The sequence below is a fragment of the Bufo gargarizans genome, chromosome 8, assembly GCF_014858855.1.
Source record: "Bufo gargarizans isolate SCDJY-AF-19 chromosome 8, ASM1485885v1, whole genome shotgun sequence".
Classification (NCBI taxonomy): Eukaryota; Metazoa; Chordata; class Amphibia; order Anura; family Bufonidae; genus Bufo; species Bufo gargarizans.
Genome location: NC_058087.1, coordinates 37,087,654 through 37,376,011, shown reverse-complemented (window position 1 = coordinate 37,376,011; position 288,358 = coordinate 37,087,654). Strand labels below are relative to the sequence as shown.

The window sequence follows — 288,358 nt, the reverse complement described above, 5'->3', positions numbered from 1 at the left end:
AGGATTGTGGAACATCTAAAATCCTATGGATTGAAAGATGGAAAACAGCATGGGTTGACTTCAGGGAGATCATGTCAAACTAATCTTATTCATTTTTTTGATTGGGTGACTAAAATAATAGATGGCGGAGGTGCAGTAGACATCGCTTATCTGGACTTTAGTGAGGCTTTTGATACTGTCCCAGTATTGTTGAATGGATTAGGCAGTGGCTGAGGGACAGACAACAGAGGGTTGTAGTCAATGGAGTATATTCAGACCATGGTCTTGTTACCAGTGGGGTACCTCAGGGATCTGTTCTGGGACCTATATTGTTTAATATCTTTATCAGCGAAATTGCAGAAGGCCTCAATGGTAAGGTGTGTCTTTTTGCTGATAACACAAAGATTTGTAACAGGGTTGATGTTCCTGGAGGGATACACCAAATGGAAAAGGATTTAGGAAAACTAGAGGAATGGCCAAAAATCTGGCAACTAAAATTTAAAGGGAACCTGTCACCAGGATTTTGTGTATAGAACTGAGGACATGGGTTGCTAGATGGCCGCTAGCACCTGGCGGACCGCGGTCCAAATACGGACTGTGGACACCAGCTGTCCGGACCCCTGCCATCCCTTCTACTGGAAGCAGCACTTTAGGCTGCTTCCTAATCTGACAGTGCGCCGGAAAGACCTGGGGCACAAGCTCCTCCCCATGCAGGCGCCGGATGGAAGGGGAGGAGCGTGCTGAAAGAGACAGGTTCCGCCACATGCAGGTAACTTGTCTCTCTCAGCGCTTTCACATCGGCGCCTGCACGTGGAGGAAGCAGTCTCTCTCAGCGGCTCAGTCCCTCCTCTCACGTAAGGGAGCTTCAAGCTCCAAAGGACACTTACCTGCTGCTGGAGAAGAGGCTGGACATCACCACTGCCACCAATGGAATAAAGTCCACATTTTGGCGGGAAGGGAGGGGACTGAGGGGTACAGACAAGCAGGAACACGTCACTGACTGCAGGAAAGGACTTGAGTGTCAGTGGCCTGTTCCCATGTTGGCCTGTGCCTCTCTGTAATGGTTAAATAAAGATAAGGCTCCATTCACACCATGGTATTTTTGTTCCACATCCAATCCCTATTATTGGTGGATTGGCTGCGGACCCTTTCATTTCAGTGGGGCTGCAAAAGATGTAGAGAGCACACTGTGTACTGTCTGCATCTTTTGTGGCCCCATTGAAATGAAGGGGTCTGCATCTAATCCACCAATAATGGAAGTTGGATGTGGAACAAAAATACATATGTCTGTTCTGTGGCTAGGGTTGCCACCCGGCCAGTATCTCACCGACAAGGCCGATATTTTAGTGGCCCTGCCAGTGCAGATAATTTCTTTATACCCACAATTTTTCTGTATGGACTGTTACTAATGAGTGCTTCCATTGCAGAGCACTCATTAGTACAGCCTTTACTTCCACCACCACTTGTGTTAATAAAAAAATTAATAAAAAAAAGAACTTACCTACCTCCTCAATTTGTTCGCGTAGTAGGGAACGCGCCGACTGGAAGCTCAGGACAGGAGCTCCGAGACGTCATCACACTGGAGCGCAGGTCCCGTCCTCAGCTTCCAGTCAGCAGAGAGTGTTCACCGCAGCGCCATCAAATGGAGGAGGTAAGTTTTTTTTTGTGGCAAAAGCAGAGATGGGGGCATTATTCTTACCGGGGGCACTAATGGGGGCATTATTCTTATTGGGGCCACTAATGGGGGCATTATTCTTACTGGGGGGCACTATTCTTACTGGGGGCATTAATCGTGGGGTTATTCTTATTGGGGGCACTAATGGGAGCATTATTCTTATTGGGGGCACTAATGGGGGCATTATTCTCGCAGGGGGCACTAATGGGGGCATTATTCTTGCTGGAGGCACTAATGGGGGCATTATTCTTATTGGGGGAACTAATGGGGGCATTATTCTTACTGGGGGAACTAATGGGGGTATTATTCTTACTAGGGGCACTAATGGAGGCATTATTTTTACTGAGGGCACTAATGGGGGAATTATTCTTACCGGGGGCACTAATGGGTGCATTATTCTTACTGGGGGGCACTAATGGGGGCATTATTCTTACTGGGAGCACTGACCGGGCCGTTATTCTTACTGGGGGGCACTAATGGGGGCATTATTCTTATTGGGGCCACTAATGGGGGCATTATTCTTACTGGGGGGCACTATTCTTACTGGGGGAATTAATCGTGGGGTTATTCTTATTGGGGGCACTAATGGGAGCATTATTCTTATTGGGGGCACTAATGGGGGCATTATTCTCGCAGGGGGCACTAATGGGGGCATTATTCTTGCTGGAGGCACTAATGGGGGCATTATTCTTATTGGGGGAACTAATGGGGGCATTATTCTTACTGGGGGAACTAATGGGGGCATTATTCTTACCGGGGGCACTAATGGAGGCATTATTTTTACTGAGGGCACTAATGGGGGAATTATTCTTACCGGGGGCACTAATGGGGGCATTATTCTTACTGGGGGGCACTAATGGGGGCATTATTCTTACTGGGAGCACTAATCGGGCCGTTATTCTTACTGGGGGCACTAATCGGGCCGTTATTCTTATTGGGGGCACTAATGGGGTCATTATTCTTGCTGGGGGCACTAATGGGGGCATCATTCTTGCTGGGGGCACTAATGGAGGCATTATTCTTACCAGGGGCACTAATGGAGGCATTATTCTTACCGGGGGCACTAATGGGGGCATTATTCTTACTGTCGGCACTAATGGGGGCGTTATTCTTACTGGGGGCACTAATGGGGGCATTATTTATACTGGGGGCACTAATGGGGGCATTATTCTTACTGTGGGCACTAATGGGGGCATTATTCTTACCGGGGGCACTAAAGGGGGCATTATTCTTACTGGGGTTACTAATGGGGGCGTTTTTCTTACTTGGGGCACTAATGGGGCTATTATTATTACTGGGGGCACTAATGGGGGCGTTCATCTTTACTGTTGGCATTCAGCTCGGACCTTCACCTGACTGCAGACCCAGGTATGTGGACCTTTAATAAAATTAGTTGAGTACCCCTGCCTTAGAGGTTGGGGAGAGGAGGATAAGAGGAACACAGCTAGGCGGATTGTGCAATATCTTGTTAATAATAAGTGTATAATGGCAGCATTAGAGGATGGCACTTTCTACGACAAGGGAGGGCAATATGGGATATTGCATAGTATACAGGGAGTGCAGAATTATTAGGCAAGTTGTATTTTTGAGGATTAATTTTATTATTGAACAACAACCATGTTCTCAATGAACCCAAAAAACTCATTAATATCAAAGCTGAATATTTTTGGAAGTAGTTTTTAGTTTGTTTTTAGTTTTAGCTATTTTAGGGGGATATCTGTGTGTGCAGGTGACTATTACTGTACATAATTATTAGGCAACTTAACAAAAAACAAATATATACCCATTTCAATTATTTCTTTTTACCAGTGAAACCAATATAACATCTCAACATTCACAAATATACATTTCTGACATTCAAAAACAAAACAAAAACAAATCAGTGACCAATATAGCCACCTTTCTTTGCAAGGACACTCAAAAGCCTGCCATCCATGGATTCTGTCAGTGTTTTGATCTGTTCACCATCAACATTGCGTGCAGCAGCAACCACAGCCTCCCAGACACTGTTCAGAGAGGTGTACTGTTTTCCCTCCTTGTAAATCTCACATTTGATGATGGACCACAGGTTCTCAATGGGGTTCAGATCAGGTGAACAAGGAGGCCATGTCATTAGATTTTCTTCTTTTATACCCTTTCTTGCCAGCCACGCTGTGGAGTACTTGGACGCGTGTGATGGAGCATTGTCCTGCATGAAAATCATGTTTTTCTTACCTTGCAGACTTCTTCCTGTACCACTGCTTGAAGAAGGTGTCTTCCAGAAACTGGCAGTAGGACTGGGAGTTGAGCTTGACTCCATCCTCAACCCAAAAAGGCCCCACAAGCTCATCTTTGATGATACCAGCCCAAACCAGTACTCCACCTCCACCTTGCTGGCGTCTGAGTCGGACTGGAGCTCTCTGCCCTTTACCAATCCAGCCATCTGGCCCATCAAGACTCACTCTCATTTCATCAGTCCATAAAACCTTAGAAAAATCAGTCTTGAGATATTTCTTGGCCCAGTATTGACTTTTTAGCTTGTGTGTCTTGTTCAGTGGTGGTCGTCTTTCAGCCTTTCTTACCTTGGCCATGTCTCTGAGTATTGCACACCTTGTGCTTTTGGGCACTCCAGTGATGTTGCAGCTCTGAAATATGGCCAAACTGGTGGCAAGTGGCATCTTGGCAGCTGCACGCTTGACTTTTCTCAGTTCATGGGCAGTTATTTTGCGCCTTGGTTTTTCCACACGCTTGTTGCGACCCTGTTGACTATTTTGAATGAAACGCTTGATTGTTCGATGATCACGCTTCAGAAGCTTTGCAATTTTAAGAGTGCTGCATCCCTCTGCAAGATATCTCACTATTTTTGACTTTTCTGAGCCTGTCAAGTCCTTCTTTTGACCCATTTTGCCAAAGGAAAGGAAGTTGCCTAATAATTATGCACACCTGATATAGGGTGTTGATGTCATTAGACCACACCCCTTCTCATTACAGAGATGCACATCACCTAATATGCTTAATTGGTAGTAGGCTTTCGAGCCTATACAGCTTGGAGTAAGACAACCTGCATAAAGAGGATGATGTGGTCAAAATACTCATTTGCCTAATAATTCTGCACGTAGTGTACATGCAGTATGGTGGAGAGCTACGGAGATCGTGGGGATTCAAGGATATACACAATTCACCCCAATCTGGCCTAATTATTGAACACAGTAACTAGTATAAAAATTTGGGGCACCTACGGTCTTAACCAGTTAAGTCAGCTGTTTGAGAATAATTCCCTTATGGAATTTAATAAGCTACAGCAAGAGTTTGGACTGCCTAAGTCCTTATTTTATGTGTACCTTCAAGTACGACACGCCATACAGACGCAGGACCGTAAGGGGAAAATAGTATTTTCTGACAAACATTTGATTATTAACCTTATGGCCTCTCACAGGGATACAAAAGGTGTGATTTAATTGCATTATTTGAGTTTTATGGAGGCACTACATAAAAACCGCCCACTGCCCCTACATGCAAAAGGGCAGCAAGATATTGCTGACTTAGGGTACTTTCACACTTGCGGCAGGACGGATCAGACAGGCTGTTCACCCTGTCGGATCCGTCCTTCCGCTGTTTCGCCGTGCTGCCGGACCGCCGCTCCGTCCCCATTGACTATAATGGGGACAGGGGCGGCGCTCCGGCGCAGTACGGCAGTGCACGGCGAAAGGCCGCCGGACTAAAAGTCCTGCATGTCCGACTTTTTAGTCCGGCGGCCTCTGACTGCGAACTGCCGTACTGCGCTGAAGCGCCGCCCTGTCCCCATTATAGTCAATGGGGACGCAGCGGTGGTCCAGCGGCACGGCGAAACAGCGGAAGGACGGATCCGACAGGGTGAACAGCTTGTCCGATCCGTCCTGCCGCAAGTGTGAAAGTACCCTTAACGGTGGAACGATGGGAAGAAGTCTTGGAAGACTTCCCTGTGATAGCAGTGAGTGAAGCTCATAGAGTCTCCCAACTGCTCTTACTGTATATAGAACTCCGGTTTTGTTGCACAAAATGGGGTACAGGACAGATGATAATTGCCCCAGATGTGGAGCACATAATGCCGATCTAATTCACCTAATGTGGAACTGCCCAAGGTTGCGGCAATATTGGACCGATGTCACTGACTTAATAAATACTGTGTTTGCTGAACCTGAAGTGTCACCTATAATATGTGTGCTAGGACATGCTAGAACATTATCTGTCACTCTTGAGATCAGAATAGCTATTATGCGTATCCTTTATCATGCAAGGAAATTAATAGCATTTGACTGGATAGCCTCTAATCCTCCATTCATCCAAGAATTAGTAGATAAGATACATGTTCTAGTGAAGCTAGAGAGTTATGTGTATCAAAAACGAGGGAATAATACATTTAAGAAAATATGATCCTTGTGGGTAGATCATTATAATATTATGGTTTAGTTCCACGTGTTTAGTGCTGTATACGGAAATAGTGTATAGGAAGTATAGCAGTTTATGCTTAGGACTGCTTGATCACTGGTGTGACTGTACAGTATGGCTGTGGAACTGGAGAACCGTTGAGGATTCAAGCAAAGGATATATAATGGCACCCTTGATGAGATGTGGACAATGGAGAGATATACAAGAACTCTTTTGGTACCTCTTCTATGGACTTTCTTGTGACCGCAAGCATGTGACCAGTGTCGGACTGGGGCACCTAGGCAGGGCTGCCATCAGAAATTTTGGGGCCCCTTACACAGCTCAAGGCCTGGGCCCCCCCTCCTACCCCGCCCCTTTAGAATCCATCCTGACTCCACCTCCCCTCCACCCCCAAGGACCTACCCCCAATTTCATAATTTTTTTACAACTACAAAGACAGTAAAAAGTGATAATCAGTGATTTCAGTAAGGAATTCGTTTTTGACCAAATAATATGAAGCCTGCTACCACGACAAGGTAGACTCTTTTAAGCAGGACCCTCCACTAACACTAACTACACTATCTGTTCTAATCTGCCCCAGCAATCTTCCCCTGGCACATTTAAAATTAAAAAAAAGCACAAGGTTTACTGTTACAGTGTTATGGGGGGATCTGTGGATGACGTACTGTTATGGGGGGAATCTGTGGAGGACTTACTCTTATGGGGGGAATATGTGGATGACACACTGTTATGGGGGAATCTGTGGATGACACTGTTATGGGGGGATCTGTGGATGACACAATGTTATGGGGGATCTGTGGATGACACACTGTTTATGGGGGGATCTGTGGATGACACACTGTTTATGGGGGAATCTGTGGATGACATTGTTATGGGGGATCTGTGGATGACACACTGTTATGAGAAATCTCTGGATGACGCACTGTTATGAGGAATCTGTGGATGACACTGTTATGGGGATCTGTGGATGACACTGTTATGGGGATCTGTGGATGACACTGTTATGGGGATCTGTGGATGACACTGTTATGGGGATCTGTGGATGACACTGTTATGGGGATCTGTGGATGACACTGTTATGGGGATCTGTGGATGACACTGTTATGGGGATCTGTGGATGACACACTGTTATGGGGGATCTGTGGATGACACACTGTTATGGGGGATCTGTGGATGACACACTGTTATGGGGGATCTGTGGATGACACACTGTTATGGGGGATCTGTGGATGACACACTGTTATGGGGGATCTGTGGATGACACACTGTTATGGGGGATCTGTGGATGACACACTGTTATGGGGGATCTGTGGATGACACACTGTTATGGGGGATCTGTGGTGACACACTGTTATGGGGGATCTGTGGGTGACGCACTGTTATGGGGGGTCTGTGGGTGACGCACTGTTATGGGGGGGGGTCTGTGGGTGACGCACTGTTATGAGGGGGGGTCTGTGGGTGACGCACTGTTATGAGGGATCTGTGGATGACACACTGTTAAGGGGGGTCTGTGGGTGACGCACTGTTATGGGGGGGGTCTGTGGGTGACGCACTGTTATGGGGGATCTGTGGATGACACTCAACCACTCTCAAACCCAACTGGTCAAACTTGTTAAATGGATCCCAAACACAATATGCACAATAACACCCCCCACCCCCTCCAACACTTAATTAACCCCTTCATGGCCTAAACATTTTTTTCAAAGCTGAACACAAAGCTAAATAGGGCTGGGTGGGCTGGCAAGGGAGGGGTTAAAAACAATAATGGAGGATCATGGCCCTGTGGGATAATCCAGAAAACAGCTTTGCATTTTACCCCTGAGCAAAGACCACACAACAAGTTGGACATGCAGTACTTTTAGTCCGGCGGCCTTTCGCCATGCACTGCCGTGCTGGGCCGGAGCTCCACCCCCGTCCCCATTATAGTCAATAGGGGACGGAGCGGTGGTCCGGCGAAATAACGGAAGGACGGATCTGACAGGGTGAACAGCCTGTCGGATCCGTCCTGCCGCTAGTGTGAAAGTAGCCTTACAATCTCATGGCTTCTGAGCAACAGATCGCATGGTCTTCACAGTCATCTGTCACTTCTCTTATCTCTCTGCTCCTGTCCCTTAATCTTATCACTGCTGCAACAAAAGCCTCAGCCTCAGTGTAAACTGTTCTAGTGACTCAGCGGCTCTTTTAACTCAAAGAATCGAATGAGTCTCTAAGGGCTCTTTCACACCTGCGTTCTTGTCTTCCGGCATAGAGTTCCGTCGTCGGGGCTCTATGCCGGAAGAATACTGATCAGGATTATCCTAATGCATTCTGAATGGACAGTCCGTCCTTCAGGATGCATCAGGATGTCTTCAGTTCCGGAACGGAACGTTTTTTGGCCGGAGAAAATACCACAGCATGCTGCGCTTTTTGCTCCGGCCAAAAATCCTGAAGACTTGCCGCAAGGCCGGATTCGGAATGAATGCCCATTGAAAGGCATTTATCCGGATCCGGCCTTAAGCTAAACGTCGTTTCGGCGCATTGCCGGATCCGACGTTTAGCTTTTTCTCAATGGTTACCATGGCTGCCGGGACGCTAAAGTCCTGGCAGCCATAGTAAAGTGTAGTGGGGAGCGGGGGAGCAGTATACTTACCGTCCGTGCGGCTCCCGGGGCGCTCCAGAGTGACGTCAGGGCGCCCCAGGCGCATGGATCACATGATCGCATGGCACATCATCCATGTGCATGGAGCGCTCTGACGTCACTCTGGAGCGCCCCGGGAGCCGCACGGACTGTAAGTATACCGCTCCCCACTACTACTATGGCAACCAGGACTTTAATAGCGTCCTGGGTGCCATAGTAACACTGAAAGCATTTTGAAGACGGATCCGTCTTCAGATGCTTTCAGTACACTTGCGTTTTTCCGGATCCGGCGTGTAATTCCGGCAAGTGGAGTACACGCCGGATCCGGACAACGCAAGTGTGAAAGAGGCCTAAGTCGGATCTTTAGATTCTTTTAACCTGTGACTCATTCGATTCTTTCTCAGACTCCCTGCACTTGTGTCAGTGACTCAGACTCAGAGCTGCTAGTGCTTGCCTTGCCTCAGCTCTGATTGGTTGGTGGGCGGGGAGGGGAGGGGCTGGCAGAAGCAGCTTCCACTCTAAGATCAGATTACACTCCTCCCAAGTCCCTCCCTGCTGCCAGCGGCTCTGCTATTGTGTGCTGTGTGACTCACTGACTCAGACTGAGCGGCTTCACACGGAGCGCTCAGTCAGAGGAATCGACTCCTCCGGTTCAGTGAACTGAATCGATTCAAATGAATGATTCGTTCATGAACTGGACATCACTAGCAAGGAATGATCAATTGCCCCCCTCTAGCGATGCAATAAAGTTCAACTCAAGTCACTGACAAATGAGAGGGGGTAAAAAAAAAAAAAAAAAAAAAAAAAAAAAAATTTTTTTTTTTTTTTTTTTTTTTTACATTGGAACTGGCCGGGCCCCCCCAGGGTCTGGGCCCCTTACTGGAGTATCGGCTGTACCCCCCTGATGGCGGCCCTGCACCTAGGGCCAACCAGTAAAATTTATTTTGGGGGGCCACTATACAGATACATTTAAATATAATAATCTAACAAGTTTTGTATATGAACATTGGCTGATTGAGGTCCTGTACATGGAATATATGTATGTAGTGCAGTAAATTTTGTGTGTTATGTGCCACTTGTGCAGGGGGTGGGAGACTAGGGGCCCACCTTGCTCAGGGGCCCACCAGGGGATTCCCCTGTACCCCTGTGGGCCAGTCCGAGCCTGCCTGTGACTCAGGGATATGGGAGGGAGACGAAGGGGGGGGGGGGTTATGTTATTGGGATTGTTAAAACTCTTTGTTAGAAAATCCATAAAAATGATTTGATTCAAAAAATAATAATTTATGTTGATAAGTGCAAGATAATTCACCTGGGGCGTAAAAACCCAAGAGCAGAATATAAAATCAGTGATACAGTCCTAACCTCAGTATCTGAGGAAAGGGATTTAGGAGTCATTATTTCAGAAGTCTTAAAGGTAGGCAGACAATGTCATAGAGCAGCAGGAGATGCTAGCAGAATGCTTGGGTGTATAGGGAGAGGAATTGCCAGTAGAAAGAGGGGGGTGCTCATGCCGCTCTACAGAGCACTAGTGAGACCTCATTTGGAGTATTGTGCTCAGTACTGGAGACCATATCTCCAGAAGGATATTGAGACTTTGGAGATAGTTCAGAGAAGAGCTACTAAACTGGTACATGGATTGCAGGATAAAACTTACCAGGAAAGATTAAAGGACCTTAACATGTATAACTTGGAAAAAAGACGAGACAGATGGGATATGATAGAAACTTTTAAATACATAAATGGAATCAACAAGTTAAAAGAGGAACTGCTACAAGAGGACAAAGTTTTAAATTAGAGGGGCAAAGGTTTAAAAGTAATATCAGGAAGTATTACTTTACTGAGAGAGTAGTGGATGCGTGGAATAGCCTTCCTGCAGAAGTGGCAGCTGCAAATACGGTGAAGGAGTTTAAGCATGCATGGGATAGGCATAAGGCCATCCTTCAAGTAAGATAGGGCCAGGGGCTATTCATAGTATTCAGTATATTGGGCAGACTAGATGGGCCAAATGGTTCTTATCTGCCGACACATTCTATGTTTCTATGTTTAGGTGTTCCACAAGAATTAAAGGAAAATGGAGATGATATTTCTAAATTTCACTTTTTTGGCAGATTTTCCATTTTAATCCATTTTTTCTTTAACACATCGAGGGTTAACAGCCAAACAAAACTCAATATTTATTACCCTAATTTACAGAAACACCCCACATGTGGTCGTAAACTGATGTAAGGGCACACGGCAGGGCGCAGAAGAAAAGGATAGCTGTATGGTTTTTGGAAGGCAGATTTACCTGAACTGGTTTTTAGATGCCATGTCCCATTTGAAGCCCCCCTGAAGACCCCATTTTGGAAACTAGGGGATAAGGTGCCAGTTTTATTGGTACTATTTTGGGGTACATATAATTTTTAATTGCTCTATATTACATTTTTTGTGAGGCAAGGTAACCCAAAAAATGGCTGTTTTGGCACTGTTCTTAATTTTAATTTTTTACAACATTCATCTGACAGGATAGATCATGTGCTATTTTTATAGACCAAGTAGTTACGGACGCAATGATATCAAATATGTCTACTTTGTTTGTTTGTTTCAGTTTTACATAATAAAGCATTTATGAAAAAGAAATTATGTTTTTGTGTCTCAATTTTCTGAATGCCTTATTTTTTTTTTCTGCCAAGTGTCTTGTGCAGGGGCTCGTTTTTTGCAGGAAGAGTTGACTTTTTATTGGTACCATTTTTGGGTACATATGATTTTTTGATCATTCATTATTTTACTTTATGGGGCAATGTGACCAAAAAATTGGTTGTTATTTATATTGTTAGTTTTTATTTATTTATTTTTACAGCATTCACCTGAGGGGTTAGGTCATGTGACTTTTTTATAGAGCAGATTGTTACGGACATGAAAATCCCTAATATGTATACTTTTTCTTATTTATTTAAGTTTTACACAATTATAGCAGTTTTAAAGAAAAAAAATAATTTGTGTCTCCATTGACTGAGTCATATTTTTTAAATTTTTTGACCGATTGTCTTAGGTAAGATCTCATTTTTTGCGGGATGAGGTGATTGTTTGATTGGTACTATTTTGGGGGGCATGCGCCTTTTTGATCGCTTGGTGTTGCAATTTTTGTGATGTAAGGTGACAAAAAATTGTGATTTTTGTGATATAAGGTGACAAAACAATATGTTTTAATGTCTCCATGTTCTGAGAGCTATAGTTTTTTTTTATTTTTTGAGCGATTTTCTTATGTAGGGGCTTATTTTTTTCGGGATGAGGTGACGGTTTTAGTGGCACCATTTTGTGGGACATACACCTTTTTTTTCACTTGGAGTTGCACTTTTTGTGATGTAAGGTGACCCCAAAAAATTTGTACACAGTTTTTTGTATGTTTTTAATGGTGTTTATCAGACGGGGTGGATCATGTGATATATTTATAGAGAATAAATAAAATAGACATATTTGGTATTGCCGCATCCGTAACGGACGCAGCAATACCAAATATGTCTATTTTATTTTTTTATTTTCTATTTTGAAAAAAAAATTTACATGTGAAACCTTTTTTTTTTAACACTTTATTGTTTTATTTATTTTATTTTTTATTTTACACTTTGTGTCCTCCATAAGGTCATACAAGACCTCTGGGGGACATTTTCCTTCACTTTTTTTTTTCCCTCCACTATTGATTTCTCCTGTAACTGGGGCTGACATAGTAGCCCCAGTTACAGGGGAAATACAGCCCCCAGAGAGGCTGTACAGCATAATACAACGCTGTACAGCCTCAGTGCAGGGTTGATAGAGGTCTGTAGAAGACCCGACAGCTCCTGCACTCTCCCGGCCACAGCGGTCATAGCGCATAGCTCTTCCTGATCTGTGTACACAGTGCTCGCTGAGTGCTGTATATGGAGTGATCTAGAAGGCAAGGACTCCTGGGAACTGTCCCTGCCTTCTCTCTGGGGTGGCCTGCTGTCATTAGCGTGCAGCTGCCATCTCTGAATGGACGTTCCAGAACGTCCATTCAGATATAAACATCCACCCATAGGACGTTTATATCCTATGGGTGGATGTGAAGTGGTTAAAGGGGTTTTCCGAGATTTTACTACTGATGACCTATCCTCTAGATAGGTCATCAGTATCTGTTTGGTGGTGGTCAGACATCTGTTAACCCCACAGATCAGCTGTTCGAGAAGGCACTGGCGCCGTGGCCATCTCACAACTTTTCCTAGACCAGTGACAACACATTCATCAGTCAGTTGATCCATGCATAGCTCAGCTCTATTAAAGTGAATGGGACAAAGCACAATACCAAGCACAGCCATTATACAATGTACAGCGCTGTGGTTGGTGAGCTGCGTGAAGGCCTCGGCACTCACAGGAGCACCGATACCTTCTCAAACAGCTGATTGGTGGGAGTCTTACACTTGGGACTCCCACCGATCAAATATTTGGAAAACCCTGTTAAAGGTTATGTAGCCTTTGGAGGCAATTTTGTTTATTATTGTATTGTACTCATTTTGAGCTGAAAATATTTTTTTAAAATTGGTCTTTCTTATAAATATCGCCTCCTTTTTTTTGTACAGAGCTGACATCCTCTTGTAGCATCCTTTGGATTTTCTGTCTTCCATCAGACCAGGAGCTGACGGACTCCTTATCTCTGCTCTCTGACATTATAAACACTAATTATAGCTCAGTTCTTATCTTACTGATAAGAATAAAGTGTTTATGACCTCTCTGTAGTTTAGAGATAAGGTTTATTAGATGACCAGCACAAAGTGAAAGTACCAGTCACACAGTTAGAAAAACTGTTAACCCTGTGCCAGAATAGCTCAATATTTTTAATAAAGGCGAATTGAAAAAATGATTTTAGCCCAAAATGATTAACATGCAATAATAAAAAAATTGCCTCCGAAGGTGTTCATAGACTTTAAAGGGATTCTGTTATCAGATTTGTGCCCTATAAGCTAAACATATGGTGCTAATAACATGAATCCTAAGCTGCCCTTATTAAACCTGCTTGTGGCTCTATTAGCCCAAAAAACAGGTTTTTATAAGCTGTCACTCACCTACCTAAGGTGCCCAAGGGGTTTTACGTTAATCCATGGTGCCCGCCCGGACCCCTCGCCGCCTGGTGCCCAGCGCCGCCTTCCTCACCTCAGCGCCGCCTCCTCAATCCACCCGTCCCTCGTTGAGCGAAGTGCGCATGCGCATCAGGCCGGCGCATGCGCACTTCGCTCAACGAAGCCGCTGCCAGGAGTCCGCGGCGCATCAGGCTGAGCCTAGTGCGCAGGCGCTGGATCTGGCAAAGGGACGGGTGGATTGAGGAGGAGGCGCTGAGGTGAGGAAGGCGGCGCTGGGCACCAGGCGGCGAGGGGTCCGGGCGGGCACCATGGATTAACGTAAAACCCCTTGGGCACCTTAGGTAGGTGAGTGACAGCTTATAAAAACCTGTTTTTTGGCTAATAGAGCCACAAGCAGGTTTAATAAGGGCAGTTTAGGATTCATGTTATTAGCACCGACATGGCCATATGTTTAGCTTATAGGACACAAATCTGATGACAGAATCCCTTTAAGTGATAGAATTCCTTTAACGCTATTCTGTACTACAGCTATATCTCATTTCGTTGGATTCAGTTATTCTGAATTTAAATATACAAGTCCAGCAGAAATATAATAAAGGATACTGATGGGTAATACTTACATAATTACGAGAGACCGGATGTGTAGTGCGGCTCAACGGCCGGATATACGTCACGGCATCCAACCCTCACCAACCGGAAGGAAGCGCCTCGGCATGCGTTCCACGTTGGAGCGCATGCGTTAATCTGTGCAGGAGTGCCGGCCAGTGACAAGCGACGCAGCCACGGCCGGACGGAAATGACGTCCCGGGCGTCCCTAGGAGGGAAATTTAAATGGGGGTATTACTAGTGCACACTGCATCGGACCCAGAGGAGGACGTCCCATGCTGACTTTGACAGAGCCGATATCGAATGTGAGTACACGCCCTGGGCATCTTTACTTTAACCCTTACGGTTTGAAATAGTAATAACCTGGCACCCGTTGCATTATAGGAGGCTTAAGGCGAGCAATTATCATGTACCTGCTTGAACCCTTTCCTTGAAGGCTGAATTATCAGGCATCCTTCTGTAAATGAGGTATGTAGGATTGACCCATTTAGGCTATATTCATGGTCTGGCTCCAGTAGCATGGTTCAATGTCTTTATCCCACAGCTATATTTCAACAGCATGACCTGGTCAGAGATTTGACCTGCAAGGAGACTAACAAGGATGCCATGTGACTGTCACAACTACATTCCACCGTACTATCACCCTTCCAGTACGCCGTACTGAATTAGGTATTGGGCACCGTATAAATACAGTGAGTTGCCCCTCTGACTATGGTGCTTATTGGTGATGGCCATACTGTGGACACTCAATATACAACGTGTATATACATGTCTTTTTCTTCCACAGAGGCCCGCCTTTTATTCATGACCGCTACGAGATTCTTATCTGCTCGGTGAGCGGTCAACTGATCGTATGTACTCCGTCCTCCTTTACGTATCATTGTTGGGTTCTAATATAAATACTATTTGCACCCGCTTAACGGAGCTCGTTTTACTTACTTGCTTTCCGTTCGTTGATTATTTAGGCCTATTTGCCTTGTATTATCAATATATATCTATTTGCATCACCCCCTGATAATCCCACTCCGTGGGTGAAACGCGTCGGGTTTTCTTTGGATTATTATACTATAGGGTGTTTTTAAGAACACTTGGTGTACCGTGTACCTCTTGACGTGGTCCCACGTCACGAGGGCTGTATACATCGGGCACCTTTTTTTTATATGTTTGTGGGTGTTAGTTTTCGTGTGGTAGCCCACTATTGAGCCAGCATCCACCACCTGTCACCATTTTCAGGGAACAACAGGAGGCGATAGGCTAGGCTCGAGGACAGGGAGTCCCCACCACCAGGGGACGTCCCTGGGCTGAGGTGTAGCTTAGGGCATCAGTGTAGGGTTATCAATCCCCCACCCTCAATATTGCTCACCCAGCCATTTGAGGGTCTACGTAGAAAACAGTATAGGTTAGTTTGTCATGTCATTCGTGTTTGATTCCTATTAAAAATAAAAACATTGTCCTAATAAGGGATTTTTCATTGCTGGACTAGGATGAATTTAAATATACAATGAATAATATATAATAAATCCTTGTCCAAAATAGAGTTTCCCTACTTCCCTCTACTGACATCCATTTTTGTCTTCGGCAAAAAAGCAGAGAGAGATTATATGAATTGGAAACATGCCATAGAAGCATGCCTTCCAACTTTTTAATTGGAAAGATGTCTCAGAGCTCCCCCAAAAGAAGAGAAAACAGAATTGCTGTCAAATTACACCTCCTATGCTCTGTAATCTGTCAGCGCATTCAGCCCAGGACCCCCCAAATCATTTTTTCTTAAAGAGGACCTGTAACCCAATCTGACATGTCTTGACATGCATTCACCTTGTAGTAACAATTATGGATAATCTATTCTGATGACATTATGATGCGCCATTCCTTTATTGTTTATGATAGAATTTCTAGCGATTTGCAATGAAGGTCTAGATGGGTGTTACAAGTAGGAGGTGTGTCCCTGCACAGTCTGACACAAACAGCACTGATTGGATAATGTCAGCCTGTGCAGGTACACCCCCCCAACTGGTAATGTTCATCTGTGCCTTCAGTGCAAACTGCTATCAATTAATTCATGATTTCTAGCAGGACTAATAAAGGAATGGCACAGCACAGAGCCATAAGAATAGATCCCCCAGATTTATTACATGGAGAATTCAAGTAGTTACTAAAATAGACATGTCGGGAGAGGTGTCAGGTCCTCTTTAATGCTGGGAATATTCTGAAATAAAAAAGTAGCCGTACAGGCCTGTTCCATCCCCCACAGTTCTAGCACTAATGTTCAGGTCTTGCTTTGTGTTCAGAAATGGAGGAATGATGTACCTGACTATCTCATGTGATGCTAAGGTCCAGGGGCGGATTGGTAACTTAAAGTGGCCCTGGAAAAAAAACTAAACGTGGTGTCACTGTCACGTACACTACACACAGGGGGGAGGATAGTGACCACTGCGCTCCACCCTCACCCCTGGCCCTGCCTACTTGCCTCGCAAGTCCTAATAACAGGGGACAACTAGACGGCAGTCCCTAACTTAGGATACGTGCTGGGAAGACAGACAAGACAAATAACGGAACGTGAACAGACCGGGTCAATACCTAGAGAGCTACGCAGTACTAAGGAATGAGCAGAGAATAGTCAGGAAAAGCCGAGGTCAAATACCAGGATAGAAACGAAGTACAACAGGAGTCCGCAAAGAATCGTCAGGTGGAATCCGGGGTCAGGATACCAAGAGAGATGCGCAGTACAGGAGGAGCAGGCAAAGGATCATCAGGGAACAGGATCAGGTAGTATTCTGTAGTCCAACAAAATGCCAGGAACCTAGAATTAACAGGCAATCTGTGGCCAGCAGGCTGCCTGTATTTATAGTGGGGAGTGAGGGTCATGTGACGAGGCCAGCGTCACATGACCGATCAGTCGAGCACCGAGTGATCAGCTCGGCGCTCAAGGCAGACCTAGGGGCAGGGAGCCTCCCAGCTAGCAAAGCCGCACTGGGAACGAGGTCAAACACAGATCCTTGCTCCCAAAGCTAAGCAGCAGGTGTGCGGCTGATGGGAGACCGAGTGCGCCTTCGGCACCCCGTTACAGTACCCCCCCTTTTACGAGGGGCCACCGGACCCAAGACTTCAGGCGTTCTAAATGAAATTTTCGAACAAGTCTAGGAGCATGAACCTCCCTGGCAGGTACTCAAGATCTCTCTTCAGGTCCATACCCCTTCCACTGAATCAGGTACTGTAAGGAATTACGCACTCTCCTGAAATCCACTATCTTAGACACCACATACTCGACAGCATCACTAACAAGAATCGGCGGAGGCGAGGCTTTCAACGGTACAACAGGTTCAAATGACTTTTTAAGTAGAGATTTATGAAATACATTATGAATGTGGAACGACTCGGGCAGCTCCAACTTAAACGATACCGGATTAATCACCTCCGTGATCTTATACGGTCCAATAAAACGAGGAGCAAATTTTCTAGAAGCTACCTTGAGAGAGAGATTCTTGGAGGACAACCATACTTTATCCCCAACCTGAAAGTTTACCCCCTTGGAACGTCTCCTATCGGCCTTGAGGTTTTGAGAACTTTGAGCCTTTTCTAGGTTTGATTGAACCCGGGCCCAAACTGTGCACAGTTTGGAGGAGAGTTTATCCACTTCAGGGATAGAGGAGGAGACGAACGACCCAGAATGAAAACGGGGATGAAAACCATGGTTACAAAAGAAAGGGGAGACCCCAGCAGAAGAATTAACACGGTTATTCAAAGCAAATTCAGCTTAACCGTGTTAAGATGAAGGTATTTAACCCATAATTGCTGGTCATCAGCAACATACGACCTCGGGAATTGTTCCACAGACTGATTAAGGCGTTCAGTCTGCCCATTACTCTCAGGGTGGTAGGCGGAGGAAAAAGACAACGAAATCTGACATCTTTGACAGAAAGCCCTCCAAAATTTGGACACAAACTGCACACCCCTGTCAGATACAATATTTTCCAGGATACCATGTAACCGTACAATTTCTTTCACAAAAATAGACGCCAGGGTCTTGGCATTTGGGAGTTTAGACAGAGGAATGAAGTGAACCATCTTGCTAAACCTATCGACCACTACCCAAACAACAGTCTTACCCTCCGCCGGCGGCAGGTCAATAATAAAGTCCATTGAGATATGGGACCAGGGTCTAATGGGAATGGGTAGGGGTTGTAGGTCACCAGCAGGGTGAGTCCTAGGTGTCTTAGACCTAGCACAAACCTCACAGGCTGACACGTAGGACTTGACATCCCTAAATAGAGTGGGCCACCAATAAGATCTAGAAACCAGCTCTCTAGTGCCCTCAAAACCAGGATGTCCACAAAAGGCAGAATCATGACACTCACCCAACAGCTGGAGACGAAATTGTGTGGGGACAAACAACTTATCTGTTGGGGTGGTTGCCGGTGCCAGATGTTGTTCAGCCTTAATGAGAGCCGAGATATCTTGGGTTAAGGCTGCTACGAAGATATTTGCTGGTAGGATGGATTCAGGCTGTGCCTCTGTAGGCTGAAAAACATGGAAGCTCCGAGATAATGCATCAGCCTTCACGTTTTTACTTCCAGGCCTGAAAGTAATGGAGAATTCAAAACGAGTAAAAAACAGTGGCCATCTAGCCTGATGAGAATTCAACCTCTTAGCAGATTCAAGAAACATAAGGTTCTTATGGTCAGTGACAACAGTTACACAATGCCTTGCACCCTCCAGAAAATGCCTCCACTCCTCAAATGCCCACTTAATGGCAAGCAACTCCCGATTCCCTATGTCGTAGTTTCTCTCGGTGGAAGAAAATTTTCTGGAAAATAATGCACACAGTCTCAGGTTAGTTAGACTAGCAGGACCTTGTGAAAGGACTGCTCCTGCGCCGTCCTCAGACACATCCACCTCCACAATAAAAGGTCTCTCCTGATCTGGCTGGATCAGAATGGGAGCGCTACTGAATGCCTTTTTTAGTGTTTCAAATGAAGTAATGGCATCAGTAGACCAGTTCTCCAAATCCGCCCCTTTCTTAGTGAGGTCGGTCAACGGTTTAGCAATTACTGAAAAATTCTTAATAAATTTATGGTAGTAATTGGCAAAACCTAAGAACCGTTGTAAGGCCTTTAAGGATGAAGGCCTTACCCATTCCATAATAGCTAGTACCTTACCAGGATCCATCTTGAAGGCGTGAGGGGTCAGGACATGCCCTAGAAACAGTATCTCCTGTACACCAAAGAAACATTTCTCTTTTTTAGCGGACAACTGATTCTCCCTCAACACCTCTAATACTTGTCTAACATGAGACACATGAGATTTGAAATCAGGAGAAAATATCAAAATGTCGTCAAGATAGACAATGACAAATTTACCTAAAATCTCTCTAAGAATATCATTCATAAAGTTTTGGAACACAGCTGGGGCATTGCTGAGTCCAAAAGGCATAACCTGATATTCAAAGTGTCCTGCCGGAGTATGGAACGCTGTGTTCCATTCGTCTCCCTCCTTGATTCGGATTAGATTATATGCCCCTTTCAGGTCAATCTTAGAAAACCAGGTTGCCCCCAGAACCTGGTTAAATAAATCCGGAATCAATGGGGGAGAGTATCTATTCTGGATAGTGATCTTATTCAATTCAATCGATACAAGGCCTAAGACCACCATCCTTCTTCTTAACGAAGAAAAACCCTGCTCCCATAGGAGAGACAGAAGGTCTTATGCGCCCCTTACTGAGGCTTTCCTAAATATAATCCTCCATGGCCTTGCGTTCAGGCTTAGAGAGATTATAAATACGCCCCTTAGGAAACCTGGCACCTTCTACTAACTCTATGGCGCAATCATAAGTTCTATGGGGTGGTAGAACCTCCGGGGTAGGTGATGAGAACACATCAGAATATTCCCTAATGACCGTGGGTAATATATCAGATTCTACTGAGACCCCAGCTTGTACCACAGACAAGCACAAGTCACACTTAGGTCCCCATTTCACCAACTCCCCCCTGGACCAATCAATAGTGGGGTTGTGTAATCGGAGCCAAGGCAACCCTAGTACCACTTCGACCGGTAAGTTCTCCAGGACTAAGAGGGAACATTTCTCAGAGTGGCACACCCCAACGGTTAAAGAAATCTCTGAGGTACATGACCTCACCATACCACCTACCAGGGGAGTCGCGTCAATAGCCATAACATGGATAGGTGTAGGAAGAGAAAAAATTGGAATACCCAGTCTAATGGCGTACTCAGAGTCAATAAAGCTGGTCGCTGAACCAGAGTCAATAAAGGCCTTACCCGGCCATTTATTAACCCCCAGAGATATTGTTATAGGTACCAAAAGCTTACATTTCGTAATATCAGGGTGTACCTGGTCTTTAGGTTGCCTTGCCTTGGGAGACTTAACGGAGAGGGCCTTCTTAGGACACTGGTTGATCCAATGGTCAGGATCTCCGCAGTAAAAACACACTCCATGTCTGCGGCGCAGATTCCCTTGAGTCATGTCGACCTGCATGGGTTCTTCGGTAGAGACCTCAGCGTTGTTTCTGGGATAGACCTCAGGCTGAACCACCACCTGAGGAGAGAACTGTCGTTCCTGTCGTCTCTCTCTAACCCGTCGGTCTAGTCGGACTACAAGGGCCATCATCTCCTCTAGAGTCTCTGGAAGCTGATAACTCACTAGAAGATCCTTTAAGTTATCAGACAGACCTGACCTGAACTGACTCTTAAGTGCTGGTTCATTCCATCCTGAGGGAACACACCACCTTCTGAATTGGGTGCAATACTCCTCCGCAGGTAGATTGCCCTGAACCAGAACCTTTAGAGCAGTCTTGACTACCAGTGTCCTGTCTGGTTCATCATACAGGGTACCCAGGGCCTGAAAAAAAAACTCCACTGATGTTAAACAACTGGCGTCAGCAGGTAAAGAAAATGCCCAGTCCTGGGGATCACCCTGTAACCGGGAAATGACAATGCCCACGGTTAAAGGAAAGAAACTTCTTCCGATCTCCAGAAAAGGGCTCAGGAAGCTTAATCTGGGGCTCTAAATGCGGACTGGAGGCCTGAGGGATGGAAGTATCTTGTCCTAGCTCAAAAGAACAGAGTTTCTCCCCTAGCTCCTGCACCATCTGCGTCAGGTTAGAGACATGATCAGTCAGGGTCACCAGAGGATTCATGATACAGTGGTTAGGTTATGGCCTGTTAATCTGTGACGGTCACTTACACTACACACAGGGGGGAGGATAGTGACCACTGTGCTCCACCCTCACCCCTGGCCCTGCCTACTTGCCTCGCAAGTCCTAATGACAGGGGACAACTAGACGACAGTCCCTAACTTAGGATACGTGCTGGGAAGACAGACAAGACAAATAACGGAACGTGAACAGACCGGGTCAATACCTAGAGAGCTACGCAGAACTAAGGAATGAGCAGAGAATAGTCAGGAAAAGCTGAGGTCAAATACCAGGATAGAAACAAAGTACAACAGGAGTCCGCAAAGAATCGTCAGGTGGAAGCCGGGGTCAGGATACCAGGAGAGATGCGCAGTACAGGAGGAGCAGGCAAAGGATCGTCAGGGAACCGGATCAGGTAGTATTCAGTAGTCCAACAAAATGTCAGGAACCTAGAATTAACAGGCAACCTGTGGCCAGCAGGCTGCCTGTAATTATAGTGGGGAGTGAGGGTCATGTGACGTGGCCAGCGTCACATGACCGACAGACCGTCCAGTCGAGCACCGAGTGATCAGCTCGGCGCTCAAGGCAGACCTAGGAGCAGGGAGCCTCCCAGCTAGCAAAGCCACCCTGGGAACGAGGTCAAACACAGATCCTTGCTCTCAAAGCTAAGCAGCAGGTCTGCGGCTGATGGGAGAACGAGTGCGCCTTCGGCACCCCGTTACACGTGGCCCCTTGTTGTAGGTGGGTCGAAATTGGCAGAAGATGGGCCAAAACAAGTAGGTGCCATAACCAAAGTAGACGGGGCCTGCAATACTGTAGTGCAGCAGAGAATACTGCCCCAGCAGAACCAAATACCACAGGACAGCGTAAGATACTGCCTCCCAGCCACAGTATTCAACTGTATCACCGTCAAGAGGACCATAATACAGTTGAGGACCATAATACCGTTGAGCATCAGATCATTATGTACCTGGCCTGTGGCCATCAAGAGGGCTTGAGTGGCCCCTGGACATTGGCCCACCGGGAAATTTCAAATTTCCTTGTAGGGTCTATGGCCCTGCTAAGGTCAGTCAGCTGTAGTCAGTGGTCAGTGAGATAATAACTGCCAACCCCCAGGGGCACCAGGGAGGAGTGCTAAAACAGCAGAGACTGAGCAGGTAGATAAGCCTTCTATTTCTATATTAGCGCATTCCTCGCATTCAAAAAACATTGGGGGTCCAGGAAAGTCTTTTTAATGATGGAGACAACCCCAATCTGTATGCCCTAACAGGACGGTTTCAGCACTCAGGTCGGCAAGCATCTGTCCATATGTTACTTGGTTGCGTATTAATTGAAAGCACTGGTTTGTTATACCATATTTTCCCCACAACTTTCTCCTGTGATAACAGCTAGAATGGGCCAACTTCAATCCGAAAAAGGGGTTTCGTTGATAAGACAAACCAACGAAAAAACGCTGCATCCACAACCCGTATATATCGGCCTTCCTCTGGGGACATAGCAGCAGAGCCTCCTGGACACTACTGTTCTACACAAAATATCTACATAATACAAGATGCAAAATGTAAATGAAATTAAAAATATAGAGTAAAGATTTGGGTAGACAATTATTCTTGTCATGAAATGCCTGGCACAAGAGGGTCCCATGAGATGAGTATCTGTTACGTGTCCTTTTATTATTCTCACAGTCAAGGCAAATGTAGTACTTGAGAATATCTGCTATGATGTTTCCTTTACACAGCATGCATAAAAAAAAGACATGATCCTGCTCCCCTATATCTATCTCTCACTAACACAGAAGCATCATGGAAGACTATGTAGTGTCCTGGACCAGGAGTACTTTGAAGTCTAGACATTTGTTGACATTTGCCCCTATTTCCCCTATGTGAAGTCATTAACTGCTTACTTTATTGCACTGTAAAGGGTTAACTTGTACTGACGTATACTGTTTAATACTGTATAACTGCATATTATATGTTTGTTGTGATATATATCCTGTTCATTTGCACTGTGTTTCCACATCACTGTGGAAAGGGTTAATAAATATTGAGAGACTTTAGGAACTTTCTAGCTAATAATGAGAATCTAATAATTTCCCACAGTTATCATAAAGGTTTTTGTGTGGAAAAACTGCTTTGTCATTCCCATTGACTATTGTTGAAGTTGTCCATGCAAGTCTATGACAGCTGAAAATTGTAACATTGTATCAGTTTAGGCTGTGTTTCTCCACTCCTCCCTCTTGAAGGTTCTAATTCAGCTAGAAACTGTGTATAAGAAGAGCAGTCAGAACCCCTAGTTGTCTGCAGTTAGTGATCAGTGCTTTTAAGAAGTTACTCTGCCAGACTACTTGAGTGTCATGGTCTTACCTTCTTGCTGTTCTCCTTCGTTTGACATGTGCTGGCGGCCATCTTGGTTTCTGGGTTTCTTGTAGCCTCCCACCCTGCGGCTTCTCCTTCCCACTGGGAGGAGCTGGATGCCTAGCTCATATATATAGGAGGTCTGTGGCTTCAGTTCCTTGCTTGGTCCTCCTGTGTTCACATGCTTCTAAGACTGCTGCTGCTTCTGGTTCCTGATCCTGGCTTCGTCTGACTACCCTGCTGGTTTCTGATCCAGGCTTCGTCTGACTACCCTGCTGGTTCCTGATCCAGGCTTCGTCTGACTACCCTTCTGGTTCCTGACCTCTGGCTTCGCAAGACCCTGCTTCGGTTTAGCCATCCGTTTGGACTTTTGCCTTACAGCTTGATTTTCAATAAAGCCTTCTTATTTCCACTTATCTCTTGTTGTACGTCTGGTTCATGGTTCCATGACATTAGGACCAAGCCATGAATTCTGACGGTACAGGGCCATCCTCGCTACCTACGCTGGTTGCCAGACTTGATCAGCAGGATCACCTGTTGGGTCGGTTCGCTGTGGCGTTGCAAACCCTGCTTGAACGCACGGCTCATTTAGCTTCCGTTGCCGATGGGTCGGTTGTCGCTCCTGGGCCCGCTCCTACTGCCGCTCCGGTTGTTGCGCCAGAGTCTACCCCGACACCTGTTGCTGCGCCTGCGGTGTTTCGGGGTATGACCGGTTCTGCCCCTCTTCCACAGCGCTTTGGGGGAGAGCCAACTCAGTGCCGAGGTTTCCTTAACCAGGTGGGCATTTATTTCGAGTTGCTGCCACATGCCTTTCCTACTGAGAGATCAAAGGTGGGCTTCTTGATCTCGCTGCTCTCGGACAAGGCCTTGGCCTGGGCCAGCCCTTTATGGGAGAACAACAATCCGGTGGTTGCCGAGTTTTCCGGTTTTGTTGCTTCTCTTCGGAAGGTATTCGATGTGCCGGCTCGTGCTGCCTCTGCTGCGAAGCTCCTTATGTCCATCAGACAGGGTTCACGATCCGTAGCTGAATACGCCATTGAGTTTCGTACCCTGGCAGCAGAGGTGGGCTGGAATAATGAGGCTCTGGTCGCTGCTTTCTCTCATGGTCTCTCGGATGCCTTGAAGGATGAGGTTGCAGCTAAGGACCTACCAGTGGAGCTCGAGTCTCTTATTTCTTTCCTGATTTTGATTGACACCAGACTCAGGGAGAGACCTTCCTTTAAGGAGAGCCTGCGGAGGTCTTCTAACAGATTGGCGCCTACGTTTGCTGTCCCACCCGTGCCTCCCTCTCCTCCCACGCCTCCTGGGGATGACTTGTCTGGGGGTGAACCCATGCAGCTGGGGTTTGCTCGCCTGTCCGAGGGGGAGAGGGTACTCCGGAGACGCGAGGGCCGATGCATGTACTGTGGTCTCGGTGGGCATTTTCGGTTGGCATGCCCGAACCGTCCGGGAAACGCTCGCACCTGAGATCCTGTCGGGGGCAGATCTTGGGTGGAGTCTCCTCGTCCCCGGTTTCCCGTGTTGACAAACCACTGATTACTGTTGTCCTCTCCTGGGTCGGGGGCTCGGTGACGACCCAGGCGTTGGTGGACTCTGGTGCTGGTGGTTTGTTCATTGATAGTGTGTTCGCTGCCGCCAATTCCATTCCTCTGCAGCCTCGAGGTTCCCCACTGGCTCTTGAGGCGATAGACGGCAGACCCCTTCTGCCGCCACACGTGACTCATGAGACCCTTCCAGTGGGGATGGCCATTGGTGCCGTTCACAGAGAGTCGGTCTGTCTCCAGGTTATTTCGTCTCCACACTACTCGGTGGTCTTGGGGTACCCCTGGCTCCAGAAGCATAATCCGACTTTCGATTGGAGATCGGCCGAGATCCTCTCGTGGTCACCGCAGTGTGGGGCTAGTTGCATCCATGGGCCTGTCAAGTTGCTGTGTACTTCCTCGGACTCTCTGTTGCCTCCTGAATACGAGGAGTACCGGGATGTATTCGATAAGGTGCGTGCGGTTGCCCTACCTCCGCACCGCCCATACGATTGTGCCATAGAGTTACAATCTGGTGCCGTTCCTCCTCGTGGCAAAGTCTATCCACTGTCGGTAGCGGAGAATGAGGCCATGGAGGAGTACGTGAGGGAGGCGCTTTCACGCGGACACATTCGCAAATCCTCGTCCCCGGCAGGGGCTGGATTTTTCTTTGTGAAAAAGAAGGGCGGTGAGTTGAGGCCTTGCATCGATTACAGGGGTCTCAATCGCATCACGATCAAGAACGCTTACCCGATACCCTTGATTTCCGAGCTGTTCGATCGCCTCAAAGGGGCCACGGTCTTTACCAAACTCGACCTGAGGGCGGCATATAACCTGGTAAGGATCAAGGCGGGCGATGAGTGGAAGACCGCGTTTAACACCAGGACCGGTCATTATGAATCCTTGGTTATGCCCTTTGGGTTGTGCAATGCGCCCGCAGTCTTCCAGGAATTCATCAACGATGTTTTCCGTGACCTGTTGCAGCAGTGTGTGGTGGTCTATTTGGATGACATCTTGGTATATTCTGAATCCATGGAGGCCCACATTATGGATGTCAGACGAGTGTTGCAACGGTTACGAGAGAACAAGCTGTTCGGTAAGCTTGAGAAATGCGAATTTCACCGATCCCAGGTAACCTTCTTAGGTTACATCATTTCCGCTGAGGGGTTCTCCATGGATCCTGAGAAGGTTTCGGCTGTCTTACAGTGGCCCCAGCCCAGTGGTCTTCGTGCCCTGCAGCGCTTTTTGGGCTTCGCCAATTATTATCGGAAGTTCATCAGGGACTTTTCCATGCTAGCCAAGCCTCTCACGGATCTGACCAGGAAGGGCAGTAATCCCCAGGTCTGGCCGCTCAAGGCCATCCGAGCTTTTGAGGCTCTAAAGTCCGCCTTTGTGTCGGCTCCGATTCTGTCGCATCCCAACCCTGGGTTGCCTTTTGTCCTCGAGGTGGACGCGTCTGAGACGGGAGTAGGCGCCCTTCTGTCTCAGCGTAGAACACCAGAGGGTCCTCTGCTTCCTTGTGGGTTTTACGCCCGGAAACTGTCTTCCGCGGAGTGCAACTATCAGATTGGTGACAGGGAGTTATTGGCCATCGTGCAGGCCCTTAAAGAATGGAGGCACTTGCTCGAGGGCTCGGTGGTTCCGGTTCTCATCCTGACGGACCACAAGAATCTGACCTACCTCTCTGAGGCCAAGAGATTGACACCACGTCAGGCCAGATGGGCTCTGTTCTTGTCACGTTTTAATTACGTGGTCTCCTACCTACCCGGTTCCAAGAACATCAGAGCGGATGCCTTATCACGGCAGTACTCCGAGCTGTCCGGGGAGGAGTCGATTCCGACTTCGGTCATACCTCCGAATCAGATCCTGGCCGCCATTCGCACCAGCCTGACCTCTCCCCTGGGTGAGCAGATTTTGGCGGCTCAATCTGGTGCTCCCTCTGGGAGACCCAATGGCAGATGTTTTGTGCCTGAGGAGTTGCGCACTCGGTTGTTGCGAACCTACCATAACTCCAAGGCCGCGGGGCATCCTGGAAAGAATCAGCTGTCCTGGGCTGTTTCACGTCTGTTCTGGTGGCCTTCTCTACGTTCCGACATCGCCGCATATGTAGCGGCATGCTCCGTTTGTGCCCAGAGTAAGTCCCCTCGGCACCTTCCGTTGGGCCTTTTGCAACCCATAGCCACCGGGGAGCGTCCATGGTCACACCTGGGGATGGATTTCATTGTGGACCTCCCTGCATCCCGAGGCCATACGGTCATTCTCATGATTGTGGATCGGTTTTCCAAAATGTGCCACTGTGTTCCTCTCAAGAAGTTACCCTCTGCACAAGAGTTGGCCTCGATTTTTGCCAGGGAGGTCTTCCGGTTGCACGGTTTGCCCAAGGAGATTGTGTCGGATCGGGGGAGTCAGTTTGTGTCCAGGTTCTGGCGCGCCTTTTGCTCCCAGTTGGGGATTCATCTCTCTTTCTCCTCGGCCTACCACCCTCAGTCCAATGGGGCCGCAGAACGATCCAATCAGGCCTTGGAGCAATTCCTTCGTTGCTATGTCTCCGATCACCAAGACAATTGGGTTGACCTCCTGCCTTGGGCTGAGTTTGCCAGGAACACGGCGGTGAACTCTTCCTCTGGGACGTCTCCCTTCATGGCCAATTATGGGTTCCAACCTGCCGTGTTACCGGAGGTATTCTCTCCCCAGGATATTCCGGCTGTGGAGGATCACCTTTCCGTCCTACGTGCTTCTTGGGTACAGATCCAGAGGTCCCTTGAGGTCTCTGCGCAGCGCCAGAGACTCCAGGCTGATCGCAGACGAGCGCCCGCTCCTTCCTACCAGGTCGGAGACCGCGTATGGTTGTCCACCCGCAACCTCAACCTTCGAGTGCCCACTCCCAAGCTGGCGCCTCGCTTTGTTGGTCCCTTCCGAGTGCTTCGCAGGGTAAACCCGGTAGCCTATGCCCTTGCGCTTCCTCCTGGCATGCGGATCTCCAACGTGTTTCATGTCTCCCTGTTGAAGCCACTGGTGTGTAATCGTTTCACTTCCTCGGTTCCTCGGCCTCGTCCGGTCCAAGTGGGCAATCGTGAGGAGTATGAGGTGAGCAATATCCTGGACTCACGCCTGGTCCGCGGTCGGGTGCAGTTTTTGGTCCATTGGCGTGGTTATGGTCCAGAGGAGCGTTCCTGGGTTCCCTCCGCAGATGTCCATGCTCCTGCCTTGCTCCGAGCCTTCCACGCACGCTTCCCTCAGAAACCGTTCTTTACTCCGCGGAGGAGGGGCCCTTGAGGGGGAGGTACTGTCATGGTCTTACCTTCTTGCTGTTCTCCTTCGTTTGACATGTGCTGGCGGCCATCTTGGTTTCTGGGTTTCTTGTAGCCTCCCACCCTGCGGCTTCTCCTTCCCACTGGGAGGAGCTGGATGCCTAGCTCATATATATAGGAGGTCTGTGGCTTCAGTTCCTTGCTTGGTCCTCCTGTGTTCACATGCTTCTAAGACTGCTGCTGCTTCTGGTTCCTGATCCTGGCTTCGTCTGACTACCCTGCTGGTTTCTGATCCAGGCTTCGTCTGACTACCCTGCTGGTTCCTGATCCAGGCTTCGTCTGACTACCCTTCTGGTTCCTGACCTCTGGCTTCGCAAGACCCTGCTTCGGTTTAGCCATCCGTTTGGACTTTTGCCTTACAGCTTTATTTTCAATAAAGCCTTCTTATTTCCACTTATCTCTTGTTGTACGTCTGGTTCATGGTTCCATGACATTGAGTGACCAGAAGAAGACGCCAAGATGGGGATTCTCTGCCACAGATCACCAGCCTTTGACCAGGGTACTAGCCATTTGAGAGTGAGAGGAACAGCCAGCTCAGGCCTTTCCTCAGCATCAAACCTTCTTCTGCCAGGGAGGAGACTGGAGAAGCCAGCTCAGTGCCTTGCCTGTATTGCTTTGCACTTATGTTCCTCTAATAAAGAAGCAAACTGGTTTACTGAAGACCCTGACTCTCTGAACTTATTTCCCATTAGGATGCACCATGCCTTCCCATTCCCCAAGAGAGCGTCAACATGTGGTGACACCTTGACAATGTCTAGGGGACCCAGTGTAGCATTGGGGCCACCCCATCTAGCGTAGTCATGAGCAGTGTTGCTGTGAATCCAGCACTAGGGTATAACAGAAAACTTACTACAGCCAGCAACACCATTTTTCTGTTTTAGTGTCTCTGTCCGTCTCCAGCCATTCATGTCTCCACCTCCCTCCCCCCTCTCCATATAGTTCTATGAGCAACATGTAACCTGATTCCTCAGTATGCTGATAGTTCTCCTCATTTGTCAAGATGGATTGTGGGTAAATAATCGATGCAGGAGGTGAGGAGAAGAAGTGACTCCTGCATGGAGTAAAAGGCAATTTTCTCTAATAAGATATAATGAAAAGTGACCATTACATTCTTTTTTACAGTTGTGTATTCAGATTAAATGACCCTAAATAACATGATGGTTAATAAAAAGGTAGAATTCCCCTGCACCCGTATATTTTGATTTTTATTCTGAATCCTGCTGAAACATTTTCATTCCAAAATAAAAGGCGGATGGCACTGCAGAGCTGATTGTATTCTTCTCTTAATGACTACAGCAGATGCAATCTACTTGGCAGGCTTGAAAAGCATGTCCTTGAAAAGGCCTAGTCACTCAGAGCTATCTCCGTAATTTGTACTGATGCCCACATGTGTCTTAGCCAGTCTCACAAATCTATATTATTTCAATCAGGTTAGTTACATTAATCATAGGAACCTTACTGAACAAGTGGATTGTGCTCAACGCATGCAGTGTGAAGAGCCCCTGCTCAGAGCAGGATAAACTCTTAACATTTCTGTAGGGTTCACCTTCAAGACACTATAGGAACTTTCATCCACATCGAGAATAAAATATGAAACACTCCTTGCTACTTAGATCCTGACATGTGCTACAGAACTATAACTATCTTTAAAAAATTTCCTATGTAATTCAATAGGGGTATTTTACGGAATAATGAATGAGATGGGAACATGACCAACTGTTGATACCGCTTGCTGGGTAAAACATACGCATGGGTGGCAATTTTATATATTTTTTTGCACTCACATCTGATTTAGGGTGCATTCACATGACTGTATTTTTGGTCTGCACCGGATCCACAGTTTTTGTGGCTTGAATGCGAACCCATTCATTTCAATGGGTCCACAAAAAATGCAGACAACACACTTTGTCCTGTCCACATCCGTATGTCCATTCCGCAGCCCCCTCAAAAAGATAGAACGTGTCCTATTCTTGTCTGTTTTGTGGATAAGAATAGGAATTGTTACTGTTGGTCTGCAAAAAAAAGAAACAAAAAAAGCAGGTGCCGCATTTTGCAGAGTGCGAAATATATATGGTCGCGTGAATGCACCCTTAGGCCTCATGCACACAACCGTATTTTTGGTCTGTGTCCTATCCATATTTTTTGTGGATCGCACATGGACCCAGAAGAGGGGAGCGGGAGGCACTTGATACTGGCACTTGGGGGGGGGGTTGGCACTTCAAACTTGCACATGGGGGGGATTTGGCACTTGATACTGGCACATCTCTTCAACCTATCACTAACCAAACATGCTACCATTACACCCATCCTCAAAAAGCCTTCACTTGACCCATCTGCTTTGTCCAGTTATCGCCCCATATCACTTCTTCTGTATGCTTTAAAGCTACTTGAACAACATGTCCATTCAGAACTGTCCTCTCACCTCTCCTCCTGCTCCCCCTTTGACCACCTACAATCTGGCTTCCGACCCCACCTCTCGACTGAGACTGCCCTTACCAAAGTCACCAATGACCTACTAACAGCCATAACCAAGAAAGAAAAATTCTCTGTCCTCCTTCTCCTTGACCTGTCCTCTGCCTTCAACATTGTTGGCCGCTCCCTTCTGTTGCAAACTCTCTCATCTCTTGGCATCACTGACCTGGCTCTCTCCTGGATCACATCATACCTCACAGAACGTTTTGTGTCTCCCACTCCCGCACCACCTCCTTGTTTCATTCCCTCTCTGTTTGGTGTCCCGCAAGGCTCTGTCCTAGGACCCCTGCTTCTCTCTATCTACACTTTTGGCCTGGGACAGCTCATAGAGTCCCATGGCTTTCAGTATCACTCTTATGCTCACGACACACAAATCAACCTCTCCGGTCCAGACATCACCACCTTACTATCAAGAATCCCACAATGTCTATCTTCTATATCATCCTTCTGCGCCTTTCACTTTCTAAAACTTAACATGGATAAAACAGAATCATCTTTCCCCCATCTTGCTCAACCCCCCCCAACAGACCTATCGATCGCGATCAATGGCAGCACACTATTCCCGGTCAACCAAGTCCGCTGCCTTGGAGTGACCTTGGATTCTGCCCTTTCCTTCCGACCGCATATCCAAGCCCTTTCCACCACCTGCCGCCTCCAACTCAAAAACATCTCCCGCATCCGCGCTTTCCTTAACTTTGAATCTGCAAAAATGCTTGTACATACCCTCATCATCTCCCGCCTAGACTACTGCAACACTCTCCTCTGTGGTCTTCCATCTAGCACTCTCGCACCCCTCCAATCTATCCTCAACTCTGCTGCCCGACTAATTCACCTCTCACCCTATTACTCCTCTGCCTCTCCCCTCTGCCAATCACTTCACTGGCTTCCCATTGCCCAGAAAATTCACTTTAAAGTACTAACAAATACATCCATAACCTGTCCCCTCCCTACATCTCTGAGCTACTTTCCCGATACATCCCCACACGCACTCTCCGATCCTCACAAGACCTCCTTCTCTCCTCTTATCACCTCTTCCCACAATCGCCTCCAAGATTTCTCCCGCACATCCCCCATACTCTGGAACTCGCTACCCCAACATATCAAACTCTCACCTACAGTGGAATCCTTCAAAAGAAACCTGAAAACCCACCTCTTCAGACAAGCCTACAACCAGTGACCCTGCTGCCTCTATACCGCCATGACCAACTTCACGCGCACCTACTGTGTCCTTCTCCATACCATGTAGATTGTAAGCCCTCACGGGCAGGGCCCTCTCTCCTTCTGTACCAGTTTGTAACTCGTTTTGTTTAGGATTAGTGCAATGGTCTGTATTATGTATGTGCGCCCCTGTTCATATGTACAGCGCTATGGAATGAATGGCACTTTCATAAATAATAATAATAATAATAATGGGGGGGTTTGGCACTTGATACTGCACATGGGGGGTTTGGCACTTGATACTGGCATATGGGGGGGGTTGGCACTTGATACTGGCACATGCGGGGGTTTGGCACTTGTTACTGGCACATGGGGGGGTTTGGCACTTGTTACTGGCACATTTGGGCATTGGAGAGGCACTTGTTACTGGCACATGGGGGGGCATGGAGAGGCACTTGTTACTGGCACATGGGGGAGGGAAGAGAGGCACTTCTTACTGACACATGGGGGGTGGAAGAGAGGCACTTGATACTGGCACATTATTATGGGGCACTATGGGGGCTTCTACTGAGGCCACAAAGAAGGGGTATTTTATATGGGGGGGGCTCTATGTGGTACTAGTATTATCTGTTTCTGCAGTATAGTATTGGGGGGCACAGTATTGGGGGTAGAAGGATGATTTGTCCAGAAGATGGGAGGATGATGGAAAAGTAGTAAACTAAGATTTTTTTTTGTTGTTGTCAAACTGCAGAGATGGAAAATGGCAACAAAATGGTGGCCTGGTCTGAAAGGAGAAGACGAGGACAGAGAACATCTACATCAAAGGAGACATCACTGGATGTAAGAGGTATGGGGCGCTGTATTTCTGTAGTGATGGGGGGGTTTAAAGTCAGCAAGTGTCATGTGGGGCTTATTGTTTTTCACCCCAGGGCCCCATTTCAGCTAGAACCGGCCCTGGCTCCAGTGAACATATATTTCATCTTGTTATTAAACAGATTACCAGTTGCGGTAGAATAATTTGCTAACATCACAGGATTCAGCAGTGTTGACATGCACAGCTTTGCACACAGACCTCAGCAAGAATGTGGTGTTCTTGTAACTGCTGTGAAAGACGAATGAATGTCTTCAGGGGGGATGAAACTGGACACCACTGGCCTTCCCATCAAAAATCCCTTTCTTTTTATAAAGCAATCTACACTGCATACTGTTAATAATTTTTGGGGTGACATTATATAGCTATTAGCACCCTGAAAGTTTGGGATGTGACGTGAGAATGAGAAATATAATGGAAGCGTTGCAAATACATCTTACAGTGAGAATGGGTGATAAATTGTAAAAATGAACACCTTCTTGAAATGGTATGAGCCAGGAAATGGAGAGATTTCCATGACAGGGCTCCATTACGGGTTGTCACAGGTGGGTGCGTGGCAAGCAGTGACGTCACAAAGGGTGCCAGACATATGTATTGATTCGCAGCTGTCAGACAGCACCCTGGAGCAGGGTTAGCGATTAGGCAATGATGCCGTGGACCTGATGTGTGGTGGCTACAATTCAGACCACAGATGACCCCTGCTGGAGGTCTGATTCATCCTTTTAAAAGCCACATTGTGGTGATGAGAGGAGCGATGTCACTTCCTTGGTGATGTTGTATTGGACGGGTGGGTTTAAAGAATATTGGCTGGTGGAGCACAAATGTATGTGGTTGATGATGTCACAGTTGTGGTGACATCATAATGGTCGCGGTCAGTATTATTGCCTGTTGAGGCCCAAGATGGTGACATCACAGTTCTGGGCATGACGGGCAATAACATCACAAAAGGTGTCAGTCCTATAAACTGAGAACCATGACTAAAAGCTGCCAGACAGCCATAGCTAGCTGCATCGTTGAGCAGGGTTGGCCCATGCTGGTGCCATGTTTTGTGCCGTTTAAGGCTCCTTAGCTGGTAACGACTCAAAAGTAGTAATTGAGTCAGAATGGATGCTGCCAGTAACACTGGCTGGTTATTAAAGGGGTTCTCCGGGAATTATTTAAAATGGCCGCCAGCAATCTGTCCTAGAATGTGAGCAGGACTGGTTGCCACCATTTGCAGAGCTGCCTAGAAGTGTGGTAGGACAGGGCCTCACTACACAGCTCGACAAAAGATGATCATGATGAGATCCTTCCTATGCTATGCCATCATGGCTGAGCAGCCTAACAGGCTATGCAGGTGCCACTGCCAGAGCCGTAGTGAGGCCCTGCTACCTCACCCTCCTAGACAGCTCTGCAAGTGGAGGCAATCAGTCGTGTACACATTCTAGAACAGATTGCTGGCGACCATTTTAAATCATTCCTAGATAACATCTTTAACTATGCCTCATTTAACCTCTTTCCAACATGTTGGATCTTTAAAGACGGTGCCCTCTCAGAGGGGGCATTATAGCCTGTGGGTTTCTGCTATTTTACACAGCAGACACCGGGAGGCAAAGTTTGTGATTGGAGAGAACACCGATCATGGACTTTTAACCTCTCAGAAGCTGAGGGGGCACCATAGCCATGGGATTTCTGCTGTTTTACATAGCAGACATCGGGAGGCAAAGTCTGTAATCGGTGATAACTCCAATCACAAACTTTTAGATGTTGTGGTAAATTGCAACCACTGCATCTAGGAGGTCTTTTCCCAGGAGCACTGAGCTGAAATTGAAAGAGCCATTTGGTTGCTATGGCAGCCTCAGGCCCTCTGAAGGATCCGAAGCCTGCTTCAGCTATGTTCCTATTAGGGTCGGCCACTGGCTTCACCCTAGAAAGCCGGACCTGGCCCAAACCACACCCACAATGACCCAAACCACTCCCACAATGACCCAAACCACATAAAGCCACGCCCCATGTCAGTGAAGCCATGCCCCCCCACCATCGGCTGGAAAAACACGGGGGAGGAGAGGGAAGAACTTTTTAAATGGAAGGTGAGCGGGGGCAGCCGGGCGCTTCTCTTCCCCTCATTCATCCACAGGGAGCCATATCTGCGGCTCTAGTGACTGACTGGGGGTGAGAGAAGCCTCGGGCAGTTGCTGCAGCTCACGCTCAGACAGCACAATGCTGCTGTCTGAGACGTGAGCTACTGAAAAGTAGGACATCCCTGTGTCCGTCCAGGCACTGCGCCGGACGGAGGACAGGGAGACAGAAAACCGGACTGTCCGGCCTAAAACCGGACGTATGGCCACCCTAGTTCCTATTGAGACCTGCCTGTGGCGGGGCTCCATAGGAACATAGCAAATCTCCAACAGACTGCAATTGTAATTCATTGCAGTATGTGGGAGAAGTATTTAGAGGATTGCATGAGGGCTTAAAAAAGTGAAAACAAAAGTTATTAAAAATATAAAAAATAAATAAAATCTAATCACTCCCCTTTCCCAAATATAACAGAGGTGTAGATAGGGTTTCCTGCACCTGTGACATGTCGCATTGTCTTGCTTGAAGATCCCTATCCGGCCAAGAGAAGACAATACACATGTATGGGTGTACGTGATCTGCAAGGACGGATTCACACCCAAATTGGTTGAGAGTGCCTTCCACATGGATGAGTGGGCCCAGAGAATGCCAGGAAAACATTCCCCAGAGCATAACGCAACCATCACCAGCTTGTGTTCTTCCAGCAATGGTTGCAGGGTCTTTGTTCACTGATGTTTCTTCTTGCCTGACACGCCAACGTCTATCAATTGAATGAAACAGAAAATGTGACTCATCAGAGGAGACAACCCTTTGCCAATTATCGGAGGTCCAATCCCGATACAGACGCGAAAATTGATGCCTTTTCTGCCGATGCAACTTGGTTAGCAGAGGTGCAGTGACCATCTGTCTGCTTTGGAGCTATATACACAGTAGGGTTCGCTGAACCGTTGCTTTAGACACACGTCTGGTAGACCCTGGTTCATTTTGTTGTTGCGCTGCTCCACTGTGGTGTGTCCATCCGCCCTCGCGCACCTTCATAGCCGATGTTCTACTCTCACAGCAATGGCACGTGGCGCTCCACAGTTCCCACATTGCTTATTCACAATGGGGCCAATTGTCCACTCACCATACACTTTCACCACAGCAGCATGAGAACAGTTCACAAACTGCACAGTTTCAGAAATACAGCCACCCGGGGCCCGAAAGCAAATAATCATCCCTTTTTACTCTGATAAATCGCCCCTTTTACCCATGACAGCAATGAGTGATATGTGTGCAGACAGCCTATCACACCTATATACCCACCGAGCCAGCTCACCACACGTGACTTACCTCATCATCTACACGGTGCCAACATCGAAAGTAGGAAGTGGTCAGAATAATGGGACTCGACTGTGTTAAATGTGTGAATAACATAAACCCCTGAAATTTAATCTCTCCAATCTCCCACCGATCCAGCCGAGAAACTCCAGCGGTCCCTCAGTCTTTACGTGTGTCCAGCATGTGTCCAATATGTCAATCAATGGTCTTAACAGTCATGTGCCATATACTACTGGCATCATTCACTGCTGCCAAGAGAGTCATGATGCCAGAAGTATGGCACGCCCCCACAGAGGCCACGGATTGGCTGCAGAGTTAACGCGCTAGATACTTGCAAACAAACAATAGGGCAACCACCCGAGCTTCTGCGCTGAATTGTAACGGGTCCCGGGAGGTAAGTAGTGCTTTTTTTTGGTATTTCATAACTGCCTTAAAGGGATAAATCCTGAATACAGAATAGCTTAAAGGGGTTGCTCATTTTCAGAGGGCCTTTCTGCCAGACCTTTCCATGTGCCATAAGAACCATGTGGCCGGACCTGCAGAGGGTGCATGTGACATTTTGTTTGACATGAGTCCCATGGCTGCTGCAGTGATGACGTGTCACCCATATGTCACATCACTGGGACACATGCTGCATGGGGGACATGTCACCGCTGCAGCAGCCATGTGACCTGCGTTAAACAGGATGTTGACACACAGATAAGTGGAGGGGATCAGGGATGTTTCCCTCTGCAGGTCTGGCCACTGTCTGGCAAAAAGACCCCATGAAGATGAGCAATCCCTTTAAAATGATATTACACATAAAGCCCCAGCTATAAGGCTGTCAATGTAGCTGGAGCTCTTCATGGGGGCTTTGAGGTTCACGTCCATCACACTGTATACTGATGCACAGCTAATCCTAGGTACAAGAAGACTGCACCATCAGCGCACCGCTCAGCATTCCAAGCGGTTGCTAAGCGACCACCCAGAGCTTGGTAAACAGGCGGCCGCCGCAGGAAGCGGAAATGCGTCACGATGTCACGTGGCCGGCAGAACGCACGGGTTGATTCGCTGTGGCCTTCTGACGTTGCCGCAGATGAGCAGACATGGCGGGTAAGTTACAGGGGGAGCAGTGCTTATAGGATAAGACTGTACGGTGGCAGATGGCACTGGGCTCCGCTGTGTAGCCGGCCTGGTTCTGCCAGGGGGTGTGCTGGGCATGGTGGCTGCGGGCGCGGGCTTCTCCTGTCACCCATCACCACTCCCCCCCTCCTGCGCCATCTCCCGCCAAATATACTGACTTGTGGCTGGGGCCCTATGCTGACTGTTCCCGGGAAACTGCCGCCACCATGCAGCCTGCATGTCACGTGGAGCGATAGGAGATGCACAGATATGTCTGGTGTGGGCCTTACAGCTAGTGCAGAGCCATATAGGCAGGCGGCCATACAGGGGCAGTGGTGGCCTGTCAGTAGGGGGCAGGAGTGGTACTGGTCTGTAGCGTAGGTATGGGAGCAGTAGTGGAAGGTACATTCACTATACTGGTATGTGGCTGCAGTACAGGGCCCATACTGGTCTGTAATGTGGATATAGAGGAAGTACAGGGCCCATACTGGTCTGTAATGTGGATATAGAGGAAGTACTGGTATGGGGCTGCAGTACAGGGCCCATACTGGTCTGTAATGTGGATATGGAGGAAGTTCTGGTATGTGGCAGCAGTACAGGGCCCATACTGGTCTGTAATGTGGATATGGAGGAAGTTCTGGTATGTGGCTGCAGTACAGGGCCCATACTGGTCTGTAATGTGGATATGGAGGAAGTACTGGTATGGGGCTGCAGTACAGGGCCCATACTGGTCTGTAATGTGGATATGGAGGAAGTACTGGTATGGGGCTGCAGTACAGGGCCCATACTGGTCTGTAATGTGGATATGGAGGAAGTACTGGTATGGGGCTGCAGTACAGGGCCCATACTGGTTGAATGGATTAGGCAGTGGCTGAGGGACAGACAACAGAGGGTTGTAGTCAATGGAGTATATTCAGACCAAGGTCTTCTTACCAGTGGGGTACCTCAGGGATCTGTTCTGGGACCCATATTGTTTAATATCTTTATCAGCGAAATTCCAGAAGGCCTCGATGGTAAGGTGTGTCTTTTTTGCTGATGACACAAAGATTTGTAACAGGGTTGATGTTCCTGGAGGGATACACCAAATGGAAAAGGACTTAGGAAAACTAGAGGAATGGTCAAAAATCTGGCAACTAAAATGTAATGTTGATAAGTGCAAGATAATGCACCTGGGGCGTAAAAACCCAAGAGCAGAATATAAAATCAGTGATACAGTCCTAACCTCAGTATCTGAGGAAAGGGATTTAGGGGTCATTATTTCAGTAGGCAGACAATGTCATAGAGCAGCAGGAAATGCTACCAGAATGCTTGGGTGTATAGGGGAGAGAATATTTAAAAGAAGAAAAACTGCTACAACAGGACATAGTTTTAAGTTAGGCTCCATTCACACATCCGCAATTCCATTCCTCATTTTGCGGAACGGAGTTGCGGACCCGTACACTTCTGGGGGCCGCACGACGTGCGGACCCGATCCGGAATTGCTGACCCGCACTTTCGGTTTCGCAATTCCAATCCTGAAAAAGATAGAACATGTCCTATTGTCCGCAATAGCGGACAAGAACAGGCATATTCTCTTAGTGCCGGCAATGTGCGGTCCACAAAATGCGGAACGCACATTGCCGCTGTCCGTGTATTGTGGATCCGCAAAACACACATGGATGTGTGAATGGACCCTAAGAGGGGCAAAGGTTTAAAAGTAATATCAGGAAGTATTACTTTACTGAGAGAGTAGTGGATGCATGGAATAGCCTTCCTGCAGAAGTGGTAGCTGCAAATACAGTGGAGGAGTTTAAGCATGCATGGGATAGGCATAAGGCCATCCTTCATATAAGAGGGCCAGGGGCTATCCATAGTACTTAGTATATTGGGCAGACTAGATGGGCCAAATGGTTCTTATCTGCCGACACATTCTATGTTTCTATAATTTCAGTAGGTGGCAGTAGTGGTAGGTACCTTCAGTACAGAGGAAGTCCTGGTATGTGCCTGCTGTACAGGGGCTTTTACTGGTCTGTAATGTCGGTATGGGGGAAATACTGGTATGTACTTTCAGTACAGGGTAAGTCCTTGTATGTGGCTGCAGCACGGGGGCAGTACTGGTCTGTTTCTACAGTACAAGACGGAGGTGACCTAAAACAGCAAGTCGGCCACTTTTAGCCTTTTTTTCTGTGACTGTATTCACTGCACAGAATTTTATTTTATTTTTTTAGATTTTGAAGTAAATATTTGGGGACATGTTGACGTCAAATAGTTTGAGTTGTGTGTGTTTTTTTTTTTTTTAACAGATGACCTATCCTCTGGATCCCTACTCAGTGGGGGTCTGACACCCGGGACCTTCTCAGATGTTTGAGAAGGCAGAGGCGCTCGCAGTAGGCCCTGTGATATCATATTCAAGTGAATGGGGCCGAGCTGTGATACCAAGCACAGTTGCTGTGCTTGGTGAGCAGGAAGAAGACTGCAGCGCTTATAGGAGCGCCGGTGCCTTCTCAAACAAGTGATTGGGGTCCTAGGTGTCGGACCCCCACCAATCAGATACCTATGATCTATCTAGAGGATAGGTCATCGGTCAAAAAATCTCAGAAAACTCCTTTATCTTTATATGTAAACATTTTTTATTGGATTTTCACAGGCTGCCTGTTAGGTTGTGCCTGAGGCATGGCTTTTTAGGCAGCTCGATGTGACAGGCCTGGGAGCCTTCACAAAGCCCCAGACTCACATAGTAACTGATTGGAGCCCTGTGATTTCTCCATGGGGGCTCTAATCAGACGACAAGGGGATCCCCCCTCTCTCTAAGGCTACTTTCACACTGGTGTTTCTGGGTCCGCTTGTGAGATCCGTTTCAGGGATCTCACAAGCAGCCCAAAACGGATCAGTTTAGCCCCAATGCATTCTGAATGGATAAGGATCCGTTCAGCCATCATTCCGCTCTGACGATGCAGAGCCAAACTGATCCGCTCTGGGCTCCATGCAGAAGTCCGTGTGTGTTTTGTGCATCCGCGGACTGCACATCGCCGGCACTTAATAGAAAATGCCTATTCTTGTCCATAATTGCGGACAGGAATATGACATGTTCTATTTTTATCGGGATCGGAAGTGCAGGTCCGCAATTCCGTTCTGCAAAATGCGGAACGGAATTGCGGACGTGTAAATGGAGCCTAATACTGCATCAGTGATGTACAGTTGTGGTATGACGTAAACAGTTCAAAGCTGGTTTGTGGAGGTGACTGTGATGTCTATGGGAGAGCTTTCTAGGTTCTGTGACCTGTTTTATGGCGTTTAATAGAAGCTGTAATAATACAAGAAGCTTGATGGGCCCATAGAAGGTCAATGGGATTTAGTCAAATCTATTTTAAATAGGATCTGTCAAAACTGTCTGGGCTTTGTAAATAAAGGAAACCACGGCACTTGTGTGAACAGAGCCTCATGTGTGACGTCTTTCTTTCCAGAGTTAAGCTCGTTTTATTCCAGAACATCCAATGTCCATCAAAACCAGGAAGTTTACATTAAACATCGTGTCTCATGGGCACTCCGTCGCGGTCTCCTGGTCTTCTCCAGTTACAAACCTGAATGGTTATATAGGCATGTTCCCTGAGCTTTAACCCCCCCCCCCCCTTCACGTCTGTCAGTCAGTGTGAGAGCTCCTCAGTTTACTCAAGTTTAAAGGGAACCTGTCATCATCTTTATGCTGCCCGTACTAACAGCGTAGAGACAGGTGAGTTGATTTCTGCGGTCTGTCGTTTAAAAGTAAGTGGTTGCCGAGAACCAACATCACAATCATTGCAGGCGGGGCCTGGAAAAGAGTCCCGGCCACCTGAGAAGAGTCCTGGTTATTCATGACTTCCTGCTCTCCCGCCCACCTGCTGATGGCTGACAGTCTTCTACCTAGTTTTCTCTCTAGGAGAGAACTGCTAATCATCAGCGGATGGGGCGAGAGAGTAGGATATTATGAATAACCAGGACTCTTCTCAGGTAGATTTGACTCTTTTTCCAGGCCTGGGCTGCAATGATTATGATGCTGGTTCTCAGCAACCACTTCTAGCTCATGAGTCACACACCGCTGATATCAGCATTTCTGTCACTACTTTATGCTGCCCTCAGTGAGGTCCACATAAAGCTGATGACAGGCTCTCTTTAAAGGGAGGAGTCATCCTCCTCCTCTTAGTGAGAAATCCGGCGCCGTTCAACAGATTCACGGCACCTGCACACTTCATTCCCCATTATGGGCAGAGGCACAAGGACGGCTCGATCGGGATGTATGGGCTGGCACGTGCGCATTCAATGCTCTTGTGCCTCTGCTCATAATGGGGAATGACGTGCGCAGGTGCGGTGAATCTGTTGAACAGTTCTGGCGCTGGATTTTTCACTAAGAGGAGGACGTAATCAGAAGAACCTAGGGCGGGTGAAAGGGGAGGGGTTTTGTATGAAAAGCACCGAGGGGCCTGGGCATCGGCTGCATGAACACCGCCCCTGGGCACCTTCAGAAGCTAATTAACCTATTGAGTAAAAGTGTTTTTTTCTGAGAAAATCAGCGATGGACAGCAATATGGAAGGTAGCATTCTAAATATTATTTTGTATTTATTATTAAAGCGCCATTCATTCCATAGCGCTGTACATATGAACAGGGGCGCACATACATAATACAGACAATTGCACTAATCATAAACAAGACGAGTTACAAACTGGTACAGAAGGAGCGAGGGCCCACAATCTACATGATATGGGGAATGTAATGGAGATCCTGATGTTAGTGTTCTATAATAGTGATTTTAGGTGAAATACTTCCTTTAAGGTCCCTTTACAAGGGATGATTATTGGTCAGCAGGGAAGTGCTGCAGGGAAAAGCCCCTTTACACAGACTGACTGAGCCGGGAGTCATCAGGAACAAACAGTTCATTCCTGTTATTTGCTTCCTCATCAGTGGAAGTGGGAGCTGAATTAACATGCAGCAATCATCTCCAGTATGGGGATAAGCAATTCCTACTGCAGTTGTTCATCGCCATTCTGATTTATCAATTCATACGATCCGCTGCCGAGATGCAATGAGTGTGTGACTGCTTGTTCAGCGGGTGATCAGTTGCACCTTTTCAGGGGCTAATTATCTGGAATGTTCGTGCCCGATAATCTGTCCATGCAAAGGGACCCCTAAAGAGAACCTATTTGCATGTCCTTGCAGAGTCTAACAGGGTCCAATCCGTTTTCTCCACATTGGCATATTTGCAGTTCTCCCCTCTTTTTTCTTTCCCCCCATGGTATCAGCACTCCGTCCTATTCTAACCAGACGTTTTTAATTAGCAGGAGACTAATTATAAAGGTCAATAAACTCCTGCCCGGTCTCGGTTTGGTTCCTGAGATTGCAAACAATGACCGTATAGGGATGACCAATGCATAACTGATTGCTCGTCCCCATACTGAGGAGGAGATCACGTCATGTAAGAGCAGCGGTCTCCTCCTCTAACGAGCAGGCGATTGCCAGGAAGGAAAGCTTCCCTCCCGACCATCATCTGCTCTATCTGCTCGTGTAATGGGGCCTTTAGTTTATCCTTGTAGGTGTCTCAGCAAGTGGTGAAACTGTCTTCAAAAATGCTGATTTCCATTGGAGACACTGGCCTACATTAATTAATACTGTCTAAGGTTACATTGACATTAAAATCAATGGGTCCATCTTTAATGTCTGTTAGACAGGAGTGCACCCGTCTAACGGCCCTTAAAAATGGGTACACTAGTGCAAGATTGCCTTTTAGGGTTAAAACATTTTTCTTACTCGCCTCATCCACTTAGATGTGCAGAGGCAGTCGCCCCTCTCTTGATGCTGAAGGACCTGTGCCACAAGCATGATTACTCCATGGACTCCCAGCGACTATGCTGAGAGCGTGGAGCATCTATTCCTATGGCTCTATGACAGGGATCAGCATTCTTCGGCGCTCCAGCTGTTCTGTAACTACTATTCCCCAAATTCTCCTTTAACGTCTCTGGGAGTTATAGAAACAGCCAAGTAAGTGTGCAAGTTAGGAGTTGTAGTTTCTCAGCAGCTGGAGTGCCGAAGGTTGCTGATCCCTGCTCTGTGGTGTGCCATTACTCTATTATTTCTACTGGAAGTTTATGAATGAATTGCTAGCAGTCTGCATTAAGGGTACAGAGGGGTGCTACTAGTTAGGGGGGTGTACCTGCACTGATAGGACACACCCACTTCAGTAGTCAGACACACCTGCTACTGGTAACACCCAGAAGGACCTTTACTGCAAACTGCTAGTAATTTATTTGTAAACTTTTAGCAGGAATGGCAGAGCATAGTCATTAGAACAGATGCAGCAGAATTGTTATTTCAAGGAGAATGTGAGTAGTGACTAAAACTGACATGTCAGGAGAGGCGACCGTTCCTCTTTACGTATACTGCCGGGGTTGGGATTTTATTAAAAGAAATAAAAAGCCAATCAAAATCGTCCCTTTTTTAATGGCTGTTTTAACAGTGGTTAAAATGGATGCAAAGTTGGTTGGATAATGTCCATGACAGTGTGTCAGTTTTTCATGGCCACCCTCTTTTCACTGTTGTGTGAACACGGGTAGATGGAGCAGGCGATTGTCCTGAGAGTTGCCTGCTCACCAGTGGAGGAGAGAGCTGCATTTACATGCTGCGATCTCCTCCACAGAGTGGGGGTGACTAAAGACTACTGCCATAGCCCAGCCTCTTTCAGATTAATTGTTTCTGTGCAGCACATTGCTGCTCAGAAATGATGATTTAGGTGTCCTGCTGCTTGTTTCCCCCGATGAATGATCAGCACTTTTACATGGCCAGATTATCGAGAACAAGCGTTCATACGAGCGCTCATCCCCGATAATCTGCCTGACATCTCTGTGTAAATCCACCTTTTGAGTAGACAGCCTAGAGCTGCTCCAGTGGGTTTTTTTTTTTATTATAAAAAAAGACTGAAAAAGTGTCCAAAACCATCAACAAATGTGGTGCAAATTCCACCAGGATTGTGACACATTTGGATCTAAATGTTATAATGGCACAGCAAGGCAGGCTGTTCACACGTGGCAGATTTATTGCAGATTTCTTGGTTTGACGATCTGAATTTGGTTTCTTCTGCAAATGTAAGAAAGTTTTGGCAGCAGATCTGAGACGCGTTAGCGTACATGTATTCATCCCTCCAATTCACTGTTACATCTTTCTGTCATAGGTCTCAATAGTATGGAAAAGAAGTTGGCAGAATACAAGTGTAACACAAATGAAGTCATTAAGTTAAAATTGGGTGAGTAACAAGGGAAATGAAGACACTTAACGCTAACTTTAAGAAAAGTGCAAGAAACAGCACTATAATGAATGTACTAATAGGCTGTAAGAAGAGCCTCTCCATTGCTGCCCCTTTCTGTGCACAGTGCTCTTTCATCAGTGGCCATGTTGGGTGTAGGAGTCGGATGTCGGCACACTGCTACAGTCCTGGTGATCACAAGAGTGGCGATCTAGAGGAAATTCACTTTTTGTTAACGATAATTTAGGTGTATGGGGCCCCAAACCCTTTGGACCACCAAAGCTCCTCTGCTCTGCATTTATTGCCACTCTCCTGCCCCATTGCTTGACAGGATCAGACATCTCGGCTGGTTCTGTAATCTCACGCCTATGCTGTAGGTTACACTAAGGGCATACATGAAGAACATCAACCTCTGGTTCCCCAGGTGACCACTGCACATGTGCCAGTGACGTTTTCCAGTCTGATGGAGGATGAATTATCGGCGCATGTCATCTGCTTGGCAGGGGTAGCAGAGACTGATTACATTACATACACCTATAGGGTAGTCTATGGCATAGGCTTGAGATTACAGGATCAGGCGGGAGGCCTGACCCTGTCAATTAGAAGCGGGCAGAGCAGAGGAGCTCTCGCCCTCCGTTCGCTGAACAGCATGACGTATCTGCATAATTAAAGTATTTTATTTATTTATTTTTTATTCAGGAGGCCCAACCCTAACTGGCATTATGCCTGATTTAATAGGGCTGATCTTGTTGATAGATGCTACTAAAACAATGTGAGCACAGATTATTATTATTTTTTATTTTTTTGCTAAGGTATTTTTGTACACTTCTGTTTGTAACACTTTCTTAATTTTTATGCTTTATACCAGTGCGCTTCCCTGAGGACATCGACGATGACAGCACAACATTTAGCCCAGAGTTTAGCCACCAGTTATTTGGAGATGAGTAAGTACTATAGAAAGATACTAGGCAGCTAAGTGAAGTAGATTGTACTATTTACGACTGTGCATTCAGCTACACTGCAAATGAATCTCTCTTTTATTCATATGTCAGATAAATTTATGGCCTATAGCTAAAGAGCAGCTAAACATATTGATTGGACTCAACTCCCCTGTTTAAGAGTAGAACAAATGATAGGAAGATCGAAACGTTGTTCCTCTTAATTGCCTGCTTGTCAGGGGAGGTGAGAGCTGCGTTTACATGCAGCAATCCTCTCCTCTGCTTGGGGACTAGCGATCGCTCTTTCCCATAGAGAATCATTATTTATATTGAGCAGGTCTCTGTTTATGCAGAAAGATATGCTGCCCAAAAACAATGATTTGGGTGACCACATGAGCGATGCAGTCACCTGATGAACGATCATTTGATCGGCAGCATTTATCAGGGGTGGAATGTTTCTAGGAATGCTTGTTAGCCCATGTAAAGGGTCCTTTAAAATGGCCCTTTGTGCTTTACTAGCATTGCAGCTCCTTTATTCTAGGTAGATTGCACAGAGCTTGGTTTCAGGCACTTCTGTATTTATTTACCTGGAATTCCTCAAAGACAAGTCTGCCGACCTACCTTACCTACAGCTTCTCTGGGGAAGCATTCACTGTATATCTCTGTCTGTAATCGCCAAGATCTTCTCTGTAGCTACAGGATTGTAACATGGTTGAGTATTTGGTGTGCTGACTTTAAAGAGGTCCTGTCACCTCTCCTGACATGTCTGTTTTAGTAACTACTTGTATTCCCCATGTAATAATTATTGAGCATATATTCCTAGGACTCTGTTCTCTGTTGTACCAGTCCTGGATTATTCCGCCTAGAAGTTATGAATGAATTACTAGCAGTTTGCAATGAAGGTCCGACTGGGTGTTACCAGGTGGGGGTGGGGGGGGTTGTCCCAATGTCAGAATATGCAGGGACACGCCTCCAGCTGGACCTTCATTGCAAACCTAGTAATTCATTCATAAATTCTAGCAGGAATAGTAAAGGGATGGCACAACAGTGAGTCATAAAAAAAGATCATCCACAACTGTTATTACATGGGGAATGCAAGTGGTTACTAAAACGCGTCTGGAGGGGTTACAGGCGATATTCAGGCTTAGTATTTTTGTGCAGATTGTACACCTAAAATCCATACAAAATACATTACCATGCAATTGGAAGGGATTTTTACTAAACACCATTCATATGTGGCAGAAAGGGTCTGAATGTTTTGTATATATATATTTGGACACTGACACAATTTTTTTTACCTAAAACATATTCAAGTTATATAATGGACATAAAGTCTAGACTTTTAGCTTTCATTTGAGGGTATCCACATTAAAACTGGATGAAGGGTTTAGGAGTTTCAGCTTCTTTACATTTGACACCCTGTTTTTAAAGGGATCAAAAGTAATTGGACAATTGACTCAAAGGCTGTTTCATGGGCAGGTGCGGGCGATTCCTTTTTTTTTTTTTTTTCATTCTCAATTAAGCACATAAAAGGCCTGGAGTTGATCTGAGGTGTGGTTCTTGCATGTTGAAGATTTTGCTGAGAAGTAAACATGCGGTCAAAGGAGCTCTCCATGCAGAAGAAACAAGCCACCCTTCATCTGCGAAAACAGAAAAAACCCATCCGAGAATTGCTACACTATTAGGAGCGGCAGAATCTACAGTTTGGTACATCCTGAGATAGAAAGCACCGGTGACCTCAACAATGCAAAAAGACCTGGACGCCCACGGAAGACAACAGAGCTGGATGATGGCAGAATAAGACCCCTTCACAACAGCCGACCAAGTGAACAACACTCTCCAGGATATAAGCGTATTAATATCCAAATCTACCATAAAGAGAAGACTGCATGAAAGTAACTACAGAGGGTTCACTGCACGGTGCAAGCCACTCATCAGCCTCAAGAATAAGAAGGCTAGATTGGACTTTGCTAAAAAAAAAAAAACATCTTAAAGGGAACCTGTCGCCTCCAAAAACCATACCAAGCCGCCAGCAGTATCTGACAGTACGCCAGCAGCGTGTTTCCGATGATAATTTTCTTCCTGAAGGCCGATGCGGCTAAAGCTCAGAAAATTTTCTTTTATCCCCTGCCGGCGCGCTTCTCTAGTCGCGCTTGAAGTCAAGGTGGCAGCGGCCTCCTTGCTTCAAGTCAAGATAACCGCCCCCCGAGAGTTTGGCAAAGCCAGCTGAACTGCAGGCTGTCAGTCACAGGGAAGAGGGGGGGGGTGGTTATCTTGACTTGAAGCAAGGAGACCGCTGCCCCCTTGACTTCAAGCATGACTAGAGAAGCGCGCGGGCAGGGTATAAAAGAACATTTTCTGAGCTTTAGCCGCATCGGCCTTCAGGAAGAAAATTATCGTCGGAAACACGCTGCTGGCTACTGTCAGATACTGCTGGCGGCTTGGTATGTTGTTTTTGAGGTGATAGGTTCCCTTTACAAAACCAGCACACTTCTGGAAGAACATTCTTTGGACAGATGAAACTAAGATCAACCTCTGCCAGAATGATGGAAAGAAAAAAGTATGGCGAAGGCACGGTACAGCTCATGGTCCAAAGCATACCGCATCATCTGTAAAACACGGCGGAGGCAGTGTGATGGCTTGGGCATGCATGGCTGCCAGTGGCCCCGGGCCCTAGTGTTTATTGATGATGTGACACAGGACAGAAGCAGCCGGGTGAATTCTGGGGGTTTCAGAGACATACCGTGTGCTCAAATCCAGCGAAACTGATTGGTCGGCGTTTCATAATACAGATGGACAATGACCCAAAACATAAAGCCAAAGCAACCCAGGAGTTTATTAAAGCAAAGAAGTGGAATATTCTTGAATGGCCGAGTCATTCACCGGATCTGAACCCAATAGAGCATTTCACTTGTTAAAGGCTAAACTTCAGACAGAAAGGCCCAGAAACAAACAGCAACTGAAAACCGCTGCAGTAAAGGCCCAGCCGAGCATTAAACAGGAGGAAACACGGCGTCTGGTGATGTCCATGAGTTCGAGACTCCAGGCAGTCATTGCCAACAAAGGGTTTTCAACCAAGTATTAGAAATTAACATTTTATTTAACTCTATTTTTCATCCCATAAGACGCAGTTTTTCCCCCCCCAAAGTGCGTTGAATACTAATGGGCGCCTCCATTATGGAAGCACTCATTAGCACCGGAGGACTGGGAAGCATTAAAGGCTGTGTACTCACCGCTTCCTGGTCCTTGGCTGTGCTGTGGCTGCGCACAGCGTGAGGGCGCTCTGTGACCTCACGCTGTGCACGTCAGGTCACAGCACAGCCGCAGCAGGAAGAGGACCAAGCGCTCTGGAGGTGAGGAGCAGGAGAGGTAAGTGTTTTTTTTTTTTTTATTATTTATTTATTTGATCTTTGGCATGGGGCTCATAATGGAGTCTTATAAGTTACATGGGGGCTCATAAATGTCACTGGGGCTCATAGATGGCATGGGGGCTCATAATGGGGACTGATAAAGTGCAAGGAGGGCTGATCTGAGGCATGGGGGTTCTGATCTGAGGTCTTAAGGCCTCTTTCACACTTGCGTTGTCCGGATCCGGCGTGTACTCCACTTGCCGGAATTACACGCCGGATCCGGAAAAACGCAAGTGTACTGAAAGCATTTGAAGACGGATCCGTCTTCAAAATGCTTTCAGTGTTACTATGGCACCCAGGACGCTATTAAAGTCCTGGTTGCCATAGTAGGAGCGGGGAGCGGTATACTTACCATCCGTGCGGCTCCCGAGTGACGTCAGAGCGCCCCATGCGCATGGATGACGTGCCATGCAATCACGTCATCCATGCGCGTGGGGCGCCTTGACGTCACTCTGGAGCGCCCCGGGAGCCGCACGGATGGTAAGTATGCTGCTCCCCCGCTACACTTTACCATGGCTGCCAGGACTTTAGCGTCCCGGCAGTCATGGTAACCACTCTAAAAAAGCTAAACGTCGGATCGGGCAATGCGCCGAAACGACGTTTAGCTTAAGGCCGGATCCGGATCAATGCCTTTCAATGGGCATTCATTCCGGATCCGGCCTTGCGGCAAGTCTTCAGTTTTTTTGGCCGGAGCAAAAAGCGCAGCATGCTGCGGTATTTTCTCCGGCCAAAAAACGTTCCGTTCCGGAACTGAAGACATCCTGATGCATCCTGAACGGATTTCACTCCATTCAGAATGCATTAGGATAATCCTGATCAGGATTCTTCCGGCATAGAGCCCCGACGACGAAACTCTATGCCGGAAGACAAGAACACAGGTGTGAAAGAGCCCTATCATTGAGGGTCTGATGGAGGGTCTTATTGACATTGGGGGTCTGATCGGAGCTGTCAGCTGAGGTCTGATTAACATTGGGGTTCTGATTGGTGGCCTTATCTAAGGTCTAATGAAAAATATTTTTTTCTTATTGTCCTCCTAAAACCTAGGTGCGTCTTATAAGGTGAAAAATGTTATTTAATTTGTCCGATTACTTTTGAGCCACTGAAATGAAGGGATTGAGTTTAAAAAAATGCTATAGTTCCTCACATTTTTATGCAATCATTTTGTTCAACCCACTGAATTAAAGCTGAAAGTCTAAACTTCAACTGCATCTGAATTGTTTTGTTCAAAATCCATTGTGGTAAAGTACAGAACAAAAATTAGAAAAATGTTGTCTCTGTCCAAATATATATGGACCTGGCTGTACGTGCATGTAATTATTTGAGAAGAATGTTTGCAAAAAAAAAAAAAAGAATGTTGACTTATTTCTGGTAAATATCACATTTTCTTTTGTCCTGTCAGTGAGGTGGCATTTGGATATAAGGGTTTGCAGATTCTGCTTTACTACAGTGCTGGAAACCTTTCCACCATGTTCCGTGTCCATTACACCTCTAAAGTCGATGAGAAGTTTGAAGGAGTCCAAGTAAGTTTTTTATGTTATCTGAAGCCTTATGCATGTTATCTCTTTTACCATAGTGTACTTGTGTGTAATTTTTGTGAACATTAAACACTATTTAAATGCTGTGCACACCCTTGGGGCTGTTTTCTTTATTAGTATTATTATTGCTATTAAAAAATTCTAGGCTAAAAAGAATATTTTCAGTTGGTCTGTATTAAAAAATTTCAATAATTTTTCTTCTACAGCTTTCACTTTCTGAGCATTTGCAGACTAGCAGGCTCTCTGCTTCACACTGAATTCATCAGGGAGCTGCTCTGATGGCTTGGTCTGTAGGCGTTGTCTCTGCTTTTAAACACTAATTTAAAAAGGGTCAGACAGTTTCCTATATTGATGACCTATCTTCAGGATAGGCCATCAATATCAGATCAGGGGGCGTCCGATCAAGTTGTTTGAAGAGAACGGAACGCTCATACGAGAGCTGCCTTCTCTTCACTGTTGCATCTCCTCCGTCCTCTTTCACTTCAATGGGAAGTAGCAGATGGAGTGCATGTGCTTCCGATTGACGTGCATGGGGACGGAGGAGCTGCAATACACCTACTCGCTGTTCCTATGCCGACACCAAGCAGGTAAACGGTGAACACTGTTCAAACAGCTGGTCAGCGGGGTGCTAGGAGTCGGAACCTGCAAACCTAATATTGGTGACCTATCCTGAAGGTAGGTCATCAATATAGGAAACTGGCCAACTGCTTTAAGCTGATAAGCATTTGGCTGTAGTAAGTGTTTGTTTTTCCTCGTTCTCTTGTACTAGTGCAGTATAAAGACAAGTACTCGTTCTATTCACTTGCTAGTGGAGCGGCAGTGTAGTGTATTTAGAGGCACTCGCTCCATTCATCGCCTCCTCTTCAAACAGCTGATCGGCGGGGTGCCGGGTGTTGGACCCTGACAATAGGTCATCAATATGTGTGACAGGACAACCCTATATAGTTTCCTTTTTGACCGGTTGTCCGAGTGTGCAGTACTGATGACCTGTCCTCAGGATAGGTGATTAGTATCAGCTCAGTGGGGGTTTGACTTCCGGGAGCATCCGTCGATCAACAGCTCTGGTGAGCACTGCGGCCTCTTTATATGCCAGTGACGTCATGTTCATCCTAGGCACTGCTCAGTCTCATTGAAGTGAATGGGTCTGAGTTGAAATACAAAGCACAGCCACTATCCAATGGACGGCACTCTGTTTGGTAACTTGGGAGAGGCCGTGGCGTTCACTGGAGCATCTTCAAAGAGTTGGTCAGTGGGAGTTGGACCCCCACTGATTAGATACTGATAACCTAATACTCGGAAGACCCCTTTAAAGGGTTTGTCCGCTTTATTTATATTGATGACCTATCCTCAGGATGGGTCCTCAATATCAGATCGTCGGGTGTCGACTCTGGGCTCCCCCGCTGATCAGTTGTTTGAAGAGAAGGGGTCTTCTGAGGGTTCTCTTCACTGTTTACCTTCTCGCCATCGCAACCGCAGCGATGAGCAGGTGTAATTACAACTCTGCCATCCCCATTCACATCTATGGGATGGCTCCTTCCTGTTTAATTGAATAAGGCCTCTTGCTCACGACCGTATGGCTTTTTCAGTATTTTGCAGTCCACAAAAATCACGGATGACGTCCGTGTGCATTGCGTTTTTTGCGGAACGAAACAGCTGGCCCCTGATAGAACAGTACTATCCTTGTCTGTTATGCGGACAATAATAGGACAGGTTCTATCTTTGAACGGAAATACGGAAACAGAATGCATACAGAGTACCTTCAACTTTTTTTGCAGATCCATTGAAATGAATGGTTCCGTATACGGAACGCAAGCGGGAAAAAAAAGTTTGTGTACAAGAGGCCTAAGAAGGAGCCGTCCCATAGAAGTGAAAGGGATGGATGAGCTGTAATTACACCTGCTGACCGTGAGCAGGTAAACAATGAATAGAAGATCGAGCGCTGCTTTCTCTTCAAACAGCTGATCGTCAGTGGTGCCACGAGTCGGACCGATCTTGTATTGATATCCTGAAGATAGGTCATCAATATAAATAAAAAAAACGGACAACCGCTTTTTTCCCCATTGTGTCCCTAATATACTATAACTGCTCTCTTATGGCCAGCCAAAACTGTTCCGGCTTTCTTCTTATAGCCTTTCCATTTACTGAATTATTTGTGTATTATTGGGTAGGTTTAGAAACACAGGCCAATGATATGAGGTGTAATAAAACTACGGAATAATTGATATAATCATAGTACTTTCAAAGAGTGCTAAAATAGCCACTAGTTTGTGTGATATCATTACATCAATGCAGCTTGGAAATTGGTCAACTAAAGAAGGCAAATTAATGGTGTTTGAAACGTTCCTACATAATAAAAAGTCCAGGGTCATCGGTTAGCGGTTCATTGTTCCCACTTCTGTAATAACTGAATGGCCAGAGTTAGGAAAGGCAAAGCGTGTCTCTCCTTTCTCCGCCAGTAACTTGCAGGGGTAAGTGAATGCCGATATAAGTGCCATTCATCTGCAGGTGCATTGCCTCAACTAGGGGATAATGGTTGAAAGGACAGGAATTAGTAGCATGTTGTATTAGCCTTTTGTAGCGTATTTTGTCCTAAGCATCTTAATTTCCCCTGACTGAATGGCGAGCGGCAAGAGTGTGGGTTTTGAACTAATACTCATCATGCATGTAAACGGTGCGAAAGGGTTTCTTAGCGAGTGAACACAGAGTGTTCTTGTGTCAGCCCTTGTGGAAATAGATACAATACAAACATTAGAGCCAAACGCGATGTAGACTCCATTGAGTAAAAACCTGGCTCAATTGTCCTACTGCCCTCCCATACACAGTGAGAACAGAAAGTCCCTGAATAGGGGTGCAAGCTCGTTTTGTTCCATAGACTGCTAGGCTTTTAGGGACTTCATTGAAGGAGGTGTGTGTGGGGGGGGGTTGCGTTTTTTTGTTAAGTTGAGACCAATTCATTATGTTTTATTGCCTGGTGAGAAACAGTAATATGTTATTGTGAAAGTTCATCAAATATTCATGGTTTAAGATAAGTAGTAAATGTATTCATTCAAGTGGCCCTGGGGGATTTGAAAAGGAATATGGAGTCTGCTCAGCTGACAGTCTACGGGGAGACGGCGCTTGTTTAACAAGCTTACGTCTAATCTCTGATTACGGTTTGTCTGAGAGGATTTCCTCTTTTATTGTTGGAAATCTGCATAAAGACAACAGTTTCCAGAACGTGTAATTCCTTGTAATCCTAAATTGGAGATCTTGACTTGCTCTCCAGTTTTACTAAATGCTTTGTGTTATTTTTTTATGTAACATTCTATTAAACAAGCTTTTAGGGACTCCCCTTCATCCCTTTTTAGACTTTGCTCTGTTATATGATTACATATTCCCCTTTGTCACCAAAGCAGGATTGCACCTGTCCTTGCACGAAGAGGGCGAGACTAGGACCTTGTGTTAAAAACAATATATGTGCTTTTACCTTATATCGGTTTGCCACAAAATAGTATCTTGATATGTCATAAATGTACATAATAGCTTAATCTCCACTTTTGTTTTGTTTGCATTTTTTTTCTTTATTTTTTAATTTTTTTAGTTTTCGCATGCAGGGGCTTATACAGGGTTTCCGTCAGCCTTAGTAGCAAGAATATCGCAAAGTTTAGCATTATTCTTGCTGTGAAAGTGACTGAAAACCTTTAAAGGGATTGTCTCACTTCAGCAAATGTCATTTCTTATGTAGAAAAGCTTAAAGGGGTTATTTAACCCTATAATGACCCCCCCCCCCCATGCCCAGACCCCTCATAGATCATACTTACCCCGGCACCCCCGCTGCTCCTGATCCCCGCATGGCCGCCGCTGCATCTCCCCGTCGCGCGGAATAAGACATATGGGGGGGCGGTTGGGATAGCCAATAGCGACGGGAACATGCCTCCCTACAGTTGCCCGCGATGCTCGTCGGATGTTTTTATCAGAGCGACGGGGGAGAAGCTGCAGCGGCCATGCGGGGATCAGGAGCGACGTGGGATAAGTATGATCTATATGAGGGGCATGGGCAGGGGGGGGGGGGGGACTGGGGGGTAATTGTAGGGGTTGGATAACCCTGTTAATACAAGGCACTTACTAATGTATTGTTATTATCCATATTGCCTCCTTTGGGAGCACACATGGCCATGCATGCGCAGCAGCTTCTGTCACAGCCACTTCATATCTGTAGTGTAGGGCTGCAGCAAACGATTATTTTAGTAATTGAGTATTCTACCGATTATTTTTACGATTGAGTACTCTAATAAGAAAAACCTTCTTAAAATAATGTATTTCTTTATAAAAGCAATATTTTTATTACTTAGTGGTATAGCACATAATTGCACACACATAAGGCTTCTTTCACAGCTGCAATATACATTCTGTCAGAAGAACAGCCAGAATGTACCATATCGGGTATAGCTGGATGCTGCCAGCTGCTGCAGCGATTGCCTGTAATGGGGTCCGGCCTTGTTACTGAATTCGAGCTCCGTTTTGGCCAGACAAAAAAAACAAAACGCTTTGGACGATACCCAGCATGTATGCCGGAACATGGCCAGATGGCCTTGGACCACATTATAGTCAATGAGAGCATATAGCTGGTAGTATCCAGCTATACCCAATACGGTATACTCCAGCAGGCTGTTCTTCTGCTGTGCCATCCATTGCCATGTCTCCCACTCCCCCAGTGCCATCTGCCCCTCCATGCCATCCATTGTGTCCCCCTCCCCCAGTGCCTCCATGCCATCCATTGCCATGCCTCCCTCCCCCAGTGCCTCCATGCCATCCAAATCACAGGTGCCCCCTTCCAACCCCCTGCCCACATGTCCACTTTATTCTTGTTTTGTTTGCGTGTTTTATTTTGTTTAGGTAGTTTTCACATGCATGCAGGGACTTCTACAGGGTTTCCGTCAGCCTTAGTAGCAAGAATATTGCAAAGTTTAGCATTCTTGCGCTGACTATGTGTGCTCGCAAGGCCCTGGCCAGTGCAGCGCGGTGCCGAATCGGGAGGCCACGGAGCGGTGAGTGAGAGACTTCACTTCACTCATGCTCCGTGGTAATTTGATTCAAACGAATCCTCGATGCAGGGAAATTGCATCGAAGATTTTTTTTGCCTCAATTACATCAATGAATTAAAGGGATTCTGTCACCAGTTTTAACCCCCTCCAGATAAAAATATGGTTATGTTCAGGGAGCTTTACTGATTCCTAATGTGGTCTTATAAATGTAATCTGTAGGCTCATTTTGCCTAAAAAACGCTATTACTAACCTGTCATTCATAAAAATAAGGTGCCCAAGGGGATGTAAATGGATCCAAGCTGCCGCCCGCACCCGCCGCCGTTCGTGCCCAGCTCCACCTTTCCTGACCTCAGCGCCGCCTCATAATCCTGTGTGACTCCTCCGGCTCTCCCTCCCTCCCCCCTCTTCTGCTCTAACATCTTGCGCGTGCGCACAGGCCTCTGCCTGATGCGCACTTCTCCGTTCGGCTTCATGGAGCGAGTGTGCAGGTCATCGGGAGGTTGCGCACGCGCAAGATGTTAGAGCAGAAGAAGGGGGGAGGGAGAGCCGGAGGCGTCACATAGGATTATGAGGCGGCGCTGAGGTCAGGAAAGGTGGAGCTGGGCACGAACGGTGGCGGGTGCGGGCGGCAGCTTGGATCCATTTACATCCCCCTTGGGCACCTTATTTTTATGAATGACAGGTTAGTAATAGCGTTTTTTAGGCAAAATGAGCATACAGATTACATTTATAAGACCACATTAGGAATCAGTAAAGCTCCCTGAACATAACCATATTTTTATCTGGAGGGGGTTAAAACTGGTGACAGAATCCCTTTAATCCACAAAAAAAATTGGGCCGAAAAAAAATTCTATTTTCCTGCTCTTTCTCTTCCCCAGCATCATATGTCAGGGGAGAGATGGGAGTGTGTTAGGTTGTTGGCGGGTTCGGCCAACGTACACTAATCTGTGAGGAGCCTTATGATAACTTAGAAACCATATCTGCATGGATGTAATGTATATTTCAAGATGTTTGCATGTATAATCTCCTTGTTAGTTGCTTAGTGGTCAGCCTTCAAATAATATGCCTGTTTTCACAGACTGTTTAATTTTTTAATCCAGCCAATGTATCCAAAATTTTAAGCAAGTTCTCAAATTAAGCGCCCTTAAACAGGCCGAGAATCCAGCAGATAATTGCGTTCATAGGAATGCTTGGCGGGGTAAATGTGCCGCCAGTTACCCGATGAACGAGTGAAACGCTCATTCCTTAAGGAATAGCTAATTCATACGGTCACAAAAATTGTTCTCCTCCACCGACGAGCAGGCGCTTGGCAGCTGAAGTTACAAAGTAATAGGATTTTAGTTTTAGATGGATTGCGCAATAAACACAACCACTGAACAGGACAGTGGGCCAAACTTACCAATGTGTCTGTGCCTAGAATCCGTCTAAAAATTGGCACTATTTTGGTGCAGTTTGGCACAACTACAGGTTCTACAGTTTTTTTCAGATTTGCTCAAAAAGAGGTTGCAATGTTTTTGCAAAGCAATTCTGGCGTAAAATTCTGTCTCTGAAGTGAACCGACCAATGGTTGGTAATAGTGTGACTAAAGTGTCTCTCCCTGCACCAAATACACCATGTGATAAATCAGGTGCAGGGCTAGACACTACTTCATGCCATCTGTAGGATTAGTAAATCTGGGCCCCTGACTTTTGAAAGAATTGCTTCTTTAAATCCCTTTCTAACCTTTGCCATCACTCCCGTTGCTGGCTTGATTCGTTTTTCCATCACTTTATACACGGCCATCACTGCTGTAGAGACTCGGCTCACCACTGTGTACAGAACAGCTTTAGTTTTTGATAAATGGGCACTGCACGTGTATCACTGGGTGACCAGATGTCCTATATAGTATGCTATACATGCACTCTGATTCATACTTACGGTATTCATATAGTTTTAGACAAATCTGGTATATAGAGATTTGATATCGGCTATAAAATGTACTAACGTTTTGTTATTTATCATTTTAACCGGCTGATGACGTTGAAAGCAAAATTCGTGAAATTATTCCCCCTGGATTCTGTCAGGGGACCGATGATTTTGTATCATTATTGGAAAAAGAAGTGAATTTTAAACCCTTTGGCCCTATAATACATACCTATACAGTGTACAATGAGGAAGCTGGGGAAGAAATCACTTACCAGATACACAAGGTAAGTACTTGATTTTAAAAAAAAAAAGCTTGAAGGGAATTTATTGTCAAAAAAATGATCTCTTGTTTTTATGTTAAACATTTTTTAAAGAATTTTTGGCTATTTATCTACTTATTTTTTTGTTTTCCATGTCATTGTGTATAGAAAAAAACTTAAATCCTGCTCACTAGGCCTAAAATATGTTAAGACTTCCTGTCTTTTGGAGCAGCCCCATGGTCCAGAGACACAATGGACAGGAGAGGGGACCTCGTTGATTTCTATTGGAGAGTTTTCTAGACATGCTCTGTGACCTGCGCAGAGGTCAGGAGGGAGTAGAGAAGCTGTCTTATCACCTATTGTTAATGGTGGATCCTGTGTTATCTATACAGAGGTGTTACTTTTCATTGTTATTCTTCCTGTGGTGGTGATAATGACTACGGAAAATGTACCTATACAGAACAGGAAATCATGACTTATTAGACCTAGTGGCCATTGTGGAAATTGCAGGATCATATACATTTTTTTTATTGAAAAAATAAAATAAAAAATTCTAAAAAAATAATAATCTTTAACACACAAAGGTGATTTAAACAGAAGGTCATTTTCTGCGATGACACATTCCCTTTAAAAAAATATGTGCTGTTAAGTAACTTTAATAGATTATAGATTTACAGTTTGGCAGAGGAAACAGAAGGAGCAAGAATGCACAGAGCTGCTTTGAACCTGCCCTCTGTGCACTGTCTCATTTACATATGAATTAAAAGTACTTTTTCTCCAGAATGAAACGACAACATATCACTAGGGCTCATGCACACTGCCGTTGCCTGGCTGTGCCCGCACAGTGTCCCGCAAACAGCGGGTCCACAATACAACGGCACCAGCCGTGGGCACCCTGCATTACGGATGCAGACCAATTCACTTGAATGGGTCTGCATTCCAGTAGGTCAGTGCGGAACGGAGGCACTACTTTTTTTACGGTGCGGACGGACCACGGACCCATTCAAGTTGAATTGGGGACCGCAAATTGCAGTTCAACGGCCTTGCGCATGAGGCCTAAATGAGAGGTGTCCTTACGTCTAGCTCAGCTAGCCCTACAAGGTATCTTTGTCTTGTTCTTTATAAATAGATGCTCTGCGTTTGTATATAAGAGCAAATTACTAGACGTACACATCAAATGGAAACTTGCTGAAGTTTGCTACAAACACAGGTCTTTGTCTGATAAAGTGGCCTGTTCTCATTGTATTGAATAGACACTGGTAATTGTGTCAGACCTAGTCTAAAGGGGGATTTAAGCGTCCATATAATCGGGTAGTTCATCAGGACCGAACATTCCTACAAACGTTCCTGTCAATCTGATCGGAATGCTCATTCATCGGGTGATCCTGTCGTTCGTGCAGGCAAGTAATTTATTGTTTCTGGGCAGCAGATTGTGCGTTCTAAACAGCGATCTACTGCACAGAAATAATGCAGCTGTACGAGGACGAGCGATGGCAATAGCGATCCCTCGTCCTCGTACTGCGGAAGGTGATCGCTGCATGTAAACGTAGTGCTTCATCCCCAATTAATGAGCAGCCGACTGTCAAGAAGAAACCTCCTTCCCAACAATCTGCTGCTCATCGGCCCATCTAAATGGACCTAAAAAGTAAGGTTCATGTCCTAAGACACTTTCATCGCTAAATGATGAGTGCATAAAAACATCAAAAATGTCAGAAAATGAACAGTGTAAAGTGTGACATCCAAGTGTAGTAGTTTTAGCTGTTGCCTCCCAGAACTTGCATGTACATGTATGGCCATGTGTAAAATCTACAACATTAACTGTACAAGCAGAGGGTTAAATTTTTTAATTTTTTTATCTGGTCTACACCTGTAGAGAAACTCTACCAGGTAAATTGACTTGTGCTGCAGTTTTTCAGTTTGCAGCATGACGATTTGGACGATAGAGGCTGAAAGTTGCATAAGCCCTTCTCTGATCCCGGCAGCGGTGGATTTTGGCCTACTGTGGACTTTTTGGATGTGGCCATAGCCTAACCGTGAACCTAGTGACATCATCTTTTAGGTTGTACTTTATTATAAAGATAGCACAGGTCCTTTGGAAAGATCTCGGGACCGTCCCGTAATACCAGCTTGAGCCATCACAGGACAGGTGATAAATGTTAGATCAGCGAGGCTATGATTGCTGAGACTTCTCCCATCTCTTTTCTATAAATTGCTACAGTGTAGAGCAGGGATGCTCAACCTGCGGCCCTCCATCTGTTGCAAAACTACAACTCCCAGCATGCTTGGACATCCTTACAGCTATTAGGGCATGCTGGTAGTTGTAGTTTTGCAACAGCTGGAGGGCCACAGGTTGATCATCCCTGGTGTACAGGATTTGGATGTGACTGGCCCAGGCATTTATACATTCCTCTCTATAGAAATCAACACACAAGTGCGGGTGAATGTACATAAGATCCGCACGAATTTCCGTGCGGGTTTATGTGAATTTCTGCAGCATATCTACACCAAAATCCGCAATGTCTAATTGTGGTTTTTGGTACAGAGGATCTCACCCTTCCATTTAAAAAATTGAACTCCGCCGCTAATACCGCAAACATAATTGGCATGCTATTTAATTAGAAATCCGTGCGGCAGGTCAATTTCCGCAGAGAAAAAGTCCACAAAGTGTACATGAGATTAGTGTAATTCCATAAACGTACTCCACAACATATACATGTGGCTTTAATGGGGTTTCCAATCTTGCATCAGTATCAGATTGGTGGGTTTTCTAGACCCAGCATTTCCACCAGCTCTGAAAACAAAGCAGTAAACTCCATCCGCTGTGTTGTAGCTGTGCCAGTGTACCTGAGCAGCTCCAATTCGCTTGAATGGGACTCGCGCCAATCTGATGTTGATTACCTACTGAGAGAAGAGTCCAGGACTCTTATCCGGTAGCATTGGACACATTCATGCTGCACCGATGAAGGTATGCTTGGCATCACTGTGCATGTGCCTTATCTGAACAGTGAAGTTAGATGTACTGCATCCCTGTCCTAATCAGCACATTATGCTTGTCCCCAGTGCTGCTGGAAAAGAGTCCGGGACTCTTTTCCTGGTAAGTTTGAATTTATTTGCTAACTTTTGCTGGGAGGAATGCGTATGTTATGAGCAGATTGGACCGTACACCCAGGCTGTATACCAGCTGCAGTGGTTTAATGGCCCCAAAGAAGATGAACGGTTCCCTTTTAGGGTCCATTCACACGTCAGTAGTGTATTGCGGATCTGCAATACACCCGGCCGGCACCCCCCATAGAACTGCCCTGTAACTGCCACAGCTTCTAACAGAAGATATGGCTGTTGACCGATTTTAAACTGAACATGTGTGACCACAAATAAGGAAAACTGCAAACTGCAGGTGGCGCTATGAAGATGCATTTTATTGGATAGCTCAGTGGCTATACTAAATTTCTAATTACATGCAATTACAAAAGTATTCAGATCCAGGTAGTGGTTTGAAAAATGTAGAATTTTTTATTAACCCTGCAAAGGAAAATGTGCCCTGCCAGTAGCATTTCCTTGTAATAGCTGGTTTCCAGAGGATTCAGCTGCCGGACTGGTAGCGTTGAAGCAAGGGCAGTTTAAGCCAACAATTATGAAAAAGGTAATTGTAGGACACAAAAGTGTATTATTACTATTTTCTGTGACTCTGTGACATTTGCCCTAGGCTGAGTTGACCTGCCCAGGCTTCAGAGAGTATCACGAAAGGCTCCAGACCTTCTTGATGTGGTTCATTGAAACAGCCAGTTACATTGATGTGGATGATGAGCGATGGGACTTCTTTCTGGTGTAAGTGCCATTCTAAATCAACATTAGACTTTCCCCCCCTGTTAACAAGGCTTGGAGTTTTAATTGGTGGACACCAATTATGCAGCAACAGTATAATGATATTTTTTTCCCAGGCCGGACAAACCATTGTTTACCAGGCTCACAGTTTCCCTTCATTGTGTTTGTGGAGGCCTCCAGAATAGCGCTGAATTAAAGTCTGTTGTCTGTCGGAGCGCTGAATGTGGGCTTATACAGTAAAATTAGCTTTTTTTTTTTTTTTTTGCCTGTGTCCCTTTTACTTGCCTCCCATTCAGTGTGCACAATAGGCAAGTGCACTGAAGTGATGCAAAGAGGGCTGATTTATCCACGTTGCAGCTCACCAATTAAGTGAATTGTGCATTCAGAATAAAGCAGGTGTACCCATTGGGCCCTCACAGCGTAGCTTGCTGACACTGGAAACTCTCGCAGAGAATGGAAAAGGAAAATGGACCCTGCATGGGAGCTTGCCTGTAATTGACCCGCTTGGCTTTCTGTTTTATCTGCAGATTTGAGAAGTACAATAAAGACGGGACTACACTCTTTGCGACTGTAGGCTACATGACAGTCTATAATTACTATGTGTACCCAGACAAAACCCGGCCACGTGTAAGGTAATTGCCTGGGATGCACGTGCCTGTTCTTTCTTTCTTTTCTGCCTTATTTTGTTCCACAAGTGAATCTCGCTGAAGTTCCCAATTCTTCCTATAATGGTGGTTAGCACTTTAAAAACAAGAGGTTAGGGGATGAAAGAGGACGCAGTTTAGCTACGGCCAGATGAAGGTTTTTCTTCAAGATCCTAATTGTAACGTTAGTAACATTTTCTGTAACCTGTAGAAAGATTAGATTTTAGAAAGAAATGGAAGCTTTCTACATTAATTTGTATTGGAAACGAGAGCTGACTTAAACTAACTTGGCACAGTTATCTCCACAGTCACCCAGTAGCCCTCTTTTCCTCTTGCTCTCTTTGACACTTTCTCTCCCTCCTTGCTTTTTTTTCTTTTTTTTGCACTCTTAAGTTCATGTTTTGTTTGTTTTTGTTTTTCTCGCCCACTCCTTTGCTTGCCCGCTCTTTCGCCCCACTCCTTTGCTTGCCCTTTTATCTTTCGCCCCACTCCTTTGCTTGCCCTTTTATCTTTCGCCCCACTCCTTTGCTTGCCCTTTATCTTTCGCCCCACTCCTTTGCTTATCCTTTTATCTTTCGCCCCACTCCTTTGCTTGCCCTTTATCTTTTGCCCCACTCCTTTGCTTGCCCTTTATCTTTCGCCCCACTCCTTTGCTTGCCCTTTATCTTTCGCCCCACTCCTTTGCTTGCCCTTTATCTTTAATCTGTGATTTCTTTTATCTCTTTTTGTGGTAAAAAAAATGACTGATTTTTGTATTGGAAACACTTGCTGACTTAAAGGGGTTATCCCATCTTAGACAATGGGGGCATATCGCAAGGATATGCCCCCATTGTCTGATTGGTGCGGGTCCCACCGCTGGGACCCGCACCTACAAGGAGGAGGGGCGCACTGCGCAAGCGCAGCCGCCCTCTCTTCATTTCTATGGAGCCGCTGAAAATAGGCGAGCGCTGGCTCGGCTATTTCCGTCGGCCCCATAGAAATGAATGGGAGCGTTGGCTGCGCATGTGCGGTGCGCTCCTATTCACTTCAATGGGAGAGGCGGGGAGCTGTGCCTGGTGGTGGTCGGACCCTGGGAAACCTGGGGTCCTCCAGCCACAACTCTCCCCGGCTCCGTTCTCGTTGTAGGTGCGGGTCCCAGAGGTGGGACCCGCACCTATCAGACAATGGGGGCATATCCTTGCGATATGCCCCCATTGTCTAAGATGGGATAACCCCTTTAACAAACTAACCTACTCGATCACACTTTTGCGCGCTAATTTTCTCACTCTTTTTTTGCTCGCTCTTCATCTCTTGTATCTGTAATCATTTATCTTTCTTTTTGGCATTAGGAAGGTATATTTAATGTATACTGATATATAGCTTTTTAATTGTTTTTTTTTTCTCTTCCAGCCAGATGTTGGTTTTGCCTCCATTTCAGGGTGAAGGGCACGGGGCTCAGTTGCTGGAAACAGTTCATAGATATTATGTTTCTTCCCCAAAGATTTTGGATGTTACAGGTATTGTGGAGCCTCCGTTCTGTACCCATGAAAATGATGATAATGTGCAGTCAATTTGATTTCAGATGCCGACAGCCATCCCCAAGTGTCCCTTTTTCTGTTTGAATGTGATTGTCTCCACCTTTTTTCCTTCTCCTTTTTGTCTACTGCTCTCTTTAGCAAAAGGTTGGATAATTGTACCTTATTTTTAACCTTTGCAGCTTATTGGATGGTTGTTAATGTGACTAAAGTGCATGTTTCTCATTCTAGCCCATCTGTAAAATAGTCATATGATTGGTTCGCTTCACTATCCACACTGGTTAGAAACATTAAGACGTCAACCAGGGACATGAGGAAACAGTTTGGGGCTGGAGGTATTTTGTTGGCTAGATGGCCTCCCCAGTGTAGTAATAGTAGGACTCCTGCCATTAGTCTGACTTAAAGGGTTTAGATATCGGTGTATAGATGCAATGAACAGCGGGTGCCCAATCGCTGTCGCCCCCACCTATCACTAGAATGGAGTGGTAGCGTCACTAGGAAGCAGTTGTGCCATTTTGTCTCTTGACTGCTCCAGTCTGCTTTTTCCCGATGCTCCATTTTCAGGCCTTTTTAACTATAATGCATTGACTATATTGGTTCTCAAAAAGTGCAATTACCCAAAGACCATTGTCACTTAAATTTATTAAATGCAGGGTTCACCGATGTCGGATCCCCTACAGATGGGATATGATTTTGTATACTAGCCATATGCCGTGAATGTCTGTGCTGAGACACAAGACCTTTAAAGGGAACCTGTCATCCCCTTTATGCTGCCTATTCTAACGGCAGCATTAAGTAGTGACAGGTGAGTTGATTTCAGCGGTCTGTCATTTAGAAGTTAAAAGTAAGTGGTTCCTGAGAACCAACATCACAATCATTGCAGACTGGGCCTGGAGAAGAGTCACTCAGGGCAGCATAAAATAGTGACAGAAATGCTGACTTCACCAGTTTTGTCACTTATGAACTAAAAGTAAGTGGTTGCTGAGAAGCAGCATCATAATCATTGCAGCCCAGGCCTTAAGATTAAAATCTACCTGAGAAGAGTCCTGGTTATTCATGACTTCCTGCCCACCCGCTGATGGCTGACAGTCTTCTACCTAGTTTTCTCCCTTTCTCTCTAGGAGAGAACTGCCAATCATCAGCAGATGGGCGGTAGATCAGGAGATTATAATAACCAGGACTCTTCTCAGGTAGATTTGACTCTTTTCAAGGTCTGGGCTGCAATGATTATGATGCTGGTTCTCAGCAACCACTTACATTTAGCTCATGAGTGACAAAACAGGTGAAATCAGCATTTCTGTCATTATTTTATGCTGCCCTCAGTGAGGTCCGCATAAAGTTGATGACAGGTTCTCTTTAAAGTGCAGCCGTTGTCCCACAAAGTTTCCCCTCCCTCTCCCCAGGTATTTAAAACCCTCAGTTGCTCTGTAAGAGGGTTGTGCGGTTTCACAATATTGATGACCTATCCTCAGGTCATTAATATCAGACGGATGAGGTCAAACTTCTGGCACCCCCGCCAATCGGTTGGTTGACGAGGCAGCAGGGCTTCTGCGAGTGCTGCCTCCTCTTCATGGTCGCATCCACATTTCTACATTGCAGCGGCGGTGCAGTGTAATTGCAGCTCTTTATATCATTCATCTGAATGGGAGAGGAAGGGGTAATTACACGGCATCGCTGCTGCAGAGATCAGCAACCTCCGGCACTCCAGCTGTTCTGAAACTACAACTCCCAGAATCCTCCTTTCACTTCTATGGGGAGTTGCAAAAACAGCCAAGTAAGTGTGCCTGCTGGGAGTTGTAGTGTCACAGCAGCTGGAGTTCCAAAGATTGCTGATTCCTAGTCTAGACGGTGTACAGGTAATCAGTGAAGAGAACGCTGCACCTCCCATAAGCTGCCTCTTCAACCACCTGATCGGCAGGGGTGCCGGGAGTTGGATCCCTTATCTGAGCTTTGTTTATTTGCTCGTCGGGTGATAGGTGACTACTTTACATAGGGCAATTATCGGGAATGAACGTTCTTTCTTGATAACTGCCCGTAAAGGGACAATTTAGCAGAACGAGCTCTTTATGGATTTCATTGAGAAGGGGACAGAGCAGCCTGCAAAATATGTGAGAAGGTGCACGCTGCACCTATTGGAAAATAATTTTTAGCTAATAAATACAATGCAATAATAAATAAACCCCCCTAAGGTGTCCATAGCGTTTAAACCCCTATTTCACGGTGGTCCTTTCAGATGTGCTTTTACTTGTTTTGGAAAACTTCCTTAGTATTATGTGGCAGACTGTGTCGAATAATACGTTATTGTATGCAAGCGCCATTGCCCCCGGACCAGTTTAATGTAATTAGAGGTCTTGTAAGGACTTATTTTGGAAAGAGGTTGAACTTTCTTTATGTGGAATATTGAGAACATTGAGGCGGCACACTTGGAGACAATGACTTTCTTTTCCTTGCACAAAAGAAACTCTGAGGCCTGTGTAGCTTCTTTAGTATTTTCTCCTGATACTTAAGTGTCTAGTGGTGCTCACCTCCATTGTGTGCTGCACCTCTCTTCACAAACTACAGAAATGTCCTGTAACTTTGAGTAGGCACCGATGTAATTCTTTTCTGTGCAGGACTGTGATAGGTCATTGCTAAGATGGCCAAGGCACAATCAGGCAAATGAGTAATCCCGTATAAGGGCACGTCCACAGGCTGCAGATTTGCCTCTGAGGATTTGCGTGCAGTACATCTGCAGTGGTTTACAGTACTGGCAATACACATGCTATGGGGAAAAAATAAATCTACCCGGCGAATTGACATGCCGCTGATATCCATTGTGCATTTTACTGGGTGAAATCCACAGCAAAATCTGTGATAAATCCGCAGTGGAAATTCCGCTGCCTGTGGCTGTGCTCTTATACTGGGCAGTGTAAAGATCCGCCAGTTTTAGCTACCTTTTTGATTTGTACAAATTTTTTATAAAATATTAAGGGCTATTCTCGTGAAACAAAGTAATTGCATATCGCTTGCACTTTACCTTGTTACATACCTGCTTCCCCGCGCTAGCAAGTGGATCCGGTCTTCGCCGCAGCCAGTGATTGGCCTCAGGCGATGTCAAACTGTTTTCAGCCAGGGAGCCCACCGGAGCATCACAGGCCGGGAGGGGAAGCAGGTAAGTAAGCTTCCCTTTAGAGGTCCGGCCCATTCTTGCACAACCCCTTTAAGGCATCTCCAGGACATACCTCCATTTTCACCCCAGCAGCCCCCCTGACTTAAGCATCGGAGCAGTTCATGCTCCGATGCTCTCCTTTGCCCTGCGCTAAATCGCGCAGGGCAAAGGCATTTTTTGGGAGATCCGGTGACGTATCGGGGCTCTCCGTGGGGCTGCCAGGAAGCCCGGTGACGTCACTGGCACTGATGGGCGGGATTTAGCGCTGTCCTAGCCAGTATAACGGGTAGGGCAGCGCTAAAGCCCACCAATCGGAGCCGGTGACGTCACCGAAAACACTGCCGGGCGGAGGTTTCTGCCTGGCAGTGTGTTATTGAAAACAAGAGACTTTGCCCTGCGCGATTTAGCGCAGGGCAAGGGAGCGCATCGGGGCATGAGATGAGATGCTCTGATGCTAGCCTCAGGGGGGCTGCCTGGGTGAAAATGAGGGTATGTCCGGGTTCAGCTCTGAACCCGGACAACCCCTTTAAGCAGGGGCTGACTGGCAACTTTTGGCCCAGGGGGGCAAGTAACACCCAGAGGCCCACTGATACTTAAGTGTCTAGTGGTGCTCACCTCCATTGTGTGCTGCACCTCTCTTCACAAACTACAGAAATGTCCTGTAACTTTGAGTAGGCACCGATGTAATTCTTTTCTGTGCAGGACTGTGATAGGTCATTGCTAAGATGGCCAAGGCACAATCAGGCAAATGAGTAATCCTGTATAAGGGCACGTCCACACGCTGCAGATTTGCCTCTGAGGATTTGCGTGCAGTACATCTGCAGTGGTTTACAGTACTGGCAATACACATGCTATGGGGAAAAAATAAATCTACCCGGCGAATTGACATGCCGCTGATATCCATTGTGCATTTTACTGGGTGAAATCCACAGCAAAATCTGTGATAAATCCGCAGTGGAAATTCCGCTGCCTGTGGCTGTGCTCTTATACTGGGCAGTGTAAAGATCCGCCAGTTTTAGCTACCTTTTGATTTGTACAAATTTTTTATAAAATATTAAGGGCTATTCTCGTGAAACAAAGTAATTGCATATCGCTTGCACTTTACCTTGTTACATACCTGCTTCCCCGCGCTGGCTTTGCAAGTGGATCCGGTCTTCGCCGCAGCCAGTGATTGGCCTCAGGCGATGTCAAACTGTTTTCAGCCAGGGAGCCCACCGGAGCATTTTTGGTATAATGCCGAAAGTGTCATTTTCTGGCTGATACAGTGTTGCATCCGTGTATTCTCTCCTCCCCGCTGGGCGCTGCTCTGTGTCCCCCCCATGACACTTGATGACTTTTGCAGGAGAAACTGTATATTGTGTGGCACAGTGTAGGCTATATGTGTATAACATAAACATATTTCATTTGAAAACTTAGTTACTTGACCCTTGGGGATCTCGGACGCCACTTCCACACTTTGGCCGGGGGCTCGGCGGAGCTGATGTTGTGTTTTATCCTAATGAGAAAGATTTCATAATAAGGATTTGGAGAAGGGGCAGAGGGATAGCAGAGCAGGGAGAGGCTGGTGCTGCTACTAGGGGGTCATACCATGGGGGAGTAATAAAGCCCACCATAATGCCCCACCCCCCCAGTAGAAATAATTCTCCTTATAATAGACAGTGCACAAAATACCCCCTTGTAATAATCCCAGTTGAGCTAATGTCCCCATAGTGCCCCCTATAATGTGCCAGTAGCCAGATAGGGCCCCCCTATAATGTGCCAGTAGCCAGATAGGGCCCCCCTATAATGTGCCAGTAGCCATAGCCCCCCCCCCCCCACTATAATGTGCCAGTAGCCAGATAGGGCCCCCCTATAATGTGCCAGTAGCCAGATAGGGCCCCCTATAATGTGAAAGTAGCCATAGGCCCCCCCACTATAATGTGCCAGTAGTCAGATAGGGCCCCCCTATAATGTGCCAGTAGCCATAGGCCCCCCACTAATGTGCCAGTAGCCAGATAGGACCACCCCACTAATGTGCCAGGAGTAGCCAGATAGGGGGCCCCCCTATAATGTGCCAGGAGTAGCCAGATAGGGGGCCCCCCTATAATGTGCCAGGAGTAGCCAGATAGTGCCCCCCTGCCCCCCACATAAAGTGTCAGCCCAGTAGCCAGATAGGGGGCCCCCCTATAATGTGCCAGGAGTAGCCAGATACTGCCCCCCACCCCCCTCATAAACTGCCAGCCCAGTAGCCAGATAGGGGGCCCCCCTATAATGTGCCAGGAGTAGCCAGATACTGCCCCCCACCCCCCTCATAAAGTGCCAGCCCAGTAGCCAGATAGGGACAGAAATAAAGAAAAAATAAATAAATAGTCAGTCAGACTTATACTTACCTCCCTGCTTCTCTGGAATACTCCGGTCCCGCCTCCAGCCAGCACAGATGTAATTACTTTACGGCCGCGCAGCGGCTCAGTCAGGCCGCCGGACCGGCGCAGGCGGCGCGATTATGTCATCGCGCCGCTGACGTCATCGCGCCGCCTGCGCCTGTCCGGCGGCCTCTCTGATAGGCTGCCGGCAACACGCCTTCCCTGCTCCCCGTCTCCCTGGATTAAAGTTGTACATTATTCCGGCCGGCCGGGACAGCAAGCTAGAGAGGCCCGGGGGGCAATTGCCCCCCGGCCCAGTCCGCCCCTGCCTTTAAGGACACCCTATTTTTTGTCATATTTAGGAGTAAACCTTAGTTGGGATTTTTACTCCCACCCCTGTTCTCCCACCTTTATTTGCTTTTGATGCAGAAAGCTAAAGCTACACTGCATCAAACGCGACAGAAATGTGGCTCCTAAATATATCTCTATAGCGTTACCTTGAGCCACGGTGCCCTGCCCTAGTCATATCACTATGTATCATTTTTGCCCATAATGTCCCTCTAATTTTAGTGTAGGAGACTAAAGCCATGGTGTGGCCTAGACCTTACCGTGTGGGTCCTTGTGGCGCAGCCCCCCTATAATGAAGTCCTCTCAGCCCTCTGCACTGACTGTTTCCATGTAGCTGGCACTGTGTGGCAGAGAATGCCTCCTGCTTGCTGTGTCATGCCGCTCGTGCCAAGCAGTCCGCAGTAGCTCGACAAGGAGATCCGTTGTGGAAGATAAGCGCCAAGTCTTCTCCTGTCTGTTTGAAATGTATCTGTCATGTTAATCAGGAAAGCCTGTTTTAAGAAAATGTTTTCCAGATTACATTGGGGTTTATTATGCGATTACTGCACTTTTCTTTGAAGTTCCGTAATGTTTTCCGTTTCAGATGGGTCTCAGATTTAGCCTGTTACACTAGAGACTAACATTTGCTTGTGGGATGTGGAGATAAAATCTGCCCCCCTGCACCTCATGCTTGTAAACATATAGATTTTTCCTAGATAGCATGTCTGCCCTCCAAGATGACTTTACATTGCAATTGTGGGAGTGGGGAATAATCCTTCTTGAATGCTTTGCCTCTTCTGTCCTTTTGATTTGAAATGTGTTCAGAATAATAAATGCAGTATGGATATTCAGACAGATCTATTGGGGGAGAGTTGAATCTTGCAGCAGCCGTTCATCATCAGTAATCTAGAGCTTGTAAATCTTTCAAGATTTATTGAATTACCACCTAAGAAAGTGCTTCCTGCGCTGCCTTCATAGCCACGATGTTCAAGGGGAGTCTCTCCGTAGCTGGGGTGGTCTTCCTTTCTTCTGGAGAACAGATGTTTTTTTGTGTTTCTAATTTTGCAAAGCGTTCATTAAATAAGTTGCCGCAAGGGTTAAGTCCACGTGGGACCTAAAATACAGCGGAAAGGCTGCTGAGGATCCGCCGTGAAAGCCACGCGTTACATGCAACATTATTGCTGAAGATTTTCTGCACTCTGTTGAAATGCGCACGCCGACATTTGTCATGTGTCAATAGGGTACCACTACACTGCGACAACTTGGACGGATCTTTCTGCGATTGTCTTGTTGCAGCATGTCGCAGTGCAACACCATGTTTAATTCAGCCATTTATTAAAAAGATTTCACACAATATTACTGCGACTTATTGTCGCACTACACGTCGCCGTGTAGATGTAGCCTATATCGACATCCTGTGTATCTGAAGTCTGCATCGCGGGTTAGGTGTTTACAGCTTGTATATGAGATTTCTTAAACTCTGAGGGCTCATGCACATGAACGTTTTTTCCGGAACGTATATGGAACCATTCATTTCTGTATGTCCGTAGTTCCGATCCGCAAAAAAAATAGAACATGTCCTATTATTGTCCGCATTATGGACAAGGATAGTAATGTTGTATTAGGGGCCAGCTGTTCCGTTCTGCAAAATACAGAATGCACACGGATGTTATCCGTATTATTTTTTGGACCGCAAAATACATATGGTCGTGTGCATGAGGCCTTACTCTGCTGGCAAATTTGCAACGTTTCAGTCCCTGGTTGATTAATCCCTTGACCTCGTTCACACACATAGTTTTTGTCCATGTAATTAGTTGATTAGTTAAAAGAAAAACACAGGGTGGACTTGTGGCAACTGCCTCCCATTGATTTCAGTGGGATTCAGTTGTTTATTTTTGAGGGCATGTCCTTTTCTTGGCGCAGTTTCTGCACATACATCTGATAACCACAGTGGATGGCAGCTCCTAGTTGAGCCCCACTCAATGGCGCTGAACCGCAAGTGGCTCTGTCTGGTTTAAATTGAGAAACTGCAGTGGATTTTGTCAAAGTCCGTTGTCTAAACGTAGGGCTTTCTGTAGTGTTGTGTTTTATCGGACACACAGCACAGAAGAAAGATGGCAAGTCTGCGTGTCTGGTCCGATAACTGGGAGCTTCCTTTATTTTGTTGGTCAGTGAAAATCTCGAAAGTTAGGAAGTTGACGCAAAAATGATAACAGGTGTCCTGTTAGAAGTGCCTGGACTCCTGTCGCTCCCCCTCCGACACTTGCCAGTCTCCTCTTGTAGGTAGTGTATCCCAGTGAGGGGAAGAGGGGCAGGAGGTAGGGCTAAAGATAGTTTTAGGCAACCTATTAGGCCATGTTCACACATGCAGGATTCTGTAAGGGTTGGGTCACACAGAGTGACCTCTACTGTAGTTTTTAAAGGGTCCTTCACACTGCCCGATATTCAGGCAGAATATTGCTAAAGAGTGATAATCTGCCTGTGTAAAGGTTGTCACTGATTACCTGATGAATGAGCGAAACGCTTGTTCATCCGGTAATACGATAATTGGCGCTGGCAAACAGTGATTCTGACTGGGGACAAGCAATGGCATTAGTGATCGCTTCTCCCAATACGGTGGAGGAGATGGCTGCATGTAAATGCAGTGGTCTCCTTCACTGACTAACAGGCAATTGTCAGATCGGGTCGTGTAAAGGGGCCTTAACTTGATTAAGTTCTCACTGTCAAAACTTCATAAGGTAGATTTATCAACCCTCATAATCCAGAAAACTGATATGTCAAAGGTTATGTTTATACCGTCCTTGCCGGTTTCTGAAAAGGAGGCATGGTGTGGGCATTCTAGGTGCAACGACTGCTGGAGGATGTGCTTAAAAAGGGTCTGTCCCACGAAAAATATTCTCCAGTTTTCAGACCAGCACCTGGATCTGAATACTTTTCTTTCAAAAGATTTTGCATAGCCACTGCGTTATTCAATACAATGTATCTCTATAGCGCCACCTGCTGTTTGTTTTTTTTCTTATTTCTTTGTCCTGCTCACTGAGATGGCCGCACATGCTCAGTTTCATCCTTCAACTGCCTCCTGAGCTGTGATGGGGAGAGAGCTGCAGCAGAATGGACACGCACCCTGAGCTATTATAGGGAGGGGGCAGGACACGCCCCCTGAGCTGCAGCAGAAAGGGCACTCCCCTTGAACTGCCAGCTCGATATAAATCTAGCAGAGCAATGAATGGGGAGATCTCTGGCTCTATGTGAGGTACAGGGCTCGTCCTAGCTTTGTTAGAGATCGTCATGTACTGTATTATGTCTGATTTACATTTTACACATTAGTTGCGACAAGGTCTGTGCCTCGTCCTAAATAATTTGCATCCTCCAGCAGCACAGGGGATATCAAGACCAGTGTAGAATAAGCCAGTTTTGATAAATTTGCCCAAACTGCCATGTGGCGTGTGGATCAAACTGCTAAAAACTGGCATCCACTTAATCACTTTAAAAACCACAGTTTTCATGTGCCTCTACTGTTTTCGACCACATTGCACCCCTTGAGTGCCACCCTGTGTGGCCCATTTCGGTAGTCCAGGATTTAGACACTGATCCTGTCATGATCTGCTGCCATTCTGCCGGTAATGCATGTGAATTTTCAATGCATTTTATGCTGCCTTTGAGTTGTGTCCAATATTGGCTGCACCAATCTAATTGACGGACCTTTCTACTTTCAAGAAACTGCATTAAATCTTTTGCAAATTTGCAAATCCTTGCCAGACAGCGGAGATATTGTGCCAGAGCAGCTTGCACCGTGCTCTTCTACGAACAGAACCAAGTACAGGTTGCTTAGGAAAGAAAACTCTAATCAGATATAGACGACATAGTTTTATCTGTTCTGTGATTATAAGATATATGGATATCGAAATGAAAATATATGCAAAATGCTTTGTGTGGCGGTGAAAGAGAAAAGCTTAGTTTTGTTTCTTTGGAAACACCTGCTTATCTTTCCCTTACCCCCTCCCGCAGACCCTCACCCCCCAACAGGACAATCGGTGTGGGCTCTTGAATCCTTTCCTTTGTAAAGAGGTCTGCATGAATGTCGCTCTGTGGCCGCATGCTTCACCATACTTTACCTTGCACCTTGCACCTTCGTAAGTGTAGGTTGGAAAAACATGAAAGAAAACACTCTGCAAATCTGCTTTCGCTTTTGTTGCAGAGGTGGAATTTTTGAAGTGATTAACATGCATGAGCTATTTTTATGCACATTTTAAGTGCTACTTAAGCGTTTATTACATATTTTCTGTGTGCCCAAAAGGGGTGATTGCATGTATTTGGAAATGCAGACTACAAATGTGTAGCTTTATATATGTACGTTTAAAAAAAAAAAAAAAACGGTATAACTTTTATTTTTTCTTCTTTCATCTTCATCACTGATAGATGAACACATTCCTTTATGACAAACATTATCCCAAGGAATGGTAGATAAAGTGCACAGTTCTCTACCAGAATCGGAAAATAAACTATTTTAAACGCAGAAATAGCGCAAATGTGATTCTGCATGCGCCTAAGTAATAATGAGAAGAGGTTTTTTTGTGTATTAGGGCTGAAATGATTACTCGATTAAATCGAGTAAGGCTAGTTTCACACTAGCGGCGGGGGACTCTCCCGCAGGCTGTTCCGGCGGGTGAACAGCCTGTCTCATCCGTCCTGCCGCTAGTTCACGTGTGCCCCCAGACTGCCTCTCCGTCTCCATTGACTATAATGGGGGCGGTGGCGGAGTTCCGGTGGCAACACGACAGTGCATGCCGAGAGGCGGCCACATGCAGTACTTTTTTAGTCCGGCTGCCTCTCGGCGTGCGCTGCCGTCGGAACGCCGCCCCCGCCCCCATTATTGCCATTGGGGACACAGTGGCAGACGGGGGGCACACGTGAACTAGCAGCAGGACGGATCCGACAGCTGTTCACCCACCGGAACAGCCTGCCGGAGCCCCCTGCCACTAGTGTGAAAGTACCCTAACTTGATACAAAAAAAAATAATCCTCCAAGCAAACTATACAGCGCTATACAAGTGAGTAAAATATATACATAGTGTTGTAATAGGTATTTGCTCCCTCACTTGTCACATTTAAATGTTTCAAATCAAAGATAAAGACAATATGAATAAACACAAAATGTAGCTTTTAAATGATCGTTCCATTTACTATAAATATTTATTCAAAACCCATATCACTCACGTGAAAAAGTAATTGCCCCCTAAATGTAATAACTGGTTGTGCCACCTTTAGCAGCAACAGCTACAATCAATCCTTTTTGATGGGTCTTTTACATCGCTGTGGAGGAATTTTCACCCACTATTTTTGCAGAACTATTTTCCTTCAGCTGTACTGGAGGCTTTTCGAGCATGACCTGCCAGTTTAAAGGGGTTGATCCCATGATTGTCAAATCTGAAAATCAGACATCATAGGTTACAATACATGACCCTGTACCTCACATGGGTCCAGAAAGCTCCCCATTGATTGCCCTCAATTGTTCTGCTGGATTTATTTCAAGCTGACAGCTTGGGGGGGAACATGTCCTTTCTGGTGCAGCTCTCTTGTCATCACTCCTCAGTGGGGCATGTCTTTTCTGCCCCAGCTTCTAACAGGAGATAGGGCTGGTGGCAGTCGAAGGATGGAACTGAGCATGTGCGTCCACCTCAGCGACATGGACAGAGGGATGAGGGGAAAAAATAAAAACGGCAAGGCGGCACTATACAGATGCATTTTATTGAAATTACTCAATGGCTGTACTACATTAATTATATGCAATTACAAGTGTGGTTTGAAATATGTAGATTATTTTTGTAGGACAACCCCTTTAAGGTCTTGCACCAGCATATCAAATGGGATTCAAATCAGGACCTTGATTTGGCCACTCCCAAATTTTATTTATTTATTTATTTAGTTTTTCAGACTTGCTTGTGTACTTTGGATCAGTCAGTGCCTTGCTACATAGCTGAACTGTGCTTGAGCTTAAAGGGGTTTTCTGGGAACCTATCCTTAGGATAGGTCATCAATATTAGGTCGGCCGGGGTCCCCAGTAACCCCTTTATGGTCACAAACTGAAGGGTGGACATTCTCCTTCAAGATTTAAGAAATAAAGGTCTTACAGAAGCAAAGCAGCCCCATCATATTACCACCACCATCTTTGACATGGCTTTCTTATGGTGGAATGTGGCATTAGCTTTATGCCAGACGTATGTCTTCCAGATTCTTCCACCTTTGACTCATTAGTCCACAGAGTATTGTCCAAAAGTCTTGGTGGTTACCTAAATGCTTTTTGGCAGATGACCGTTTGTGTTCTTTTTGGTCAGCAGGGGTTTGCTCCTTGTAACTGTCTTGGATGCCATTTTCCCCATTGTCTATCTTATTGTGGAACACTGTGTCACAGCTCTGTAATATATATTTATTATAATGTATGTGTGTGTATATCTGGAGGAATGTTAAGCATGCAGATACTTCAACTTGCAGCGGATGTGTTTGCTGAGATTTTTCTTTTTTGAGTTGACATGTGGTTGCCATATGTTGAGGATCTACATCCTTTCTGTAGAGACTTTACATTTTTTCCTGTTTATGTCCTAATGTCTGTTTTTCTACAATGTCATACACTATTATTTGCCGGTCCAGCTCAGGTTCCCAGATTTCTCTTTCCAGTTTTTTTTTCTTGACAATTTGCCCAAAAAGTAAATTTTTTTTTTTTTTTTTTTTTTTTTTTTTTACAAATTGAAAAGAAATAAATATTTGTCACAATATTAAGGAGTATTCCTAAGTCAGACATTTTATAGCCCATCGGTATTGTATGCCATAAACATGAAATAGATCAAGGTCCCACTTCTGGAACCCGCACCTGTCTGCCGACCGCGTCCCACCGCAGCTAGTCTTCCAGAGGTGGCCGAGATTATGGAAACAACTGCGCCCGTTTAGGGACACTGTTTTCGTAACTCCTCTTTACATCTATGAGAGTAATGGAAGCAGTGTAGCTAAGCGAGCGCGGCTGTTTCTGTAATCCCGGTCACCTCTGGCCACCGCATCAGGTTGGATGGGGTTGGGAGACATGCATTCTAGAGATAGGTGTGGGTCCCGGAGGCGAGACCCACACCTATCAGACATTTATTTCACATCCTGTGGATATCCTTTGAGGGCTCATGTACACGACTGTTGGGTGTTTTGCGGTCTGCAAATTGCAGATCTGCAAAACACAGATATCGGCCATGTGCATTCAGCATTTTATGGAACGGCCGGCCCCTAATAGAACAGTCCTATCCATGTCCAAAATGTGGACAATAATAGGACACGTTCTATATTTTTTTGCAGAACAGACATGCGATCACGGAATGCACACAGTCATTTCTGTTTTTCAGAAGCCCTTTCGTGGGCTTTCAGGTCTGTGCCTCCGCACCGCAAAAGATAGGACATGTATCTTGCAAATCGCAGACCCATTGAAGTCAGTGGGTCCACATCCGGGTTTGCGGAGTTCACATGGCCAGCACTTGTGTTTTGCGGACCACAACACTGGCATGGTGACCATATTGTCGTGTGAATGGGCCCTAAAAAGAATAGGTCAGAAACTGACCTTTTTTGGTTAAATAAATGTAAGAATTGTTGGATTTCTTTTTTTTTTTCTCTGGGATGTTTGGGGTAGTTTTTGTTTTCTCTTATGATGCACTTGTTTATGCATATTATATATTTAAGAAATTAAGAAAAACAAATATGATCTCATCATAAACTGTGTTTTGAAAGCCAAAACCGGGAGTGGGTCCGACTCCAAAACACAGAAGGGGTACAGATCTTTCCCTTATACTTTTTCTCTGTAGGTTCCACTCCTGGTTTTGGCTTACAAATATTGATGCTAAATACTGACTATGAACATGGCCAGTCGCCTTAAAGGGTTTCAGTGATTTTCGTTCAGCGTCAGGGTTGATTCCAGAAGGTCTTTGTATTCAGCATTGGCTGAATTTGTGACCGAAAATGAATCTTAGAATTAATTTGCTTGTATTAATTATGCATTTTATTAGGCATTGCAGTGTCTTTGTCTTGCATCTCGTATGTGTAGTCATAAAAAACATGGCAATAATCACATTCATTTTGGGAAAAAATGCTTAATGGTTCCAGCACTAAACTTTTCATTGACCGACCTGCAGTTTATGCGCTGATAATTCTGCCAGTGGCTAGATGCTTTGGCAGGAAAAGGGTGAGGGTCCTCTGAACAATTAAATCTTTTTGTTTCCTCCTCTTTGCAATCCTGGGTAGTTATGTGCTTTACAGTACAATGGAGTGGCTAATGACTATGGATAATGGTGGCCAGGCTGTTTTTCCCAGGCAGCTGCCCTTATGCCTGGGTTTAAAAAGCCTTTTTTTGCAAAGCTACTTAATAATGTAGGTAAATGTGTAAATTTTCCCTGTCCATTCTTGTCCCAATCTCCACTGGTAAATTCATTGCTTTATTTATTGAATAAAAAAAAAAACACAATTGTATGTGAAAATATATTATCAGTACAATTCCTCTTTTATAGAGGCTGACATCCTTTAATAAATGGGGTGAATTAAAATTGGTGTAGCACAAATATTCTAAAACAAAGTAATTAAAGGGAATCTTGTCTGCAATTTTGACCATTGACAACACTAGGTAGGGGCTGGGCAGAGAAGGACAAACATACCTTTTATAGAGTGTTTATCATCAGTAGTGAGTGAGTAGTAGAATATGAGCTTTTATTATGCCAGATTCTGCTCCTTAGGTGCACTGGAAGTGGAGCTTCTGTGACATGTTCCCTGCATTGAGCTGCTTTAAAGCTCTTCCCTTCTGCTCTGAGTGACAGGTGTAGTGCTATCCTGATTGGGTGCTATAGCTGTCATTCAAAGCAGAATGGAGGGGCTGTGAAGAAGCTTAATATAGAGCGCACTTCACATTGAAGCTCCTCCTCCATTGCACCCAGTGAGCAAAATCTAGCAGAATAAAAGCTTATATTCTCACTACTCCTGATGTTTAAAGCTCCACAATGGGTATATCTGTGCTGCACTCCCCTGCTGCCAACAGTTTAGCATGGTCCAAACTGTTGATTCAGCCCTAAAAGGAGTCTTTTGTATGGCCGTGGTCAGCCCGGAAAACGCGGTCGCTTCTCCCGAATCCGAGCACGGCTCTCCTGTCCTGAATTGACATCATCAAAGTGTTTGATGCAGTCAGTTCATATCTGATCGCGGCTCTATTGTACGATCGACCAGGGAGAGCTAGCCAACACATAGACCGTGTTTTTTGGGCCAAACATGGTTCTGTGAATCAGCCCTTAAAGGGGTATTCAAATTATATAGAGTTATCCCCTATCAACATAAGAGGGGATAGCTATTAGATTAGTGCAGGTCCTACCACTGGGACCCCCACCGATCACAAGAACGGAGGCCCCGTACCCTGTGGTGGCCGCTCCTGTAGCAGCATAGTGGCTGAGATTTGAACAGATTTTGCTGCAGAATTGCCATGGATTTGCTGAGAAATTCACTTGCAAATTTTTGGTGAACTTTTCTGCCAAGTGTCAATGTATTTATTATAGGGGTGGGCGGTATAGGCGATATAGGCGATATGCGATATGAATTTGGGCCACGATATGGATTTTCGCCATATCGCCGGACCGCGATATGATCGCGCGCACCATGTTCTGAGCCGGCCGGCACAGCGGAGGGAGGAGGAGGGAGTCTCTCCCTCCCCACTGTGCGCGGCTGCCGCTGAACACCAATGAGGACAGAGTAGGAGGAGGAGGGGAGGGACTGTGGCCACTGCACTACCAATGAATGTGCCGGCCATATCCCTCAGGGTCCCCCTCCTCCACCCCATCATTGGTGGCAGTTTGCAGTTCCGATCGGAGCCCCAGCAGTGTAATGCTGGGGCTCCGATCGGTTACCATGGCAGCCAGGAGTCACGCTGCTGTAGTCCTAGCTGCCATGGTATGTTAGTGAGCAGAGAGCAGCGCATTATACTCACGTGCGCTGTGGCCGGCGGTCGCTCCTTCTTCTGTCTGTGCGGCGGATAGCTAATGCTTACAGCATTAGCAATGCGCCGCACAGACCTATGAGAAGAAGGAGCGACCGGCGGCCACAGCGCACGTGAGTATAATGCGCTGCTCTCTGCTCACTAACATACCATGGCAGCCTGGACTTCAGCAGCGTGACTCCTGGCTGCCATGGTAACCGATCGGTGCCCCAGCATTACACTGCTGGGGCTCCGATCGGAACTGCAAACTGCCACCAATGATGGGGGGGAGGAGGGGGACCCTGTGGCCACTGCCACCAATGATTAATACTGGGGAGGGGGGGTTTGCGTTACCAGAGGGGGCAGATCAGAGGCTGGGGAAGGGGGGCAGATCAGAGGCTGGGGAAGGGGGGCAGATCAGAGGCTGGGGAAGGGGGGCAGATCAGAGGCTGGGGAAGGGGGGCAGATCAGAGGCTGGGGAAGGGGGGCAGATCAGAGGCTGGGGAAGGGGGGCAGATCAGAGGCTGGGGAAGGGGGGCAGATCAGAGGCTGGGGAAGGGGGGCAGATCAGAGGCTGGGGAAGGGGGGCAGATCAGAGGCTGGGGAAGGGGGGCAGATCAGAGGCTGGGGAAGGGGGGCAGATCAGAGGCTGGGGAAAAGATCAGAGGCTGGGGAAAAGATCAGAGGCTGGGGAGAAGATCAGAGGCTGGGGGGCAGATCAGAGGCTGGGGAAGGGGGGCAGATCAGAGGCTGGGGAAGGGGGGGCAGATCAGAGGCTGGGGAAGGGGGGCAGATCAGAGGCTGGGGAAGGGGGGCAGATCAGAGGCTGCCGCCATGGTCAGCTCCCTGCTGTTGTGTGCACTATGCACAGGGCAGCAGGGAGAGTGTAAAGTCCTATTCACCCTAATAGAGCTCTATTAGGGTGAATATGACAAGGGTTCTAGCCCTTAAGGAGGCCAATAGTTAATAAATAAAAAGTAAAAAATAAATAAAATTTAAACACCCCCCCCAATATAGAAAACAATATATCGCAATATATATCGCATATCGCACATGCTTAAAATTATATCGCAATATAGATTTTAGGCCATATCGCCCACCCCTAATTTATTATATATATATATATATATATATATATATATATATATATATAACAGTACAGACCAAAAGTTTGGACACACCTCATTCAAAGAGTTTTCTTTATTTTCATGACTATGAAAATTGTAGATTCACACTAAAGGCATCCAAACTATGAATTAACACATGTGGAATTATATACATAACAAAAAAGTGTGAAACAACTGAAAATGTCATATTCTAGGTTCTTCAAAGTAGCCACCTTTTGCTTTGATTACTGCTTTGCACACTCTTGGCATTCTCTTGATGAGCTTCAAGAGGTAGTCACCTGAAATGGTCTTCACTTCACAGGTGTTCCCTGTCAGGTTTAATAAGTGGGATTTCTTGCCTTATAAATGGGGTTGGGACCATCAGTTGCGTTGTGGAGAAGTCAGGTGGATACACAGCTGATAGTCCTACTGAATAGACTGTTAGAATTTGTATTATGGCAAGAAAAAAGCAGCTAAGTAAAGAAAAAGGAGTGGCCATCATTACTTTAAGAAATGAAGGTCAGTCAGTCCGAAAAATTGGGAAAACTTTGAAAGTGTCCCCAAGTGCAGTCACAAAAACCATCAAGCGCTACAAAGAAACTGGCTCACATGCGGACCGCCCCAGGAAAGGAAGACCAAGAGTCACCTCTGCTGCGGAGGATAAGTTCATCCGAGTCACCAGCCTCAGAAATCACAGGTTAACAGCAGCTCAGATTAGAGACCAGGTCAATGCCACACAGAGTTCTAGCAGCAGACACATCTCTAGAACAACTGTTAAGAGGAGACTGTGTGAATCAGGCCTTCATGGTAGAATATCTGCTAGGAAACCACTGCTAAGGACAGGCAACAAGCAGAAGAGACTTGTCTGGGCTAAAGAACACAAGGAATGGACATTAGACCAGTGGAAATCTGTGCTTTGGTCTGATGAGTCCAAATTTGAGATCTTTGGTTCCAACCACCGTGTCTTTGTGCGACGCAGAAAAGATGAACGGATGGACTCTACATGCCTGGTTCCCACCGTGAAGCATGGAGGAGGAGGTGTGATGGTGTGGGGGTGCTTTGCTGGTGACACTGTTGGGGATTTATTCAAAATTGAAGGCATACTGAACCAGCATGGCTACCACAGCATCTTGCAGCGGCATGCTATTCCATCCGGTTTGCGTTTAGTTGGGCCATCATTTATTTTTCAACAGGACAATGACCCCAACACACCTCCAGGCTGTGTAAGGGCTATTTGACCATGAAGGAGAGTGATGGGGTGCTGCGCCAGATGACCTGGCCTCCACAGTCACCGGACCTGAACCCAATCGAGATGGTTTGGGGTGAGCTGGACCGCAGAGTGAAGGCAAAAGGGCCAACAAGTGCTAAGCATCTCTGGGAACTCCTTCAAGACTGTTGGAAGACCATTTCAGGTGACTACCTCTTGAAGCTCATCAAGAGAATGCCAAGAGCGTGCAAAGCAGTAATCAAAGCAAAAGGTAGCTACTTTGAAGAACCTAGAATATGACATATTTTCAGTTGTTTCACACTTGTTTATGTATATAATTCCACGTGTGTTAATTCATAGTTTTGATGCCTTCAGTGTGAATCTACAATTTTCAGTCATGAAAATAAAGAAAACTCTTTGAATGAGAAGGTGTGTCCAAACTTTTGGTCTGTACTGTGTGTGTGTGTGTGTGTGTGTGTGTGTGTGTGTATATATATATATATATGTATGTATAAATATTTGTATATTGGCGGATGTATATAGCATATTTTTATTAAGGGGGGGGAAAAAACTAAAGCTAAAGCTGTCGTCTTCTGCCTTCTTTTAGCTGAAGATCCATCTGAGAACTTTGTCAGGCTCCGAGATTTCGTTCTTGCTAAACTTTGCCAAAATCTGCCATGCTTTTCTCCTGAGAAACTTCTTGAAGGGTTCAGTCAAGAGATGGTGACAGAGGCTCAGCAGAAACTCAAGATAAATAAGGTTAGTTTAACACAAGCGCCGGCTGCGATGACTTACTGTACACCGTATGACCCTTTACATCGATATGCTGTTGACTCCGACAAATTCCTAAGATCATGACATGTTTTTCATTTTCACTTCCAAGAACACTGCATACACTATTCTATATGATTATCTGGTTTTCATGGGAATCTGGTCTTTCATGAAATTAACAGTAGTGGGAAAGGAATGAACTTTCGGCTCCAGTATAAATGTAAGGAATACACTGAAAATATACTTTATACAGAGGCGTCTTTTACATTTCCTTACTTGGGCTGTACAGTAGATAGCTTTCATAGTCTAGCTATACTAAACCTGCTTTGATGGGCATGGGGCGTATTACTTCCCACCTATTGTGATTTCAGGGGGCTACTTATACTGGGTGCATGTACACCTGGTAGGACCCTATGGCATATATAACAACCCTCGACCCTGTCAATTTTTTTGTATTAGTCTTTCTAATGATTTGCATTTTTCTCACTGCTAAAGGCAAAAGTAAGGAACATTCATGTTGATTTTGTTTTAATTATTAGCAACATGCAAGACGCATTTATGAAATCCTTCGGCTCCGTGCAACTGACATGAGTGATCCTGAGAAATCCCGAGCTTACAGACTAGAAGTCAAAAAGAGACTTGTTGGCCCGTATAAGGTATTGCTGCAGTTTGTGTCCTCAAATTACTCACATGTGATAGTAATTTCTGCTGCACCAGTAGTTAGTGCTTTTAATGTTTGGTAGTATGACGATTGCAAAACTTTAGGCCTCTTTCAGACGGGCGTTGTGGAAACATGTGCGGGTGCGTTGCGGGAACACCCGTGATTTTTCCGCGTGAGTGCAACACATTGTCATGCGTTTTGCACTTGCGTGAGAAAAATCGCGCATGTTTGGTACCCAAACCTGAACTTCTTCACAGAAGTTCAGGCTTGGGATCGGTATTCTGTAGATTGTATTAAGGGAAAATAATAGCATTCTGAATACAGAATGCATAGTAAAATAGCGCTGGAGGGCTTAAAAAAAAATAATTTAAAATATTTTAACTCACCTTAGTCCACTTGCTCGTGTAGCCGGCATCTCCTTCTGTCTTCATCTTAGCTTTGTGTAGCAACAAGGACCTTTGGTGACTCGGTCATCACATGATCCATCACCATGGTAAAAGATCATGTGATGACTGTGACGTCACCAAAGGTCCTTGTTGCTACACAAAGCTAAGATGAAGACAGAAGGAGATGCCGGCTACGCGAGCAAGTGGACTAAGGTGAGTTAAATTCTTTTAAAAAACAATTTAACCCCTCCAGCGCTATTGTACTATGCATTCTGTATTCAGAATGCTATTATTTTCCCTTATAACCATGTTATAAAGGAAAATAATAATGATCGGGTCTCCATCCTGATCGTCTCCTAGCAACCGCGCGTGAAAATCGCACCGCATCCGCACTTGTTTGCGGATGCTTGCGATTTTCACGCAACCCCATAGAAATGAATGGGGCCTGCGTTACGTGAAAAACGCAGAATATAGAGCATGCTGCGATTTTCACGCAATGCAGAAGTGATGCGTGAAAATCACCGCCCATGTGAACAGCCCCATAGAAATGAATGGGTCGGTATTCAGTGCGGGTGCAATGCGTTCAACTCGCGCATCGCATCCGCGCGGAATAGTCGCCCGTGTGAAAGGGGCCTTGGGGTACAGCTACACAATAATAAGTTGCGCGACAAAAGGGTATAACTACATTGCGATGTGTATGTTGCACAACAATTTTTGTAATGATAGTCAATGGTGTCGCCTTGCGACATGCTGTAACTGCAACCTGACAGTTGCACAAAAATCCAAGCGCGACACCATTGACTATCATTGCAAAAAATGTTGCGCAACAAATGTCGTCATGTAGCCATAGCCTTACTGTAGGTCCTGAGCCATTGACTGAGATGATATGATATAGTCCAGAGTCTCAATAGCACGTTAAAAGAAAAGTTTATACATCAGGAGATTGTTCTTTAGGCACTTGTGTCATTGCTTCGATTCTTAAAGAAGCACTCCAACTTGTGTTGTGCAGCATAGGCTATTACCAAACAATATAAAAAGGCTCTTGTGTATACTTTGTGTCTGCCCATTTAAGGGACTTTTATGGGTCGTCTGCCATTTTGACATCTCCTTCCTTTCTGATGCGATTTCCTGTTGTTCCTCTGGCTCTTCAGAGACAGAAGAAAAGGAGTCTCCTCACACTACACTTGCTCTTTTCTAAGGGCAGCTAGTGATGGATCAGTGACATAGATCTGCTGTCCTAAATGTCACATTGTAGAGTCTCTGTGTACCTCTGAGATTTAGCTTCACACTGCTCTTCTCACCTCCTCCTTTTGATAGGTTCCCCCTGCCAGCTCCTAGAAGCAGGCGGCAGGGAGGGCAGTGTGAAGCTGTATCTGGGCACAATTGTTGCGCTAGTGTTGCATCAGATATCAAAATATCAATACTTAAATGCCCTGTTCGATTCGATACTGTCATTTAACCTGTTAGCTTGTTAAACGTTTGCTAGTGTGATATATATATATATATATTTTTTTAATAACATTTTATTTATTTTCTGCCATTATTTTGAAGAGTCAAAATAATGGCATACTGACCAATCAATCCATCATGAAGTGTGATAGGTTTTAATTGATTTCAGGTCTGATCTGAATTTATCTTCAATTTGTAGAAAAATCAGAGGGAGATGGCCAAGATGAGGCGATGTTTAAACCCTGAGGAGCTTACCAACCAGATGAATCAAATAGATCTGAAGACACAACACGAGCAGCTAGAGGAGAGTTACCAGGAGCTTGTGTCCGACTACAGGAGGACAGTGGAAAGACTTGCCCAAGCATAAGGCACTTAAGAGTTATTAAGGAAGTTCTAAAATGTTGTACATGCATCAAACCTTCAGCCGTTTCCAGTGTTGCCAGTTCTGAATAAAGTCCACATTGATATGTTTCTAGAACTTATAACCTCTGGACTTAAAATTTCAGCTCTAGCGCTGATCTGTATTGCATTAATGCCGTTCCCTGAGGCAGCACTTTCATACTTTTCATTGGCAGAATCTTAAAGGGTTGTGCCGCCTGGACATTAAATGTCTGATAGGTGTGGGTTCCACATCTGGTTCCACACCTATCTCCACAGTGGGGAACCATCTTGCACTGTAGAGAGGTGGCTGCGCATGCGCAACATTTGCTTTTTTTTTTTTTTTTTTGTAAGTGACTTCTGAAAATAGGCAAGTGCCCCTGCCCAGATATTCTCTGAAGTCTCATAGAAGTGAATAGAGAGAGCTGTGCATGTGTAGCCAACTCTCTATTCCCAGCAGAGGCAGACAGGACCCTGTACGCAAGATGGGTGCGGGGCCCACTTCTGGGACTTTGCTTCTGTTGGATACACCATAAATGTCCAGATGGGACAACCTCTTGAAACCAGGCACCTGTAGTAGTATATACTAAGGTGTAACAGGTCTGTGTAGGCACAATACATGTGGTGGGCTGTAAAACTTCTCTTCTCATCAATTAATCTGAAATATGTACATAGTCCAACCTCTGCCCCAGGCATTTCACATACATACTTTTGATTTTTGTGCATTTGAGCTCTTTTTCATATTCAGCTAGGTTCTTATGTAGTTATCCAGTGACACAATAAAAATAAAATAAAAAAATAGTAATAGTAAAATGTTGTTTTGTACCATTCATTTATATACCAGCATGTATGGAGAAGAGAAATATTGGACGGGTTTATAAAGCAAAGAGCACCAAATTCATTACGTGATCTAGACATTTTGCGGCTCAATCAACAGGCAAGTGGAATCCTAAAATCCTCTGGTGTTTGTTAACCTCTTAAGGACCGGGTCATTTTTCAACTTAAGGACCAGACTGATTTTTGCAAATCTGACGTGTCAATTTATGTGGTGATAACTTTAAAACTCTTTTACTTATTCAGGCCATTCTGAGATTATTTTCTCGTCACATATTGTACTTCATGGCATGAATTGAATCAAAATATTTCATTTTTATTTATTAAAAAAATACAAAATTTACCAAAAAATGTGAAAAAATTCACAACTTTGCAAATTTCTATTTCTCTGCTTTTAAAACAGATAGTGATACCTCATATAATAGTTATTACTTTACATTTCCCATATGTCTACTTCATGTATGGGTCATTTTGTGAATGCCATTTTTATTTTTGGGGACGTTTAGAAGGCTTATAAGTTTAGAAGCAAATCTTTCAGAAAATTTCCAAAACCCACTTTGGGTCTGAAGTCACTATGTGAGGCTTACATAATAAAAAACCACCCAAAAATGACACATTTTAGAAACCACACCCCTCAAGGTATTAAAAACTGATTTTACAAACGTTAACCCTTTAGGTGTTCCACAAGAATTAATGGAAAATGGAGATGAAATTTCAGAATTTCACTTTTTTGGCAGATTTTCTATTTTAATCCTTTTTTTCCGCTAACAAAGCAAGGATTAACAGCCAAACTAAACTCTATATTTATTGCCCTGATTCTGTAGTTTACAGAAACACCCCATATGTGGCCATAAACTGCTGTACGGGCACACGGCAGGACGCAGAAGGAAAGGAACGCCATATGGTTTTTGGAGAGCAGATTTTGATGGACAGTTTTTTTGACGCTATGTCCCATTTGAAGCCACCCTGATGCACCCCTAGAGTAGAAACTCCAAAAAAGTGACCCCATTTTAGAAACTACACCCCTCAAGATATTAAACTTGCCATGTCACATTTGAAGACCCCCTGTTGCACCCCTAGAGGAGAAACTACGGGATAAGGTGGCAGTTTTGTTGGTACTATTTTAGGGTACAGATTTTTTTTTTTGCTCTATATTACACTTTTTGTGAGGCAAGGTAACAAAAAAATTGCTGTTTTGGCACTTTTTATTATTTTTTTATTTACAACGTTCATCTGACAAGTTAGATCATGAGCTATTTTTATAGAGCAGGTTGTTACGGACACAATACCAAATATGAAGCATGATGAAGCATTTTTGAAAAAATTATTTGTTAGTGTCTCCATATTCTGGAAGCCATAGTTTATTTTTATTTTTTGGGTGGCTGTCTTATTTAGGGGCTAATTTTTTTCAGTATGAGATGACGGTTTGATTGGTACTATTTTGGGGTGCATATGACAGTTTGATAGCTTGCTTTTTTTTACCCTTGTGTTCACCTGAGGGGTTATGTCATGTGATATTTTTATAGAGCAGGTCGTTACAGACGCGGTGATACCTAATATGTATACTTTTTTCAATTTAAGTTTTATTCACTAATATCATTTTTGAAACAAAAAAAAGCCTTTTTGGGGGGGGAGAGAGAGGGTTATTCTCTTAGGTAAGGTATCATTGTGTTCACCTGAGGGGTTATGTCATGTGGTATTTTTTATAGAGCAGGTTGTTACGGACGTGGCGATACCTAATATGTATACTTTTTTTTTTATACATTTAACGCAATAAAAGCATTTTTGAAACAAAAAAATCATGTTTTAGTGTCTCCATAGTCTGAGAGCCATACTTTTTTTTATTTTTTGGGTGATTGTCCTATGTAGGGGCTCATTTTTTGCGGGATGAGGTGACGGTTAGATTGGTACTATTTTGGGGGGGCATACGCCATTTTGATCGCTTGGTGTTGCACTTTTAGTGATGTAAGGTGACAAAAATGGCTTTTTTTGACACAGTTTTTAAATTTTTATGGTGTCTATCGGACGGGATCGATCATGTGATATATTTATACAGCCGGTCGTTACGGACGCGGCTATACCTAATGGGTTTTTTTTTTATTAAAATCAGGGGAAAGGGGCGTGTTGTTTTTTTTTTTTTTTTTTTTACTTTATTTTTGTCCCACTCTGGGACTTCAACTTTTGGGGGTCTGATCCCCTCTGCAATGCATTACAATAAATCTGTATCGTAATGCATTGCCTGTTAGTGTATTACACAGAGTAATACACTAACAGGTTGCCTAGGAGATGCAGCCTGAGGCTGGATCTCCTCGGCACCCGTAGAAGGCAGGTCCCGAGGCCGTGCAAGGCATTGGGCAGCCTTCTGACACATCGAGTCCCAGCCACAGCAGCGCGAGGACTCGATGTGCTCCTTCACCCGTTGCAAACCACGCGACATAGAAGGGGTTAATCCACCGGCATCGGCTTTTACAGCGATGCCGGCGGATACAGCAGGGGCCCGGCTACCAGGGACTGCCGGACCCCTGCAGTGATCAGGCGTGCACCATTCCGGTGCCCGCCATGCATGTACGGTGGAATGCATTCTGGCAACGCATTCCCCGCTGTGTACATGCACAGTGTTTTGCGTTAAGGGGTTAATTAAATGCACTACTGTTTTGGCTCACAATATTGGTGTAAAGTCAGGCAGCAAAGAGGTGGTGTAAGAAAAGCGTTCAACATATCTGCCAGTCTCGTCTAGTTTTATGCTACATTTTGGATAGTAGGGATCTGAGAAAAAGATACAAAACATCCTGCATGATATAACTGAATATCCGGATGTACATTGCAACATTTATTAAGAAAAAATCACTGAAAATAATGCACTAACACAATAGAAGCAAACGTATAAGGACTAAGCCCTCATTCTGATATGATAAAATCTGAGACTCTCAGCCAATATATTTTGATCAAAACACATCTGTGCCCGCCTACTCGCGCCAAGGTGGTCTCAGACACCTTGGTGTGGGTAGATCCTACAGAGTACTGACTCGGAGGAGCTGAAAACAAATGCAGACCATACTTTCCAGATTTGTGTTTATTAAACATTTTGAAAACCATGTATCATTTTCTCAATACTTTAAGCATACTTGCTACTTTGTGTTGGTCTGCCACATAACATCCCAATAAAATACACTTTAAGTTTGGGGGTGTAACATGAAAAAAATAAAATAAAACTTGGAAAAGTTCAAGGGGTTTGAATACTTTTTAATCCTGAATCACCAATCCTGAAGATGAAGGGGTTGAAGTTCTGGTTTAGCGCTGGATTCCCCTGCACAGCAGCCCTCCCAGTTACCTAGTGTGCGAGGCGCTGCAGCACAGTCTCGATTATTTGAATGCCGATGTATGTTTTAGAACCAGCCTTAAAGGGGTTGTTCCACGAAATATAGGTGTCTGATCGTGATGGTTTGACCACTTGAGAATATGTCTGCTGCTGCTCCATTCTGGTTTCCGTTATGCAGGACTGGACTCCTGCATAACGGAAACCAGGACGGATCCGTTATGCTGCCCATAGACTTGTTTTATGAAGGATCAAAACGGAATGCTTCAGTTTTGATTTTCGTCTTATGTATTCCATTATTTTCCCTTATAACCATGTTATAACGGAAGACAATAATGGAATCCATAACGGTGATGTGAACCCGCCCTAACATGTGGGTAATATCTGTGACCTATAGAGTACTGCAGTCACGTGTCCCCGTAGAGAATCATAATTTGTTTTAAACAGGATGATCTGCTGCTGAGAGATACAATCGCCTGATGACCCAGCAGTCTGTCTTTTATACTGGGAACCACTACAGTCCTGATCAAAAGTTTAAAACCACTTGAAAAATGGCAAAAAAAATCCTATTTAGCATGGCTGGATCTTAACAAGGTTCCAAGTAGAGCTTCAACATGCAACAAGAAGAAATGGGAGTGAGACAAAACATTTTTTGAGCATTCAATTTAATGAAAACAACTAATAAACTGAAACAGGCTGTTTTTCAGCTGATCAAAAGTTTAGGACCACACCTCCCCAAAAAAACTAAACACCCCCCAAAACAGAAATCCAACTTCCAAACATGAACTCAGTAATGAGTAGCTCTGCCGCTATTGTTTATCACTTCCAAAATTCGTTTCGGCATGCTTGATGCAAGCGTTTCCATGAGGTGAGTGGGAACATTTCTCCAAGTGGTGAAGACGGCCGCACGAAGGCCATCTACTGTCTGGAACTGTTGTCCATTTTTGTAAACTTCCCTTGCCATCCATCCCCAAAGGTTCTCAATTGGATTTAGATCAGGGGAACACGCAGGATGGGCCAAAAGAGTGATGTTATTTTCCTGGAAGAAGTCCCTTGTCCTGCGGGCATTGTGTACTGTAGTGTTGTCCTGTTGAAAAACCCAGTCGTTACCACACAGACGAGAGCCCTCAGTAATGAGGAATGCTCTCTGCAACATCTGGACATAGCCAGCGGCCGTTTGATGCCCCTGCACTTCCTGAAGCTCCATTGTTTCAATGAAGGAAAAGGCACCCCAGACCATCATGGCGCCCCCTCCACTGTGGCGCGTAGAAAACATCTCAGGTGGGATCTGCTTGTCCTGCCAGTAACGTTGGAAACTATCAGTACCATCAAGGTTACATTTTTTCTCGTCTGAGAATAAAACTTTCTTCCTCCTTTGAATGTCCCAAGTTTGGTGCTCTCTTACAAAGTCCAAACAAGCAGTTCTGTGGCGTTCAAGGAGACGAGGTCTTTGAAGACGTTTTTTGTTTTTGAAGCCCTTCAGTCTCAGATGCCGTCTGATGATTATGGGGCTGCAGTCAGCGCCAGTAAGGGCCTTAAATTTGGGTCAATGATCGTCCAGTGTCTTGACGGACAGCCAATTGGATCCCCTGGCTCAGTGCTGATGACATTTTTTGGGGTCTTCCACTTGACTTTTTTGTTCCATAACCCTCAGGATCATTTAAGAAATTCCAAATGACTGTCTTACTGCGTCCCACCTCAGCAGCGATGGCGCGCTGTGAGAGACCCTGCTTATGTAGTTCAACAACCCGACCACGTTCAAAAAGGGAGAGTTTTTTTGCCTTTGCTATCACAACGTGTGACTACCTGGCAGAAAATGACAATGAATCCACATCTTTGCACAGATTTGGCCTTTTAAAGGCATGTGGTCCTAAACTTTTATCAGCTGAAAAACAGCCTGTTTCAGTTTAATCGTTATTTTCAATTAATTGCTCAAAAACTGTTTTGTCTCACTCTCATTTCTTCTTGTTGGATGTTGAAGCTCTACTTGGAACCTTGATCCAACAATGTAAAATAAGATTTTCTGCCATTTTTCAAGTGGTGTTAAACTTTTGATCAGAACTGTATTTCTGCAAACCCTCATCCCCAATAATTGACCCAGTGATCTAGATGTGTAAAAGGACCTGAGGCGCTCTAGTGGGCAAACACATTTAGCAAAAATAAAAAAAAGCAAAACAAAATGCCCGCGGTTATTCTGGTGTGTTTTTACTGCTAAAAGAAAAACAGAAAATTAATTTGCATAAGGACCCTAAAAATGTTTTTTTTTAAGATTTATTTATATATCTAAACTGACAGCAGAGGTGCTGCAAAAAAAATATAAGGAGTAGCATACGAAGGAGTTGTGATGGGACATTTAAAGTAAATCTTAGAAAACCCTTTTAAAAAGGATTTCCGGAATTACAATATTTTCAGCATATCCCTAGGACGGTCCATGGATATCAAAAGAGTGGGGTCTGGCTTTTGGCACCCCTGCCAATCAGCTGTTTGATGGGGACTCTTCACTGTTTACATTGCTCCATACACCTGCATGCCATAACCTTACTAGAAGCTGTGCTGGGTATTCTAGCTTTGTTGTAAAGTGCTGTACTGGTGCTTTTTACCTCCTCTATACTTTATACTGCAGCTCTGCTCCATCTTCTATCACTAGATCTATAGCAAGTCAGCTAGGACAATATCAATAGTTCCTAGTATTCAACCCACTAAGACAGGGATCAGCAACCTTTGGCACTCCAGCTGTTGTGAAACTACAATTCCCAGCATGCTCCATTCATGTCTATGAAAGTTCTTAGGGTACTTTCACACTAGCGGCAGGATGGATCCGACAGGCTGTTCACCCTGTCGGATCCGTCCTGCCGCCGCTCTGTCCACATTGACTATATTGGGGATGGGGGCGGAGCTCTGGCGCAGTGCGCGGCGAAAGGCCACTGGACTAAAAGTACTTTTTAGTCCGGCGGCCTCTCGCCGCGCACTGCCGTGCTGCGCCGGAACTCCGCCCTGTCCCCATTATAGTCCATGGGGACGGAGCGGCGGCATGGCGAATCTGACAGGGTGAACAGCCTGTCGGATCCATCCTGCCGCTAGTGTGAAAGTAGCCTTAGAAGAGCAGAGCAAGTATGCACACTGGGAGTTGTAATTTCACAACAGCTGGAGTGCAGGAGGTTGCCTACCCCTGCACTAAGATCATACAGACTACAAACCATTCTCTTCCTATTACTTTGCCGCTTTGCGTTTTGTAGTGGTTTGACTCATGCGCGCTCCGTCATTCAGCGCGTGATTCCCTTCTCCCAGGTCTGTCTATGGAGTAAGAACGCGGCTTCCGCCAGTAAGCATCAGCCAATTGGAAAGTTTGTTGGCGGATCACGTGACAACCTGTGAGCAGACGAGAGTCTCGGGATGCCTGCCCTCGGAGCACTCCGCTCCGTGCAGCGTGGAGGTAAGAGGCGGCGGAGTGGGCAGCGCTGGCTGCTGTGGTACTAGCGCCCGTGTCTGCGCGGCCTCCCTATGAGAAGCAAACCCGTCATGTGATGTCATTCTACATAGCATTACACGCAGTTCTCCTCTAGGGCGGCGCTGGCGGACAGCCAGACCAGTTAATATGTATATAATAAAAGCAATCTATATATATCTAATGTCCTCAAGGTCTTTAATGTCAGTTATTATTAGGAATTGTGTCTAGGAGAACCCAGCTAGAAGTAGTATGGGTACTATTAAAGGGGTCCTCATACAAAGCAATTAGGAGGGGAGCTCACAGGGTCATACTTGGGGGTACTAATCAACCATGCTGCAGTATTTCTCCTCTGTGCAGCGTGTGCTGGGTCCATCTATAGTTTGTATGCAGGTTGGACCTAGGGTGGTTTTCTGGCACCTTTCAAAGTCAAAAGGTGGCAATGATGATGGAGGGGCACTTGGTGTTACTTTGAAGCCCCGCCCACTTTTTTCCATCACATTAATGTGTTGTAGAACGTAACGTGGCGCACATAGGCTGCTTTCACACTTGTGTTGTTAATTCCGCTATTGAGATCCAGCAGAGGATCTCAATGCCGGAAGTAAACGGATCCGTCTTGATTTTGCACATCAGGATTGCATCCGTTCCGTTAGGATGCGGTTGTGTGAAATCAAGACAGAAAAAACGGATCAGTCACTAAATACATTGATAGTCAATGGGTGACGGATCCGGTATTTAGCATCCCAAAAAAAAAACGGATCAGTCACCATTGACTTGTTTTCAGTGTCTGATATGTTTTTTTCCCGTTTTTATGACCGGACACAAAACCGCAGCTTGCAGCGGTTTAGTGTCCGTCACAAAACGTAATGCTGCTGGAACGGTATAAATCCTGATGAATCCTGTACAGATCTCTTTCCATTCAGAATGCATGAAGACTAAACGGGTCTCGATGCCAGAAAACAACAACGCAAGTGTGAAAGTAGCCGTAGATGTATGTTGTCCATACCTGCCAGTGGAACCAGTTGACCGTCTAATGTGCTTGGGGGCCCCGGGCTCTTCCCTCAGAGGCAATTGTGGGGAAATATAGGGATGAAATAAAATGGAATCCTTTCCCAACACAGTGATTTTCAGCTTTTTTTTTTCTTTCATTTTTTAATCCCTGTTTCCTTAGAGCCGTGACATTTTTATTTCTCCATTCACATAGACGTACGAGAGCTTGTTCTATGTGAAACAAATTGTACTTTCTAATGGCACCACTTACTATTTGCCACGATGTAGTTGGAAGCTGTAAAAAAAAAATTCTAAATGGGATGGAGCTAGAAAAAGAAAAAACGCAATAGGGAAAAAATATCAGATTGTCGTGGCCGCGCATTCAATTGAATTGAACAAGCAGTTTAATTACGCTGCACTGATAATTATTTAAGAGGAGGCAGCACTGGCATGAGAGCTGCAACCCCTTCAAACAGTTGATTGGCGGGGGTGCTGGGAGTCGGACTCCCGCCGATCTGATATTGATGACTAGAGATGAGCGAATTTCCGGTTAGGAAATTTAGTTTGCGATTCGTTTACTGGTAAAAGGTGAATTGCGTTATGGATTCCGTTGCCACGGACTATAACGGAATGCCTTTAGACACATTCCGTTACTCATTCAGTCCTAATAGAAGTCTATGGGCTGCATAACGGATCCGTCCCATTTCCGTAGCTGCAAATCTCCTGCCTAAACCTAGAATTAGAAAATAAAATCCTTGTTGCCTGCAGCCACCACTAGAGGGAGCTTGCTGCATTATGCCAAGCAATATTTAACCAGTAAGCACTTAGCTCTATCTAGTGGTAGCAGAATTTTGTGCATATGTCTATGCAGGTATTTTGGAGCCATTCATCAGAAAAATGTACCGTCAAAATCAACATGTGCGCGCGGCTCGTTCATAGGAAGGAAGAGATGACCGGGGGCCAAAAAAAATCCATTGTCAGATTTTTATTTAATTTTTTTCTCCTTGGAGAGACATTTTGGTCTTAAACAATTGATGTTCCTTATCTATTACTTATCAGAACAGGGGGGGTGTGAGGCATTTTTCAAAATCAATGCCTTGGTTTGACTGTACCTAGCCTCTAATCCATCACTGCCTAGTGTTGCCTGACTCTTGAAGCCTTCATGTTTTCACCAGTGACTGCCATCTCAGGCCATACAAAGGTCTCATTCTTCTGCTTCCACCAGCTCCTTCCCTCATGACAATTAGTGTCTCTCTTGAAAGACTAAATTGTTACAAAGAACATTTAAAATAAAAGCATTCGAGCCGTTGGGCTAGTTTCTATATTTCCTTTATGGCGGCAGGTTGATGGGAATATCCGTAGATAGTTGGGGAATATTGCGCCCTTGTAACCAGTTTTTATTTTTCTCTGGATTTCTGCATATTTCTGCAAATTGCACGCTAGACATAGTGCGGACGTTCAGTCGTTCTTTTCTACAATTGCCGGGATGTTTTGCTGCTTTTTATATTGTGTGCATTCAGAACGCGTGTAAGGTTTTCAGTTTTAAAATTGGTTTGCGTCAAAAACTATTTAGAAATGCATTTTAAAAATGTCCGGACGCTGCGCTCAGTATGGTCAGAAAGATGCTGTTCACATACAGTTAGAGGGGCTTTCCAGGAGTCTTATATTGATGGGCTATCCTCAGCATAAGTCATCAATATCAGATCGGTGGGAGTCTGACTCCCGACACCCCACCGATCAGCTGTTTAAATTGATTTCCCCCCCAAAAAATTCTCAGATATTTCCCTTTAAATGGATTCCCTAAACATGTATTAAAGGGGTTCTGCACTTTGTTTAAACTGATGATCTGTCCTCTGGATAGATCATCAGCTCCTGATCGGTGGGGTCCGACACCCGGGACCCCCACCGATCTGCTGTTTGAGAAGGCAGCGGCACAGCCTTCTCACTGTTTACCGCAGGCCCAGTGACACCACTACTAGTATCACTGGCCTGGGCGCGGCTAAGCTCTGTTCACTTGAATGGAGCTTGCCCAGGCCAGTGATACTAGTCGTGACGTCACTGGGCCAACGGTAAACAGTGAGAAGGCCGCGGCGCTGCTGGAGCGCCGCTGCCTTCTCAACCAGCTGATCGGCAAGGGTCCCAGGTGTCGGACCCCCGCCGATCAGAAGCTGATGTTCTATCCAGAGGACAGATCATCAGTTTAAACAAACTGCAGAACCCCTTTAAAAATACATTTGAAGTGTGTGTGTTTTTTCTACAATATTGATGACCTGTCCTCAGCAGTTTGAGCACTGCACCCTCTTCCTAGGGTAACTGTACTTCATAATTAGGGATGAGCGAATCGACTTCGGATGCTTCATCCGAAGTCGATTCGCATAAAACTTTGTTAGAGTGGTTCGGTACAAAGTTTTTTTTTAGCTTTTTTTTACAGTAGAAATTAATTTCTGAAGTTATTACCCGAAGTCTTGCGAGACTTCGCAAAGTAATAACTTCGGCTCATCAGAGCCAATACATTCTAATACTGCACGGAGCGCTCACTCTGTACAGTGTTCTAACAAAGTTTTATGCAGTCGATTCGCTCATGCCTAGTCATAATGCGTGAGGGGATGTGCCTCTGCAGCGGGCCCGCTCTATACGCGGTGGGTACCAGCTGTTTCATACAGCCGGCACTGACAGGGAGCGGCGACCGCGCTGCATCCATCATTTAACCCTCAGGTGAGTGAAGGCAGAGGGATGCAGCTCCCTCTGCCTTCCGATAGGAGCCCCTGCAGTGAAATCACAGGGCTCTGATCAGTTGCTATGGCAGCCTGGACACTGCTGATGCGATCCAAGCCTGCCATAGCAATCTCCATACTGAGCTATGCACAAGGCAAAGCTCAGAATGTAGAGCGTAGAAACCCTATTTACCCTAAAAGATCTATTAGGGTGAATGGGAGAGGGGATCAAAAGATCCCATGTACTAGCACCCTATAGGGGCTAATAGTGAAAAAATATAAAAAAAAGTTAAAAAAACAAAAAACACCAATATATTAAAAATTTTAATCACTCCCTTTCCCAATTTTACATATAAAAATATATAAACAATAAAAAAAGGTCTGAACTATTAAAATATAAAACAAATAATTCCTGTCCGGTGAACACGCAAATGAAAAACACGCAATTCACCATTTTTTTTTGTTATCTTGTCTCCCTCAAAAAATTGAATAACAGTGATCAAAAAGTCGTACATACCACAAAAATGGTACCAAATAAAAGTAAATATAAGGACATCAGGTCATTTTTAGCGCACAGTGAACGCTGTAATGTCAAAACCCCCAAAATCTTGGCGGAATTCTTTATTTTATTTTTTCAAGTTTGCCACACAAATAATTTTTTCCCTGTTTTCCAATACAAGACTTGGTAAATTAAATGGTGGCATTAAAAAATGCATTGTGTCCCACTAAAAATAAACCCTCATATAGCTATGTGAACTAAAAAATAAAAAAAAAGTCATGGTTATTGGAAAAATCCAAAATGCAAAAATGAAAATAGGCCTTGTCAGGGCTTAGGCTACTTTCACACTAGCGGCACGGGACTCCGGCAGGCTGTTCCGGGGGGGTGAACAACCTGTCGGATCTGTCCTGCCGCTAGTGAACATTGACTATAAAAGTACGACAGCGGTAGTCCGGGGGCACGCGTTCACTAGCGGCAGGATGGATCCGACAGGCTGTTTACTCGCCGAAACAGCCTGCCGGAGGTCCGTGCCGCTAGTGTGAAAGTAGCCTTAAAGGGTATTGTCCAAGTTTTAAAAAAATGTGAACGTGCAGGAACCTGTATAATATATATAATAAATAAAAAAAAGCATTACTTAGGCTACTTTCACACCTCCGATGTGAATTCTGGCAGGCTGTTTCGGCAGAGAACAGCCTGCAGGAATTCACCGGATCCAGCACTGCCAGATGCGGACGGAATGTTCAAGTATAGTGGGGTCCGGTGGAGATCTGTATGCATTCCGGCAGAGAACCGGTCGGGCACAAACTTCTGCATGCTGCAGCTTGTGTCCGGCCGATTCTCCGCTTGACCGCCAGAACAGTCATCCCAGAGGTGTGAAAGTAGCCTTAGGCTACATGCACACGACCGTATGTGTTTTGCAGTCCGCAAATAGTGGATCCGCAGAAAAAAACCCCGGATGAGATCCGTATGCCATCCATTTTTTTTAGGCGGATCCATTGTAACAATGCCTAATACAGACAGGAAAAGGACGTTATATTTTTTTTTGCGGGGCTACGGTATGGACATACGGATGCGGACAGCACAAAAAAAATTCCAGAACGAACACGGAAACAAACAACGTTCGTGTGCATGTAGCCTTACTCTGTAAATGACCCAAGACTTTAATACCCTGTGGTCCCCATACATTGGCACATGACCACTGGGGCCGGTGATTGGCTGCTGCAGTCACGTGACTAATGAATGTCATATTATTGCAAGACAAGCAGGGACTAGTAATGCTTCTGTCTTTATTGTAAACAAAACACATTTTTAATTAAACTTCTCTATTTTTTTTTCTCCGCTTGCTCCCTCAAAAAAAAAAACCACAAAAAAAAACATAAGCAGGAAACAGTATAGAGTAATGATATATAAGTTATCAGAGTATTGTTACCCATCATAAGGGGGAGAGAAGAGGCGCTCTCATAAACAACGCCAGCCATGTGGATGAGATTTGAGCAAATGTCATCTGCCAGCTGAGAATTGTTTTTCCACATAGAATTAAATCCGCAGTTTTTCCAATTTAACCGGGGGTGAAAATCTAATGCAAAATACACCTGTTGCAGATTTTGCTGTCGTTTTATGGAAAAATTTGCGGGTGGATTTTTCCATTTTAACTGGCAAGACCTATAAATAAAAAAGGTGCACAAAAAATATCCTCAGGATAGGTCATCAATATCAGATCGGCGGGGGTCCGACACCCGGCTATATAACCTTTCCATGGGCTCATGCACACAAGCATGTGCGCCCTGTGCCCTTGCTGCGGACCGCAAATAGTGGTCCGCAATGCACGGGAACTGACTGAGTGCACACCGAGTGCATGCTGTTTGCGGATGCAGACCCATTCACTTGAGTGGGTGCGCAAGATACGTTCCAGACGCCCCCCAAAAAAAGAAGAACATGTTCTATATATTTGCAGTGCCGAGGCATAGACTGAAATCCCACGGAAGCGCTTTGTAGTGCTTCGGTGGGCTTCCGATCCGTGCCTCTGCACCACGCCGTATCTTGCGGATTTTGGACCCATTCAAGTTAATGGGTTTGCATCCCTGACACAGAGTGCACACGGCCGGTGCCGGTATATTGAGAACAGTAGTACATGACAATCTCTTTCTAACAAAGCTAGATCCAGCCCTGTACCTCACATAGATCCAGAGATCTCCCCGTTCATTGCTCCAATTGTTCTGCTAAATTTTTATCAAGCTGGCAGCTCAGGGGGCGTGTCTTTTCTTAGAGGGCGTGTTCTTTCTGCTGCAGCTAGCAGCAATTGAAGGATGGAACTGAGCATGTGCGGCCATCTCAGTGAGCTGGACAGAGAAATTAGAAAAAGAGCAAACAGCAGGTGGCGCTATACAGAGAGATTTCATTGAATAACTCAGTAGCCATAATAAATTTTAAATTACATGCAATTATAAAAGTATTCAGATCCAGGTGCTGGTTTGAAAACTAGAATATTATTCATGGGACGACCCCTTTAAGAAAGTCTCAGAGCTCACAGGCCTCCTTACAGCTTACCAAGCACAGCGCCATACATTGTATAGTGGCTGTGCTTGGTATTGCAGCTGAGCCCTATTCGCTTGAATGGGATAGAGCCGTGACCCGATGAACATGACATCACTGGCCTAAGAAAAGGCTTCAGCGCTCTCCGGCGTGCTGCAGTCTCTTCAAGCAGCTGATCGTCAGGGATGCCAGGAGTCGGATCTCCACTGATCTTTCCTGAGGATAGGCCATCAGTCTCGTACAACCCCTTTAAATTAATTCTGGAAATAGGTCACTCTATCAGAAGTGAATGTAACAACGTTTGTTTGCTGTATCGTACATTTATGGCCTAATATTATACAACTTTTCTTTTGTACGTCGCATTACTATGCTGCAAGGGTTAACCTACTGGACGTGGTATTAGAAGACAACTGGCGAGTTGATGGAGATGTCAGCAGTCCCGTATCTCCTAGCATACCAGGGCTACTGTGGATGGGATTCGTTAAGGTCTGGATCTGTCAGCGCTGTCCTGGCCCCACCATTGATGATCTCTCTGAGCAGATTGACTGTGTCTAGTCAATCAGCAGCGCAATCATTGTTACATGCCTGCTGTGATTTCATTAGAACAGCCGAGCAATAAATCTGGGGTCCTTTGTGTTGCAGAAGAGATTCGAATTCCGAGATCACCGGGGTCAGGACATCTACAGACCGGCCAAGTGATACGACTGGAAAACTTCCAGTGAAAATGAGTATGTTACCGTTTCTCACATTTGGTTTTATTCCCATTGGACGAGAAGTTTTCAGATACAAGTAATGCTTGGGAACGGTAGACGTTCAGACGCCATAGGCATTCTTCAGCGTTGCGATGCCCAGATACTTTGTCACTGTTGTCCTTAGTTATAAATGATATGTGAGACCCCTAATGAATTCACGTAAGGGAGACATGTATAGGGTATTTTACGCTTCTATTAGGGCTAGCCGCTGTTAGGGGTTGCTTTTTTGGGGGTGGTAGGCCTGTATATATATTTTGATTGGGGGCGAGGTCTTCTTCTCTGCCTATGACTTTGATGGACGCATTTTAAACCACACAAATACGGATCGTTAGCATCGGCAATGGAAAGAATTCCATTTTTATTTCCCTAGATGCATTTACGATTCTGTTCTGATGCTGTGGTATACCACCTACAGGAGTCATCTACCCAATGGCTGCATTATAGACTGGTCTATTTATTAAATCGGATACGTCCGTTTTGTGGCTTAAAAAAAGTCGCAAGTCATGGTGACTGTGCTGTTTTCTGCAACATTTTGTATATTTTTTTAGACATTTTGTGATCCTTGCCACTTTTCAAGTGGGCTATGGCCCCATTCACACAATCGTATTTGTGGACCCACATTTTTGGCTGATAAGATGTGGACCCATTCACACCGTGTGCTGTCCGCATCCGTATGTCCATTCTGTAGCCCTTCAAAAAAGATAGAACATGTCCTATTCTTGTCCGTTTTGCGGACAAGCATAAGCATTGTTACAATGGATCTGCAAAAAAAAAAAAAAAAGGATTAAACACTGAATTCACACCGACACCATCCGTATTTTTTTGCGGATCCTCTTTATTGGGACCGCAAAATGCATACAGTCGTGTGAAAGCACCCTATGTTTAAGAGTTAAAAGTGAGATTAGACCTGGATTATGGCTCATTTACTATCTTTGACTTTTGCAAAAGTCTCAACCTACGTCAGGCCACCCCCTGGTCTACCTTTACACGTATGAGGTGTAAATCTCATTGCACTCATACCAAATGTATTAAGGTGCACCAGTTGATAAATTTGGTGCAGGCACACAAAGCAAAGCTAGGCTCCAAACTGACATAAAAACAACTTCTAATGATGAATTATTCCCTTTCTTTTTAATACTGGTTTATGCTTTTCAGCATTTCTTAGAAGTTTGGTTTTAGTATTGACACCCTTTTCGAGGTAGGAGTATATGCTAAGATTGGTCGTTGCTGTAGTCGTTGTACTGTGGAAGGGTTACTGCTTGTATATAGTATTACAGAAGCAGAGTAGGTGCCTCATAGGACGGCCATAAACATTCAACGATCTCTCGGTTTGGCTGAACGTGTACGTTTATTCAGTGGGGAGAGCCAGACGCTTCTGGTGGCTGTTTATCTCCTGGGAAAAAAGAAAGGATTGGGTGGAAATATTAGCTTCTCCCAATGATGTTGGTGGAGGGCCGGGGGCTCCCCACCCACATTAGAGTTTTGGCCAAACCCTCTGTTTTTGGCGTGTTCAGCCAAGAATAATCTACTGTGTATGGAGGCCTTTACACGGGCCGATGCCAGTCAATAAACAAGCACCAAATGATGATGTACAAGTCAATTGGTGCTTGTGCCTTTCACACGAATAAGGCAAATTAAAAGGGTAGGGGAATGATCGTAATTACGATTGTTCACCCCATATAAATTTTTGCATATATTAGGCAGCACCTCCCCTGTTTACACAAGGAGGTGTGCAACTTTTAAGTGACGACTTGAAAGCCTGTATTACATAGGTCGATTGAGCAAGCAATTGCTAGCTAGCGGAGGAAGACCGCTGCTATTACATGCAGCAATCCCCTCCGCTATGCCATCGCTCATCTCCATACTGTCTAGTGGTTTGCCGACGGCAGATCTCAATTAGGCAGCACGATCTGCGTGCTTAAAAATCGGAATTTCCAAATGAACAAGGGACCGTTATCAGTGGAATGTTCATTCCTGGTAATTGGCTCCAACCTTAAGCCTGTATTGCCAATTTTTTGACCGATGATCACTAACAGGCGTTCACGTGAACGCTCGGTAGCGATCATCTTGCAGTGTAATACTGCTGCCGATTGCCCTATGAACAAGCAAACGCTCAATCATCAGGCGATTCGGAGATTTAAGCATGCTTAAAAACAGCGCTTTCCGGCGGCAGATCGTGCTTTTCTAATAGCGATCTGCTGCCAGCAAACCACTAAACAGTATGGAGACAAGCGATGGCATAGCGATCGCTCCTCCCCTGCTGCTGTGGAAATAGATGCATGTAATAGCAGTGGTCTCCTCCGCTAGCTAGCAGGCGATTACCAGGAGGGACCACTTACCTCCTGAAAATCGCTTGCTCAATCGGCCTGCGTAATACTGGCTTTAGCCCAATTTTTATATATTGATTATTTTTTCAATTACCGATTTTATTTATTTTTATTTTTTATTTTTATTTTATTTACATTTTTAACAAATTATTTTACCTGGAAATAAATTTACACCCAGCCTGAGGAAATTCATACTGACTTGACCCAGCAGTGAAATGCCACTTGGAGACACGTCACTGCTGAGACCAGTCATTGGCCGCAGCGCCATCTGTGACCTTGTCCATCCGGAAGTTTACAGATGGGGACAGTGAAGAGAGCCAGGGACCTGGAAAGGAGGAGCAAGGAACGGGTTAGTATGGATTTTCCACAGGTCCTGCAGGCTGGCATGGAAATGTAAAAAGGTTGGAAGGGAGGGAACAACCCCTTTGATGTGTTTCATTGGGCTTAGATTTTTACCTTACAATAAATGAGAACATTTATATGATCTCCTTGTATCATATATGGTATATAGTGAAGAAGGCTGAAGTGAGCCTCAGGACAGTCCCCCATCATCTCTTTGCCAGATCTGCCATGTCCATGGAATGGCAAAGCCGAGGATGGAGCCAGGCAGCATGTCTAATACGTAAAGAACACCAGTAAAAGCCAAGCAAGATGTGTCAGTGCTATAAATGTATGCTTCATTCCTTCGGTCGCACAGACGTAACTTGCAAATATCATAGATTTTTACCTAAGGCAAGCGTCTCCCTTATCTTCTTTTGCTTACTTGTTGATTGCCTATCTCCGCTTGTAGACATAGAGGTCTCCTGTCCCACCAGCTTAGGAAATGTCATTTTCTCTCGATGTATTGAAGAGATTAGAGGAGGAAATTCGGTAATGGACTTGGGTCCTGACGATGCATCAACAGGTAAAGGGGTTAGTGGAAAAAATCCAGGAAGCACTTACTGTACTTACAATGATAGGATCCCCCGAAGAAAGCCTTTGGTCCCTGTTATAAGCTTTTCAAGTCTGAAATGATATGTGTGAGAAGATATTAAAAGCATACAACGAGCAGACTATAGGTATAACTCGCCTATTTTACAGTTATTACAATCTGCAGAAAGAAACGGCCTGGCGACCGTTGTATTTTAATTTCATTTTTTCGTTTTGGGTTACACCTTACTGGCAGCGTCCCTGACCACTACTGTTACCCAGGTGGCGCCTACGTTTCATCAAGCTTAGACAAGCAGACTACCTGGATCGTGGCCCAGCTGACCTGTTCAAGCTGATAAACATGATCTCCCCTGTTGAGGAATTCTAGACCTTTGGTAGCAGAATTCCCAAGGGATTTGAAAGAAAGCAGTGTTCAGGGTCCGACTCTTGCTTCAGGAGCCCCCGCTGCTGTTTGTGCGCCATATCAGCTTCTACCCCATGGGCTAAAACACCAGCTAATCAGTTAGACCTCTTCGCTTTATTGGTAATTAAGGTCAAATATTCTTTAAAGATAAGATCACAAGAAGGAGAGGCAGCAGAGTATGCAGTGAAAGACTTGCGTTGTCAGGTTTTGATTGTAGTGGAGCACAATAGATGGACTCGCTGGAGCGAGCAGGAGAAGACGTCATACCTGCTGCTTACATCGCAGCCTTTCATTCATTTATGGAAGTCGAATTCTTTATTGTGTTTTTTTGTTTCATTTGTTGCAAATTTCTTTTTATTGCATTTATATAGGACATGTATAAACATTACATGTGGCAAAAGTCCATTGAATTTTTTGCATACATAATATGAACAGAAACCAGATATTAAGGTAGGTTAATAGTTTCACCAGGAATACTCGGCCAAGATCGGCCGACTACAAACATGGCTCTATAACATCGGAGTGAAGGCAGAATGACAACATAGCAAAGTCCTTATCTAGTTCTCCTCAGAGCAGACTGGAACACAAGTTCAGCGAAGAGGACCAGAGGCCACCGCTAGTATCAGGGGAGCCGGTCTCTACCGCAGACACCGCGATCCTCCTCCGACATTTGCAGAAGATAATGGCAAAAGGTTGGAAGTTAGTGTAGATGTGAATTCCCTCCAGGCATTCCAGAGTCTATGGAACTTAGGGAGATTGCATTGTGCTATATAGCAGAGCTCCTCCATGCGGGAGATTTGGGCTACTTTGTGGATCCATTGGGAGACTGAGGGGGCAGCAGTGACCCTTCACTGGAGGGGGATCAGCGCTCTCGCGGCTACTGCCATTGTGGCCCAAAGCTGTCTATTGAAGCGTGGCGGGAACACCAGGGAAGCTGAGGAAGAGGGTCCTTGGGGTCAGGGATGGAGCCCCTGGCCAGACTTTAGCTATGAGATCTCCAATTCTTTGCCAAAATGGTTTTATGAAGGTACAATCCAACCAGATGATGGACATAAGTGCCCACGTGGAAAAGACAGCGCCAGCAGAGGTTAGGTGTGGAAGCATTAATCCTATGCAGGACGACGGGAGTTTTATACCAGCGGCATGTCAATTTATAGTTAGTCTTCTGCAATGTAATGCATCTGGAAGGGCCACAGCTATGTTTGTAGCCTTGTGAGTGTCTGGCCTAGTTCTTGTTCCCAGGCCCTAATGTAGTGCAACGGGGAGTCCAGGGGAAGCATAATCAGTTCCCTGTATATCCGAGAGATACGTTTAGGCACAGGGGAACATAGTGCAGATAATCGTTCCAGCCAAGTGGTTTCTCATGGCAGTGGGCCTAGTTTCAGGAATGTCCTGAAGCCTAGGGCTATCTGATTATAGGTTAACTGTGTCACAGAGATAGAAGGAAACTGATTACGCAGCGTCTTGAAACCTGGTAATGTGCCATCCACCAGGATATCCCCAATTTTCTTTGTGTTTAAGCTCTTATGTAAGGTCAGGTAGATAGAGATATATGGAGTGTTAAGACCAAGAAGCTCTCCCAGTCCAGTGATAGGGGAGGACCATATAGGTGTCACCCTGCGAATAGAGTCCCAAACCTGAAGGGTCGTCTTGGAGATATCATTTAGTGTGGAGGGCAGCCGTTTACTGATTTGGAGAAGCAAAAGGCCTTGAGTGAATGAAAACCCGGAAACTGCTTCCTCTATGGGGACATACAGTTTAGAGGAGGCCCCCGTGTGCCAATCCACCATCCTGGCCAGATGTACTGTCTGATAGAGCAAAAGGCCCGGGGAAGATAGACAGGCAGAGATTTGAATAGGTAGAGAAATTTTGGGATAAGCATCATTTTAAGGAGGTTAGCTCATCCAAACCATGAAATATATGGGATTTTCCAGCTATCTATAATCTTTGAGACTTGTGACAGTAGGTGGACATAGTTGAGTGAGTATCAGTTCCCAGCGTTAGGCTACTTTCACACTAGCAGTTAATATTTTCCGGTATTGAGATCCGTCATAGGGTCTTAATGCCGAAAAAAACTGCTTCCGTTTTGTCCCCATTCATTGACAATGGGGACAAAACGTAAGTGAACAGAATGGGGTGCTCCAAAATGCATTCCGTTTCGTTCTCATACCGGAGAGCAAACCGCAGCATGCAGTTTATATGAAAGAAGATAAAGAACTAGCTGACTGCCTCAATGAATTCTGTTCAGTTTTCACAAAGGAAAATGAAGGAAAAGGACCTCAGTTAGGAAAGAAGACTAATAAATCTTTTGATGCATGTGTCTTTACAGAGGAAGAGGTTCTACGTCAGCTGTCTAAAATTAATACAAATAAGTCACAGGGGCCTGATGGGATACACCCAAACCATTAACAGATTTATTTAACCAATCACTGCAACAACAAAAAAAAGAACGGAAAGAAAATACGTTTGTGTGCATGAGCCCTAAGGACTAATACAATAAAAAATAAAAAAAAGCATTTTGGACAAAACTCACAATATCAATATTCTGGGCAGTTTCGGTAAAGTACCGTCATCCGGATAGAAGAAAGTAGTTAACTAGTCGCAGCTACTTTGTGATTTAGATGTATTCATGATCTCACATGGTGAATATGTTTTCGTTTCGTCGGCTACCTCTGGAATGTGTCTACTTTGTAACACAAAAATGACTTTATTGCTAGTTGTGCATTATTTTCATAACAATGAGAGCTGGATCCCTGGTGGAATGATTACTCCAGAGATACTGGTAACCATCGGAGATAACATTTATGCTCATTGCTGCCCTGTAAAGAACATTTCCTTATCTTACCTTCCTTCCTTGTATTCAGAACCTAAAATGCTTGTCTGGTTTACAACTAATGGGGACGGACTGTGCTGGGCCTCCTAAGGATATCTATTGGTAACAGTCTATTAGAAATTATGTTGTGTGAAGTGATCGAGATTCATGCAGGGCATTTTGCAAGCTCAATTTGCAGGATAGAGAATGTACTTCATGTTCTGAAAGAAGCTTTACTCGCAGAAAGCCAGGATAAGGGTTCATGCACATAGTTTTGCTATATACAGTGTATATATATATATATATATATATATATATATATATATATACTGTATATAGCAAAACTATATATATTTGCCAAGATTTGTTATTCTAGAACATAAAAGGTGAGATTTATCATCTCTGCGCCAGAAAAGTGGTAGAAATAAGTGCTGAATCCCTGCCATAGACATAGGGATTTAAGCTTTTCATCAGAAAAACTGAAGGTGAATTTTGACTCCCAGATAATTGGGCAGATTATTGGGAACGAACTCTCCCTACAATCTGCCCGTATAAAGGTGCTGCAGATCATCCAATGTACAGTACAGACCAAAAGTTTGGACACACCTTCTCATTCAAAGAGTTTTCTTTATTTTCATGACTATGAAAATTGTAGATTCACACTGAAGGCATCAAAACTATGAATTAACACATGTGGAATTATATCCATAACAAAAAGGTGTGAAACAACTGAACATATGTCATATTCTAGGTTCTTCAAAGTAGCCACCTTTTGCTTTGATTACTGCTTTGCACACTCTTGGCATTCTCTTGATGAACGTCAAGAGGTAGTCACCTGAAATGGTCTTCCAACAGTCTTGAAGGAGTTCCCAGAGATGCTTAGCACTTGTTGGCCCTTTTGCCTTCACTCTGCGGTCCAGCTCACCCCAAACCATCTCGATTGGGTTCAGGTTCGGTGACTGTGGAGGCCAGGTTATCTGGCGCAGCACCCCATCACTCTCCTTCATGGTCAAATAGCCCTTACACAGCCTGGAGGTGTGTTTGGGGTCATTGTCCTGTTGAAAAATAAATGATGGTCCAACTAAACGCAAACCGGATGGAATAGCATGCCGCTGCAAGATGCTGTGGTAGCCATGCTGGTTCAGTATGCCTTCAATTTTGAATAAATCTCCAACAGTGTCACCAGCAAAGCACCATCACACCTCCTCCTCCATGCTTCACGGTGGGAACCAGGCATGTAGAGTCCATCCGTTCACCTTTTCTGCGTCGCACAAAGACACGGTGGTTGGAACCAAAGATCTCAAATTTGGACTCATCAGACCAAAGCACAGATTTCCACTGGTCTAATGTCCATTCCTTGTGTTCTTTAGCCCAAACAAGTCTCTTCTGCTTGTTGCCTGTCCTTAGCAGTGGTTTCCTAGCAGATATTCTACCATGAAGGCCTGATTCACACAGTCTCCTCTTAACAGTTGTTCTAGAGATGTGTCTGCTGCTAGAACTCTGTGTGGCATTGACCTGGTCTCTAATCTGAGCTGCTGTTAACCTGCGATTTCTGAGGCTGGTGACTCGGATGAACTTATCCTCCGCAGCAGAGGTGACTCTTGGTCTTGCTTTCCTGATGGCCACTCGTTTTTCTTTACTTAGCTGCTTTTTTCTTGCCATAATACAAATTCTAACGGTCTATTCAGTAGGACTATCAGCTGTGTATCCACCTGACTTCTCCACAACGCAACTGATGGTCCCAACCCCATTTATAAGGCAAGAAATCCCACTTATTAAACCTGACAGGTCACACCTGTGAAGTGAAAACCATTTCAGGTGACTACCTCTTGAAGCTCATCAAGAGAATGCCAAGAGTGTGCAAAGCAGTAATCAAAGCAAAAGGTGGCTACTTTGAAGAACCTAGAATATGACATATTTTCAGTTGTTTCACACTTTTTTGTTATGTATATAATTCCACATGTGTTAATTCATAGTTTCGATGCCTTCAGTGTGAATCTACAATTTTCATAGTCATGAAAATAAAGAAAACTCTTTGAATGAGAAGGTGTGTCCAAACTTTTGGTCTGTACTGTACGAGCGAAACGCTTGTTCATAGGGTGAAACTCGTTCTTGCAGGCACCTAATATAGTTTCTGGGCAGCAGATCGTCCTGTTTTATCAGCGATCTACTGCCTAGAAACAATGCAACTCTGTGGGGACGAGCAATTGCATTAGCAATCCCTCCTCCTCATACTGTGGAGGTGATCGCTGCATGTAAATGCAGCACTTCACCTCCACATAACGAGCAGCCGACAGGCTGGGAGGAAAGCTTCTTTCCCGACAATCTGCTGCTCATCAACCCATCTAAATGCACCCTAAGGCTTCTTTCACACGAGTGTGACAGATTCGGTCCGGATGCGTTCAGGGTATGTACAGGGAAACTCGCACCATTTTGCAAGCAAGTTCAGTCAGTTTTATCTGCACTTGCTTCTTGATGCAATGCATTTTTCACTGAAGCCCCATTCACTTCTATGGGGCCAGGGCTGCATGAAAAACGCAGAATATAGAACATGCTGCGTTTTTCACGCAACGCAGAACAGATCTATTTAAATGAATGGGTCAGGATTCAGTGCGGGTGCTACGCGTTCACGTCACGCATCGCACCCGCGCGGAAAACTTGCTCGCGTGAAAGGGCCCTAAGACACTTTCACACTTCTGTCAGGAGCTCCACTATGCAGCGCTATTCTTCCTGTCAAAATGATGGACACCATAGTACAACCCGATGGAACCCATTTAAAAAATTTTTTTTACATTGTATGACGGGTCAGCACTCTGATTAAACCAGCGGTATGATTGTGAAGATGACGCAGCACTTGCTTGAGCGCCACAGTTGATTGCCAGGGATGCCGGGAGCCTGAAAATAGGTCATCAGTATCTGATCAGTGCGGGTCTGACACCCAGAACCACTGCCGATCAGCTATTTGAGAAGGCAGTAGCGCCGCAGCCTTCTCGTAGCTTAGCCTAGGCCATGTGACGTCACGTTCATCAGTCACATGTCTTGCGCACAGGTTAGCACCATGGAAGTGAATCTGATACCAAGCACGGCCGTTGTACAATGGCGCTACTCCGATCCCTGGTGTCCTCTCAAACAGATGATTTTTTAATATGGAATCTCCCCCCACAGCCTGAAACATAAGCTCCGATAATAGTGGCTCGGTGGTTAGCGCTGGGGTCCTGGGTTCACAGCTTTTTCCCATGTTTGCTTGGGTCTCAAAAACTCCAAAAACATACTGGAGTTTAGATTGTGAGCCCCAATGGGACAGTTATTGATGGCGCTGTGGAATATTCTGGCGCTATATAACTGAATAAAGTAAATTAGATCATTGCCACAGTTATTATTACATACTCTTCATAGATTTCTAACTTTTTTTGGGGGGGGGGGAATCCACAATGTATATGCAAATTGTATTTGCTAGGAAAATACCGCGGTCATTTTTGGAAATTGGTGATCTCAGCCGCTAATTAGAAAACATTGTCTTAAATTCTCGGAATGATGTCTTGTTCTTGTTTCTGTTTTTCTCCTTTCCATTCCCCCTTGGCTGTCTAAATGATTAATAAGAGAATACTTTTGACCCATTTTAATCATGTCAAACTCGCAGCAAATTTGCATAATGAAAAACATTATTTCATTGTAGGCCGACCATTCAGTGAACTCCAACCAATGTTTTACTCTTAGATTATAAGGTAACGTGGAGGACATCAGCGCTAATCATAGGATAATTTATTAAGCTATGCTAATGTGATTGTCAGGCAGTAACAAAATATAAATGTGAGCATAGTGTTTGTGAAACAGCCGCTAATGAACTGTGAGGCGCTGACATGTGATGATACAATGTAACCTCTTGTTTATTAAGCATCCAAAGAGTTGTATCTCTTTATTTATTTATTTTTTCTTTGCTAAAGTAATTAACTGCTTACAAGTTAATAAGGAGTTATCGCATTTCTTAATTCCAGCTTTATACAAAATAAATACATACTCCCGAAAACAAATCAGCATGAATTTCTCCAGATACCGCTGAAACACCTTGTCGTGGTCATGGGTCACATAGTCCGCATTGGGCAGAGACGAAACTTTTTATGATCTGTCGCAGTGTCTTTTCACTATTTGAGGCCCCTTTCACACGGGCGAGTATTCCGTGCGGGTGCAATGCGTGATGCGAACGCATTGCGCCCGCACAGAATCCGGGCCTATTCATTTCAATGGGGCTGTGTACATGTGTGTTGGTTTTTCACGCATCACTTGTGCGTTGCGAGAAAATCGCAGCATGTTTTATATTCTGCGATTTTTCACGCAACGCTGGCCCCATAGCAGTGAATGGAGCTGCAAGCAAGTGCGGATGCGATGTGTTTTTCACACATGGTTGCTAAGATATGTTGTTTGTATACATTCAATTTTTTATCACACGCGTGCAAAACGCATTAAATCGCATTGCGCCCGCGAGATAAAAACTGAACAACTGAACACGATCGTAGGCAATTGCGCAGTTATCACTGAACGCATCCGGACCTAATCCGGACACACTCGTCTGCAAGGGGCCTAAGTCTACTTTCACACTAGCGTTTTAGTTTTCCGGTATTGAAATCCGTCACATACCGGACAAAAACGCTTCAATTTTGTCCCCATTCATTGTCAATGGGGACAAAACTGAACAGAACGGAATGCTCCAAAATGCATTCCGCTCCGTTTAGTTGCGTTCCCATACCGGAGAGAAAACCGCAACATGTTGTAGTTTTCTTTGTGTCCTGGGATGCGGAGCAAGACGAGCCCCGAATGCAAGTCAATGGGGACGGATCCGTTTTCTCTGTCACAATCTGCCATAATAGAAAACGGATCCGTCCCCCTTTGACTTTCAATGGAGTTCATGACTGATCCATCTTGGCTATGTTAAAGATGATATAACCGGATCCGTTCATAACGGATGCAGATGGTTGTATTATCAGTAACGGAAGCGTTTTTGCTGATCCCTGCCGGATCCAGTGAAAACGCTAGTGTCAAAGTAGCCTAAAGGGAATATATGACCCATTGGTTTAAATCACATTTTTATGTGAAACATACTTTTGTTAAGGTTTTTTTTTTCATGTCACTATTTGTTATAAAAAAAAAAAAGTTTCTAAGGCCACATTCACATGACTGTTGTTTGGGTCCGCATCCGAGCGGCAAACAATGTGACCCATTCACTTCAATGGGGCCGCAAAAGATGTGGACAGCACTCTGTGTGCTGTCCGCATCCATTGCTCCGTTACGTGGCCCCGCAAAAAAAAAATAGAATGTGTTTTGCAGACAAGAATAAGCATTTCTATTATGGCGGCCCGTTCTGTTCTGCTATTTGCGGAACGCACATGGGCGGCATCCGTGTTTTGGGGATCCGCAATTTGTGGACCACGAGGTCGTGTGCATGTACCCTAATCCTGCAATTCTTGCACTGGCCACTAGGACTAATAATAGGGTACGATTTTTTTAGTAGCTATTATCATTATCACCACAGGCCGAATTACATTGACAAATAACACCTGTATATAGATAAGACAGGATCCACCATTCACAATAGGTGGTATCACAGCTTATCTACTCCCTCCTGACCTCTGCAGCGGTCACAGAACATGCCTAGAAAACTCTCCCATAAGTCAATAGGTTCGCCTCCTGCCTTTGTGTCTATGACCCATGTAGTTGCTCTCAAAAGACGAAGAGCTTTAAAGGGATTATCCCATGATTAATGTAAAAATCCGATATAATATAGTACACGGCAATATCTTTGTAACAAAGCTAGAACCAGCCCTGTACCTTAAATGGATCCAGAGATCTCCCCCTTCATTGCTCCAATTTCTCTACTAGATGTATTTCAAGCTGCCAGCTTTAGGGTCCATTCACACGTCCGCAAAATGGGTCCGCATCCGTTCCGCAATTTTTCGCAACAGGTGCGGACCCATTCATTTTCAATGTGGCCGGAATGTGATGTCCCCATCCGCATTTGCCGAGCCGCACTTCCTTTCCGCAAAAACATAGAACATGTCCTATTCTTGTCCGCAATTGCGGACAAGAAAAGGCATTTTTTATGAGAGTGCCCGCGATGTGCGGTCCGCAAATTGCGGAACACACATTGCCGGTGTTCGTGTTTTGCTGATCTACAAACACATACAGACATGTATTGTATCATTATGAAGAGGGGCTTCCAGGAATTAAGTGTTGAGGACTTACCGTTAGGATAGATGTCCCAAAGGCCAACTCCCATCACTCCCCACCAATTAACTGGTTGATCGTCATAGTATACCAAGCACAGCGCTGTCTGTTTATATAGTGGCTGTGCTTGGTATTGCAGCTCAATTCTCTACACTTAACTGGAGCTAAGCCGCACAAAGGCCCAGTGATTGATGGACATGGTGTCCGTAGCATCTTAGAGTTTTTTAAATGAGTAGATCCACTTAAATTCTGGCACGTCATGCGTAGTCCTTATTCCTTTTGATGTACTACATTGAGGGGGTTGACCCATGAGGAAAACCCTTGACCATGTACCCTGTAAGGGCGTATGGACATCATTGAGGTGGGATCCCCCACTCTGTAAGATGGCTCTCACTGTGGCTAAACAAGCCATCTTTGAATGGCTGCCATGTAATAGTGCATTCCCCCATACAAAATCGGTACTTGCTGGGGGTACTGTAATCTGGTGGCTCTTATCTAACAGGTGTTGTCTTTGAAACTACTCTTTTAAATGCATGGTTAACGGGCTTTCTCACCTTATAAAGCGTTTACATATCTCTAGGATATTCCTTTGCTTTATAATTGGTGTGTGACCTCTCGGAGCCCCATGATCCTGAGAACAAAGGGAGTCACAATGCAGCACCCCTTTCTAATTTCTCACTGCACAGCGTCCCTACTGGCTGTTTTGAGAACTGCAGATGGCACTGTTCACTTGATGGCGCCTACGCTGTAGCTCCTTGCACAGCTGATGGCTGCGAGTTGCCACTGCCAGGGACGGACTGGCCATAGACCCTACAGGGAAATTTACCAGGGTCGCCCAAGGCTCCTCATGGCCACCGGCTAGGTACATAAAGATCTGATGCAACTGCCCTCCTGAATGCAACTGTATTGCTGTCATCAGGACGATAATACAGTTTCATACTGTGGCTCGGGCGCAGTAGGGTCGGTCGGACCCACCAGAGTACCAGAGGATCCCCTGGTGGGCCCGTGCTCTGATATCATAATTACCCAAAAGATCCAGGAGGAAAAAAATATCACTTGTCACTACAGTCTATTTCTTTGATTCCAAACCTATTCAAATTTATTGATGATGTAGGCGTTGGGCCTCGAGAATAATTTCCTTTGGTGGGCCCCAGGAACTCCAGTCCGACACTGGGCAGCAGTATTTTTTTCCCCCACTGTGGTATTTAGTGCTGATAAGGCAGTATTTGGGTCTTCACTACTGTTAATCCCACCTACTTATGTTGTCCCTGCTTCCGTCAGTTTGGACTTACCTACAACATGGGACCACTTTTATATTTTATTTTTCCGGGACCACTTTTTTTTTTTTTTTTTTCCAGGACCACTTTAAGTTCCCAGTCCACCTCAGGCCACTGCGTAGGGGAAAAGCAGTGAAGGGGAACATTGGGCTACACCACCGATGCTTCCCCTTCCCCGACTTTGGCCCGCCGTCGGACAGTAGCAATATGCCATCACTTTGTAAGATGGGAAACCCCTGTATCGGGCCGGGTTTATTCCATGATAAGCAGTTGATGTACTTTTCGTGTTCTCTCACTTAATAAGGCGTACTTCATCATTTCAGGATTTGCTCCATTTCAGATAATGACGGGTAGTAATGCATTTTCTTGATCAGCCCGTGCCTGTTTTGTGTTTAAAAATATTTTTCTTGTCTATGTGCCATTTTTTCCTTTTGACAAGTAGAGAATAGAACCTGATTTACTCATTCAGTGATTGGCACAAAGAAACATCTTAGCGCAGTTTAACAAAGCTGGCCCAATTATATACAGTCACATCTTGTGCTGAGATTATATTCACCTGCCAGTCTAAAAATCTATGCTCCTCAATTGTCATCAAGCCCTACAACTTGCTCTTTTGACCTTTTAATCCCATTTTGCCTGCATTTCTCTCGCCTGCGTTCTCCCCTCGCTCACCTCTTGCTTCGTGTGCTCTCCACCTGACCCCTCTTTTTGGGTTTCCTTTTATCTTCCCCTCACCCTTGAGTTTACACCAGCTCTTGACAATCAATTGAGTAATTTTGATTTCGAGTAGGTTTATAGTCTCCTGGTTTGGCTTTTATTCAATCGGCCTCGCCACTTCTCATTGTCTATTTGCTGTATCTGCCTGAGATGCCACCGTTATTTACTGTTTCTGAACCTTGATTTCCCATGTTGGTTGCTCCATTCATCTAGGAAAGAAAGTCACGTGGATCGTAAACAGACTGCAGTGATAGAAAGCTTTAATCATCAGTGCACCTAATACAGGACTCTGCATGTCAATGGGTTGTTTTGTAAATCATTTGTTTCTGAAACTGTTTAATAGGGTACTTCCAAAATATGTTATTTAATGTTCTGATTTGTTGTATTACCCGTATAATTTTGTATAGAAAAGTCAGGGTTACCAATCCTGACTCCACCCTGTAGGAGACTAGGAGTTGGACCTAGGTCCGCCCCACGTTTATTGTGTAGTGTATTAACTGAGGAAGTGAGAGAAGCTATATGTGATCATTCCTCAGAAGACTAGGCCTGAGACTCAGAGAATCACTATCTCTGTGATGTATGCATAAAAAAAAAGCCATCTCTACTCTACAGTACTCCAGGGAGAAAAAACTAGAAGGTCCAGAATCTGCATGGCTGAGCATTGGACTCAGTCAGTAAGGTATTCCCTGTTTTAGCGGACGTCCACACAATGGCTTTTTCAGCTGAATTTCCGCTTGGAAATTTTGCAGAAAACCTGCCAGCAGCCACGTCCTTTCTGCCTCCCCTACAGAGGTGAGGATTGCAGAGCGGCAGCTTATAGGTGCGGCCACTCTGAGAAGAGACATGTCCATTTTCAGCGTGGCCGCAGCATTGAGCTACCGCACCGCAATCCCCAGTGCTGCCTCCCATTGAGATGTGGGAGTCAGAAAGCGCGTGGCGACCGGAGGCTTTTCGGCTAGGCTGTCCGTGGCAAAATTCCACTGAAAAAGTCATTTAAACGTCCCCTAAGTGGTTTTCCACTTTAAAAATCAACTACCGAAGTTATTCAACGAAATCACGCTCAACTTCGCGAACAACTAACTTCGGCTCATCGGAGCCCATACATTCTAATAATCTACGGAGACGAATCTCTGTACAGTATTATTTCGAAATTTTTAACGAAACGACTTCGGATAAAGCATCCGAAGCTCGCTTTGCTCAACACTATTGGCCAGCATGTAACATCCGGTTGCTGCATTCTTTCTAACACTTTGTGCAACCAGAAATGCAGTTTTTGCACTGAAAACAAGGTGAATGGAACGGATATTCTGAAATTTCTGCAACAAATCTGCCTCATGTTACTGTGTTCTTACAACAGAGCTTTCTGATGCACAATATGGACAAAAGTATTGGAACACATGACTTAATCATTGCTGAGACGCATAGTGCATACATGTCGCCAACGCTCTGCAGACTCCATAACTGCAGAGCTCCAAACCTCCTCTGGCATCAACATCAGCACAAAAACCATACTGTGCCGGAAGCTTCATGGCATGGGTTTCCAGGGCCGAGCAGCTGCATGCAATCAGCACAATGCCAAGCATCAGATGGAGCTGTGTAAAGCACCTGCCACTGGACTCCACTGTTCTGTGGAGTGATAAGTCATGCTTATTCATCTGGCAGTCTGATGAACGAGTCTTGGTTTGACGAATGCCAGGAGAACGTTACCTGCCTGCGTTGTGCCAACTGTCAAATTTGGTGGAGAAAAGATAAATCTGTGGTGTTGTTCAGTGAGGGGAAACCTTAACGCTTCAGCTTACCTAGACATTTTGAACGATTGTATGTCTCCAACTTTGTGGGAATAGTTTAGGGATGTTCCAGCATGACTGTGCCCCAGTGCACAAAAAATTGTCCATAAAGGCTTGATTGGGGGAGATTGGTGTGAAAGAACTTGACTTTGGGATGAACTAGAATGGAGATTGGGAGCCAGGCCCTCTCCTCCAGCATCAATGCCTCACAAATGGTCTTCTGGATGAATGGGCAATAATTCCCACAGATACACTCCAAAATGATGTAGAAAGTCTTCCCAAAAGAGTGGAAGCTGCTTTATCTGCACAAGGCGGCCCACTCCTACCTATGAATTCAAAATGGGACGTCATAAAAGCTCCTGTAGGTGTAATGTGTAGGTGTCCTACTACTTTTCTCCATATAGTGTAAATTTAATAAGCACTGCACATACACTCACCTAAAGAATTATTAGGAAAACCATACTAATACGGTGTTGGACCCCCTTTTGCCTTCAGAACTGCCTTAATTCTACGTGGCATTGATTCAACAAGGTATTGATAGCATTCTTTAGAAATGTTGGCCCATATTGATAGGATAGCATCTTGCAGTTGATGGAGATTTGAGGGATGCACATCCAGGGCACGAAGCTCCCGTTTCACCACATCCCAAAGATGCTCTATTGGGTTGAGATCTGGTGACTGTGGGGGCCATTTTAGTACAGTGAACTCATTGTCATGTTCAAGAAACCAATTTCAAATGATTCGAGCTTTGTGACATGGTGCATTATCCTGCTGGAAGTAGTCATCAGAGGATGTACATGGTGGTCATGAAGGGATGAACATGGTCAGAAACAATGCTCAGGTAGCCCGTGGCATTTAAACGATGGCCAATTGGCACTAAGGGGCCTAAAGTGTGCCCAGAAAACATCCCACACCATTGCACCACCACCACCAGCCTGCACAGTGGTAACAAGGCATGATGGATACATGTTCTCATTCTGTTTACGCCAAATTCGGACTCTACCATTTGAATGTCTCAACAGAAATCGAGACTCATCAGACCAGGCAACATTTTTCCAGTCTTCAACAGTCCAATTTTGGTGAGCTCGTGCAAATTGTAGCCTCTTTTTCCTATTTGTAGTGAAGATGAGTGATACCCGGTGGGGTCAGTCAACATTGCTCTTCTATCATCTTGAATCAGTCGGCCCATTCTCCTCTGACCTTTAGCATCAACAAGGCATTTTCGCCCACAGGACTGCCGCATACTGGATGTTTTTCCCTTTTCACACCATTCTTTGTAAACCCTAGAAATGGTTGTGCGTGAAAATCCCAGTAACTGAGCAGATTGTGAAATACTCAGACCGGCCCGTCTGGCACCAACAACCATGCCACGCTCAAAATTGCTTAAATCGCCTTTCTTTCCCATTCTGACATTCAGTTTGGAGTTCAGGAGATTGTCTTGACCAGGACCACAACCCTAAATGCATTGAAGCAACTGACATGTGATTGGTTGACTAGATAATCGCATTAATGAGAAATAGAACAGGTGTTTCTAATAATTCTGTAGGTGAGTGTATGTGAGAAGCACGTCAAAAAGGGAACAATATCGGCTGTTCCCAATGCATGGATCTATTTCTTGGCCTCTCAGTGCCAGCACTTTAAGGGCTGGATGGATTGTCAGCTCCCGGATATGACGGGTAGGATGCTGCAGCACTGGTTGGGCAGTCGGGACCTTATGTGTATACTGGAGGGTGCGGGCATGCATGTGAGGAGGGAGAAGGCCCTGCTCATTGAGCTCATGAAGAAGGTATGGACGAAAGTTAAACAGCTTAGAGGTGTGGGTGGAATTGGAGAGCTTTCCCCAATATGGAACAACAGTTTACTGCCTGAGTTTGTCTCTGTCAGGACTTCGAAATTGGGAATCTCTTGGGGTGTGGAGGATAGGTCAACTGTTGGATGGCAACGTGTTTAAATTGTTTCAGGGGACTGCAGCAAGAATTCAATGTTCCCAAGGGTTGGTTCTATCAATTTCTGCAACTAAGGCACGCCTATGATGTCACTGTGAGGAAAGGATGTGTTATAGCCAAGATGGATGTAATATATAAGGTCATTCTGCCGAAAGGGGGAAAGAGAGGATTGATATCTCAGGTATATACTCTTTTGCTAGACAAGTTTTTTTTAGCTGGGTTCCCGCTGACGCGGATGATGAAATGGGAAGGCTATTTAGGCACCATTTCTAGAGATCAGTGGGAGGATATATTAGACACGGTTCCTAAAGTGTCCCTAAGTGAGCAGGGTGAATTGTCACAACTCTTTATCATCCACAGAGTATACAAAACGCCGGTATTCTTGCGACAAGTGTCCGAAATGTTCGGAGGAGGGAGCGGACCTGTTGCATATGCTGAGGTCTTGTCCAGTGATAGGGAGATATTGGGATGAAGTGCTGAAACTGATTAATAATAATTTGGCGATTGGGTTGCAAAAGGACCCCAAGGTATGTGTGTAGGGCTATGTATCAGAGATTGCTGGGAATGAGTTCGTTAAGGTGGCGGTGGGGAGACTGCTATATGTGGCCAGGAAGTTGGTGGCTCAGCGTTGGATCCAGGGGAGTCCGCCGACAGTGGGCGAATTTGTGCGGAAAGTGCATGACATGTTGACTATGGAGAGAAGTGTGTTTATGAAGAGAGATTTAGAAATTGTGGAATGAATGGTTGTCGCATACTCATATAGTGATATAAGATAGGTATGTGGTGTTAGCGCGTCTGCTTATAGTGGGGGGAGGGGTCTGGGGGGGGTTTAGACTTATGGTATATGTCTGCACCATGTCTTGTTTGCTCTTGATCGAGTACACTGGTATTTTGATGGATCGCTCTGTCATTGGATGATGATGACTTCTGACAGTTCATTCTACTGTGTTAAGTCTGATTATTGAAGAGACCATGTACTTTCAGATATGTTTATTATAATTGTTTAATAAAAAATGATTTGATAAAAAAAAAAAGGGATAATATCACAAATATGAGATAGGTACGGTAGATATAGAGGGATAAGTATGAGATAGATAGATAGAAATGAGATAGATAGATATTAGATAGATAGATAAATAGATAGATATATGGATAGATAGATAGATATTAGATAAATATTAGATAGAAAGATATTAGATAGATAGATAAATATGAGATAGATAGTTGTGTTTGAATGTTATTTTGCGGACATTTGCGATCGTAGCCCCCCACTTTGTTGTATGAGGTGCACAAGCACCCGCTGTCTTCTTTAAGAAGGCTTTGTGGTTGAGCTGTGCTTGCCTAGCATGGTAAATTGCCTGTCCATTGTCTGGTCTCTAGGGGGTATGGAATAGTTGCAGGATTTTCTGATGGAGTTGTCTGCTGTACATTCTTTTAAAAGCGTGAAGCCATGAAGACTTCTCATCAAACAGCTATGACAGCTACCTTCACCCAAATGTCAGCAAGTATTTCTTCGAACCCCAGACAGGGCGCACGTATTGGACAGTTAGAAAATAAATACCACTGCCTGCCGAGGCTATAGCAATTGTACGGCTGAGATTGGAAAAGCGGCCATATTCAGCAGTCAGAGGTGGCTGGGTTACGGAAACAGCCGAGCGGGCTACACCGTTCCTGTAACTCCTGTAGAAGTGAATGGGAGCTACAGAGACGGCTAAGCACAGAGAGCTATGCTGATTCTATAGCTGTAGAGGCGCCAGTTGCATTTTCTGTGCTGCTAGGTAATTAACAGGTTCATGTCCAGGCTCCAGGGTATTGTGGGCCTTCAGCGCCACATACAGTTTAACCATTTTTAGTACTTGTTAGTTTAACGGTTATGACTGTTTGTTGTGCTATTGGTGTGATTTCTATTTTTTTTTAAGTGATTTTTTTCATGAGCAATTCAGGGTTTTTTGTTGTTTTTATGCAACAATTTAACTTGTTAAATTTCACTTGACACATTGGCACTGGCATTATTTTTAGTGATACTTTATGATTAATGTACAATTAGTTTAATGTTTGTTTTATATTTGGTTAATACATTTTGCGAAATAAATAAAAAAATATAATCCTGGGGGATCATAATCTTCACTTGCTCCTATTACGGGTTGATTATTATTTTATATATTTTTTACATACTATACATTTTTTGCACATCAGCCCCAGTTGTAAGGAAAATCAGCTACTGGTATAGTAACTCTTGTCACCGTTAGGGTTGTGCTGGGTCTACTACTGGCATTCCAGTGATCTGGGTGACCGTGGCATCTGAACAGTAAGACAGACGGAGGGGACACCTTCTGACCGCCAGTCGATTTCCCACAGCGAAATTGCGGGCACTGAACACTTGCTATCACAGCCTGGGACCTTGTGAAAGCAGAGCGTAATAGGAAGACCACAGAATTACCATTGATTGCAACAATAAACTATTGCAGTCAATGGTGTAAATAAAAAAGTAAAAAAAAAAAAGTATTACAAATTCAAATCACCTCTTTACTAAAATGCCTGAACTATTAAAATATAAAAGTATACATCTTGCATGATGAACAACATCATGTGAAAAAAAAAATGGCCAAATCAACATTTTTTTGGTCACCTTTCCTCCCTCCAAAAAATTGGATAAAAAGGCTTAAAGGGCTTCTGTCACCCCACAAAAGTCATATATTTTTTTTTGGGATAGTTACATTACTTATAGCGCGATATAGGAGAATATAATCTTGTCACTTACTTTGATGCGGCCGTTTCTTTAGAAAACGAAGTTTTATAATATGTAAATCCGGTCTCTACCAGCAAGTAGGGCGTCTACTTGCTGGTAGCCGCAGCAGAAAACCGCCCCCTCGCCGTGTAGATTGACAGGGCCAGCCGTGATCTCCTCCTCCGGCCGGCCCTGTCAGTATTTCAAAAATCGCGCGCCTCTGTTCATTCGGCGCAGGCGCTCTGAGATGAGGAGGCTCGTCTCCTCAGAACTCCCTCAGTGCGCCTGCGCCGATGACGTCTTCTCTTTCGGTGATGTCATCGGCGCAGGCGCACTGAGGGAGTTCTGAGGAGACGAGCCTCCTCATCTCAGAGCGCCTGCGCCGAATGAACAGAGGCGCGCGATTTTTGAAATACTGACAGGGCCGGCCGGAGGAGGAGATCACGGCTGGCCCTGTCAATCTACACGGCGAGGGGGCGGTTTTCTGCTGCGGCTACCAGCAAGTAGACGCCCTACTTGCTGGTAGAGACCGGATTTACATATTATAAAACTTCGTTTTCTAAAGAAACGGCCGCATCAAAGTAAGTGACAAGATTATATTCTCCTATATCGCGCTATAAGTAACGTAACTATCCAAAAAAAAATATATGACTTTTGTGGGGTGACAGAAGCCCTTTAAAACTTTCACAGTTTATTTTTGTAAAAGTAGTGAATACAGTTGCAAGAAAAAGTATGTGAACCCTTTGGAATGATACGGATTTCTTCACAAATTGGTCATAAAATGTGATCTGATCTTCATCTAAGTCACAACAATAGACAATCACAGTCTGCTTAAACTAATAACACACAAAGAATTAAATGTTACCATGTTTCTATTGAACACACCATGTAAACATTCACAGTGCAGGTGGAAAAAGTATGTGAACCCGTGGATGCTGCACTATGTTGCCGTTCTTTTGAAGGTGCTGGAGTGTATGAGATTTTGCTTGGCAGCGTGGAGTGAGGAACAGGGCGTCTTTCTGCTGGGAGAAACGCGGACCAGAATCGATTTCTTTTTACTTGGATTTAATAACTGGTTGAACCTCCTTTGGCAGCCATAACTTCAACGAAACGTTTCCTGTAGTTGCAGATCAGACGTGCACAACGGTCAGGAGTAATTCTTGACCATTCCTCTTTACAGAACTGTTTCAGTTCAGCAATATTCTTAGGATACAGCATTTTATCTTGTTTAGCCAAATGTGTTGATCATTTTATATTCACGTACCCAATTGTAGAGAAATTTTGCCTGGTTGGACGGAAGCTGGCTGTTTCAGTTACCCCTTTCCTGTAATCAGGATTTGCTATCAGGTACTATATTGTGGATAATTGGACCGCCAGCCTCGGTTACAAATCAGGATTGATTGTTCTCCATTTTAACTCAACAGAATATTTTTATGCATAAATTGTATTTTTATTGTCAATTTTTATTAATAAATTGTGTCCTATACCTCCTTATATGAGTGCCCATTCATATGCATTCAATATTCTTAGGATGTCTGGTGTGAATTGCTTTCTTGAGGTCATGCCACAGCATCTCAATCGGGTTGAGGTCAGGACTCTGACTGGACCACTCCAGAAGGCGTATTTCTTCTGTTTAGGCCATTCTGTTGTTGATTTACTTCTATGCTTTGGGTCGTTGTCCTGTTGCAACACCCATCTTCTGTTGAGCTTCAGCTGGTGGACAGATGGCCTTTAAGTTCTCCTGCAAAATGTCTTGATAAACTTGGGAATTCTTTTTTCCTTCGATGATAGCAATCCGTCCAGGCCCTGACGCAGCAAAGCAGCCCCAAACCATGATGCCCCCACCACCATACTTCACAGTTGGGATGAGGTTTTGATGTTGGTGTGCTTTGCCTCTTTTTCTCCATACATAGTGTTGTGTGTTTCTTCCAAACAACTCAACTTTGGTTTCATCTGTCCACAGAATATTTTGCCAGTACTGCTGTGGAACATCCAGGTGCTCTTGTGCAAACTGTAAATGTGCAGCAATGTTTTTTTTGGACAGCAGTGGATTCCTATGTGGTATCCTCCCATGAAATCCATTCTTGTTTAGTGTTTTACGTATCATAGATTCGCTAACAGGGATGTTAGCATATGCCAGAGACTTTTGTAAGTCTTTAGCTGACACTCTAGGATTCTTCTTCACCTCATTGAGCAGTCTGCGCTGTGCTCTTGCAGTCATCTTTACAGGACGGCCACTCCTAGGGAGAGTAGCAGCAGTGCTGAAATTTCTCCATTTATAGACAATTTGTCTTGCCATGGACTGATGAACAGCAAGGGTTTTGGAGATACTTTTATAACCCTTTCCAGCTTTATGCAAGTGAACAATTCTTAATCGTAGGTCTTCTGAGAGCTCTTTTGTGCGAGGCATCATTCACATCAGGCAATGCTTCTTGTGAAAAGCAAACCCAGAACTGGTGTGTGTTTTTTATAGGGCAGGGCAGCTGTAAACAACACCTCCAATCTCATCTCATTGATTGGACTCCAGTTGGCCGACACCTCACTCCAATTAGCTCTTGGAGATGTCATTAGTCTAGGGGTTCACATACTTTTTCCACCTGCACTGTGAATGTTTACATAGTGTGTTCAATAGAAACATGGCAACATTTCATTCTTTGTGTGTTATTAGTTTAAGCAGACTGTGATTGTCTATTGTTGTGACTTAGATGAAGATCAGATCACATTTTATGACCAATTTAAGCAGAAATCCATATCATTCCAAAGGGTTCACGTACTTTTTCCTGCAACTGTATATGGTTATGGAACCAGAAAAGTAAAAAGTTATGGCTCTTGGAAGATGGGGGCGAAAAAACTATAGCCAAAAAATTGAAACTTGTTTGTAGTGCCAAGAAGTTAAGTCTTCTGCATTTTCTATACTTAGGAGTCCAGACAGCTATGCCCATGTGCACGCTCATACAGGGAGGGTTCACTGGATTCCTAAGCATAGAATGAGGAGAGATTTAAATTGGTGAAATGTAAAACATACTGAACCTTTAGACCTTTGTAAAGGTTTTACATCTCTTGCAACTTACAAGCACCGACTATGACCTCCTTTGCAGGACACAATTCAGAATTGACTTTGACTAGGCAGCTGTATGATAAATGTGCGCACACCACATGTGACCTATTCAGGACACTCCTAGGATAGGTTCGTGTGTACTGCAAATCTGTGCTCTTTTGAAACTGATTGTATTGGCTGCTGAGTTTTGCTGGTGTTAGACCTCATGCACACAGTCGTATCCGTATTACGTTCCGCAAAATACGGATGGCTTCTGTGTCCATCACTAGAAATTACTATTCTTGTCCGCAATACAGACAAGAATAAGCCATGTTCTATAATTTCTGAAAGCAGATTTGTACCTATGACATCGGCTGACCTGTTACATGTGTGTTTGGCAGCTGAAGACATCTGTGTTGGTCCCATGTTCATATGTGCCCACATTGCTGAGAAAAATGATGTTTTATTATATGCAAATGAGCCTCTAGGAGCAACGGGGGCGTTACCATTACACCTAGAGGCTCTGCTCTCTCTGCAACTACCGTGTCCCCTGCACTTTGATTGACTTTGACTGAGAGGGCCAGGAAGGTGTGATCACGTTTACACAACCTTGTCCTGTCAAAGTGCAGGGCGCGGCAGTTGCAGAGAGAGCAGAGACTCTAGGAGTAACGGCAACGCCCCCGGACAGAAAATAGATGCACGCATGGATGCAGAATGGTATTAAAAAAAACAACGTGTGTATGTAGCCTTAGGGAATTGCATAAAGGGCGATTCTCCAGTATTTATTCCCCTATTTCATTGAGTTTCTCTTTTTTATTACCAGCTTTTCTTCTCTTCCTGATGCCTTTACCTGCATTGTATATGACTTTGTCCATTTGACTTCCGTCTGCCAGCTGATACCTGTTTTTTTGACTATGCAGTGCAGTTTAACAGAACCTCAAGATCTGGTCACCATAATGAACATTGTCTAATTCGCGATAATTTGCACAGTGTCGCCCTAGAAATAATCTTAGTTCTTGGTGAAGATTGAAAAATCTATTCAGCGCTTTTCCCGTGCTGAGCTAGCAAACGGCACAATCGCCATAAAATGAATTCAGTTTTACTTCAGAGCTCTCAGCATGCTGGAGTTGACCCTGTGTTTCGTCAAAAATAGACTTATTGAAAATATTTTCTGACCAGGCCAGCTTCTTTAGAAGAGCAAAGTTGCCTACTGGTCAGATAAGAATCTATTTAATACAGACAGCTTCTGGGTTAATCTATTAAAGGGTTTCTACCACCAGATTTTGAGATTTTTCGCTGACTGACACTAGCGATCTGCTAGTGTCTGCACTACCTAACAGTGCTCTTGTATCACCTTTTGTCTGCTGCCGTTAAGCTTAAAAACATACTTTTATTGATATGCAAATGAGCCTCTAGGTGCTATGCGGGCGTCTTTTCAGCACCTAGAGGCTCCGTCTACTCACTATTTCTGCCGCCCACCGTGTTCCTCCAGCCCGCCCCGCTCCTCTTGATTGACAGCCAACCTCGCTCCATCTCAAATTCCAGCACCTGCGCCGTGCGCTTCTGTATTCGGCGCAGTGACTGTTGGACCGCAGTGAAGATGCCGGCGCAGCATATGAACACCGCCCCTCAGCTCATAAGCCTCGGCAAACGTATCTTTTTTTACTGCAGAGGAGAAATCTCGTCTTGCAGCGCCGCATACACCGGCTTCTGTCAGAATGCACATCAGTGCTGCAGCTGGTTGATCGCTTGGTCCACCTAGAAGCTTTAAAAAAAAATAATAAAAGAAAACAGGCAGCAACGCAATAAATGTATGAACATCAACTTTTATAAACTTTATATAACATTTGAAACAGAACATTAACTTTTTTGCTTACCTGTGATTTATTTTTATTTTTTTACCTTTTAGAGGACAAACCTCTCCTTCCCCATGGGACAATGTGCAAAGCGCAAATCGCCCAGAGATGTGGCGAAGTACATTATGCACTTTGTCCCAGGTGAAAGGAGAGGTTTGTAGCAGCTCTGTGTGAAAGGGCCCTAAGACCCCTGTGTGCCTGTCCTGTGTCACACGATCCCTACACTTAGGCCTTATGCACACGACCGTTGTGTGCATCCGTGGCCGTTGTGCCGTTTTCCGTTTTTTTTTTCGCGGACCCATTGACTTTCAATGGGTCCGTGGAAAAATCGGAAAATGCACCGTTTTGCAGCCGAGGCCGTGATCCGTGTATCCTGTCCGTCAAAAAAATATGACCTGTCCTATTTTTTGGACGGACAACGGTTCACGGACCCATTCAAGTCAATGGGTCCGTGAAAGAACACGGATGCACACAAGATTGGCATCCGTGTCCGTGATCCGTGGCCGTAGGTTGCTTTCATACAGACGGATCCGAAGATCCGTCTGCATAAAAGCTTTTTCAGAGGTGAGTTTTCACTTCGCGAAAACTCAGATCCGACAGTATATTCTAACACAGAGGCGTTCCCATGGTGATGGGGACGCTTCAGGTTAGAATATACTGAAAAACTGTGTACATGACTGCCCCCTGCTGCCTGGCAGGTGCTGCCAGGCAGCAGGGGGCAGACCCCCCCCCCCCCCTGTTTTTAACTCATTTGTGGCCAGTGCGGCCGCCCCCCCCCCCCTCCCTCCCCTGTAGTTAACTTCTTGGTAGCCAGCCCCCCCTCCCTCCCCTGTAGTTAACTAATTGGTGTCCAGTGGGCCCCCCCTCCGTCCGCTATAGATAACTCATTGGTGTCCAGTGGGCCCCCCCTCCGTCCGCTATAGATAACTCATTGGTGGCCAGTGGGCCCTCTCCCCTCCCACCCCCTCCTAATTAAAATCGCCCCCCTATCATTGGTGGCAGTGGTGAGTACCGATCGGAGTCCCAGTGTAATCGCTGGGGCTCCGATCGGTAACCATGGCAACCGGGACGCTACTGCAGTCCCGGTTGCCATGGTAGCTTAGCAATTTGTAGAAGCTTTATACTTACCTGAAGAGCAGCGATGTCTGTGACCGGCCGGGAGCTCCTCCTACTGGTAAGTGACAGGTCTGTGCTATAAGCAATGCGCCGCACAGACCTTTCACTTACCAGTAGGAGGAGCTCCCGGCCGGTCACAGACATCGCAGCTCTTCAGGTAAGTATGAAGCTTCTACAAATTGCTAAGCTACCATGGCAACCGGGACTGCAGTAGCGTCCCGGTTGCCATGGTTACCGATCGGAGCCCCAGCGATTACACTGGGACTCCGATCGGTACTCACCACTGCCACCAATGATAGGGGGGCGATTTTAATTAGGAGGGGGAGGGAGGGGAGAGGGCCCACTGGCCACCAACGAGTTATCTACAGCGGAGGGAGGGGGGGCCCACTGGACACCAATGAGTTATCTATAGCGGACGGAGGGGGGGCCCACTGGACACCAATGAGTTATCTATAGCGGACGGAGGGGGGGCCCACTGGCCACCAACGAGTTAACTACAGGGGAGGGAGGGGGGGCCCACTGGACACCAACGAGTTTACTACAGGGGAGGGAGGGGGGGCGGCCGCACTGGCCACCAATGAGTTAACTACAGGGGAGGGAGGGGGGGGCGGCCGCACTGGCCACCAATGAGTTAAAAACAGGGGGGGGGGGTCTGCCCCCTGCTGCCTGGCAGCACCTGCCATGCAGCAGGGGGCAGTCATGTACACAGTTTTTCAGTATATTCTAACCTGAAGCGTCCCCATCACCATGGGAACGCCTCTGTGTTAGAATATACTGTCGGATCTGATTTTCACGATGTAGCTCATATCCGACAGTATATTCTAACATAGAGGCGTTCCCATGGGGATGGGGACGCTTCAAGTTAAAATATACCATCGGATTGGAGAAAACTCCAATCCGATGGTATAAAAGAACTCCAGACTTTACATTGAAAGTCAATGGGGACGGATCCGTTTGAAATGGCACCATATTGTGTCAACTTCAAACGGATCCGTCCCTATTGACTTGCATTGTAATTCAGGACGGATCCGTTTGGCTCCGCACGGCCAGGCGGACGCCAAAACGACTTTTTTTTCATGTCCGTGGATCCTCCAAAAATCAAGGAAGACCCACGGACGAAAAAACGGTCACGGATCACGGACCCACGGACCCCGTTTTTGCGGGCCGTGAAAAAAAACTGTCGTGTGCATGAGGCCTAATAGTGTACCTGTGTGTGGTACTTGCGGAAACACTCCCCTATGCATAGGGCAGGCTGGTCAGGACAGTCAGGACAAAAAACGGTGGTGTCACGCCTTATTCCAGCCCTGCTACAGACACGACATCTTTTTCTTGGGGAACAGTGAGTTGGGGTACCAGGGTAGACACTCAGGAAGTGTCTGTCATGTAGCCGGCTAACTACATCAGGGACTTGGGGCACGGACCCTCCTGGATACAGGAATTCCGAAATGATCTCTTTCTGGAATTTTAGGAAGGATCCTGTTCTCCCAGCCTTACTGTAGAGAACAAAACTATTATAGACAGCCAATTGAAATAAATAAACAGACACCTTCTTATACCAGCGTCTGGTGCAGCGGGACACTAAATTGGGAGCCAACATCTGGTCATTGAAGTTCACCCCTCCCATGTGAAGGTTATAGTCGTGGACAGAGAGGGGTTTCTCAATGACTCCAGTTGCCCTTTCAATTTCTACTGTCGTGTCTGCGTGAATGGTGGACAGAAGGTAAACGTCCCTCTTGTCCCTCCACTTCACCGCGAGCAGTTCTTGGTCACACAAGGCAGCCCTCTCCCCCCGTGCAACTCGGGTATTAACGAGCCGTTTCGGGAAGCCCCGGCGACTAGGTCGCGCGGTGCCACAGCATTGAATTTCGACTATATGTAAGTGCCGAAAGAGGGCCACTCTTGTGTAAAAATTGTCCACGTATGAGTGGTACCCCTTGTGGAGTAAGGGTGACACCAAGTCCCAGACAATCTTGCCACTGCTCCCCAGGTAGTCAGGACATCCGACCGGCTCCAGTTTTGAGTCTTTTCCCTCATAGACCCTAAAACGATATGTATAGCGTGTGGCCCTTTCACAGAGCTTATACAGTTTGACCCCATACCGGGCGCGCTTGCTGGGGATGTACTGTTTGATGCCAAGGCACCTGGTAAAATGTACAAGGGACTCGTCTATGCAGATGTTCTGATTGGGGGTATACACATCTGCAAACCTGGATGACAAACGGTCTATGAGGGGCCGAATTTTGTGGAGCCGGTCAAAAGCAGGGTGGCCTCTTGGATGACAGGTTTTATTGTCAGTGAAATGCATAAAGCGCATTATGCCCTCAAAACGTGCCCTGGATATAGCAGCAGAGAACATGGGCATGTAATGTATTGGGTCTTTAGACCAATAAGACTGCAATACATTTTTTTTCTTGTTAGACCCATGCTGAGGATAAGGCCCAAAAATATTTTAAATTCGGAAACTGTGACTGGTTTCCACGGGAAAGGCTGGGCATAGAAGCTTTCCGGATTGGCGGTTATATACTGTGTGGCGTAGCGGTTGGTGTCTGCCAGAACAAAGTCATAGAGATCCGCGGTGAAGAACAGCTCAAAAAAACTCAAGGGCTGATCCTAAATGAGCTGTCTCCACGTGAACTCCAGACTGGGCGGTGAAAGGGGGCAATACGGGTGCGGTGGAAGCAGGGGATTGCCAATTTGGGTTTGCCAGCACCTCTGGGAGACTAAGGGTTCTACGGGCCTGTGAACGTGGTGGCTGCGACGGGGGAGTTATTGCACGTGCCACCGTACCAGCTGGAACTGCCCTTCTGGTGCTCGCCACTTCATCAGGGAATACGGCAGTGCTGGTAGAAGGTCCAGGATGTGCTGCGCTGCTGGTGTATGCCGCACCATAAAAAAGATCAGCACTAGCACCACTCTGCTGCAAATGAGGCTCATCACGTGGGGTATGCAGAACACTGACATGGGGTCAGGTACGCCTGACCATAGCAGGGACCTCAACCTCGTCATCTTCACTAGCGGTTAGAGTGCCACTGCTGTCTACAGGTTCATATTCTGAACCACTGGATTCAGCTGGTGAGGCGTCCCCATCGCTTTCATCCATCACGGCCAGAATCCTGTAGGCCTCTTCAGCGGAATACCCCTTCTTTGACATTTTGGGCTAACTAAATTTAGGGGGTATTCCTCTGAGACTACCCAGGAAAAAGAGCACACCTGCCTAGTAAAAAGGAGTGCTTGTGAAGTAAAGCTGCGATCGCTAATAAAGATCCAGAAAGCTCAAAAGTGATCTTTATAGCGGCGCAGCGATTTTACAGTGTTTTTGCAGTGATCAGAAAAAAAAATATCTGTCACTGCGGTGGGGCGGACTGAACGCAAGTGTGGGCACTAGATCAGGCCTGATCGGGCGAACACTGCGTTTTTTGTAGAGCCTAAGGTGACCCTAATGTACTGATATAGATCTGATTGCGTCCAGTCTTGATCACTTACAGATACTATATAGTACTAGTGCTGATTAGCGACAGCGATTACGCTAATCAGCAACTAACAGTGACTGCGGTGCGGTGGGCTGGGCGCTAACTACCTAACAAGTAGCTAAGTAACTGGCGGTGATAAGGGACCTTTACAGGGGGGTGATCAATGAGGGGGGGTTATCAGGGAGTCTATATGGGGTGATCAGGGGTTAATAAGTGACAGGGGGGGTGTAATGTGTGTGGTGTTTGGTGCTACTTACAGAGCTGCCTGTGTCCTCTGGTGGTCGATCCAAGCAAAAGGGACCACCAGAGGAGCAGGTAGCAGGTATATCAGACGCTATTTACAAAATAGCGTCTGATATACCTATTTGATTGGTTATTTTAAAAATCTACAGCCTGCCAGCCAATGATCAGCGCTGGCAGGCTGTAGTTCAACTTGTGAACTGCGCGATCCTGTGAACGTATGCTCCTGTGAGCACGTGTTCACAGGAAATCTCGGGTCTCACGAGAGGACGCCAATAGGCGTCGCTGAGACCTGAGAGCGCTGCCGTCCGGACGCCTATTGGCGTTAAAGTGGCGGCAAGCGGTTAAAGAGGATCTTTCACCCAAAAAATGCACTACAATCTGACAGCACCATCGTCACTGTCTCTAACGTGACAGGTGTCAGAAGATCTAAGAGACTGGCTGCACGTGATGTAATCTGACAGCCTCTTTGGTTTCACTGGTTTCAGTGCTGGTTGCTTGTAATGACCACACCTCTTGTATCAGGTGTTGCTTAGTGGTCATTACTACTCCTCTATTTAGTCTGTCTTCACCCATCATGCTATGCAGTTGATAACTTCTATTAGGTATTGAACGTCTATTAGGTATTGCTGGTGTGTGGTGCTCTTCTGAGTTCCTGCTCGTCTATTTACTTTTGAATTTAAGTGTTACTTCCCTTTTATATCTTGTTGTTTCCCCTCTGTCTTTTGTTACTAGGCCTCAGGGAGATGCTGGTTCCTTCATATTGGAAGGAACGGGTCTTCTCAAGCCCTAACACTATTCCAGGGCAATTCAGGGTTTCCAGGGTCATAGGTTCCAGTGTATGAAAATTCCTACCCTCAAGGTCCATTCATACGGATAGGAGTCAGGGCTAGGATTAGGGTTTCCATAAGTGGTGTCTGTTTCTCTTTCCTTTAAGGCCTAGTTCCCTTCCCTCCTGTTGTCGGTGTGGTGTTCCCTCCCACATCATGTTTTAGAGCGGTAGAAGCTGAGCAGATTGATATATAATTTTGTGGGAAAAGATTCAGTAAAACCTGTAATTTAAACATTTATATCTCTGCTTTTTCTACCTTCTGTGAACAGCATCGGTACAGGGAGGAGGAGTGTATAAGTGTACATACACAGATAGCTGTCAGTCACTGATAACTCCTCCTCTCTGTACCAATAGCTCTTCACAGGGCTGCAGATGTAAATGTAAAAATTACAAGTTTTACTGAATCTTTTCCCACAAATATATACATCAATCTGCTCAGCTTATCCTGCTCTATAACATGCTGCTTTCAGATTGCATTGCATTTTTGGTGACAGGTTCTCTTTAAAGGGAACTTGTCACCATGAAAATGCAAAAATAGCTACAGGCACTATGTTATAGAGCAGGAGGAGCTGGGCAGATCAATATATAGTTATATGATAAAAGATTCAGTAAAATTTGTAATTTATTCTTTTAAATTCCTGCTCATTCTGGTCATCGAAGTAAATGGAGTGACAGCTTCTCTATAACTGTGTATACACAGATAGCTGTCAATCACTGATAGGACCGCCTCCTGGACTTTAAAGCCCAGAATGAGCAGGAATTTAAATGTATGAATTACAAGTTACACTGAGTCTTTTCCCATAAAACTAGATATCAATCTGCTCAGCTCCTCCTGCTCTATAACATGCTGCCTACAGCTTAAACACCATGGTCAACACGACAAGTTCCCTTTAAATGTCCTCACTCCCATGAGAGGCTTATTGTCACTTTTTATGTTGAAGGACCCCTGTGTAGTTTGCTATCGAGGCGTTTTCATGGTCTCTCTTGAGGCGGAGTGTACTTCATTGCTAGGACGCTCTGCATCTTTTCGGCTGGATTTAGTGTGCAGAGAACGCGGTCTCGCGAGATAAGGCCCCTTGCATACGACCATATTTTTGGTCTGCAAACAACCCATGTTTTTTTGCGGTTCGGATGTGGACCCATTCATTTCAATGGAGCCTCAAAAGATACGGACAGCACACCGTGTCTGTATATCTGTTCCGAAAAAAAAAAAAAATAGACCGTGTCCTATTCTTGCCCATTTTGTGGACCAGCACACGGCCACGCGGGATGCACTTGGCCAGTATCTGTGTTTTACGGATCTGCGATTTGAAGACTGCAAGATGCATATAGTCATGTGCATGAGGTCTAAGGCGTATCTCACGAGTCCATGCTCTCTGCATTAGGACTCATGCACACAGGCGTTGACATTTTTGCATTCCGCATTTTGCAGAACGGAATGCCCTCCCCTCTGTAGAACTGTCCTATCCTTGTCCGTAAAAAGGAGATATGGATGCGGACAACACACGGGGTGCTGTCCGCATCTTTTGAGGACCCATTGAAGTGTACATGAGCCCTTAGTCTGGTTGGGCTACGGTGGCATACAGATCAACGGGGGTCAGCGCAAAGCAGAAAAGGGCTCTGCTCCCTGCCAAAGAATCTTGCTGATCAGTATATTATTTTATTCCACACGATAAATGCAATACAAACAAAAATACTATATGAGAAAATTGCTGTTTTTTGGTCACTTTGCCTCCTAAAAAATGGAATAAAAAAGGGATCAAAAAGTTGTTTATGCTTCATATTGGTACCAATAAGAACGTCTATACTGTTTATTCGTAGTTTTAACTTGGTTTTTTTCACACTGTAATTTTAAAGTATTTTACATATGAAACCAGAACACGTATAATCGCATCGGCATCTGGTTTTGTGTAGCTGTGAGATACATATCTGTTAGCCATGTGTAATTGCTTGTCTAGATATTTATTGCTGTGCTTATTTGCCGCTCGGGTTAAGCCCTCCACACTTCACACTCCATCCCGCGGCTTATGCCGCTTGCACGGCACGTGATTGGCAGTGACGGAGTATATTTTAAGGGGTGCTTATTTCTCTGTGTCATAAGTGATATATGTTTCCATTTGCTGCATATATAAACACCTTGTTCCTCCGTCACTAGGCGAAGGCTAGGGTCTGGACCCGCTGAGAAGGGGAGCTTTGTGCGAAAGGAGCACGTGGGGCTAGGTAGTCATATTTCCTAAAGCAATTGCTTTTTCGCTGCACACTTTTCCTAAAGCAATTAAGCAGAGGTATGAGATATGAGGACAGCTGTTAGAAGTAGACAGAGAGGTAATGGTTCAGTCGGCGTGCCAGGTAAAATTTAAGCGCGACTGTTTAATGTATGTACTGCCTTCCCCGATTGTCACGCATTTTGTTGCTTTAAAGGAAATGTGTCACCAAACATTTTATAGCCAGCTAAAACCAGCTAGCGATACATACCCTTTATTTTCTAATCCGTTTTTATTTTTTGATTGCAGATTTTTTTATTCTATTTCTGAACATGATTATGGGGGGGCGGCCATCTTACCTGAGCTGTTCTTACCAGCATTTAGAAAGCGTTAAGGAAATTGCTTTGCGGCAGCCCCATGGTCCATAGACACAATGGACAGGACATTGACCTCTATGGTAGAGTTTTCTAGGCATGCTCTGACCTGTGCAGAGGTGAAGAATAGATAACATTTGACAATCACCTATTGTGAATGGTGGATCCTGTCTTATCTAATACACAGAGGTGATATCATTACAGGCAGGATTAGAATGACAGATAAGCAAATAACTGCAGTAAAGTTATCTGTACAGACCAAGAAGTGGCGCCCATTATTAGGGTTAGTGGCCAGCGCGAAGACCTCAGGATTTTATGTTTTTTTTCTTTAAATATAGAGTGACACGGAAAACTAAAAATAACGTCATCAAACATGCCTTAAATATATGTTAAATATAAAAACGTGATTTGAACAATAAGTCATTTTCTGATGACACATTTCCTTTAAATGCTATCCACTTCTAGTATAACCTTTTAATTGTGTCCTGTTGCTAGGTTTGGCTAGGTTATGGTATAAAGTAAGGTGTGCCTACTGTTACAAAAAATAATAGTTTTGCAGCTATGCATGTATATTACAGACCTTACAGCAGTGCTGCATCGGCATGTTTTGGCCCTTTTTCAACCCCTCATCATTTCTGTAACGATGCGTATTCTCTCTTACAGCATGCAGTCTGACACAAACATCCAGAGAGAAAATTTAGCTGTATCTCCCTCCTCTCCCCTCCTGTATTCTAGCTACTGTATTACTCTATACAGATTAGAAACATAGAATGTGTTGGCAGATAAGAACTATTTGGCCCATCTAGTCTGCCCAATATAATTTTGGGGAATACTGATAGACTCGCCCACAAAACTTTGGTTAATTGAATATTTTCATATTAATCGGTGGAAAGTGCCCCCATAAAACGTGATTTATCTGAACTCTTGGGACAGTTTCCTTTACACCTCTCCTGACATGTCTCTTTGCATTCCCCGTGTAATAACAATTCTGGAGCATCTATTCTTATGACTCTACGTTGTGCCGTTCCTTTATTATTCCTGCTGGAGATTATGAATGAATTACTAGCAGTTGACAATGAAGGCCCAGATGGGTGTTACCAGTTAGGGGTGTGTCCCTGCACAGTCTGACACTATCCAATCAGTGCTGCCAGTGTAACACCCAGCTGGACCTTCATTACAAACTCCTATTAATTCATTCACAACTTCTAGTGGGAACAATAAAGGAATAGCACAACACAGAGCCATACGAGTAGATGCTCCAGAATTGTTATTACATGTGGAATGCAAATAGATAATAAAACAGACATGTCTGTATAGGGGGCAGATCCTCTTTAAAGGAAGTCTGTCAGCAGTTTTGAGCCCCCAAAAGGTGATGATGACAGCGGCACAGACATACCTAGAGAGATGGCAATCAGATATTGTTTTTGTTTCACACCCCTCCCGATGCCATGACCACAAGAGCCCAGTAGGTAGTGCCTTCATGTACACTGCCCTGGGCTCTCTGCGCTGAATGCATCCTGCCCCCCCCCACCCTTCAGTTCTAGCACCCAATTCGGACTTTTTCTTCCTCAAAAAATTACGGAGAGGACACTAACTGCACATAACTGATGCTCAAAAGCTTCCATTTAAACAAATGGGGATTAAAACAGATATGTTTCCCCCCTCCTTTGCCTCTTCTTCTGCCAGAACAGAATAACGGAAAAGTCAACGCATCTGTGAACGCAGCCTAACAGATATTGACTTATCGGATAGACAAATCAAACAAAGACAAATTGTTCCAGATTTGCTGCCAAACATTATTTTGTTCTATTCAAAAAGAAGAAACAAAAAAAAAGAAACATTCTGAGCAGCTTCTGGTTTTGATTTAGAGGCTTTAACGCTAAATTCCTATATTTTCCTCATAGTAAAGTGTAGTAACCAAAGTGGAATGTTTCTTTTGCCAGTTGGAGCTCTGACATTTTCCAGACATCATGTGTAAGTAAAGGGGCTTTATTCCCCCGGCGTTAGCAGTGTGAGAAACTTTCAGCACAGCAGTGACCAGGCTGCGAGCTTGAACTGGCGTTGCGCTGTTCACGCAGAACATTTCACATGGTGCTTTTTAGATTTTGTAGGTCATAAGCTGCACATTATCTCCAAAATGCCTGTTTTTTTATCTTGACTCTATTAGCAAATCTGGCTCTTCTGTATGCAGAATGTACAGAATTATTGAAAACCTACATTGACCTCAGATCAGCCCCAACAAAGAGTAGCCTCCTCCATGTAATCTTGTTTTCGAGATCATAGCCGTCATAGTATATAAGTGCCCTGTAGTAGCACCGCAGCCTTCTAACACTTTATATTACAGAGCCATTGGTCGATACTTTGAGCGCGTATGATTTGCGGCTTGTATATTTTATATTATACTGCTTTTTTGTCCGTACCATAATGTATATATTACAGTAAACAATAGGTGTATGCAATAAGCACCAGGCTGTAGGGAGGCATATACCTCTATTATTTAGACAATGCGTTTCAAGACCATATCGGTCTCTGTCAGAATATCACTATATTATAAACTTATGAAGGGACAAGTATCTTGAAACAAGTTTCTCAAAGGAAATATTCACTTCACTCTTGTACCCATGTATTCCTACCTCGATTATATCCTGTCAGTAAACCATGGTGGTTCTAACTCCTACAAAAAGCATCACCATACGGTACAATTCACATGAAAACAGATTGGGGGATATTTATCAACACCGGCATATTGTACACCGGTTTTGATTCCCCTTGTGCCACTGGAGGATGGGCCAAATTTATGGAGAGGCGCATGCCTCTGATATATTTGGCGCATCTTCTGGCCATACAATGTGACACACTTAAAGTCTATGCACACCTTCGGAGGCAATTTTTTTAATGATTGCATGTTACTCATTTTTGGCTAAAAATCATTTTTATAATTGGCCTTTATTAAAAAATATCGAGCTGTTCTGTCATAAAGGGTGAACTTTTTTTTCTAGCTATGTGACCGATACTTTTAATCTTACTTTGTGCCGGTCTAAACTACTGAGAGGTCATAAACACTTATTTAAAGGGGTTCTCTGGGAATTAGGAAAAGGAAAATACTTAAATATTACTTTATTATAAATATATTTCCAAATAATTTTCATTAGTTACAATGTTTTTTTTGGTCCAGGGAGCAATCATTGGGAGTGGTAAAATAGCCACAGTCCTATTAGTTCCCACAAAACCTGTCCTAGTCGCACAGCAGGACAAGTTACTTCACAACACTGAGCTAAAGAGCTGCCTCATCTTCCTCTCTGCTCTGCTTGTCAGGGATTATGATCCTGAATACAATTTAATATAATTTAAGCTAAATCTCTGTAGGAATTGAGTTCATGAGGAGACATGAAGTACGAAGAGGAGTGTGTGGGTAATGAGCAGCAGCACTTGTATGCAGTCTCTATTACCACAGTCTGTCCTTTCCGTATTTCATGTCTCCTCTTGAACTCCAGCTGTAAATTCAAGTATGAGAGGCGGATGATAAAGCTCTTTAGCTCAGTGTTGTAAAGTCACTTGTCCTGCTGTGTGATTAGGACAGGTTTTGTGTGTACTAATAGGACGGCGGCCATTTAATTTTTTTCTAATGATTGCTCCCTAGACAAAACAAACCATTATAAATAATGAAAGGTATTTGGGAATATATTTATAATAAAGTAATATTTAAGCATTTTTTAACTTTCCTAATTCCTGGAGAATCCCCTTAAGCCACATTGTTATCAGTAAGATAAGAACTGAGCTATAATTAGTGTTTACAATGTCAGAGAGCAGAGATAAGGAGCCCATCTGCTCCTGGTCTGACGGAAACACAGAAAATCCAAAGGGTGCTACTAGAGCATGTTATTTTTGTACCGAAAAAAAGACTTCATATTTTTAATAAAGACCAATTTAAAAAAATATTTTCAGCTCAAGATGAGTACAATGCAATAATAAAAAAATTGCCCTCAAAGGTGTACATAGCCCTTAAATCTATGGCAGCCTGGCGCGCAGCAAAATGTGGGACCTATCTATATACCCAGCCAAAATAGCCTAGTCAGTATATTAAAACACCAACCCACAAGTAGAATCCAATTGAAATATACAGTATATAAATACAGCCCGGTCCATAAATATTGGGACATTGACACAGTTCTAACATTTTTGGCTCTATACACCAGCACAATGGATTTGAAATGAAACGAATAAGATGTGCTTTACCTGCAGACTGTCAGCTTTAATTTGAGGGAATTTACATCCAAATCAGGTGAACGGTGTAGGAATTACAGCAGTTTGCATATGTGCCTCCCACTTGTTAAGGGAACAAAAATAATGGGACACTTGGCTTCTCAGCTGTTCCATGGCCAGGTGTGTGTTATTCCCTCATTATCCCAAATACAATGAGCAGATAAAAGGTCCAGAGTTCATTTCAAGTCTGCTATTTGCATTTGGAATCTGTTGCTGTCAACTCTCAAGATGAGATCCAAAGAGCTGTCACTATCAGTGAAGCAAGACATCAATAGGCTGAAAAACAAAACAAGCCCATCAGGACGCGGCCACCGGCAGGTTGTTGGCAAAATTGTGGCACACTAAAATTCCTTTTTAAATTACATTGTGTGAACGTGACCCCCAACATGTCTAGCTTCTAATTGACTAACTGGTTGATACCCATGTAGCAGGATGGGAACTGCCTCTTTTAATTTGGGTATAAATTTGGGGGGAAAATGACAAAAAAAGGTTAATAAATATGGCACACTTTTCAGTTGCCTTAGACATATTATCGTAATTCCCATTGTTTTTGGTTTATTTTTATATGATCCTGCTGTAGAATTGACATTTCCATGAATCTAAATTTCTGGATTTTCATATTATCAAGTCTAATAATGCGAGGGTGGAGGGTATGAGTGCACACAAAAAATTACACAGAGCAGCACTGGTAATTGGCTGCAGTACATAAGGTATGGAAGGTTAATTGAGACTAAAAAAAATTTCTGAAGATATTTCATTTGTCCAAATAACTCACAGAGAAGCTCAGACGTTGTCATGTAATAGCAAAAAAGACAAAACCCAGAAACAACCCCGTGTCCCATCTGTGTACATAATTCTTCTCAAGTAGCACTGGATCTTCTAATACCCGGCCTAGGAAAAGTGATATTTTTACATACTCTCCCTATGGGGTTTTCAGATGAGCATTTCCCTACAGTTATGTCTTTTATCTTCACATGCTTGATTTATGCCTGGAATACATTATCTTTAGCCTCTCAGTTTTTTTTTTTCTCCGTTGTGCTTTATTGGTCCCAATGGCAAATGTAACTCAGAGGGGATAGTAGAATTAATAATCAGGGTTGGACATGTGCCAGGATTCGCAGTTATGAGGATAAGACAATGTGCACAACCCATAAATGAAGTATTGATAATTATTTTTGCCCGCCTATACATCGCGAGTATATGTTTCTGTCTTTTGACCACAAAACTCCATTCATATGGCTGTGATTCCTCCAACCCTTCAAATACCATGGTTGCTATTGACCACAGCTTTTAAGGGATTAAACAACCAAGATCAAAGTTATCTCCGATCCTGGTCATTGCCGGCGGGTGCCAGCTGTATTACACAGCCGACCCTGTGTAATACAGTGTGCATATGGTACGTATGCAGCAGGTTCAGCTCATGAACTGGATCCACACACCCCTTACACGCAGCTGATGTACATGTATGTGATTTTGCATTAAGAAGTTAAACGGGTTGCCCCATGAAATATATTCAACATTTTTCAAAGCAGCCCCTGGATCTGGATACTTTTGTAATTGCATGTAATTAAACATTTAGTACAGCCACCGAGCTATTCACTGAAATCTATCTGTATAGCACCACCTGCTGTTTGTACTTCTCCTTATTTCTCTGTCCACCTCACTAAGGTGGTCGCACATGCTCAGTTCATTCCTTTAACTGCCACCAGCTGCAGAAAGAAAACACCCCCTGAGAAAGGACACATCCCCTGAGCTGCCAGCTTGAACTAAATCTAGCATAGAAATAGGAGCAATGAATGGGGAGATCTCTGGATCCATGTGAGGCACAGGGCTGGTTTTAGGTTTTATAGAAAGAGACTGTCATGTACTATTTGATGCTTAGTTTACTTTCTTTTACAATAATCATGGGATAACCCCTCTAATATATCTATGTAGATGAAATGTAGGAGCTCTTTCAGTGCAACTGATCAGTAGAGGGCTTCTATAAGTTAAGAACGGACACGGAAATAAATAAAAAAAATCTGTTTTGTGTGCATGAGCCCCAAAGGGACTGTCCTTCTGATGTAAAAGTGAGACCCAGATCTCTTTCCCAGTTCAGTATATATGAGGGAGATAGTAGACCCGTAGGAGAGTTGAGTTGGTGGTATAATTGTGAAGGTGGGGGGGCGCTCCGCCACGGGTGCTGGTTCTCAGGGGGTGCCAGAGCCTAGAAGCAATGAGCACTTCGATCAATATAGATGGAAGCGTTCATTGCTGGAGCACAGGGAGAAATATAGGAGGAGAGTTATCAAAGCTGGTGTAAAGTAGAACTGGCATAGCTGCCCCTAGCAACCAATCAGATTCAGCCTTAAATTTTTCAATGGAGCTCTGAAAAATGAAAGGTAGAATCTGATTGGTTGCTATGGGCAACTAAGCCAGTTCTACTTTACACCAGCTTTGATAACTCTCCTCCTATATTTCTTGCCCGGTTCTGATACCAGGCATCTCCGAGCAAGCTGAAAGAGCCCAGAGACACTGCTCCATACGGATATTAGAAGTCACGGGTGTTACTTGCTATATAAAAAAATATTGACCCACACCTGGGATTTTAATGTACTAGGCACTCCTTATTACCCTGTATATCTTTGTATTTTACACTATGGGCAAATAACCCCTTAAAGATCCAATAATAAAGTAAAGTACTGTAATTGTTTGGAAGGCTTTTACTATATAGGCAACTTTTATCTTTTTTTTTTCCCTGTCATACATTTGACAGATATTAAAGTTACCAGAAGAGATACCATTTACTTGATGCGAGTGTCTATTTTACGCCCAGCATGCTGTCTTTTCACCACCAATATCTCCCGAGTGCCGGCCTACAGTTTGGTGCTGTGTGCATCTGTGGAGTCAGCGTGAGGTGGACCCTTCAATAATAAAATCAATAGCTCCTTAAGTTTAGCGGGTAAATGGGGCCGGTCGTTTAAACAGAGTCTTGATCTCCAGAATACAAGAAGACGAGTGAGTTGGTTGAGTTAGACGGCAGCCGTCAGCAGCACGACAAGAGAAATGTACCGAGGCTGCGTGGCAGCTTTGACTTGTCTTCCATATTTGTTTTTTTAAACAGAGGGGGCACCACTGTAGATGAATCTGGAATAAAAAGCCATTGTTTTTATTGTTAGCGCCAACAGTTACAAAAATCGGCGTAAAAATGCTACGCGGTTCGGATGGCGCAAAACAGACTTAGAGGTGTTTTCTAAGGATGATGAGGGCAATCTTTTACCGTTTTATTGTTTCTGCGCTTGCCCATGCAAAAAAATTAAAATGTTCTCCAAATTATATTGGTCACATTTTCTATGTGTTTGAGTCTAGACCTTGTCCTAAAATGCGGCACAGTTTGGCACTTATAGTTTCAGAAAAATCCGCTGCACTTAGGCTACTTTCACACTGGCGGTAGCCTTTTCCGGCAGTCTGTTCCAACAGGGGAACAGCCTGCCGGATCCTTGCTACCGCTAGTCCACCGTGCCTCCGGAAGTCCGCTCAGGCCCCATTCACTATAATGGGGGTCTGGCCACAGTACGGCAAACATGCCGAGAGGCAGCCGGAATTAAAAGACAGCATGCTGCGTTTTTTGTCCGGCCGCCTCTCACCATGTTTGCCGTGCTGCAGCCGGACCTCCAGCCCGCCCCCATTATAGTGAATGTGCCCGGAGCGGACTCCCGGCAGCACGGTGCACTAGCGGTAGCACGGATCCGGCAAGCTGTTCCTCTGCCAGAAAAGGCTACCGCAAGTGTGAAAGTAGCCTTACAGAGGCATGTCATAGCGGGGAAGGAAAAAACTGCTACACTGCACTTCAGACATGTTTGGCGAAACCCACCTATGTCAGAGCTCTTTCCGTCCAGATGCAAGGCGTGTAGCGAATGCATAGCATCTGGACTGGATCCTGACCCCTTCATTTCATGCATCATCTCTGCGTTCAGGAAAAATCGCACATGTTCTGTATTGTACGTTTTTCACGCAGCTCTGGTTCCATAGAAGTGAATGGTTGTGTAAAAAACAGATGACATCCAGAAACAATGCATATTTCGCTGATGGTTGTTAGGAGATGTAGATTGTTATTCTTCAGTTTTTATTCACCTGCATGAAAGACACATGCAATCCAGACAGAAAAAACACACGCACTGAACGCAATCGCAGAAAAAACTTGTGTGCAAAACCATCAGTTTTTCCTGAACTGATCCTGACGCAATCCATATCGCTCGTGTAAAGCCCCTTGCAGACGAGCGTGTGTCAGACTGCGAGCAGCGCCGCACCCGTCCTGACCTCCCAGCACTGACGGAGTCACATAGCATTATATAGATTTATGATCCTATGTAATCAGGATTGCGTGCGGATTTTGCGCGCGGATTTGCGTGCAGAAAATCCGCACCGTAGGTCATGTACATTTGTATTCTATGAGAATTTTAAATTCTCAATGCACACGATGCAGATTTTTTCCGCGCGGATTTTGACCTGCGGTGCAGATTTTAAAATCTGCGACATGTCAATTAATTTTTTTGTTCCTGACCGGATTTTCTTCATTCACTTAGTGAAATCCGCATGCGGAAAATCTGCATGCAAATCCGCACCAATTAATGCGGATTGACCGCACAGATTTGCCTGCGAACACCTGCGGATTTCAGTGCGGATTCTCCGCACATGAATCCTGAACGTGTGCATGTACCCTTACAGTTCTGGAATGTATTAGATGACACTGACATAAGGCTGCCAGTGTTATCCAATACATTACAGAACTGTAAGGGTTACATAGCATCCTAAATCAATATAATGCTACGTGACCCCGTCAGTGCTGGGAGATCAGGCAGGTGCTGCGCTGTGGACTCACAGCGTGACAAAAATTTGTCTGCAAGGGGTCTAAAAGAGGCCTTACATGCAGATTTTACCTTTTGCAAGAAAGAAATCTGAAAACTGATTCTTGAAGAAATTTGCAACCTATAACCAGGGACGCTGGCGATTTGAATGTCTGTACAATTTGCTCAAATCTGAGTAGATTTTTTTCTGGGCTATGTGAATTCTGGTTTTATTACAGATTTTCAGTACAGAATCCCACAAACAGTGTACCGTATATATAAGTGTGAATGCAGCTATAACGTCACTCCTGTGGTTTCTTTACCGTTAGTTTTTTTACTTTTGCTGACAAAGGAGCCAGTCTTTGTCAACAACATTTTCTGCCCTTGTTCTTCCCGTATTCCTATGGTATTTTTTTTATAACCTTTTTGGAAATTGTAAAGATTTTTTTTTTATTATTTTTATAGTCTAATAGACATACAACAAAATATAAATAATTTTTTACTGCATTGGAAGTAGGAATGATTCAAGAATTTTGCATGGCCAGAAAATTGAAAGCACTCCAGAATAGGTGTCAGCACCAGGCAAACTAAGGCTACTTTCACACCATCATAGGATCTTAATAGCGGGGGACAACGCTTGCGTTCTGTCCTCATTCATTGTCAATGGGGACAAAACTGAACTGACCGAAACGGAGTGCACTAGAATGCATTCCGTTCCGTTTGGTTGTGTCCCCATCGCGGACAGAATTTGTCCCCATCGCAGACAGAATAGCGATGCAAGCAGCATTTTTCTGTCCGCGACGTGGTGCGAAGCAAGGCGGATCCGTCCTGACACACAATGTAAGTCAATGGGGACGGATTCGTTTTCTCAGACACAATAGAAAACAGATCCGTACCCCATTGACTTTCAATGGAGTTCATGACGGATCCGGTATGTTAAAGATAATACAACCGGATCTGTTCATAACGGATGCAGCCGGTTGTATTATCAGAACGGATGCGTTTTTGCTGATCCATGACGGATCCAGCAAAAACGCTGGCAATGAAAGTAGCCTTAGATGTCTGGGCCCACAAGATTTGGAATGATACGTGACTTTCTGAGTAAATGCTCTATGCTTGTTAAAGAGGACCTGCCATCTCTCCCGACATGTCTGTTGTACTAACTACTTGCATTTCCCAAGTCCTTCCTTTATTATTCCTGCTAGAAGTTATGCAATAATTACTAACAGTTTGCAATGAAGGTCCAGCTGGGTGTTACCAGTTGAGTGCGTGTCCTTACACAGTGTAACACTATCCAATCAGTTTGTGCCAGGACACCCCCAACTAATAAACCCAGTTGTACATTCAAATATTCAAATATATTCAAATACTTCTACCAGGAATAATAGAGGAATGGCACAACATAAAGTCATAACAATAGATGCTCCCGAATTGTTATTACAAGGAGGGTGCAAGTGGTTACTAAAACAGACATGTCAGGAGAGGTGACAGGTCCTCTTTAGGCTAGGTTTGAGGTACAGTGGTGACCTGTGTGGTGTTGAAGTTGGTACCAGCCCTCCATGCCAGTCAGTCCTTCAACTGGAAAGCAACAAATCAATGATAACTTTAGTTAGAAAAACAAAGTAAACTGTGTCAGAGGGAAACATTTCCATCTGTATAGGTCACAGAGCATCTTAAGGCGACCCAATGACATGAGAAATGATTTTTATATATTAGCAACTAAACTGAGTTTTTTTCCCCAAGGTCTCCAGTGCGTAACCGAGTTGGCAATGGCCACTAACTATAGCAGCCTTGAGTATTCTGATTTATGTCCATGATTGTGGCCTTTTAGTACAATTCCATTGCAACTTTTGTATCTCCTATTACTGTTGTTCCATAGTCTATTATTATCTCATCCACCATAGTCCCTTCAGTCTTCACCTCCTCAATGGCCATGCTTATACAGCAATATACCTCCAGGTAAATTCCAAAAGCTACAACTTTATTCCATCTTAGAGGTCAAAGTAACAGGAACACTTTTAATCAGTTTGGACCTATTAATTAAGTTGTAACCTTAAAAAAGACCTAAATGTAGATAAAAATCCTTTGATTTACATGTTTTCAATAGTTCTTTTATAAGAATACAGCTTAACCCCTTCGCTACCAGCGCCGCACAGCGCTTGAGTGATGGGCAAACATGGCAACCACTCGCGCGTGCAGCGGGCGTCATGGCCAGCGTCGAAACCCACAGAGACCCGTGGCTATCGACCGGCAATAATGTTGATCGTGGTCATTAAAGCCTTTAGATTCCATGATCAAGTGAGATCATGGCATCTAAAGGGTGAAAAACCCAGAAGCTCGTGCTTTCGAGCTTCTTACCGACATCCCCTGCTGCCAATGATGATGCTGGTAATTGGTTTCAATACCCTAGGTCTCACTGAAGAGAACAAGGGTATTGAAGCTGCAATTCTTTATTTTGGGCGAACATAAGAAATGAGCAATTCTGAACAATAAATGGATGTAAACAATCCATGATTGTTCAGAATTAAATTTTTTAAATTATTTTGTAGGCTCAAATACGAGCTTCAAAATCATAACAAATCATAAGTAAAAAAAAAACTGTTAAAAATATATAACAATTTTTAAATCACCCCCATTAACGTAGAATAAAAAAATAAATACATAAATAACAAAAAATATAAACATTATGGGTATCACCGCGACCAAAAATGCCCGTACTAATAAAATATAAAAATATGTTTCCAATACGGTGAATGGCATAACGGGAAAAAAAGGTTAAAATGGGCAATTAGCCATTTTTTCATTGCTTCTCTTACCCAATTTTTTTTAAATAAAATGTGATAAAAAAAGTCACACACACTCCAAAATGGTATCAATAAAAACTAAAGATTGTCCCGCAAAAAATTAGCCCCCACACCTCTCAGTAGATATAACTATAAAAACGTTATTAGGGTCAGAATATGGTGATATAAAAAAATATTTTATTTTTCTCAAAGTTTAAATTTATTTTTACACTATTTAGGGTACTTTCACACTAGTGTTTTTCTTTTCCGGCATTGAGTTCCGTCCTAGGGGCTCTATACCGGAAAAGAACTGATCAGTTTAATCCCCATGCATTCTGAAAGGAGAGCATTCCGTTCAGGATGAATCAGAATGTCTTTAGTTCAGTCTTTTTGACGTTTTAGGACGGAGATAATACCGCCGCATGCTGCAGTTTTTTTATCTCCAGCCAAAAAAACTGAACACTTACCTGAATGCCGGCATTTTTTTCCATAGGAACGTATTAGTGCCGGCATTCAAAATATCGGAATACCGAATCCGTCCTTCCGAACTGTGCATGCGCAGACCTTTAAAAATGTGAAAAAAAATTGAAACGGATCCGTTTGTCCGTATGACAGACAGATAGACGGATCCGTTCTTGCAATGCATTTGTGAGACAGATCCGCAAGTGTGCATGCAGATTGCCGCAAGTGTGAAAGTACCCTAAGACATAACAAACCTATACATATGTGGTACTGTTGTAATTGTACTGACCCAAAGAATGAAGAGCACAGGTCAGTTTTGCAGCAAAGGGAACTCCGTAGGAACTAAACCCATAAAAGGTGGAGGAATTGCGCTTTTTTCTAATTCCACCCCATTTGGAATTTTTCTCCCGCTTCCCACAACATTGTATGCCATATTAAGTGGTGGCATTAGAAAACACAACTTGTCCCACAAAAAAATAAGCCCTCATACAGCTATGTGAACGAAATAATAAAAAAGTAATGGCTCAAGGAAGACAAATAAAAACGCAAAAACCTCCAGTATCCTAAGGGTTAAAGGGGTATTCCCATCTTAGACAATTCTCAATCCCTATTTTGATATGCCCCCATTGTCTGAGATGAGAAAACCCCTTTAAAGGGAGATTTTGATACTGATGACCTATCCTCAGGATAAGTCATCAGTTTCTGATCAGTGGGGTCCGACACCCCTTCAGATCAGCCAGGGGCGTAGCTAGAAGTGACTGGGCCCCATAGCAAATTTTTGTACTGGGCCCCTCCCAAACTTAATGGACGCACTCATACACACACTCGCCACATACATGGACGCACTCACCACATACATGGACGCACTCATACACGTACTCACCATATACATGGACGCACTCATACAGGCACTTACCACATACATGGACGCACTCATACAGGCACTCACCATATACATGGACGCACTCATACAGGCACTCACTACATACATGGACGCACTCATACACGCATTCACCACATACATGGACGCACTCATAAAGGCACTCACCATATACATGGACGCACTCATACACGCATTCACCACATACATGGACGCACTCATAAAGGCACTCACAACATACATGGACGCACTCATACAGGCACTCACCATATACATGGACGCACTCCTACACGCATTCACCACATACATGGACGCACTCATACACGCATTCACCACATACATGGACGCACTCATAAAGGCACTCACAACATACATGGACGCACTCATACACGTACTCACCATATACATGGACGCACTCATACACGTACTCACCATATACATGGACGCACTCATACAGGCACTCACCATATACATGGACGCACTCATACAGGCACTCACCATATACATGGACGCACTCATACAGGCACTCACCATATACATGGACGCACTCATACACGCATTCACCACATACATGGACGCACTCATACAGGCACTCACCACATACATGGACAGACTCACATACGCACTCACCACATATATGGACATATATACTGTGTATATATATATATATATATAGATACAAAAATTGGACTGCACTCCCAGCAATTCGTGAAGAAAATCTTAGTTTATTCACCCATCTATGGCAAAGCGACGTTTCGGCTCCAACTGAGCCTTTCTCAAGCATCATGCTTGAGAAAGGCTCAGTTGGAGCCGAAACGTCGCTTTGCCATAGATGGGTGAATAAACTAAGATTTTCTTCACGAATTGCTGGGAGTGCAGTCCAATTTTTGTATCTACAATACGGGGTAAGCACCTGCTGCCGTCCTTGGATTTTGCACCCATATACGAAGGGTGGTGCCGCCTGTGTTTTTTCTTTTTTCATTTTTTATATATATATATATACACACACACACATTACATACACATGAACTTACAAGTAGTTATACACCTATTTCTACAGACAGACACTTACCTTTCCTGTAGACAGCTGATGTCTGGTCCTCACAGGCAGCCTGGAGAAGTAGGTGCCATCACCCCTCTGTGCCATCCAGTGACAGCAGTAGTAGGTTTTAGGCGGGACCAGTCTCCCTCGTCCCACTCCCAGTCCCTCCTCCACACAGCAGGACAGGTAACAACCACCCCCAACCCCCCCCCCCCCGGCCTGGCCCCGCCCCCTCCACCACCTGAGTCCGCCTCCTACTAACTAGAGGGACTGGGTGGGAGGACTCAGGAGGCGGACTCAGGCGGTGGAGGGGGCGGGGAAATTCATTCTTTTCCCGCACTGCGGTCTGCGGGCGGCGCTGGTGCCAGCCTGGCTCCGCCTCCGCTACGCCCCCGTTCCGGCCCCCTCCACCGCATCCGCCGGCCTACCTCATGTTGGACCGCCCGCGCCCCGCCCACTACACTGGGCGGGCGGTCGGCCCTGGCTGCCTGTGAGTGCTGTGATTATAAAAAAAATGATGCGGTCCGGACGGGCGGGCCCCCAGTGGCGTAGGGCCCCATAGCCACTGCTATGGTTGCTATGGCGATCCCTACGCCACAGAGATCAGCTGTTTGGTGAGAAGGTGGTGCTCCATGCAAGCACCGCTTCCTGGTCTTTACACTACGTCTCGTCTCCTGTGGAGCGATGGTGTTGTATAATTACAAGCACTCTCTCCATTCACGTGAATAGAGCAGGTACTTGTCATCACACGGCACTTCCGAGAAGATGGCCAGTGTAATAAAGAGGAAGCGGTGCTCGCATAGAGTGTCACCTCCTCGTCAAACAGCTGATCGGCAGGGGTGCCTGGTGTCGGACCCCCAAAGATCAGATATGTCTGATCCTGATGATAGGTCATCAATATTAACAGCTGTACAGCCACTTTAAGGATTTGACCTAATGTCTCTGACATCATATATTTTGTAATCTGATCAGGAAAGATTTGAAAATGTCTATAACACAAAAAAAATATTATTTATATATATATATATATATATATATATATAATTTGCCTTTTTTATCGACTGCCTTTTAATGCACAAACTTTGGACAAACACTATTGAGGTTTGTGGAGGCTCCTGGGCAAAAGTATAAGGAAAATTACTCCCTGTATTTTGGAAAGTGAGAAATCAGGAATTTTATACTCTGAATACGAACAATTCGATGGCAGCTGAAAGTACATTATACCATAAAATGGCCACATTTTTCATTTTATAGCACATTTTTTTAATTGCTATATTCTACCAATTGAACATAACCAAACCTTATTTGTACATTCGGGGCCCAGATTCACAAAGATTTATTGAAATTAGTGTTTTCTCCATTGTTCTTAATATCCCCTGCGCTGCCAGAGGAGACGCCTAATTTATGGTGAGGTGCAGGCCTCGTCCGGCGAATCTGGCAGTCCGTGAGCTTAGACTGAAATCTATGGGCACTTGGAGCTCCCCTAGATTTCTCTCTTTCCTTACACCAGAAATGTGCTGTAGCTGCTGGCCCTGCCCCGTCCCTCGTCACACCCCCTTTTCGGAAAGTGGCGAGGGTGGTGTAAAAATGCCACTTGCAACTATGTTATGCCGCAGTAGCGTTAAAGAAAATTGCAAACACTGGGTTTGTGGCTTTTATTCTGCCAGAAAACTGGAGTAGGGAGATGATAAAGCTCCTACTATGTTTCTAAATGAAGCACAATGAATGTCTTGTGATGCAGAGATGCTGCTGGATTTATGCAGAACCATTTATATCCTTGACTCCTTTCCTAAGGAAGGCAGCAATAGTCGTCATGTATCTTGCCAGGAGTTTATTTGCATGTAAAGGTATTGCATGGCTATTATAGATTTCTTTTCTCAAGTCTTTATGCCATTTTTAGAGTCTATCAAGTTTATCCTGAAGAAGTTCACTCACCGCCTTTCAGCAGAGAAATTAGGAAAAAACAGCTCACTTGATGTTTTTTCCAGTTTAACTTTTCCTGTGATAAACACTTTACAGAACCCGTTTTGTGCCTACTGGGATCATGATTTCTTTACATGTTTAAGGTATTTTATATAAACCCCCATCTACTCAGAGCAACCTATATTAGCCCCAATGGACCTGTGGAGTCATCTGCACTACCCTGACTGGGGCAACTTAGGATAGGAAGGCGAATGATGAGGTCAGTGATATGTGGGTTTATATGATTTGATGCAGTATGCTGAGGAAGTGCCTCTTAGCGGCATTCTCCCCTCTCCCCAATAAAGGGGTTGTCCGAGTTCAGAGCTGAACCTGGACATATCCCTATCTTCACCCCTACGGCCCCCCTGATATCAGCATCGAATATGTATGCACCGCGCATGAGCAGTATGCTCTCTATTCATTTCTATAGGAGGCTATTTTCAGAACCCCCAATGGAGGGCCTCCACTCATGAGTGGCTGCTCTCTGCTCACTTCAGGGGTCTCGTTCTGGAGATAGGTGCGGGTCCCACCTCTGGGACTGGCACCTGTTTGACACTGGTTGTATTTTCTGGCGATATGTCATCATTGTCTCAGATGAGACAACCTATTAACCCCTTTAGTGATGACTATAAGTATCTACTGGCTGGAGCACCCTTTAAGGGTACCAAGACAGCTATGATGAATTCATTTTCAAAAGGAACTTAAGGAATCCCATTGGATTTTAATACGGGGGGGGGGGGGGCATTAGATTTCTTTTAGTTTTCCAATATTTTTGACAGCAAGAATAGTGCGGCAGTCTATGCTACCTTGACTGTTATCAGACCATCACCTTGTAGCATCGGTACCAGAACTGTAGTGGATGTAGCTGCAGGCTGCAGCGCTGCTCCCATTGGAGTGAATTGGAATAGTGAATACTAGCTACTTCCACCGCACAATGGACGGAGCTGTGCCGTTCTGGCGCCGGAGCTACAGAGGAAAAAGATGATGGAAAGAAATGTGACAGGTATAGAACTGATGTCAAATCATGTCAGAAGACATGGTGACCTTTACAGCAGTAGATGTTTGCTCTGGAGCTTGAGAACACTCCGAGAAGTCCAAAGTAAATGTTGTATGTTCCTGTTGCTGGGGGAGTCACATCTCCCTGTTCCCCGCTGAACCGAGGTTACTGAAATAAATTGTATATATTTAACTAGGTCAAGTAGTTTTCTGTTCCCTGTGAAGGAGTAATGATAATGTTGTACAAGGACTGTTTTACGCCGATGCCGTAGCGGCTTATTTAATAGTTGACTATGTTTATTGGTGACTCTTGAATTTTTTTGGGTTTTGTTTGGTTAATATGTTTAAAGTTTATTATCCTCCATTTAGTGAAGAGTAAATTTCCATCCTAATAATAAATATTCTAATGTGCATACATATCTGGATAAATGTCCACAGAGTCATTCCGGAATTACTTGTCCTGGTCAGATGATTTATACGGCAACTAATGACAGCTCTTAAAGGGGTTATGGCATGATTGAGGTAAAAATGAAAATCAGACATCATCTACAGTTGTGTTCAAAATAATAAAAGTGAATAAAGCTCAAAATCCTTCTAATAGCTTTTATTTCCATATGCACAAATGCATTGCGGACACTACACATTCTATTCCAAATCAAAACATGAAGAGAAATATATCAAACTTGTGTTGTTCCTCCAAAAAATGAAGAAAAGTGAATATTAGACTGTTCAAAAAATAGCAGTGTTTGTATTCTTCTTTACAAACTCAAACTTTCACTATATAAACTGAAAAATGTTTGAAGATTTTGCTTTCCTTTCAATCACTTCACTAATATTCAGTTGTATAACCTCTGTTTCTGAGAACTGCTGGACATCTGTGCTGCATGGAGTCAACCAACTTCTGGCACCTGTGAACAGGTATTCTAGCCCAGGAGGATGGACTACATTCCACAGTTCTTCTTCTCTATTTCTAACCAAGAAACTGCATTTTTGATGTCCCCCACAAGTTTTCTATTGGATTAAGATCCGGGGATTGGGCTGGCCGCTCCATAACGTCAATCTTGTTGGTCTGGATCCAAGATGTTGCACATTTACTGGTGTGTTTGGGGTCGTTGTCTTGTTGGAACACCCATTTCAATGGTATTTCCTCTTCAGCACAAGGCAGCATGACCTCTTCAAGTATTCTGATGTATTCAAACTGATCCATGATCCCTGGTATGCGATAAATAGGCCCAACACCTTAGTACAGTTGTGGCCAAAAGTTTTGAGAATGACACAAATATTAGTTTTCACAAAGTTTGCTGCTAAACTGCTTTTAGATCTTTGTTTCAGTTGTTTCTGTGATGTAGTGAAATATAATTACACGCACTTCATACATTTCAAAGGCTTTTATCGACAATTACATGACATTTATGCAAAGAATCAGTATTTGCAGTGTTGGCCCTTCTTTTTCAGGACCTCTGCAATTCGACTGGGCATGCTCTCAATCAACTTCTGGGCCAATTCCTGACTGATAGCAACCCATTCTTTCATAATCACTTCTTGGATTTGTCAGAATTAGTGGGTTTTTGTTTGTCCACCCGCCTCTTGAGGATTGACCACAAGTTCTCAATGGGATTAAGATCTGGGGAGTTTCCAGGCCATGGACCCAAAATGTCAACGTTTTGGTTCCCGAGCCACTTAGTTATCACTTTTGCCTTATGGCACGGTGCTCCATCGTGCTGGAAAATGCATTGTTCTTCACCAAACTGTTGTTGGATTGTTGGAAGATGTTGCTGTTGGAGGGTGTTTTGGTACCATTCTTTATTCATGGCTGTGTTTTGGGGCAAAATTGTGAGTGAGCCCACTCCCTTGGATGAGAAGCAACCCCACACATGAATGGTCTCAGGATGCTTTACTGTTGGCATGACACAGGACTGATGGTAGCGCTCACCTTTTCTTCTCCGGACAGGCCTTTTTCCTGATGCCCCAAACAATCGGAAAGAGGCTTCATCTGAGAATATGACTTTGCCCCAGTCCTCAGCAGTCCATTCACCATATTTTCTGCAGAAGATCAATCTGTCCCTGATGTTTTTTTTGGAGAGAAGTGGCTTCTTTGCTGCCCTTCTTGACACCAGGCCATCTTCCAAAAGTCTTCGCCTCACTGTGCGTGCAGATGCGCTCACACCTGCCTGCTGCCATTCCTGAGCAAGCTCTGCTCTGGTGGCACTCCGATCCCGCAGCTGAATCCTCTTTAGGAGACAATCCTGGCGCTTGCTGGACTTTCTTGGACGCCCTGAAGCCTTCTTAACAAGAATTGAACCTCTTTCCTTGAAGTTCTTGATGATCCTATAAATTGTTGATTAAGGTGCAATCTTAGTAGCCACAATATCCTTGCCTGTGAAGCCATTTTCATGCAACGCAATGATGGCTGCACGCGTTTCTTTGCAGGTCACCATGGTTAACAATGGAAGAACAATGATTTCAAGCATCACCCTCCATTTTACAGGTCAAGTCTGCCATTTTAACCCAATCAGCCTGACATAATGATCTCCAGCATTGTGCTCGTCAACATTCTCACCTGAGTTAAAAAGACGATTACTGAAATGATCTCAGCAGGTCCTTTAATGACAGCAATGAAATGCAGTGGAAAGTTTTTTTGGGGATTAAGTTAATTTTCATGGCAAAGAAGGACTATGCAATTCATCTGATCACTCTTCATAACATTCTGGAGTATATGCAAATTTCTATTATAAAAACTTAAGCAGCAGCTTTTCAATTTCCATTATTTATGTAATTCTCAAAGCTTTTGGCCACGACTGTACAGTCCTGATCTAAAGTTTAAGACCACTTGAAAAATGACAAAAAATCTTATTTTACATTGTTGGATCTTAACAAGATTCCAAGTAGAGCTTCAACATGCAACAAGAAAAATAAGAGTGAGACAAAACATTTTTTGAGCATTCAATTAATTGAAAATAACGATTAAACTGAAACAGGCTATTTTTCAGCTGATCAAAATTTTAGGACCACATGCCTTTAAAAGGCCAAATCTGTGCAAAGATGTGGATTCATTGTCATTTTCTGCCAGGTAGTCACACGTTGTGATAGCAAAGGCAAAAAAACTCTCCCTTTTTAAACGTGGTCGGGTTGTTGAACTGCATAAGCAGGGTCTCTCACAGCACGCCATCGCTGCCCAGGTGGGACGCAATAAGACAGTCATTTGGAATTTCTTAAATGATCCTGAGGGTTATGGAATAAAAAAGTCAAGTGGAAGACCCCAAAAAATTTCATCAGCACTGAGTCGGAGGATCCAATTGGCTGTCTGGTCAAGACACTGGACGATCCTCGACCCAAATTAAGGCCCTTACTGGTGCTGACTGCAGCCCTATAACCATCAGACGACATCTGAGACTGAAGGGCTTCAAAAATAAAAAACGTCTTCAAAGACCTCCTCTCCTTGAACGCCACAGAACTGCTCATTTAGACTTTGCAAGAGAGCACCAAACTTGGGACATTCAAAGGTGGAAGAATGTTTTATTCTCTGCGAATTTTTTTTACCTTGATGGTCCTGATGGTTTCCAACATTACTGGCATGGCAAGCAGATCCCACCTGAGATGTTTTCTACGCGCCACAGTGGAGGGGGCGCAATAATGGTCTGGGGTGCTTTTTCCTTCAGTGGAACAATGGAGCTTCAGGAAGTGCAGGGGCGTCAAACGGCCGCTGGCTATGTCCAGGATGTTGCAGAGAGCATTCCTCATGACTGAGGGCCCTCGTCTGTGTGGTAACGACTGGGTTTTTCAACAGGACAACGCAACAGTACACAATGCCCGCAGGACAAGGGACTTCTTCCAGGAGAATAACATCACTCTTTTGGCCCATCCTGCGTGTTCCCCTGATCTAAATCCAATTGAGAACCTTTGGGGATGGATGGCAAGGGAAGTTTACAAAAATGGACAACAGTTCCAGACAGTAGATGGCCTTCGTGCGGCCGTCTTCACCACTTGGAGAAATGTTCCCACTCACCTCATGGAAACGCTTGTATCAAGCATGCCGAAACAAATTTTTGAAGTGATAAACCATAACGGCAGAGTTACTCATTACTGAGTTCATGTTTGTAAGTTGGATTTCTGTTTTGGGGGGGTTTATTTTTTATTTTTGGAGGTGTGGTCCTAAACTTTTGATCAGCTGAAAAACAGCCTGTTTCAGTTTATTTGTTGTTTTCATTAAATTGAATGCTCAAAAAATGTTTTGTCTCACTCCCATTTCTTCTTGTTGCATGTTGAAGCTCTACTTGGAACCTTGTTAAGATCCAGCCATGCTAAATATGATTTTTTGCCATTTTTCAAGTGGTCTTAAACTTTTGATCAGGACTGTATGAGAAACATCCCCATATCATGATGCTTGCACCACCATGCTTCATAGTGTACTGAGGCTTGAATTCAGTGTTTGGGGGTCGTCTGACAAACTGTCTCCGGCGACTAGACCCAAAAAGAACAATCTTACTTTCATCAGTCCACAAAATGTCTCTTTAGGCCATTCAATGTGCTCTTTGGCAAATTTTAACCTCTTCAGCACGTCTTTTTTTTTTACATTGGGACTTTGCTGGCGCTTCTTGCAGATAGCTTGGCTTTACATAGGCATTTTCTAATTGTAACAGCACTCACAGGTTACTTTAGACCTTCTTTGATCTTCCTGGGGCTGATTGTTGGCTGAGTCCTTGCCATTTTGGCTATTCTGCTATCCATTTGAATTGTAGTTTTTAGTTTTCTTCCATGTCTTTCAGGTTTTGGTTGCTATTTTAAAGCATTTGCGATCATTTTAGCTGAGCAGACTATCATTTTCTGCACTTCTTTATATGTTTTCCCCTCTCCAATCAACTTTTTAATCAAGGTACGCTGTTCTTCTGAACAATGTCTGTAACGACCCATATTCCTCAGAATTTCAGAGAGAAATGCACTGTAACCACCATGTACAACATTTGCTGCCCTTCTTCCTTAAATAAGGGCAACTTGTCACCTGTACAAAGAGCCATGATTACATTATAGACATAATAAAACCCATAAAGGACAGATTATGCAGGAGAGAAAATGTGTGTCCCCGAATACACTGAAATGGTAAAGGACACAAAGGCAATAACATCCAATTATAAGCATCAAGGTTAAGTAACAAACACTTCTCAAGTCCTACACCCACCCAGCATCTATCAATGACAATCCATCTCAGAGGGCACAAAGCCTAACTGTGGAGTGCTAAAAGTAAGTCCCCAACACAATATTACTCCTGAGCAGCCTAATAACATGCACATGAATGGACACAACTGTGGGGATACCAACCAGCGATCAGGAGACACACCACCCCGACGTAACTTTCGCCGTCGCTTCCCCAAGAGGAAGAAATGTAGAAATATAATTTCTACCAAACACAGTGAGTGATCAGGTTAGTGATGTCTGACTGCTATTATTTTGAACATAACTGTAGTATATGATAAGCTAAAACCAGCTTCAGCCTAGCTGCTCAGGGGGCATGTCCTTTCTGTTGCAACTCTCTCCCTGTAACTGCCTTCTGGTGGTGTTTTAAGATTTAAACTGAGCATGTACGACCAGCTCACTGAGACAGACCCAAAAAAAAGGACAAGAGCAAACAGCAGGTGGCGCTATACAGATACATTTTTTTTTAATAGCTCACTGGCTATACAAAATTTTTAATTACATGCAATTACAAAAGTATTCAGATCCAGGTGCTGGTTTGAAAAATATAGAGTATGTTTCGTGACACAACCCCTTTTATCTCTGTTAATACACTAAGAACTGGTTTAATGGTTAGAGGGGCTTTCTGGGTTAGAAACCCCATTTTAGATTCCCCGTTAGAGATCTCTGGGTTACTAGACATGGGGTCCCTAATCAGGAATGTGATTTATTAACCAAAGCAGAAAGTGGAGGACCTCACTCTTCTGTTTCAGCCTATTTAAGAGGTTTTCCTTAGAGATAGGTCATCAATATGGGATCAGCTGGGGGTTCAACTCCTGGCATCCCCACCAATCAGCTGTATGAGAAAGCCGCGTGATTCACCGGCGCTCTGGTGAGTGCCGCAACCTACTTGCAGCTTACCAAGCACAGCACCGTCCATGTGATAGCGGCAGTGCTTGGTATTGTAGCCCAGCCTCATGGCACCTAGGCCATGTGACCCATGAACGGGAGGTCAGTGGCCTAGGAAGCGTTCGTGGACCACTGTAGCCACTTCATACAGCAGGTTGGCGGGGAATGGCCTGAGGATAGGCCATGAATATGAAAATCCCAGAAAACCCTTGTTCTGCATCATTTCTCCTGTCGGGTCACTGCAGGAGAATTCAACAATCACTCACTGCCAAGTCCCTTTAAAGATTGCAGCTGATTTCTTAGGGTCATGTTAAAGGCACCATAGAAAAAAAAAATGAATAAACTTCTGGGCTTCTTTCTACAAGTCTCAGATTTATTAAAAATTAGGCAGGCAGGCAAGCATAAATTTTCAACTCACCTCTATGGTAGGGGGTATTTTGCAGCACAGTTGTCTCCTTGTTTAACGGGACCGCTGAGGTCAATACCACCCTGATGATTGCCCTTGTAGTATCAAGAGTAGGACACCGCTTTAGTTCATTATAAGGGTGCCACATGGTGTTTAATGTGTATAGTAATGTGCACGTCCACCTACAGGTGGTCGCACATGCTTACTTCTATCCTTCAACTGCCAGCAGCCACGTCTTCTGTTAGAAGCAGTGACGGTTACAAGGGAAGAGCTGCAGCATAAAGGATCCACCCCTGAACTGTGATAGGGAAAGGATGCGTCCACTGAGAAAGGACACCCCCTCCAAGAAAGGACACTCCCCCTGGTCTGCCAGCCTGAAGAGAATCAAGCAGAGCAATTAAAGCAATGAATGGGGAGATCTCTGGATCCATGTGAGGTACAGGGCTGCTTCTAGCTTTGTTAGAAAGAGGTTGTCATGTATTATATGATGTCTGATTTTTTATTTTTTTACAACCTTTAATCAGCTTATTGTCAGGAGATCCTATCAAAACGGTATTGTCCGAATCAGACGACACCGTTTGGTAAGACTAGTGTCCGGCTTGGCAAAGGCCTTTTGCTCATGGTTTTTGAACATGGTCTCAGTGTTGCTGAATCTATCTACTGAAAGAAATTGTTTCTCTTACCATGGTTGTGAGAATGAGCATTTACAGCCAGAAACTGTCTGTATGGCCAGCTTAAGATGTTTGTCTGTGCTATGGTTTGGGTTCCCCTTTAAATTTCATCTGTGTACAGAAATGTGTAATGGCATACTACAGTAACAGAAGGCCTGAGCAATGGAAAAACAAATATTTTCCTATGGGAAGAGAGGATTGGGCATATTGAAATTCAACACACCCGATCCTACATTGCGTTCAACATTTGCCATCTAGGGAAACCTTACACGTTACATAGTTGGGCGGTCCCACAGAGAACATTTATGGGCACCTTACAAACCACCTCAGACTGAGGGGTCATGATTTACGGGTATATTTCCTACCTGGACAGCGTGGACATTTCTATATGGAGATTACATTTAATTTTTTTATGGATTTAAAATCAGTGTGTGGGGGAGAATGAAAAAAATATCAACTACAAAAACGAAGGTCCATTACCATCCCTAACTCAAGTGCTAATTCACACATCTCCTAGAACTGTCCTCCTGAACATGGACAGTTCTATTCTGATAAATAAATGCCTAAATTGATTATATTTGTGATTTGTTAAGATTATCAAAAATCTCATCTTTTTAATCGGATTGTGAGACAATACTAATATGTTTATTATGCCGCTGATTTAATTATTTGTCAATAGCCACAGGGACGTAGAACAGGCGCTCTACCTGTTTTAGAGATTAACAAGTGGAAGGGTTTATTATTTATATATTTAGGCCTGCATGATGTCTTCCCTGGTGGTCCTGTCATTGTAAGTGTGTCCTCAATAGCTCCCATACAACTTACAATGAGCAGACCTGTCCATGGAGAATGACATGTGCACATAGTAATCCAAAAGTTAGGAAAAACTCCAGACACCAAACATTTTGATGGTAATATTGGTAGAATTTTTTTTAAAATGCCTATCTATCTATAGCTATTTTGCAGTAAACACAATCACCACAACAATGCCAATTATTTTTTGTTAAACTGTATTTTCAATTGAAAGTTTACAAAAATACAATTTGTGACTACTTGTCAAATTGAATACGGCAAAGACAATTCTTATGGAGCCAGCATTTTTTTTATTGTCATGATGAGTAAAGGAAAATCTGCACATTTTTGGATTTTTACACCGTACTTTTCGAACTAGAAGACGCACCTCCGTTTTAGACAACCTTCCCTGGTGGTTAAATGAAGTGGAGGTTCCCTTTGTCAGGCATTACACAACCGTTATAAATAGACACATGCATACAAACACCATGGAGCCACCATTTGCTCCCTGCGTCACAGGTCAGGGTTGATTGAACTCCTTCAAGAAAGGACAATGTAATAAAACATTTCAATGATGCATGATTAATATAATTATGATCAATTTGTAATTAATATAAATAAAATGAAATGAAATGTAATCATTCTTGTAATAGTAAAAAAAAAAAAGCATAAGAATAAAGGGCCAACCAGTGTATACCCCATAATTGCCTAGGACATGAGAAAAAACTCTCAGGGGAGGATGGTCACAAACAGCTGAAAGGGGAGGGCTGCTTTAACCACTCACATATCCAGATTGGGAGCAGCTATAGACATCAGGTTTTGCTATGGTCTTGTTTGAAAGCTGGCAGTCTAAGCTTTAAAACAAGATCAGAATCACAGCATTTGCCCAACTACATTGCTGTTAAAAATCGGGAGTGAAAGCAGGGGAAACTTACTTTCACCTCTTATTGTTCCCGACCTGATTTCTAACAGCAACATCTCCTGATCTTGTTTGAAAACATAGACTATCAGCTTTCAAACAAGACCAAAGCCTTATATGTAGCTGCTCCTGATCCATAGATATGAGTGGTTAAAGCAGTCTACCCCCTCACCCTGCTGCCGAACTCTGCTAAAAGAGTCATGTTGTCTAGGCAAGACTAGTGCATTTGAGCTCCAGCAAGCGCTAAAATAGTGCTAAGGGGCCCTGCTGATAAATAAGACATCGGACCGGTACATAAACACAGTGACTGCAGACAGATAAGATGCAGGCACTTCTTAGCAAGAGTTTTTCTTGCTAAAAAAAAGTTAATCTTATAGTCCGATAGAGATGGTATTTGCATGCATCACTTTATGAAGTTATTTCCACCTGGACATCTTTTGGGTTTTATTTTTCATGGACAGCATTTTATTGGATCATGTAGAGTATGATCAAACACAATTCTCAAACGTACAGTACTTCGTTCTTGCCAATCAGATGGTTGTTAGCAAAAAGTTGGGTTGTATGACTGCAGAATCAGACTACACATGGTCTTTTTGTTTTCTGTTACCATGGAGACACACATGTTCTGCATAGGAGCTTTAGAAACAAAATACACTCATTGACAAGTAGTTATTGGAATCTAAGTAAACTTTCTATGTGTTATTGTAGTTATGATATATGTATATGTAAGTGATTATAATATCGGAGTGAAAGGAGACATTTATTGGGGAAAATTGTACAATTGAAAAGGAGGCTCTAGGACCATGCTGGGCCACCTCTAGCCTGGATATGAGATGAGATACTATTGGGCATGGAGACATACAGGGTCCCGTATGGCTGAACTGAGCTTCTGGCAATTCCGGAGAGATCCAGCAGGCTGTTCCCTGCTGGAGCAGCCTGCCGGACTGCTAGTGGTAGTGTGAAACTAACCTTATAATAAATATCAACACTCTATACTAGAACAGTCAGTTGTGTACATTAATCCATCACTTATTTCTACACCACGACTTAAGGCCCTATTTCCCTGGCAGATGAAGCAGGCAGATCGTCGGGAGCGAAGCATTCCTTCCCGGCGATCCCCTGCTCACTGGTGGAGGAGACCGCTGCTATTACATGCAGCAATCTCCTCCTCAATATGGAGACGAGCTCATCTCCATACAGAATCAAGCCTCGATCAACGGGCAATCCAAATCTTTTAACATTTTGGCTGGGTTCACACCTGAGCGTATTCGATAAACGCTGTTTACAGGCGTTTTTATCAGCCGTTTTTGAGGCGTATTTTGGGGCGTTTTTGTATTTTGGAAACGTCCGTCGTACGCACATTCTTGCTATTGACCACAGAGGCGTACAATAAAAAACAGAGGTGTTACACCCGACAATACGCCCCAAAGAAGCTCCTGTACTCCTTGGGGCATAGGGCGTTTTACAGCGCGTTCGTACGCGCTGTAAAACGCTCAGGTGAGAACCATGCCCATAGGGAAACATTGGTTTTTGCCTGTTGAGCGTTTTACAGCGCGTAGGAGCGTGCTGTAAAACGCTCAGGTGTGAACCGAGCCTTTAAGACATTATCGTTTGCAGGTGGCAGATCGTGGTGTCTAATAACGATCTGCCGCCGACAAAACACTATGCAGAGTGCTGATTACACGGCACGATCTGCCGCCGGCAAAGGATAACCTGTTGAAAGACTCTGATTACCCGATGAACGAGTTATTGGGTAATCGGCGGCAGTATTTCCCTGCCAGATCATCGCTAACGAGCGTTCATATGATGATCTTAGCAATTATCTGCCAGTGTAATATGGCCATAAGTCTAGAGAACATTACCACTTGGTTACTTCTATTAGAAGACATATCTTTCAATCGATTACTTAAAAATTTGACTTTCTATCAAGAACACAACACACTAGAATTTATAGATGAATGACTAAGTTACTTCTTTGCTAAGTTCTTTAAGGTACAAATGTAAGATAGCTGTCTAGGACAACATGGCCGACTCTACAGTAAGAACTCATTTTCCTACAGCAGGGGTGCACAACGTTTTCTGGTTGGGGGCCACATTGCCAGACTGAACCAATGACGAGGGTCCAAAAAAAAATTTAAAGGGGTATTAACAGAAATACTGTATTTATGACATTTACTGTCTAGTTACAGTTTCAGAACTCCCACCTAATGGGAGAAATACAAGAAAAATACATGTGAGCAACCATAAGACATACATGTCTATTACCAGATGGTTGGGAGCCGCACATAATGGCATCAAGGGCCGTGTGTGGCCCCTGGGCCGCAGGTTGTGCACCCCTGTCCTACAGGTATAAGAGTAGTGCACACATCCCTCAGAATCATAAAACATATATCTAGGCTTCCAGTAGAGCGACCCTTCTCCCAAAAAGCTAAGGGTATAGTTTAGTAAAGGCTGATAAGTATAGTGGGGTCCGGCCGAAATCGGTCTGCAACCCGGCAAATATACAGAGAATCAGCCAGACACAAACTGCTCCACATGATGTCTGCCCAATTCCCGGCATTCTGTGGGTTGTAGTGCTGCAGATGTGAAAGTGGCCTTACTGTTCTCTGCAGAAAAAACACGGATGGCTCTCGATCCCCTTTGTAGATCATACTTATGCAACTTAGCTACAAAACTGAGCATAGCCCTCCAGTGTCTCTATAATTACACGCTTCTCTCTGTGTTTTATTTGGCTGTTTGAGCAATTAACCCCTGCTAGTAATGCGGCAGATAGCGTGACCAGCGAGGAGCTGTATGCTATAGCCTCTCAATACTTTGTTGTTCTCTGTGAGTGGGCAGCCAGGGACTTGTGACACTATCCTTTCACCCATCTAGAAACTCCTGCCGATGACTGCACTCCTACACTAAAATTGCAGATGAAACAGGTACAAAAATGTCTTTGATGTAATCAGTGTCTGTCAGTAGAATGAATTTTCTTTTGTTTCATAATGAAGAGCACTTGTCTATTGTGTGCAATCAGGATCCTGTAACCGGACCTGCCCATAGACGATGGGCTGATGCTCACAAGCCAGCGTTGCGGTGCTTGCCCGACAGTCCACAACCTCCTTTATTTGAGGAAACGTGGATTGAACAAGTAAGATTTTACCTGTACAATCCTATTCCTATTATTTCCACTATCATAAGTGACGCCAGAGGTGGCTGGTAGCTGCTTATCTCCCACTGACAATTGAAATTAAATGCAAATTTGGCTAATTATCTTGGCCAAAAATATCATTATGTCTGGGTTACTCACCTCACCCTGTTCCAGCGCAGCGTCCCAGCGAACGACTGTGGCCCTGCCTATGGCCATATCCGTTTGCTAGGCATCTGCTTCCTCCTCTGCTGCTCCAGCACCTGGCTTCTGCTGCACTCTCCTGCTCTAGCTGCATGGTGCCATCAGGTTACTAAAACAACTGGCACCCAAGATAATGTCCAGTCTGATGGCTTATTTTGTCCTGCCATGTCTTGCTTGTAGCTTGGTGTATACCCTGTCCCAGCTCTCATTCCTTGTTGCTCCTGGTTTTGAATAGTGAATAACCCTTATCTGACCTCAGCCTTGTTTCTGGATATCATCTTTGCCTCATTCTTGGGATTATTCACCTGGTATCTGTTGTACTGCTCCCAGTTCTGAACCTTGTCTCCATTCCTGACTACGCACCTGTCTCATTCTCTGGCCTGTTTTCATAGTGACCACTCCCCTGTTGAGGATCATTGGCTCCGTTTCTGACAAAGTTACTACTTTTTCAGGGTTACTACCACCAATCCGTGACTATTTTGAGGCTCATGACCTGGAGATTCTTCGGCAGCAAAGTCTGTACTTCCTAGGGCGGCTTAAGGGCTCATGCACACAGCCGTAATTTTTGTCCGCATCCAATCTGCGTTTTTTGCGGATCTGATGTGGACCCATTCATCTCAATGGGGCTGCAAAAGATGTTGACGGCACACCGTGTCCGTTCTGTGGCTCTGCGGAAAAAAAAAAAAGAACGTGTCCTATTCTTGCAGACACGGTTTGGACATTTTTACAGAAGTTAAGAAATTGGTGGCTTTCACTCAGCTAGGAATCTGTGATTTGTGGACCACAAAAACGTATACGGTCGTGTACAGGAGAAATAAGTGTGAAAATGAAGAATGACGATCAGGCAATCCCTTAAACGTCGCACCCCAGTTTAGACAGCGCAAGTTTAGAAAACCCACATCTCTGGTTCATGACCATGACCGCTTGTTTATTGTGAAATAAGACATATATTGGAGACTTTCATGCTTTTAGTTATTTTTGTTTAATAATACCTTATACGGAGAGAAGTTTTTATTTACCTTAAAGGGATTTTCCAGATATATAAATTGTATGGAGAAACCATGGAGACACTTAAAGAGAACCTGTCACCTCTCCTGACATGTCTGTTTTATCAACTACTTGCATTTCCCTTGTAATATAATAACAATGCTGGGTTATCTATTATGACTTAATGTTGTGCTACTCCTCTATTATTACTGCTAGACATGTATGAATCCAGGAATCTGCAATAAAGGTCCTTCTCGGCTTTACCAGTTGGGGGGTCCCTGCATTGTCTGACACTATCCAATCAATGCTGCCCGTGTCAGACTGTGCAAGGACCTGTATTGCAGATTGCTGGCAATTCATTAATACTTCTAGTAGGAATAGTAAAGGAATGGCACAACATAGAGTTATATTAAAAGATGCACCAGAATTGTTATTACATGGGGAATGCAAGTATTTACTAAAACAGACATGTCAGGAGAGGTTAAAGGTCCACTTGAAGTCTGCATAAGAACTCCTATATAAAAACGTAAAATATTAGAATTCCGGGATATGCAATTTTTATTTTAAATGAATTAGAGCAATCTAAAACGGTTGCAAAAATTGATATGGCTCCCTTTTCAAGCCTGGTCCCAATAAAATTAGTTGGTTTGACCAACTTTCAGATAAGCACCATTTGATTTGCAGTATGGTTTGGAATTGTACAAAATGCTCAAAACTTTGTCTATCTTCTAGTATTGTTCCGGTTTTTCACTTTTCCATTTTTGTCGGAAATTGTTTAGCTACTAGAGGGGATGTTGGTTATGAGATGTCAAGGGTCTCCTGATTTCGTACTAGGAGGGAATATAATTTGCATGGGAAAAAAAAGAAGTAGAAAGTGTCTGCGACAATAGAGAAAAATAAGGTTGGGGGCCTTACCACGAGTGTATCGTGAGTAGTAGATGAAAGAAGGATGAAATGTGGATGGAGTACAAGAATGGTCCATCTCATACATTACCTTTTTGAATTATGAATATGACTTTTTTCTTTCCAAAAAATATCCATTAAAGTTTAAAAGGGCACTCATCAAAACAGATGCACAGAGCATCCCCAATTTACAGTCGGATCTGATATGGAATCGTCTCCCTTTTCATCATTTGTCTGTGGTCTAGAGAGGTCACTTAGTTTGATCGGATTATGGCTCGTCTACATGAGATCAGTGGGTCTTGTTCTCTCCATACACATGTTGATGTGTTTCCCTGCCACTGTTTCAGTAAATAGGAAAGTTAATTATAATCTCTGAGATGATCTTATCTAGAAAGTGGAGTATTAGAGTTGGCCTAGGGAGGAGAGCTTCAAAGAGCTGTGATTTGGCCAGAGGAAAGATGAAGGGAAGGTTGAGAGCTCACGAAGCCGAGAGTCATGTACATAAAACACATTATATTGACAGTGCAAATGCGCGGCATGAAACGATTCTTGTCTGTGATGTCACGGAAACTTCACATTGGAAGAATAGGGTCATTCATGATGCTTCCGTTTCAGCATCTCTGTCTCTGCCCATTGTGTAACATGTTTCTGCCATGTGCACAGTCCATATTCTTATGTCAGAAAGGATCCATATAGCACAGCTTCAATGTGGATTAACAGAACCAGTTTTGGCCTCGAGGACTGGATTTTTTTTTATTATGCATCCCTGCATGTCGACAGACATAAAAATAGAAATGTTATGTCAATGCCTTTGTATGAGGTTGTGTTTTTCTTTTGCAGGACGAGTTATAGTCTTTATAGGTTTGGCTACTTCCAACTCTTCGTTTTCCTTTTTCAGTATTGAGATCCGTAATAGGATCTCAAAACCGGAGGGCAACGCTACCGTTTTGTCCCCATTCATTGTCAATAGGGACAAAAGTGAACTAAACTGAACAGAGTGCAACGGAATGCATACGTTACATTTCGTTGCGTTCCCATGACAGACACAAAAGCGCTGCAAGCAGCAGTTTTTGAGTGCGTCGTGGGATGCTAATCTAGACGCCATGAAACACAATGTAAGTCAATGATGCCAGATCAATTTTTTCAGACACAAAATTTTTTATAATTATCCGGCGCCTATTGACTTACAATGGATTTAGTGCCGGATCCGTCTTTTTCATTTGGGAGATAATACAACTGGATCCATTCTGAACAGATGCAGACGGTTGTATTATATACCAAATGCGTTTTTGCTTGATTCGTCAGGGGATCAGATGTGAAAGTAGCCTTACATTGAGTACGCCTATATTAAGGGTGTTTTCCCATCTTACAATGTGATGGCATTTCGCTAGGATATGATCGGTGGGAGTCCAACCTGCAAGGACGTAGAGGTGTTTTTTCTTTCACCGTTTTAACCCCTGCACAGTGGCTCCCTGGACTTCTACTAGGCAGTAAACTGCAGTGCAGTCAACTTCACGTGAATGAGGCCACACAGCCAGGTGTCTCCAATCCAAAGAATTTTGGTGATGTTATTTTTTATATTATAGGTCAATGTCTATATTTAAAAAAAACAACATAAAATCCTTAAGGTTTCACACTGGCCACCAAGTCTTATAATAGTTGCCACTTCTTGCTCTGTATAGGTCACTTTACTGTAGTCATCTGCTTATCACCACAGGCAGGTGACAGATATCACCTCTCTACAGATAACACAGGATCTACCATTCATAATAGTGGATGCCACAGATTATCTACTCTATGAGGCCCCCTCCATACCAGTGTTACTATGGCCCATGTGACTGCCGTAAAGCATATCTCTAACCCTAAGTTCACACCTGAGCGTTTTACAGCGCGTTCAAACGCGCTGTAAAACGCTCAACACATGAAAACCAATGCTTCCCTATGGGAATGGTTCTCACCTGGGCGTTTTACAGCGCGTACGATCGCGCTGTAAAACGCCCGATGCATAATCAAGTACTTGAGCTTCTTTGGGGCGTTTTGACGCGCGTTTGTGGCCATAGGACACTGCAGTCAATCACACAAACGCGCGTTTACTATTACAAAAAACGTGCATAAAAACGCGCGACAAAAACGCGCCTAAAACGCGCGTTTGAGAAACGCTCAGGTGTGAAAGCAGGGTAAATGCTGTTATGAACAGTCCAGGCAAGATGGCCGCCTCTATAATCCTGTTCGGAAAATAGAATAAAAAAAAAATATACAGACAGAAAATAAAATAAAAATCGGTCACACATTGCATTTGAGAATCCTATCTTGGCTTCTGGTTAAAGTGTTTTTGGAGCTTAGATCAGACTTTTCTGGAGCGTGGCTGCCTGATGGTGATCACAGGGACACAGCAGCTCGCCGGGCTGTTCATACATGATGACATACATGCACGTCGGTTTGCGGGAAAGGGTTTAAGAACTGCGTGATCCATTCCACCACTTTTCCTGAGTATGAGCAGACAGAGAAGACAACCCACTATAGTTTAACCTTCTTTAAAGAGGACCTGTCACCACTCCTGTCATGTCTGGAGCATATTTTCTCATAACTGTGTATGTAGTATCATTCCTCTGTTATTCCTATTAGATAAGTATAGATAGATTGGCAGCTGGGTGTTACCATTTGGCAGTGTTTCCCTGCCCTATCTGACACTGTTCAGTAAGTGCTCCCTCTGGCAGACGGTACAGGGACACACATTTTTGACAAAGGGGAATGGTAACACCCTTTTAGCTATTTATCCCTAAAATTATAATAGGAATAATAGAGGAATTGCAGAAAATACAGTTGTAATAATAGATGCTTCAGAATTGTTATTCAATGGGGGATGCAAAATTTTACTAAAACAGACATGTCAGGAGGGGTTACAGGTCCTCTTTAAAAAAGGTCAAAATTTAGGATGCCATTTTTATTAATATTTCCTTTTGCTAAAAAAAAAAAAAAAAAAAGAAATGAAGACCTCTTCCTCTCCAGATATTTTTATTTTATTTTTTGGGACAATTGGTATCGTTTCGGGTAAAAGACTGGTGTTTTTTGCTTACTTTCTTGTGGGAAGCAGCAGTGAAGAAGCAGAAATGGGCTGTAATCTTTAAATGACCTCATGTTTCTATATTGTTATCAATAGCAAATTTTATGCAAACTTTTGCATTATGGGGATTTTACGTGAGCGAGCATGGCCGTAATGTATGTGCTCGAGTGATTTTCTTTGATTGGCCCCAATAAATACATTTGTGCTGGGGGAAAATGGAAATGCAAGACTTTCTTTACTCTCTGAAAAATGAAATGTGTGTGTGCATAATACACTGGAAGATTTTTCAAGAACACTTCAGTGTTATGAAAAGATTACCATAATGCAACCTACTAAGGTTTATCTGCATGCCTTTTTTTATCTTAAGTACCAGAAATATAGATTGAAATTGCAAGGGGACAAATGTACTGGTCTCACCTGATCACAATTGAAGAAGCCCTTTCAAAAAAAAAAAAAAAGTTTCCTCCTAAGAATATGTTTCGTATAACTTGCTATATTCTCAGATCGTAAATGTCTGCATTTACCCAGAGTCCTTCTCTTTGTAGAAATTCATATAGGAAGGAAAGCCAATAATAGATTGGTCACTTGGTTATTGTGGAAAACTCAAAGCAGAGCTTATTATGTACTGATTAATACTGTATTTTTATTGCTCTATAAGGGCTCTTTCACACCTGCGTTATTGTCGTCCGGCATAGAGTTCCGTCGTCGGGGCTCTATGCCGGAAGAATCCTGATCAGTTTTATTCTAATGCATTCTGAATGGAGTCAAATCTGTTCAGGATGCATCAGGATGTCTTCAGTTCCGGAACGGAAAGTTTTTTGGCCGGAGAAAATACCGCAGCATGCTGCGCTTTTTGCTCTGGCCAAAAATCCTGAAGACTTGCCGCAAGGCCGGATCCGGAATGAACGCCCATTGAAAGGCATTGATCCGGATCCGGCCTTAAGCTAAACGTCGTTTTGGCGCATTGCCGGATCCGACGTTTAGCTTTTTCTGAATGGTTACCGTGGCTGCCGGGACGCTAAAGTCCTGTTTGCCATGGTAAAGTGTAGTGGGGAGCGGGGGAGCAGCATACTTACCATCCGTGCGGCTCTCTGGGTGCTCCAGAGTGACGTCAGGGCGCCCCAAGCGCATGGATCACGTGATCGCATGGCACGTCATCCATGCGCATGGGGCGCTCTGACGTCATTCTGGAGCGCCCCGGGAGCCACACGGACTGTAAGTATACCGCTCCCCCGCTCCCCGCTCCTACTATGGCAACCAGGACTTTAATAGCGTCCTGGGTGCCATAGTAACACTGAAAGCATTTTGAAGACGGATCCGTCTTCAAATGCTTTCAGTACACTTGCGTTTTTCCGGATCCGGCGTGTAATTCCTGCAAGTGGAGTACAAGCCGGATCCGGACAACGCAAGTGTGAAAGAGGCCTAAGATGCCCCTGACCATAAGACAGAGCTATATTTTAGAGGAGGAAAATAAGAATAAAATATTTTCCATGAGACCTCAGATCAGATCCCTAATGTTAATCAGACATCAGATCAGACCCCCAATCTTCATCAAACCTCAGATCAGACCCCCAATCTTCATCAGAACTCATATCAGACCAAAAAATTTAATAAAACAACATACGTCTCCTGCTCCGGACGGTGCCATCACTCAGGAGGTCCAGCTCACAGATCAGACCCCCAGTCTTCATCAGACCTCAGATCTGACCTCCAGTCTTCATCACACTTCAGATCAGACCCTCAATTTTTATCAGACCTCAGATCAGACCCACAATCTTCATCATACCTCAAATCAGACCCCCAATGTTAATCAGACTTCAGATCAGACCCCCAATGTTAATCAGACCTCAGATCAGACCCCCAATCTTCATCAGACCTCAGATCAGACCCCCAATCTTCATCGGACCTTAGATCAGACAAAATATAAAACAACGTACGTCTCCTGCTCCAGACAGCGCCGCCACTCAGGAGATCCAGCTCACTCTTCCTGCAGTGCACACTCGCACTACAGCTGTCCACTGTCAGGACACATTGTGGCTCCTAACAGAGGCCCAAAACACAACGGCACAAGTACAGATATAAAGCTAACGCATACAGCCAGTAAATTCTTTTAGTACAAAATAAAACAAGGACGAAAACTTATTGCTAGCATAGTATTTCCTCCGTATATTAGCATCCCAAATGTCAGATTAGAGAATGCCTGCACAGATATTTGGAATGGTCCACTAAGCTGTTCTAAGTGGGGCAGAAAGTCTACAGTTTGACACGTGAACTGTCTGTCCTACATGGGACATCCTTATCCTGGGATTGCTGAAAATCATATCTGTTAAAGGGAACCTGTTATCAACTTTATACGGACCTCACTGAGGGCAGCATAAAATAGTGACAGAAATGCTGATGTCAGCGATGTGTGACTCATGAGCTAAAAGTAAGTGGATGCTGAAAACCAGCATCATAATCATTGCAGCCCAGGCCTGGAAAAGAGTCACATCTACCTGAGAAGAGTCCTGGTTATTCCTAATCTCCTGCTCTCTCGCCCATCTGCTGATGATTGGCAGTTCTCTCCTAGAGAGAAAGAGGTAGAAGGTAGAAGACTGTCAGTCATCAGCAGGTGGGCAGGGAGAGCAGGAGATCATGAATAACCAGGACTCTTCTCAGGTGGCCGGGACTCCTTTTCAGGCCCAGTCTGCAATTATTGTGATGTTGGTTCTCAGCAACCGCTGAAATCAACTCACCTGTCTCTACTTTATTCTGCCTTTATATGGGCAGCATAAAGTTGATGAAAGGTTTCCTTTAACATTCGGCTATTCCTGTAGCCTGGTCTTTAGGGGCACTTTAAGCTTCTTTCTCAATTTGGCCTTTGTCATGTCCCTTGGAGTATGAGATCCCCGGTTGGTAAAAGTTACTAATCTTCTAGCCAACTTGGCCTTTCAGTTTGGCCAAATGTAATATACGTTATTTCTATGAAAGAGTGAAAGGATGGACAACTGCCACTTCAGCATGGCACACTATTTTTTAAGGGATGCTAGTGCCAACCATTAGATTTTTGGCAGATCTCCGCAAAAATTAATTCTGCTGACGAAAAAATTGTCATGATTGTTTTTTTGTTTTGTTTTTTATCCTAGGGCTTAAACTTCGAGGTAGTACAACATTATTTTGTGCTATTTTTATGTTGTTGTTTTTTTTTTAATCTCTTAAGTTATCCTTTAAAGGGAACCTGTCACCACGAAATACAGTACAGTCTGCAGGCAGCATGTTATAGAGCAGGAGGAGCTGAAGTTTTGTGGGAAAAGATTTATTAAAACTCTTGATTTAGTCATTTACACCTCTGCTCTTTTAGGAGTCCGGTGGGCGGTCCTACCCAGTGACTAACAGTCTCATCAGTATGCTTAGTCATGCAGACTTAGGTGTAAGTCATTGATTAGGACTACCCATATGACTTAGGCATAAAAAGATCAGAGGTTTTTAACCCCTTCTCTTTTGACGTTGGGCGGTGCAGGTCCCCAGTGTGCAGAGACATCTTTTTTGCGTTGTTCCAGATGGGAGGTTAAAGGGGTTTTCTGAAATTTTTATACTGATAACCTATGCTCTGGATTGGTCATCAGTATCTGATTGGAGAGGATCTGACACCCAGGACCCCTGCTAATCAGCTGTTCAAGAAGGCAGTGGCGCTTTTGTTAGTGCCTTCTCTCTGTTTTTCCTAGGCTGACGACACGTCACGTGGCCTAGTGAATGGAGCTGAAAGCGATACCATGCACAGCCGCTATACAATGTACTCTGTGCTTGGTAAGCTGTGAGATGGCAGCGGCGCTCACAGGAGCACCAGTGCCTTCTCAAAACAGCTGATCGGCGGGGTCCCTGATGTCCTGAGGAGTCATGCAATCCTGCATGAACATGGCTCAACATGAAGACCAAAACAACGATCAACTTTTCCTTTTATGAACTGTCTGCGGAAGGTGGTCTCGGAGAAGTGGAGCTCACATTCCAATTCTTCATATGTGCCCTCCATGGTTCTGGTCAGATCCTTGACTGGTGCAAGGCTATGATTGCTGCAACTAGAAGATTTTCACAGGTGTGACTTATTTTAATCCATATCACACATATAGTTTGTACATTTTGTGAGGCGGTGGAAGAATGTTTGTTGTTGTCCTAAAGCAACCAATCACATCACAGCTAATTATATTTTGTTTCTGTGCGCTACAAAAATTTTAGTTTTTTTAGTTTTTATAAATCTGCCCCATGTCTGTAATTTCCACAAAACTCATGCAATTACATTGCAGTTGGAGATTATGAGGTGCCCTCTCCCCCGCCTATTCCATTCCCCCTTTTTTCACCACTTTGCAAAAGTGACGTGAGAAGGGTAAAGTCACAGATTTTGTTGTAAAATACCTTTGCGACAAAATCTGCAACCTAATTACGCCAAAAATTAGCATGAATCATATGATAAATGACCGCCATAGTGTGTGTGTATGTGTATATATATATATATATATACATACAGTATATATATATATATATATATATAAAATTTCTGCAACTGACAGTTTTTAGACACACCCCTCACAGCTGAAATCCTATGCTCTCCACTTTTCTGAGGCTATCAGGCAATGATAGGTGTTGTAGTTTTGCAATAGCTGGAGAGCCATGGGTTGTGGAGCGCTGCTCTGCAGGTTATGAGTATATGCTAATAATTCCAAAATGTATGTACGTTTCTAAAATCAGTTTTAGATGAACAGGAAAACTAACGTCTTCGCTTACCAAAGTTTTCAGTTATGACAAATGTTGATTTAAACTGTTTAACTCGATGATGTCTCAGAAAATAAAAAGATATATAATAACTGTGATTTGTCTTTTCACTTTTTCTTCTCGCAGGTTATGTGACTGGCTGTCATAGAGTTTTCTCTCCATCCATCAATCATATCTCCTTACACAGGCAGTTAAACCTTCAACAAAGGAGATGTTTCTTTTTCCGGAGACAAAGAAGCTTCGCCTATAATATAGTTTGGCCAGGTACAGTTTCCCCGGCTCTTCCAGTTCCCGAGGTAACTGTAGTTTCTATTATCTGATTCTTTTCCCAGTCAAATATAAAGGTTGACTGCACTACTGATCAAGTACATTCATCTACTGACAACCAGGAGCTGAAATCCTGGTCGGGGATTTAAATCCCGAACAACAGAGCGGCATGTATTCTGCTCCCAGCCGGATAGTGTTATGAAGAATAGGTAATCAGTGCATAGGTGAGCCCGGCTTCCAGACAGATAGTTACAGGCAATCTGTCCAATGATGCAGACATCGGCAGGTGGGCATCAACTCCAAGGAAGTGGCCGGCGAACTTGTTAAAATGTGCCATAATGTTAGTAAATGATTTAAGTAAATAAGGTGTTTTTATGGTCGATAGCCAACCGGTGCCTTCGTCATTAGACAGACTGGTGAGAATGTGATGAGCCTGTATTGAAGTTGATGTGGTTGCCTTTGAAGAAAAACATAAGCTGCTGTAATAAGGTTTTTTCCTTTTTTTATGTAACCATTACTATCTTCCTGAACTAGAAAAAAAACAGCCTGCTTGTGATAATAATACATCTTATATTATATACCGCTGGCAGCAGGCACTGCAATTCACCTGCCGTAGCAGCAAGGGCTCTGGGATTCGGCATCTCAGAAAGTTCCTCTCGAAAAGTTATATGGCTGGCAGAAAGCGACTGATGTGATAAAGAGCGGCCTTGTGATGCTTTAGAAATGATATTATTTCAAGCTATTGGATGATTTGTTTATACGCACGACATGTCCGTCTTTACATAGACAATCCATTGCTTCAAATGGGCACTGTGAAATGGTGCTACCAGGTTTCCCCACAGATCACAGCTGATCGCTGGGGATCCTAGCAGGGGGGGGGGGGGGGGCACCCTTGAACAGCTTATTGCCAAGGGACCTTTGTAACAAATAGGAATTATCCAAAGTGGGCAACCCTTTTAAGATGTTTGAATAGTATTTCACGGGATTCTTGAAGAAGAAACCTGAAACACATAAGACCCCTTTGCATGGCCCGATGTAGCAAGCTATTGTCGGAAAGGAGGGGTTCCTCACTAATGCAATCGCTCGTCCCCATACACCTCTTATACCACCAGATGTAAGGTAGCTATCCTATAGGTCAAGGTTCGACCCTTTAGATACACCCTGAGACATGACTTGGATAATAAATAAGCCAGCATCTCATCTGCAGACAGCTGTTTCGGGGTGATTACCCCTCATCAGTGTAGAGCAGAGAGTAGTGGCTTAACTGGATGAGAGGTCTAGGTCAGGATTTGGGGAGTACTATCTCTCCTTACGGAAAGAGCGGCTTAATTCGCGTGATGAATCTTATAGGCCATACATACACGCCGGATATACTAACATCAGTTATCTTGCTTTATATGAGCAGTGCCAAGGGTAAAGGCCCCCATTCACTTTACAGTATTTTTGACCAAATTTGCCATTCTCAGTGGGGCTGGCCGATACGGGCAGCTCCCATCAATACCTCGACCAATGATGGTGGGGAAGAAAAGGATTGGATCTGTTGAATTTCAACTCCTGATCCTTCTCTCTCCCCACTGAAAACACATGCTTTGTGGAGGAGTTTGGAGAGATAGCTGTTGGCCAAGTGAGCGATTGAAGGCACTCTAAAGGTGTTGTTCACCCCAAGGACATTATTAAACAGTATTTCCAGACCCGCGGTGATATTCATACTTAGTCTAGTTTCATACTAGCGGCAAGGAACTCCGGCAGGCTGTTCCGGCGGGTGAACAGCCTGTCGGATCCGTCCTGCTGCTAGTGCACGCGTGTCCCCGGACTACCGCTCCGGCCCCATTATCTTTATAAGGGCCGGAGTTCTGGCGGCAGCACGGCAAACATGCCGAGAGGCGGCTGGAATAAAAGTACGACATGTCGTACTTGTATTTCGGCCGCCTCTCGGTATGTGCTGCTGCTGGAACTCCGCCCTGCCCAATATTATTGTCAATGGGGCCAGAGCGGTAGACCGGGGGCACGCGTGCACTAGCAGCAGGACGGATCCGACAGGCTGTTCACCCGCCGGAACAGTCTGCCGGAGTTCCTTGCCGCTAGTGTGAAAGGGGCCTTACTTGATCCCTGCTGCTGGGTTCCGGCTCCATTGCTCTCCCGCCGACTTTGCAGGTCCCTGCGTCAACTGATTGGCTGCAGCTGATTGTCAGGCAAATCATTGCTGACAGGCGTTTATAGGCACCCTCTTTAGTGATGATCTGCCTGTATAATACAGCCGCCGATTACCCGATGAACGAGCATCGGGCACTCGCAGTCTTTCAGCAAGTTAAAAATCAGCACTTGCCGGCAGCAGATCGTGCTGCCGACAAACAATGATTCAGTATGGGGAGGAGCGATGACATTAGCAATCGCTCCTCCCCATACTCATGTGTTCCTATCCTGGATTTGGGAATGCTTGGATAACCTATGTAACAGTACACTGTGCCTGCAGCACTACCAGTATTTGGATGACCCAAAGATGTGGACCTGCACTAGGGTCCCATTTTGACTTTGTTATGATCCAACTAGTCACCTAGTATCAAGCATTATACTGTCACGTTTCCTGCAGCTCTCTATCTAGTGTTCTTCATTTCTGATGACAGCAGATGGACAGCAGTTAGTGTTATAACTAGTGTTGAGCGAATCGAACTAATTTACTTCGATCCGAATTTCAGGAAAAATGTATTTTGAATTTCCTCGCGCTTCGTGTTAACAAATCAATTTTTCTGAAATCGTGGTTAAAAACAAAAATACTCACCTTATCCATATGCATGCAAAGAGGCCGTCCCAGCCATCTTTATTGAATATACCATGCAAAATCTCTTGTGGGGTGACATATGACATCACTGATGTCACCGCGCCGGGCCAGCGTGATGACGTCATCGCATCACTGTGTGAGATTTTGTGCGGTGTTTTCAATCAGGATGGCTGCAATGACCTCTACGCGAGCAAATGGATAACGTGAGTATTTTATTTATTTCACCCTGATTAACTCCTGAAAGGCTTAAACGGTAACCTCAGATGCTGCCATCAGCAATGAACACTGCATTTGAGGGGTTCAATGACGGGGGCGGCGTTTTTGCCATTTCCCGTCATTGCGCCCACTGCAGACAAAGAAATGCTCATCGTGACAAAGTAATTAATCACAAATCGAATTTCTTTGTGAAATTCGTCGAAGGAGCCAAATCGAATTTTTCATAACTGCGCTCATCTCTAGTTATAACATTAAATGTCGGTCATAGGCATCTGGATTCTCTGGTGGCACAGCCTTCTCCTGCTGGATAGGCGGAGCATAAACCTCATCACATAGATACTACATACTATAGTACTACAGTGACAGTCTTCCGGTTATTTACCAAGAGCAGGAAGGTTTCCTTAAAGTGTTTTCTTACATGACAAGGCTCTGAAGCCAAGGTAAAGGAAAGGCATAATTCACCTAGGCTGAATTGACAGATCGGAATACTCAAATTCTCACTTCCTACTTATTATCTAAATCTTTTCAGCACATGTTTTTCATTCACCTGTAAAGAAAAAAGGGGGTCAGTCAGCACATCCCAATGCGCAGATGCATGCTGCCATGGCTAGAAACACTAAGAAAAAAATAGAATGCAACAGCACTCTGCAAACCAAATAAAGTACAATAATGCCATAGTAATAGAAAACATTCTGGTGCTAATGCTTCGCTTATTTTGTAAATTTGAGATTCTTGGCAAATACATTTTGTACAAAATTAGTTGGGCCCGTCTGCCAAACGTCAAGGTTCCCGTCTTACAGAGATCGCCTTGACGTGTGGCAGACGGGCCTAGATAATTTTGTACAAAATGTGATTGGCAAGAATCTCAAATTTACAAAATAAGTGTAGCATTAGCACCAGAATATTTTCTATTACTATGGCATTATTGTACTTTATTTGGTTTGCAGAGTGCTGTTTCAATTATCTGTAGCACTTGCAAAAAAAATAAAAAAAATGCAAGCCCCGGTATTACCACCTAGAAAGTCAGAAACCAATTTTCTACCTCTTGACATGGACTCGTTACTTTAGGAATTATGTTTTAGGAAATTTGTGTCCGTGAACATTTTTCTTGTACCGCTGTGCATAGTTCACAGGCTGTGTAAGTTTCTTGTAATAGGCAATGTTAAGTTCAAAAGGGCATTGGAAGGAACACTGAAGAAGCCTTGAGGGTTTGCTTGGTGGCTGATGAAGGTCACTCTTCGAACTCAAAGGGCAAGTTGCCATGAAGCAAGTAGGGACTGTCTGAGAAAATGATCCCATTGTCATGCTGTTTTCTGATCTTCGTTTCCAATCCTCTTCCTCCAAGCATATAATGAAGCCAGACTATGTGACGACAGGCATTGTGCCTGACTGGGGAGACTTCATTGAAATTAAGGACGAAGATCAGATTCAAGGGCTTCGTCAGGCTTGTCAACTAGCCCGTCATATTTTACTCATGGCTGGAAGAGTTTTAAAGGTAATGGGGTGTAGTTATCGATGGTTGAAATATAAATACAGTTGTTGGGTGTATCAGATACAGATCTTTATAGAATGTAGTTACCGCTAAATTGCTATCACAAAATATTAATAATAAAATTATTTTTTATTAAAAAAATATATATATGCAGGACCATATTCATTGATTCCTTTATAAATACATATATTTCATTTTATACAGAAATCAAAGCTATTTGAGTTTAAAGGGTGAAAAATAAAAAATATGAAGTTTCATAGTGCAAAGTACATATTTATAGATTAGTGACTGTATATATTAAGCCTGAATTAGTGAAAAGCCATGTGCGGCAGACAAGATCCTCCCTAGTCAATAAAATATGGTACTGAAAGAGCAGAAAAAAATGAAATACCACATATGGCCACTAGGTTTTTCAGATCATTTTTCAGTCGGTGCTTTTACTGTTTGTTGTTAGTTTGTTGACTACTCTAGAGTAGGTTTCAGATACTGTATTTTATATCTTGTCTACTACAGACAAGTCAAATTGTGCCCAAATCTGACCGAGAATTTCTATTTCCATGTGGATATTAAATTATTGTCTAATTAGATTGTAGTCTGCCCAACAAATTGTCTGTTTACACTGAGTTTTTAGTTTTTTTTTGGCACCTTCTATGCGTCTGAATCGGAAGAAAAAAACAACTCCAAACATCCTCCCATTAATTTCAAGGGGAAGCAGCACTTGCTTTTTTTTCTGGCACAATTCATACTGCGGCGGAAAAAAGAAGCAGCATGCCCTACGTTTATATCTGTACTGAATTTCCCATTGAAATAGATGGGAGGCGTCAAAAACCTGCTCCGTATGCTCATTTTTTGGCACGAATGTGCACTAAAAACTGAAGTTTTGGAATAAAGTATACACCCCAAATTGGTTGAAAAAAATGCACAAAAAATTACACCAGATGTGCATGAAAAAAACGTGCTGCATAAATCTGCACAGATTTTGAGGGTCGGATTTTCAAAATCCGTTATGTAAATGTACCCTTTTTGTTTAAAATGCATGTAAAACAAATCACCTGTAGTTTGAAGCTTTTTGTGCAAATGTTTTTGAAATTCTGCTGAGAAATTAATGGAGGAAAAAAACACCTGAAAAAATTCAATTGCCACTGGTCACATAAATGTCTCTAAAAAGTTGCTAGACAAACACGGTGTATGTAGACAACTTCAGACTTTAAAGCGGTCGTCTCAGATAACTAAAAATCTGGGACAAGCCCCCAAATGAAAAAATGATGTTACACTTACCTCTGGTCCTCGTGCTGCGGATTGTTTACAAAGTGGTGATGGCGTGTTACTGCTGCAGCAACCACTGTCCTCAGCGGTAGACCGTAATTGGCTTCAGAGGTCACGTGCTGTACACCTGCATGTCACTGTGCACGTCACACTGATGGTAACACGCAGGTGGACGGCACGTGACTTCTGCAGCCAGGCAGTGTCATCAGCGTTAGACCAGCAGTTTGGGAACAAGCAGCGGCAGGAGATAAGGGAAGTATAGTACCATCATTTATTTTAGGCCTTTCAGGAGCTTGTCCGAGATTTTTATTATTTCAGATAGCCTCTTTAATATATGGCATTTTAATTATCATCTGATAGCAACATTTAGCCCAAAAATGCCACGAAAATGTGTCTTGTTACATTTGAAAGTTAAGATTTCTCAATTAAAACAGTTAAAGGGTTGTCTCACTTCAGCAAATAGAATTTATCATGTAGAGAAAGTTAATACCAGGCCCGTACTAATGTATTGTGGTTGTCCATATTGCCTCCTTTGCTGGCTGGATTCATTTTTCCATCACATTATACACTGTTAGTTTCTATGGTTATGACCACCTTGGAATCCAGCACCGGTGGTCGTGCTTGCATACTGTAGGAGACCAGGACCGTGGGAGAACACATAGGCACGTATGCGCAGCAGCTCCCTTCCTGGACACCTCGTATCTGCGCTGCAGCAGTGGTCTTAACCCCTGGAAACGAGCAGCGAATAATGTGATGGAAAAATGAATCCAGCCAGCAAAGGAGACAATATGGACAATCACAATACATTAGTAAGTGCCTTGTATTAACTTTGTCTACATGATAAATGCCATTTTCCGAAGTGAGACAACAACTTTAAGGTTAGAGATTCATGAATCAAAGACAATACCGTGCCTGTTTGATATTTTACGGACGGTAGTAATGTGGTGTATATGTAGGGGCAGAGACCTTACAAGTGATGCACTGACAGAAGCCATGATGTCTGTCTCCTTGTGTCTCCCGTTTCAGGTTGGCCTTACAACTGAAGAAATAGATGCATTTGTTCATCATAACATTATCGGTCGGAATGCGTACCCATCCCCATTAGGCTATGGAGGATTTCCTAAATCTGTGTGTACTTCTGTGAACAATGTGGTGTGCCATGGAATTCCAGATAGGTACTTTATTCTTTCAATTACTTATAGTGGTTCAAAATAAGCCATTTAGAGCCATTATTGCATGGCCTCGTGTATATAAGGTTCATAGGGTATATTACAGGCAGATTATTTCTAAAAAAATCAAGTTATAAATGGTTAATTATGACAAAGATGCTTTTTACCTCCACCAATCCCCCACTGCTGCTGTTCCGGTCCCCACTGCTCTCCACTTTTCGGTCCGTCCTGACATGCTGGCTGAGCAGGCCTTTCTTGGCACTTTCAATCACTTGCTTCCTTCCCTAGCTGTATTCATTTTTTTAACATCAAATTATATACTGCTCGTTTCCATGGTTACGACCACCCTGCAGCGGTGGTCGTGCTTGCACACTATAGGAAAAAGCACCAGCCTATGTCCCGCGGTCTCGACCACCAGAGAGGCCAGCACTTTTTCCCTATAGCGTGCAAGCAAGACCACAGCTACTGGATTGTAGGGTGGTCGTAACCATGGATACGAGCAGCGTTAAATGTGATGGAAAAATGAATCCAGCCAGCAAAGGAAGTAATATGGACAATCACAATACATTAGTAAGTGCCTTGTATTACCTTTCTCTACATGATAAATGCCACTTGCTGAAGTGAGACAACCCCTTTAAGGCCGGAGATTGGCCGAGCATGCCTTTCCTGACATTTCCCGTGTTTGGACAGGAAGTGAAGATCAGCGGGTACCTCATCAGTAGGTGCGGCACAACCTGTGGGTATGACAAAAATGTATCAGAGATATGCCCTAAATAGCACAGGTGAGTTGATAATTGTCTGTGTAGTTCTGACAGCTAAGTATATTGAGTGAACATAATCCCTTTCCGGTATGGGGGATTATTATCTGGAAACACATGGATTATTATTCGGACAGACAAGTAATAGTATTGGATGTGTGCATAATATTACCGAATCGTATTCATGGATGATTTTCCAAAATCCCACTCAGCTGAGTGCATACAAGCAGATATTGGGAGGAGGCAAAATGTGGTCAATAGCTCAAGACTCGCGGACTGATCACCGGGATTATTTGTCTGTCCCGTCAGAGCAAGAAGAAATCACTTGTCTTATCAGATTTGTGAAAAATGTTGGATATGATTTTCAACTTTCAACTTGACGAGATACGAATTGCTGCTGCAGGACGAGAAAGTCTACATTTCAGAACACTCAGAAATTGTGGCAGATTTCAAAATCAGAGATAATTTGGTGACCAAAACAATTAATTTCAAGGGTGGATTAACTTCTTCATCGGGCCAGTCTGTACAAGAAACATTGCTGTTAGCCACAAGTAGAAAAATGTATAGTTTGTCCGTAATTTTTCTAAACAATGTAAAATCTTGGAAACTACTTTACTTTAAAGGGGCAGTGTCTTCAAAAACATTGGTGCCATATTGCTAGGCAACTGAAATTTAATGTGGATAAGTGCAAGATAATGCACCTGGGGCGTAAAAACCCAAGGGCAGAATATAGAATATTCGACACAGTCCTGACCTCAGTATCTGAGGAAAGGGATTTAGGAGTAATTATTTCAGAAGACTTAAAGGTGGGAAGACAATGTAATAAAGCAGCACGAAATGCAAGCAGAATGCTTGGATGTATAGGGAGAGGTATAAGCAGTAGAAAGAGTGAAGTGCTTATGCCGCTGTACAGATCACTGGTGAGACCTCACTTGGAGTATTGTGCGCAGTACTGGAGGCCATATCTCCAGAAGGATATAGATACTCTAGAGAGAGTTCAGAGAAGAGCTACTAAACTAGTACATGGATTGCAGGATAAAACTTACCAGGAAAGGTTAAAGGACCTTAATATGTATAGCCTGGAAGAAAGACGAGACACAGGGGATATGATAGAAACTTTTAAATACATAAAGGGAATCAACAAGGTAAAAGAGGAAAGAATATTTTAAAGAAGAAAAACTACCACAAGAGGACACAGTTTTAAATTAGAGGGGCAAAGGTTTAAAAGTAATATAAGGAAGTATTACTTTACTGAGAGAGTAGTGGATGCATGGAATAGCCTTTCTGCAGAAGTGGTAGCTGCAAATACAGTGAAGGAGTTTAAGCATGCATGGGATAGGCATAAGGCTATCCTTCATATAAGATAGGGCCAGGGACTATTCATAGGATTCAGATATATTGGGCAGACTAGATGGGCCAAATGGTTCTTATCTGCCGACACATTCTATGTTTCTATGATATGCCAGCAAGTGCAATGTCCAATCGATGGGGTTAAATTTCTGTGGCCCATGCTAGTCACTAAAACAATGTGGCAGGGGCACTAATAGAGCATTGGGCCACTTTGCTCTTTGTCCGCACTCCAATTTTTCCAAGCAGCCACATGAGACAGCCCCATAGTCCTCGTTAAAGGGGTTGTGTCACTTTAGCAAATGGCATTTATCATGTAGACAAAGTTAATACAAGGCACTTACTAATGTATTGTGATTGTCCATATTGCCTCCTTTGCTGGCTGGATTCATTTTTCCATCACATTACACACTACACGACCACCGCTGCTGGATTACATGGTGGTCATAACCCATGGATACGAGCAATGTATAATGTGATAGAGAAATTAATCGAGCCAGCAAAGGAGGCAATATGGACAATCACTATACAATAGTAAGTGCCTTGTATTAACTTTCTCTAAATGATAAATGACACTTGCTGAAGTGAGACATCCCCTTTAACTGTGAGGCCGCGTTGTTTTTAAATATTGCTGGATTTTGCTCCGTTTCTCTAATAATATGACATTTCTCCAAGTCCACCGTTATCATGCAGGCGCAGACAGCCTTGCTTTTTTATGTCAGTGGAGAGAAAGGGATGCGCCACTGCCAGACACTTTTGGCAGCATAGTATTTCATGTGGTAACTGGTCATGTTTAAATTCAACATGTGCAAAAAAAGGGGGTTAGTCAGCACCTCCCAGTGCGCAGGTGCACGCCGCCATGGCAAAGACCTAGAGGAAAAAAGACAATGCAGCAGCACCCTGCAAATCAGATTTTTCCTCTAAATTCAACATGTCTCATCCCTCCTTCTCCCGACATTGACAGGTTTAACCAACTTTTACATAATATGTAATGTCTGCCTCCGTTTTGGCTTATAGATACGGATTTCTGAATATCGGCCATCTGTGACATCCATACGTCTTAATAGAGCTGGTGGACAAGGGTTGCCTTCAGAAAAACAACCCCTTTAAAGGTGGCCTAAAACGCTGGTGAAACCGAGATCTTGCAGCAACGCTTTTCAGAGAGTTCTGCGTTGTTGGGTTTCATCAGCTTTGTTCGGCATTTCCAGCATGCGGAGTACGGATCCACAGAAAGTGTATGGGATTTGTAATCCGCGCACTGGAAGAGCAGATGAAGCCTAACGGTGCAGAGCCCTCTGAGAAGCGCTGCTGCATGATTGTGCTTTCACCTAAAGTTTAGGTCCCTTTCAAGGCACATTGCCATCAGAAAGGAGCGTTCATAGAAAACCAAGATATTGTCTTTCTGTGGCTGTTAAGATAAATGATAAGACCTTCTATATCGATAAGTAATCCATTGTCAGCTTACTGCTGCTGTGAGGGGGAGATGTTATCTGACAGGTAATCCGCATGACCACAGTAGGTGACAGCTGTTGCAAAACTACAACTCCCAGCATGCCCTAATAGCTGTAGGCTGTCCAGGCATGCTGGAAGTTGTCGTTTTGCAACAGCTGGAGGGCCGCAGTGTGGGTATCCCTGACCTAGAATATTCACATATAGGCTGTTAATGTGTAATAAATCACATTGTTGGAAGTGTCCTTTTAAGACTGATAGAGAATGTGAGCATACCTCATACATCATTATGTCCTTCTTATCACTCCTCCCAGTTGTATTGTCCCATTTTTGGAAAGAAAATACAATAACCCTGGAGTAACCCTTTAAGTTTAACAGAACATTTCCCAGCATTAATACTTCTGTATAAAGGCCCTTCTTACAATAGTAAATGATGACCCTGAAACCAAAGGCAACGTTCTCTTCTTTCTTTTACAGCCGACCTCTTGAGGATGGAGACATTATCAACATAGACGTCACTGTGAGTCATGTATTAAACACTGCTTATTAGCTTTACGTTCCACCATTTCTCGCCTTCAAACCAAATGGGGTGTAATAAATAGTAATCCCAGTCCTATTTTCCACACTAGTCACCGCCCTTCCCCAGCTCCCAAGGGTCTAGAACACACCTCGGCATTAGATCTGACGTGCTTATTTCTATGGCAGAAATCTGAGGCTGTCACTGACATTTCTGCCATGGCTCTGCAGCAGATCCGCACAAGGATTAGCCCCCTTGTCTTTGACTGGAGCTTTTTTCCCTGCAAAATAAGCGCAGTGGGACAAAAATCTGTGCAGAAAGTTTCCTTATAAAGTGGCTGTGCACGGTATCAACTCCAACTTCAAGATGTAGGTGCTGCATATGTTCCACGGTGGAATTGCACACGGAAAATCTGCAGCATTTACAATAGAAGCAAAGTGTGTGGATTTTTTTTTAACAAATTTCATCCACATGATGCAGAAAATATACACCACAAAATCTGTGCACGACTTGACATACCATGCAGACTTTAAAGGGGTAGTCCAGTCCAATAAACAAGCTGTCCCTTGGCCGACAAATGGTTACAGAAAATGTATATAAGCTTATATTCACCTTGACGATCTCCTGCCGCTGCCATACCCACGGTCTTTGCTACACTTCACTTCTTGCTCCAAAAAATGGCTCTCAGCCAATCACAGCGATGACCTGCCTCCACCAGATAAGGCTGAGCGGCATTCCCAACCATTCCCTGCTGTGTTGAAAAGTCAGCAGGAAGTAAAGCACTGCCGGCACCGTCAGAACAGCAGCGGTAGGGGTATTGGGGAGGTGTGTATAAACCTGCAGCATTTCCGTGGTGAAATCCAAAGTGGGGCCACCGCCTGTAGTTGTACTCTTCACATGCTTGAATTTGGCAATGGAATTTTGACACGGATTACCCAACTAAATTCCGTCAGTGGCCACCCCCTATTGTTTTCAATGGGAGGCAGCACTACCATTTGCACGGCCAGGTTAAAGTCACGACTGCGCCAAGAAGGGACATGCCTCTTTTTGGCGGTGTGTATGAAGATCAGCCGGGGGCGTCTGCTTGCGGTTTAGCTCCATTCAGTGGGGCTAAACCTTGATCGGGTCTGTGGCATTCAATGTGAAAAGCCGTGGCGGCTTCTGCCGCGGCTATCAAAATCTACTGTGTGACCTGCTACCAACCTAGATTGTTGGTGATGCTCCTTACGGTTTATATTGACCATACAGTTAGGTCCATATATATTAGGACACTGACACAAATTTTGTTTTTATTACCTGTTTACTAAAACATATTCAAGTTATAGTTATATAATGGACATAAAGTCCAGACTTTTAGCTTTCATTTGAGGGTATCCACATTAAAATTGGATGAAGGGTTTAGGAGTTTCAGCTCCTTTACATGTGGCAGGCACCCTGTTTTTACAGGGACCAAAAGTAATTGGACAATTGACTCAAAGGCTGTTTCATGGGCAGTTGAGGGCAATTAGGCACATAAAAGGCCTGGAGTTGATTTGAGGTGTGGTGCTTGCATTTTGAAGATTTTGCTGAGAAGTAAACATCCGGTCAAAGGAGCTCTCCATGCAGGCGAAACAAGCCATCCTTCATCTGCGAAAACAGAAAAAACCCATCCGGGAAATTGCTACACTATCAGGAGCGGCAGAATCTACAGTTTGGTACATCCTGAGAAAGAAAGCACTGGTGACCTCAACAATGCAAAAAGACTTGGACGCCCACGGAAGACAACAGAGCTGGATGATTGCAGAATAATTACCATGGTGAAGAGAAGCCCCTTCACAACAGCCAACCAAGTGAACAACACTCTCCAGGATATAGGCGTATCAATATCCAAATCTACCATAAAGAGAAGACTGCATGAAAGTAACTACAGCCTCAAGAATAAGAAGTCTAGATTGGACTTTGCTAAAAAAAATCTTAAAAAAACAGCACACTTCTGGAAGAACATTCTTTGGACAGATGAAACCAAGATCAACCTCTTCCAGAATGATGGAAAGAAAAAAGTATGGTGAAGGCTCATGATCCAAAACATACCACATCATCTGTAAAACATGGCAGAGGCAGTGTGATGGCTTGGGTGTGCATGGCGGCCAGTGGCCCCGGGCCCTAGTGTTTATTGATGATGTGACACGGGACAGAAGCAGCCGGGTGAATTCTGGGGTTTTGAGGGACATACCATGTGCTCAAATCCAGCAAAACTGATTGGTCAGCATTTAATTATACAGAAGTGGAATATTCTTGAATGGCCGAGTCACCGGATCTGAACCCAATAGAGCATTTCACTTGTTAAAGACTAAACTTCAGACAGAAAGGCCCAGAAACAGACAGCAACTGAAAACCTCTGCAGTAAAGGCCCGGCCGAGCATTAAACAGGAGGAAACACAGCGTCTGGTGATGTCCATGAGTTCAAGACTTCAGGCAGTCATTGCCAACCAAGGGTTTTCAACCAAGTATTAGAAATTAACATTTTATTTACAATTATTTAATTTGTCCAATTATTTTTGAGTCCCAGAAATGAAGGGATTGAGTTAAAAAAAAAAATCTTTAGTTCCTCATATTTTTATGCAATCATTTTGTTCAACCGACTGAATTAAAGCTGAAAGTCTGAACTTCAACTGCATCGGAATTGTTCTGTTCAAAATCCATTGTGGTAATGTACAGAACAAAAATTAGAAAAATGTCTCTGTCCAAATAAATATGGACCGAACTGTATATTTGACTCTCTGGCTGAAACTGCTTGCTGAGACTAGTAGTTCCCCTCCAGCTAAAGAACGCCATTTTGTTTCCGACTCCAGCGTAAGCCAATAAATAAATTCACTGCGGAATGTGAAATGTAAGTACACTTGCTGAGACGTCTTTGTCAGCACAGATAATAACACTCGGTAGCTCTTCTTCTTTTGTACAGATGACAATACAAATCTGTTTGGAAATGATATTTTCATTTATAAATCCCCGGACACTGGAATGTTTTAGTTGATGTTGTTTACTTGTTACGCGGCTGTTTTTATTGGGTTTTTTCTCTCTCTTTCTCTCGCTCAGTTTTTTTTCTTTCTCTCTCCTTTTTAACCCTGGGTTTACTCCAAGCAGACCCGGGCTTGACATGAATTTAAGGCTGGAATCAGATGAACTGAGATCAGTGTAGGCCTAAGTGAAATGTCAGCCCAATCCCGCTATGTGTCATGTTTTTGAGAAGGTGTAATTGTTATTGATCCTTGGTGTAGTTAATGCAGAGCGCTGCAGTACTGAGCAGCTGCCGAAGATAGATATGTATGAGATGAGCGAACGTGGGGGAAAGGCAGCATTTTTCTTTCACTCTAGCGAGATTGATCTTCCTCTTCCTGCTGATTTGGAGTAGGGCCTGTCATTATCTTACTCTGTCATTAGAGGCTACATTGGCCTGTGTATGTCAGTCTATTTGGACAGCAACTCTTTTGCTAGCAGTGTTCCCTACATTTATTAAAATCCCCGAAGATAGTGTTGTGTTCCATTTGTAGCAGAAGGAACCTTTAACCCTTTTGCTGCAGAACACGCTGTGTGTTTATACGTCGCTCCCACCGTTAATGATTTGGAGGCCACTGCGTGATTTTAACACACGACAAAGAATTCTGCAAAGGTTTATTCTTCGCCGAACAGCAGGAAAACTAGAGAGAGAAATCTGAGTCCTCGAAGTCAATGGGGGCTTATTGTTTTAGGGTACTTTCACACTAGTGTTTTTCTTTTCCGATATTTAGTTCCGTCCTAGGGGCTCAATCCCGGAAAAAAACTGATCAATTTTATCCTAATGCATTCTGAATGGAGAGCAATCCGTTCAGGATGCATCAGGATGTCTTCAGTTCAGTCACTGTACGGTTTTTGTGTTCCGGAAAAACGGATCCGATCACAAAAAAACACATCTAAAGATGTGAAACACTTGAGATTATACAAGACTTTACTTCTACTCTTGGGTATTAAATGCTATAGGTGCCAAATACATATAGACTTCAATACGTGTTAACCGAGCCACAGACAATGAATGTAATTATTTTAAATTCATCACATTGTTTATATGGCACCAACGTATTCCACAGAACTCTAGCCACAGCTAATTGGGGCTTATAAATCAATGTTCCTACCATACATACAAGCACGGCCTATTTTATAGCCAATTAACCAACTCTTGGTAGAGCTCCATGTGAACTGAGGCTACTTTCACACTGGTGTTTACATTTTTCGGTATTGAGATTCATCATAGGGGCTCAATACCGGAGAAAAACGTTTCCGTTTTGTCCCCATTCATTGCCAATGGAGACGAAATGTAACTGAACAGAACGGAATGCTCCAAAATGCATTCCGTTCTGTTTGGTTGCGTTCCCATACCGGAGAGCAAACCTCAGCAAGCTGCAGTTTTCTTTCTATCCTGGGATGTGGAGCAAAACTGATCCGTCATGACCCACAATGCAAGTCAATGGGGACGGATCCGTTTTCTCAGACACAATAGAAAATGGATCCGTCCCCCATTGACTTTCAGTGGTGTTCATGACGGATCCGTCTTGGCAATGTTAATACAACCTGACCTGTTCATAACAGATGCAGACGGTTGTATTATCAGTAACAAAAGCGTTTTTTGCTGATCCTTGTCGGATCAGGCAAAAACGCAAGTGTGAAAGTAGCCAAAGTCCTTTGACAGGGAGGGGGTAGGTATTTCTGGGGCCTCAAGCAAAGCTTTATGCATTGGCCCCTGTCACACAGCCAGGCTCAGCTCCATTTCACTGCAAAGGTTATCCCCTGTCGCACTGCTAAATTCTGCCCTGTCAAACCACCATGTCAACTTGCATAGCATAATCCCCTATATGTGCTCATCACACACTATGATGCCCCCAACACAGAATACTGCCTCCTTATGTGCCCCAATGCAACATGGAGCCCCTTTTGTGCCTCCAAAATGAATAGTCACCTAGCCCACGTTCCCATGATGAATGCAGCAGATCTGCTCCAATCTGTCTGGCCGCTAGGGGCAGCAGATGCGATGATGTCACTTCATTGCATCTGCCACCACCGGTCACAGGGTAAATGGTGGAGCAGGGAGCTGACGGCTTGTATTCAACTGTCTCCGCATCCCAAGGATGTGGATTCTGGTGAAAGTGGTTCTGCTGCCAGGGGGCCCCTAATCTCTGAGGCCCTATGTATCTGCGTGGTCTGTGTGGTGACTAAATCACTGTCCATGGAAACATTTAATTGGTAATTGTTGAAGGCACTGGCATTAGTGCAAACCACTGAGCTACCATGTGCCCCAGTTGTTCCAGTATACATACTGTATGCATATGGAATTATATTTTATAACTGGTGCACGCACATATCACAGGTTGAGAATCTGGGACCTGATTTCATAAGAACTTATGTGCAGTAGATAAGTAATAAATACATATGGAAATATCACTGATCCTGTGCTGCCCGCTGCCTGCCTGGGACATCCCACCCCCCATCTGCTGAAATGTAGAGCCACTGTATAAGAGTAGATCCTGCTCTGGCAGGCCCGGTGCTCCCAGGCAGTGATGGTCAGTTCACAGTGTTCGCCAGCGAACACATGCGGGCTGCCATCTTTAGTAAGGTAGACTCACCCGTCCGGCGATGCACAGGTAAGTCCTTACCTGTGCCTGTGCCGGGAGTTGGTCTGAAATTAAATGCAGTCACCGGGAGCAGGCAGTTCCGAGAACAGCCCGATGAAGGCCCCTGACGACTGTTCTCGGAACTATCTAGTTTTCTGCAACACCATCCGTGACATAATGGGAGCGCTGCTCCTCTTCATCACTTACCTCGGTCCATCTACCTGTACTCTGTACATATAGTAGCGGTGGTGCAGGTTACTGCAGCTTTATCTCATTCTAGTCCCTTCAAACAGCTGATCATTAGGGTTGATAAGAGTTGGACCCCACCAATTGGATACTGATATCCTATCCTATGGTTACTCTGGAAAACCCCTTTAAATAATTTTTAACTAAATATATTTGATAGACAAGACTTTGGGGGTCATTTATTATACTGAAATTCACCTATATTAGGCGTATTTCAGACGCAGATGACTATCTGTGACTTCACCCCGCTTACGCCAGGTCAAAAATTGTGGATGAGGAAGGGGACGGGCTGGCAAGTCCGTCTCATTTAGCTTTTTCTACACCTGTTTCAGGCGTAGAAAAAGGTCTAAATGTACTGTAAGAGCGCAAGGAAGCTTACTTACATTTAGAACTGGCGCTGGATGCACCGAAGTTATGGACAGGCCGTCTACAATGCCGGTCTTAATAAATGTGCCCCTTTATATTCATAAGAACAGGTCTCGTCCTGAGCCCCATATGTACTGAAATGTGTCAAGGGGCTTTATGGATTCTAACACAGTATACACTGCAGGATTAAATTACTGCAAAGATTTACTAATTTATAATTAAATATAATTGGATTGTAAATAAATTGTAATTTATTTATATGTATAGGTAATTTTTCGTTTCCTTCCCCATCTTCATCTGATATTTATGGGCTTTGTTCTGTTGATCAGCCATTTTTATATCTTAAAGCTTTTGTATATGTTGCACTTTTTTAGGGATGTCTACCTTGACGACATAATGGTTTTCACATGTGCATTAATTGTATAGTTTGATTCATTGGTTGGACCTTCCTATGTCTATGTGTCTCAGTCATAATGTCATGATTAAGATAGTGATTCGGTCGCAACATGCCGACTGTTCCGAAGATGTGCGTTTTTTTATGTGACTATTGGAATAAAGTTGTATTTTTATCAAGTAAATTAGATCCATTTTTTACAGCTCTTGTTGGTTTTTTAGGCATTGACGTCATGAATCCGTGACGTGATCAGATTTTTTCCAAGAGTTGTGCTCTACTACTAAAATGTGTATACATGGAAAGTGATTCAGAAAATTTAGGAAACGGGGAAAAAAAGTGGATTTGCCTTTAAATTGTATAACAATGATCAATGGAAGTGCATTGGCGTATGAAACACGCTCTATCTGCGGACATTAGTTGTAATTAGTCTGATCTTTCTTAACTGTCTTTTGCGGCTGACTTTTTTTTTTTTGTTCCTCATACACATCTGGCTCTGTTTCGTCCCCCACAGTTCTAGCTGATGACATAGGGATCTCAAAAAGAATGCTTAAAAAGGGCCTCTTATGTCATTGACTGGGAGAGGTCACGAGACGAGACTACCTACTGCACCACAAAAATAAAATACTTAAGAAAGATGGATTAGAGATTTTGGCAGGACCATTGAGTTATGTTTCTTTAGGCTAAGCCATGATTGCCTTGGTTTAAAATCTGGCCTGTGAGTTGAATGGGATATTTCAGGCATCGGAAGCGATCTTGCCTTTGGTTTGATTAACAAACTTTGCCTGTGGCTACATTAACTCTGAAGGCCAGCATATGCAAACAAAGCTTCCTTATATCAGCGCAATGGGAAGACGGTTCAAGATGTTTCCACATGTGTTGCTCGGGTTAGCTTTTTGCTTCTCTGAGACTTGATTTATGGTCTCCAAATGGCTTTTAAACAACTGGATGTTTTGTCTGGTTTTAGATTGATATTAGTCTGTTTTGTGATATGCCTGCGTTATTGCCCACATTGATCTTTTTTTGAGGGCCTTTGGTTTACTTGACCGGCCATGTGCATACATTAAATTTCAATTATGTTTATAATTTATCCATCTTGTTTGAGGCCCTTTAAATAACATAAATCAACTCAGTAATTCCAGATTTGTAATCAGTATATTTTTTTGGGAAGAAAAATCAACAACTTAAAAATAATAAATCTTTATGTTTGCAATAAAAACTATATATAATGTCAGGAAATAAAGATGTTACTTTAATAACCAGGAGAGAAAATGAGCCTGAAATAGATGGAAAATCAATTGAAGTGACTCTACGCAAACAGGATAATAATAAAAAAGGAATAATAAGAATGTGTTCATCACCGCTTTAGAGCTCTCTTTGCGGAGCATGTACGGCAGTGGTAGCATAACTCTTTTAGTATGGAGCCATACAGGGCTTATTGAACTCGGTGATATTGTCCCCTTAGAGCGATGCATGTAATGGAGCTTGTCATAGTTTTAGTTGTCAAAATCTTGCAGAATCTAAAACCTATGCATGAAATCGGAGGTTTATGGACGTAAGTAAGAGGGTTCATGCATCTCAGTGGAAGCTCTAACCATGGCCGAAAATAGCTGAGCAAGCGAGCTCAATTGTTTACAGCAGTCCCATTAAAACAAATGAAGAGCGCACTGCAAGAGTAGCTGCCGTCAGTGGTTCCAAGTTCCAGCTGTATTATACCACTGGCACTCCGCTCTCACTATTAGGGCTCATTCACACGACCATATGGCCGTGGTGCCCATATTGCAGACGACAAACAGCGGGTCCGCAATACACAGGCACTGGCCATGTGAACTCTGTCCTGTGGATTGACTTTAATGGGTCCGTGATCCACAAGATACGGCAAAAGATAGGACATGTCCTTTTTTTTGCGGAGCGGAGTGTAAGAAGGAACAAGGGGTCGTCATTGATGGTCGGTACGTGTCACAGAGGTTCCTGGCCTCGTTGAGGTAAGAGCCGTTTTTTCCTCAAAGTGTCAGTTTTGCAGATTGCAGTCTTTCACTTCAGCTGTTTTAGTATTGGCTGCAAAGCTAACCCGGGAAGGCTCTTATTGGGAGTAGTCAAAGTGATGGGTGGGTGGCTACTCCCCACGTTCAAGGCCGGGTCTTGGTTTGGGATATAAAACACAGGCAGCACTGTCAGGTGGTGTGGATGACTCCTCTCTGACAGTGGAGCGCTACCAGTCTCTGTGTTGGGGCCTGGGAGTTTGGGCCGGGATTAAGTACTGCTACCGTGTTTGTGTGAAAGCACGTGGACTCTGCTTTATACAAGGACTTCTGCGTTACTGCCTGGTGTGAACGAACATCAGAATCAAGGTGACTGTTTTTCGGGAAACTGATTTTCTTTGTCACTTACTTAATGCGTGAATAAACACTGAACTGTTTAAGTAAAGTTTTGTTATTGCCTCTATACTGCGTCCGCTAACCTGCCTACCAAAGCGAATCCCTACAATTGGTGGCTTGGAGTGGGCACACACAGTGAGGCTGGCCTGAATGCCGAAAAGTTTTAGTTTTTCCGGGCACGGGTGTATGTCTTATATCAAGCTGGCAAGGTTACGACCTGTGTCCCCTGACAAAATGGAGGCGGTCATGAAAGCCCTCGTGGTGGCTAACTAGCAGCACCGGGAGGCTAAAAAGCAGCAGCAGGAAACCAACCAGCTGCTATTACAGCATGTGATGGCGTTACAAGTGGCAGGAGCGTCCCAGAATGTCCACGATGCCCGGAAAACTGTCCGAGCGGCGATCCCTAGGATGACCCCTTCGGACGACATTGAGACCCATCTGGTGGTATTCAAAAAGGTGGCCGTGAGGGAGAAGTTACCCCGAGACCAATGGGCTGAGGTCGTCACTCCGTTCCTGGCATCTGGACCCCAGCAGGTGTTTTTCGACCTACCAGATGATCAATCGGTTGACAACCCGACCGTAAAAGGTGAGATTCTGTCAAGACTGGGGGTGAATGTATTGGTCCGGGCCCAGCGGGTGCGTCACTGGGGATTTAACTGATCTGCTACACCGGTTGCAAAAATGGCTGCAGCCTGACGTACTGAGTCCCACTACTATGCTGGACCGTCTGTTGGCGGATGTGTTCTGGAGGGCTTTGCCGTACCCTCTCCAGCACGAGATTGTCCAGGCGTCTCCTGGTAATGCCCTAGAGATGGTCGACCTGGTGGAGCGCTATGAGGCGACCAGAAATCTACAGTGGGATTATTTTTTGGGGGGAAGGGAGGGGGGGCAGTTAAACCCCGGAAGTCTCCACCCTCGACCAGGCGGCTAAGGCCAGCAAAACTCACTCGGGATGTACTCCCTACAGACCCGGCTCCGATGGTCTGTTGGTGGTGTCAAGAGCCGACTGTCCCCATCGGGGGGAACCCATGGACACTTAATATGGCTACCACCCCTCAATGTATGCCAGGAGGTTGTGTGCTACCGTTACCTCCGAGACAATAGTCACCTGTGCCAGGTGCAAGTGGGAGATACCCTGGCGGTGGCGCTGCTGGACTCGGGGAGCCTGGTGTCCCTGGTAAGAGCTGCCCTGGTGCAGCCCGCCAAGTATACTGGCCGAAAAGTCGGCGTTGTGTGCATCCATAGAGACTTAAAGGCCTATCCCACCGCCCTGGAGTCCCTATCCACGGTGGCCGGCAAGTGGACTCATGAGGTAGCCGTCGCCACAAAGTTACACTATGACCTAATAATTGGGAGAGACTTCCCCGGTTTCCCGTCACTGTGGCCTGAGGCAAGAGCCACCAATACCCATGAGACTGGGATAAACCTAGCAGAGTGGCCCGGCTCAGTGGGGAGACCAGAACCCTGGGAACCTGAGACCAAAGGGCCAGCGGTAGGGGTGACCGCCACTTCGGTGGAAGAGGGGGAGACAACCCCGCTAAGTGTGATGGTGGGAGATGTGGAGGACTTGCCGCCGGGTCCGGAGTTGGCAGACCTCAACGTCTCCGGAGACAATTGTGGTACAGCACCAGGACCCAACTCTATCTCGAGCCTAGTCAAATATAGTAGTAGTTGAGGATGAGCCGCAACAGCCGGGGGCCGAGTCTATGTTTCCCTGTTTTTTGGTTCAACAGAAGATGCTGTACCGGGTAAATCAACTACGGGGTGAGCATATTGAACAGCTAGTGGTGCCCAAGGCGTATCGCAAGCTTGTGTTGACGTTAGCCCACCAACATGTTCTTGGGGGACACCTGGGCCTGGAGGAAATGCAGGACCGGATTCTATAGCTGTTTTACTGGCCCAGTGTGTTCAGAGAGGTGGAAGAGTATTGCTAGTCTTGCCCAACCTGCCAGATAACCAACTCCCAGCCACATTTCCGTAGTCCCTTAGTCCCTCTCCCGTTTACTGAGGTTCCATTCGAGCGGATCGCTATGGATCTCATAGGCCCAGTACCGAAGTCCGCTAGAGGGCACCAACACATCTTGGTAGTCCTGGACTATGCCACTCGGTACCCAGAGTCGATGCCGCTGCAACATACCTCCGCCAAACTCATAGCCAAAAAGTTAATGGAGATGTTTTCCCGAATGGGCCTACCTAAAGAGATCTTGACCGACCAGGGGACCCTTTTATGTCAAAAGTCATGAGGCAACTCAGTAAACTACTACAGATTAAACCGTTATGGACGTCCGTCTATCACCTGCAAACGGACGGCCTGGTAGAAATAATTAATAAAACCTTGAAAAACATGTTAAAGTGGGTGGTGTCTAAAGATGGGAGGGATTGGGATCTTCTACTGCTCTATCTTATGTTCGCAGTGCGAGAGGTGCCCCAGGCCTCTACTGGGTTCTCGCCCTTCGAACTGCTGTATGGCCGAAATCCGCGTTGGTTTGTTGGACATAGCCAAAGAGGCATGGAACAACAACCCACACCGCATAAAAGTGTGATTGAGTATGTCTTTAGGATGCAAGAACTGATGGAGACGGTGTTGCCGCTGGTTAAGGAACATATGGAGGCAGCCCAGCGAGTCCACAGTAGGGTCTATAATCGCCAGGCTCAGGTTCGGAATTTTTTACCCGAAAGATCGGGTTTTAGTTCTGGTGCTGACCCTGAACAGTAAGTTCCTGGCTAGGTGGCAGGGTCCCTATGAAGTGCTCGAAAAAGTTGGGGAGGTAACCTACAGGGTACACCAGCCAGGACGGAGAAAGCCGAAGTAGGTGTACCATGTAAACTTACTTAAACCATGGAAAGACCGGGAGACCAGTACGGACAACAGCCCCCAGCTGAGTTTTCTGGGGGTAGAGTTTCCAGTCCCACTGTGTGATACGAGGGAAGCAGTTGCCACAGTAAAGATTGCTGACAACCTTTCCTCTAAACAGACTCAGGAGGCCAGGGAGTTCATCAGCAGAAACACGGATGTGTTTTCGGACCTCCCTGGACGCACTTCTATCATCCGACATGACATTGTCACTGAGCCTCAGGCCAGAATCCAGTTGAAACCATACCGGGTACCTAAATCGCGGTAGAAGTGCAGCTGATGTTACAGCTAGGTGTCATTGAGAAGTCGAAAATGAGTGGGCCAGTCGGATAGTCTTGTTACCCAAGCCGGACGGGACGTTACGATTCTGTAATGACTTCCGCAAACTTAATGAGGTTTCTAAGTTTGACGCATATCCCATGCTGTGAGTGGATGAGCTTATTGAGAAGTTAGGCCAAGCCCGGTATTTTTCTGTTTTTGACCTCACCAAAGGGTACTGGCAGGTACCCATGACGGAGGCTGCCAAGGAAAAAACGGCTTTCATCACACCAGAGGGGTTGTATCAGTACAAGGTATTACCCTTTGGTCTACATGCCACTCCCGCCACGTTTCAAAGGCTGATGGACATTGTACTCCGTCTACATCATCGGTACGCTTCGGGGGTACCTGGACGATATCATTATACACAGTACCAACTGGGAAAGTCATCTACCTAAAGTACAGGCTGTAGTGGACTTCCTTGGGAAGCCTGGCTTAACCGCTAACCCAAAAAAGTGCACAATAGGGTTAGAAGAGACCAAGTACCTGGGGAATGTAAGTGGGCGTGGAATGATCAAACCTCAGGTTTGGGAAGCCTGGCTTAACCGCTAACCCAAAAAAGTGCACGATAGGTTCAGAAGAGACCAAGTACCTGGGGTATGTAAGTGGGCGTGGAATTATAAAACCTCAGGTGAACAAAATTGAGGCAATTTGGAATTGGCCCCGACCTATCACTACTCGGCAAGTAAAGTTGTTCCTGGGAATGGTGGGATACTATATGAGGTTTGTCCCCCACTTTGCCACAATGGCCGCACCTTTGACAGGCCTTTTTGAAGGGACCAAGTCAGTGACGGTCCACTGGAAGGAGCAGGCAGAAAAGGCTTTCTCTTCTTTTAAGTCGGCTCTGTGTGGGTCCCCGGTTTTGGTGACGCCCGACTTCAAAAGGGAGTTTATAGTGCAGACCGTTTTTTCCGAGGTAGGTGCTGTACTGTCTCAGGAAGTCAACAGGGAGGAGCATCCCGTTGTCCTTCTCAGCCAAGACTAGGTATAGTATAGTGGAGAGAGAGTGCCTGGCTATCAAGTGGGCACTCGAGTCTCTCCGCTATTATCTGTTGGTGAGAAAGTTTCGTCTGGTGACCGACCACTCCCCTCTCAAATGGATGAGCCAGGCCAAGGACAGAAATGTTCGGGTCACCCGATGGTTTCTGTCTTTGCAAAATTTCAAGTTTTCAGTGGCCGGTTACTAGGAAATGCGAATGCCCTGTCCCGGATAGACTGTTTAATGGTTGTCCACCCCCTCAGGGTTGAACAAAGGGTGAGGTATGTAGGAAGGAACAAGGGGTCGTCATTGATGGTCGGTACGTGTCACCGAGGTTCCTGGCCTCGGTGAGGTAAGAGACGGTTTTTATCAAAGTGTCAGTTTTGCAGATTGCAGTCTGACACTTCAGCTGTTTTAGTATTGGCTGCAAAGCTATCCCGGGACGGCTCTGTTGGGAGTAGTCAAAGTGATGGGTGGGCGGCTACTCCCCACGTTCCAGGCCGGGTCTTGGTTTGGGATATAAAACACAGGCAGCACTGTCAGGTAGTGTGGATGACTCCTCTCTGACAGTGGAGCGCTGGCAGTCTCTGTGTTGGGGCCTGGGAGTTTGGGCCGGGATTAAGTCCTGCTACCGTGTTTGTGTGAAAGCACGTGGACTCTGCTTTATACAAGGACTTCTGCGTTACTGCCTGATGTGAACGAACACCAGAATCAAGGTAACTGTTTTTCTGGAAACCGATTTTCTTTGTCACTTGCTTAATGTGTGAATAAACACTAAACTGTTTAAGTTAAATACTTTGTTATTGCCTCTATACTGCGTCCGCTAACCTGCCTACCAGAGCTAATCCCCACAGGAGGCACAGATTGGAAGCCCACAGAAATACTCGGAAGTGCTTCCATGAGCTTTCAGGCCCGTGCCACCGCACAGCAAAAGAAAGGACATATTCTATCTTTTGCTGCATTTTTCTGATTGCGGACCCATTCCAGTCCATGGGTCTGTACACAGTTCACACGGCCGATGCCCGTGCATTGCGGACAGGCACGGCGATCATACATTTGTGTGAGTGAGTCGTTAGGATCGCAGTTAACTAGGCATCGCGTCAGTTTAACTGTAACTAACAATACACAGCAAAAGTAGTATTTATGTGTATTCAGAGGATCATATAAAAAATATAAAAAAAAGACTATACATTATTGTAATGGCTGTATCCATAATGACCCATACAATAAATTGCTAACAATTTTTTATCTTGTGTGGTGAACAGTGTAAACATAAAAAAATAAAAAATGGCTAAATTGCTGTCTTTTTGTTTAATCCACTAACTAAAAAAAAATTAGTTGTAAATTTATTTTACAACGAATAGCATAAAAACTAAACCCCAAAACAATAGGAGAATCGCTGTGTTTTTTTCATGCCATCACCCCAAAAGAAAATTTGTTAAAAGTTTTACAATATACTAGATGTACCCCAAAATGGTGGTATTAATAAATACAATTTGTCCTGCAAAACACAGATCCTCATATGCCTATGTCGACGGAAAAATAAACCAATTGAAAATGCGCAAAGAAAATCACTGTGTCCTTAGGGTCCATTCACACGTCCGTTGTTTCTTTCCTGATCTGTTCCGTTTTTTGCGGAACAGATCTGGACCAGATCTGGACCCATTCATTTTCAATGGGTCCTGAAAAAAAATCGGACAGCACAATGTCTGATTTTTTTTCAGGACCCATTGAAAATGAATGGGTACAGATCTGGTCCAGATCTGTTCCGCAAAAAACGGAACAGATCAGGAAAGAAACAACGGACGTGTGAATGGACCCTTAAAGTGGGTTTAACGGTGACATGCTGCTTGTGGCCACATCACTGAAGTCAGTCACTGGCTGGAGCAGTGCATGTGACCATGGCCAGCCGCAGTGCCAGGACCGGAAGGTGGAAACATCAGAGGCAGCGCGGAGGACCTGTAATGATGTGGAGCAGGTAATGTATGAATCTTCTTTTTCAGGAGGCATGCTGGGACATTACATAAAATATAATTATTACCAGAAAACCCAGGAAATTTACACTTTTGTTAATGCAAACAATGTTGTCTGGCATGGCTTAAAAAAACTTCAGCAGTTTGTTAGTTCTGATTTACATAGACTGATATTTGCTTTGCCATTTGTGGTAAAAAAAAAAAAAAAAAAAAGTGTGCTGGAGTAAGAGGCACAAACTTGGTGCATCTTCTGGCTTTCCATGCGCAGTAACCTGAACTCCCCACCAGCTATGATCTATCATTTACACAATTTTCTGGTATATATTGAAGTAAATGTGGTGGGCTGCAGAGGCCACATCCCTCACACTAAACCCTGTCCCATTTTCTCACCACTTTTAAAACATGACAAGAAGCTTAAAACGTTGCAAATTATAATGAAAATATGTCTTGGGCCATAATCTGAAACTTTTTATGCCACTATTGTGGCCTAAAAGCATTGATAAATGTGACCCATTGGGGAAGATTGATCAAACTGGTGTAAAGTAGAACTGGCTCAGTTGCCCACAACAACCAATCAGATTCCACTTTACATTTTCCAAAGGCGCTCTGAAAAATGTAAGGTGGAATTTGATTGGTTGCTATTAGGCTTAAGCAAATCAAACTTTGGATTATAGACCCGAAGTTGATTCGTTCAAAAACGTAGTTTTTTAATGCTGTTTCTATACCGCATTAAAATATATTGGCTCAGTGCTCAAGTCGCGAGAGACTTCAGTGAATTACTACAGTATTGTTATCTGCGTATTTAAAAATAGTAAGCCAAAGTGGTCTTTGGTACTGGCTGTTACCTCGGTATGAAAGCCCACTTCGGATTCCTATTCTAAAATATTTTTAAATACGCAGATCAGAATACCGCAGTAATTCACCGAAGTTTCGGCGTCTTCTGGACAGATGAAGTTTGGCTCCACAGAGCCAATATATTTTAATGCTGTATGGAAATGGAACGAAGTTCTTGAACGAACCAACTTCGGAAGCTTGATGATCCGAAGTTTGATTCGCTCAAGCCTAGTTGCTATGGTAAACTAAGCCAGTTTTCCTTTACACCAGTTTTGATAAATCTCCTCCATTGTCTTGATCTTTGGAGAATTGCAAAATCACAATTTGTTCCGGTCCTAGGGCGGGGAATCTGTTCCCACTCGATCATACTCACACCATGTTTGACTGCGGGCAAGATGTTCTTACTATGGGATGCGGTGTTTGCTATATAGCTGACAAATAGAACTTGTGCTTATCAGAAAGTTCCTACTTTTAACTGATTTGCACATAGAATATTATCCTAAAGGACTAAGGAATATTTTTGCCAAATTCACAGGGGATCCATCAGAAAAAAACTCCTTATGGCTCTTTATGATATTAAAGTCATATAAAGGTACACATAAGGCTACTTTCACACTAGCGTTTTCATTTCCGCTATTGAAATCCGTCATAGGATCTCAATAGTGGAAGAAAATGCTTCAGTTTTCTCCCCATTCATTGTCAATGGTGACAAAACGAAACGGAATGCTCCAAAATGCATTCCGTTCCGTTTGGTTGCGTCCCCATCGCGGACAGAATAACGCTGCAAGCAGCGTTTTTCTGTCTGCAATGTGGTGCGAAGCAAGATGGATACAATAGAAAAGGGATCCGTCCCCCATTGACTTTCGGTGGAGTTCATTACGGATCCGTCATGGCTATAGAAGACATAATACAACAGGATCCGTTCATGATGGATGCATGCGGTTGTATTATTGTAACGGATCCGCAAAAAACACTAGTGTGAAAGTAGCCTAAGAAAAAAGAGGCGATGCTCTAACAATGGTGGACAGCAGCTCACCTGGTCAATTGGAGCATATTAGGTGCAACTCTCATCAAAGCATGTGGCACGACACAGAATCTACTGTCCATTACATCAGTAACCTCAAACAATACTCCAAGCTAACTACTATTTAACTGGAGCACTGTCTTTTAGAGACCTAAGGTTCTGTGGTTACAATATAAAGAGCCTTGGACTCTATACCTGATGAAGACCTCCACCTGGAGTCGAAACAGGTTGTACATTTTAGCAAGCAACAAGCACTCTGAAAATAAATCTGTGGTCCCTAAATTTCAGCACACTGATTGGATAGTGTTTTTTTTTTTTTTTTTTTTTTTTTTTTTTGTTTTTGTTTTTGTTTTTTGTTACACCCCCCTATACAACAGAGTTGTGATATGGCTGTGTGCATGAGACTGTATCAAGATAATAACATATTCTACATTTTCTTGAATTTGTAGAGGTTTATTGAGAGGTTAAGCAGAATATTCCTAAAATGACAAACCACTGGACCATGACTGAAATACACAGAAGCATTGTCAAGAATAGAAGGAAGAATTTCCATTAAGTACAAGCTATGCATTGCTAAGCATCAGGAAAACAGCAGAAAACATGCATTTAATTTAATTTAACATCTTAATGGGAATCCGTCAGCTTCAAAACACCCCACAAAAAACAGTAAGCATTGTATAGCCCAAAGGATGCTGACTCTGATTACATAATTTGTATCTTCATACTCACATCCCAATGCTGTGCTCCTGCACACCAGCCACAAAATGCATAGAAAGGACTCCCAAGCACATGCACATAATGGAGAGGAGTCCTCTTTATGCATTTTATAGCTGTTTGCAGGAGCAGAGCATCAGATGCAAGTGAGTATGAAGATACAAATGACAGAATCCGAATAAGTGTAGTTTGGGGTCACATTTCTGAGCTGACAGAGAATCTATATTTTTCCATATTTTGTATGTCCAGCCTTTGGTTTTATTGCAGCTTCAGTTCTGTGACATGTCTTCAGAAACTCTCAGATATGCTTCCAAAGGTCACACCAGCAGATGTCCTACAGATCACTATAAACGATTGAAGATGTAGCGACTAGGAAAATTTTGCGTATTATACACATAGATTATCGTTCGTACTTGCGGTCGTTACTTGTTCGCTTTTCAATTGCTCCTTGTTATTACATGTAAAGATGGGAGACAGACGCTTAGTCAAAAGGCATGTATGAGATCATTAGCGAGTAGATGACTCAATATTATACGAACCGATCTATTAACGAGGAGCGATCATTTTTTTTAGCATGCTGGAAGATCACGATGGACGAGAAATAAGTGATTTTTCGCTTGTCTTTAGATCGTTCATACCTATTACATCACACGATTCCCGTTCATTTTCTCTTTCATGGACAAAAATCTGTACAATATTCGCTCCATGTAATAGGGCCTTTAGAAATTGGGTTCACTTGCTCCTTCTTGAGGTCTGAGCCTTGGGTGAGCATTCAGTTGTTCTGAGAACACCGTTTGCGCCTTTGTTTGATAAGTGTGTCTTGATCCTTACAATGATTCCCCCCCCCCCCCAAAAAAAAGAAAGTATAATTATAATGATAATAATTCATGATGCTTTTAGTCAAAAGCAGATCACCTACTCCAGATATTGTTATACATCCCAAACCTGCATTGGCCCCCGCCATTCTTGACTGATGGTTGTGATCATGATTTGAAGAGTTTTTTATTGCTTTCATGCCTTTTGTAACTGCCAAACATCTGAAACTTAGGTTCATCAGTCTATAAAACCAGCCACAGGTCAGGTATCCATGTGTGATATTCTAGTGTCAATTTTCTGCTTACCTTTTTTCAATTTATTTTTATTTTGTCAGCAATACATCCTTTACGCCCTTTGTCCCCACAGGGTTCGGTTGTCTTAGGCTACTTTCACACTAGCGTTTTTATTTTCTTGTATTGATATCCGTCATAGGAAAAAAACACTTCAGTTTTGTCCCCATTCACAATGAACGTAACTGAACAGAACGGAATGCTCCAAAAAGCATTCTGTTGCGTTCCCATACCGGAGAGAAAACCGTAGCATGCTGCAGTTTTCTTTCCATCATGGGATGCGGAGCAAGACGGATCCGTCATGACCCACAATGCAAGTCAATGGGGACGGATGCATTTTCTCTGACACAATAGAAAGCAGATCCGTCTTCCATTGACTTTCGGTGGAGTTCATGATGGATCCGTCTTGGCAATGTTAAAGATAATACAACCGGATCCGTTCGTGACGGATGCAGACGGTTGTATCATCAGTAACGGAAGCGTTTTTGCTGAACCCTGCCTTACACAGTGGTAGGATGGTCAGAACTTAAGCAAGTTGTTAGTAGTCCAATTTTCATTTTATCTTTTAATAATTTTTAAAGCTTTGGGTTTTGAAACTTGTTAACGAGGATATCCCGTAGACTGACATGCAGGAAATTTGTAGGACAGCAATGGAGTGTTTGGATAGTTGCTTACATCAAAGGTTATGTCTCTCAAGAGGGAGACGATAATATCAGTGACACCTGCAGGAACACCTTGTAAGACTGGAAGGATGAAAGTGTTATTAAGGTTTAACGCTCATGCTTTGGACTTGCCCAGTTATTGCACGCTACTGGGAAGAGATATTAGATTTGATACATCAGCATAAATAGTTAAGGGTACAAAGTGACCCGAAAATATGTATATTGGAATATGTCTCGGAGCTCGCAGCTACTGAGTTTGTTAAAATAGCTATAGGTAGACTATTATATGTTGCCAGAAAATTTGTGGCGCTGCACTGGATTCAGAGTAACCCACAGACACTGGGTGAATTTGTAAGGAAGGTTCATGATATGTTAATGGCTGAAAGGAGAGCTTTTACTAAAAGAGAGGCTGCCCTCAAAAGTTTGATAAAATTTGGGGCGATTGGCTGGCACATAGCCCAATAGTTATGTAATTTTTGGGAAACTTGACTATGCAATAACCAGGCATTTTAGTTAAATGTATGTTTGGGTGGGTTGGGGTAGGGGGGGGGGGGGGGGTCACGATAGTTTTCTTACTCGCCTTTCTATATTTTATGGAAAATAATATATATATATATGTAAAAGGAATATTTCTGTGTCTTTATGTTACCATGTAATTTCACGCTGCAATGTAACTGTAAGATCTTGCAAAAAGACAATGGCATGTGATTGTTGTTTCAAAACTTTACATTATTTGCCATAATAAATAAGATTTGATTCAGAAGGTTAAAAGCTGGGGCTAAATAGAGTCCTGTATCTCGCGCCACAAATAGCAGAAAAGTCACACGACTAAAACATTTGTGTGAGTTGTTTGCAACCTGCTGTCGTGCGACTATTTTAGAGCTTTGATTTGGCTGTAAATATCAGACAAAGTGCAGAAACGTAACAGGTAAGTCACACATAACTAGTGTGGACTTGTAGCCCAAAATGTCCTGCAATTGTTGCATCTGTCGCAGCATGTCGCATCACAATCCCATCAACAGTCATTAGATGCAATGGGGCCTGACACTGCCATTTGCCCCAGCCTTATCCATCCAGAAATTAGGACATGTCCGCTCTCCTGACATTCCTTTTTATTGGTACAAAAGGGCCTAAATATAGTGATTTACTATTTTAAAGTATTTTGAAGTAAATACTTAATTTACTTTGAAAAGTAATTTATGGAATCATTGCTAGCTCCACACCAACCAACATTTGTAAGATAGTGTGGCCAAAATGTATAATTCATGCTGAACCTATAATAAAGCATTTATTTCAGTTAAGCTGTCCCCCGTGTATGAAATAGAATATTAGGGATGAGCGAATCGACTTCGAATGAAACATCCGAAGTCGATTCGCATAAAACTTTGTTCCAATACTGTACGGAGCAGGAGCCGTCTTATTTTTATATAGGAGCTCCGTACAGTATTAGAATGTATTTGCTCCGATGAGCCGAAGTTATTGCTTTGCGAAGTCTCGCGAGACTTTGGGTAATAACTTCATAAATTAATTTGTACTGTAAAAAAAACATTGCCCGAACTCGGGCTCGGTTCCAAGGTACCACTTGGAACTGAAGAAAATCTTTCAAGAATTAAACGCTCCCCCTCCAGATCTCCCTCTCACTCATATTACAGCTTGGGAAAAAGATTTGTCTCTAACACTGTCCAGACGAGAGATCTCTCTCGGGCCTTCCCATTAATGTTACAAGAAACCTCATACAAACCAGTTAATAAGTGGTCCAAACCCCTATTGGGCGAATGTGCATATGGCAATATCAAAATTTATACTAACGTGCACAGTTTTTGTCTGACTGATTCTCGGCATATATGCTGGGTAGCAGCCGTATCTCCACCAGCCCCATTAACTATAGTGGGGTCCGGCAGGAATTCCGGTACCATACAGCAATGCCCAATTCAGAGAGCTCTGGCAGGTTGTTCTCTGACGGATCTCTTGCCGTGTATGTGAAAATAACCTTAACAAAAACTCTTGGCTGCAAGTGTTCCTAGCTGAAGCTATGATACCATTATATTGGAACAAAACCTCTGCTCCCCTAATTTCTCATTAGCTACAGAAAGTCGCTCAAGTAGCTAGACTGGAAGAACTGTGTCATCTTGAACAATGCACTGCACACTACATAAATATAGACGTATCGGGCACCCTTGGGTTGATTTTGCTAAGGGTCAAGATATGCTTACTTATCTCCAATGATTTTTTTCTCTATCTTAAGCATTTAAACATTTAGCTGGGAATCTTCCTCGGTCGTTGGCATTATGGCAATGATTTTCTCTGCATGGTCCTTTTATGATCTTTACATTCTGCAGCATTTTATACTTTCCTCATACTTCCTTTTAATTTGTTTTATGAGCCTATCTCTACTTTGGTACTGACGTTCAACTTCAACTCCCTCTTAATTTTTTTTTATCAATAAATGAAAATGTGTTATGTTTACAGCCAGAGAATAAGAAAATCCATACAGATCTAATACAGAATTTCTGCAGTAGACAATTCCATATAAGGTATTAAGCCTGAGACACACTAAATGGACAAAAGTATTGGGAAACACGTCTTAATCATTGAATTCAGGTGTTTTATTCAGTCCCACTGGCACAGGTGTACAAAATCCAGCTCCTAGACTTGCAATCTGCCTTTCCAGACATTTGTCATAGAATGGCTCATTCCAGCTTGGTCCTTTAATAGGATGCAACTGTTGCAACAAGTCACCTCATGAAATGTCTTCCCTCCTAGATATTCCACCATTAACTATGAGAGGTATTATTGTAAAGTGAAAGCGTTTAGGAACCACAGCAACTCATGAACTGGAGACCATGTAACGTTACATAGCAGGGTCGCTGAGTGCAGAGGCGCATAGTGCATGAAAGTCACCAACGCTCTGCTGACTCCATAACTGCAGAGCTCCAAACCTCCTCTGGCATCAACATCAGCACAAAAGCTCTGCTGTGGCGGGAGCGATCTGGCGTGGTTTTCCAGGGCCGAGATGCTGCATGCAAGCCTCACATCACTAACCACAATGCCAAGCTTCGGATGGAGTGGTGTAAAACACGCCGTCACTGCACTTTGGAGCAATGGAAAAGTGTTTTGTTCAGTGATGAATCACGCTTCTCTATCTGGAAGTCTGAAGGATGCATCTGAGTTTGGCGATTGCCGGGTGAACTTTACCTGATTGACTGCACTGTGCCAACTGTAAAGTTTGGTGGAGGAGGGATAATGCTAAAAAGTTGTTTTTCAAGGGTTAACCAAGTTATTTTTGACAATTGTATGTTTCCAAATTTGTTGGAACAGTTTGGGGAAGAGCTTTTTGTGTTCCAGTATGACTGTGCCCCAGTGAACAAAGCAAGGTCCATAAAGTCATGATTGGTTGAGTTTGGTGTGGAATAAGTGGCCACACAGAGTCCTGACCTCAGCCCCATTGAACTCCTTTGGGATGAACTAGAACAGAGATTGTGAGCAGGGCGCTCTCGTCCAACATCAATGTCTGACCTCACAAATGTTCTTCTGGATGAGTGATCAAATATTCCCACAGACACCTTCCAAAGTCTTCTAGAAAGTCTTCCCTGAAGAGTTCAAGCTGTTGTAGCTGCAAAGGGGGAACCAACTCCATATTAAGGGCTCATTTACATGACCATAGGCTGTCCGTTCCCGTATCACGGACCGCAAACAGCGGGTCCGCAGTATACAGGCACTGGCTGTGTATCACGCATTGACTTGAAATGAGTCTACAATCGGCAAGATACGGCGCGGAGCGGAGGCACAGATCGGAAGCACTCAAAAGCGCTTCCATGGGCTTTTTGGTCTGTTCCTCCTTATGTCCTATCTTTTGCTGTATATTGCGGATCGCAGACCCATTCAAGTTAATGGGTTTGTGCTGCAATATGGGATTCACACGGCCGGTGCCCCTGCATTGTGCACTGCAATTTGGACGGCTTATGTTCGTGTGAATAGGCCCTAATGCTATTGATTTAGATTAGGAAGTCATAAAAGCTCCTTTAGGTGTCTCAATACTTTCACATTCACTGATCACAAGGAGGATTTTGAAAAATGTATAGGAAGCACAAAATGTATTCAAAAGCTGAAGAAGTTTTTATTCTACTGTAAAGTTACATAAAGATGGGGAAACACTCTAAAAAGGCACATACATACATTTTTTTAAATATTTTTTTTAGAAATTACAATACATTTTAAAATTCTCAATATCTGTAGAGTTATTCCAATAGTCAGTTGTGTATACGTATGCATATAAGCTTGTTTTATAATGATTCTTTTAAATCTATAACATCACATAAATATAAATAGGATTATGGCTCTGTTCACACTTGCTTTGGGGCTCTTGTTTATAATGTAAGCCATGAACCAGATCCGTCACGCAACAGATTTTAGCCAGCAGTCCCCCATGGATTTACAGTGGGATCCATCAATTTTTATTTTGCTTTCCATTGCCCAAGAGTAACCCTGCTGGATGCCAGGATGGATAGTGTGAACAGCGACTTACCATAAATCAAAGTTGAAAATAAAATTTTGAACTCAAACATTTACAGAATGCATATGTACCTAGCAGCATTTGTATGATCAGTGGCGTCCATACAGAATCAACCTGTATCCCTTCGGGTGCTGTTATAATGTCCATTGCTGGAGCTGACAGTGTGTGTAAACAATGCAAAAAAAAGTTAGACTAGCACATTCAAACAATATGAAATAAAACACAGGTGCGCACCAATGGCTAGCATGCAAAAGCAAACAAACAATATCCATGCACAAAGACACATGCAGACACTGGAAACCTCTAAATTGCATTACTGCTATACTTACTGTTCATAAAAAATGGAAGCTCTTTGCCCATTTTTATTTGCGCATAAATGCCCGTGATGAGAACATTTACAAGTCACTGGTCAGACCACACATGGAGTACTGTGTACAGTTCTGGGCTCCTGTGAACAAGGCAGACATAGCAGAGCTGGAGAGGGTTCAGAGGAGGGCAACTAAAGTAATAACTGGAATGGGGCAACTACAGTACCCTGAAAGATTATCCACATTAGGGTTATTCACTTTAGAAAAAAAGACGACTGAGGGGAGATCTAATTACTATGTATAAATATATCAGGGGACAGTACAGAGATCTATCCCATCATCTATTTATCCCCAGGACTGTGACGAGGGGACATCCTCTGCGTCTGGAGGAAAGAAGGTTTGTACACAAACATAGAAGAGGATTCTTTACGGTAAGAGCAGTGAGACTATGGAACTCTCTGCCTGAGGAGGTGGTGATGGTGAGTACAATAAAGGAATTCAAGAGGGGCCTGGATGTATTTCTGGAGCGTAATAATATTACAGGCTATAGCTACTAGAGAGGGGTCGTTGATCAAAATTATGTCGAGCCCATCTACCAATAACAAGGTGGCTTTTGGAGATGGGAACCTAACACTGTCAGACTCGTCTTTCTTAAGTACAGACACGTAGGTGAGGTTTCAGGGTGTTAAACTTTAAGTGCTTCCAAGGTGCAACGTTACCCCTGTCAAACTGGAAGTTTACGAGTGGGGATCAGAGTGCGCCAACAGAAATGAAACCCAGCTGTGGGGAACAGTATGGTTCCCTCCAAGGCCCAGCCAGGTGGAGGTTCTGGCAGAACGTCCCCCAAAGCTGGGACCCCCCTTTAATCTGTTGTAGCCCTCTGTCAAATGGTTCCTTCGTTTAGGGGACTGGACCCCTAAAAATCATTGCAAATGGGCATCATGAAATCATGTCCAGGAAAGAATAAAAAAGTAATACTAATAACCCACAGCTTCTGTAGATAGGTTGGCTCCTGTACAGCCCTGGTTTACCACATGTCCTTGCTTTTCTTACGTTAAGAATTTACCTACTCCAGCATTTTTACTAGGGAAAGCGTTTGCAGATTTGCTTCATTTGCATTGCTCAGTATACATAATGTGATATCATTACAGACAGAGAGAAGCGTATCATGTCTGGAGTAGGATAGTCTTGGAATTTTTAAGGGTGAAGGTGATTATGTTGGGGGGTGGGGGGGTGCTGGATGACTTAAATGCACTGGTCCAGCTGCAAGCTGTTATTATAATGATTTTAGGATGGCTGAAGCTATTAGTTTCATTGAGTTGTGAAGCATAAATAACCTTGTCTTATTTTGTACTGATTCGCTGCATCCATGAAATCCATAATCCACGCCAGATATAAATGTCATTTTGTTTTGTCCACAGTGTATTGGAATATAATGTCAATGAAATGATTATGGAAGTTATCTTCTAGAGAAGGTAATATTTGCATATCTCTGGTTCCGATAGGTATATGCTGGTGGATATCACGGGGACACCTCTGAAACCTTTCTGGTTGGAAACGTGGATGAAAATGGGCAGAAGCTAGTGAGGACCGCCAGGAGATGCCGAGATGAAGCAATAGCAGCCTGCAAGCCAGGAGCTCCCTTCTCTGTAATCGGAAACACAATCAGGTGACCAGCAGAACGCAGTGACAAGCGATGGGAAGGCTGGCAAGTGGGACAGGGGTTATTGGTAGTCTGCTAGAAAGCTGATGACATGTTTTTATGATTCAATACCATCATTTGACTGATACCAGTGTGTGGAAGACTACACCGCACTGCTGTGCTTTGGGCGAAAAAAATGATTTTTTTTGTAAAAAGTGAATTACCTGTGGGTCAGTAAAGATAACTGCATAAAGAGACAAAGATGTGTATAAAATAACTGACATAAAATTTAGAGCTAGACAGTCTTGAGAAAAAAAATATATCAAAGTAGTGCAGTTGTATTATGTGAGTGAATACAAGCCACATACAGATCTACATATAATAATAATAATAATAATAATAATATAAACATAGAAAATATGTGTAGATTCACCCGCATACCATAAATACATACAGTGGAGTGCTCATGTAAGTCCCAGGGGTGAGAAATAATGTCAGTCTATACAGGGGGCACATTGTTTTGTATTTTTGTTCATTTAAACTTAACTTTTATCGTAAAAGCAGTTGTAGACATGTCTATGACATTTTTTGAATAGATAGATATTGATAGAAAGATTGATAGATAGATATTAGATAAATAGATATTGATAGATAGATATTGATAGAAAGATTGATAGATAGATATTAGATAAATAGATATTGATAGATATTAGATAAATAGATATTGATAGATATTAGATAAATAGATATTGATAGATATTAGATAAGTAGATATTGATAGATATTAGATAGATAGATATTGATAGATATTAGATAGATATTGATAGATATTAGATAAATTGATATTGATAGATAGATATTGATAGATATTGGATAGATAGATATTACATAAATAGATATTGATAGATATTAGATAAATAGATATTGATAGATAGATATGATAGTGATAGATGGATAGATATGAGATAAACAGATTTAAAGCATACAATAAATTAGATTTTGATAGATAGATAGATATGAGATAGATAGACAGACAGATTTAAAGCATATAATAAATTAACAATTTTCCACATCGTATACTTTTATTTCTGGTATAAAGTGATTGCGTTTTATGTTATTTTTTCCCTCTTATACAATTAATACACGCCTCGAAGCCTAGATCTTCCTATGGCACTTCGGGGGAAAATGATAAGCCAAAGAAAAAAAATACCCATCAATGTATCATTTATATGTATTTATTGCTATAGAAATGTTGTAACTGATTCTGAATCTAACTTTAGCAAAACCTCTATGGGTTATATCTCGGAAGCTTTTATTGTAGACTTTGCACAAAATTGTGTTTTTGACAGTTTTAAATTACAGGCTAACTATCATCTGGAGGAAGAAGGAAAAAAAAAAGGATAGTGTCTTTTTCTTCTTTTATAGGAAATGTTGAATCAGACCCCTACTGGGAAGAGAAATTTAATGCATATCTCACTATTTTACTATCCATGAATATAATGGAATGGAATTCAGAATGCGGTTTTATTTTTGCAAAAAGGGATGAGTCGATAGGTGCACCTCGTATTTTCGAACACCTAGGGTTCAAACAAATTTGCTGGTGGTGTTCCTGCATTTTAACAAAATGTATTCTTATGTGGAAAAGGGCCAGAGAGTTCGAAATTCTTATTCAGGCATTGTATGGAGCTCTGCATTCATAGCTGTGTCTAAAGGGCATGTCAGCCTTTGATTCTTTCTGAGAGGTAATTATCCTTTTCCTGTCAGGGAACAACAAATGATAGCTAACTACACAGGCACATTTGCGGTAGTCACATTCATCAACTGCAGGAAAAAAAAAAATTCAATTTAATTGTGCAACCCAGCTGCACATGAGCCTTTCAGCGTATCTGTTGTTTCCCTCTTTCTTCCTATTCCTCCTTCCATGTCTTTTTTACTTTTTTTTTTCCATGATTATTATTTTTTTATTTATTTTTTTCATTTTGTCTATTCCTCCTTTTTTTTTTACTCTGCACTTTCTTGTTAAAGTAATTTTCTCTTATGGCTTTTTTTTCTTTTCTTTTCTTTTTTTTCTTTCTCTCTCCCTCCATTGAAGAATATGAATGTAGAAAATTATCACAATTACTCATATAATTGAGCCTCTTTGTAGCAAGTGCAACTCCTGTAGCCTTTCTCCTTCATGAAAATGGTTTCATTATAGGGTTTTTTCATATTCCCTGACACCATCTACACAGAGGAACAGGCGCGCAGATGAGATGTTCTCGGAACAGCGCAGATCAGTAAGGTCACAGTAGGAATAATTAGCTCTGCTATGGAAAGAGCTTGTAGGCCTTTTACCGCTACATAAATGTACTGTCCGTGGCTTTTAGTCACAGAAAAAAACTTACTAACAAATGGAACTCCCGCCTACTACTTTGAAAAAAAAATTTGTATCAACACTACAATTTTCTATCATTAAGACTAATAACACAGAGCCTGCTATACATCAAGAGGAATAAAAAGAAAAATCTCACATTCAAGTGGCGGCTGGGTGCTGACCTTTGTTCCCTTTTTTTTTTTGTATGTATGTGTACGACTTGACAAAAAAAGGGACCCACACACTACGCCAACACCCAGGTGAAAGGAGCTGCTAAAGCGCCCCCCACCTTTTTTAAAAATATTTCTGATCCCTAATAAATCTCTGTATAAGGAAATTAATTTTGCATATCCATTGCATTAATGGACCCTGTTAACAGAAATAAATAAAACATCATAAAAAAACAAAAAGGTAACGTAATTGAAGATGACATCGGATTCCTAGGCCGCGGTGAATTTGCTTGCATGGTCTAAATATTAATAAGGGAGGGGGGGATAATGTAGCCCTGAAAACAACTGTATCCAAACTGGTTCTCATTTAAATTTCAGCAGACGGGTGCCATTTGTTTTGTGTCATTGTCTGGCATGCTTAAATGGTAATTGGTCCTCTTTTTATATTCCGATCGCATCTGATGAATATTCTGATACCATAACTCAGCAATCTCTGTAATGTATTCTGTATCTGAGGAGGGGGGGGGGGGGAGAAAAAAATAACACAAAACAACAAAATGGGAGCACTACATGAATATTAACCCAGTAAGCCCAAGAGATACCTAATGCACGCTTGCTCTCGAAGCTGAAACAATTTCGTTTTTTTCTTGTAAAAAGTTCTAGCGCTGAAAAAAAAAATTGCTAAAAAATAAATAAATTGACAATTATGACAAAAAGCTATGTAATTAAAATATTATTGCGCTGGTAGACGGGGCATAATGATATATTGTAATTTTTTTTTAAATTACACATAAATTAATTTTAATTTCAATGCATAATCTTCTACATTATTTGTGCAATTTTTGAACATTTTATTGAAATAAATACATAGATTTACGTTGATTTTGCGGCTAAATTAGATTTAAAAAAAAAATTGCACTAAATTAGATCCTGTCGCCCATTATAAAAAAAAAAAAGTATACTGAAGTATACAAAAGCAAGTGAATATGTTTTAATGATTAAAAGCAGTCATCTATAAACTTGCAAGATTCCCATTAAGTTTAATTAAAGATGATGAGATCACTGTGCTCCTGCGGTTCATGTTTCTGATCCTAGTTTATGGTTGTATTTTTTTTTTTCTGAGCCTACGATGGGGAAGTGAATTTTTTTTTCAATAATATTAATATTTTTTTTGTTGTTTTTACAAATTATTAAAAATCAATTTTTTTAAGATAATCTAATTTTAAAGATCAGCCAAGGCTAGAAAATAAATCGTTTTACTGTCAACTTTTATAATGTAGAATGACAGTTACTGTAAATTACAATTACTCAGCTTTTGACTGTACTTGAGCACGCAATGCTATAAATTATCGTTCCTAACAATCCATCACGTTTGCTTCTGACAAAAGGAACACAAGATAAGTTTAACTTCATTGTTAGGAAAACAGAATGATTTATGTGCCATTTGTAAATCAGAAATGCCTGTGACTGCAGTCTGTAACTTCAGCAGCATTCACAGTGGAAAGAGAATTTCAAGAATATTTTGAATTCCAGATTTCTTTCATTTTATTTTGTTAATGGAATTTCATCGTACACTGAGGATATATTAACCAGTGACTTACATGAGTCCTTGCTGCCATTATTCGCACTCAAAGCAGTAATTACCGTATATACATTTAGTCCATAAATGTTGGATACTAGTGACATTACTAAAGCTTGTGACTTAAAGGACATCTGTCAGCAGACTTGTACCTATGAAACTGGCTAATGTGTTATATGTGCGCTTGGCGGCTGAAGGTCCCATGTCCACATGTGCCCACATTGCAGAGAAAAGTTATGTTTTAATAAACACGAATGAGCCTCTAGGAGCAACGGGGGCGTTGCCCTTACTCCTAGGTGCTCTGCTGTCTCGGCAACAGCCACGCTCTCTCCACTTTGATTGACAGGGTCAGGAAGGCATGATAAAGTTTTCACTGCCTGGTCCTGTCAATCAAAGTGCAGAAGGCACGACAGTTGCAGAGAGAGCAGAGCCTCTAGGTGTAATGGCAACGCCCCCGTTGCTCCTAAAGGCTCATTTGCATATTTTAAAACATAATTTTTCTCAGCACTGCGGCCACATGTGAACATGGGACCAACACAGATGCCTTCAACTGCCAAGTGCACATGCAACAGGTCAGCCAGTGTCATAGGTACAAACCTGCTGACAGATGCCCTTTAAAAAAGTTGAAATTTTTTGACGACTATAGCAATAGTTATGATGAAGCAGAAAATATTTAATGGCCCAGTGAGACATATATAGGACTCTCTCTGCGTGGTTCATTTTCTTGACCATCTTTATAAAATAAAACAGCAATTTTCCCTCACCCAGACCTCGTAGAGAGATACCGTATTTTTCGCCCTATAAGACGCACCGGCCCATAAGACGCACCTAGGTTTTTGGGGAGGAAAATAAGAAAAAAAATATTTTTAACCAAAAGGTGTGCTGTGGGTTTGGAACTAATGGTGGTCTGTGGATGGCACTATTACTGGGGATCTGTGGATGACGGACACTGTTATGGGGGGGATCTGTGGATGACTGACAGTGTTATGGGGGGGATCTGTGGATGACGGACACTGTTATGGGGGGATCTGTGGATGACAGACAGTGTTATGGGGGGATCTGTGGATGACGGACAGTGTTATGGGGGGATCTGTGGATGACGGACACTGTTATGGGGGGATCTGTGGATGACGGACAGTGTTATGGGGGGGATCTGTGGATGACTGACACTGTTATGGGGGGATCTGTGGATGACGGACAGTGTTATGGGGGGGATCTGTGGATGACGGACACTGTTATGGGGGGGATCTGTGGATGACTGACACTGTTATGAGGGGATCTGTGGCTTGCACTGTTACAGGGGGGGGGATCTGTGGCTGACACTGTTACAGGGGGGGATCTGTGGCTGACACTGTTACAGGGGGGATCTGTGGATGGCACTGTTACAGGGGGATCTGTGGATGGCACTGTTATGGGCTGGGGGGGATCTGTGGGTGGCACTGTTATATATGTGCCATCCACAGACCCCCCAGCCCATAACAGTGCCATTCACAGATCCCCCCCCCGTAACAGTGCCATCCACAGATCGCAATCCGAACCCCTCCCCGCCCGCCGCCGCCGCCGCCATACAAATATAAGATGTCATATTGAATTAATAGTTATTAAACATGCCCCCCAACTCCTATTACTACCTTACATCCTAATCGCTTCTGTAAAATTCAGGCCGGACGGCCGGCGCGTCTCACTGACGTCACTTGCCTGCGCCGCCTACTTCATTCATAAAGTAGGCGGCGCAGGGTGACACGAGTTACGCTGCTGCCCGCCCGGCCTGCCTGAATTCTACAGCAGCGATTAGGATGTAAGGTAGTAATAGCAGTTGGAGGGCATGTTTAATAACTATTACTTGAATATGAGATCTTATGTTAGTATACCGGAGCGGCGGGGCGGTGCTATACTACACTGACTGCACCGCCCCGCCGCTATTGCCAGCCCCCAGACCCTCCTCCCAGTCCCTCCCCGAGTCCCCGCTCTGCTCATACATCGCAGCTTGCGATGTAAAACTGGCAGCATTCGCCCCATAAGACGCAGGGGCATTTCTCCCCCATTTTGGGGGAAGAATAAGTGCGTCTTATGGGGCAAAAAATACAGTATTTATTTTATCTTAAGATGGATTTATTTCCTGCTCCGTTGGTTTTCCCATGGGCCATAAGTTGCCAGAACGTCCAGCAGTTACAACTTGAGAGCCAAGGGCGTAGCTATAGGGGAAGCAGGGAAAGCGGCTGCTTTGGCGCCCTGACCCAGAAGGGGCCCATCCAGGAGGAGAAGGACTAAAATATTTTGTCAGGGCCCCCTCAACAGTATTACACAATGAAATTATATACAGTGACAGTATAGACAGTGTATAAAACGGATGGAACAGCTGCCGGGCCTGGTCTGAGAGCGCAATCTTTACTAGCCACAGGAATGGGGGCGGCATGAAAGGAAGAGGTTGTGAAAAAATTACTGGCGGAGGGGGGCCCCATTCAAAAACATGCTGTGGGGCCCAGTCATTTCTAGCTATGCCACAGTTGAGAGCCATAGGTTTCAGGAGGAATAAAGCATTTGCTGCCCCTATATGTCCTGTATCATTGTCTGTATGTCACACTGCAAGGTTTCTCCATTTAATAGTAGTCAGGAAACCTTAGTAAACATGTAACCAGGTCGGTAAAATATTAAGGGACTTAAGAGGTGTTGTTCCAAGATAACAATTATGGCCGATTGCACCTCATATCAAATATCTTGACTATTTGGAGATAAAATCAGTTTTCTAAAATGATATGGTATGTCATATTAAAGGGAGTCTGTCACCACCATATGTCCATATACAGCGCTTACATTATCCTATCACACACCTATACATGAATATTTGTCTTTTTCTTTACACTTGCAGAAGCTGGAAAAACAAAGTTTACTTCATATGCAAATAAGCACTCGGAAGTGCCCAGGGGCGGCGTTCACTGTGTAGGAGCCCAGGCTGCTTTGCCTTCTTTCATTGTTTCCCCGCCCCAGCCTCTGCCTATGCTTTAACTACTGCGCATGCGCCGGCAAACGGCACGAAACCAGTGGCAATGGGGTGTTCACCGGCCCATGAGCAGTAGTTAAAGCGATGCCGCATGCCCCGGGTTTAGCAAGGCAGTGCGCAGTCGCGGGATCTTAACCAGACCGAAGGATGACGCAAGGGAATAGGAGGGCAGGAATAGGCAGAGACTGGGGCGGGGAAACAATGAAATGAGGCAGAGAAGCCTGGGCTCCTACACATTGAACGCCGCCCCTGGGCACGTGCGAGTGCTCATTTTCATATGAATTAAACGTCGTTTTTCCAGGTTCTGTAAGTGTAAAGAAGATAACAAAGGTGCCATTACATTCATGTATAGGTGTGCGATAGGACAATGTAAGCGCTGTATATGGCCATATGGAGGTGTTTGTTTTTGTTAAGTCATTATGCATGGCAACATCCCCCTGTAGTTCTTTATGTAAGAGCATGCTCACATGGTCCCTGCTTTGTACTCATAGCGGTTGTCCAGTCTATGCAGTGAGATGGCGCATGCACGTTATTTCTATTCTCTCTTCCCCTATAGCTACACCCTTGGCTCTCAAGTTGGAACTGCTGGACGGTTCTGGCAACTTATGGCCCATGGGAAAACCAAGTATGCACAGTTCAGCTGCTCTTGCTTGCACTTTATAGGACATTTTTGTTGTTGTCGTCAGCACTACCGGACTGTGTGACAGCCGCAGCTGAGTGTGCACAAAGGACTGACCACTGCAATCACCAATGAGATTTTTCGAAATATAGGCATTTATAGAAATACAGGGTGGCCCACGAAAAAGTAGCCCGCCTCCAGCCATAGTATGACACGGTGAACGAACAAGTGGATTGTTTTTTATTACCCACAAGTCACAAAAGATGCTAAAAGTGGTCCCCATTCTTTGGACAGGTCAGATTATGTAGGCTGGTACTGCTTGTGCTGCTGTGGATGGTGTTTGTGATGTTTTCCTTGACTTCATCCAGGGGTTGTGGATTGTTAGCGGACACTTTCTGTTTTAAATTTCCCCACAGATAAAAAATCGCATGAGGACAAGTCTGGGTAACGTGGCGGCCATAACCCCTTGCTTACAGTTTGCTCCCCCGTAAACAGTTCATGAACCCGTGCCAGCGGGGTCCGTGAGGTGCGACATGCTGCCCTATCTTGTTGGAAAAAGCAGGACATTTTTTCTTTAGCAGCATCACTGTTGAAGAGCTGCAAGCAGTATTGGCCAACATAATCCCACGTGCCCAAAGATGCATAGACGTCAACGGGGACCGCTTGTCAGTAATTACAAAAAAAATAACTTGCTCGTTCATCTTTTCTTATCGTCACTGGAGGTGGACTACTTTTTCATGGGCCACCCTGTATTTATGCCCTTATGTGCACTCAGGGCACAGACAGAGCAGGGTGCACCTGAGGACAGTGACCTGCACCAGAAATATGCCTAATTTAGGCATATTTCTGTTTAATAAATAACGCCCAAGGTTTGCAAGCGAGCACGATCTATAATTTAGAAGTAGTCCTTCACATGCCTTTTTAATGTAAAATTCACTGTATATTAACCCCTTACTGCAGACTTAAAGAGCCTCTTTCATCATAATCTACCCTATTAAACCAGGCATATTGCCTAGTAGGGTTGATCTTGCTGAGAAAATTGATATGTCTTTCTTCTCTAAATGTGGACATATATACATTTTTATATTTATGTAAATCTGGTATTTGGAGCACCAGGGGGTTGGCCATGGCTCTAGGAGCACTGCCATCTCAATGCCCCCTGTGCTGTTTGTACTCCCTCTCCCCTTTGAGTTACAGGGCTTGACGAGATGTGTTCTTGCAGCAGAGCCAAGAATCGGTGACTTGGCACTTGCGCACTGAATCAGATGCTGCTTCCTGAGCTTGGGGAACAGCAGAAGAATAATTTTGCAAGCACAGATCCGTCTCAGTGACTCAGCGCCTACGCAGTGGATCTGTTGAGCGCTGCTTTCCGAGCTAATCCGATCCAGCGCTAAGTCGCTGGGGCTCTGCACTGCCGACAGAGCTCAAGGTTGGTTGAGATGTCCTGCTCTATAACTCAAAGAGCAGGAGGGAATATAGAGAGCACAGGGGGCATTGCTATAGTGGTGCTCCTAGTGGTATGACCAGCCCCTGGTATTGCAACTACCTAATTTACAGTATAAAAAAGGGGAAAAAATATTATTTAAATAATTCATATACAGTATGTCAGCACTTATTAACCCTACAGAGGAAATAAATATATTGTGTTTACTCAGCATGATCAACCCAACCAGGCAATATGCCTAGTTTAATAGGGTTGATCATGCTGAAAGAAGAAATTCTAGAAACAACAAACAAGAATTATTGAACTATAGCAGTATGGAAATAGTTACAGATATTTTTAATGCTCTGGGACTCAATTGAACCATTATTAGGGTCATAAGCTCCAAATGGAGAAGAAAATGGTAAAGCTTCCAATGAGGAGCCAATATACCAAAACTACTCTAAAGATAGATCAAAATCTCATTCAGGAAATAAATAAAAAATTACAAGTTCACCACTGCTTTAAAAGTGACAGCAGTGCTCACCTCATATTTGTCAAAAAATAAAATGTCAGTATGCTCCCCTGGCTCTTTGTGAGGTTTTTTAAGTTAAGAAGTGTGTATAAGAAATATAGCATACCACAGTAAAGACATAATACCAGTAGTCAGAGGCGTAACTTGAAGCTCCTGAGCGTCAGTACAAAAAAATACATGGCGGTGCCCACTTGTCTCTTTATATGGGGGCATTACTCACCAGGGCTCCGGTACAACTGTTTTACCTTCACCCGCTATAGGCCCACTTTTGCTTACAGTCAAATATTGTGTTAGTGTGAACGTGTGCTAATTAATTTTCTGGTTTTGACCTATTAAATATTGCTGATCTTGGATAGATAATTAATATCAAATTGGTGGGGGTCTGACTCCATGCACCCCCAACAATCAGCACTGTTATTTCACACCTGTGACATTGCATTCATCCATCTCATGGCCTAGTTGCAGCTTAGGCCCATTCAGGTGAATCTGATTGAGCTGCATTGCCAAGCACAGCCGCTATACAATGTATGGCACTATGCCTGGTATGCAGTAAAGGAGCCGCAAATGAGCCTTTAAGAGCAACGGGAGCATCGCCATTACACCTAGATGCTCAGCTATCTCTCTGCAACTGCCGCGCCCTCTACACTTTGATTGACAGGACCAGGCAGTGTAAACATCATCATGTCTGGCCCTGTCATTCAAAGGTCATGGGACACAGCAGATGCAGAGAGAGCAGAGCCTCTAGGTGTAACAGCAACACCCCCATTGCTCCTAGAGGCTCATTTGCATATACAGTGGTCCCTCAAGTTACAATATTAATTGGTTCCAGGATGACCATTTTATGTTGAAACCATTGTAAGTTGAGTAATTGGTTCCAAAGCCCCAAAATATCATCCAAGATAAGAAAATGAAGATTTAAGAAAAATAAGCAGATAAATAAGACAGATAAAACAAGTCCTTACATATAACAGTCAGGAATAGCTGCTAACTAATCCAGCTATTTTACCAGAGAAGTGGCCTTGATTGGTTGGATCGAAGTCTGAGACATTGTACGTTGAGTCTAGTTTCAACTTACGATGGGTCAGAGAAGACCACTGTATGTTGAAAATATTGTATCCTGAGGCCATTGTATCTTGAGGGATCACTGTATATTAAAACATCCTTTTTCTCAGTAATGCAGGCACATATGAACATGGGACCAACACAGATGTCTTCAGCTGCCAAGCGCACATGTAACAGGCCAGCCAGTGTCATAGGTACAGACCTGCTGACAGTGGAAAATCCCTTTAAAGGAATCATGAATTCTTTCTTGATCATCTCTCACAACTAATGTGTGACCAGGGTATACAGCAAAACATTGTGTCAAAATACTAAACCAAGTCTACATATTGTTAACTGAGGACAAAATGAAAGTTTTTGATTGGCCTAGTCAAAGTTCTGATATGGATCCAGCAACAAAGCTGTGACAGAACCTGAAGCAGTCAGATCAGGCACAAATATTCACTGTTTGAATGGAAGCAGTCCCATAATCCTGAATGGCAATGTAAAAGGTTACATAGTAAAGTGGTTTGTAATGCCTTATTCAAATAGTCAGTGTTCAGTCAGTGATTTCCATCAGTGATTTTGAGCCAACACCAGGTACCAGTCTCGACACAGAACAGATGCAGATTTTTCCAATATACCTTATCTCTGTGTAGCCTCAACTCTTGGTTTTGGCTCAGAATCACTGATAGAAATCACTTACTTCACACTGACTGTGTGAATAAGGCCTAAAGGCCCTATTACACAGGCAGATTATCGTTAAGATGATCGCTAATGAGCGATGAACGCTTGTTAGCGATCATCTGTCAGTGTAATACTGCCGCTGATTACCTGATGAACGAGCAAACTCTCGTTCCTCATGTAATCGGGATCTTTTCACGTTATAAAAAATCCTGGTTTGCCGGCGGCAGATCGTGCAGTGTAATAGGCGCTCTGCTGCCGGCAAACAATGAGACAGTATAGGGACTATTATCCTGTATAGGGAAAAACAGAATTTCTGACTCCAAATCTGACAACAAATCCCTGGATCAATAAGTTATCTACAAAAATCTAGTAACTATAACCTATAATATTTTTGCACTTAAAGGCGTTGTCTCACCTCATGTCCCCTTTATTATGTGTATAACTGTATGTTAAATGATTTACTAATGTATGTCTATTTTCAATAATGCCTTTGTAACCCATTAGCTGACATTTCTAGGAATTATGGCCACTGCTGCAATGAAGCAGCAGTGGCCGGTCTGGCATACTGTAAGTAAAGCAACCGGCTCTTCTGGTTCATGGGAGTGGGCGCGCATAGAGGCTTGTGCATGTGAATTACCTCCCGGTCCCGGACACCTCATATCTCTAATTGCCTAAGCTTCCATACCTCCTATAGAACAACTTCAGGGTATGCTCTACAGCCTTGGAGCGGTTCTATGCAACTATTACAACAGAGAATAAAAATCTACCGAAGATCCACTAGATCGAGGCTGCTAATGATTCTAATACACTAGCAACCTCGGGACCTTGGAAGCGCGCATGCACAGGCATGGGGCTGGATTACATCATCCCATCCCTGTATGCTTGTGCCATCGCTCAAAAGAAGCAGCCCCACCCCCGCCAGTTAAGAAACGGCACTCACAGACCTGCAGGGAAGCGAGCAAAGCAGGAAGTGAAAGAACCCCCTTTAAGAAAGGCATGGTGGGAAGGAGTGCACTGCAATGACTACTGGGGAAAGAGAGGAAATACTGCTGTGGCTGTGATTATTTGGAAGGGAGGGGCAAAAAGTAGTTTGTAATTACAATAGTCAGAGTGGGTGAGTACAAGGGCTTCCTTTATACTCCATTCTCTATTGAGAAGTGAGTTTTAAGAAGTTTCATGAACTCTATGACACCTTATATAATATAATATCATAATCAGGGTCGGACTGGGGTTCCTTCTGCCCACCAGAGAAAATTATTTTCGGGGCTCACACCTCATATCATTAATAAAGTCTCTAGTGGCAATTTATTGTCTCCAAGTATCAATTTACTGTCCACAAGTTAGACAACCCCTTTTAGGGCAGATACAACTTCTCTACTCAATCTACTCCTACTTTTGGCTTAAAAAACTGCATCAAGGGGGGCGTGGCTTGCTGCCATTAAAGATGGCTGCCTAAGAGCTGAGCTCCTCCGGTACAGCAGTGACGTTACAGCCTAAAGCCCTGGAAAACAGCGCACTTCTCTCTGCCCTCATGTCCCAAACATCCATGATGACCAGGGGCAAGCGCTCCATGAAAGCTCAGCGTAGGCTGAGCTTCTTTTTTGACAAAGAACAGGGGCAACATGGTGGCGGAGGCACACATTCCTCACAAGTGAGCTGCGAAGACGGTTACCCCGCCGCTGAAGAGCCTTTGAGAAGTTACGGAACCCTGTCCCTGATCCACTTCACGCATTCACGCACGGCTGGCATGCACAGCAGCACGAACTTACCACCCACTTCCCCGCCACATGACAACTTTAGAGGGAGCCCACGCTCCATGAACCACGCGCTCCAGCAGCACACCTCTCCCACTAACACTCCCACTAACAGCCGCCATAACCAGCAGCTCCTGCATCAGGGAGAGCGCACTGACACGAAAGGGTCCCTACCCCTGCCCACTACTGATGAAGACCAGACTGGTATAACGCTACAGGACTTCCCTATCTCGGACATGCCAGCCTCTGGTTCTCTCATAAGAGATGTTACTGGCACTGAACAATTCCGTGCACCATAACATGGCCTCGCTTATATCCCCTTTACAAACCTCCATCTCAGAACTAGAAGGCAGAATGTCACACGCTGAAACAAAACTAGGAGAATTTGCGTCCTCCCATAACCAACTTATTGACGCTCATAATGACCTCACAGAAGAAATAGAGGCAAAAAAGAACAAGCTTACAGACCTTGAAGATAGGTCACGCCGAAATGACGTAAAAATTCGGGGAATCCCTGAGGAGGTCCAGCGGCAAGAACTATGGTGGTATCTTCAGGGACTGATGCAAGTATTAATCCCTTCACTGTCCGAACGTGAGCTCCGTATCGACAGAATACATAGGGTCGCACACCCTAAACATCTACCTCCCACTACTCCTAGAGATGTCTTAGCCAGGATCCACTTTTTTCAAATAAAAGAGGCAATACTTTAAGCCAGCAGGAATAAAAGAACCCTGCCCTCCCCTTATGAGGAGATCTAGCTATTTGCTGATTTATCCGCGGCTACTTTACAGCAAAGAAGGACCCTAGCTCCTATCACCGCCGCCCTGCGTGATCATGCTATGCCCTATAGGTGGGGTTTCCCCCCAAAGATTTTAATTCAACATGAATGACAGAGCACTGCAGTCTATCTCATCCCTGGGAGAGGGCAAACTTCTGTTGCCGAAATGGAACATCCCAATCCCAGAAGCCTCCCAGAACCAAAAACCGGCTCCAACCCATCTAAGCCAAAAGTGGAAAATGGTTTCCTCCAAGCGCAAGTCCAGAGCCCGCATCCCGACTAGCTGTACAAGGCAGCCTAAAGCTGAACTGTTAAATCCGGTCATAAACCGTGAGTTATCTGGTAACCCCCAGACACAAATGTCAGCCAACATCACACTGATAGCGAACTCTTTTTTCTATTCTTTGCAAGTTCATGTATTGTTTAAATTTGTTCTGTTTATAAACCTATCCCAATGCAGCACATTTCCGTCCAACCCCTCTTATGCGTCTAACCTCAGTGGTAATGTACATTTTTTATGTAGTGCACTTTTAAAGTTGTGGTTTAGACTCCTGGGTATGCTAAGCAGTTAAGCTACATCTCCAATGGTACTTAAAGGGAACCTGTCACCTCTACTATGCTACCTTCACTGAGCGTTTCTAAATGTTCATTGTGTTACCCTAAATATATAAATTACACTTTTAATTTCATTTGCAGACGAGTTCAATAAGTATTATGCATTTTTGTACTTCCCGCCTTTTATGCAAATTAACATAAAAGAGTCATATTTTACTTGTGTGACTAGAGAAGAGTCATATTTTCAAGCTCTGACTCATCTCAGGTTAATTTGCATATGTATAAAATCGTTATTTTTTTGCACAATAAAAGCACACAGAGCTATAGGGACTGGGTATTGCGGATGTGCTATAGCGGCCATCTAGAAACCCATGTCCTCAGCTCTGTACCCAAAATCCAGGTGACAGGTTCCCTTTAAAATCGCATCGCTCAATGTGAAGAGTCTGAATTGCCCTCACAAATGTGCATTTATGTGGAGAGAGATCATAAATCTCCAGTGTGATGTGTTCAGCATACAGGAGTCACACCTTAAGGCTATTGACACTGGATTCACCACCGCTCTTTCCCGGTTTTATGCCACTCTCACTACCACAAAAAACAAACAGGAGTTATCTTAGGAATTAAAGATACAGTAGCCTTCCAACTCTCCAAAGCTATATCGGATCCCAAGGGTAGATGTCATGTACACACTAGTAGCAGTCTACGCCCCCAATAAACACCAAACTACATTTCTCAACAAACTATTCAAAAGAGTGGAGAGAGAAAGACGGGCCAATCCATATGGTTCGGAGATTTTAATGGAGTGGCGAATCCATCAGTAGACACCACCTCCACAGCAAACAGGAACACCCTGGTTGAGTGATTTCCTCTTATCGGGAGACCTTTATGATATATGGAGATTACAGCACGATAATGAGAGAGACTTCTCCTTCTGTTCCCCAGTACACAACTCTTACTCGAGGATAGATCTTTTCCTCGTGAGTAGACCCCTGATCCATGCTACCATAGACTCATCAATAAAAGTAATCACCTGGTCAGACCATGCAGCCATTACTTTAACGCTACAGGATAATTACCACCCTAAACAGAATTCTTGGCATTTAAACCCTTTCCGCCACTGGAGGCTCACAATCCCCCACACGCTCTGCCTAATTGAAATCCCTTAGGACCCAAATCAGAGAACTCTTACTATACAAATACAAACAGGGCCTGAAGAAAACCAAGGCTACATACTACCCGCAAGACAACAAAGCAGGCAAACTATTGGCACACAAGATTAAACAAAGGGCTATAAAATCGAAAATGACTTTTCTTAAAAAACGGTCTATGGGAGCCTACATTCATGATCTTGATAAAATCGGCAATGAATTTAGGGACTGTTATGCCTCGTACAACCTAGAGGGTGGGAACTCCTTTAGCCACTCTAAACAAGTGGATATAGATACATACTTAAACTCCCTCAAGCTCCCTAGATTATCCACATCCCAAATAGAAATTTTAAACGCACTAATAAACCAAAAACAAGTTTTACTAACCATCTGATCCTTACCTCTACACAAAGCCCCGGGTCCTGGCGGTCTCTCCAACGCTTATTATAAGACGTGCGGAGAGACCTTAGCCCCACATTGAATCCATACTCTACAACAGGCTATGAATGAGGGGAAATTCCCGAGCGAGATGCTTGAGGCCACTATTGTTACCATTCCCAAACCGGGCAAAGCCCCGGAAATCCTGCAGAACTTCAGACCGATCTCTCAGACGTAAAAATATACGCCAAGATCCTAGCCAACCGCCTGGCAGAATTGGTCCCACACCTTATCTCCCCTGATCAAACAGGCTTTATAAAAGGCCGACTGATCCATGAAAACACCAGAAGGATTGTTAATATATTGGACATCCTGGAGAGATGAAAATCTCCAGCAGTGCTAGTGACATTGGATGCAGAGAAGGCTTTTGACCGGGTGAAATGGTCGTTCGCCTTCTCCGTGTTGCGACATATGGGCCTTGAGGAAAAAGGCCTTGATGCAATCACAGCGTTGTACTCTGCCCGTCTGCCCGAGTATTAGTCAACTCCACTTTATCAAACCCACTCCACATCACGAACGGAACGAGACAGGGCTGTCCTCTTTCTCCCATTATATTTGTACTATCAATTGAACCACTAGCGGAAGCCATTAGAACTCACCCGGATATAACCAGGGTGATTATATGCGACCACTCACATCACATTTCGCTATACGCAGAAGACACAATCCTCACCCTCACCCAACCGCTAAAATCACTAGCTATTGCAATAAAACTTATAAAATCCTTTGGAGAACTCACCTTTTACAAGCTTAATGAAACAAAATCTCAAATGCTACCCCTGAATATCTCAACAACAGAGAAACAACACCTCCAAGCCAATTTCTCTCTAGACTGGCAGGCCAACCAAAAATACTATTTTGGCTTAAAACTCACACACACCACGAAAGATCTATACAAAGCTAACTTACATACCATTGCTAGATACTTCAAGAACTGACCTTTGATCCATGGCCCTAAAAGAGGTTTCCTGGTTAGGCAGAATAGCAGCCTTTCAAATGATGGTACTACCGAAACTGCTATACATTTTCCAAATTCTCCAGATTATAGTGCCCAAATCCTTCTTTACTAAGGCAACACGTTTTATTAACACCTACACATGGATCGGCAAAAAGACGAGAATACACACCTCTTTACTAAATAAACAAAAAGCGTACGGGGGCATCGGCCTACCTAATGTATTCGATTACTTTCTAGCTACCTAGATACAGCAGTTGCAGGATTGGTGGCGGGGGGAACTCAACAAACAATGGGTGCAAATAGAAGCGTCCTCCGCATCTCTGAGGTCTTTATTGCTGGTCTCGCTTCTTCCCTCCTTCTCCTTTTCCCAATACCCATACCTGGTAAACACAGAATTGAAGCATTGGAAAAAATTCCATGCCTTGACTTGTCGCAGTCCCCACCCCTAGCCTCTTGACGGCATAAGTCTTCTTACCTCCAATATAGAGGTCAACACAGGGAATTACTAAGATCTCACAGATAGCAACCATGTCCAACCTATACTCATATCAGCATATACAGTTGCAAGAAAAAGTATGTAAACCCTTTGGAATGATATGGATTTCTGCACAAATTGGTCATAAAATGTGATCTGATCTTCATCTAAGTCACAACAATAGACAATCACAGACTGCTTAAACTAATAACACACAAAGAATTAAATGTTACCATGTTTTTATTGAACACACAATGTAAACATGCTCAGTGCAGGTGGAAAAAGTATGTGAACCCCTAGACTAATGACATCTCCAAGAGCTAATTGGAGTGAGGTGTCAGCCAACTGGAGTCCAATCAATGAGATTAGATTGGAGGTGTTGGTTGCAGCTACCCTGCCCTATAAAAAACTCACACCAGTTCGGGTTTGCTTTTCACAAGAAGCATTGCCTGATGCCTCGCACAAAAGAGCTCTCAGAAGACCTACGATTAAGAATTGTTGACTTGCATAAAGCTGGAAAGGGTTATAAAAGTACCTCCAAAAGCCTTGCTGTTCATCAGTTCACGGTAAGACAAATTGTCTATAAATGGAGAAAGTTCAGCACTGCTGCTACTCTCCCTAGGAGTGGCTGTCCTGTAAAGATGACTGCAAGAGCACAGCGCAGACTGCTCAATGAGGTGAAGAAGAATCCTAGAGTGTCAGCTAAAGACTTACAAAAGTCTCTGGCATATACTAGCAACCCTGTTAGCGAATCTACGATACGTAAAACACTAAACAAGAATGGATTTCATGGGAGGATACCACAGAGGAAGCCACTGCTGTCCAAAAAAAACATTGCTGCACGTTTACAGTTTGCACAAAAGCAACTGGATGTTCCACAGCAGTACCGGCAAAATATTCTGTGGACAGATAAAACCAAAGTTGAGTTGTTTGGAAGAAACACAAAACACCATGTGTGGGAAAAAAAGAGGCACAGCACACCAACATCAAAACCTCATCCAAAGTGTGAAGTATGGTGGTGGGGGAATCATGGTTTGGGGCTGCTTTGCTGCGTCAGGGCCTGGACGGATTGCTATCATCGAAGGAAAAATGAATTCCCAAGTTTATCAAGACATTTTGCAGGAGAACTTAAGGCCATCTGTCCACCAGCAGAAGCTCAACAGAAGATGGTTGTTGCAATTGGGACAACGACCCAAAGCATAGAAGTAAATCAACAACAGAATGGCTTAAACAGAAGAAAATACACCTTCTGGAGTGACCCAGTGAGTCCTGACCTCAACCAGATTGAGATGCTGTGGCATGACCTCAAGAAAGCGATTCACACCAGACATCCCAAGAATATTGCTGAACTGAAACAGTTCTGTAAAGAGGAATGGTCAAGAATTACTCCTGACCGTTGTGCAGGTCTGATCTGCAACTACAGGAAACGTTTGGTTTTGCTGACAAAGGAGGTTTAAATCCAAGGGTTTACATACTTTTTCCACCTGCACTGTGAATATTTACATGGTGTGTTCAATAAAAACATGGTAACATTTAATTATTTATGTGTTATTAGTTTATGCAGTCTGTGATTGTCTATTGTTGTGATCACATTTTATGACCAATATGTGCAGAAATCCATATCATTCTAAGGGGTTCACATACTTTTTCTTGCAACTGTAAGTGAGAAATACAACATATCGGCCAAAGACTTCTACAAATACTTAAGAATTAGACATTTAACCCAAACAGATCTACGCATGCCTGTCAATATAAACCGCTCCATATTAGAAATGTGGTCGACCCCTAGGTCAAACAACATACTCCTAAAACCTATTTATGTCATGCTGGGCAAAAAAGCGACTTTTGACATATCCTCACCTTTTCTCTCCTGGGGGTCAGAATTGAAAAAATCATTCTCAACTGCCCAATGGGTGTCGGCCTTGCGCACATCCGCCAAACTCCTCAAATGTACCATACATTATGAATCCATTATGAAGACCACACTAAGATGGTACTACACCCCAGACAGATTATGCCACGTGTTCCCCAACACATCAAACCTATGTTGGAGGGGATGTGGAAACAGGGGTACATTAATGCACATCCTTTGGTCTTGCCCCAAGCTTGATACACTCTGGAGAGAAGTCTTCTTGATTGCAGTGGACATTAATGGCCAAAATATGGCCCCCTCCCCTTCCTTGCCCTTGCTGTATCTAGATTTGGACACCATCCCCAGCAAATATAGAAACGTCTTAGCACTTCTATTTTTTGCAGTAAAACTATCCATCACATGCAGCTGGATGAGTGGAACCATACCGTCACTCTTAGATGTACTACACAGAATTAATGCCACGTATATGTATGAAAAAACACTATAATACTTACATCAGACTCTTGGTGGGTCCCTAAAAATATGGGACGTTTGGTCCATTTTCAGATACTGCGATCTCAGCTAAATTGACACCTGCATATATACTTATCTTATTACCTCATTATTATGGTATCGGAAAGGTGCTGCACCCTTCCCCTTGTTTGCCATGTTTAATTTTTATTTTTATGCTGGTACTGCGTTACCAATACTGTACAATGTATACCATTGAAAATTTTCAATTAAAACAACGGTTGAAAAAAAAATATTAATCAAAAAAACTGAACGTATGGCAGCACCTTAAGTAGTCTCTGACAGTGACTTATTTTTTAGGGGATTACGATATTTCGTAGTAGTAGTGTTACTTTAAAGGGAAACTGTCACCACATAACATGTATAGCTTGGAAGAAAGATGAGACAGAGGGGATATGATAGAAACTTTTAAATACATAAAGGGAATCAACAAGGTAAAAGAGAAGAGAATATTTAAAAGAAGAAAAACTGCTACAAGAGGACATAGTTTTAAATTAGAGGGGCAAAGGTTTAAAAGTATTATCAGGAAGTATTACTTTACTGAGAGAGTAGTGGATGCATGGAATAGCCTTCCTGCAGAAGTGGTAGCTGCAAATACAGTGAAGGAGTTTAAGCATGCATGGGATAGGCATAAGGCCATCCTTCATATAAGATAGGGCATGGGGCTATCCATAGTACTTAGTATATTGGGCAGACTAGATGGGCCAAATGGTTCTTATCTGCCGACACATTCTATGTTTCTATACCTTGAAATCAAACCTTCCCTATGTGCAGATGTGTGCTTGTTAGCTTATTTTAATGCTGCTGGTCCCATCTTCATATGTGCCCCAATCCAGAGAAATAGACATTTAACGTTTATGCTAATGAGACACTTGGTGCAATGAGGGTGTTGCCTATGCACCCGAGGCTCCGCTCATCTTCTTTCCCAGCCGGGTCCCCACCACTTTGCCTGATGGGGCCCGGCAGTCTTACACGTACTCACGCCTGACCCTGAAATCTCACGGCAGCCCGTTGGCTGGAGATCGCCAGCATAATTCCATCTGGACTTTTACTTTGCACTGGAATCGTAGCCAGGATTGTAATTCTTGCTGTTTTTTTTGTGTATTTAAGAATTCATCTATGTCTTAAAGAGGTTCTCCGGGCTTTCAATATTGATGACTTATCCTCAGGTCATCAATATCAGATTGGCGTGGGGTCCGACACCCGGCACCCCTGCCGATCAGCCGTCTTCCCGCTCGCTGCTGCTATGTCTATGGCGAGCATAACTGAATTGCCATAAATGAATTTTCTGTAGCCGGGGCATAGAGTGTATACATGGATAATATAGCTATTTATATTACAGCAAACCTTAAGTAATTGAGGGAAGTAGACGCGACCACAAATTTGGAAGGATATATTTTTCAAAACTAATCAGACATGAAAAAACCAACCAAGAAGGCAAATGAGCAAATGTTTTAAATATACCACATTAAAGGGCATGGCATATTATGGCTCAGCTCCTACACTAACAATCTATCGAGTAATGGCTCTGATCCTTTGCATAAAAATAGTAACCCAAATCCAAAATACATGTAAATACTTGGAATGTTTTTTAAATTAACCAACTCACGCCAAAGGGAAAATAATAAAAATATATATTTTTCAGGACTAAGATCATAATGTCGATAAATGTAAAAACTACATTAGTAAGCAATGATAACAAGTGGACAAATCTTAAAGGGACGTCTGTAGAGCAGGAATAATGTTTGTTTGTGGGGGTTTTTAATGTTGCAGCTAATTACTTTTTGTTCTCAAAAGCTTCCTTGGAGGTGGCCATGTTGGAGATACGCACTGCCTTTCTGTCTGTATAGACAGCATAGCAGGGGGCATGTGCTTAATGGCAACTGCAGTGAATAGGAGTTGACGTCATAGATTAGTACAGCCTTCTCATACAGACTCTGTAAAGTGATAGGAAAGGGGGGCTTGTCCCCTAGGGGGATTTAAAAAAATAAAAAAAAGTTTTCTTTATACAAAATAAAAAAAATTTTTTTAAGACTTCGAAATTCAAATCACCGTTCGCCAAACATGTGCAGGTTCCGAACCAAACAATAAATGCTATAGATGAGTAGTGACAATACAACTCACTCATCATTTGGCATAATCATAGCTTCTTTATTCTTCATGCAGATACATTTTCCCAGCAGGGATACAACAGTATAGATACTATGAGTAAGGGGGTGTGTGTCCCGAAACGTTGCGCAAGATGTGTATACGCTGAGGGTCCGCTCCTCTGTGATTAGCTATCTATACTATAGTATCCCTGCTGGGAAAATGTATCTGCATGAAGAATAAAGAAGAAGGTGTGATTATACCAAATGACGAGTGAGTTGTCACTATTCATCTATAGCATTTATTATATGGCTTGGAACTCCACATGTTTGGGTAATGGACTGAATTTTACGGAGTGGAGTGGAACTCCAGTGCAGGAGCTTTGCCATGAATATACGGCGTAGTGTGAATTGGACTTTGGGCTGACTTTGTATCCGCAAAATCATAATTTCCTAATTGCACATATAAAAATAAACTATAAAAAAGCAATAAAAAAATAAACATAATTGGTATTGCTGCATCCAAATATCTGAGTATTTATCATGCAGTGAACACCATAAAAAATATCTCAAAAAATAATGGCAGTTTTTCCCATTTTTCAATACCAGAAATTGCTAATTAAAGCATGGCAAAAAAAAACAAATACTTCTTGTTGCTCAAAAAAAAAACTAAAAACTTTTATACAGCTATGTGAACTGAAAAGTAAAAAGTTGTAGAAGGTGGGAAGGAAAAAAAGGAAAACACAAAATTTAAAATTGGCTTGGTCTCAAAGGGGTTAAATACTGCGCACTCTATGCACATTATTATAATGAGATCACTATGTCCCATTCTATATGTCACTGGTCTCCAACAGTATCAGATATAAAGCAGACACCACAGTCCATCTTTCCTAAATTATCCCATAAGATCATACCAGTTCTTCATTTCCAGCAACATTTTCAGGCACGTACCCAGTAGGTATGTTAAACATCCAGTATCCATATAGCCAACCTAATTCTCATTAACCATTTTACAGGACCCCCTGCAGCTGATAAACTGCCTTTAATGTACCTATAAATTCTTCCATACATCTATAATGGTCTGAAGGCTTTTAATTGGACGCTGTAAATCAGGATTTGTTTCACACAAAATAGTCTTCTCCAGAAAAGGGACATTTCCGAGCTCCTTCCATCTCCAAGACAGAATATTGGCATGACTTTACCTAGCAATGCATTACATGTTTCAGTGATTATGTACTCACAAGGGATTAGGCTGTACTTTATATAACTTTACTATTCTACTTGTAATTATATAATCCAAGCTAAAGACATGACAGTTATTGGCACACACCTAGACAAATGTGTCCATGAAGAGCGGTGTAACCAACGGCATGTAAGAAACATGTGGCTCTCATTCCCCTTGGATATGGCACCCTTCCAGGAAGATAGAACTTATTTATCTCCTCTGGATGGACTTGGTGAGATTTTCACCCACAGTGTTCCTTGGGCTCATTTGACCATGGATTTTATATTGAACATACCTTAAACTGGAGGTTACCCTATTGTTCTCAATGTCTCTGGGATCGTACATGATGCTTGATTATAGAAAACAAGCTATAGGAAATTGACAGCCGAATCTTTTTTCCCAGGTGTTGGGTAACTGTTACACGCTGTGGCAATGTAATGAGCTCCACTCACCTTTCTGATTCCCCAAGCCCCAGTGCCCTCTTTTCTGGCATTATCCCAGGTATTCCATTCCAGCATCTTCATGTATTCATGACTCTGTTGTTTATATGGGCAAGTTCCCTCTGACCATCATCAGAGTCTACGCCTCCTATCTTCAGTGTTTCTTTGTGGTTGTGTTCCAATATAATGCTCTCTGTGCATCATTTTGGCTTATCTGACATCCTTACTTGCTTTTGATTCTGAATCTGACTTTTCTTTGACCTTCTTTCCAGTTCTGTTCCATCCCCTCCTCTTCTCCAGCTTTACCATTAGCATGTTTGTGGCAGCATTTTTGTGACAGTGACATCCAAATGTACCTCTCTGGCCTTGATATTAGCTCCTTGATTTCAAGGTTTCCAGAGTGTCTGTCAGCATCTCTGTTTTCTCCTCCTGCTTCCTAGAAGTCAATATGGACAACTCAATCCCCCGAACAGAACAATAAACAGCTCCATACCTCCCCAAGTTTCAAAAATCATCTCACTCAATACCATGAACTTTTAGCTGCGGTGCACAAAACTGCAGAGCTGGTTCCTAAATCCAAAATCCATGCGATTCAACACTTCACTAACATTACAAGATAACACATATAACAAAGTTAAACTTTAATAAAAGTTAAACTATAATAAACTTAATAAACTTTAAAGTATAGTTTATATAGTAACTATACAACTATATAAACTATAATAAACTTGTAATTTTAGTAAAGTGCTGAATCAGAAATCCTCTGCCTTAGGATAGCCTTCAATTCAGCCATGGTCTTCAGCTGAACATCATTTTGCTAATCTGCTCTTACCTCACTCAACCTTGAGTCAACCAAAATGAGTGTACATACCCTAATAATGTCCTACCTAGACTACTATAACATCCTTCTTAACATTCTTCTGCTACCAGGTAATCCAACTCTCTCCTTGTTCTTCCATGTCTCATGTCTGCCAATCCATTCAACAGAATCCCATCACCCAGCAAATAAATCCCCAAAAATGTAATATCTTTAAAGAGGACCTATCACCACTTCTGATATGTCTGTGTTACCAAATGCTTGAATTGCCCATGTAATAACAATTATGGAGCATCTTTTCTTATAGTGCTGTTTGGAGCCGTACCTGTGTTGCATGCAGGGACACACGCAACTGGTAACACCCAGCGGTCAATTTATTCATACATTTAAAATAGGAATAACAGGGGAAAGGCACAATACAGAGCTATAAGAAAAATCTTTTCTTCTTATCCGGCTGTCTTCATTGGACTTCCTGTATGTCAACAGGGTCATGCGCGCTGCTGCAGCCAATGACTGGGCACAGGGTCACATGCCCCAGCAGTAATGTGTCCGTTGGGATAGGTTACTGCTGGTGCCAGTCTTCAGCTGCAGTGGCATATGTGACCCTATCGGTGTGGAAGTTGACTGGAAGTCGGTGGAGACCAGACCAGGGTATGTCCACTTCTAGGACAATAAGAGATGGACTTCGGTCTGCCCCTAGTTCAGCGAGTTTTTAGTCTAGCTAAGAAAGAGAGAGAAGCTACATGTGCTCACTCTTTGGAAGACTAAGCCTGCGTCACAGAGAAAGCCATTGCTATAGTAAAGTATTCCAGAGAGAGAGTGCGGAAAGGAAAAAATAGAAGGTCCATACTTTCCTATAGGGGAAACTGTTTGGAACTGTTCCTTGAATCTGTTGGATGTACTACTACTCCTATTCTGTACTTTAGTAAAGAGAGAATTACTTATTTTCTACACTGGTGTGGCTACTGACTCCAGCATCATTCGCTGGCCACAGCACTTACATCTCCTGCCATGCACCCTGACAAAATGCTTAACACCAAGAGCACAGCAACCACCATCAAGCAGTGAAGAAAGGTTGCACCCTCCTGTCACTGCCCTGGCCCTAGGTAGCAACAGTGTGAGGATTGCCACTGTGATTTGTGTAAACAGCTATCGCTGCCAGAGCCAATACCGCTCCCATCTCCTCTCTGCTCCTCCTTGGCTTGTGGCGCAACCATGGAGCCGCACAGGGAACAGGTAAGTATAGATTTCTTCACAAGTACCGCTGGCTGAATGGGTGGTGGAGATGTAGAAAAAATGGGAGAAAAATGGGAAGAAAATGGAAAAACCCCTATAAACTGTCACTACAGTAAATAAATAGCTTATATTTTCTACTTTACGTCTTTAGTCATTTAGAAATGGAGACAACATTTCTGCCTTCCAAAGCTCCCATATTTATTATGAAGCTTCCGATTCACTGTAATAAAAGCCAGAAAGTGAGGCTCCTGTACAAAAAGTATGGCACCTAGGTAGTAGAGGGTCTGCTTTGGAAATCTCCACTTTATCAACCGTGTGTAACATGCTATGATATAAAAAAGAAAAACTTCCCGCTAGTGAAGTATATTAGATGACCCTACAGGTATTTAAACCATACATGATATCCAACACCGATCCCATGGATAAGACGAGGAGCCCAAGACAATTCTAAACTTTACCAAGCAGAACCTAAACGGAAATACTCAGTTGACTGAATGGCGTCCTCACCAAACATATATTTCTTCACAAAATGATGGTATCGAAAGGAAAACCGGTAAAAACCGTACTTTGACCGCTTTCTCCGGCGCTTGCTTGGAAGGATTCAGACCCAAATCATCAGACGGATAAGGGATTAACTTTTATTTGCAGGGTAGTCAATGCGTTTCGAGGGCTAGATTGCCCTCTTCATCTGGACTGTATACACTTATGATACCTTGATGTCTCCTGTCCCTTTTCACTGCTCTTTTGAAGACAGCTGCTGGGTTTTATCACTCTTAGCAAAGGGGTAATTTTTTTTTTGTAGGGGATCCTATGGTACAGATAGGATATCCTAGAAGGATGTAAAATATTTTTATACAGTATCTACATGATTTTATTTTTAATTAGTTTTACATATTTTAATGATCTGCTACTAGTCAATAGGGTCCATCGGGCAACATTGGTGTCCAGCATATGCCAGCATTCCTTTTTTTTTCTCTTTGTTTTTCTGTTTCTACACCAGAAGAGAAAAATGAAAAATCTGGCGCAAATGTGAATGTAGGCTTATATAAAGGTTAACCCATATGTGCTGGTTGACTCAGATCCATCACTTACTTGCATTTTATTTGTCACAAATTACACCTGTCAGGCCAAGTTTTGATTCCTGTTCCCCAGACACCCGCAGACTACCTGCTTTTTTGGTCTCCTAAATGTGCATAAGGGTTTGTCCCCTCTAAAAGGGAGACCAATTGTTTCTGGAACATGGAGCCTCACACATGGCATCAGCACGTACGTAGTTCGGATTTTGCAACCATTTGTATAGGCCCTTCCTCCCTACGTACGTGATTCGATGGATGTCATCAAAAAATTAGAGGGTGTTCAAATTGATAACCAAACTTTGCTGGCAAGCCTCGATGTAGAGACGCTGTACAGATCCATACCCCATGAAAAGGGGTGTGGGTTGGTGGCGTCTTTCCTTAACAAACGGGGCACACATCTCTGGATGCACAAGAAGTTCATCTTGGAGCTCCTCCATTTCATTTTGGAACAAAACGTTTTTCTCTTTGATTGCTGCACATACCACCAGCTCAGGGGGTTGGCAATGGGTAGCCCTTGTGCACCTACTTTTGCCAACCTCTACCTGGGCTGGTGGGAGCGGGAGGTTGTGTTTGCGGAGGACGACAATAAATGGACTGACCACATCAGTCTATGGTTGCGTTATATCGATGATGTCCTCATCTTGTGGTCAGGGAGTAAATTTGATTTCAGAAACTTTGTGCAAGACCTTAACAAAAATGAATTGGGATTGTTTTTTACGTCCGAAATTCATGAGCATCAGATTACCTTCTTGGATTTAACCATTTTAAAGATCAAGAAGGCAATGTGGGGACTCGGTAATTCCGCAAGGAGACTGCTACCAACAGTTTGTTGCGGTGGGACAGTTGCCACCCTACGTCCCTAAAAAAAAGTATCCCCAAAAGACAATACCTTAGGCTACACCGTAATTGCTCCAGGGTGACAGATTTTTGTACGGCCTCTAAAGATCTACAGAATAGGATCAGGAGCAGGGGGTACCTGCAGCCTGTACTAGCTAGGACATACCAGCATTCCCTAGCGATACATCGCAACACACTGCTAGTACCAAATCCGGGTCATCTGACAATGAACAGATTCGCATTATTGCGACTTATGATAAGGTGCATCAAAAAACGGTGAAAGTGGTTCTCACACGGTTTTCGGGCATCTTGAAATCCGACCCGGATGTAGGACATCTCATTGGTGATAGACCGGCAATTACTTATCGTCTGGTTCACACCTTTATGCAACCTCCTGCGACTACCACATGGTTGAGGTCCCACCTTAAAGGTACATTTCGTTGTGGGGGTTGTGTGGTGTGCGGTGCCATCCACGTGGGTAATGAATTTACCAGCACTGTCACATGAACAAAAACCTTCACAATTAGATCCTTTGTGCAAAGGGAGTGGTGTACCTGGCCACATGTACATGTGGCAAACAATATGTGGGTAAAAGCTTCCGCGAATTTCTCAGAAAAATTGGGGAACACCTCAATGACATCTGCAAAGGTGCTGATACCCCAAATGCATGGTATGTGTCCATCATACATAACAACAATGTGGATGTGATTAAATTCCAAGGGGTAGAAGTAGTTAGGAGGTCCCCGAGAGGGGGAGACGTTGATAAAAGGCTGCTACAAAAGAAGGCTCAGTCCATATTCAGACTGCGCACGGTCCAACCGCAGGACCTGAATGAGCAGATCTTGTTCGTTTGCTTCATTTAGGTGCCTGATTAGGATTGGGCCTTCAATTGTTCTCTTCCCCCTTATTGATCTTTGTCTGCATGACCTAATAATATGATACTATCTCATCAGCTAAGTACATGTATACACACTGTTTCCACATTGTTGACCTTAGAGGCAGGTACCATCGTTGTATCGTTGTGCTCCATATCATTACATTTGATATATCACCATTAACTATTGTACCAAACTATTTACCATCCTCCCTTGATGCCATGCTGCAATATTATGTCAAATAGTCACCGCCCTTTGGTCCCTACAAATATTGAGGAGTGTTTTAACACTCACGGTGTGATCGCCCCATCGGGTGGGCCGGCGGGAGAGGCGGGACTGAACTGTGGCTTAGCCTCGCCCCCTGCCTAGTCATTGGCCGGTCTAAGGGCTCGATCCCTAGGAGGGGAGGGACCACCTCCTTATAACCCATGCGCTTTGGCAGCCGCATACAGCCATTCTAGCGCTGTTGCTGCCGCCTCAGGAGGCGAGGCGGTCGGCATCTGTGTTGTTTTGTCTATACCCCGTTTATGTTGCTCCTGAAGAGCAGTTAGTGGGGGCAAGTTGTATATAGAGAGAGTTATATTGTATAGTTGATTTGTGCTCACACCGCAGTGATTGGGTACATACGCCCACTGGTTACATGGTGGACGCGTGGTTTGCTTTATTGTCAGTCAGCTACAGGTGTGGGCAGATGTTTATCAACTGCTACATGCTATCCAGAGTAATTAGTTTGGCGCACCCTTATTTTGCCAGCCTATTTGCCTGGTATTTGCAATAATGGCGCAAAAGTCGTACTCACCACTTTTGAGTTTGTGTGATATCATAAGAGCAGGTACTATAGTGGTCGTCCCTGCACACTGCTAGGGGAAATATTAGCCTTGTATCTTACACCTGGCTACCGCACTCCCTGCTCATTAGGCACACTCTCGTGGTGTGCATAGTTGATTCGTGCCCACACGATAGCGACTGTACACACTGATTTACAAGCACTACAGTGAATCAGTGTGTCATGTCATGATCAGTCGACCAGAACCGTGTGGGGAGATGTTTATCAACTATGAGGGTTTCATTTTTAGGTAGAGTTTTTTTCCTCCCGTCTATTATTTTAATATAGTTTTCAATAAAGGTTGATTTTATCTTCTGTCACAACGTTCCTCCAGTCAGTGATTTAGTATCTTAGTCCCCCCTCATTCAGTCAGTGAACACATTCAAAATATCCTAAGTCCAAGAAAAGTTCTTTAACTTTTGAACTTAGACTGCAACTGAAGCACAAACTATCTTCAAGATCTTTTCTTACCTTTCAATGAATGAAAACGATGAGCGAGAAATAATAATGGTGTGTTAAATGTATTATTTATATTACTTATATAGCACTGACATACAGACATTGATATCACTTGCTGTCCCCAGTGGAGCTCACAATCTAAGTTCCCTATCAGGATGTCTTTGGAGTGTGGAAGGAAACCGGAGAACCCGGAGGAAACCCACACAAACACGGGGAGAACATACAAACTCCATGCAGATGTTGTCCTTGTTTGGATTTGACCCTAGGACCCCAGCACAGCAGGGCAGTGGTGTTGATCACTGGGATATTTATGATGTATCCACAGGATACACCATAAATGTTATATAGGTGCAAGTCCTATCTATGGGCCTGCTCTTATTTCTAGAATTGGGTCCCCATCATGCTTGGCCAAGTATGAAGAGGTGGCCACACATATGTGTCTCTCTATTCACTTCAATAGCACTTTTGAAAATAGCCTAGTCTGACTGCTCAGCTATTGAAGTGAATGGAGAAACCCCCACAGGCACTACCTCAGACAGGTAGGACCCGCACCCATGGGTGTAGCTATAGTGGGTGCAGAGGTAGCAGTCGCTACCGGGCCCAGGAGCCTGAGGGGGCCCAAAGACCCTTGTGCCACATAAGAAGACACACAATGCACTGAGGGAAGGGGGGCCCAAGCTGAACTCTTGCACCAGGGCCCATGAGCCGATAGCTACGCCCCTGCGGCCGCACCTATATGACATATCCACTATAAAAGCTGTATGTATAAAAGCAGACCAGATAGGTAGAACCCGAATCACATTTATCACAGTGATGCATGCTGTGTAATAAATTTTGCGCCTCTTGGTGGGCCAAGGGAGACATCTGCATGGAGCCTGCATATTCTCCCTCTGTTTGCATGGGTTTCCTTCGAGCAATCAACTCCTTTGACGCTGCAAATGAATTTGTCCAAATCAGTCCTATTGTAGGCAGGGACGGATGCAAGTGATGACATTGTCTGTACTGCACTTGCGAAATACAGTATGTTGCAGATGTATATGGAACAGGAAATATATGTTGACATCTCTGATAAAGCTGACAGTGACAATAATATGAATGTGCCTTATGGCAGCAGCAGAACCAGAACCATACCAATAAAATCCACAAATGCAGCAATGATTTATATAGTATGCAAAAAGAGACACTGCAAATATTCTACATATTGCGCTGCTATTCACGCATGTGGCTATGGGTTCCCCTGTCTGGTTACACGTCTTAAGATTTCCTTGCATTGTACTTACTGAACATTATGAAGTATATTCCACAAACTGCTACCCTCTGTCACCTCTAGGCAAAGTATAAGAGCATACTGCATAAGATTTATACATTGAGCCCAATAATAAAATTACAGGTCGGAGTAACTAATAATGTCTAAAATGTAGATGTGATAGGCAGCCTGAAGGTCCACCAAAGTTATCACAGTGGCCGAGGCTAAATTACAGACTTGGTGCCTGGATAGACACTTTTGTCTAACTTTACACCACCTATTGGCTTATTTTGCACCAGAGTTTAACACCAAAAGTTGGACGCACATTGGCTCACCTTGCTGCAAAATTAGTCTAAAGCACATAATAAATGTAGTAAAAAGCATTCATGTCAGTTTTTTGGCACAAATTGCTAAGGGCAGCATGATATAGTGACATATCTGCTGATTTCACCGCACCATTACTTCTGGGCTGGTATTTTATTACTTTTACAGTACTGACAGGGTGAACATCGCAACGCTAGCCTGCTCTGTGTGTTATACAAGTCTGAAGAGACTCGTGGCTCTGCCCTTTCCCACTTTCTGCCCATCAGCTTTCTTTTATGTTACACATAGGAAAGAAACTTGCCAGTCATAGTCCGGAGGCGGGGGGATGGGCCACTAATCTCATCTGACTCATCTCTCTCACAGCACTGGCGTGCGCTGTGAGAGAGATGAGTCTGATGAGACTCGTGACCCCACCCTCCCCTGCCTCCTGCCCATGAGTGGCAGGTTTCTTTCATGTTATGTTTAGGAAATAAATCTGACAGTCATGGGCAGGAGGAGAGGGGGGGGGGCACAAATTTCATCTGACTCATCTCATCACTGCGAGGTTCTCCCTGTCAGTACTGTAAAAGTACTGACTTCTAGCCCAGAAATGACAGCACGTCTGTGAGGTTACACTTTGCAATTTCAGCCCCACATGAGTGCTAATCAATGATATCCAAGTCGAAAGGTGCTTGTTTGTACATGGCCCACTGCATACTGAATAGGGGACCAATGACTGATATTATGCAATGTGCTGATGACAAACATGAATTTTTGGTGTCATACGAAACATGCTGTTACTCCATTGTCAAGTTTACCTATTTGTTGGCCTATTTACATGGGGCAATGATTGGGAACAAACATTTTTCACTCCAGATCGTTGGCCCATTCAAAAGGATTCTTAGCTTAGTAAAGATCACAGATGGTTTCAAAAGTAGGAATTATTACTCTTATGTAACAAGCAGGGAATAGGTTTTGAAAAGAGGCTAAAGAAATCATAAAAATGTATTTCCACGGCAGTGTGTGAGACTTCTACCCTGTGACAACTCTACAATGCAGAACTCATATGTTGATTTTTTATTTATTTATTGTCTTTATAGCCAGATTGCCGAAGAGAACAATTTCACAGTCTGTCCTCAGTTTATTGGTCACGGAATTGGTTCTTACTTTCATGGGCATCCTGAAATTTGGCATCATGGTAAGTACAGTTGTGGAGTAAAGCTATTATTAAAGGGGTTATGCCATCATATAGTACATGACAATCTCTTTCTAGCAAAACTAGAACGAGCTGTGGACATCACATGGATTCAGAGCTTCCCTCCTTCACTGCTCGAATTTCTCTGCTAGATTTATTTCAAGCTGGTAGCTCAGGGGAGTGTCTTTTCTCAGGAGGCATGTCCTGTCTGCTGCAGCTCTCCCTGTCATAAGTCAGGGGGACATGTCCATTTTCAAGAGGCATGTCCATTCTGCTGAAGCTCCCTCCTTGTAACTGTCACTGCTTCTAACAGTAGATATGGCTGGTGACAGTTAAAGAATGGAACGGAGTATGTACGACCACCTCAGTAGGTGGACGTGCAAATTACAGATCAAACACCAGCCATTTTAATAAAGTAAAGACAGCATCTCACAACTAGACAATTTCTGCAGTACGGAGGCTGCTATCACTTATGGAGGCAATGGAGCATCTGAAAAAGAATAGAATATATTGTGCATCCTCTGCAGCCCACATGTGCCTGCCTCTGTCCTACTCTTAGATAATTAGAAACCCTTGTAAAAAGGTCCATCTTTTTAAATTCCTCATGCCACAGTGATGGCATGAGACCACTTCTCCCATAATACAGCCGTACAGCATAATGTCAGAAGGCATAAAACCATTCAGATTTTCAAGCGCTGGAATGTATGGAATCCTGGCTTAGAACCAAGACAAAAATATTCTCTGCAACCATTCACTGGAGAACTTTAACAGGTAATTCAAGCTAACGTTTTAAGGTGCTTTTCCCCTTTAAGTGTTTGAAAGAAAATACGTGTATTGTGCTACCTTTTCCATTCACCTTCCCCACGCTTCACAATGGCAGCATTGTGCGATTTGTCTCTCTTAGATATTTGTGTTGGCTGCAAGAAACCAAAAATTCTTACAAGGAGATCAGTTTTGCAGATGTTGAAAATTTCATTTAAGTAGAATGTAAGAACAATATGGTGTAGGCAACGAACCCCAGATTCTGGACAAGCTGTAGCTCATTGTGTCTTAGGTGAGGATTTAAATAGGAACGATCCCTTATGTTATTACAATTGATTCAGAATATCATTGTTACAGTTACAGGTTTTCATTACCTCTTATATATATTCTTTGCTGCCAACTTTCTATTCACACGTGCGTTAATTGTAAAATTCCACTCCTCTCATTCAAGGCTTAACATCCTTCTGCCAGCACTTACTGCTCTAATCTTTTACTGTACACTTGTGTTATCTCCAGCTCTCCCACTTTGCTATAATTCTCCTACATGACTGGGATCTATTAATTATGGCTTCTTATGCACTACTGTTTTCTGCGGTCTGTTCATCAGACTAGCTCGGGGACTGGTGGGACGGAGGCGTCAAAGAGGAATAGAACATTTCTAAAAGCTTCTACGTTTGCTCATTGTAGGACAGAATGATGGAGTGTCATCCATAAAGGGGGCAGCTCCTTGTTGCTCTCTGTCCATTGATGGTATTCTAAAATCTAAAATTAAAAACTGAGTCTTGATCAAAGGCAGGGCAGTTTCTAGGGAAATTTACCAACAGGGTGAACATCAAAAAAGCACCCCCCACCCTCCCCAGATTGTGGCCGGATCTCTGCCGCACTCCATTGTAGTTGATGGGGGCGGCGGGCATTCAGTCTGCAGTGCCGGATCCAGTGAATTCCGGCAGGCTGTTCTCTGCTGGAACAGCCTGCTAGAATCACTGACGCAGTTGTGAAAGTAGCCTAATACAGCGCCACATACCTCTTCCATCCAGTGACGTCTCCTTTGATGTACGTGTTCTCTGTCCTCATCTTCTCGTTTCAGACCAGACCGCCATGATTATTTCTTTCAGCCATCTCTTCTCTCTGCAGAGTTTGACAGACATCTTAGTTTCCTACTTTTCCATCATCCTCCCACCTTCTCAACACCCCATCATGCACCCCCAAAACCTATACTGCATAAACTGATAAACACCCTGAAAATACTAGTTACACGCAGATAGCGCCCCCTTCAATAATTATTGGGACACAATGCTCTAAAAAATAACTGCACCCAGCAAATAGTGACCCTGACACTAATAGTGTAACCCTAATGTCCCCCAAAAATAACTGTGCTAAGCTGATACTGTGCCAGAGTGCCCTTAGTAGTAATAGTGCTCCTACAGTGCCCCCAACAGTAATTATGTCCCATAAGTATGGTAATAATGCTTCCATAGTCCCCCAGTTGTAAAAAAAAAGCCCACATAATGCCCCTGGTAGTAATAATTCTCTTTATAATGTGTGACAGTAGAAAAACGCCCCCTTATACTGTGCGCCAGTACAAAAAAATGCCCCGTTGTGTGTCAGTAAAAAAAAAAAAAAAAAAAAACATCCCTTAGTGCCCCCAGTAGAGTCAATGTCCCCAGAGTGCCCTCATGTGCTTCAATGACCCGTACTGTGTGCCACTAGAAAAAAAAACTTTGTGGACCCCAGTTGAGCTTAGGTGCCCATAGTAGCCCTAAAATTTGTGCCAGTATAAAATACTCCTATATAGTGCCCCCAGAAGATGCCCCATAATGCTCCTTCCTGTCCCCATAATGTCCTCCATAATGTGCCAGTATAAAGTGCTCCTATAGACTGCTCCACATACAGTACAGACCAAAAGTTTGGACACACCTTCTCATTCAAAGAGTTTTCTTTATTTTCATGACTATGAAAATTGTAGAATCACACTGAAGGCATCAAAACTATGAATTAACACATGTGGAATTATATACATAACAAAAAAGTGTGAAACAACTGAAAATATGTCATATTCTAGGTTCTTCAAAGTAGCCATCTTTTGCTTTGATTACTGCTTGGCACACTCTTGGCATTCTCTGAATGAGCTTCAAGAGGTAGTCACCTGAAATGGTCTTCCAACAGTCTTGAAGGAGTTCCCAGAGATGCTTAGCACTTGTTGGCCCTTTGGCCTTCACTCTGCGGTCCAGCTCACCCCAAACCATCTCGATTGGGTTCAGGTCCGGTGACTGTGGAGGCCAAGTCATCTGGCGCAGCACCCCATCACTCTCCTTCATGGTCAAATAGCCCTTACACAGCCTGGAGGTGTGTTTGGGGTCATTGTCCTGTTGAAAAATAAATGATGGTCCAACTAAACGCAAACCGGATGGAATAGCATGCCGCTGCAAGATGCTGTGGTAGCCATGCTGGTTCAGTATGCCTTCAATTTTGAATAAATCCCCAACAGTGTCACCAGCAAAGCACCCCCACACCATCACACCTCCTCCTCCATGCTTCACGGTGGGAACCAGGCATGTAGAGTCCATCCGTTCACCTTTTCTGCGTCGCACAAAGACACGGTGGCTGGAACCAAAGTTCTCAAATTTGGACTCATCAGACCAAAGCACAGATTTCCACTGGTCTAATGTCCATTCCTTGTGTTCTTTAGCCCAAACAAGTCTCTTCTGCTTGTTGCCTGTCCTTAGCAGTGGTTTCCTAGCAGATATTCTAACCATGAAGGCCTGATTCACACAGTCTCCTCTTAACAGTTGTTCTAGAGATGTGTCTGCTGCTAGAACTCTGTGTGGCATTGACCTGGTCTCTAATCTGAGCTGCTGTTAACCTGCGATTTCTGAGGCTGGTGACTCGGATGAACTTATCCTCCGCAGCAGAGGTGACTCTTGGTCTTCCTTTCCTGGGGCGGTCCGCATGTGAGCCAGTTTCTTTGTAGCGCTTGATGGTTTTTGTGACTGCACTTGGGGACACTTTCAAAGTTTTCCCAATTTTTCGGACTGACTGACCTTCCTTTCTTAAAGTAATGATGGCCACTCGTTTTTCTTTACTTAGCTACTTTTTTCTTGACATAATACAAATTCTAACAGTCTATTCAGTAGGACTATCAGCTGTGTATCCACCTGACTTCTCCACAACGCAACTGATGGTCCCAACCCCATTTATAAGGCAAGAAATCCCACTTATTAAACCTGACAGGGCACACCTGTGAAGTGAAAACCATTTCAGGTGACTACCTCTTGAAGCTCATCAAGAGAATGCCAAGAGTGTGCAAAGCAGTAATCAAAGCAAAAGGTGGCTACTTTGAAGAACCTAGAATATGACATATTTTCAGTTGTTTCACACTTTTTTGTTATGTATATAATTCCACATGTGTTAATTCATAGTTTTGATGCCTTCAGTGTGAATCTACAATTTTCATAGTCATGAAAATAAAGAAAACTCTTTGAATGAGAAGGTGTGTCCAAACTTTTGGTCTGTACTGTAGATGCCCCCATAATGCTTCTCTCCCCCCTTCCCCAAAATAGGGTGCCAGTATTAAATGCCCCTATATGATGCCCCCATAGTGCCCCCCTCATTATGCGTGCCAGTAAATAGGGCCCACAGTAAATGCCCCTATAGTGCTCCTTTACCCCCCACTTCTCCATAGAGCCCCCCATAATGAGTGCTAGTATATAGGGCCCCCAGTAGATGCCCCCATAGTGATCCTTCCCGCCCCACTTCTCCATAGAGCCTAATAATGCATGCCAGTACATAGGGCCCCCAGTAGATGCCCCCATAGTGCTCCTTCCCCTCTTCTCCATAGTTCCCCTCATAATGTGCCAGTATATAGGGCCCCCATAGTGCTTCCCCTTCTCTCCATAGTGCCCCCCCATATTGTACCAGTATATAGGGCCCCCATAGTGCTTCTCCTCTTCTCCATAATGCCCCCCATATTGTGTCAGTATATAGGGCCCCCATAGTGCTTCCCCTCTTCTCCATAGTGGCCCCCATAGTGCTTCCCCTCTTCTCCATAGTACCCCTCCATATTGTGCCAGTATATAGGGCCCCCACTCCTCTTCTTGCCACAGTATACTCTAAATAATAAAAACAATAAACACATATACTTACCTTATGCTGCTGTCAGTGATGCGATGCAGGCCTCTTCCGGCCTGTGTCCCACTCTGTACGGCTCAGGCGGCGCAATGACGTCATTGTACCGCCTGCACCGGCCTCTGATAGGCTACAGGTACTAGGCCTTTAGCCTATCAGAGGAACGGGCAAGGGAGAGGCCTCTTCCCTGCTCCTCCGCACCTGTTCATCTGTATCGGTGTCCTGAGGACGGCGATACAGATGAATATGGAGATCAGCGATTCCACAATGGAAGCGCTCCTCTCCACTCCTGCTGCCTCCGGACAGAAAGGGCCCCCCTCCGGCGCTGGGCCCTGCTGACGGCACCCCCCCCCTCTTCTGTCCTAAATGATGCACCCCGTGCCGTCGCACCCTCGCCCGGCTGTAGAAACGGCCCTGATGAAAGGGCATCTGTCAGCAGATTTGTACCTATGACACTGGCTGACCTGTTACATGTGCACTTGGCAGCTGAAGGCATCTGTGTTGGTCCCATGTTCATATGTGCCCGCATTGCTGAGAAAAATAAAGTTTGAATATATGCAAATGAGCCTCTAGGAGCAATAAGGGGCGTTGCCATTACACCTAGAGGCTCTGCTCTCTCTGCAACTGCATGGCTAAATAAAAAAAATACTTCTCTGCAAAAGAAAACAGCTGCATCATTTGGCGGGGTGATCCCAGGGGGAGGGGAGGAAACCCACTCACCTTAGAAGGTTGTGGAAGCAGAGACAATGCTGTAACAAGCATCAGAATGTGATAGGACACTGGCTGCAGCTTGGCCTTCACAGCGGGCAGTAGTAGTATGCCACTCATCAATCTGGTAAAAAGAAAAAAGGTGCCCAAGAGCTGCCAGAATAACAAAATTATAACATTTATTGACAATTGTTAAAAAACAAGAATTAATTAGTAAAAGTCAACACGTTTCGATGCAGGACTTGCATCTTCTTCAGGCCAAAAATAAAAAATACATTTTTTCATGACAAAATTTCACATACCCTTTAAATGCTGAGCAACTGATGACCTCTGCTCCGTTTGCTTTTTTTATATCGTGGCATAAGCCCTGTCACATTATATGTCACATTATCACAAGAATGGACACATACCTGCCTTTCACAATATCAACACATTTATCTCATGCAGCTCGAATCAATTAAAGCTCATCCTTTTACACTCTGGACATTCCGGAAGAGAAGATGAAGAAGCCTTTGTACAAAAAAATGCTGGGGCCCAAAGAAAATGCACTTTAAAAATAAATGGTGTTTCCCAGGCAATTTGTATGTTCCAGTTTGAGTATGGTTGGGGGGGGGGGGGGCAAAGTTCTGCAGACTACTGCCGAGATTTGGACTGACAGAACTTAGTAGGTATAGAAAGTGATCCTCAAGAAGAAGAAAGCCACACACGACTCTCCTGGAAAACTGTACAAAAGCTTCTAGGTACTTCTCTTGAGGCGTCAGACTAGCCCACCAGAGTACCAGATGATCCTCCAATGGGCCCAGGCTCTGATACCTTAGTGGGGCCCAAAAGTCCAGAGGAAAAAAAAACATTTGAAGCTGCTTTTGGACACAATTACCACTAGGTTCTATTTCCTCGAATCAAAACCTATTTTACGTCATTGCTAATATAGGGGTTGGCCCCCGAGATTAATTTCCTGTGATGGGCCCATGGAACCCCAGGCCAACCCTGTTCTCTTGTGAATATGCATTCTTTTCAATACGCATCCTGCCACAGAGTACAGTTCAGGAAGCCTTAGGAGATTAATGAGTCCATCAACCCAATAAGGCCTCATGCACACGACCGTTTTTTTTTTTAAGGTCCGCAAAAACGGGGTCCGTGATCTGTGACCGTTTTTTCGTCCGTGGGTCTTCCTTGATTTTTGGAGGATCCACAGACATGAAAAATGAAAAAAAAATCGAAGTCAAGTTTGCCATTGAAATGATAGGACACGGATCACGGACGTGGATGACAATCTTGTCTGCATCCGTGATTTTTCACGGACCCATTGACTTGAATGGGTCCGTGAACCGTTGGCTGTGAAAAAAATAGGACAGGTCCTATTTTTTTCACGGCCAGGAAACACGGATCACGGATGCGGCTGCCAAACGGTGCATTTTCCGATTTTTCCACGGACCCATTGAAAGTCAATGGGTCCGCGAAAAAAAAAGGAAAACGGCACAACGGCCACGGATGCACACAACGGTCGTGTGCATGAGGCCTTACTATGATGTGCCCAAAGTACTAAACAAAAAGACACTTAATAAAAAATGAATGGATCTGTCAACAGCTGCATGTTGACCGTTTTCAAGTAGCTACAAGAGTAAAAGCAAAAATATCGGAATAACAAACAGAAAAGAAGACTAGTTGCGTCCAAAATATTTATGTTTATATATGTTACGTATCGTTTGTTTTTACTGATCATTTGCTGTTACGGCATATTTTCTAGATTGTGGCACCATATGGATATAATTACCACTGTGCAGTTTATTCCAGCAAGGATGTCTGAAATACACTAATACACAGATCATCATCAGTGTTGTCCTATTAGTATTCTGCAGGGGATCATCTTTATGAAATGATATGATAACTAGAACTTACCTTTAAAGGGGTTGTCTCATCACAAATAACCCTTTTAATATTGGAGCCACCAATGTTTTTGCCAGGGAAAGATGTGACCAGCTATAAATGCAGCTACTCAAATGAATATATGTGAACACACCTGGTCTTATACAGCGGTGTCCTCAGTGGAGAACCCTACTTTGTGATGTCCACCTCCCAGTATTGTAATGGCTTGCTCTTTAATGGTGTAAACTCTCTAGAAGACCACCTGTTTCAAGAGACCACCCTCTACCTAGACCAAATTTCGCTGTGATGGATTTTTAGTTTTACATCTTCTGTCTATATTGTCCTTCTCCTTGTGAAGACCACCCCATACAAGACCATTTTTCATTACAATTTTCAGTGGTTGCCTCAAAGAGGTCTTAGGGCTCATGCACAATCCACAGCCGCTTTTGCGCTCCGCAAATTGTAGATCTGCAAAACACACATACCGGCCGTGTGCTTGCCGCATTTTGCGGAATGAAATGTCCGGCCCATAATAGAACTGCCCTAGCCTTGTCTGCAATGAAAGACACGAATGGGACATGTTCTATATTTTTGCGGAACTGTCCGCATCTTTTAGGGCCCCACTGAAGTGACTGGGTCTACATCCGACCCACAAAAAATGCAGATCGGATGCAGACAAAAAATACATTTATGGGCATGAGCCCTTAGAAAGATGTTGAAAGTATGCTAAAACCAGCAGAATTTTATTTTTCAGTATGGGTCATTATGAAACTGCGGCGGTTTCATGTAAGATAGGAGGAAACCGCTGATTTGTGTACGTGCCAGCCCTGTCTGGTTCTTCATAGCATCATGAACGGCATGCTATAATGAAGATGAGGTCATGTAAATTAAATAGTGATGACATGTATGGTGAATTGATCAGTGGGAAGAGTGTGATATGCATCTCAATTTACAGTGCTTGTGACTTCTTCTTAATTTAATAATGAGGAATATTATACACTGTAGTCCCATGATGAAGGATTGGAGGTCTTATGTGTCTTCAAGTGTGAATCTCTGATTTACTTCTCTAGAGGTATGGTCCAGTGTCCAGGAAGAAAGGAATGATAAGCCTCTTTGACTTTTTCTAATTCTTTATAATGCTTTCTAGTGGTTTGGTAATTACATTTCCCAGAGCTTGGTTACTAGCGCTATAGACAGTGGCTGTACACATGCATTGAAAGCAGACCAATGCCATAGGTTTAGACATGTACAAAATTTAATCCATATCCTACTATACATTAGCAGGATAGTCTGGTGAGCAAACTCCCCCTCCCCCTTCCTTGGTATCAGGTAACATAATGACAAAGGGTTGTCTTTAATGTGAATGCTTTTGAGGGCAGTTTTTGCCCCAAGCATAATAGATGATGTGCAATGGACATTGCCAACATGAGGAGTCTTTGACTTGACTACACAGCTCATGGATGGCTCAGTATTGGACCAAAACAGGGACCACCATCAATCCAAAGCTCTTTAGTTGAGGAATGAGGACATATGCACTCTTTTTAGTAGACCTATGGTCAGACATTGATCCCTTGAATTTTTAAAGTAAAGGTCTACCTCTAGACAACTCCTGGCACATCTTCGAGATATGTCAGAAGATAAAACTAGTGAGAGTCTGTGCTTTGAGTCCCCTATTTTCAGGCTCTCTGCCTCTGTTATCGGAGTTTCCCCCTTATTTTCATAGGGTTTTAGTGCTCATGTCCTTTCTCTGCACACATCACAATGACTACATCAATGCTGTTGATGGAAAGAGTGATGGACAGGTTGCAAATGCCACACACTCGGACCCCATTAAATCTTGGACTCGCTCTTTGGGAAAATACTGCATGTAAATCGACTTCCGGCTTCCCTGGATATGACATGATAAAACAGGCTTGGGTTTGAGAAACTAAGCCTGGATTCAAGTGTGCTAATCCATTCTTGGATGACAGTGACACAAGGTTGAAAGTGGTGCTCGTAAGGAACACATAAATGAAACGGTTCCTACTTCATGCATGGATTCAGTCCAGTCCAGAAACTTGGCATCGGTGTACAAGTGGTTTCTATATAAAGCAAGAGACAATGCAAGGCACAGATCTAGCAAGCTTGTGATTATACTGAACTTTGAAACTATACAGATGTTTTCCAGTAGCAATGGTTTATCTTGCAAATTTGCATTGTAGAAACAAGTGGATACACAGACATGCAAAGAAGGAGATTTCTAGGAAAATGTCCTGCACAGAGTGCCCGTTTACCACCAAGAGTATGAATACCATCTCTGAAACATTCAGTGTACCATTACTTACTGATTCAAATGTCCTTTCAGCAGATACCCTTTTAAAAGTTATCATTAAAGACGACCCTTTAATATGAGAGTCACAGCAGCAAGAGGCCAATGGCTGCTGCTCCCATTGATGAACCATTTCCTCCAGAACAAGGTCCATATGTCCTATGGAGAGGAGTTGTTGAGATGAGATATGCAAATGACCACAGCACGTGACTATATAATCTTCCAGTGTCTACTATGAGCATGTGACCTCCAAAAATTGGAGTTGCAAGGTCTGATAAAATCTTAAGCAAGGAAGGGTTAAAATATTACCTGTGCAGCAAGAACCTGTGGAGCCAGCTGTGCAGGGTCAGCATTTCAAGCAGGTGGTGTAGGGAATCTTCTGGACAGCTCTTCACAGCAGGTTACCTGAACCATCTTTGACAAAGTTCATGTCTTAAAGGGGTTCTGCACTTTGTTTAAACTGCTGATCTATCCTCTGGATAGATCATCAGCATCTGATTGGCGGGGGTCCGACACCCAGGACCCCCGCCGATCAGCTGATTGAGAAGGCAGAGGCACTCCAGCAGCGCCGCGGCCTTCTCACTGTTTACCGCTGGCCCACTGACGTCACAACTAGTTCACTTGAATGGAGCTAAGCCCCGCCCAGGCCAGATGATACTAGTCGTGACGTCATAGGGCCAGCAGTAAACAGTTAGAAGGCCGCGGCGCTGCTGGAGCTCCGCTGCCTTCTTAAATAGCTGATCGGCGGGGGTCCCAGGTGTCGGACCCCCGCCGGTCAGATGCTGATGATCTATTCAGAGGATAGATCAGCAGTTGAAGCAAAGTGCAGAACCCCTTTAAGCCTTAGTCACACGTCAGTGTTCCACGGACGTATGCTGTTCGCGTTCTCCACAGACAGCACACGTCCCCATTCATTTTAATGTGTCTATTTACACACTAGTGTTTTAGCCCGGTCCGTGGGTCCGTTTTTAAGCACGGATGCATGTTCTATTTCACTGATCATTAGGAAGAGATGCTTTAAAAATTATTTTTCAGCTGTTTAGTGTCAGTGAAACACGGATGACACACGGACCCAACACGGATCCTTCGCGGACAGCTTCACGAATGCATCACTGACCACCTTCTCACGGATTTAAGCACGGACGTGTAAATGAGGCTTTATGCAACTACTAATGGATACGTCATATATTTAGCAAATTTGCAGACAAGTAATATTGCAGAAAATAATGACATGTGGAATGTTTATAGGTATGCTCACCTGAGCACCTTATCTATAAATGCCAAGAAAAGTGAGGCTTAAAGGGAATCTGTCAGCAGATTTGTACCTATGAAACTTAGCAGCTAAAGGCATCTGTGTGGTTTCATGTTCAGATGTGCCCTCTGCCAGCCACTTCCTCTTGCTTGAGATTGCCCAGTTCTTCCAGAAGGAGAGGAGGACAGAGGAAGCAGAAGGAGTAAGGGTACACAGAGTTGCTTAGGTCCACCCTCACTGCTCCTAACCACTAATTTGCATATGGCTGAAAAGTATATTCCTTAGGCTACATTCACACAACCGTATGTGTTTTGCGGTCCAGAAATTTCAGATCCGCAATAAAAACGCATGACGTCCGTATGGCATCCGTTTTTTTTTGCGGATCCATTGTAAAAATGCCTATCCTTGTCTTCAAAACGGACAAGAATAGGACATGTTCTATTTATTTATTTATTTTTTTGCGGGGCTACGGAATGGACATACGGATGCGGATAGCATAGGGTGTGCTCGCCGCATTTTTTGCGAACCCATTGAAATAAATGGGTCTGCATCCTAGCCGCTAAAAAAAAATGCAACAGACACGGAAACAAAATATGTTTGTGTGAATGTAGCCTTATATTCAGCTGAGCTAGCCCTGCAAGTCATTGTGCCTGGTGAATTTCCTGGTGACAGACTCCCTTTAAGATCTCCTATTAAGGGCTTGTAAACACGACCGCGCCGTGTTTTGCAGTCCGCAAATTGCGGATCCGCAAAACATGGATGCCGCCTGTGTTTCTTCCGCAAATTACGGAACAGACGGCCCTTTATAGAAATGCCTATTCTTGTCCGCAAAATTTTTGCGTGGCCACGGAACGGAGCAACAGATGCGGACAGCACACGGAGTGCTAACCGCATCTTTTGCGGCCCCATTGAAGTGAATAAGTCCTCTCCCGAGCCCCCCAAAAAAGCAGCTCAGATGTGGAACCAAACCACGGATGTGTTTATGAGGCCTTACTGATATTCTGCTGTTTAACCTACTTAAAGCAATCTTCCAGTCAGGAGGTAGAAAACAGTGATATGTAAGTACTTACAGTGGATGCTTACCGGCTATTTCTTTTACACAGTCCTTACTCCTTGGCTGCTTTTTAGCTCAGCTAGGACAAAGCTGTGATATGTAACTACAGTGGCTTGGGGGGGGTAGTCTAAGACACCCCCCTGTCTAATGACTGAATGATTGTACAGTGAATTTTTTTTTTATAATGTTACACATGTAGTGGGTCTAATGAGCCTTAGGCCCCATTCACGAGACCATATTTATGGTCCGCATCCGATCCGTTCCGTAGTCCCCCCAAAAAGATAGAACCTGTCCTATTCTTGTCCGTTTTGCAGATGAGAATAGGCATTGTTACAATGGATCCACCAGGAAAAAAGGATGCAACACGGATGTCACACAGGCGCCATTCGTAAAATATACACACTCGTGTGAATGCACCCTTAGTAAGTGGAGCCTGGAAGACCCCTTTAAAGCAACCTTGTACAAATAATAATATAAACTATGCTCATTGATGTTCCAGTTTGGTTGCTAGAGGCAACTAAGCCCGTTCTACTTTACACCAGTTTTATAAATCACCCCAAAGGTTGTATTCTCCAAAGTTGAGTTAGGTTACTCCAGATGGGGTAACCTAACTCAAAATTGTCTTTCTTGTCTTCCTCGGTGCAGCTTCTTCTTTGGTAGTTATGCTCTTGCAAACAACCATAAAATTATCACTTTCGCAAGTTCTAGGCCAAGGTCAGTAGCATATGGCCATAAAATGGCAAGTTTTTCGCAGTTTTTCCCAAACCTTAGATTGCCATAGAACTGTATAGTAATATAAATTTTGTTCTGTTGAACCACTAGGGGTCTACTTGTTACCTCATATAAGAGATACAAGAAATCAATCTTTTACAAAAATGATAAAATGTATCCCTAAACAGTTCTGGTCAGGCATAGATTTTTATATAGGAAAGCACTAATGTGCATGTCCAGGTATGTCCATAATCACTGTGTCACAGATATACCAGTGACATGAACGCATTGCACCCGCACTAAGGCTGGGTTCACACCTGAGCGTTTTACAGCGCGTTCCTACGCGCTGTAAAACGCTCAACAAGGAGAAACCAATGATTCCCTATGGGAATGGTTCACACCTGGGCGTTTTACAGCGCGTACGATCGCGCTGTAAAACGCCCGACGCTCAAAAAAGTACATGAGCGACTTTGGGGCGTTTTGACGCGCGTTTGTGGCCATAGGACACTGTAGTCAATCACACAAACGCGCGTCAAACGCGCGTTTACTATTACAAAAAACGCGCATAAAAATGCGCGACAAAAACGCGCGTAAAACGCGCGTTTGCGCAACGCTCAGGTGTGAACCCAGGGTAAATCCTGACCCATTCATTTAGGCCTCTTTCAGACGGGCATTGCAGGAAAAGGTGCGGGTGCGTTGCGGGAACATGCGCGATTTTTCCGTGCGAGTGCAAAACATTGTAATGCAGAAGTTCGGCCTTGGGATCAGTGTTCTGTAGATTGTATTATTTTCCCTTATAACATGGTTATAAGGAAAAATAATAGCATTCTGAATACAGAATGCATAGTACAATAGGGCTGGAGGGGTTAAAAAAAATATAAAAATAATTAAACTCACCTTAATCCACTTGATCGCGCAGCCCGGCTTCTCTTCTGTCTTCTTTTTTGCTGTGCACAGGAAAAGGACCTGTGGTGACGTCACTCCGGTCATCACATGGGCCATCACATGATCCATCACCATGGTAAAAGATCATTTGACGGACCATGTGATGACCGGAGTGACGTCACCACAGGTCCTTTTCCTGCACACAGCACAGAAGACCGAAGAGAAGCCGGGCTGCGCGATCAAGTGGATTAAGGTGAGTTTAATTATTTTTATATATTTTTTAACCCCTCCACCTTCTCCCTGGCTGTGACTATCTCCGCTGAGATTGAACAGCGCTACAGCCAGGGAGAAAAAGGGCACTCTCTCCCTGTACCGATGCTAAAATTAGCATACCAGGCAGGGAGAATACAACGGGGGCCACAGTGGGTGAAAGGAGCGGCGAAAATAGTAAGTGCAGTTAGATCCCTGCTGTATGCCATATGTATCCTGATACTTAGTTTATAAAGTCTGGACCCATGAAAGATCCTCTTTAATGTACTTATTGTTTAAACATTATTGTATGCTTCAGTTTGCGATCCGCAAAAAACGGATGGCAAACAACGGAACGGAAGCGGAAACACTCCTGAAACAAAAAAATTGATAAACGGATCCATTTAAAACGGACCGCAAAATACAGAATAAGCCATTACGTCATGTTCAAGAGGCCTAAGGCTTCCTGCACACGACCGTATCGTTTTGCGGTCCGTTTTAAACGGATCTGTTTTTCAGTTTTTTTGTTTCAGTAGTGTTTCTGTTTCCGTTCCGTTTTGCCGTTTGGTTTCCATTTGTGATAAGTTTTTTGTGGATCGGAAACGGAAGCATATAATAATGTTTAAACAGTAAGTACATAAAAAAAACTTGGGCTGGGCATAAAATTTTCAATAGATGGTTCCGCAAAAAACTGAACGGATATGGAAGACCTACGGATGCATTTCGTATGCATTCTGTTTTTTTGCGGAACCATTGACTTGAATGGAGCCACGGAACGTGATTTGCCGGCAATAATAGGACATGTTCTATCTTTGAGAGGAAATACGGAAACGGAATGCATACGGAGTACCTTTCGTTGTTTATGCGGACCCATTGAGGTAAATGATTCCGCATACGGACTGCAAAGGAATGAAAACAGAAAAAATACGGTGGTGTGCAGGAGGCCTAAGGCCCCGTCCACATTTCCGTTTTTCACTGACATTTTCTGCGGACAGCACACGTACCTATTGAGTTGAATGTGTCTGTTAACACATCTGTATTTTTCTTTTTACTGATCACAGGTCAGTAAAAAAAAAAATTATCAGTCTGTTTTTCACTGAAGACTGATAGGAGGTGCTTTGAAAATTAATTTTCAGCGGAGCAGCATCCGTAGATTATGGATGACACATGAAGGGTAAAAACAGACTTACGGACCAAACACGGATTCTTCATGGATGAAACACGGATACTTTTTTCACGGACCTGGAACTGACACAGAAATGTGGAAGAGGCCTCTTTCAAGCGTCAGTGAATCGCAGACATGTGCTTCCATAGTGCCCACGGACAGCTGACGTATCCATTGTCCATTGACTTTAATGTGTGTATTCACACGTCAGTGGTTTTCCACAGAACATGTCTGTGGTGATATCACTGAAGCATACCCTATTTTATCCATGAATACGACTCTGATTATGACTACGATTATATTCTGTGGATCCGTGGAAGAACACGGATTCCATCTGTGTCTGGTCTGTTGTTTTCATGGATCGTTGTTAGGAGGTGCCCTGCAAACCATTTTTAAGCCTAGCAGTGTACATGGAATGTGGATGACACACAGAGGGCAAAACAACAGACACACGGACCAAACAGATTTTTTTATGGATGACGTCCTTTTGGCTTCCGTATTGCATCAGTTTTTTTGCGGATCCATTGTAACAATGCCTATCCTTGTCCGCAAAACGGACAAGAATAGGACATGCTCAATTTTTTTTGCTGTGCTACGGAACGGCCATACAGATGCGGACAGTGTGCTGTCCGAATTTTTAGCGGACCCATTGAAATGAATGGGTCTTCATCCAATCCGCAAAAAAAAAACGGAACGGACATGGAAACAAAATACGTTCATGTGCATGTAGCCTAAGGCCTCCTGCACATGATCATATCCGCTTTGCGCAAACCATAGGATCCTGCAACATACGGCTACCAGCCATGTGTATTCCACACTTTTCTCGGCCCACATTGTAGAAATGCCTATTCTGTCTGCAAAACAGACAAGAGTAGGGCATGCTCTATCATTTGCGGCGCGCAGCACAGAAGCGGACAGCGCACAAATCACAGCCATGTGCTCTCTGCATTTTTTTACAGCCCCATAGAGATATATTGGTCCGCGTGCGATCGACAAAAAATGCGGATTGGATACGGAACAAAAGTACAGTCAAAGTAAAGTCTTTAACGCCCATCTCCAGATTGATGTAAAGAATGTATATAAAATATATCTAAATTACGGATATGTACGTTTATAATGACACTGCCATGGCCTAAATAGGATGAAGTCTGAAGACTAGTGCTATAATTTATTACCGGCGGCATGTGCCTTTTATAATAAAACAATGGCAGAGGTGACACAACTACCTGAGAGAATACATGTCATTGTCTCTGTTCTCAAATGTATGCAAATGTTATTGTTATTTCTTTTTTTTATTTTTTTTAGCAAATGTTAATGACATGGAAATGGAAGAAGGAATGGCATTTACTATAGGTCAGTATAACTCTATACTATATGTTACTATATCATTGAAATTGTCACCATAATCATGACATAATTCCTGCATAATGATAAAAAAGATGATATATATATGTAGGGCTCATGCACATCTGGGAAACCGCAAAACACGGATACCGGCCTGTGTGCCTTCCGCATTTTGAGGAACAGAACAGCCGGCCCCTAATAGAACAGTCCTATCCTTGTCAGTAATGCGGACAATAGTAGGACATGTTCTATTTTTTTCGGGAACGGAATTGTGGACCCGGAAGTGCGGGTCTGCAATTCCGTGTCCGGGCAGCACATCGTGCTGTCCCATTGAAATGAATGGGTCCGCAATTCCGTTCTGCAAAATGCGGAACTAAATTGCGGACGTGTGAATGGAGCCTTAGGGCTCTTTCACACTTGCGTTCTTTTGTTCCGGCATAGAGTTCCGTCGTCGGGGCTCTATGCCGGAAGAATCCTGATCAGGATTATCCTAATGCATTCTGAATGGAGAGAAATCCGTTCAGGTGCATCAGGATGTCTTCAGTTCCGGACCGGAACGTTTTTTGGCCGGAGAAAATACCGCAGCATGCTGCGCTTTTTGCTCCGGCCAAAAATCCTGAACACTTGCCGGAAGGCCGGATCAGGAATGAATGCCCATTGAAAGGCATTAATCCGGATCCGGCCTTAAGCTAAACGTCGTTTCAGCGCATTGCCGGATCCGACGTTTAGCTTTTTCTGAATGGTTACCATGGCTGCCGGGACCCTAAAGTCCTGGCAGCCATGGTAAAGTGTAGTGGGGAGCGGGTGAGCAGCATACTTACCGTCCGTGCGGCTCCCGGGGCACTTCAGAGTGACGTTAGGGCGTCCCACGCGCATGGATGACGTGATCGCATGGATCACGTCATCTATGCGCATGGGGCGCTCTGACGTCATTCTGGAGCGCCCCGGGAGCCGCACGGACGGTAAGTATACCGCTTCCCCGCTCCCCACTACTACTATGGCAACCAGGACTTTAATAGCGTCCTGGCTGCCATAGTAAGGCTGCTTTCACACTAGCGTTCGGGTGTCCGCTCGTGAGCTCCGTTTGAAGGGGCTCACGAGCGGACCCGAACGCAGCCGTCCAGCCCTGATGCAGTCTGAATGGAGCGGATCCGCTCAGACTGCATCAGTCTGGCGGCGTTCAGCCTCCGCTCCGCTCGCCTCCGCACGGACAGGCGGACAGCTGAACGCTGCTTGCAGCGTTCGGGTGTCCGCCTGGCCGTGCGGAGGCGTGCGGATCCGTGCGGATCCGTCCAGACTTACAATGTAAGTCAATGGGGACGGATCCGTTTGAAGATGCCACAATGTGGCTCAATCTTCAAGCGGATCCGTCCCCCATTGACTTTACATTGAAAGTCTGGACGGATCCGTCCGAGGCTATTTTCACACTTAGCTTTTTTTTTTCCATTTTAATGCAGACGGATCCGTTCTGAACGCTAGTGTGAAAGTAGCCTAACACTGAACGCATTTTGAAGACGGATCCGTCTTCAAATGCTTTCAGTTCACTTGTGTTTTTACGGATCCGGCTTGTAATTCCGGCAAATGGAGTACACGACGGATCCGGACAACGCAAGTGTGAAAGAGGCCTTACCCTAAGTTCAGACCTGAGCGTTTTACAGCGCGTTCCTACGCGCTGTAAAACGCTCAACACAGAGAAACCAATGATTCCCTACGGGAAGGGTTCTCACCTGGGCGTTTTACAGCGCGTACGATCGCGCTGTAAAACGCCCGACGCTCAAACAAGTACAGGAGCTTTTTTTGGCGCGTTTGACGCGCGTTTGGGCCATAGACTCTTTGGACAACACTGCTGTCAATCACCCAAACACGCGTCAAACGCGCGTTCACTATTAAAAAACGCGCATAAAAACGCGCGTTTGAGAAACGCCTAGGTGTGAAACCAGGGTAAGTGCATTGCAGTCCACCTGCAGCCTAAAATCATCCTTGTTTGTTTGAATCATTTGGAAAATAATCCTGTTCCCCCGGCGCAATCTGTGTCTCCAGAAGTCCCTGCCCTGTGCTCCTCACAGCACATCTTGCAGCAGGTATCCTCTCATCAAGCGCCCAGCCCCTAAAGATGGCACAGCTGTGAGCATTTACCAGGGGGGCAATCACCACCCTTGATCCCTGCGACCTCTAACACTGGGCTAACAGCTGCTTGTGTCCTGTTTACTTCATCATTAACCTCTAGGCTAAATATAGCCAACCTGTGGCTCTCCAGCTGCTGGGGGGACTACAAGTGCCAGCGTGGTGTCTGCCCTCCTTGTTCCTGATACATTGTATCACTGCGGATCCCTCCAGCTGCCCTGGTGTTCTATAGGCGATGTTCCAGTCCAGACAGACGATTGATTTCATCTGGATACATGGGGGGAGTAGTCCCCCTGAATGCTGATGATTGGAGTGTTAATCCCCGGTGCCTGCTTGTCATTTGCATCCTTCATATATAGTTTCTGAATGAGTTAACCAAGCAGAAGAGTTTTAACCCCAGTGTGGCCGCTTCCCTCATATCCTCCTCCACAAAGCTTTTTTTTTTTTTTTTTAAGAGAAATTAAACCTATTTTCTTAATTTCAGAACCTATTATTATGGAAGGGGCTCCTGACTTTAAGATCCTCAAGGACAAATGGACGGCGATGTCAGTGGATAAGAAAAGGTGGCATCATTGTGTTAACCATTTAGCTCCCGGATAACTGACTACACATGCTTTATATTGTCGTCCGGTGTGCATCGGTCGTTTGTGTCTGTTGCGTTTTATTATTTGCGTTTTTTCACCTCTGTTGTGTATTTTATTTAATTGTTTTTTAGATCAGCCCAGTTTGAGCACACAATTGTCATCACTTCCAAAGGGGCTGAAATCTTGACGAAACTGGATGAAGAATTGGACTGAGCTTATCGCAGGATGGATGCATATGTCATATGTCAAATAAAGAAAAAAACTTAATAACATTGTGTCTGACAGAATTAATGTGCAAAATGATTCTGTCGCTTCTGCACACTCCATACATTGTTATGGGACCAACAGGTTTTCTATATTTATACAACCTCCAGCTCCTACCTGCAAAAGCTGTGCTTTAGGGCTCATGCACACCAACGTATTTTCTTTACGCTTTCGTTTATTTTTTTGCAGACCGTATGCGGAACCATTCACTTCAATGGGTCCGCAAAAACAACGGAAGGTACTCCGTGTGCATTCCATTTCTGTTCCACAAAAAAGTAGTGCATGTCCTATTATTGTCCGCAAATCACGGTCCGAGGCCCCACTCAAGTCACATGGTCCACAAAAAATACGGAACGCACACGGAACATATCCGTAAGTCATCCGTATTTTGCAGATCCATACTGTAGAAATGCTATGCCCAGCCCATATTGCTCATGTGTTTTGTGATTAATAAGTTACTGTTTCCGTTTCTGATCCGCAAAAAAACAGATCGCATACGGAAACCATACGGATATGTTTTGTGGAATAACGTAACAGAAGAGGACTTAAGGCCTCGTTTTTTTTTCTGTTTTCGGACCATTCATTTCAATGGTTCCGCAAAAAAAAATGAATGTACTCCATATGCATTCCATTTCTGTATTTCCATTTTTCCGTTCTGTTGAAAGATAGAACATGTCCTATTATTGCCCGCAAATCACGTTCCGTGGCTCTATTCAAGTGAATGGGTCCTCAAAAAAAACTGAACACATACGGAAATGCATCCGTATGTCTTCCATATCCGTTCTGTTTTTGCAGAACCATCTATTGAAAATGTTATGCCCAGCCCAATTTTTTCTATGTAATTACTGTATACTGTATATGACTTACGGAGAAACATAATATAAACAGAAACAAAAAACGGAACAATGGATCCGTGAAAAAAGGACCGCAAAATACTGAAAAATCCATACGGCCTCATACACACGACCGTATGGCTTTTTCAGTATTTTGCGGTTCACAAAAAACACTGATGACGTCCGTGTGCATTCTGATTTTTGTGGAACGGAACAGCTGGCCCCTGATACAACAGTACTATCCTTGTCCGTTATGCGGACAATAATAGGACATGTTCTATATTTAAACAGAATGGAAATACGGAAACGGAAGGCATATGGAGTACATTCCATTTTTTTTGAGGATCCATTTAAATGAATGGTTCCATATACGGTCCGTACTGAACACAAAAAAAAACTGAAAAAAAAAACGTTTGTGTGCAAGAGGCCTAAATCAGAGAAAAAAAAACTCAGATACAAGGGATCCGTGAAAAACGGGCCGCAAAACAACAACGGTGGTATGCATGAGCCCTTATTCGAAAGTGCCAATTACAGGCGGAAGTGAGATGATAGGTTTTGTATAAAAGAGAATAAAATAATGATTTTCCTAGAGCTATGGAAATATATGTGCATATATTTATAATACATAGAGCGATGTAGCAGAGCCGAGTCTGTGTTATGTCATCATAGGAAATCTATGCATAGAGAGAGAGAGAGAGATCTGGATGGATAGATATTAGATAGATAGATAGATAGATAGATAGATAGATAGATAGATAGATAGATAGATAGATAGATAGATAGATAGATATTAGATAGATAGATATTAGATAGATAGATATTAGATAGATAGATAGATAGATAGATAGATAGATAGATAGATAGATAGATATTAGATATTTACCAGACATTTTACATGTAGTGTGAAGTATGTGCAGTGGCAGCATAGTGTCTATTTCCTGCAAACCCAGGAAGAAATACAATAAATATATATTTTGGAAAATTAAAAACTAGGTGTAAAATTGGAGCCCACAGTGGAGCAGATAGAAGCAGGAGTGTGACCGGCGGCCGCCTGTAATGTGTAATTAGGCAGCTACTAATCAGCCTGGCGGAATGTAAGCGCTGGTAATTTGGGATTCACATTGTGCTGCCACAGACCACTAACCCTTCTCTGGGATACAGTCCAACAGCAAGAAAAGCCGCCTGGTGCTGATCTGCACCGCATCTGCCACAGCAAGGAAACACATCGTGCACAGCACAGTGTAATGCTGCCCAATGGGGTGATTTCCATACAGAGTTATGGTCATTTAGGTAGAATGGTGCTCCTGAGACCCCTACACAATACAGTGCGAGCACATCTATACATGTCTATACCTGACAACAATCACATGGAACTTGTGTAGGACTGGGGGGATTTATCATATTAGACATTTTTATCAGGCAGAAGTTCACTTATAATATTGACTTTATAAGATGCATTACATTATACCCTGTCATATCACTGGACTGTAGTGTATTCTCATCCAAGACAACAGTATGCTGGTTAGTATATTGTATTGGGTGACTGAATATATATATTCATCTAGGTTTATCCTCCTCCATTGGCTTCCAAATTATCTTTCCAACGTCAGTATAACCTGTGAGCTAATGTATGATAGATTATAATTGGATAGATAGATATTATAGATTATAATTATAGATAGATATTATAGATAGATTATAATTAGATCGATTAAAAAAAGTATAAATATAGGAATGCAGAAAACAAATATATCACCTGCTTTTGCCTTAGTTTAACCATTTGTGGTGATAAATGATTGTAAAATGCAGTGAAGAGCATATATAGGTGATCTATAGATAATCCATATAATTACAGGGACGATATTGTTTTTGTCTTCCAAATATTATTAGTAGTAGTAGTAGTGGCAATGATAGCAGTAGTAGTTGTGTCACTCTGTGGTCCAGCTAGGTCCCTGTGTGCACAGGTTGCTATGTACCAAGCAGTCATCACTTATCTTAAGACTGGAGGATTTTTACCCACTGCTGCGGTAACAAGCTGTTCCTGCTGTAATTACCTGGAGGTGTTTCGAATTATTATTATACACATTTAAAAACTTAATTAAAACGGGGCTAATACAGGGAAATGTGTGTACACAACAAGCTGAGCTCTTACAATGACTTTAATGTGTTCTGAATGTAGTCTGGTGGGGCTCACCGACTGTAGGTAGAAGCACAGGATACTGCAGGGCATGCTGAGACTTGTGGTCCCCTGCATTGGCGGCAATAGGTAGGGGAGAGGGGCAAAGATTTACATTCACTGTTTTATTTTGTTCTATCTTTTTTACAATATGGCTAAATAGAGAGAGATAGATATAGTGATAGATACTAGATAGATAGATATATATATATATATATATATAGATATATATACATATATATATAAATATTAGATAGATATTAGATAAATGATATATTAGATAGTTATAAATAGATGATTGATCGGTGAATGGATCACACATACAGTTGATTAAAGTCCATTTGCTCAGGCACAGGATAGATAAGCCAGTACTAGTTGTGCTTCCTCCTGGCATTGTGAGGAGTCCTCTGTATTTGGCAGAGCTGTTAGATGAGACAGGTTAATCATTTCAGTCATTACTCGGGGATGATTTCATAGAAAAAAGGTAATAATGTTGGTATCACATGTCACTCCCTATGGCACCTTAAAATAGATCCTTGGTGGTGGGGGGTGCCAGCCATGATAGACACAGGAGTGACCAGCTGATAGTTATCTAATACACAGAATACCTGCCCCCCTCAAATCCAAACTCATTAACCCCTTCCTGCCGAGGTGCACTCCTTTTCTCTTTGTATTGGAAGCAGCAGAATTGCCTGGAGCTGGTGCTACCTGTTCCCAGTGATTTGTGGCCAATCCAGCTCTGACTGTATACATTAATGTGTCCGTCCTGGTGACACCTAGTCTTTACAATGCCAGGTTCCAGCTGTATGTGTTATCAGGCAGACAGAGTGCAGTTTAAAGATAAAGATTGAATTATTAGGATATCAATATCCCCCAAGTGTTGTGTGATCAGATGGCCTGAGCCCATTATTACAGTGTGATAGCAGAGCCTGGAGGAGGTTCACCTAAGGCCGGATCACATCCCAGGCTGGTTAATAGTGAAAGGCAGCATGTTGCTATTATTGTTAAATATATGGCTAATTATGCGTATGAAAATTAAACATCAGTGTTATGCTAATGAGGCCGTTCAGCTGGGGAGCAGAGCACTTGAGACTGCTATTTAATCAAATGAATCAGAAAGGGATATACAGCTGCACATTGTACAGTCACCGGCAGCACTGCCTTATCAGGGGAAGAATCATTAGCAAAGCTCACTAATTACCCTACAAAGTCATGGGGATTCTCCCTGGGCTTTCTACACCAGGACAGGGATATACAGGTGAGCCATACCTACAGGAGCCACCTCAATGTCCAGCCTGCCTTTTAGGGTTTAATACTATTTATTTTATAGAGAACATGAATAGTTATATATCAGATGTCCTCTACAGAGATGCTTTCCTGTATATATATATATATATATATATATTTCTGGTTTAACCTAGGATCCATGTATCAGTTAAAATAACCAATCTATAGCACTATTGCTGGTAATAGATTAATACTTGCATATATATAACACAATCAATCCATGTATAATACTACTACTACTAATTGTATATAAGAACCAAGAACAATCTATGAATACTAATAATGCAAATAATTACATATATCATCACATCCAAGCAATTTATAGTCCTAATAATTATACATAAGAATCGACACCAATCTACACTACTACTGCTACTAACTATATATATATATATATAAACCAAGAACAATCTATGTATACTACTATATAAGCCAAACCAAAATATCAATGATCCAAATAAAAATAATTGCATATATAAACCACATCCAATCTAGACTAATATATATATATATATATATATATATACACACACACACACACACACACACACACCAAAAACAATCTATATTACCACTAATACTATACAAATAATAATAATTATTATTTTGTTATTATAAAGAGCAACAAATGTAATAATAATAATACTGATGATGATAAATAACAATAAAACCTGAAGGTTCTGAAAAATAATACAGCAGCCAGATATACTGTGTGCCATGTGCACCTGTATGTATAGAAATTGCATGCATCATAATAGCAGCTGATGATGTTTTTAATAGTGCCCCCCTCCCCCTCGCACTCACACTGCCCTACTCTCTTGCACAGATGTGGAGGGAGGTTTGAGGCACCAGTCCTGGTCTGGTCCCAGTCAGTGATGCAGTGTGCCTCATATTTACAGGATGTGACAGCTTTTCTCACTGTACAGAATTATCCTCGTTGTCTGAAATCACAAATTGAGTGGAAAAGTGTGGCGTGTGGGAGTTTCCTCATTGGGTCTATACTGAACAGCCAACCTGGGGCAATTGTAAACTATGAGAGTTGGGAACAGAAAGCCTCGGTGGCTGCGTGTGCTGGTCTCACTGGTGTGCACTGGTGTGTGCCGCTCTATTCCACAGCCCGGGCCACTGGGAAGTCTCCTCTCTGCTCCTTCCACACACACTCCCCTTCTTCCTGCACTTGCCCGCGGACGCGCCTTAGCCAATCACAGCTCGCCGATTCAGCCAGCCGTCCAATGGGCAGCGCCGCCTCCTGAATATGCAAAGCGGGCTGAGTCAAAGCTCTCGGGCGAGTTTGTGCAGCTCTTCACAGCCTCGCGCTTAGGACTTTTTTTTTCCCTTTTTTCCCCCAAAGAGACAAAACTCCATCTTCTTATGAATGGAAAGTGAAAAAATCCCTTCTGCTTTAAATTAGGAATCCTTTTTTTTTTTTTTTTTTTCTTTTTTCCTGGAGCAGGAGGACCCCCTTTGAAAAAAGAAAAAAAAAATTAAAGGGGGGGGATTCACAAAAAAAAAGGGAAAAAATAAAAGAAAAATAATCTTCCCCACCAAAAAAAAAAAATAAAGGCAGGAAAAAGGAAGAGAGAAGCAATGACCATGACTACTATGCCAGAAAGTCTTAACAGCCCGGTGTCAGGGAAGGCGGTGTTCATGGAGTTTGGGCCACCGAACCAGCAGATGCCACCTTCCCCTATGTCCCATGGACACTACTCCATGCACTGCCTGCACTCCCAGCACGACAGCTCGTACAGCGGAGCCTCGTCCTTCTCCAGACCATTGGGTTACCCATATGTGAACTCGGTGAGCAGCCATTCCTCTAACCCCTACATCAGTACCGTGCAGCCCTACCCCAACAGCACCAGCCTCAGCCAGACCCGCTTAGAGGAGACAGGTACAGTACCATCATAGCAACAATGTAACAATGTATCTCTTCTTGTCTTCCTCATTGTACCAGTGCTGCTGCTGCTGCCAGGAGCCCCCCAGTCCTTCTTCCCTGCAGCGGCTCTGTGCATTGCAGCATCAGCCCAGATGTGCTCACATTACCCTGCCTAATTATTTATTGCGTGGCGCTATAAACAATGTATGCAATTAAGGGTAATTAAACCTAAACTGCAGCATGCTGGAAATAACACAACTTTGCACTGGCTGCTGGAGCTTATTATTGTGATCTGTTGCTTTTTTGTCTGCTTGTCACCGTGCACTTTTTAATACCTGATTTTGGGCTTGCATTTTCTTTTTCTTTTTTTGTGTGTGTGCCTGTGCAGGGGCAGATACAGAGAAGAGCACGGTGGTGGAAGGTGGAGAGGTTCGCTTCAATGGCAAAGGGAAAAAGATCCGCAAACCCAGGACTATCTACTCCAGTCTCCAGCTGCAGGCACTGAATAGGCGCTTCCAGCAGACCCAGTACCTGGCACTACCAGAGAGAGCAGAGCTGGCAGCTTCCCTGGGACTCACCCAGACACAGGTACTCACCCAGCCCCAAAACAACCCTCATATAGCTTGACCCCTCTTCATCCACCTTGGCACCCCCTTCTACAGGCTTGGCACTCATATCCTAATTGTAGCCCCCAGCTGATTCCTGGTCAGAATCTTAAATATTTCTGGCGTAGAAATTTGCAGTGAGAAAATAGTTTGTGTTTAAGTGAAAAATGGAAACTATTTCTAACTTAAAATAAATGTAAATTAAACTAATAACATAATTATGCAATAGAATTTACACATCCAGCTACAGAAGCAGAAATGTCATCATTCTCTGCTGAGACATGAAGTGTTTCTCAACACCTTGCTATTACTTAATTGTATCACCCTTATTACATTTAATATCAAAGGCTGGAGTCTCCCTTCAGGCTTATAAATGGTTAAACAGAAGTAAGGTGGAGTTTTCTAAGTACAAGTGATGGTATTTTATGACAATCAATTATAAGAACCATTTTTCTTGACAGGAGACACTAAAGGGATTTTGTTAATTGTATGTTACACGTGCTTGCCAAATGAAATAAAAATCACAGGCGATGTGCATATAGATGTCTGCTCTGCATTATTAATAATCATATTCTTCATCACAACCCTCTGTGTTCTTCCCCCGATTGTTTCCTGTCCTTTCTGTGTAATATAAACACACTGGAATTAGTTCCATGTTCTATGTACAACTATCATTCGTCACTGTTCCAAATGGTGATATTTCTATATTATTATTATTATTATTATTATTTGCAGTAACAGATTTCTAGAGTTAAATGACTATATATTGCACTAATGGAGAATGTATATTTAATAATTCCATATAGTCACAAAAATGTCTGTTTGTTCTGTAAAGTTTCCATGTATAAAATATTGCATCACATATAACTATCTATCTATCTTTCTATATCCTATTTATCTATCTCCTATCTATCTATCTATCTATCTATCTATCTATCTATCTATCTATCTCCTATTTATCTATCTATCTATCTATCTATCTATCTATCTCCTATTTATCTATGTCCTATCTATCTATCTCCTAGTTATCTCCTATCGATCTATCTCCTATCTATCTATCTATCTATCTATCTTCTATTTATCTATCTGTATCTATCTAAAAAGACAGATTATAGATCGATCGATCGATAGATATTTAATGATATATTTAGATTTAGATATAATAGGCCCGTGTTTGTATCAGGGAAATCTATAGCTGGTTGCACAGACCTTCACATTTTGTATTATATATATATAGGACAGTAATATAACTTTTATTATTTCTCCAATCAGGTAAAAATCTGGTTTCAAAACAAGAGATCCAAATTCAAGAAGCTGATGAAGCAGGGAGGTTCAGCACTGGAGAGCAGCGGGTTATCTAATGGTCGGTCACTATCTGCCGGGTCCCCTCCTGTCCCCCCAGTATGGAACACCCCTACATCTTCTGGGAAGAACACCTCTGGGACCCCAGCTGCTTACATACCCAGCTACACTTCTTGGTACCCATCAGCACACCAAGAAGCCATGCAGCAGCCCCAGCTCATGTGATGGTGACCGCAGCCAGACCTCCCTTGGTGGACCCCAGAATAAAACTGCATACATGACAAGATACTATAATACACATAGAGGAGAAGCTCTGTGCCTTGACAAGCCTGATGATGATGGTGACTTCATGTGTGGAGCACAGATATGCACCAATGTGATGGGGGCTGGTACCCAACTGTTGACACCTGGCAGAGCTGCCTCTACTCATCCTACCACCAGGCACTTGGCAGCCTGGAGAGAGGAATACATGATATACTCTGTGGACATGTGGAAGCAGAGATGCTTGTAATGGGGGGAACAGTAACAAGGACCCTCTTGTCTGTCTTTGTCTTGGCTAATCTGTGCTCATCTACCCATCCTCTGTCCTCCAGCAACCAGCACATCCCCCTGTAGGATCCTGTCTCCAGAGCCTAAGTTTCTGATGGATTGGTAAAAAAAAAATAGTATTTATTTAAAATAAATAATTTTTTTTAGTTGCTACTTTTGTATACACCTGTATACATGTAATCATGAAGAGGTTGGCTCACTTTCTGTACATTTTCTACAATTCTCAGTGTGTAGGTGACACTGTGTTCTGTGCACAGTCTAGGCCCAGCAAGTTCTGCCCACCAGGACCATTGGCACAAGGCAGGACAAGGTTCCTTCTCTGACCAGATCCCATTAATGCCAGTTACAATGTTTCATTTCCTTGTTTCTAATTCTCTAAACAAATTGCAGATGTTAACCCCTCACACGCTGACTCTCCTAGAGGCGACCACATACTGCAGAGCAGTATGTTGCTGGATTCCAGAGAGGGGGGTTACTATGTGCAATGTGAACCTCCCCTCCCCCCGTTCCCTTGTACATAATGTTATTAGTGTTCTGTAAAGTTGTTTGCACAGATTTTTCTGCCCTCTCTGTTTTTATTTTTTATTTTATTTTTTTATTTTGTTGCCTGTAACCATTGATGCTTTGTGAAATGAAAATCTTTCTTGACACCTTTGTGAAATTTTGAAATCCGTGATTACTGAGATCAGTTGTGTTTAGTGTTCTTCTATGTCTAAAGTTTAGTTTTATATTGAAAATGTTAACTTATTGCTTTGTATCTTAAGAAGAAAAAAAAAAGAAACAAAACTCTTTGTAAATAAGTTATAAAGTTTCTTTAAAACAGTAAAATGGTTTTGAAAAAGAGATGGGTTTATATGCGTTTATCTTTTGTAGGTTTACTTTGTGTTTGTGCAATGAATGTGAGCGGGATTTGTCCTCCTTTTATTAGTGAAACGCTGTAGATAATATCAGTAGGTCAAAATCATATTTTCAGTATGGCCCTGAAATTCCTTCTTTTGTGATTAATATCAGCATAGAATTACTTTTGATTGTATAAAAATGCAAGGCCCCACTATTAAATCTGAGGGAATAAGCGCTGGAAAATACCAGAACACTGTGCTACTATGGGGACTGATAATGGAGAAGAAAATAATCACACTTCCATGAAATGTGGGAATATCGGTATTATTGTGTGATGACAATTGTGCAAAAATTATTTAAACGCATGGATAGATGGAAAGATAATAGTCATATATATATAGAGAGAGAGAGAGAGAGAGAGAGAGAGAGATATGACAGATATTAAAGGGATAAAAATAGATAACTAAATATCTACACAGGTAGATAAATATTAGATAGATTTTATAGGTATATAGATAGACATAGATTAGATATTAGATAGAGACAGAGATAGATAGATAGATAGTAAATAAATAGATACAAAAAATATCAGAAAGATATTATACATTAGGTTACAGATAGATATATATTAGATAGAGACAGATAGGTCGATAGATAGAAAGATCATTAAATTACAGATAGATATTAGAGACAGGTAGGTAGATATATAGAAAGATCATTAGGTTACAGATTGATAGATATTAGAGACAGATAGATAGATAGATAGATAGATAGATAGATAGATAGATAGATAGATAGAAAGAAAAATAGAAAGATATTATATAGACAGATAGGTAGATAGATAAAGAAAGATCAGAAAGATGTTATACATTAGGTTACATTTATATGATATAATGTGCTCGCTGTTTAAATTATGAAATATCTCCACACTGAACAGAACATTAGTCTATATTAGTATTTTTTCCTGATATCATTTTAAATTTCCTTTCATAATAAATGCGACGTTCCAAAGTGAACATAATAATACATATCCAAATAAAAAACATTACTGAATATTTTATTGTAGTGTATTGGAAGATGCTCTTAAACCCACCATACTGTTACAGAATGAAGCAAGCAGCTTCTATTTCATGCCTGCACCTCTACATGAGGAGCTGGGAATGACCTCATTTTTTATTACAGATGTATGCGTTTTCTTGTATTTCTCACATTCTCCACTTGTGTGGCCAGAAGAGAAATAAAGGTGTTACATGAAGTGACAGATCAGGCAATGAGTTTTATCATTGATCATATGATCTACCTCTCTTCATCTAGAATAAACCCACCAATCTGCCACCAGCCGTAAGCAAGTCAATGTAGCCCAGATACAAAGCCCGAGTGGCCTATTGTTTTCTTTTTTCTTTTTTCTGTTATTCTTTTGTGAATCCCGGGCATCTATAGATTTTTATCCTCTTTCACAAATTCCACTTTGTAATAGTTCTGTCAATACACCCTGCAGATTCCAAAAGCATTGACGAAGCCAGATCAGTTAATTTAGCTCCCAGCTATGTCACAGGGGCAGAAGAGACAAAAAATCTAATCTAAAAGAAGGACTGATCGGAGTCATATCCTCATCACTGGGTCCAGGCCAATTCTAAGAACTAAAAAAGAATGTGGATTTTTTTATATCTATTTATGTATGTAAATATTACATTTAATTGTAATATCTTTCAATTTACAATTTTTGTCTCTGTAAAATATAGATTGATCTCTTCATAAAGTAACCTTTATCCCACATGTATTTCCTATACTGCTCATTGCCTCTGTACACCTCAGCTCTGCATCCACAATCACAAAATTAATTAATACTACTTTAAGATTTCCATAATCAGACTTTTAATTAGGACCATCTCACCTAATGGCCCCACAGGGCTGCAGCCTCATTCTAATGGATGTTTCTATATAGAATATACACAATAAAGTGCAGCATTTGCTTCTATATGAAGCTGGAATTATAAATTGTAATTCTGTGTTTTTTCTTTCTTTCTCTCTTATTCATAAATGTGAAGCTCATTTTAAAACCTTTGTAAAATAGGTTGCACACAGCTTAATGATGACAAAAATGAGTCTTTTCTGCAGAAAAGGGACCTCAAAGTGAGCATACAGCTGCAGCCCAAGAGGGTCAGCGTCATTTGCCGCATTCTCTTCTTGATTACAAGCCGAGCCCATCAAACAAAACATAATTACAGTAATTTTAGGTTTATTTATTCTAATGCAGTTCCCCATCTCTCTGGTAATTATGAGCAATTTTTTCGCCCAGGGAATCTTTTTGCATTAACAAAAGAGATAACGCATTGAAAGCCAAATTTGCTCTGTATTGAGAAAAGAAGGGGAAAAAACTAGGTGAGAGCTTCCATCTCTGCAATTCTCTTATATTGGAGTTCAGCAAATTGCTTGCAGGTGTATGGAGCAGCACAGTCAATGGGGAGACGCGCAGGATTAGCAAATGCACAAGCTCCAGAATAATACCCGAGAGTTGGCCCAGGGACCAAACCCACAACAAGCACTATCCAGCTAGACTAATGTATATATATATATATATATATGTATATATATATATATATATATATATATATATATATATATATATATACATATATATATATATAAATAAAAAATAAAGTAAGAAAAAACATCCTTATCATATATATTATTTGGTCCAGTGGAGGGAAGGCACAATGGAAAATCTATCTATCTATCTATCTATCTATCTATCTATCTATCTATCTATCTATTTAAGAACAAGAGTTAAATACTAAATACAATTTCATTTTAAAGATACATAATAGATCCCACTAAAACTGCATGCATGTTGTACATCACAATCATATAAGGCCATTCTGCAAATAAGCTGTATAATATCTATCTATCTTCATTATCTATCTATCTTCATTATCTATTTATCTATCTTCATTATCTATCTATCTATCTTCATTATCTATCTATCTATCTATCTATCTATCTTCATTATCTATCTATCTATCTATCTATCTTCACTATCTATCTATATATCTTCACTATCTATCTATCTATCTATCTATCTATCTATCTATCTATCTATCTTCATTATCTATCTATCCATCTATTTTACTTCTATCCTGTCTGTTCTACTTAAGATCAAGAGTTAAATATTACATTTTAAGAGAGAGAGAGAGAGAGATGATAGATAGATAGATAGATAGTAGATAGATAATAGATAGATAGATAGATACATTAAAACTGCACGCATGTTGAACATCACAATCATATAAGGCCATTCTGCAAATAAGATGTATAATATCTATCTATCTATCTATCTATCTATCTATCTATCTATCTATCTTCATTATCTATCTATCTATCTTCATTATCTATCTATCTATCTATCTTCATTATCTATCTATCTTCATTATCTATCTATCTATCTATCTATCTATCTTCATTATCTATCTATCTTCATTATCTATCTATCTATCTTCATTATCTATCTATCTATCTATCCATTTTACATCTATCCTGTCTGTTCTACTTAAGATCAAGAGTTAAATATTACATTTTAAGAAAGAGAGAGAGATAATAGATAGATAGATACACTAAAACTGCACGCATGTTGAACATCACAATCATAAATAAGATAATTCTGCAAATATGAGATGCAATATCTATCTATTTCTATCTTTTATCTATCTATTACCCATCTATATCTCTCTCTCACAAACATCTATTCCGTCTGTTCTAAAGATGAAGAGTTAAATGTTAAATAAAATGTCAGATAGATAATAGATAAATATTAATATAATATAAATATTAGATACCACTAAAAACCGCATGCATGTTGTACATAAGAATCTAATATAAAGTATTTTGACAAATAAGATATGTAATATCCATTTATATGTCTGTCTATACAATATCTATCTATCTATCTATCTATCTATCTATCTATCTATCATGATCTGTCTGTTCTACTTAAGATTAAGAATTACATATTAAATAAAATACCAATTGAAAGACAGATATATAGAGAGATAGATAAATAGATAAATAGATAGGTATTAAATAGATACACGAAAACTGCATGTTGTACATCACAACCTAATATAAGATAATTCAGCAAATAAGATATGTCATATCTGTTTAGCTGTCTCTCTATATAATATCTATCTATCCTGTCTGTTTTACTTAAGATCAAGAGTTCAATATTAAATACAATATCAGTTGATAGATAGATAGATAGATAGATAGATAGATAGATAGATAGATAGATAGATAGATATGTAGATAATAGATATTAGTAAAAAAAAAAGGTAAAAACTGCATGCATGTTGTACATCACAATCTTATATGAAGTAATTATGCAAATAAGATATGTAATATTTATCTATCGATCTATCTGTCTATCTATCTATCTATCTAATCCATCCATCTCTATAATACATATGCATGTATTTTATAGGTGTGTATGCTTTGAGTACAGGTCACCTTCCAATCTATTGAAGCGCACATTCCTACATTCTCCAGACCCCAGACCATAAAACCCTAAACTATTTTGCAGCAAGCACTGAAGATGTAGGTTGTTGTGTGAATTCACCTGACAGAAGACATAAGTCTACAATGATGGAAGGATAATGCAGTGATCAGCCCCCACATCCACACTCACACATACACCCTCCTACACCCAGAAACTTATCCCCGAGCCTCCAGCAAGGAAGGAGAACCTGGCTGTCCCCCCTTACCTTCTATATTACCCTGAGCAGGTCTCATTTCTAGAAATAAGGAAGGAGCTGAGTTTTAGGGCTTCTCACCCTGCAGTGATTGTCAGTGGATAAAGTCAGATCCCTTCTGCTCCTGCTCCCAGGATAAGACTGAATAATTCTGCTATATACCCTGTGTCTTTATAGCTGATGAAAAAAATTGCAGATTATTAGCATAAATGTTTACTCTTCATTACGCTGATGACATTGTGCACTTGAGATCTTAGTAATCTTTGGGAAAATTATGAGTAATTTTTTAAAATTTTAAAGCAGAGGCTGTAACCATGCAATTCAAACTAATTCTGCGTAGGCTCCAAACGGATATAATTATCGAGGAGTCAAGATGTTATGCTAAAACTATGCGTTGATATTCCCCATTTATTATGTACATACAACTTTGACAATGTTGATGCTTGAAATAGCAGGAAATTGTCTTGCGCAAAAATTACAGTCCATATTAGGACATGTGAAATTGCAAAGAATTATATAGTAATTGCAGGCTTTCAGATCGCAGAGCTAGAATGCTCCAACTAGTGCAAATGTGGATGAAATTACAGATCAGAGCAAAAATTAGGGGGGAATAGAAAAAAAAAAAACGGGGGTCTGGGAATTTTCAAGTTGGCTACAGGATTCCGGAAGTGGCTAATGCCATATGATTGCTGAGGCTCCAGGGATTAGAATATCCTCTCCTCAAATAACTCACTCATCTGGCTGCTCTATGAAGGGCCAGCTAACTCTGTGCACTGGGTTTTTTATTTATTTTTATGCAATGCATGTGGTAGCCCAGGGGTTAATGCAGCGCCCTGTGGCGGCCCAGGGGTTAATGCAGCGCCCAGGATTTGGAGGCGCAGTATCTGCAATGAAAGAAAAGTTTAGCATCTGTAAAGGGGTCGGGGTGCTTGGACCTTAAGGACAGAGGTGCCCTGTGGCCGCAAAGGGGTTAATGCACAGGACTTGGTAAAAAAAATAAAAAAATCCCGCAAAGCTGTAGGAGGCACTATGGAGTACTATGGAATAATATTCTGCAATTCTTTAAGCTTTGACGGGGGTCGTGCTGCACTGGGCTCGGTGGGTAAGGTGACATCACGCTGGAGCTGCTGAGATCACTGCACAGGCAGCAGAAGAGGAAAAAGTTAATTATAGAAGAAGAAGAAGAAATAAAAAACTACAAGTAACACAGGAGATGATGAGCCCTGAAGGAGGAGGAAGAGATGGGGGGTGCGGGATGCTGAGCCCTGGGGACAGGGCACACAGGACAAGGACAGCGCCTAACCTGCTGCTGACCAGCCTGCAAGATGACAGTACTGTACAGTCTGCCACCCGCTGTCATTTACAGGATGATGGGGGTTATTTCCTTTATTATCCATCAGTTCTGCCTACGGATCCACTATTCCTTTTGTTAGGATGAGGGCAACAGAATTATCAAATACAAATATTTATTTCTCTATCCATCTCATATCTTTTTTTCTGCAGACTATGTTGGTGCTATATAAAGATTATTCATATTGTTATTATTTTTCTTTCAACAATTTAATCTCATATATTTATTTTTCTTCCTTCCCTCCTTCATTCCTTCCATCCAACAATCTCTTTCTATTCTTCCTTCCAACCAACCGTCTAATTCTTTCTTTCTTTCTCATATCTTTCTTTTTCTCATATCTTTCTCTTTCTTTCTTTCTTTCTTTCTTTCTTTCTTTCTTTCTTTCTTTCTTTCTTTCTTTCTTTCTTTCTCATATCTTTCTTTTTCTCATCTTTCTCTTTCTTTCTTTTCTTCTTCCTATCTATCTATCTATCTATCTATCTATCTATCTATCTATCTATCTATCTCATATTTGTCTTTAATTCCTCCCATCCCTGTGATATTACATTGTACAATCCTCTGTAAGCAGGTAGATCACATGTAGATAGTGGCCGGATCATCCCTCAGATGAGTCACTAGCTGTAGGAGCCCTTAGGCAGGGAGCATGCTGTCATGCAGCCATCAGTGACAGAGCCTATCCCCTGACCATGCTGCACAGCAGCCTGACTCATCCCCTCTCCTGGCTCGGCTGTTCCTCCTCTAAATCACTGCACAGACAAAATCTGTCACATTCCTTGAGTACAGTGCACACCTTCCCCCTCCTGTCACTGTTTATATAGCAGAATAGTAGCTGTGCTATTTATGAAAAAGATGCATTTGTATAGAACAATGATCTCCAGCCTGTGGCTCTTCAGCTGTTGTGAGACTACAACTCCCAGCAAGCTCTGACAGCAGGAGGAGGTATTGGTTAGCGTGCACTTTATGGATCACGTCTAGTGATAACCACTACCTGGGAATGGCCTGTGGTAATCTCTGATGACAGGCGCTGCCACCATAACTGGCATTCATCTGAAAAGTTATAAAAGCAACTTCGGGAGTCAATGGGGAAAAAGCTCTAATTTAGCTTTATTTGCTGTTTTTTTTTTTAAAGCCCACATATAAAGTGTGAATGTTAATTTTTTCACACTGCACAAAAACATGTAAGTCCACTTAGTATGTAGAAGGTCTAGTAATTTAGAGGATGACAAATGAATGTTGTGTTGCTTTCAGAAGAAGCATTTATCCTGTATAAATAAAATGTTACTGGCTATCATTTTCATTAATAATCTCTTATGGAGCCTGAGGGCTCATCTAGGTATGGATCCATGAATACAGACTGCAAACAAACCCTATCCAGTGTGATCCTGAAGTCACGCTCCCTTCCATCTGGCCATCATGTATATGCCACATTGCCACCCATCACATATAAAGACCTACGATGACGTAGCTGTGCTAGTCTGGTGTGCAGAACACATGAGCACTTCCCTGCTTGAAGATTTCCATGTGCTTTTATAAAGCACTTCAATCTATTTTTTATTTGTTAGGCCTCTTTCTCACGAGCAATTTTTCCGTCCGGATGCGACGCGTGCAGTGAACACATAGCCTCCGGACTGAATCCTGACTCATTCATTTCAATGGGTCTGTGCACATGAGTTTACATGTGTTTTTCACGCATCGTCTTTGCATTTGGGAAAAATCACAGCATGTTCTGTATTGTGCGTTTTTCATGCAGCTCTGGCTCCATACAAGTGAACGGGGCTTGTGTGAAAAAAACAAACTAAAGGCATCTGGATGCAATGCGTTTTTTATCGATAGTTGCTAGGAGATGTAGATTGTTATTTTTCAGTTTTTTTTTCAAGTGCGTGAAAAATTTATAAAATCTGGACAGAAAAAAACAAGCACTCGCAGAAAATCATAATTTTGTTTTCTCAAACAGATTCTGACACAATCCGTATCGCTCATGTGAAAGAGCCCTTAGACTATAACTTTAGGTGGAATTTCCCCTTAGGCCAGGCTCATACAGAGCAGTTTAAAACATATTTTAGTGTTGTCTCCCCCCCCCCAAAGATGGCATTGGATACCATCCACTTTGGGCTTTCACTGCAAAAACGCATGAAAAACTGCATCACATCTGGCCTTAGAGCAGGAGTGCGCAGCCTTCTCTGGTTGGGGGCCACATTGTCAGACTGAACCAATTCCAAGGGCCGAAAATGAAACTTGAAGAGGTATTACCAACTGAAATACTGTATTTATGGCATATTAAACATAAGTATATACTGTATACATCTAATGGGAGAATACATGAAAGATACTGTTACTAAATGGTTGGGGGCAGCACAGGATGGTATTGAGGGCCACATGTGGCCCCTCAGCCACGGGTTGTACACCCCTGCCTTAGAGCCACACATGGATCTCTATGACAGCAGAAATCAGAACAGGAATGGTTCTTATCAGACCCTGATAGTTTTACAGGAAAGGTGATGGGTCTTTAACAGTCATAAATGAGACTGAGCTGGAATATCAGCACAACCACTGCTAAGAGTACGGAGCTGTGTCTGGTAAATAATGAGGGGGATGCAGTCACTTCTACACGGATCTGACATTGATGTCCTATCCTAAAGGCCTTTTAACATGGGCCGATTCAACAGCAGATGGGAGAGCGGCATTTACATGCTCATACCCATAGACAATCATTGTTTCCTGGCAGCACATCCCTGTTGACATAGGACAATCGGCTGTCAGGGAAATGACAATTTAATGTGCCAGAGGAAGGATGTGATCACCCAAAGAATGAGTGTTTGCTTGTTCATAGGGTTATTTGTCGGCACATTATACAGGGCAATTATTGGCAAGGTTGCCGGCCCATGTAAAAGGACCAGATCTGTGGGGAATTGATGGCATCCCCTTCATTATGTACCAGAAACAGCTCCATACTCTTAGCAGTGGCAGTGCCGGGTATTCCAGCTCAGTCCCATTCATGACTGCCAATACCATTCACTGCCACAATTTTGTAGTCCTGGAGAACCCCTTTAATAAAACATGTACTGCACATATAGACAACCAGTGGCTTGAGGTCACATATAGCCCACAATGTCCAATGCCAGATGTGAAGTGCATTTCCTCTGGTGTGCTAAAAAACCTTACCCCTCTGGCCAAGCACCCAAACTGTTTAGGGTAGGGCTACATGATAACGTATGTGACTTGTGGCCACTTTGAAAGCATTTGCTACTCTGCAGAGTCCAATGCTGACAATGATATGGAACAGCCGGCATATTGTTGTCACTTGTCCCACTTATGATTCAATGTGATTTAAGCCTACAGTGTCCCAATGTCCCACAACCACAGCGGATCTCATATTTACAGACGGATAAGATGACGTTTTTAGCTACAACAGGATGTGATGTTGCTTTGTAACATCCTATTGGCATTGAGTTGCAGCCTTGGTTGGTGCTCCAGACTAAAGTCCACAGGAGGACTAAAGTGGGCCATACACATTCGATGGCTGTTGGCGGAATAATTTTTTGTCCAACAGCTATCTTTCCCTCGACTGCTCCATACACACACACGTTCGGTTCGGCCAACTGTGTATGTGTTATCAATTGGGAAAGAGGAGCAAACCTCTGCTAGATACTTCTGGTGGTGGCTAATCTCTTGGGAGAACAAAGGGATCAAGCGAAAATATTCAGTTTGTCCAATCCTTCTCTCCTCTGACATCACCTGTTGGGCGAAAGTTGGGAGCTCTCCTCACACATTAGACTGTTGTAGGCTTCAGAGAAGGAGAGCGCACAGATAGGTAGGACCGTTCAACGAAGGCGAGTAAAATAAAGCAAGAAGCGCATCTGAAGAGTATATTACCTGATGATGGGTTCAGTACGATCCTGAAATGCGTAGTTTCTCTGCACCAATAAAGTCTTCTTCTCACAACTTTTTGAGAATCATCTCCTTGTTCTTCGGAAGCGCTGCCAGAAGTCCCCTTTTTTTTCCTCTGTGACCTATGCCTTCTACATTAGACTGATGGGGAGCCAGAAAAGGTGCATTCACACACGGCAGATTTTCTTGCAGGACTTTCTGCAGCTAAAAAATCCGTTCTATTCATCTGAATGGGGTTCGGTCAGCAAGCAACGTGGATTTCTGCATGCTCCATTCAGATCAAAGGAACTGATTTTCAGTGGCAGGAATTTCTGCAACAAAATCTGCTGCACGTGAAGGCACCCTAAGGCCCCTTTCACACTGCCTCTTTTGACACCAGAAATTTGGCTAGGATTCTGTTCTGTTTATAGCTGCAACCGTGCCGAAAAAGGACAAACATAATCGGAGGCAGATTCCGCGCTGCCACTGGCAGCTTTTTGGGCCAGAATCCACACTAAATTTTTGGAGTCAAATGACGCCATGTGAACAGAGCCTGTTTCAAATATGTGTTCTTCCATGTATAGCTTGGAAGAAAGACGAGACAGAGGGGATATGATAGAAACTTTTAAATACATAAAGGGAATCAACAAGGTAAAAGAGGAGAGAATATTTTAAAGAAGAAAAACTGCTACAAGAGGACATAGTTTTAAATTAGAGGGGCAAAGGCTTAAAAGTAATATCAGGAAGTATTACTTTACTGAGAGAGTAGTGGATGCATGGAATAGCCTTCCTGCAGAAGTGGTAGCTGCAAATACAGTGGAGGAGTTTAAGCATGCATGGGATAGGCATAAGGCCATCCTTCATATAAGATAGGGCCAGGGACTATTCATAGTATTTACTATATTGGGCAGACTAGATGGGCCAAATGGTTCTTATCTGCCGACACATTCTATGTTTCTATGTGTTTAGCAGATCTGGCAGGCTGTTCCGGCCGAGAACAGCCCGCCGGATTCGTCACTGCTGGAATTCCCTCCATTCCCATTCACTGTAGTGGAAACTGATGGAGATCTGGCTGCAACCCTGCTAAAATGCTAAGAATTGCTGGGACAAAAACTGCTGCAAGCAGTGGTTTACGTCCAGCCGATTCTGCAGGGTTGCAGACGGATCTCCACCGGACTCCAATAGTGAATAGGTGGGTGTCAGCTAGCACCTGACAGTGCGGGATCCAGACATCTCCGAGCAGCCTACCGGAGATGCCTAACGCTAGTGTGAAACCAGCCTAAGGGTTGTTACACACTGGGGGATAAACTACCCATAATGAACGCCTAACTACAATACCGCAGGTCGATCACCGCTCATTTACTTTCATCCTGGTGTTACAATTATTGGCAGGGGCTTGAATAAACCATCGTCCCTTCAGTTGTTGGGTCCCACCCTCCTCTGATATAGTTAAATTAGTGTTGGCAGCGCTTCCCCTGGTGATGTGCTGCTGGCAAACAATCATTTTTATGGCTGCATAAAATATGAGATGAATGCCAAATGAGAGTTTTACTGTTTGCTCGCTTTGCACCTTTGGGCAATGACTGAGGACAGATGTTTGCACAAATGATTATTTGGTGATCACTGCTCCAATTAACCCCTTCTACCCCGGGCCAGTTTTCGCTATTCTGCCCAGGCCATTTTTTGCAAATCTGACATGTGTCACTTTATGTGGTAATAGCTTTGGAACACTTTTATTTATCCAAGCCATTCTGAGATTGTTTTTCTTGTGACGCATTGTACTTCATGATAGTCATAAATTTTTGTCAATATATTTCACCTTTATTTGTGAAAAAATCCCAAATTTACCAAAAATTTAGAAAAATTCCCAAATTTAAAAATGTAAATTTCTCTACTTTTATAATAGATAGTGATACCTCATTTAATAGTTATTACTTTACATTTCCCATATGTCTACTTCATGTTTGGATCATTTTGAAAATGACATTTTATTTTTTGGGGACATTAGAAGGCTTAGAAGTTTAGAAGCAAATCTTGAAATTTTCCAGAAACTTTCCAAAACCCACTTTTTAAGGACCAGTTCGGGTCTGAAGTCACTTTGTGGGGCTTATATAATAGAAACCACCCATAAATGACCCCATTTTAAAAACTACACCCCTAAAGGTATTTAAAACTGATTTTACAAACTTTGTTACCCTTTAGGTGTTCCACAAGAATGAATGGAAAATGGCAGATTTTACAATTTATTAATTTTTTTTCCAGTAGAAAAGCAAGGGTTAACAGCCAAACAAAACTCAATATTTATTACCCTGATTCTGCGGTTTACAGAAACACCCCAGATGTGGTCTTAAACTGCTGTATGGCCACACGGCAGGGTGCAGAAGGAAAGGAGCGCCATATGGTTTTTGGAAGGTAGATTTAGCTGAACTGTTTTTTATGTTTACTTTGCTTTATTATTTTTCAAGCATATCTTCCTTTTGAACAGTTTTTTAGATGCCATGTCCCATTTTAAGCCACCCTGATGCACCCTTACAGTAGAAACTCAAAAAAGTGACCACATTTTGGAAACTACGGGATAAGGTGCCAGTTTTATTGGTACTATTTTGGGGTACATATGATTTTTAATTGCTCTATATTATGTTTTTTGTGAGGCAAGGTAACTAAAAAATTTATGTTTTGGAACCGTTTCTATTTTTAATAATAACATTCATCTGACAGGTTAGATCATGCACTATTTTTATAGAGCAGGTTGTTACGGGTGCAATGATATGAAATATGTCTACTTTCTATGTTTGTTTCAGTTTTACATAATAAAGCATTTTTTAAAGCAAAAATTTGGTTTTTGTATCTCCATTTTCTGAACGCCCTATATATTTTTTTTTTTCTGCCGATCGTCTTGTGCAGGGGCTGACGTTTTTATTGGTACCATTTTTGGTACCAATGGCAATAACTAATATGTCTACTTTTTCTTATTTATTTAAGTTTTACACAATAATAGCATTTTTTCAACCGAAATAATGATGTTTTAATGTCTCCATAGACTGAAAGCCATAGCTTTTTATTTTTGACCAATTGTCTTAGGTAAGATGTCATTTTTTGCGGGATCAGGTGATGGTTTGATTGATACTATTTTTGGGGGGTATACGCCTTTTTGATAGCTTGCTGTTCCAATTTTTGTGATGTGGCGATACCTAATATGTATATTTTTGTTATGTATTTCACTTTAGCACAATATTATCAGTTTTGAAACAAAAAAAAATATGATGTTTTAGTGTCTCCATGTTCTGAGAGCTATATTTTTTAAAATTTTTGGGGTGATTGTCTTAGGTAGGGGTTCATTTTTTGCAGGATGAGGTGACGGTTTTATTGATACAATTTTGAGGGACATACGCCTTTTTGATCGCTTGGTGTTGTACTTTTTGTGATGTAAAGTGACAAAAATGGCTTTTTGTTACAACGTTTTCATTTTTTTATGGTGTTTATCAGACAGGGTGGATCATGTGATATATTTATAGAGCCTTTTTTTACTTAAAAACTTTATAAATTTTATTAAAAACACTTTTTTATTTATTTTTTCTTTACTTTATTTCTGATGTTCACTTTTGGGGGTCTGATCCCCTCTGCAATGCATTACAATACATCTGTATTGTAATGAATTGCCTGTTAGTGTTTTTCAGTGAGTCGTACACTAACAGGTTGCCTAGGAAACAGGGCCTGAGGCTGGATCTCCTGGGCACCCGTAGAAGGGAGGTCCCGATGCCATGCAAGGCATTGGGCATCCTCTACACGGCATCGGGCTGCTTTTTGACACATCGAGTCCCCGCCACAGCAGAGTGGGGACTCGATGCTCTCCCTCACCCGACACAAACCCCTTCTATGTCGCGGTAAGCGCAAACAGCGGCATAGAAGGGGTTAATCCGCTGGCATCGGCTTTTACAGCGATGACGGCGGATACAACAGAGGCCCGGCTACCAGGGACTGCCGAGCCCCTGCAGTGATCTGGCGCACACCACTCCGTTGTCCGCCCGATCACCATGATGTACTATTACGTCAAATTGCGGGAACGCAGTGGCTTCCATGACGTAATAGTACGTCATGTGTCGGGAAGGGGTTAAAAGACACTAAGGCTGGGGCTGCACGATGGCGTGTCTCACAATATAGCAAGTCTTGTGCTGCAACTTGCAGACTTCTCTGCAACTTGCTGTTGTGCGACTATTTTAGAGATGTGATTTGGCTGTAAAAACTGAACCAAATTGCAGAAAAGTCGCAGACAAGTATTAGTTGCGACACTATTGAAAATTGTTAGCTGCATTGCCTTTAATTAGAGATGGCAGATTCAGATTCATCCTGTTTGGACAAATCTGAACCCTTTTTGCAATTGAATTCACTGTGTAATGTATTTCCCCTGCTGCAACCGAACGAGCAAGGCCGCAAGTAACGCAAGTAGGGCTGCAGTAAACGATTATTTCAGTAATCGAGTATTCTGTTGATTATTTTTTACTATTAATCGAGTAATCTAATAAGAAAAAATGAATTAATAGACTGTTTTCCTTTATAGAAACTCATCAGCCCCCCTGCCATCAGTCCCTTCGTTCCCCCCTGTGCGATCAGCCTAAATGCATCAGTTCCCCCAGTGCCATCAGCTCCACTATCCACTAGTGCCTTCAGCTGCACTGCACCAGTGCCATCAGCTCCTCCATGCCATCCATTGCCATGTCCCCCACTCCCCAAGTGCCATCAGATCAGCCCCTCCATGTCCCCCAGTGCCATTAGATTAGCCCCTCTATGTCCCCCAGTGCCATCAGATTAGCCCCTCCATGTCCCCAGTGTCATCAGATCAGCCCCTCCATGTCCCCCACTGCAATCAGATCAGCCCCCCTGTGCCATCAGATCAGCCCCTCCATGTCCCCCACTGGAATCAGATCAGCCCCTTCATGTCCCCCAGTGCCATCAGATTAGCCCCTCCATGTCCCCCCCCCCCCCCCCCCCGTGCCATCAGATCAGCCCCTTCATGTCCCCCAGTGCCATCAGATCAGCCTCTCCATGTCCACCAGTGCCATCAAATCAGCCTCTCCATGTCCACCAGTGCCATCAGATTAGCCCCTCCGTGTTCCTCACCCCCCAGTGCCATCAAATCAGCCCCTCCATGTCCCTCACTCCCATCAGCCCCTCCATTGCCGGCTGTCCCCCTTCAGTGCCATGTCCCCAGCGCCAGTGAAATAAAATACTTACCTTTCCTGTAGGGGCGCCGCTCCACAGCTCCTTCCTCTTCTTCTCTGCGTGTAGCACTGGATCCTGACGTCACACAGCATCGGGTCATAGTGCGCACTTACGTGCACTATGACCTGTATAGGACTGATAGATGGCAGAATGTTCAGTTCTGCAAAATGCAGAACGCATATGACCGGTATCTATATTTTGCAGATACACAATTTGCAGGCCGCAAAAATGGCTACTGCCATGTGCAAGAACCCTTCATGAATGCTGGGAGCATCAGGTACTTATGCACCTGACCAACAGCTACAAGTGCCCTCCTGAACACTGTGGTAGGGGCAGCAGGCCCCAGATTAGTTTTGTTGTCTATGACTACTTGTGTTGCCCCATCTTCTGTCAATTTGGACCTAACTACAACATGGGG

At 43.6% G+C, this 288,358-nt stretch overlaps 3 protein-coding genes across 4 annotated transcripts; all 3 read left to right on the top strand.

Moving 5' to 3' along the window:
* The first annotated feature begins 37,574 nt into the window (after positions 1-37,574).
* HAT1 (histone acetyltransferase 1) lies at positions 37,575-86,533 on the top strand. The gene is made up of 11 exons (XM_044304809.1): positions 37,575-37,657; positions 44,843-44,914; positions 45,783-45,858; positions 50,662-50,782; positions 57,832-58,011; positions 61,691-61,812; positions 62,337-62,441; positions 63,843-63,949; positions 82,683-82,834; positions 83,386-83,502; positions 85,542-86,533. The coding sequence occupies exons 1-11, from the start codon at positions 37,651-37,653 to the stop codon at positions 85,707-85,709; spliced, it is 1,227 nt and encodes a 408-aa protein (XP_044160744.1). The 5' UTR covers positions 37,575-37,650; the 3' UTR covers positions 85,710-86,533.
* A 6,639-nt stretch (positions 86,534-93,172) lies between these two features.
* On the top strand, positions 93,173-263,303 carry METAP1D (methionyl aminopeptidase type 1D, mitochondrial). Its single transcript, XM_044304001.1, has 10 exons — positions 93,173-93,303; positions 174,318-174,487; positions 178,799-178,948; positions 181,238-181,386; positions 185,412-185,454; positions 211,244-211,407; positions 243,800-243,897; positions 260,285-260,332; positions 262,932-263,010; positions 263,163-263,303. The coding sequence occupies exons 1-10, from the start codon at positions 93,264-93,266 to the stop codon at positions 263,242-263,244; spliced, it is 1,023 nt and encodes a 340-aa protein (XP_044159936.1). The 5' UTR covers positions 93,173-93,263; the 3' UTR covers positions 263,245-263,303.
* Positions 263,304-269,178: 5,875 nt separating this feature from the next.
* DLX1 (distal-less homeobox 1) lies at positions 269,179-272,513 on the top strand. 2 transcript variants are annotated; one of them, XM_044304472.1, is made up of 3 exons: positions 269,179-269,479; positions 269,853-270,052; positions 271,342-272,513. In XM_044304472.1, the coding sequence occupies exons 1-3, from the start codon at positions 269,179-269,181 to the stop codon at positions 271,594-271,596; spliced, it is 756 nt and encodes a 251-aa protein (XP_044160407.1). In that variant the 3' UTR covers positions 271,597-272,513. The 2 variants fall into 2 exon arrangements, with proteins under 2 accessions (XP_044160407.1, XP_044160408.1); XM_044304473.1 differs by lacking the exon at positions 269,853-270,052 and having other exon boundaries at positions 271,342-271,560.
* Positions 272,514-288,358: the final 15,845 nt, after the last annotated feature.

Coding starts and splice junctions, on each gene's coding strand:
- HAT1 (XM_044304809.1), top strand. Junction 44,915..45,782: donor AGTCATTAAGTTAAAATTGG/GTGAGTAACAAG, acceptor GCTTTATACCAG/TGCGCTTCCCTGAGGACATC. Junction 63,950..82,682: donor AAAGATTTTGGATGTTACAG/GTATTGTGGAGC, acceptor GCCTTCTTTTAG/CTGAAGATCCATCTGAGAAC.
- METAP1D (XM_044304001.1), top strand. CDS start 93,264: ATGCCTGCCCTCGGAGCACTCCGCTCCGTGCAGCGTGGAG. Junction 93,304..174,317: donor CCGCTCCGTGCAGCGTGGAG/GTAAGAGGCGGC, acceptor TTCTTCTCGCAG/GTTATGTGACTGGCTGTCAT. Junction 243,898..260,284: donor TCCTGAAATTTGGCATCATG/GTAAGTACAGTT, acceptor TATTTTTTTTAG/CAAATGTTAATGACATGGAA.
- DLX1 (XM_044304472.1), top strand. CDS start 269,179: ATGACCATGACTACTATGCCAGAAAGTCTTAACAGCCCGGTGTCAGGG. Junction 269,480..269,852: donor GACCCGCTTAGAGGAGACAG/GTACAGTACCAT, acceptor GTGCCTGTGCAG/GGGCAGATACAGAGAAGAGC. Junction 270,053..271,341: donor TGGGACTCACCCAGACACAG/GTACTCACCCAG, acceptor TTCTCCAATCAG/GTAAAAATCTGGTTTCAAAA.